Source organism: Protomyctophum bolini, assembly GCF_963924005.1.
Source record: "Protomyctophum bolini genome assembly, chromosome: 24".
Classification (NCBI taxonomy): domain Eukaryota; kingdom Metazoa; phylum Chordata; class Actinopteri; order Myctophiformes; family Myctophidae; genus Protomyctophum; species Protomyctophum bolini.
In genome coordinates, this window is record NC_137885.1 from 14,225,806 (window position 1) to 14,453,305 (window position 227,500).

At 42.7% G+C, this 227,500-nt stretch overlaps 17 protein-coding genes and 1 pseudogene across 22 annotated transcripts in view; 7 read left to right on the forward strand and 11 right to left on the reverse strand.

Moving 5' to 3' along the window:
• The window catches only part of cab39l (calcium binding protein 39-like), a 25,965-nt gene extending 19,045 nt beyond the window's left edge, over positions 1-6,920 (forward strand). Inside the window, exons 3-9 of the mRNA XM_080758797.1 lie at positions 13-177; positions 1,430-1,548; positions 1,861-2,029; positions 2,850-2,909; positions 3,264-3,329; positions 4,951-5,094; positions 6,087-6,920. Of these exons, the coding sequence (XP_080614923.1) occupies positions 13-177; positions 1,430-1,548; positions 1,861-2,029; positions 2,850-2,909; positions 3,264-3,329; positions 4,951-5,094; positions 6,087-6,266 (903 nt within the window). The 3' untranslated portion in view covers positions 6,267-6,920. The remainder of the gene's footprint in view (positions 1-12; positions 178-1,429; positions 1,549-1,860; positions 2,030-2,849; positions 2,910-3,263; positions 3,330-4,950; positions 5,095-6,086) is intronic.
• A 10,286-nt stretch (positions 6,921-17,206) lies between these two features.
• Positions 17,207-36,597, reverse strand: ndufs1 (NADH:ubiquinone oxidoreductase core subunit S1). The gene is made up of 19 exons (XM_080758387.1): positions 36,508-36,597; positions 33,936-34,012; positions 33,537-33,628; positions 32,609-32,716; positions 32,022-32,098; positions 31,694-31,775; positions 30,913-31,043; positions 28,299-28,484; positions 26,121-26,255; positions 25,902-26,016; positions 25,158-25,303; positions 24,467-24,595; positions 23,869-23,998; positions 23,068-23,228; positions 21,252-21,406; positions 20,129-20,304; positions 19,449-19,583; positions 18,770-18,842; positions 17,207-17,856 (listed from the first exon to the last, which is right to left on the reverse strand). Exons 2-19 carry the CDS (start codon positions 34,006-34,008, stop codon positions 17,765-17,767), a joined length of 2,196 nt encoding a protein of 731 aa, XP_080614513.1. The 5' UTR covers positions 34,009-34,012; positions 36,508-36,597; the 3' UTR covers positions 17,207-17,764.
• A 1,285-nt stretch (positions 36,598-37,882) lies between these two features.
• On the forward strand, positions 37,883-42,344 carry unc50 (unc-50 homolog (C. elegans)). Its single transcript, XM_080758065.1, has 6 exons — positions 37,883-38,013; positions 39,237-39,532; positions 40,065-40,185; positions 40,476-40,615; positions 41,051-41,158; positions 41,548-42,344. The coding sequence occupies exons 2-6, from the start codon at positions 39,265-39,267 to the stop codon at positions 41,682-41,684; spliced, it is 774 nt and encodes a 257-aa protein (XP_080614191.1). The 5' UTR covers positions 37,883-38,013; positions 39,237-39,264; the 3' UTR covers positions 41,685-42,344.
• arl6ip6 (ADP-ribosylation factor-like 6 interacting protein 6) lies at positions 42,187-46,486 on the reverse strand. Its single transcript, XM_080758066.1, has 4 exons — positions 46,188-46,486; positions 45,792-45,845; positions 44,271-44,403; positions 42,187-43,072 (listed from the first exon to the last, which is right to left on the reverse strand). Exons 1-4 carry the CDS (start codon positions 46,327-46,329, stop codon positions 42,979-42,981), a joined length of 423 nt encoding a protein of 140 aa, XP_080614192.1. The 5' UTR covers positions 46,330-46,486; the 3' UTR covers positions 42,187-42,978.
• Positions 46,487-48,026: 1,540 nt separating this feature from the next.
• Positions 48,027-49,064, forward strand: LOC308311772 (tRNA (adenine(58)-N(1))-methyltransferase, mitochondrial-like; the record flags this gene model as incomplete). Its single annotated transcript, XM_080758552.1, is given in 6 exon segments — positions 48,027-48,068; positions 48,071-48,127; positions 48,286-48,377; positions 48,574-48,622; positions 48,625-48,762; positions 49,056-49,064. Coding segments are annotated over 6 exon segments (387 nt in total), but the record flags the coding sequence as incomplete, so codon positions are not given.
• Positions 49,065-50,092: 1,028 nt separating this feature from the next.
• On the reverse strand, positions 50,093-51,117 carry LOC308311773 (speedy protein A-like; annotated as a pseudogene). The gene is made up of 6 exons: positions 51,069-51,117; positions 50,973-51,031; positions 50,793-50,878; positions 50,494-50,654; positions 50,305-50,397; positions 50,093-50,245 (listed from the first exon to the last, which is right to left on the reverse strand). The product of its transcript is annotated as a speedy protein A-like (transcript).
• A 585-nt stretch (positions 51,118-51,702) lies between these two features.
• LOC308311476 (oxysterol-binding protein-related protein 11-like) lies at positions 51,703-85,973 on the reverse strand. Of its 2 annotated transcripts, none has more exons than XM_080758162.1 (13): positions 85,900-85,973; positions 81,498-81,566; positions 80,780-80,955; positions 79,325-79,404; positions 75,039-75,227; positions 70,637-70,838; positions 69,229-69,368; positions 67,002-67,148; positions 64,025-64,478; positions 59,510-59,696; positions 56,677-56,859; positions 54,199-54,352; positions 51,703-53,304 (listed from the first exon to the last, which is right to left on the reverse strand). In XM_080758162.1, the coding sequence occupies exons 2-13, from the start codon at positions 81,557-81,559 to the stop codon at positions 53,248-53,250; spliced, it is 2,031 nt and encodes a 676-aa protein (XP_080614288.1). In that variant the 5' UTR covers positions 81,560-81,566; positions 85,900-85,973; the 3' UTR covers positions 51,703-53,247. The 2 variants fall into 2 exon arrangements, with proteins under 2 accessions (XP_080614288.1, XP_080614287.1); XM_080758161.1 differs by lacking the exon at positions 85,900-85,973 and adding an exon at positions 84,737-85,237.
• A 71-nt stretch (positions 85,974-86,044) lies between these two features.
• On the forward strand, positions 86,045-165,710 carry LOC308311988 (glycerol-3-phosphate dehydrogenase [NAD(+)], cytoplasmic-like). 2 transcript variants are annotated; one of them, XR_013963714.1, is made up of 9 exons: positions 86,045-86,186; positions 86,718-86,895; positions 87,599-87,739; positions 88,318-88,456; positions 89,215-89,327; positions 90,150-90,383; positions 91,002-91,108; positions 92,290-92,486; positions 165,683-165,710. XR_013963714.1 is itself a non-coding variant. In XM_080758820.1 (8 exons), exons 1-8 carry the CDS (start codon positions 86,146-86,148, stop codon positions 92,384-92,386), a joined length of 1,050 nt encoding a protein of 349 aa, XP_080614946.1. In that variant the 5' UTR covers positions 86,045-86,145; the 3' UTR covers positions 92,387-93,404. The 2 variants fall into 2 exon arrangements, 1 of the variants encoding a protein (XP_080614946.1); XM_080758820.1 differs by lacking the exon at positions 165,683-165,710 and having other exon boundaries at positions 92,290-93,404.
• On the reverse strand, positions 94,385-112,126 carry ect2l (epithelial cell transforming 2 like; the record flags this gene model as incomplete). Its single annotated transcript, XM_080758553.1, has 21 exons — positions 94,385-94,601; positions 95,314-95,486; positions 95,738-95,826; positions 95,987-96,052; positions 98,031-98,187; positions 98,423-98,496; positions 99,097-99,244; positions 99,603-99,712; positions 100,449-100,535; positions 101,329-101,502; positions 102,894-102,997; positions 103,620-103,844; positions 104,440-104,532; positions 105,016-105,144; positions 106,999-107,164; positions 107,481-107,616; positions 108,508-108,736; positions 109,221-109,476; positions 110,057-110,219; positions 110,984-111,096; positions 111,959-112,126. 21 exons carry the CDS (start codon positions 112,124-112,126, stop codon positions 94,468-94,470), a joined length of 2,994 nt encoding a protein of 997 aa, XP_080614679.1. The 3' UTR covers positions 94,385-94,467.
• Positions 112,548-117,985, reverse strand: ccdc28a (coiled-coil domain containing 28A). The gene is made up of 6 exons (XM_080758469.1): positions 117,813-117,985; positions 117,377-117,589; positions 116,612-116,790; positions 115,654-115,808; positions 114,959-114,981; positions 112,548-114,389 (listed from the first exon to the last, which is right to left on the reverse strand). The coding sequence occupies exons 2-6, from the start codon at positions 117,547-117,549 to the stop codon at positions 114,341-114,343; spliced, it is 579 nt and encodes a 192-aa protein (XP_080614595.1). The 5' UTR covers positions 117,550-117,589; positions 117,813-117,985; the 3' UTR covers positions 112,548-114,340.
• Positions 118,922-130,212, reverse strand: LOC308311986 (ETS translocation variant 5-like). 3 transcript variants are annotated; one of them, XM_080758817.1, is made up of 13 exons: positions 130,002-130,212; positions 128,025-128,140; positions 127,808-127,895; positions 127,233-127,280; positions 127,094-127,144; positions 124,324-124,447; positions 123,879-124,160; positions 123,195-123,508; positions 121,708-121,770; positions 121,541-121,603; positions 121,249-121,418; positions 120,926-121,033; positions 118,922-120,608 (listed from the first exon to the last, which is right to left on the reverse strand). In XM_080758817.1, the coding sequence occupies exons 2-13, from the start codon at positions 128,076-128,078 to the stop codon at positions 120,375-120,377; spliced, it is 1,599 nt and encodes a 532-aa protein (XP_080614943.1). In that variant the 5' UTR covers positions 128,079-128,140; positions 130,002-130,212; the 3' UTR covers positions 118,922-120,374. The 3 variants fall into 3 exon arrangements, with proteins under 3 accessions (XP_080614943.1, XP_080614942.1, XP_080614944.1); XM_080758816.1 differs by having other exon boundaries at positions 128,025-128,143; positions 130,002-130,211; XM_080758818.1 differs by having other exon boundaries at positions 120,932-121,033; positions 128,025-128,143; positions 130,002-130,210.
• LOC308311776 (uncharacterized protein) lies at positions 141,111-145,949 on the reverse strand (the record flags this gene model as incomplete). Its single annotated transcript, XM_080758554.1, has 6 exons — positions 141,111-141,398; positions 142,153-142,395; positions 143,522-143,548; positions 144,758-145,015; positions 145,397-145,639; positions 145,941-145,949. 6 exons carry the CDS (start codon positions 145,947-145,949, stop codon positions 141,111-141,113), a joined length of 1,068 nt encoding a protein of 355 aa, XP_080614680.1.
• Positions 147,829-149,932, forward strand: LOC308311991 (gamma-crystallin M3-like; the record flags this gene model as incomplete). Its single annotated transcript, XM_080758823.1, has 3 exons — positions 147,829-147,843; positions 148,441-148,680; positions 149,651-149,932. The coding sequence occupies 3 exons, from the start codon at positions 147,829-147,831 to the stop codon at positions 149,930-149,932; spliced, it is 537 nt and encodes a 178-aa protein (XP_080614949.1).
• On the forward strand, positions 151,422-155,137 carry LOC308311777 (gamma-crystallin S-1-like; the record flags this gene model as incomplete). Its single annotated transcript, XM_080758555.1, has 4 exons — positions 151,422-151,459; positions 153,773-153,845; positions 154,034-154,276; positions 154,868-155,137. The coding sequence occupies 4 exons, from the start codon at positions 151,422-151,424 to the stop codon at positions 155,135-155,137; spliced, it is 624 nt and encodes a 207-aa protein (XP_080614681.1).
• On the reverse strand, positions 156,035-158,047 carry LOC308311778 (gamma-crystallin M2-like; the record flags this gene model as incomplete). The annotated part of the gene is made up of 3 exons (XM_080758556.1): positions 156,035-156,310; positions 157,275-157,517; positions 158,039-158,047. 3 exons carry the CDS (start codon positions 158,045-158,047, stop codon positions 156,035-156,037), a joined length of 528 nt encoding a protein of 175 aa, XP_080614682.1.
• LOC308311779 (gamma-crystallin M2-like) lies at positions 164,047-166,069 on the reverse strand (the record flags this gene model as incomplete). The annotated part of the gene is made up of 3 exons (XM_080758557.1): positions 164,047-164,319; positions 165,251-165,490; positions 166,061-166,069. The coding sequence occupies 3 exons, from the start codon at positions 166,067-166,069 to the stop codon at positions 164,047-164,049; spliced, it is 522 nt and encodes a 173-aa protein (XP_080614683.1).
• A 3,430-nt stretch (positions 166,070-169,499) lies between these two features.
• On the reverse strand, positions 169,500-175,403 carry LOC308311780 (gamma-crystallin M2-like; the record flags this gene model as incomplete). The annotated part of the gene is made up of 5 exons (XM_080758558.1): positions 169,500-169,772; positions 171,170-171,412; positions 173,601-173,873; positions 174,690-174,932; positions 175,395-175,403. The coding sequence occupies 5 exons, from the start codon at positions 175,401-175,403 to the stop codon at positions 169,500-169,502; spliced, it is 1,041 nt and encodes a 346-aa protein (XP_080614684.1).
• A 2,528-nt stretch (positions 175,404-177,931) lies between these two features.
• LOC308311989 (MOB-like protein phocein) lies at positions 177,932-186,438 on the forward strand. The gene is made up of 8 exons (XM_080758821.1): positions 177,932-178,028; positions 178,584-178,646; positions 179,153-179,253; positions 180,780-180,822; positions 181,314-181,400; positions 182,337-182,416; positions 183,286-183,397; positions 183,896-186,438. The coding sequence occupies exons 1-8, from the start codon at positions 177,969-177,971 to the stop codon at positions 184,037-184,039; spliced, it is 690 nt and encodes a 229-aa protein (XP_080614947.1). The 5' UTR covers positions 177,932-177,968; the 3' UTR covers positions 184,040-186,438.
• The last annotated feature ends 41,062 nt before the right edge of the window (positions 186,439-227,500 follow it).

Below are 227,500 nucleotides of genomic sequence, written 5' to 3' on the forward strand. Positions count from 1 at the left end.
CATGTGTTGCAGGCGTCTGAGGAGGTGTCCAAGTGCCTGGTGTCCATGAAGGAGATCCTGTACGGCAGTAATGACAAGGAGCCGCACACGGAGACGGTGGCCCAGCTGGCCCAGGAACTCTACAACAGCGGTCTGCTCATAACGCTGGTGGAAAACCTGCAGGTCGTCGACTTTGAGGTAAAGAACGACATTAGCGTCCGCAACACTGGTATGAAGAACTCAGCTCCACTGGTTTATTGATTCAACGTCTTCTTCAGGAACGAACTAAAGAACGGTATTAGTCCATGAAGACCTGAGGTCAAAAAGAAGTAAAAAAAAGTCATGCCAAGGACCCCCAAATGGACACTGATTAGCCCGCGGACCCCCATTTGAAAAGATATGCCAGGGACCCCCATAAGAGAAGATTTTTACTGCTCTAGCAGTGATTCTCAACCTGTTTAATTTCAAGAACCCCCAGTTTGATATGCATTAGTCTACGGACCCATTTAATGGTATTTCTATCTCTGGGACCCCCAATTATATTGTAAAATCACTGTATAGTTTAACTCTGAGAGTGTACAAATGATCATTTAGCTGGGGACATGGAACTCTCTCAAGGACCCCTGGGGGTCCCCGGACCACACTTTGGGAACCACTGTTCTAAATCATGACAGTTTTCTGAAAAACCTCATGTTTCTGTATCAGTGATGCTCAAACTATTTCATGTGAAGGAACCCCAAACCTATATGTAATTGGCCGTGACCCCAATCTGAAAATATGTTGTTCCAGGGGACCCCCCCCCCAAGAAGCAAATATTTGATATTAAAAACGTTCAGAATATATTATTCAAAGATTTGCGCCACGTTTTCACGATCTTTCTAAAATAGAGCAAGTATAGCACAATGCGTAAGGGGGCCTATTATATTTTTCCTTTTTCTCCAATAATGTCAGATCAAAGATGTTCTAATAATGAGACTACTTCAATGATGAAGTCACCACCGATTGGTGGTGCTTTCTCTTTGAAGTGGGTATTAGTCATGGAGCTGTTGTATGCTATTGGGTACCATTACTAGCATATACTGTAGCATAATAGCTCTATGCCTATGGTTTGAGCCTAGCTAGCTTAGGTTGTTCATGTCATATGGCAACACTGCCCCCTGTTGACATTAAATGATCATTTCCTAAAAGCCATGTGCGTTGTTCAAGTCATTGAGGACTGTGCTGCAAATTAACAATTTAATATTTAAAATGTATTTAATTAATCTGTACTCCAGATGTGTGTGTGTGTGTGTGTGTGTGTGTGTGTGTGTGTGTGTGTGTGTGTGTGTGTGTGTGTGTGTGTGTGTGGGGTATGTGGGTGTGGGGGTGTGGGGGTGTGGGGGTGTGGGGAAAGTAAGATGTACTAGATCTAAGTTACGTGGTATTAAAAGATGTGTGTTTGTGTGTCTAGGGAAAGAAAGACGTATGCCAGATCTTCAACAACATCCTGAGGAGGCAGATCGGGACAAGGAGTCCCACCGTGGAATACTTCTGCTCTCATCAGGAAATCCTCTTCATACTGCAGAAAGGGTACAGAGACGCTGTTTAAGGTCTATTCATACTCCCCAGTTTTGGGCGATTAGTAAAAGCATCATCACAGAGTGACGTCATGCATGATTCTAAACTACGTCCGTCTATAGACATGGTAGTAACGTCCCGCCTGCCTCTGATTGGCCTACCGACTTACCAGACCGCCGATATGGTATACACTGACACAAGGTTATACTCCGTGGTCACCACCTCCTGTATAGAAACAGTGGTTTACATTGGGGTTTTTTTTGTTTTGTAGAGTCTTTGAAAATAAATGTTGTGATCTGAACGTGCTGTGTGTTCTCTCTGTAGGTACGAGACGCCGCAGGTGGCGTTGAACTGTGGGATCATGCTGAGGGAGTGCATCCGTCATGAGCCTCTGGCCAAGGTTGTGCTGCACTCGGAACACTTCCACTGCTTCTTCAACTATGTGGAGATGTCCACCTTCGACATCGCCTCCGACGCCTTCGCCACCTTTAAGGTAGCCCAAACGCAACATTTTAAACCCGTTTAGACCTGAGGACGATTCTGCAAAATGACTTCTAAATCCTGACAGTTTTCTTTAAAACCCAAAAATATATGTAATTGGCCGCCGACCCCCATCTGAAAATATGTTGTTCCAGGGACCCCCCAGAAGCAAAGATTTGAGTTAATAACGTTCACTGTGAAAGAATATATAATATATTCAAAGATTTGCACCACATTTTCACGATAAAAAAAAAAAAGCAGATCTACAAGCTTGTAGCGTGGCACTCGGTGCCGCGCTATGAGCTTGTAGATCTTGCTATTTTTTACAATAGCTAAAGTATAACATAAGTAAGGCTTAATGGTTAAATCCATCCATCTTCAACCGCTTATTCGTAGTCGGGTTGACTCGCGGGGGCAACAGGGAACCCTTTTTGGTGTTTTAAGCATACTTTAGTATTTGTGTTATACTTTAGCTATTTAAAAATAGCAGATCTACCGCGCTATGAGCTTGTAGGTCTGCTATTTTAGAAAAATCATGAAAATGTGGCACAAATTTGGAATATACTGTATATTCTTTCAGAGCGAACGTTTTTAACTCAAATGTTTGCTTCTGGGGGGGTCCCAGAAACATATTTTCAAATGGGGGTCGTTGGCCAAATATATATAATTTTTGTGGTCCTTGACATGAAATATTTTGAAAACCACTGATATAGAAACATAGGTTTTTCAGCAAACTGTCATGATTTAGAAGACATTTGTAGAGTATGGTGTAAGTGTACTGTACTATGCTCAGATGCTGTATTGTCAATAGATCTTGTTTTTCTCTCCTTAAGGACCTTCTGACAAGACACAAAGTGATGATAGCCGAGTACCTAGAACAGAACTACGATGCGGTGAGTACCTTCACCAAAACACCAATGATGTACGTACAGTAGGATCCCATTGACCATATTCACATAGCAGACATAGCAGTAGTAGGATTACTTGTGGTACCACACGATACAGGTACCAATACATCAGAATCTGTGTGTCTGGTGGGAATGATGGTGTTAAAAGCAGACCTATAATCCACGAAGAGCATTCGAACACATCTGTTCTTCCTCTTGTTGTCCAGATGGGGAAGTGCAGATCGTAGAGCCAGCTAGGGCAACTACGTCGTCGGTGGATCGGTTCTAACAGGTTTTCTGCCCAGACAGGATTGTTCTGTAATGCTGTATGATTGAGGCGTGCTTCTCCTGTCATTGCAGATCTTCGTAGACTATGAGAAGCTGTTGCACTCTGAGAACTACGTCACAAAGAGGCAGTCGCTGAAGGTAAGGCTGTAGATGGGCCTTCAGCATCTTCTCCTCTACTTCTACTGCTACTGCTGTTAACCCATTTCGACCTGAGAACCGATTCTACAAAATGTCTTCTAAATCATCAGGACAGTTTTCTGAAATACCCATGTTTCTGTCAGTGGTTCTCAAACATTTTCATGTCGAGGACCCCCAGACATATCTGTATTTCATGGCCGCCGACCCCCATCTGATAGCATGACAGCAGGCCCACCCACAGGGGATTTGGATAACGAGCCTATAACCCATCGTTTTTGTCATTTCGTCATTTTTTTCAAATCTTCAAAAATGATGAAAAACTGCGCGCTATAGTATGCCGTACGATATGGGCTATAGCCCACGGTCCAAAATGATGAGAAACGAGGATAACTTTTTTTTTCAAAATTTCAAAAAACATGGGCTATAACCCATCGTTTTTGTCATTTCGTCATTTTTTTCAAATCTTCAAAAATGATGAAAAACTGCGCGCTATAGTATGCCGTACGATATGGGCTATAGCCCACGGTCCAAAATGATGAGAAACGAGGCTAACTTTTTTTTTCAAAATTTCAAAAAACATGGGCTATAACCCATCGTTTTTGTCATTTCGTCATTTTTTTCAAATCCTCAAAAAGGATGAAAAACGGTGCGCTATAGTATGCCGTACGATATGGGCTATAGCCCATTAGCCCATGGTCCAAAATGATGAGAAACGAGGATAACTTTTTTTTTCAAAATTTCAAAAAACATGGGCTATAACCCATCGTTTTTGTCATTTCGTCATTTTTTTCAAATCTTCAAAAATGATGAAAAACTGCGCGCTATAGTATGCCGTACGTCGTACGATATGGGCTATAGCCCACGGTCCAAAATGATGAGAAACGAGGATAACTTTTTTTTTCAAAATTTCAAAAAACATGGGCTATAACCCATCGTTTTTGTCATTTCGTCATTTTTTTCAAATCTTCAAAAATGATGAAAAACTGCGCGCTATAGTATGCCGTACGATATGGGCTATAGCCCACGGTCCAAAATGATGAGAAACGAGGCTAACTTTTTTTTTCAAAATTTCAAAAAACATGGGCTATAAGTTAACGACAGAATCAGATTTTGGACTGGGCTCAAACAGCGTTAATGCTGGGTCGTAAACTTATTATGTGTGAGCGGAGGCCGGAGGGCTCCTTCTGCCCCCTCTGTGAATGTTTGGTTTAGTCAACTTGGTCAAGTAGCAGCGTTGGGAAAACTGTCTTTCAGACTTCTTAACAAAGTAGACAACTATTTGTTAAAATGTGATAAGTGGGAGGCGCACACTGGAGGCACTGTCTAATTGTAAACTGAGCAGACTATTATATGAACTGTACTTGAATGTTCCTGAATATTGCCTTATTATTTTCATATTTTATGTATGTATGTATACTATGTATGTATGTATGTTTTTTTTAGTTTTTTTTTACTTTTGCATTCTCTGTTTTCCCTTTTTTCTGCTTTAATTATCTGTTTCTGCATTATTGCGATATTTTTTCTGTACCATGTGTAATAAATACCAATCATGAAAAAAAAATGTTTTGCAATTTTTTGCATCCTAACTTTACCTTATTGTCCTGTCTGTGTGCTCCGTCAGTTGCTGGGTGAGCTGCTATTGGACAGACACAACTTCACAGTGATGACGCGCTACATCAGCAAGCCAGAGAACCTCAAGCTGATGATGAACCTGCTCAGGGACAAGAGTCCTAACATCCAGTTTGAGGCTTTCCATGTCTTCAAGGTACACCACTCTGCTGCTGCATATACAGACTAGGGCTGACCTCCATTAGTCGAATAGTCGAATAATCGATCGATTATGTCTAGGGTGACATGCTGAGTGCCACGAAAATGTTATTTTATTAGTTAGAATACATGTAGAAGACCTATTTGACAGTTGCAGAAACATAATTGCCTTCCTTGGCGCATTAACGAGCGTCGGCGAGCTGGACACAGACACACCTCTCCTCTGAACTGCAGTAAAGTGACTGTAGTTTAATTTCTCTCCAATGGCCCTTGAATATGATGAGTATGATTACGGATCACTGGGATTATGGTAAACTAAGCTCACATTTAATATCACACACACACCGTACCTGTACTGTAACTTTCACCAGCCCCCAGTGCCCCCACAAAAAAAGAGTTGACAAAAAACTAGTTGACTAATAGTCGACTAATGACAATCCTAGTCGACTATAAAAATCCTTAGTCAGGGACAGCCCTTGTATACAAATGTAAGACCCATTTATTCTTTGTCGTATGATGGCGTCGTGAACCGACAATCAGCCGATAGCGATTATCGATATAAACTGGAGACAATTTAAATCGATTTAATAAAAGCATGTATCGTGATCCAAGGATTTGAGATTCGTGCAAAAATGTTCCTGCCATTTGCTTGCCAGTTGCTACACGGTATTGAATAGAGGATGGTACCGTTGCCTTATCTTCCTCAGGATTGAAAAGAGGGTGTTCAAAATCAATATACAGTATTGAAATGTTTTTATTGTTAAAAAAAGAGAGAGAAAAGAAAGTTTCGGTCATTTGTCTGGAAAAGTTTGTTGTTAAAAAGAATTGTGAAGCTAATATTGTGATTGGAATCGTATAGTGAGTGAATATCTGCATGCCTTACAAGGTCACAACGTGTGCTTGTAGATCTGCTGTTTGTATGTGACACCGTTGATCGCAGATGGACAAGCATCACAAATGACATGTTATTAACCTTTTAATTGTCCACAGGTTTTTGTGGCGAATCCGAATAAGACGCAACCAATCATTGACATCCTCCTCAAGAATCAGACTAAATTAATTGAATTCCTGAGCAACTTCCAAAAGGATCGCACCGATGACGAACAGTTCAACGACGAGAAAACCTATCTAATCAAACAGATTAGGGATCTGAAGAAACCAGCGTCCTAGGAAAACAAAACTCCCAGTCCCTGTGCCCCATAACTTTTTATCGCTAGGAATGAGAGGGAAAAAAATACCAATTATTAACCCTTATTACCTAAAGTGGTTATCTTATTGAAAAAAATATAATTAGTTAAATAGTGTAAGAAATTTGTATTTTTTTCCCTCTTTAAAAAAGATTAGTGCAAAGAATAGTTCCCAATCACTGATCTGTCTTTTGTGTATTTTTCTTTTTTCATAAATGTATATCTGTAGCATTTAGTGCCACAACAAATGAGGTTGGAGGCAGTGTATTTGCTCTCTTGGGAGAACCAATGATCAAAATGCTCCAAATGGTCAATTTTTGTTGTTTCATTTTCAATTGTCATCTAGAGGCACCATGTCCACGCAATACAACAGAGTTATCTAACAAATAATTTGCTGCTTTTGCGGAGTACTGATTCAGGAATAGAATAGTTGGACACAAATGTATTTTTAAGTGGGTTTCTACTTTAGTTAGCCAAAACAACCTTATCCCATATCAACTGACAAAATTATATTTTTGTTCAGATAGCTTTGGGAATCATTTACATGTTCATGGCCTAAATCTTAACAACTGTCTACACAGTTGTCTACACCAACTGTCTATACACCAAAACGAAACAACAAACCTCACTATCTGAACAAGATGCAAGAGCAGGATGTCATTGGCATCCTGCTCAAGCAGCAAGGACCACACTACTGGCACTCTGTCAGCACACCTAGTGAAGATTGAAATTGAATCAATGAATGCAACTTTTATTTCCATAATAACTGTGTCTAGTAGTTATTAATCAGTAGATGGGAAATTAATCAGCAAACACATCAGTATCGGCCGATTCTAGTCTATTTTTGATTAATCGGACCGATTAATTAATCGCTCCGATTGTCTTTACAGATAAACAAGCCCAAAGTAACAGCTTGAACCGATCGAAAAGCTCACAATATTAAATATAAGGTATTAAAGTTAAATTGGACTTGCTTAAGCCTGCAGTGCAAAATTGCAGAGTAAAATCATATCGACATTGGTAATATCGGTTATCGGCCATAAAAGGCAATTCATTATATCGGATATCGATATCGGCCAAAATGTGTCATCGGCACATCCCTATCAGTATATGTTTTCAGCCCTCCTTAATTATATAGCATTGGTAAGAAACTGTAAGAAGCAGCCATCTGAAATTGCAGGCTTGTATAGAAGTAAAACCATATAGTTGTCATGGGAGTTCTACAACTGTTGCCTATTGGAGCCTCAAACGAACCGTTTTGATCATTGGGTTTCTTCGCTGGTCGCTGATAGCACTTTCTGTGTGATTTTAAAGTTAAACAATGGCGGTTAATCCTACAATTTGATTGATGGTATTTTGTGTTTTGTTAAATAGTGTTTAATTTTTTGTTATGATGAAATGTACCATATATGCTTTGTACAACTGATGAGTGCCATTGCAAATAAGCAAATCAACAGAAGGTTCTTTTTAAAGAAACAGTTTGGAGGTGAGGCGACGGTTATTTGGTTTCCTTTATCCGCGCTTAATTCCACAACCCCCCGATTTTGTGCGCATTGAGCATTCTGTGTGCAGTTCGTTGGCCAAGTCATAGCCCGTGAGTCCGTGACTAGGGATCATCGACATGGTGGCATTCCATTTTTGCCACGGACATACAAAATGAGTGTACAATAATATTACAACACATAAATAGATAGCCCTGAATGGCCACAACAGGTCTGTAACTCTTGAGAGTGACCCCTGAGGGTCCATTTGGTTCCATTTGAACACTCTCAGAGTTAAGGAGGTCCCTGCAAATAAAAAATGTGAGAACCACTAGTACTAGTGGACTCCTTATGTGCCACAGAGTCATAGTAAAAACAATTGTCATACCGATTCGGAAGAAAACCGTTTAGTAAGTGGGTCTTAGGATCAAAATAAGAACATTATAGTATAATGGTGTGTAAAACTGAAAATGTAACATTTGCCAGACAAATTTGTCTGTGTACAGACATGTTGGTGACCCCTGACCGTGACGTACGTGGAGTATGCAGACGTGCCGTTTACGTCTGTGCTTTGTTTCCGTCACGTGTCACTCACGTAACCTCTGCATTTTCAAACCCAGCTTTGTGGGACTTTATAGCAACAGGCTTTCCTAGAACCGCGGAGAGATCCATAATAACACGTCGCCCCATTACAATGCAGCTTTTGCAGTTAACGTTTTTCGTGACGCGATGAGACCGAAACGAACGCAGAGTGATGTAACATTACAGAGCTCCTGCCCAGCACGGGGAAAAAAGAACACGGTCAGTGCATGGCCAAAGACGAATCGCTGTCGCCCTTCGTTTGAAAATGTACGGTGTGTGTCTCACTCGGCTCACACAGCCACATAGACGCCTGTGGTGTGCTCTCTAGACGTGAGCGCGCCAAAGGGGTGCAAACTTCTGGTATATTACAATGAAGCTCTTTCGGTTTTTGTCTTGATTTGAATCACAGTTTGGTATTGATGTGTAAAACTGAAGAGAATATTCAGAGGTGCCTTTTTGGTTCATGGTTTCTTCAATTATTTTGTATTTTCAGTATCTTTCTTGGGGGAGCTTAATTATTATGTTAATGAAAATATGCTCTGGATAGACCATATTTGTCGTGATTAAGCAGTGAACCTTAACTCACTATAGTTATTGCTGTTGAAGGAATGGTTTATTTTTTAAACTTAAGTGCAGCCGATTCATTCATTGTACACAAACCAGGTTTCCGTTCTCTCAGTTGTCAGTTCTCTCCGCTAACAATAGTACAACCTACACCAGCTGCTGATGCTTTCGCATGAGGCCAAATCTCCAAACAGAAAGAAGTCATGCAGGAAAGACTCTTAAAGTTCAGCTGTAACCGGATAAGTTGCTGAAATTCTAGCTGTGAAAAATGTGTATTCAAACAATGAGTCATAATTAAAAACACTACTGTAAGATGAGTCTGTTTTAATTTCTCAACCAACATAATTCATCATTTAAAATTCATATTACACAGTTTCACCAACAAAACAATATATAACACAATGGGTTGGTTGGGGATTTCCCCCCTTTTTTGTATCCATGCCGAAAATTTGGTCTGTTCATAGTTTTTCCACGTTGAAGCCGTTTCATTCACAACCAATAAAAGATGAAGATGCACACAGATGTCATTTTGTCCAGTTTGATGGTGTGCTGAATATGACTGAATATGAATAACAGCAAAGGTCTTCAACAGAAAAGAACTCTGGAGGTGAGCACAACATTTGAGTGGGATAATATTAATAATATAAAGGAGCTTGTTAATTTCTGCTACGTTATACCAGGGATACTCAAATAGATTTACCTGTGGGCCACATTACAAAAATGGCAAGCCAGCCAGCAAGTTGGTTAACAGAAAATAAATTGTTATGGCTGAGTAAAATAAAATACAATAAACACAATTTGCCTGAAAATAGATTACCCAGCTATGACCTTTTTCATGAAAAAAAATGAGTAGTGATATGGCTGACTGAGTAAAATAAAACAATCTACCTGAAAATAGATAGCTATAAGTGAAGAGCAATTTCCGCAATTACCATTTCCGCAATTTCCGCAATTTCCATTTCCGCAATTCCGCAATTTCCGCAATTTCAATTTCCACCATTTTTTAGCAATTTCCATTTCCGCAATTTCCGCAATTTCCTCAATTTCCATTTCCACCATTTCCGCAATTTCCATTTCCGCATTTCCGCAACATCTCTATTTTCTTTCAATGAAAGTGTAAATCTGTGTGCAGTCTCTAACAATGTTCTAACAGATGGTTTTAAGCAATCACCTAAATCTCAGTTGAGTCGTCATGAACCCTGATCATCACCTTTAGATTCAATCATTCTGGCAGGGGTAGAGGTGTCTGAAGTGGATTTTCATCCCTTGACCTGTCACCTCTGCCTTCAACCTTAAATACAACCTCCAAATTCTTATAAGTGTGAAAGTCCTAGTGGCGTAAGAGGAAAGCATAGGTCTCACAAGCTGAAGGTGGTGGGTTTGAATCTTGCTCAGGGTAAACCTTCATTTTTGGGCTTTTTAAGGCAAAGAGAGCCGAAATCCGGCCTCCCTCCTCCCGCTCTCTTTTGGCTCCTGTGGGAGGGGGAGGATCTTTTTTGGGAACCCGCCTCTAGGGCGGGATTTTTTTATGAGCCTGCCTCCTGGGGGTGGAGCTTAAGAAATGTACATATTAAGCAAAGTGATTTTTGTACTTTTCACATTAATTTGATTGAACCATTTTATTGTTAGTTTTTATTGAGATTTGAGTTTTTTATGACACTTTGTCTCAGCTGTTTTGTTTCAGTTGATTTTTTTGTTTTTGTTTGACTTTTTGGTTGATTATTAGTTTTTGTTTATTGCTTTTGTTTTGTTATTTGACATGTTTTGTTGTATCAGTTTTTATATTGACTCATTTTTTAGTTTTTTGTTGATTATTAGTTTAGTTTGAGTTTCTTTTAGTTTTGTTTGACTTTTTGGTTGATTATTAGTTTTCTTTGAGGTTTGAACCTATGACGTTTGGTTTTTGAAGCCTAGTTTTTATCTATTGAGCCACACTGGCATGTAAGGTATAATCGGGAACTAATATTTAACCAGCCTTTTAGAATTTAGATGGACAGTGAAAATGTTCTTCAGGAGACTTGAACCCTGAATGTCCTGTTTATAAACCCCCGGTTTATCACCTGCGCCACACTGGCATGTAAGGTACAATCGGGAACTCATATTTAACCAGCCTTTTAGAATTTAGATGGATATTGAAAATGTTCTTCAGGGGACTTGAACTCTGAATGTCCTGTTTACAAACCCCCGGTTTATCACCTGCGCCACACTGGCATGTAAGGTACAATCGGGAACTTATATTTATACTAAACACTGCTCATTGAAATATTAAATGCGAGTGCAGAATAAAGTAGTTCCAACCTAAATCTCATTTGTTGTCATAATGAACCCTAATGATTAGAGATTGTATGACATAAGTTTGCTTTGAAACGCATTTAGGTTAGGCATTTGTATTGTTGTGGTTGATGATTTTTGTTTATTGCTTTTGTTTTGTTATTTGACATGTTTTGTTGTTTCAGTTTTTATATTGACTCATTTTTGAGTTTTTTGTTGATTATTAGTTTTGTTTGAGTTTCTTTTAGTTTTGTTTGAGTTTTTTGTTGATTTTTAGTTTTGTTTGAGTTTCTTTTAGTTTTGTTTGAGTTTTTGGTTGATTATTAGTTTTGTTTGAGTTTTGAACCAGTAACCTTTGGATTGTAAACCTTAGGTGTATCTTTTGAGCCACGCTGGGCTGTAAGTTATAATCGGGAATGTAATACTTAACCCACTTTCGAGAATTTTGATGGACAGTGAAAATGTTGGGTTTGAACCCTGTCCCTCTGGTTTCTAAGTTCCAGGTTTATCTTCTGCGCCACACTGACATGTCAGATCTATCGGCGAACGTCTTACTTAACCCACCTTTCAGAAATTAGATCGACTGAAAATGTTGTTCTACAAGAGTACAAACTTGGAAAAAGGTCATCACTGTATTTGAACCAGGAACCTTCTGGTTGCAGGGCCAGTGTCCTAACCAGTTCACCACCATGACTCATGCAGAACTGATGCTATTGCACAGTCTACAGTGAAAGATTGGATAAAGATGCAAAGAGGAAAATGCCCGTGCTGGACTTGAACCCAGAACCTTCTGTTTGCAAGGTCTGAATTTTAACCATTGCACCACCATAGCTCATGCAGAAATGATGCTATTGCATGCTCTACAGTGAAAGATTGGACAAAGATGCAAGACAAGATTAATTGGAAAAATGTCATCACTGTATTTGAACCAGGAACCTTCTGGTTGCAGGGCCAGTGTCCTAACCAGTTCACCACCATGACTCATGAAGAATTGATGCTATTGCACACTCTACAGTGAAAGATTGGATAAAGAGGCAAAGAGGAAAATGCCCATGCTGGACTTGAACCCAGAACCTTCTGTTTGCAAGGCCAGAATTGTAACCATTGCGCCATCATAGCTCATGCGGAATTGATGCTATTGCATGCTCTGCAGTGATAGATTGGATGAAGATGCAAAGAGAAAAATGTTGGGTTTAAACCTCAGTGTCTTGCTCAAGGACACTTCGACACCAACTCTGGGGAAGCCCGGGTTTGAGCTGGTTTGAGTTGTCATGTGACAAATTTTTTAACCTACAACTTTCGGTTTATAAATCCTTGTCTTTATGTTTATGCCACAAAGGCATGTGAGATGCATGGTGCAGAGTTCTGTCTCCATGCCCCCAATTACCCAGGTCTAAGTAGTCACTGATTAGCCCCTCCCCTATAAAGCCTGGTGGCCATGCTGGGCTTTCCTGTTTGGTCTTTCTTTGTTTGCACTGACTGAGCAAAGTAGGAAACTGCTTGACTGCTTGTAATTGTTTTAGCCTAATGTTTCGCAGGCATCCCTTCTCTACACATCAGTGTTGATGACCAAATGTGCAGAAAGGTTTCCTTTGTGATCTGTACCTTCATATTGTGGTTCTAACAGAGTTCTACTTATAGGCTTGTCTACTCTTGCCATTGTGGAACACATCAACAGTGTGGTTACCTTAGCACTTTTAATGGATTCCCAAGATGGAATACCATCAAGTTGAATTCACTGAGCTGTTCTTACTCTGCCATGGTCACATGTATACAATTTCCATAGTGCTGTTCTTACCCCAAATTGTTGTTTGTTTTTGTATTTAATTGTTTGGTGTTTGTTGCAATAAATACATGAAATGGAATTTGTTGGATTCAATTTAAAAAACGTATCCTTGAGTCACTAGCTCAAAACAGAATGCAGTTCACAAGTATGGAGCTCAGCCTATAATTGATTTGATTGACATGCTGCATGCCATGAGTGTATAAAGTGGTATTTCTTTTTAAATGAAATAAGCTACTCTAAGATGAGCTGTGGTCATAACAGCACTGTTTGAGTTGAAAACTTTAAAGATGTTTAACAGTCTAAAGTGAGAACATATAAAAAATATATACTAATCACAAAACACTTTAGGTTTTGATAAACAGGCTATAGTGCATTTGTTCTCACTTTAAAGTAGTTTTTTTTTCTTTTTTTTAAATTCAGCTTATCAAAGAAGTGCTGTGGTCACAGCACTGTTTGAGAAACTAGTTGAAAACTTTATATCCAACTTAATTGTTTAAATAATAATAAATGTATTAAACAAAACAATTATATTTCTGGTTGATTAAAAGTGCAAAAGTTTTGGTCATCTAAAACTAAGACTAAGAGATGACAATAACTGGTATGCAATGTAATTACATTATGGCAAACTAAACATCTTGTTTGCTCAATGAAAGAGTAAATGTGGGAAAATGGGTAAAAATGTTCCCACAGATGGTTTTAAACAATAACCTAAATCTCAGTTGAGTCGTCATGAACCCTGAGCATCACCTTTAGATTCAATCATTCTGGCAGGGGTAGAGGTGTCTGAAGTGGATTTTCATCCCTTGACCTGTCACCTCTGCATTCAACCTTAAATACAACCTCCAAATTCTTATTAGTGTGAAATGCCTAGTGGCGCAAGAGGAAAGCATAGGTCTCACAAGCTGAAGGTGGTGGGTTTGAATCTTGCTCAGGGTAAACCTTCATTTTTGGGCTTTTTAAGGCAAAGAGTGCCGAAATCCGGCCTCCCTCCTCCCGCTCTCTTTTGGCTCCGGTGGGAGGGGGAGGATCTTTTTTTGGAACCCGCCTCTGGGCGGGATTTTTTTATGAGCCTGCCTCCTGGGGGTGGAGCTTAAGAAATTTACATATTAAGCAAAGTGATTTTATTTAACTAATTGTATTGTCTTCTTCAGATTAATTTGATTGAAACATTTTATTATTTGTTTTTATTGAGATATTTGAGTTTTGTTTTTATTTGAGTTTTTTTATGACACTTTATTTGAGCTTTTTGGTTTCAGTTGATTTTTGTTTTTGTTTGACTTTTTGGTTGAGTATTAGTTTTGTTTGAGGTTTGAACCTATGACGTTTGGTTTATGAAGCCTAGTTTTTATCTATTGAGCCACACTGGCATGTAAGGTATAATCGGGAACTCATATTTAACCAGCCTTTTAGAATTTAGATGGACATTGAAAATGTTCTTCAGGAGACTTGAACCCTGAATGTCCTGTTTATAAACCCCCGGTTTATCACCTGCGCCACACTGGCATGTAAGGTACAATCGGGAACTCATATTTAACCAGCCTTTTAGAATTTAGATGAACATTGAAAATGTTCTTCAGGGGTCTTCAGGGGACTTGAACCCTGAATGTCCTGTTTACAAACCCCCGGTTTATCACCTGCGCCACACTGGCATGTAAGGTACAATCGGGAACTTATATTTATACTAAACACTGCTCATTGAAATATTAAATGCGAGTGCAGAATAAAGTAGTTCCAACCTAAATCTAATTTGTTGTCATAATGAACCCTAATGATTATAGATTGTATGACATACGTTTGCTTTGAAACGCATTTAGGTTAGGCATTTGTATTGTTGTGGTTGATGATTTTTGTTTTGTTATTTGACATGTTTTGTTGTTTCAGTTTTTATATTGACTCATTTTTGAGTTTTTTGTTGATTATTAGTTTTGTTTGAGTTTCTTTTAGTTTTGTTTGTTTTTTGTTGATTTTTAGTTTTGTTTGAGTTTCTTTTAGTTTTGTTTGAGTTTTTGGTTGATTATTAGTTTTGTTTGAGTTTTGAACCAGTAACCTTTGGATTGTGAACCTTAGATGTATCTTTTGAGCCACGCTGGGCTGTAAGTTATAATCGGAATGTAATACTTAACCCACTTTCGAGAATTTTGATGGACAGTGAAAATGTTAGGTTTGAACCCTGTCCCTCTGGTTTCTAAGTTCCAGGTTTATCTTCTGCGCCACACTGACATGTCAGATCTATCGGCGAACGTCTTTCAGAAATTAGATCGACTGAAAATGTTCTACAAGAGTACAAACTTGGAAAAAGGTCATCACTGTATTTGAACCAGGAACCTTCTGTTTGCAGGGCCAGTGTCCTAACCAGTTCACCACCATGACTCATGCAGAACTGATGCTATTGCACAGTCTACAGTGAAAGATTGGATAAAGATGCAAAGAGGAAAATGCCCGTGCTGGACTTGAACCCAGAACCTTCTGTTTGCAAGGTCTGAATTTTAACCATTGCACCACCATAGCTCATGCAGAAATGATGCTATTGCATGCTCTACAGTGAAAGATTGGACAAAGATGCAAGACAAGATTAATTGGAAAAATGTCATCACTGTATTTGAACCAGGAACCTTCTGGTTGCAGGGCCAGTGTCCTAACCAGTTCACCACCATGACTCATGCAGAATTGATGCTATTGCACACTCTACAGTGAAAGATTGGATAAAGAGGCAAAGAGGAAAATGTCCATCCGCAATTCCTCCGCAATACTCCGCCATTTTTGAAAAGAATTCAAAAAACGATCGCCTATAACCCATCGTTTTTCCGCAACACTCCGCAATTCCTCCGCAATTCCTCTGCAAGGTTGCCAGCTCAAACCCGGGCTTCCCCAGAGTTGGTGTCGAAGTGTCCTTGAGCAAGACACTGAGGTTTAAACCCAACATGAGCATTTTTCTCTTTGCATCTTCATCCAATCTATCACTGCAGAGCATGCAATAGCATCAATTCCGCATGAGCTATGATGGTGCAATGGTTACAATTCTGGCCTTGCAAACAGAAGGTTCTGGGTTCAAGTCCAGCATGGGCATTTTCCTCTTTGCCTCTTTATCCAATCTTTCACTGTAGAGTGTGCAATAGCATCAATTCTGCATGAGTCATGGTGGTGAACTGTTTAGGACACTGGCCCTGCAACCAGAAGGTTCCTCACATGGATGCACCTGGGACGTATCCCATGTGATGTATCCTGAGGTCCACTGGGTTTCGGGTCTCTCAACATCATACCCCTCACTCGGGCGACCCAGCCGGGAGTGATCAAGTCCAGACTTACGTCCCAGACAGTAGCTACCCTCAATCAGTCCCACTAGGGAAGAACCAGGGGCACACAATCCGTTGGAACTACTCTGCCAGGGCTGGGAGGTACACTTCTGGCACATGGAGGGACTAGGCTATGTGGGTTGTCTCCTGACCGGGCCCCTCCTACATCTCACCAGGTCCACTCCTGCTCTCACCAGGAGTAGAGCGAGGACCTGTGCGTTGAACCAGAGTCCCAGCACCAGACAGCATATATATATATAAATAAAATCAGTGCATAATTGGATTCATCTCGTCTTAACGTCCCTGGCAATTAAACTGTTTTAACAGTATGTAGAATGGGTACATTTCAAACGTAAGCTCAATACAAAAACTGTTACTGTTACTGTGGACGACACCATCAAATCCAAGTTTGTTGAACTTCGTTGACATTATTTAGACCGGTATATGGGTAGCTTGATGGTGTAGCGAATCTTGTGGACCAGGCCCATAGCAAGATGCTGTCAACCCTAAGCCATTCCAGCCTATCAAAGTGGGCAGGGGTGAGGTGGGGAGTGAGGCCAAGTAGTAGCCTGACCAGTTTGTTTTGGGAAGTCTGGAACTTTTGAGGTGCTGTGGTACTGTACCGAGAAGGTGCATGCAGTCGAAGAAACCTTGTACAAGGGAGCCCCAAGATGTGGGGTCTTCAAGATGTTTTTGTTGACCAGTGAGGAGATCCTGTATGTATAGGAATCTTGTTTAATTATAAATAGAATATATATGACCAAAAATGTATAACTTTTACAATTAATATAAAAATGTACAGTATATGCTTTATATGATTTCTGATCCATTCCTGCAGCCATAAACAGCTTTTAGTAAACAAATAATTATGGCTTTATACCATGTTCCTGTGTGTGGAAAAAGGAACACAAAATTAACAGCTAAATTAATGACAACCAAATCTCAATATGGTTTAAGAGATACAATATTAAGATTTTATTTATAAGTCATCGACAGTTTCTCAGCTCTTCTTCAACAAAGCGCCTTCCCTGTTCATCTCGAGTGGAAATTATTTCACTGTATACAACAAGCATCAATAACTTAAATACAGGAAGAGACAACCCCACGTACGTGTGTGCATTTATGTGTGCATGTGAAGGGTGTTCTGGGGGTCCTAGGGGGGGGAGGGAGTTCCAGGGGGTCCCAAGCTAAATGATAGCTTGGAACCAAATGGACCCTTATGGGTCTGTAACTCTGAGAGTGTACAAATGGAACCAAATAATTTGGTTCCATTTGTACACTCTCAGAGTTAAAATAACATTGATTTTACGATATAAACACACCCTGGGTGTGTTATAATTTTAGGAGTATATCCACATACATGTTTGTCAGCTGTGTGCGTGTATCTAATTTATGTCCCACATGTCTATGTTTAAATGTGTGTGTGTGTGTGTGTGTGTGTGTGTGTGTGTGTGTGTGTGTGTGTGCGTGCGTGTGTGCGTGCGTGCGACGTGCGTGCGGGGAATCAGCAGATGGATGGCTCATCGATGGAGTCTGCTCCTTCCGTAAGTGCCTTCACACATTTTGCCATCGTCTGGGAAGCCCTGCTGATGGAGTCTAGATAGAGAGAGACACGAAGGACAACACAGAGCACAATGAAAAGAAGGTTCAAAGAAGAAAACACGAGAGATATATAACCTGGGGGTTATTATTGATTCAGAATTTAATTTCAATGCGCATATTAACCAGGCTACCAAGACTGCCTTCTTTCATCTTAGAAACATGAGGCCTATCCGTCTTTAGATGTTGCAAAAACGTTGGTCCACGCTTTTGTCAACTGGATTATTGTAATGCCCTCCTCTCAGGCCTGTCAAAGGAATCAACGGACAGACCTCAACTTGTTCAAAATGCGGCTGCTATAGGGTTTTAACTAAAACTAAGATGAGAGATCATATTACTCCAGTTTTAGCCTCACTACATTTGCTCCCGGTGGCTTTTAGGATTTATTTTTTTTAGTAAATTATTTTACTTGTTTATAGAGCCCTAAATGGTCTTGCACCTTCTTACCTCTGTGACTGCCTACCTAGATATGTTCCAAACCACCCCCCTCAGGTCCTCCACTAAGTGCCTAAAAAATGTCTACCAAAAACAATATGGTGAGGCAACTTTCTGCTTCTACGGGCCAACAGCCTGGAATAAACTCCCATTCCAGCTCAGACGCACCCTCTGTAGACATTTTGTAAACTCAACTCAAGACTCACCTCTTCACTCTTGCTTTTAGTTGAGTTTTCAATATCTGTGTTTCTACTCTGTTCTGACTGATTTGCTGCGTGTTATATTTTTATTTCTTCTATGTTTTTATGTCCTTTCCATTGTTTTACCGTTTTAACTGCTTGCTTGTGTTGTATTGCTATTTTTATGTTCTGCCCTGTGAAGCACTTTGAGCTGCATTTATGTATGAAAGGTGCTATATTAAAAGTTTATTTTCATTAAGAGAGAGAGGAAAAGTTTGATTGTTTCACACACACACCTGTCATGTAGAAGTCCTTGGCTGTGAGCTGAGGAGGTACTAGAGGAGCTGTTAGGAGAGACTGATTCACCGCCTGAGAGAGGGAGAGAGAGAGAGAGAGAGAGACACACACACACACACACACACACACACACACACACACAGAGAGAAGGTTGTATGAGGTCTTCTCTTGGTTCTAGGTTCCATGTGGGTAAGGTGTTATTTAGACTGAAGCATGAAAAAGCAACACAAGTGATCAGCCTTATGGCTTCGCAGACAGCCGGCCCTCATCTTGCGCAGTGCCTCATGCCTAATCCTATTAGGCATTTCTTGTATTATTTTAAAAACACTTTAAAATTGTGAATAATAATTCCACTGTTTTAAAACCCATTTTAGGCGGGAACCCGTTTTGGCGTTAGCATTACGTTATGCTTTAGCTATTTAAAAATAGTCTGCTATTTTTGAAAAATCGGAGAACAACTGACTTAGAAACATAGCTTCTTCAGATAGCTGTCATTTTCAAACAGACATTTTTAGAATCTGATCTCAGGTCAGAATGGGTTAAAGGATGAGCGGCAATGGCTCAGGATATAAGCATGTAGTGGAAGTAGTTGCTTCAGTTGAAACTAAGCATAAAAAGTAAATGACTTGCCGTAGATCTATACAGTCTATACAGCATGTAAAAAGTGTCTTTGTTTACCCCTGAGAGTTCGTTGGCCTGTTTGAAGTAGTTGGCCTCTTCTACGTCATCGTAGCGCACCAGGTTGGGAGACACCTCTGCAAGTCTGGCCCTCACCTCGTCTAAGTTGTCATACGGCAGGGTCACACCAGCCAGCTGCACACACACACACACACGCACGCACACGGTTGGATTACTATACAGCTTTAGAAGACATTTCATTTGTGCATTTAAACGAGAACAAACATTTGTTGGAACAATGGTTTGGAAAGCACAGTTTAAAAGTAAAGACAAGGTAACAGCATTATGTTCAAACTCTTTGTTGACTGATGATGTCTGAATTAGGAGCAAAAACAATTATTTGATTAATGCATTAGATTAGTGGAATGAGAAAAGTATTACAATGACGTTTGTGATCAAATTGTAAATGTCTGGTCATATAACATGACGAGCATTCACCTCAATCAAATAATCTTCAATACGATAGACAGATCAAATGATTAATAATCCTTAGTTTCAGCAAGGGGAGCAACAGTTAACCCAACTAATCGATTTAGGCCCAGGCTACACGTATATGGATTATTTTAAACAGATATTTTGTACTCACTTATATTAAAAAAAAGACTCCTAAGAAAATAATCGATAGTTGCAGGACAGGCCGAGGAAGTATTCAGTGTGGAGGGTTTTCGTGTTCTACTCACCTCTGAAATGGCCCTGAGGATCTTCCAGTCCTCGCGGGCCATCCCCGGGGCGGTGACGGCCACGCGGGTCTGCTGGCTGCGGCCCTCCGTGTTCACGTACGTGCCGGTCTTCTCTGTGTAGGCGGAGCCCGGGAGGACGATGTCAGCCATGGGCGCGCCCACGTCACCATGGTGACCTGGAGTTAAAAGAGGAGCAAAAAGGAAGCCGTTTTTGTTATGCAAACAACAAACATTATACAACAGGTCGTTTAGAGGAAGAAATCTGATTGGTTGAAACCGCTTTCTAGTCGTGCTTAAACTACGATAATGGCACGGCTAATCAAAACAAATAATTCAGCCGTGCTTTTCTCTCAAGAGCGCAGCAGACTCGGTGGCTAGGCTAGCTAGTTTCTTGGGACATTTGTGGTCGTAGTGGCTACATCTGTCATTGAAAAAGTCCCTCTTTTTCCTGGATGAATACAATAAATGTATATGTCAATATGTGGGAACGCGTTTGTGTGAACGATGGCGAACCGAGGCTTTCTCACATCCCTAAACACGTGAAAACACTCTAGTTGATCCACTCCACAACGAAACCCACTATTAGAACACACGTGCATCGTTTCAGGTCTTTCAACAGTGAATATTCCACCAAGTGATCAAAAGACGTACAGAACCAAACCGCTCATGTTTTAGACATTAAAACGTCAAGGACATCTTTAACTACAGCAGGGGTGGGAAACTTTGAAGATGGAAAGGGCCACTATCGTTCCACACTCACTCCAGAGGGCCACATTGCATATACTGCAAAAATTGTCGATCTACAAGATCAAAACGCGTCGCACTGCGACGCATTTTGAGCTTGTAGATCTGCTGTTTGCTATATTTTAATTGAAATCCTGAATTATATATATTTTTGCAATTCTTGAATTGGAATTTTGAAAAGTACAATTTTTATTTAATTTCAAATGCATTTAGTTATACTTACCGGTATGTTAACTTTATGAACTTAAACGCAAATACAATGGACATAAAAACAGCTGAAATCAATAATATATCAGTATTCCGATATTAACCTGTTGGGGCAGCATTATGTGAAGGTGGCCGCCAGTTGCCCATGTATGAACTACATGTAAGCACGTACCCTGGTAGATGATCAGGCTGTCTTTGGGCAGGTCAGCTCTGGTGATACATCCTGCGTCCGCTCCCAGCAGAAACAGAACTTTGGGAGGGTTCTTCCTGATGGCCTCCACGCCGGCCTTGTAGCCCAGGTCCAATGCCGCGACTTGACTGGCCACCCTGGTAACGGACAGACACACGTCAGGAAATCAGAACTGGAAGAGACAGTGCTGTTGAAAATGCAGCACTGAGGTAGAGAATATTATATTATATTCATTTATCACATTCCCAGCCTTTATTTGCCCCTGGGTGAGGGGAGTGAAATTATTATGATGAGCTTGCACTAGATCATTGGTTCTCAAAGTGGGGTCCGGGGACCCTCAGGGGTCCTTGAGGCAGTTCCAGGGGGGCCCCAGCTATATGAATAGTGTTGAATGTGGACAAAACAAAAGAACTGGTCATTGAAACAACCCACACTGGACTTAACCCACTCCTCATTAATGGTAAGACAATAGAACAGGTTGCCAGTTTCACATATCTTGGACTCACCCTGGACAATAGAGTTAGGTTTGATCAACATATTACATCTATCCAGTCACGTTTTCAGCAAAGACTTCATGTAATCCGCAAGTTAAGATCATTATCTGTTGCTCCTCATCTTCTTTTATTATTGTACAAAAGCATTATCCAACCTATTCTGTTGTACTGTTCCGCATGTTTTTACAACATACTACCCATGCCTAACAGAAACAAACTTTTCAGTATTACCCGTATTGCCTCCAAGATTATCGGACTTCCCACACCAACACTTTCTGATATGAACAATAATGCCATCACACGGCTAGCACTCTCAATATCACGTGACACTGATCATCCCCTGTATCGCTTCTTCAACCTCATGCCATCTGGACAAAGATACAGAACCTTACCCTGGAAAAAGGTTCGTTTCAGTAGGAGTTTTGTCCCCTCAGCCATCGCGGCATTAAACAAACTGCCCCGCCGATAGGATGGTTTCTGTACACAGTGGGGAACTCATGTTTTGTTTTGTATTGTCTTGGTGTTATGTTGTTTCTGTACTATGTGCTGTTTTTGTTGTTGGTGTTGAACAGACCTGTGAAAATGAATATCCTTCGGGACAATAAAGATTATTATTATTATTATTATTATGATAGTTTGGAAAACAAATGGGCCCTTATGGGTCTGTAACGCTCATATCAATTCTCCTGATACGGTACATATGTCTCGCAAAAACAAAAAGCCATTTTAGTATGAACATCTTGTGGAAAAGAGGGACACCCGCACACCGCCACTTGCTAGGTTCAGAACATTTATTTAAGAAGCAACGTTTCGGTCTTGCGACCTTCCTCAGCCTGAGGAATAAAATAAATAAATGCTCTGAACCTAGCAAGTGGCGGTGTGCGGGTGTCCCTCCTTTCCACATTGTATATGCCTCGTCATCATCGCACCTGCTCCAAATGACCTACCGGGTGTGCGGAAGTCATCTCTCTATAAGTATGAACATCGGGTCACGGTCACGATCGGGTCCAATATTTAGTTCAGTGACCATGGAGTTAAGGCATGGTTCAGAAGCTGTGATCACGTTCACTCTCCCATTGTAAATTAATAGACTCCAACCTGCTTCCCGTCTCCTAAAACGGAGGCATGTGCCCACGTCACGCAAGATACAGGAAGTAAACCGGAGTCTTGCTATTTCCGACTTGGACTATGGCTGGTTGCTATGGCCGATGATGCCACAATTCACATCTGAGGAAAACGGCCACCTTCGGACAGTTCACAGAATGGCCGCATTGTCATGGTCGTCCTTGCGGAATGATGTGTACCTGTGTAGGACGTTGAGGACCTTCCAGCCTTCCTCCACTCCACTGCTGGCCCTGGCGTTCTGGGCCATGGTGGACACGGCGGCCCAAATGGCCGCGCTGTCGTCTCTCTGCAGGGCCGAGCTTCCCACCAGCACCACGGGACGCTTGGCTGAGGACAGGACCTGACATGCAACGCACACAGCAGAGGGAGTAGTGAGACACAATCTCTGCAAATAACCTTTGTTTGCACCTTGTTGCGTTTTTTTTAATATCCAAACTCGTTCCATAAAACCAATGTCGGATTATTTAGGGACCAACTCCTCTTTGACGCCTCGTCTGTCCATTGTTATTTCCCTGCGAATAGCTGGCTGGCAGCTGAACGTGAGACGCACATGCATGCATTGGAAGACATTGGAATCGTTCACGGTTTATTATCGTCACACACATCGCACACCACTAGCCAGATTTATAAGTTGTGCGCTGGTGTCATGCACCTTAAATAGCTTTATCTACAAGGTCAAGGATCTTGTAGATCGGCTATTTTGGGTGCTTGACACAGCACCAAGACGTTTAGGATGGACAGACAAGACACAAGAGTCACGGAGTAAGTCCATTCTGGATGCTGGGAAACAACCATGCTTCCACTTTCTGTAAAAGTGGGTGGGTTCTAAATGGACCTTTACAGGTCCGTAACTGTGAGAGCATGTAAATGGAACTAAATCCTTTACGGTTCCAACATGTGTACGCTCTCACAGCTATATGGGGGTCCTCGAAGTGTGAGAACCACTGGACTGTATTTTTCTGCGTGTGTCCATTCATTACCTTGTTGAACGGGTGTGTTCCATTAGCCAACTCCTGCAGAACGGAGGACTCCTCTCCCAGATGGTCGTATGTGTAGCTGAGGTCCACCTCCCGACCCACCAGGGCCACACGCAGCTCGTTGTGAAGCCAACTAATGGACGGAGAGACAAAGAGAGACAGACACACACAGAGAGAGAGAGAGAGGCATATATCAGCGATCTCAGCCTGTGGTTATGACGCCCTATTAGTTGGTCACCAAATGGACCCTTCTAGATCTTTAAGTCCATGAGAGCGTCAAATGAAACCAATTATTGTTAAACATCTGCATTACTTAACTTACCGGTACAATAAGTCTACATGCACAATTAGATGCTGCAGAATAATTGTTATTTTGATCAACGCTTGCCTGTTATCTCTCCTATCGTACCAACATCAATACAGGATGGAATTGTGCACAAAATCGTTTCCAAAACATTTAAAGTCTTGGGTCTCAGAGGCTAAATGTCATCAAATGCTGATCCTTGGCTCAAATGCTGAATAAATAACAGGCCTTGATACAAAAAGGGGTTGAAAACCACTGTTCTAGGGAGTAGGGAGTCTGTGTGTGTGTGTGTGTTACCTCTTGCGGATGCGTGCATTGAACAGCGGGGCCTCATAGCGTGGGTTGCTTCCTATCAGCAGTAACAGGTCAGAGTCTTCTATGCCAGCGATGCCAGTGTTCAGCAGGTAGTTGGAGCGCAAGTCAGTTCTGTGTGGAGACAGGAGAACGCACAGTACCGTACTGTCAGTGGGATCATTACACGGCCTGGTCGAATGCTTCATTCTGATTGGTCAATCGCCGAATTCAGCGGTTGTGTTATATCTGGATAATGGCCGCTCCGCTCTATAACAGACCGATGTCTAATCAAACGCTCAGAGCACCTGGCTGCAGCCGCTGGGCTGCTTTGATGTTATGCTGCACCCCATGTATTGTAAACTAACACACAATGTAATTTAAGTAAATGACATGCTTTCAGGAATGTTTTTAAAAACATTCGAAGCGAGAAATAGACATGCTCTATATCCGAAAATGTATTCCATTTGATCAACACTCACTTCCTTGTTTCCAAGGCGACTCATTGCATCGGCGGGGCCAACTTGGAATACTTTCATTACCGTGAGCAAGGAAATACTTTGTTTTGTTGTCACTTTTGGGTAAATTTATTAATTTGTTTATTAGATTGCAGATTTGTGTGTGAAGCAGGCATGTTTCTTTTCTCCATTCTCTCTTTCTCACACACACACACACACACACACTCTCTCTCTCTTACCCTGCCCCAGCCATGGGGAACAGCTCCTCGGTACAGAGGTTGTCTGAGTTGAGTCTGTTGAGGAGGTCTTTGAGTGAGACCAGAGCCTCTGCATCCACCATGCCTCCTGCTATGGCAGCCACCTCGCTGCCCTGGACGCCTTGCAACTGAACACACACATACACACACACACACGCGCGCTTGTCAGTACATTTATCCCATAGGAAGAGGCAACTATCGACACGTATCAACAAAGGGAATCTACCAACGCGCCTCAAGCCTGGAGCGGACAGTCCGGTGCATCACAGGAAATGTAAGCCTTTTTATTTAGGTGCTAGTATAATGTAAAAAGAAATTACTAACTAAGACCTATATGGTCTTCATCAGAGTCGGCCCATCAACACATATCAACTTGGGTGTCCTAGACATGAAAATGTTTGAGAACCACTGGTCTAGTTCAAAACATCCCAATCCACCAGTGATGTAAACAGGTTTTCAATGTAATGGATCCCTGGACCCAGGGGTGGTCTTTTAGATGGGTCCCCGGGACATTGCATGAGTCCTACTTCAACAACGTTAGTACAGTATTGCATCCCAGGACCCCCGGAGGGTGACATGATTTCTCAATTTAGTGAGTCTAAGGATGCATCACTGATCCATAGTGAGTAGAAGAGTAGTAAAGAACAGACTCGTAGACCCAGGGACGGACGGACGGAGGGACAGACAGACGGACGGACGGACGGGCGGGCGGACGGACGGACTTACCACTCCGGCCACGCGAGTGAGGACATCCTCCCAGGTGGTGGTTTTAAGCTGACCCGAGTGGTCCTTCACCATCGGTAGGGTCAATCTCTGCCTCTTGAGGCCGTCGTATGCAAACCTTAGGGAAACACACACACACACACGTGCGTGAAAAAGGTTGGCTACATAAACAATATAAAAATGATTGGGAGTCAATTCTGAATGTGAGAGAGAGAGAGATACCTGGTCTTGTCAGAGATCCATTCTTCGTTGACGTCCTCGTTGAGCCTGGGCATGACCCTCATGACCTCTCCTCCCCTGGTGCTCACCACGATGTTACTGCCCACTGCATCCAGCACGTCGATGGACTCCGTTTTCCTACACACACACACACACACACACACACACACACACACACACACACACGTATTTTGAGTTACCTGGGCAAGTATTTAGCCGATCTGCGCCTTTTGCCACACGGAGACGGCGTTTTGGGGGACTTAAACAGCTCATTTTTAAACCACCTTCCAGAGTGGGAAAGTTTGGAGACGCCACTTTCTCATCTCCGTGTATATCAAATGCCGCCTAATTTGCTGAAACGGTGATGTCATAGTCCCCTCGCCCCCTCCAAACTAACCAGTGTTAATGGTTTATTTCACCATAACCACTTACATATAAGTATCACAGCTATTTTATATTTGCACAGAATGTCTATAAATCTCTTCTCCAAAAATAGCAGATCTGCAGCCCACATGCATGAGCTTGTAGAGGAGCTATTTTTGGAGAACAGATATAAATTGTGGTGATTACCAATCTGGAAAGACAAGAAATCTATCACAGATATCTATCTATCTATCACAGATAGAGGGAAAGTGTTATATTTGTCCTATTATTTATGCTATAGATAGATAGAGTTTTTATTAAAGTGTCCTACATCATAAGATGTCCAGCCCGCACAGGCTTAACCCATTCTGACCGGGCACCCATTTTGGTGTTAGCACTATGTTATGCTTTAGCTATTGAAAAACAGCAGATCTACAAGCTCATAGCGCGCCACCGAGTGGCGCGCTACGAGCTTGTAGGTCTGCTATTTTTGAAAAATCGAAGAACGACTGACATTTTTTGAATCTGATCTCAGGTCAGAATGTGTTAATCAGACCAGTGTGTGTCCAGTGGAAACCTCGTATGAATCTGATCTCAGGTCAGAATGGGTTAAAAGACACTCACAAAATTGTACATATATAATGATACATATACACAAATAGACAGTTACTCATGGATACATCGTTCTCCAACGTAACTGCCATGCCTTCTCTATGAATTTTTCAAATAAAACGTTTCTTAAATCATGGTATTGTGGACAATAGAAAACAAAATGAAACTCATCCTCTACAAAGGTCACAAAGAGCACACAGTCACTGCTCCTCAGGAATGCCAGTATATCTGCCAACCTCAACTGCCAGAGGTAAAGCACCAGATCTTAACTGGGCACAGAGGGACCTCTGTCCTCTTTTTTTATTAAATGCAACATACGGTTCAGTCATGTAGTCCTCTTTGAATTGAATATAACTTCTTAATTTAGCTTTTTTCACAATGTCCACCCTCCATTTCTGCTGATGTAACATTGACAGTTTATATTTGATTTGATTAGCCTACTAATGAGTGACCGGTGCTGCCACTTTTGGAGCGTGGCTGAGGATGTCTGTTGGAGAGTGTGAGTTGACTCCACGGTGCTTGTACAGTCCAGCGCAGTACATTCTCATCAGACATGATATTTTGCTAAAGTGTAAGCTTTTTGGTGGTGGTGGCCATCTACAGGCCTGCAATGTATACTACAGCTTTCTCTTGAAAACGAGCAGTTTACCGGTCTCGCGTATACAGCATACATAATTAACATAACCGCAATGTAGACCCAGGAAAGTTTTATATCGTTTATAAACTTGCGCGGGGAACAGCCCGAGCCGTTTACGTTTGTCAAAATAGCTTCACTGCGGGAGTTTTTCACTAACCTTTGAATCACCCGGTCTTGATTGTAACTGCCATCGTTTGTCATAGTGTCGAAAGATATTACACCACCGCGAGCAACAACAACAAGGGGGAACAGCCCGTGTCGGGAAGCTGCCATGACAGCCCATATACTGTAGCCGATGCATTGTGCCTCGACATTATAATTTTTCTACTTATACTGCTTTGTATTTAATTTATTGTTCTGTGATATGGATCTCCCTGGGTCTGAAATACAGCATTGATTGACTGATTGATTGATTGAAGGCTTGGGTAGGGCTTGGTGGTGAGCGCTAGTTACCTGGTCTCCCATGGGCGGGCCGTGAAGTCACCTGGAATGTCTTTGTGTTAGTCTAGTATTTTTCGTCTTAGTTTTAGTCGACGAAATCAACACTGTTGGAGGTGAGCGCTAGTTACCTGGTCTCCCATGGGCGGGCGGTGAAGGCGTAGGGCTTGGACGTGAGCGCTCCGACGGGACAAATGTCGATGACGTTGCCGGACAGTTCCGACATGAACATCTTCTCCACGTAGGTCCCGATCTGCAGGTTGTTTCCCCGGCCCGTCGTTCCCAGGTCCTCCACTCCCGCGATTTCGCTAGCAAAACTGGTAAAAGTCAAAGTGACGGAATTTAATTAGGGACGAGGCTCTCTTACAATGAAGTTTAGAGTTTAGAAGGAAATCATTATTCAACTTAGGTCACATTCTCACCTAATACTTCGGTAGACTCAATGCGTATGGGCGGAGAATTTGGGATTCTTGCATATTTAATTTGCTGCGGTTTGCCTTCACACTGTCATTCGCAGCAATTGGTAACGCAGCAGGGGGGACCTTTATCAATGTGTTCCATTCATAAACTAGCCTACACAGTGAAATCTATGGTGATAAAATTACACTCATAACATGCATGTGTCGTGCCGTCATGTGTCGTGCCCCCCTTCTCTCTCTTTCTCTCTCTCTCTATGCACGCAGCCGCCACACACTGTTCTTTTGGGCATGGACGCACAGCGCTGAGCACACCGATATAACTCATCACATTGTTTACAATTGCATCTAATACATTTTTTTTTAAAGAAACTCCCCAGTCCCCACATAGTGACAGCACTCCATGTTTACGGCACGCACAGACAGACAGAATATTCTGTAAGCTATAATAGGCTACACTGCAGTGTACAGTATGTGTTTTCTTAAGAAATTGATTAATGTACACATCCTCATTTCGATCAGGGCTTCAGTCTCCTCATTCGACCACGTCTATCCACGGTAACGGGACATCTTTGCGCTGCGTAAAATATGCCTTCTCCGTCTCCAACTGTGTTCAGCTCCTCACCCGCCACATTGTTTGCTTCATTTCCTTTATTTACTGCGGATTGCATTCACACCTGCACCGAATCGTAATCAAGTGCGATTGGAAGCGAAGTGAAACCCCCGTTTTTGCTTGGAGTAAAATGCGGTTCTTTGTTACGCATTAGGATTCGAATGAGCCTTCACACCTGCCAAACGAAGTGCACTTCCTGAAAATGCGCAGCAGGATTCGTTTTAATCGCAGCAAAGCTCTCTGGTGTGAATGTGACCTTAGAGTCAGCTCAGCACGTACAGTACCACTGTCCAAAATTCCATGTATGTGTTCATCAGATGTGATCTACAAGCTTACATCACGTCACTTCGTGACATATTGTAAGCTTGTAGATCTGTGTCTGTTGACATTTTTCAACATGGAAACGAATGACAATTATGCCAAAATAATTGCGATTGTCTGAAATAATTGTGATCAGGTGATTATCCAATAATTGGGACAGGCCTACTGATACACTGCCAGTTGTGTTTAATGGAGCGCCCAGCCTGAACCTGGGTCTCCATGGCGATGTGGCGGGGGGGAAATATGTAGTTCAACATTGAAGGGAATCAAAATCTTTGGCATTCCCAAAGCGAGAGAGGTGTTAATTTTAAAAATGTATTTATTTTCTCCGTCTCATGTACACTTATATACTGACCAGACACAGCGTGTGCACTGAATGCAGTTATACTGACCGGACACACCTTGGTGCACTGAATGCAGTTATACTGACCGGACACACCTTGGTGCACTGAATGCAGTTATACTGACCAGACACACCTTGGTGCACTGAATGCAGTTATACTGACCAGACACAGCGTGTGTACTGAATGCAGTTATACTGACCGGACACAGCGTGTGTACTGAATGCAGTTATACTGACCGGACACAGCGTGTGCACTGAATGCAGTTATACTGACCGGACACAGCTCATGCACTGAATGCAGTTATACTGTTCGGACACAGCGTGTGCACTGAATGCAGTTATACTGACCAGACACAGAGTGTGCACTGAATGCAGTTATACTGACCGGACACAGCGTGTGCACTGAATGCAGTTATACTGACCGGACACAGCGTGTGCACTGAATGCAGTTATACTGACCGGACACAGTATGTGCACTGAATGCAGTTATACTGACCAGACACAGTGCGTGCACTGAATGCAGTTATACTGACCAGACACAGTGTGTGTACTGAATGCAGTTATACTGACCAGACACAGTGCGTGCACTGAATGCAGTTATACTGACCAGACACAGTGCGTGCACTGAATGCAGTTATACTGACCAGACACACCTTGGTGCACTGAATGCAGTTATACTGACCAGACACAGTGCGTGCACTGAATGCAGTTATACTGACCGGACACAGCGTGTGCACTGAATGCAGTTATACTGACCAGACACAGCGTGTGCACTGAATGCAGTTATACTGACCAGACACAGTGCGTGCACTGAATGCAGTTATACTGACCGGACACAGCGCGTGCACTGAATGCAGTTATACTGACCGGACACAGTGCGTGCACTGAATGCAGTTATACTGACCGGACACAGCGCGTGCACTGAATGCAGCTATACTGACCGGACACAGCGTCTGCACTGAATGCAGTTATACTGACCAGACACAGCGCGTGCACTGAATGCAGTTATACTGACCGGACACAGCGTGTGCACTGAATGCAGTTATACTGACCGGACACAGCGCGTGCACTGAATGCAGCGTGTCATGATGGTCTTGATGAGCGGACCAATGTTCTTGTCCTCCACAGCTCTCTTGCCCTCTGTGAAACGACTGCGGTCTGCGCCGAACTGCATCGACTGGTCCTGGGAACGCACGAGGTGGAGAAGGCCGTTAGCAGTGCAGTCAGTGGAATTTTTGCAAAACACATTTTTGGAACAAAATGCCTCAAATCACCCAATTGCCATAATAATAAGAACAAATGGCACCCTTTTCACATTGGCCTATTATAGCGCCATACGTGTCATGGGAGAGGCTCATGATGCTGCCATGGGTGGAGAGAGCTAACTGAATAGTTGGATAATATCGGATACCTCTGTGACCGCGGTTTTCATGATTCTTCTGAAAAACACTACTTGGTAAATAAATGGTAAATGGTGCATTTATATAGAGCCTATCCAAGGTGCTTTACATAGATTGTGCATTACATTCACCCATTCACACACTGACACATTCATACACCGATGGCAGAAGGAAACTATGCAAGGCACCAACCAGCATATCAAGAGCAATTAGGGGTTCAGTGTCTTGCTCAGGGACACTTCGACACTAACTCTGGGCGAGCACGGGTTCGAACTGGCAACCTTGCGGTTGCCATCCGGCCACTCTAACCCTGAGCCAACCACCGCCTTCTTGGGCTAAAAACAGACATAGCCGTCATAACAAATGTGATGAGGTCACCATTTAACAGAGTGACCTTATATGACATATATCCCACACCAATTCCTGTGATTACCTGCAGGTCACACTCCCCTCCCTGGTCACAGATGGGACAATCCAGTGGATGGTTGGCCAACAGGAACTCCATCACCCCCTCTCTGACTCCGCACAGACAGACGTAAGCCAAGGTAAAGTATACAAATCACAGTACCACATTTGAGATGACAAGAACCACATAAACACAAATCCGCCCATTCTAAGCCTCGCTTGGCTTTAGTGGAACGGAATAAACCAGGCTGTACAGACCAGGATTTAACAAGCCTGGTTTTGGCTTAAATCCAGGTTTCATGAAATATGCCCCAGGTTAAGTGACATTGTTGATGTGTTGGAGTCGGTGTGTTTACCTGGCTTTGCGTGTTTTGTCTGAGTTGGTAAGGATGTTCCATCCCTTCATCACTGGCATGGCGCAGGCTGCCACTGGCTGGAAGACACACAAGCGGGCATGCACACACACGCACGCACACACACGCACACACACACACACACAGCGTGAGTTACTAATATATTATGGTAAAAAAATTACACCAGAGACAGACATTCAAAAACGGCCATGCTACAAAACATGAAGACGACAAGGACAATATTGACTTGAGCTTTATCCCTGGCTACGTTTATATGGACAAAGTATACAGTGTTCTAACCTGATTGCAGCTTAAAATGTGCAATGTGCTTAGTGCAAGTGGTTATACATTACAATAAAGATCTATTGGGATGTTTTCACTGGTATAAAAACAAATATGTCGTTAGATTAATTGGAAAGCAACAGAAGGGGAAAAGAATCATCGCTAACCTTCAACCTTTTATTAAAGATGCTTGGGGTGCATTTCAAAATATCTAGTGAATGCTGAAGCTAGGTGAGATGTGTGCAGCTACCTTTATAAAAAGGTCATATCTAGTGAATGCTGAAGCCAGGTCAGATGTGTGCAGCTACCTTTGGGGCTCTCTCGATCTCCACCAGACACATCCTGCAGTTTCCAGCTACAGAGAGTCTTTCATGATAACAGAACCTTGGAATCTGGACTCCCATCTTCTCACAGGCCTGAGAGAGCGAGCACACGCACACGCACACACACACAGTAAAATAAGTTGTTGTACACGGGTGCAGTACGTTGTTCAGACTAGTCATTGGTCCGACAAACGACAACCCACCTCATCCCCTAAACCAACCATAACCACAAGCACGGGAGCAGACGCTAGTCCGACATGCGTCCTAATGCTCCGTTGGAATTACATTGCGGTCACTGTTGTACACTGCCCTTTTTTCTTCTAATTATTTGTTCGGCCCCAAAAAAAATCTTTATAAATTATTGTCATGATTTGTCAACACGGCTGTTGGCTTTGTCCGAGGCTTACAGGTCTTTAAATAAATACGTTTTGAAACGTCTATGGGAAAATGAATGGGGAATTCTCTTCTGGTGCCCTCGCAGAGGAAGGGACTGCGACACTCTATAGTGCTTCGTTTAAAAAAGAAAAGTAAGAGATGACGATGTTTCCGTCATTCTAAAACCTGTGTTGCTGCAGCCTGTTATATACATGCAGCCGACAAGTTGAACAAATAACAGATTGACCTTTGCTTTAATGAAATATCTTAGACCATTCATGTTTCATGGTGGCAGATGCTTCTGAAATCTGAACATGTATTCTATTGCTAGTTTGACCACTTCAAATACTCAGTCATCTCAAAATAACTAATGACTGAAAATAGTTGATCTACAAGCTCACAACACGTCGCGCTTTGTGAGCTTGTAGATCTGCTATTTTGAGTGCACGGCACGCTGCCATAGAAGCCGGCTTCCTAAATGACTGAAATGAGTGGTGAGGACTGAGAACTTGAATCCATGACGGGGTCGTCCGTTTACCTGCAACACAGTGGTCCCTGGCTCCACCTCCACGGCCTTCCCATCCACAAACACTTCCACCAGGTTACTGGCGGCACGCACCGGGACACGCACTGCAATATGGTGAACACAGTGACACAGCATTTCACTTGTATGGCATTATAAAAATGAGTCAGACAGAAGAACAATCTAAATGGTGTAGACCCCGGAATCCATATCTATGGGATAGGATGTCACATTGGATGTTTGTCTGTCAACAAAACTAAGTGTCAGTCAATTACCATGCACACCGCACAGTTGCGCACACACACACACACACACACACACACACACACACACACACACACACACACACACACCTTTCCAATCCCTCCCACAAACTCTCGATAAGTAGTATTTACAACAAACAGAGTCACTCACCACTGTTGGACGGAGACAGGCTGCTCTTGGTTGCTCCGGCCAGAGCTCGGCCGACGGCGGGCAAACGCAGCATGATGCTGTAAGGAGACCACAAAAGCAAGTACATTGCAGTTAGACAGACATGGGAAGATCTATTATTTATCTTTATGTGACTTTTAACGTGATCAGGACGGGAAACCCTTAAAAATAGCAGATCTACAAGCTCATAGCGTGGCAATCGGTGCTGCGCTATGAGCTTGTAGATCTGCTACTGTAGATCTGCCATTTTTAAAAATCGTGAAAACATGCACATTTTTTTAACAATATATTCTTTCACAGCAAACATTTTTAACTCAAATATTTGCTTTTTTAAGATGGGGATCCGTGGCCAATTACATACAATTCTGGGGGTCCTTGACATGAAATAGGTTGAGAACCACCGATATAGAAACAATTTAGAAGTCACAATTTAGAAGGCATTTGTAGAATCAGTTCTCAGGTCTAAATGGGTTAAATACACTGAAAGGTCCTCAACGTCAAATGACTCAATCGTGATCGTCAATTTACCCGATCTGGAGAAAGCGACCTTTTATACCATTTCAAGTGGTATAAAGGTCAATCAGATTCATAGTATAATATCGTTTTGCATCTTTGTGACACAGGCCTAAATATTCTCCCCTTCCTCCCCACACACAAACGGGAACAGTTTTGACGTGGGTTTTGACATATAATAATGATAATAATAATGATAATAATTTTGGAAATATTCAAAATACGCACAAGATCGGTATCGGCCGATCCGATCGTCCGAACAACATTTGGTGATCGGGATCGGTCCAAAAATCCTTACCGGAGCACCTCTAATTCCAAAACAAGTAACGGTTTAAGCTCTACAGAGTAATCAAACACCAGTGGGCCGCATATATGCCAATCATAAGTTAACTCAGAGTATCTGATAACATAATTTCCTTGGCAAATGTCCCAACTGCCTGGCTGTAGCCCTACAACATGAATAAACATATGAACGGTGGGTTCCAGCTGGTCCCCATCTAAATGGTTGAGTTAGGATGCAAACCAATCGGAAGTTCGGCTTACACGGCGTACACATCTCTGAAGGTGAACAAATAAGGGTCCATTTGGTTCCATTTTGTACCCTCTCAGAGTCAAATTAACGTTAGCATTTTATTTTACAGTGTAGATTGGGTGCCAGAGATTAAACAACAACAACAATACAACCTATCAAATGGGGTCCGAAACCGAATATGCCGAAAATGCATTTTTAGCCATTTCCGGCCGAATATTTTCTGCTGCCGAATATTCGGTGCATAATAATCATCGTCAATGATCGCCATGAAACATGACTGACATAATGACATGTCATGACTCAGGTCTAATCCATGGGTATGATTAGGGCTATTAATATAGCTCATAGCTCAATGCCTATGACAGTGCTGTCAACAACAACAGAGGACTTATTGCAGACCCGGGCCCCTCCTGCATTGTCAAACATCCCAAACAACACAATAAACTGTTCTCGGAATGAAAATACTTTTTTTATGGTGTGCAGGAATAGGGTGACGATATTACATTAATACAGTGGTTCTAAACCAGTGGTCCGGCGACCACTAGTGGTCCTTGAGGGGGCTCCAAGTGGTCCCCAGCTAAATGATGGAGAGTTGGGAACCAAATAGAACCTTATTAGATCTTTAACTCTGGAGAGCGTAAAATGAAACCAAGTGGACCCTGATGGGTCCATTTGGTTTCATTTTACGCTTAATTTACTTAATTTTACTTAATTTACAAAAAGCATGGAATTGTGGACAAAATCTTATCCAATGACAACAAAACAATCTATAGTTTTGGGTCTGAAAGGCTAAATCTCATCAAATGGTGGTCCATAGCTTTAAATGCTGAATAAATAATGGTCCTTGACATGAAATAGGTTGAAAACCACTGTATTAATATATTAACATATCATATTTATCCTATAGCTCAGTCCTTGAGGGAGTTTCAGGGGGTCCCCAGCTAAATGATAGGTATAGGAAATTACTGGTGTACATTTGTACACTCTCAGAGTCACAGACCTTTACATTTTACATTTAAGTACAGTACTTTATATTATTTTTAGATTATACAATATAAATTGGGGTCTCAAGAGATAGAAATGCCATGAAATGGGGGTCCGTACTCCGTAGACTAATGCATGTCAAACTGGGGGTCCTTGAAATAGAAATGGTTGGGAATCACTGCTAGAGCCGTAACATTAATCTTCTCTATGGTGGGGTTCCTGGCATACGTTTTCAAATGGGGGTCCGCGGGGCTAATAAGTGTCAATTTGGGGGGGTCCTTGACATGAAAAAGTTTGGGAACCAGTGCTATAGCTCAGTCATAACATCATAATGTGCTATTTCGTGCTGCGCAGCATGCTAGCAGGCTAGGATTATTCAAGGACACCGTACAGTTAGCTGTCACCGCCGCCGGTGGGGTCGACTGGCCGGTCAAACGCGACCCTTTCCTCCGGTAGTCTTTTTCAACAAACGCCATTTGCAGTGCTATCATTTCTAACATCTTAAAGAATGTGTTGTTTTCTTACCGTGTCGCTATTTGGCCTTCTGGACCAGAACAGCGCTGATATTTACTGCAACAAACAAAACACCAGCTAGTATGGCGAATACAGCGGAAGTTAGTCAATGGAAACACACACGTACTTCCGGTAAAAGCATGTCTCAATAAAATAAAAGCTACAATTTAATCATGTTATTAATAAATAAACCTGTAATTGTTTTGTGTGTGTGTGTGTGTGTGTGTGTGTGTGTGTGTGTGTGTGTGTGTGTGTGTGTGTGTGTGTGTGTGTGTGTGTGTGTGTGTGCTTGCGTGTGCGTGTGTGTCAGTGTGTTCTTTATAATGTTTCTACAATGTCAAGGAGTCAATACTAAAGAAAATAACATCTTGAGTCTTTCATAATAATATGATTTATTTTAAGCAGAATTTATGGTTCACAAACAACTCAAGTTTCAGACATACTTAAAAATAACTTTCAGAACTAAAGCAGTTGGGGGGAAATCCAGTTTATTGTCTTTCATATTTTAGAAAAATAAAATAACAAGTAGGCCTACATGGAATATAATATGATACACAGTGCTGCTCAATGCTCATACCGGCATAGTTATAGGCTAGGCTCACACACGCACAAAACAGATCCTAGACCTAGATCCTTTTCCTATCAAGGCCCATTATTTATTCTGCATTTGAGCCACAGACCACCATGGAGTACGTACATAGACGAATTAGGATAAGGGATGTATATCCACGGATATCCCATGATTCATCTCACCCAGGCATCACGTTGAAGCGATTATGAACTACCTCAAGCTTCACACTCCAATACAAATGAAACTATTTGAATAAAGGTTGTACACATCAGTGAAATTAACCTCTGGGAAAATGCCTAATTTGAGAGTGTAGGCCTAGCAAGCCACAGATCATATAGGCCTTTTCGTGGAGGGGTCAGAATACACTTGGACTGGACTGGACTTGGACTGGTATTCGACTTCCAAATCCAAATTGAATATTTAGTTGTCGTTGGATAAGATGTTGTCCACAACTCCATGCTGTATTGATGTTGGTACCATTAGGAGAGATAAAAGGCAAACGATCAAAAATAACAATTCTACATTCTGTAATTAGACTTCTTGTAAATGAATGTAGAATGTTTAACAATAATTTAACTCTTGAGAGTGTAAAATGTTATGCTCTCAAGCCTAAAGACCTATAAGGGTCCATTTGGTTACCAACTCTCCATCATTTAGCTGGGGACCACCTGGAACCCCCTTAAGGACCGAGAACCACTGGCCTAGAGTTCTATAGTCGACTCTAGACCATGGAAGTTTAATCGTCAAAGAGATTGGTTTAGTTTGGGTATAATTTATCGGAGACTTCAACTCCCATGATGCCCCACGACGATGTTACCGGAAGTTGCTACGTGTTCAGTTTATGACAGTTCAGGAAGCGTTTTCTCTCAGTCAGACGTCAACAATAAATAGCACAATAACAAGCTTCTAGAGCTTTCTCTCTCCAGCGAAAGAGTTCAGCCGAACAGGTAAAGTAGACCTGTTTAAATGAAAATTAGTGGCATGCACTTTTTACTACGTTCTCTCCATGTTCTGCTCAGAAACTACAAACTAGGCCTTACATATTGGCAACAAAGCTAGCGTCAAGCTAATGGTGTTAGCTATAGCTAAGTATCTTGTTAAGAGTTATATTAATTGAACATTGCAGACATTATGTGATGTATTTTACGTCCAAAAGCTGTATTATTTAGCTTGTTCATGTACACGGTGCTTGAAATGTACTATAATTCTCCAAACTGTTAAATATTTCAATCAATAAAACGTAGGCTTGACAGTAATGACATTTTGTTGTCTACAATAATCAGTGACGACTAACGAGACATATCTGTCACTGCCTTGTTAAAGTCTGATTTGACTTTGTGCAATGGAAGTCAGTCTCTTACAAAAGACTATTGGGGTGAAGTAAGTAGTGGAAATTAAAATATCTTAACAACAAACTTTTGCCATGTTTACCATGCCAGTTTCTCCAAACTATTATGAATTATGGGAATTAAAGTCATAGCAATTTATTGATTTCAAACTCACAAAGTTGATTAGAACGCCATAGTGTAAATAAACATAATCAATGAGGATGAACATGGAACATTTCAACTTGTCAACCATATCAAATTCCTAGTTCTACAGTAAGTAAAGTAGTAATCAACAAACGACCACTATAACTCAATAAGTGATTTCCTTCTGGAACTTGCCAATTGTTCCACAGAACATGAGGCAGCATATAGAGCTGACTGGGTGTGCTAGTCTAGGACAGTGGTTCCCAAAGTGGGGTCCGGGGACCCCCAGGGGTCCTTGAGGGAGTTCCAGGGGGTCCCCAGCTAAATGATAGTTTGGAACCAAATGGACCCTTGTGGGTCTGTAACTCTGAGTGTGTACAAATGTACATTTGCACACTCAGTTACATTGACATTGATTTTACAATATAAATTGGGGGTCCCAGAGATAGAAATACCATTAAATGGGGGTCCGTAGACTAATGCATGTCAAACCTGGGGGTCCTTGAAATTAAACTGGTTAAGAATCTCTGCTAGAGCCGTAAAAATGTTCTTATGGGGCTTCTCCCTGGCATATCTTTTCAAATGGGGGTCTGTGGGCTAATAGTTGTCAATTTGGGGGTCCCTGACATGAAAAATGTTAACAATATTTGACCAGTTTTTCTTCCCATTTCTCCCCACCCCACCCACACCCCAACCAGTCCTTATCAGCTGGTTTCCATCAGCGCCATGTTGCCAACCACCTCGGCACAGGGCAACGGCGCCCCGGGTTCCAGGGATGCGGCGCGCCACACGGCGGGCGCCAAACGCTACAAGTACCTCCGGCGGCTGCTGCACTTCAAAGCCATGGACTTTGACTTCGCTGTGTGGCAGATGCTGTACCTGTTCACGTCGCCGCAGAGGGTCTACCGCAACTTCCACTACAGGAAACAGACCAAGGACCAGTGGGCCAGAGACGACCCAGCCTTCCTAGTGCTGCTCAGCGTCTGGCTGTGCGGTGAGTGTCCATTATGCATTCTATTTCATCAAGCATTCTAGAATCAGTGGTTTTCAACCCTTTTTGTATCAAGGCCCATTATTTATTGGGCATTTGAGCAACAGACCACCATCTCAGACCCAAAAATTTGAACATTTTGTTGTTGGCTAAGATTTTGTCCACGATTTCATGCTCTATTGATGTTGGTACCATTAGGAGAGAGAAACAGGCAAATGTTGATCAATATAACAATTGTTCTACAATCTCTAATTGTTTAGACGTCTTGTAAATTAAGTATAATGCAGATGTTTAACAATAATTTAACTCTTGAGAGTAAAATTAAAAAAGGTTCATTTTGGTTTCATTGTATTCTCTCAAGAGTTAAAGATCTCTAGTGGTCCATTTGGTTGCCAACTCTCTATCATTATCTACTATCCCCTTCAAGGACCACTGGTTGAAAACTACTGATTTAGATCACTGTGCAGCCAAAGACTTTGATCTGCTTTTGGAAATGGCATTCTTCCTGAATGGTTCCGTTTGTCTTCTTGTGCAGTGTCAACAATAGGTTTCGGCCTGGTGTTAGACATGGGGTTTGTGGAGACTCTGAAGCTGTTGCTGTGGGTGGTGTTTATCGACTGTATTGGAACCGGCCTTCTCATATCAACCATCATGTGGTGGGTGATGATGACATAAGTTATTAATAAAAACGTATTTATAAAACTATTGTTGATAGCAATACTAACACTATATGTCATACTTGACTGGAAGCGACGATGGAGGGCTCGTCTGAGGACCATTTAGACTAGTAGAGACACTCATCTTTTGCCTCTGCAACGTTACACCAAATTAAACCATACGCGTTTTCAGCACAGAATGAGAATATACTGTACCACGGCATAATGCAACACAGGTCGTGATCGTGAATTATTTAGTGTTATTGATCGATTGATTCATCCTCTTTCAGGGTAGTCACGAATAAGTACCTGTTGAAACAGCCCAGCAGAGATTATGACGTGGAGTGGGGCTATGCGTTTGATGTCCACCTCAATGCCTTCTACCCTCTCCTCGTCATCCTCCACTTCCTACAGCTCTTCTTCATAAACCGTAAGTAACTCTTTGCGTATCTCACAAAATGACCTCTTTGTCCTATTTCCATTCATTGGTTTTAAAATGCTTGACCTTTATTTTTAATGAAGTCACATTTTAAAGGTTCTTTCTAAACGGGCAGCGATTTAACGCGCCTGTAGTTAATTTTCAATGAGACCTGCGTTTGTCTCTGTCGAGGGTCAACAATGCAGACGTATTTAAGGCGCTGTCCCGTGAAATTGTCAGACCCGGATTCTGTTTAGCTTTTTTTTTTTACGCTTGCGTTGTTGCGCCCCTCTTGAACAGACCTGTCGTTGATCCAGGCGACAACGTCTGTGTTCATCGCTGCCTGTTTGAAAGTACCTTAAGAGTGTACTAGTTTAAAATAGTCTTCTCTCAGCAGAGAAGACTATTTGCTGTACTTAATGCCTCTTGTTCTGCCCTGTGTTTCAGATATTGTGGTGATCAACTCAGAATGGTTCTTGGGTTACTTTGTAGGAAATACCATGTGGCTGATAGCCATCGGCTATTACCTCTACATCACCTTCTTAGGCTACAACGGTGAGAACCCAACCCACCCACATTTATATCACTTTGGTCTCAGATGTTTGGGGTAAAATAAAAAAGTACAGGCATAGGAAAAATGCCAGGTAGCCAATTTGTGTTTTAAGATACAGTAGATCTTAATCTGCTGCTGTCTCTCATTCACTCCCTGCCTCTCCTTCACCCCTCCTATAACAACAGCCTTAAAACGTTCCTTTTTCAACAAGCATTTGTGGATGGTTCAACCTGAATTTCCTGATTCATCATGCTCGTATTGTCATTTTGAGTTGAATTGTACAGCAATTTGTATCTGCTTTGTTTTCTTTGTCTTGCATGTAAAGCACTGTGTGAGTCTTCTGTGAAAGGTGCTATATAAATAAAATTGACTTACTATACTTTTTCTACAGTACTACCGTTCCTGAACAACACAGTGGTGCTGTTGTATCCATTTGCTCTCCTGGTGCTGGTCTACGTTCTGTCCATCTCTCTGGGTTGGAATTTCACGCGTGGCCTTTGCTGGTTCTACAAATACAGAGTCCAGTAGCAGGCCACCAGATGGGCAGATCACACAGGACACGGCTCAGCACTCCCCGGCTGAACTCTCAAGGATGGTAGCCGGATAGGAAACAAGTTTGTTCCGACAGACCACGATGTCTATCAACATCTATTCGATTAGTAGCCAACTCCTGGTCCGAGTGACCCTGGGTTGACTTCCAGTAAACGGTGGACTGATTAGACTGTTGATTGTTAAGTCGGTTTACTCCGTTGACCGACCGTGGGATCACTCGCAGTCGTGTTCGACCGGTCCACTGCACGCGTTGGCTCTCTGTTTACTGGTAATCGACTCTTTGCTGATCCCTGGTTGACTATTCAAATTGAGCTGGAGCTCAGTGGACAATGGAGTTGGGACTGGTTGCAGAAACCAGGGATTTAAAGTATGAAGATCCAGCCATGATATTCTTTTTTTTGTACAAGTTGTAAATAATGTTAAGCTGGTTATGGTGTTAATATATACAAAAATCACTCTGAAGTGGAAAGGCTTGCCGTTATTTTTTTTGGTTTTTTATTAAAAACAAAAAAACTTTAAAACCTGCTTGTTGAAGAGAGGGAACGAGGGAATGGTTGGTTGACTTGCTTTGGGGCATTTCTGTCCTCTTCAAAATGTACATTCCAAAGCACTTTCATTAAAAAGGTTTTAACTGAAGCCAGAGTCACCTCAAGATGTCATTATTTCAGCAGAGAATAACCATGATGATGCTTTTCATTTGATGCACACTAAAATAAAAAGGGGTATTCTAATTAGGATTAGAACGAGACATGGGTGGGAGAAGCAAGCCCTAGTTTCTCTCCCAGTGATTCTCAACCTGTGGTACGTGTACGCAGTGGAGTCGCCCCTTTCAAGTGGAATGAAATATTTATAGTAATACAGGTAGTTATTCTGACTAAGCAATTGGTTGAAATAGGCTCTCCAGCCGTGCTGAAATGAGCATGACAGCACAACTAGCTGTTAATAGAAGATTTTTAGGACGGATTAATCACTTTAGAAATATCAGTTGTGCTGATAAGACCGTTTCGACAGAGCACCAGCATAATTGGCTTAGGAATGGATGGAACAAAAACTGCATAGGTGAATTGGACAAGGCAGATCTACGCTCAGTAATTATGGTGGTACTTAGAGAGCCAGATATTTTCTGAGGTGGTACTTGGTATAAAAACTAAAAAGGTTGAGAAACACTAGCCCTAGTCACCACGGTTTGTCGCTTTGCCTTGGGAACCACCAGGAGGATGGCATCAGCAGACCTGAGGGAGGTGTGGCAGTCAGAGAGGTTGGTTGTATGTCAGGTCAAGCTCCAGATGACGGTGAGTGCAGCCATGAACCCGTTCAGCACAGAAACACTGTAGGCCACATGGAAAGACTGGCCCTGTATGGGTCTGGGGAGGAAGAAAAAAAACACACATTTATTTATTTTGTGTAGAAATTAGACCTCAACCAATGCCATCTTTTTGAGGGGCGCTAGCCCCTCCTATATACAGCTTTTGGTCCTAACTTGGGTCACATTTGCCATCGACAGTGAAAGGAGAATTTGCTGTGTCTGAACAAATCGTCTTTAGTTTTTTTTTATTCAACCAAGGTTCATGTATTAGTTTGTGATTAGAGAAAGTAAAAGATGAGTTAATTTTTTTTAATTTGCTGCTTTCTTTTGTTTTAGGGATTTTAGCTGTTTTTGACGGGAGGCGGCCTTTTTTCCGACAGCATTTTAGCCAACGGTACGATCCGAAGCGGGGGGACATGCGATGCGATGCGAAAAAGCGATGGTCCGACATGCGCTGCTCCCGTGCTTGCGGTTAGGGTTAGGTTAGGATTGAGGTTTCGGATCAATAGTATGTCGGAAAAAAGACCTGCACCCGTTTTTGACAGGGGGGCATTTGAGCGTTTTTACAAAATGTTATAGAGATTTATTTTTTTATTATTTACTAGTCCTACTAGACCCCAATAAATTACATCTGGCCACAAAAGATCACAGGATCTCCTGAATATTCATTTTTGTATTGGATGATGTATGATAAGAGCACCCCTCACTTCACACGGGTGTGATTTGTTTTGGGTTAATTTTATAATCACTTTTATAATCGGTATAATCACTGATTATACCGATACCGATTATTATTCGATGAACCACCCTGCAAATGTTAAATAACACAAACCGAACTTTATTTTATTTAACCCACTTAAGCCCTATTCACACATCATCCAAAATAACCATTGTTATGGTTGCCGATACCAATGTTGTGAGAAAGGTTAAATACAGCTAATAGCCGATATATTGGTCTGGCTGTAGTTGAAATTGCACTGGTGTGTCGGCTTAAAACTATGGAATGCACTTCCCATTGCAATCAGAACTGCTATGTAGGTCTGCTATTTTTCAAAAATCGCGAAAATGTGGCACAAATCGTTATATTCTTTCAGAGCGAACGTTTTTAACTCAAAAGGTTGAGCTCCACTGACATAGAAACACAGGTTTTTCAGAAAACCGTCATGATTTAGAAGGCATTTGTAGAATCGTCCTCAGGTCTAAATGGGTTAAGAGCGTCTGATAAATGCCTAAATTGTAAATTGTGTGTGTGTTACCTTAATTGTGAGAGCGTCGGGGGTATTGGAGGGCCCACGCCCGGTTCGTAAGAAGCCAGGTAGGTGAGAGTCAATGAGAAACCACAGCAGATGCAGCCAACTAATGACGACATCACCAGGATACTCCAGAAACCTGCACAGAGAGGGTACACCCACACAGTAGAGATGCAAGATTACAGCAGGCGTCTCTCGACTCTCTTCCGAGGTTTTTGACCCATTTAGACCCGAGGCCGATTCTAAAAAAAAATCTTCTAAATCCTAAAAGTTTTCTGAAAAACCCTATGTTTCTATGTCAGTGGTGCTCAACCTTTTTCATGTCAAGAATCTCAAAATATGTTGTTCCAGGAACCCCACAGAAGCAAAGATTTGTTAAAAACATTCACTCTGAAAGAATATTTATGAAAAGATTTGAGACACATTTTCTCAATTTTTTCTACAAGCTTGTTACTTGCGCAAGCAGAGCGCGCAAGTACTAGTTTCGCCCGGGACGTCACCACCATCGAAAACCATTGGTTTTATCAGGCACAAGTAGTCATTACGTAATTTGCTGGGACGGTGCATACGCATCAAGAGTGCTGGGACGGTGCATACGCATCGAAAATGCTGGGACGGTGCATACGGCGCAAAGTAACCACAGTATAACGCTAATCAAGTTACAAATTACATAGTATTATGTACATAGAGGCAGTTCCTTTAATCCACCCGGCACTGGTATAACTAACTGGTATAACTAGCTCTCAATGATGATGTAATAAAGATGTGGATTAAAGGACCCAATGCCAGAGTGTAATTGGTTTTCGATGGTGACGTAATTACGATATGTTTTAGTGTTGGGAGGATTAAAGGTAATGCTCCTATGTATACATGTATGTAATCTGGCACTACTGCCGTATCAGGCAGTAGTGTAGCGGTCGAAAGTACTTGCGCGCTCTGCTTGCGCACTAGTAGGCCATTTATGGCGTGTGCAACAAGGAAGTATGCACTCGACAGAGTGCAGTTCTAGTTATCTTGCTATTATCAGCTTTATTATTTATTTTAGCAGTGGTTTTCAACCAGTGGTCGAGGGACCACCAGTGGGCCTTGAGGAGGTTCCAGGTGGTCCCCCAGCTAAATAAATTATTGTTAAACATCTGCATTACTTAATTTACAAGAAGTTACACAATAGAGAATGTAGTACCACAAATCAACGACAACCCATTATTCTGTAGTTTGGGGTCTGAGAGGCTAAAATGTCATCAAATGGTGGTCCGTGGCTCAAATGCAGAATAAATAATGGACCTTAATGAAAAGGGTTGAAAACCACCGATTTAAAGCATGGCCTGTTGAGTTAAAAAAAATGTCATTCATGTCCTGACCTGGACATGACATTCATCATGTCTGGGTTGCAGGCGGCTGTGTTTGAGTGCCACCTAGTGGCTGTATTGTAGACATGTAGTTATTCAGTACGGATAACCACAGGTCTGAATTCCTAATAATACAACTCCACTGAAATAGTGACTAAAAAGGTGTAATTCCTCTCACCAAGTATCCTAACTTCAGTCCCATCCACTCCTTGCACAGTTCCAACCCGCAGCTCTGAAATGACATTAGAGTAGTAATTAATCAACGTGTGCTATTATTACTGTACAATACTTTTCTGTCGAGTTAAGTACAATTTCAAGGTACTTTTTACTGAGATTAATACTTTTAAGTAACTATAGAATCTCTCACACACACAGAGAGAGAGAGAGAGAGAGAGAGAGAGAATGAATATATGGCTTCTGATTAAATGAAAACCTTCAATAGTTAGTAATTGATATCAAGATCTTTCTCTGGACTTTTTTTTCTCCGAGAGAGAGAGGGGGAGAGAGAGAGAGAGAGAGAGAATGAATATCTGGCTCCTGTTTAAATGAAAACCTTCAATAGATCGGAGCCTACCTTTCAGTACGGGATAAAGCAGGGCGCAGAAAGCCCCAACAGCCGACAGGGCGACAGCAGAACCCAGGGTGGACAGAACCAACACCACGGGCCACCGTCTACTGGGACCGATGCCGTTCACAGGCTCTGGAGTGCCGTTCATAGTCCTCTACTTATTAAACTAAAACTAAACCACTCTGTAAAGAATCTCTGCGAATCTCTCTTTCTCTCTCTGTGTGTGTGTGTGTGAAGGATAAGGACTTGACCACTGAGTCTCAGAATGATCTGCGAAGCGTCCCGACTCCCGAGTCTGTTGTCATTTCAAGTTTCGACCATATTATAATATTTAAATTCAACCCAAGAAGGCAACGGCGCTTCCTTTACTTCCTTCCGCATATTTCCATAACGATTTCCGGCCATCCGGCACTCGATCATTGGTTCTCTTTATCAAAGTGGGGTCCGGGGACCCCCATGGGTCCTCCATGGAGTTCCAGGGGTCCCCAGCTAAATGATATAGTTTGGAAACAAATGTAGGCTACCCTTATGGGTCTGTAACTGTGTAGGCCTATGTAACGATGTCTCAAAAGGTTGCACTTGAAAATATCTATAACTGAATCATAGTTCAGACCTTCAGTTATCTCTCTCAAAGAAGACATTATTTAGGCTATAGGTTGTCAGTCTACTATCTGGTTAACATGCATAAATCATTGTCACAAATGACTTGTTCGCTTTCCCAGGGAAGTAATGACACTGTGCTTAAAAGGTTAGTTTAGATTTTTAGACTTAATACTTTCCATTATTATAGTGTTAATATATTGTTTGCAATATTATTAATGTATTAATAGATTGCCTGAGTCCCGTGGTGAGAGTTCTGGTCATTTGGTGGGGGTCTGGGGGCCACTCATTCAAAATAAATGAATGCACAAAACTAGAGTAATTTGTATTATCCATATAGTGCACCTTTCGTTGACATCCACCTCTGTCACATTTTTTTGTGCTGATCATGCTGGCGTAGTGATACTGGGCACAAAATAATTTGCAACCACTATATTAATAATGGTAAGTATTTCCTATACAGCTTTAAGTCCAAATATTCTGTACTAACCCTTTCAATCGATTGGGAACAAAGCATTGTCGGGCTGTACTAACTTCCCACTTTTCAATTGTATTTTCTGTACATATGGCACACCCCACGAGAGAAAGGCAGAAATTTGAATTCATTCATGGGCGATTAAGGGAAAAGAAACATACAGTGAGGGGAAAAGGGGGGGGGGGGGTATTCAGATTTTACGGGGGCCATGTAGTTTCGAATTGCAGCTGTCCATAGGTGCATGCCCTTTGAGAGCGGTTTTGAAGGAATCAAAGGGATTCACATGTCTTAATGACTGTTGGTAGGGCGTTCCACATTTTGGTGGCATAGGAGCGAAAATAATTTAGTCCCTTGTTTGTGCCGAATCTGGGTTGTACATGGTTTGTTGCACTCCCTCTGGTGTTGTGGGTGTGGACTTCGTTAACATTAAGGAAGTATTTCGTAACTTATATTTGTAACTTTTATATTTAGTAACTTATATTTCATCTATATGATGAAAAGAAAGTGGGAAGATCAGTAAGAAACCTGAAAATAGTTGATTTTGTTTTGAAAAATAAGTGTCCCAGAAAAACATTTCTTAGGAATAATAAGTACATTATAGTTACACAAGTAGCCTACACATTTCTACAGCTGGCAACTATTCATAGTTGAAATATCTAATGTTCTGTACACAGTCTGTACTTTGCCTAGTGGGCTCCAAGGGCAGAGTGTGGAGATCAGGGCCGGACCACCACAAGAGAGCAGTGCTCAACTACAATGAATGATCATGGAGGCTGCAGCGAGGGGAGGAGTGGCCAGATAATGTCCAGTTCTATACAACGCTGACCTCCTCAAGGCATCCTCACTACTCGCTGGCTGGGGTTTTCATTCGGTCAGTCTGACCCCTTATTTCACATTACATACACTGTTAATGGCTGCACTGTACCTTTCCCCAGCACTTTGCTGTATACATGTAGATGTAAATTGTGAATGGTGTGTCAGGTTTCCATCTAATTCCAAAACATTTTCCGACTGACATGTCTATCGTAGATTGCTCTTGACATGATGAGTCCCCAGTTGGTCTTACCCACCGTGCTTCCTCATCTTCACCCTGGGGCTGTGTGCACAGTCTACTTGGCAAAGTGAGTACCAAAATAAGCTTGAGATATAGCTGTGAATGTTTATATTGTATGTTTAAAGAAGCAATCACTGGTCACCACTAAGACCACACTTTGACATGTAGCCTAGACTTATGTGCTTGGTTTCAAATTGCATTGTACTGCATGAACAGAACAGAGAATGCAATGAATATTGTTTGCCTATTATCCTATAACCAAGTATAACACAGGTTATAGACCTGTTGGATGGGATTCGATGTTCAGCGCTATACCTCTGCAGTGTGAACGCATCATTGAGGTGCCATACAGAGACTGGCTGGTGGCCCCGGCATGCCACAAAGATGGCAGCTTCTGTGTCAGTAAACCCGCTGATGAAGTAGAAGAGGCAAATGGAAACTCTAGGAGAAAGGTGATCATTAAGAACATAAGTTACTATTGTATACAATGTTTTAGAACGACAATTAATTGTTGCTTTCATATTTCTATATGTGGGTTTTCATCACTGTACATTTCCCTTTGGTGTGGATTTTTCAGAAGTGTTGACCACCAAGGAACATCCACCTTTTGGGAGTGTCCCCTACATTGCTAGACCGCATCATGTACAAATGAGCCACACAGGTCAGAGCAAACATCCCAAGAGGCAATATTGTAGCATTAATATGCATTATTCTGTGCATTAAATTATATTCTTTTCACTTGCAGCATTACTGACCAAACTAAGGAAGTGTTTCTGGTAGCTGCTTAACCAACCCATGGATACTCCTGCACAGAAATGACTTGTACTCTTGAAGAATAAAGTGCTTTACAATTGAGTGGGGAACTTTATGAAGGGAACAATAAACACATAAGAAGAATGTAATATCTAGCCTTTAATTAAAACTCAAAAGGCTGGTCAACAAGCAAAAAACAAAGAATACACCCAGTCAAACTCGAATCCCACTATATACTTTACTGATATTAACTGTTTAATGCTGGTTTAAATTATTTTCATAAAAGTTCTTTTCTTGACATAAATATTTACAGATGTACAAACATTAGCGCCTGCCTGTCAAGTGCTTCAGTAAATAAATAGCAAATAAGTGTCATGAACTCAATGTAGAAATGTAACCAACACCAACAGTGGATTATGTGACTAATATCTAGTTGACAGTTGACACAAAACAAAAGTGTATACTTATAGTTGTGCACTGTATATCTTTAAAAAAATATTGATCAAATAATGAATTGTATTAAGCCATGCGCCAGAGGTAGTATGAGACCTTGGTAGATTAATTAAATTAAACTAAGGATAAAGTGCTTAATCTCTATGGAAATCCAAACCAGTGACTTCCACTTGTGATTCACATTTGGATTTGGATGCCACTGACTTAAAGTTAGATGGAAACTAAGTTTCTTCATTTAAAACACTGGTGGTGGAGTGCGTGTCCACTTCAAAGAAATGTCAAATGTAGGCTTTATGAGTGTATAATATACTACACAGACTCTCTAAATCAGGGTAAGGAAAGTACATTAATTGTATCAGATAATGCAGACTCAGCTACTCCTCGTTGATCCAATCCATGGATGGGTCGTAGATTGATCCACAGGCAGAGTTATTCTCTAACAAAGCAGGCCTTGGTTAGCTAGAAAAACGGCTGGACTCCTTGGGCTAAAAACGTCCATAGCCGTCAGCACATTTGGGCTATGGCCGAATAATTTGCCACACATTTTGCTAACTTTGCCTGACAACACCCACAAGCTCACCAAAGATTTTGAAGAAGGTAGGTTTCACCAGATGAACCTTCCTGCGAGAGGCCATGAACCTTGGGGGTGTGTTCTGCATTGAGATCACACCACATTGCCTGGGGCATGGCAGTGGAGAGGATGAGCCAGAGGAGAGCCTCCTTTTCCTTCTACAGCCATGGAGGACGCAGGTGTCAGGGGATGCTAAGGGCCCACGTGGAACACGGACCTGGTCCTGCACTCCATACCGCCGCTGGACACCAGCGAGGCGCTCAGGCCTCTCCCGGTGCCACGCAAAGTGTGAGGTCATGATGGCCATGACCTGAAGGACAAAAGCGGACAAGTGGGCATACAAGCTGCATACACACAGATGCTTTATATAAGCATCATCAAGTGTGATTTGTTATGCCATGTTTACCTCTTCGCAGCATCGTCTGCTAACTGCAGCTCTATAGCAGAGGCGAGTCCACAGCATGTCCCGCTGTTTGACGAAGTGGATAAAGCGTTTCTCCCAGTGCCCAGGGAAAGATCTCATATTTGTTCTCCTCCACATCCTCCTCCATGGTGTTGGCAAGGTAGCTGGAATTATAAAGGATTTAATCAGAACATTTCAGAGCTGCAATTATGAATTCAAGCATTACAAACCGCTAGCTTGTTAAATATCCCCCATGTGCACATTGACAGTGAGTAGAAAACTATTTTTGTTATTGAACTTACAGTGCTATGAAAAAGTTAATTCTGTTGTGTTCACTGATTCTGAAGTTGGCCCTTTTGAAGTAGATAAATGTCATGGCCAGTAGGTACTGAGGGGTAAGAGGACATGGTGGAAATAAAGGCTGAGATCAAGCAGTTTCAAGATTATCTTGGCACATTTATTATCCAACAGAATCAACCTACCTTGTCTGTGATTTTGAAGCAACAGTCCTTCCACAGAAAATCCTTTACCAGATCATCATCTGTAGGCACACCTGACCAGGACTTACCATACCGTACCGTACCACAACACCCAGTCTACGTCGTCCTCAGACGAGCCCTCCATCATCGCGTCCAGTCATCCCGCTTCTCCATACAGCCGGCCAGCTCGTTGGTGCTTTGCCCTCCTGCATCTTTGAGTACATCCACATATGTTAGTATGGGACGTCCTCGTGACCGGTGCCCATGTGTTGGTTCCCACAGCACCAGTTTGTTGGCTGGCAGCTCCTGCATGGTGTCTTTGGCAGTGTCCTGCAAGTCTCATTCTCCTGTCTGCCATTTTGTCACTTCTCGTTGGCAACATGTGTACTCTTGCCGATGTTGAGCACTACACGTAACATTCTGGTGTAGCACCGGTGAGTTTCTAACTTTATATCTTATGATGGCTAAGCCAATGGGCAAGCAGATCTGGGCTTAGTAAATTGGGAGCCAACCAAAAAGAATTCATGGAAGCACCGCCAGGGTCTATTTGCATGAGGCCATCACTCAGGAGATATGGATGCTAGGAACCCACAAGGCTGAGTTTGTGATTTTGAGAAAGGTATGAGATGAGGGTACTTTGATTTGCTTCTGTAAATTAAAACGCAAAACAAGAGACGAGCCAAGCGGAGTACGTTTTAAACACAAAGCGTACCTCCAATAATAACTGCAGATATGGGGATACACATTCCTTCAAAGGGAAAAAAATAGATTTATTTGCATTTAGAAAACAAATTTGGTTAAGAGCTTAGACATGGAACATTTATAAATTCAAGTAATACATAAAGTAAATAGCATATTTGCAGTACTCAACTTGAACAAAAAAGGACTGCTATCATGCATGTAAGAATTCATCTGTCCACTGCAAAATCAAACAGGTGTTAAGGTTCATAAAATAGGAGTAGTTATCTTTCGCATAAACCACGACATAATTCAGAATAAATACATTTATTGTTGAGTGATCCAACTGCTCATTCAAGACAATCTGTTACATTTGCCTGTCAACCAATGATAAACATGCCTTTAAGGTAGTTTGACTGTATTGGTATCCTTGCATTGTCAAAAACACATCACATGTTGGTAAAAGTACCAAACCTTAACACAGCAAAGAGTCGTGTGAATGTTAAACTTCATCAATGACAGTATCTGAAGAAATCAAAGAAAATAAGTAGGGGGTGGGGGGGGGGACAGACAAAACAGGTCCAGCCAGTTCTCACTTTTACAATGATCTCATAAATGGTAAATGATGCATTAAAATGCTTCCCATAATCCAATAGAGGGATTTTTGCGTCATTTCAAAAACGCTTTGGTCCTGCCTGACCTCAGGGCTCGCCAGTGGAACTTGGTGGAGCATCAGTGCTTTGTTTGACGAGAACAGAACATGTACGTATTTATACATTCTAAATACCAGGTGTGTATTTGGGTTTGCTGAACAACCTCGCCAGCGGACACTTTTTAGGTCACCAAAATATGGAGGGGGGGGGGGGGGGTGAAAGTTAGTGGAGATGAAATCAGCGGGATTTAAGGTTTTATAAATACTGAAAATGGTTGATGTATTGTACAGTATGATGGTTAAAAACAGGGACTTACGGAAGGAAAAACAAAAGCCTGATTCTTCTTCTCCAACAAGCCAAGCCTCTGATATCAAACACCTCAATGGTTATATAAGTTAACAGTAGTAGCTTTCCCATAGTATGGTGTCGCAAACAAGTAGGGGAAAAATAGCCCTCCCTCCCTCCCTCCCCAGATCGATGAGCACAATCCACATTAACTGCATATTTCATCAGACAATCTTAAGGCCGTGTAAATAATGTACCTTCATCTGTACAAGAATCATGTCCCATAATTCGACGCTGGAGTTTACAAAAGTGACCCCTTAAGAAGTACAAAAGCTTTGTACTACCGGAGGCCTCCCAGACAAAGTGAGCGGAGATTTGAGAATACCTGTCACGTTCTCTCTCTCTCCCATCGCACGTCGCCTTGGTTTTGCACGTCAGTTGAGGTCATGCTTCATTTCAGGCAAACTCAAAACTCTCACCAACATGCGCGCACACACGCACACACACGAGCAAGCACGCACGTAGACACACACACACACACACACACACACACACACACACACACACACACACACACACACAGTCAAACAGACACACGACACACATACCAAGAGGGAGATTGTCCTGCATCCACAATGCTTTTGTGATGTCAGGCGATGAGACTAGGACTTGAACGCAGGGTTTCTCCACAGTGGCCTGTGATACACCCAGCCGTCACCCTGGAAAAGGACAAAAGAAAAGAACACAACAACCTCAACGTGTATACCTACTGTTATTTGTCAAACATTAATGTTGCTTATAAGGGCAATGAAGTATATAGGGTTTAAGTTGTTTAAAAGAGACGTACTGTTACTGTATCAATATTACATTTTCCTTTAGAGGGTTAAGACAGGTTTTTATTTATTATTTTATTTTGTATTCGAATGAAGATCATTCCACTTGGTCATCTACACAATTAAACATGATTACGTTCCAAGATCTGTGGCTTTGTTATATATCATATTCTTCACGGAAAAACATATTCAAGAACATGTACAATGGCAGTGATTACAGTATGTTTTCATTACACTTTGAGAGAGCATTTAATTGTTTTATTTTGCAACTGCATTTGATGTTGATGATGCCATCTTGGCTGCTCTCCCTTGTAAAAGAGATTCCTATCCTATTGCAATGGGACTTCCTTGAAAACCAAAGGTTAAATATATATACTGTATATGTTTTTTATTAGAATGGATATTACATTATATAGCTTGCCACACAGGGTCTTTCAAACACAGCTAAACTTGTTCCATATCGTTGCTGTCGGGAGGAAACCTCATAAATCAAAATTTTTGTCGTTTGTGTTGTTTCGAAAACATTGAACCAATGGAAAGTAGTAAAAAGTGCTTTGGACAAAATGTCAAACTGTCTCCACCACCTCTCCCCCTTTCATGGAAGTAATTGACAATATATAAAGTTACAACACCAACTTTGATGAGGCAGTATTGCTTTGTTTTAAAAACATAAGGTTTTCTTAATGTCCTGAAAAATGAACATATTAAGTTATGAGGTTTCCTCCCGACAGCAGAGATATTCTGCAGAATTAGGGAAGGAGCACTGAATCCGTCACTGACCTCACTCTCAAAGTACTTGGTTCTCCATGGTGCATCTGTCTCCGTGCGGTGCCTCACGTCTGCCCTTTGTCTCTCCTCGAGCATCCTTTTGTGCTCAGTGGCTTTGTCGATATCCTTCTTGCGTAATGACTCCGTCACATGCTGCCACAGACGCCTGGAACACAGCACAGGAGTTATTAAAAGACAAATGTTCAATATCTGGAGACTTCCAGTGCCGATTTGACAGTCCGAGGGAATAATTGCTTCCGATCCAACACAGACAATGTCTCTGCTTTGTGGCTGTCACAGCATCACGCGACATGCACGTAACATACTGCAGCCAATGCTACAGTCATCACGTGTGCTCCCCCCACCTCACCCAATGTCTCCCAAACACACTCTTCCTTTTAGTTTGTAATGCCCCAACTGTAACAAATTGACCCTCATGGGTTTGTAACTATTTGGTTCCATTTGTACACTCTCAGACTAAATTAACTTTGATTTTACAATATAAATTGGGGTCAAATGCCATTAAATTAGTAATTCAGGTGAAACGGGGGGCCCTTGAAATGGTTGAAAATCACTGCTAGAGCCGAAAAAATCTTCTCTTATGGGGGTCCTTTTCATATTTTCAAATGAGGGTCCGCGGGCTAATCAGTGTCAATTTGGGGGTCCTTGACATGAAAATGTTTGGGAACCAGTGGTGGTAAAGGTCATGTTTGCCATTGTCCATCATTAATCTAAAAAGCTACTGAGACGTATCTAAAGCTATACAACAGAGACGTCATCTGTGGAAGATATATGAGGCTTGGTGGGCAGTCTGGTCACCAAGTCTGCCTTGAGATCCATCAATTATATGAGGCTGTGCCACCTCCTGAATTCTCCTGTGCCTTGTACCAACTGACTGTACCACATGCTGCAAAAACATTTTGAACTGTATAATCAGACATTACTTAAAGTTTGTAATGTCGGATTATATTACTTTATCGAAACGCTACATTGGAGAATCACCAGCCGTTTCTTTTCACTAGACAGACTCAATAAACCTGACACGCACAGAGGTTGGCACCATCTTCCCCAGGCAGCCTGACTAACCAGTAGGGATGGAGCTCACAGAGGTTGGCATGCACCATCTTCCCCAGGCAGCCTGACTAACCAGTAGGGATGGAGCTCGACAACAGATACCCGAAAAAAAGCAGATAACAAGCTTATTGAGTACCCGTTATCAATAAGCTTTGAGCTTATCAAGCCTGTCGCCAGCATAGCGACCAATGATGAAATGTTTAAACAAATCAAGACAAGAGGCGATCAAGAAATATATGTAATCATGAATGCTGGCACAAACATGTCGGTCTAAAAGTGTATTGATAACTGCCAACCAGCGATGTCCGGGTAAATAAAAAGTTTCTTTAATATAATTTTATTGGTAAAACTGTCAATTGTCTTCAGTCAGTTAGAAAAGTAGTGTATTTGAAGGCCCTTGTAAAATATACTGGTTCTGTTCGGAATTAATTGTCTCCTGTCTTTCCACAAAATAATAGAAAATGCTCGGCTCGATAAGCCTGATCGATAAGGTGCTCGTTATTAACGAGCCCCATCCCTACTAACCAGTAGGAGTTATGAGGACTAACATTGCTAATTGTTGCTAATCTGCCTTTACCCCAAGGTATATTAAATGGAGGAAAGGTCACCGACGTCATTTACGCTATCACGCAATTCCAGACGGCACATTTGTCGCACCATTGGAGCCAAACTGCACCCGGAAGATCGGCAGAATGCACTGGAGTCAATGAGAGCTCAGTGACCAGCTCATGAACACTGGAGTCAATGAGAGCTCAGTGACCAGCTCATGAACACTGGAGTCAATGAGAGCTCAGTGACCAGCTCATGAACACTGGAGTCAATGAGAGCTCAGTGACCAGCTCATGAATGAACAAACACTATTTCTGAGTGACTGAGATCTTTTGTAAAGTAATCACTTCTGGCAAATAACAGAAGACATGTAACACATTATTGTCTACTGTGTTGCTCTTCGATGTGTACACCGTGTAATTTTATAGAGGCATCTAAAGTGCAAAAAGTACGTTTCTGAACGTGCCAAGTATCGCGAGACTGTCCACTGTTTCCTGTCTGGCAGCCAAATCTCGCGAGACCCCGGGAACAGAAACGATACCGGCTGCTGTTTAAATCCTCAAATAAAACGATGCACTGTGCACTCTGTGCACATTGAAAAGCAACTGAATAGAAAACAAACTGTGATAGGTCTTTTATATGCCTGAACCGATTATATGACAAAGGTCTCAATGGTTCATAAACAATGTTTGTTATGAGCTGGTCAAGCTTGCTCCATTCACTGCTTTGTATACATGTCACTTCCGGTGCGAGATTTGGCTCCCATGAAAGTGTCATGGCGCAGTACAGTCACGTGCTTTATTTTCCTTGCTTTACCCTGGGATACTTGATTAACCCCAGAGTGAACACATTTCCAATTGTCCTCACCTGGATTCAGTGGGTGCTTGCTTATCGTTGGGTCGAACAAGTTTCTTGGTAACTGGCAGCTTTGTGACGTCGATCACCCGCGTCTCCCCATTGGTGTAGGCGAACTCCAGAACGCCGTTCCACTCGCCCTGCACGCGACACACCACCACGTTGCTGCCGTTGTGCTTCACCTCGGCCGTCACCCTACATTGAGGCGAGAGCAACCATTGGCTGTCAGTTCTAGAAATGCAACACTTGTGTATTCTGCAGTGCACATAAATCATCATGACCACTCACTATTCACTGAAACGGACCATGGGAAAGCTGAAAAGTGGGGTGCAGAGTAACCTGACGCTGCCAGATGAGGGCGGTATTGGGGAATTTGTGTAGCAAGCTTTTTGGATCTGGCAGCGTCAGGTTAGGTGCAGAGGGCATCATGTAAATTGTAAACCATGGGTATTCAACTGGCGGCCCCTACAAGTATGTGTGTGCGATATGAAGCTTTGAGATTACCATAATGATAGCAATGCTAAATCATATTCAAGGGCCTTTGGAGAGAAATGAGACTAGAGCACTGCAGAGGGTGTGTGTGTGTGTGTGTGTGTGTGTGTGTGTGTGTGTGTGTGTGTGTGTGTGTGTGTGTGTGTGTGTGTGTGTTTTGCAGTCTCCAACAGTTTGTACGTTGTTAAGAAACAGGTACATAATGACTATCGTAAAATCAACAATGCACAAAGTTACAAAAGCAGCGGGATATAGAAGTTGCCCCTCTGTAAGTATGAGCTCTGCTCAGTCATAGGAAACTATTTGATCTATCTTAATTTTATGGAAGACAGATGACATACCTTCAGAACATATGTGGACGGCCCAAATAATGTCACTATTACCACTGGAGAAACTTAAATATGAAACACAAAATAAGGCAGATGTATTCATAGAGGTATGGACCCCCTTTTTGGATTATATCTAAGAGCGCAGTTGATTCTGTGTAGGACGGAACCCACCTTCACTTGCACACATGCATTTCCCAACCCTGTACCACTTATTTTCGTTGTTAGTATTTTATACGTACACTGTCTTGTATACAAGTCTGTTGTGTTGTCCTTGTGTCTATGTCAAAAAAGAGAAAACCCTCAAAATAAATGATAAAAAAAGAAGAAGTTGCCCCTCTATTCATTGCTACTCTGTGTGGTATTACAAACGCATAAGCGGTACACTTGATGTTTGTTCCGCCAGGGAGGAATCAGTATTCACTTTAGATTAAAAAGTTGGATTCCCCTAACCATGTTTTGTCAGGGAGGAAGGAGTGTTAAAGATGCCAACATTGCATTCCCATAACCAAGGAGTTGGTTTTAAGGATTATGTTATACTTTAGCGATTGAAAAATAGCAGATCTACAAGCTCATAGCGTGGCACCGTTTTTATGTCAAAACTTTGCTTCTGGGGATCCCTGGAACAACATATTTTTAGATGGGGGGGGGGGGGGGGGGTGTGTCCGCGGCCAAATACATAATTCTGGGGGTCCTTGACATGAAAAGGGTTGAGCACCACTTTTTCAGAAAACTGTTTGTTTAGAATCGGCCTCAGGTCTAAATGGGTTAAATGGGTTTCATGTCTTATGTGAACACCCCAGACAGTTTTTAAGTTGCTTCAGTCAGTATTTAGATATTTGATATTCATTTTAGCCTCCTCCCTATACAAACCCATTATAACTTAAAACTAAATTTTAACCATGATAGATTTATCGAAAACACCCGACCTATTTTCTGTTGACTGATAATGTCCTTCAAATACGTGAGGGGGGTGTGGTTTGTCATTTATTTTTTATAATTATTTTTGATTTTGTGAGGAGGAGCTGCAGCTGGAGGAGCTGGGAAGCAGGAGGTTCTTTTCCAAAATAATTATAAAAAATAAATTAAAACAGTAAATGACAAACCACGGCCCCCTCACATATTAGAAGGACAATATCAGTCAACAGAAAAAAGTGTAGGTGTTTTTGATTAATCTATCATGGTTCAAATGGAGTTTTAAGTTATAATGTGTTTGTATAGGAAGGGGGCGGGGCAGTTAAAATGAATATCAAATATCTAAATACTGAATCAAGCAACCTACTGTAGGAACTGCCCGGGGTGTTCACATAAGACTGAGTAGATGATGAAATGACCAAAAGTTATTTTGAAAGTGAAATATCCCTTTAAAGCATGACTGTAGCATCACAATTATCCCTTCGCTAAATCCCCACCCAACCCGTCCTTGTCCAATAGGCACGTTAGCAGCAACGAGACAGGTCAAGCTGTCCTTCTCACCCATTGAGATGCATGCTAAATGACGGGATTTCTCCATATAAATAATGGATCATTTCAGAAGCAAAACCTTCAAAAATGTCTTCTAAATCTAGTCAACCAAGCCTGCAGTAGGCTATGCACTGCATGGCATTATTTAAATAAACTAGAAATACGAGGAACTGACAGAGGGAGAAATTAACAACCCGTTTAACAACCCGCTGACAGGAGTTTTCATGTTGCACGGTAAGACTACGTCCATCACCTGGGTGGGTCAGTTGTGTAACTTTCCCGACATTAAGCCGTGTAAATGTTCAACAACACAGCCATAACGTTAAGCCGTGCAAAATAACATGCAAAATAACATTGACAGCTATAAGGTGGCGAAAGCTTGACCCGCATAGCAACAGTTGCTAAAATATATTGATTGGTGTGGGGTGGGGTGGGATTTAGCAAAAGGGCTAATTCCACTATATTGTAAATATGCTCAATGTAATCTATGGAGAAAAGGCAAATAAATAAATGTCTGAACACAGTGAGAAATATGTGGAGGGAGGGTAGGGAGGGAGACTGACTTGTGCAGCTTGCCACCGTAGAAGGGTTTGGTCAGGAAGTTGATGACGGCAGAGTAGCCGGTCTTGGGGCAGTTGACGTTGACCTTTCCCCCCAGCTCCACCCAGGGCACCGTGAGGATGGAGCGGGCGTAGGCACAGGGCAGCGTGAAGGTGTACTCCTCCTCGTGCGCCAGCAGATTCAGGCAGCCTGCGAGCGTGCACGGACAGGTCGGATGGATGGATAGAAGCAGAACACAGAACACATTAAAGAACGTCCTCTTCGCTTGCTTGAATTAATGAAAAGAAATCTAGCTTAAAGTGCTTTAACCCATTATGGGCGGGAACCCCTGTTGGTGTTTTAAAGCATTATACTTTTGCTATTGAAAAATAGCAGATCTAAAAGCTCATAGCGCGGCACAGAGTACCGTGCTATGAACTTGTAGGTCTGCTATTTTTGAAGAAAAAAAAATGTTTACAGAGTGAACATTCTAACTCAAATCTTCTGGGGAGGTCCCTGGAACAACATATTTTCAGATGGGGGGTGCGGAGGAATATTATATATATTTTTGGGGTCCTTCACATGAAATATTGAGCACCACTGATACAGAAACATTGAGCACCACCGATACAGAAATATAAGGTTTTTCAGAAAACTGTCATGACATTTTTTTAATTTCAACGTCAGGCCTAAATCAGGTTAATAATGATAACAAACTTGATTTGTACAGCACTTTTCTTAACAGTGTTACTTACAAAGTGCTTGCACAGTTCAGTGCTTTTATACTGATCAAACAAAACAATAAAAAAACTATAATGCAATAACAAGCATTGTCAAAAAAACAGAGCAACAAGGCAACTGGCGGCCCGGGGGCCACATGCGGCCCCCACCATCATCGATGGGGAATACGAGCTAATAGAAACTGCAGGCTTTCTAGTCCTGAAAAGTTGCAATGCGAAAATGGAAGCCATCGTTCTCACAATAATGAAAATCTAAACATTCTTCTTTAAAATAAATGTGTCTAATGATGATGTCACTGGAGGACGGGTTTCTGAACTGCCCACAGCCCTCCTATGAGACACAGACCGAGTAGAAAATAATTGTGCCATTTTATCATGATTATTAGTGAGGACCTATTATATGAAGATAGGTTGAAAATTATGAAAAGTGGTGAAGTGGTCCTTTAATGTGGTCCGGAAGGTAATATGACAGAATACTGATATATTATTGATTTCAGCGGTTACAATTCCAAACATGCAAACATGACCCACTTTAATTACTTCAGTTTATATCTGTAGCTTAATGACTAGTATTAAAATGTTATTGTTCAACAATAGAAAAAAGAAAAATATGGATTTCAATTCAAATATAGCAAGAAATAGCTGATCTACAAGCTCAAAACGCATCTCACTTTGACACGTTTTGACTCAAAACGTGTCGAAGTGTGATGCGTTTTGAGCTTGTAGTTCGGCTATTTTTGCTACAACAGTAATATGCAATGTGGCCCTCTGGAGTGAGTGTGGAAATATAGTGGCCCTCTCCATCGTCAAAGTTGCCTACCCCTGACAAGTGATGACCAAGTGAAGTGTCACAGTTTAATATAATCTGAAGCACTTTCTTGTTGTTTTTGCCTTTTCTTAGTGGCTTCTGCCGTTTTTAATTGTTCACATTCTATGTTCATTCTTTTTTACCCATTGATTTTATGTGTTGATCTATGTGTACTGTTTTAACCTGTATTGTTATTTGCTGCCACTTTATGTAAAGCACTTTGTAACCTTTTTTTGGGAAAGGTGCTATATAAATAAAATGAGTTATCATTGAAGGCCTATGGCCTCCAACCCTAACTTAGTGACAACCAGTAGACCCAGACCAGATGACCTCGGGGTACACACTGGCACACTGGGTTTTAGCATATCAATTAGATAGCTAGTTGCAAGACAATAAGAGCGTTAACCTATTTTGGGCGGAACCCCTTTTGGTGTTTTAAGCATGCATGTTATGCTTTAGCTATTGAAAAATAGCAGATCTACAAGCTCATAGCGCGGCACCGAGTGCCGCGCTATGAGATGTTAGCAGTAATGCGCTATATTAGCAGTAAAATCAAACCAAATGAAGACTGGCCACCAGTGTGCAGCCATAACAGGTGTTATGTACTCAAATCTCCACCAAAGATGAGTTTAGCTGTCGCATATGAACCAACTGCAGGTTGATACTGCCTTAAGCTTTGATTGAGACCAGAGTACAGGGAATTACAGAGAATACACAAGATTATTATTAAGTAACACTTTCACCATTTTCTGTAGCAAGACGCAATTTTATCATAAGAATTACCTGGGTCTCAAAACAAAAGATCAGAGACAAATTGGACCCCCCGGTTTCTAGCAACAGGAATAATCACATTGGTTGCCAATGGAGCCGAGACCTTCTAGAACAGGGGTGCCCAAACTTTTTTCACTGAGGGCCAAATCCAGAAAAATATAGGAAGGGCTGGGCCACTCACTAGAGATGAGGTATATCGCCTCACCCGTTGTGTATTAAAGTTAGCAAAATCAATCAAATGTAGGTAAACCAGTAAGACGCGCAAACGCGGGAAGCGAACGCAGCTCGTACATATTTGGGTTTTTTTAAGATTTATTTTTAAGTTATTATTTTTAAGTTAAGTTTTTAACTTAGCCATAACCATATAAGGAGTCCCCAAAGCAGTTATACGTCCAAATATGGAGTGTGTTGCATCAATCACAAACAAATCACTCAGCTCCATATATGGGCACAAAGGTGGGACACACAGACACACACACACACACACACACACACACACACACACACACACACACACACACACACAGACACACACACACACACACACACACACACACACACACACACACACACACACACACACACACACACACACACACACACACACAGACAGACATGATCTGCTAGGTCTCATAGTAAGTGCTCATTGCGTTTGCAATTATGCTTGTTAATTGAATATGCTTACAGAAATAAAACAGCCTACATCACCATCCGGGACGGTCGCGGAACGGCCGCCCGTGCATAAACGTGCGTGCACAAACAAACAAACAATAAGATGCAGCCTGTCAAGTGTCAACCTGTCACGGGGGACTAAACAGCACACACGCACACAGCGCGCGAGAGAGAGAGAGAGAGAGAGGGCCCACTAACGTATAATTTGTTATTCTCTTCAACACGGACCCGGCCATAAATCGATCAATAAGCTGCATCGTATCGTATCGCATGTCATAATATCCTTACCATGGCTGATCATATATCATGCCGACCCTTCGTTACAATGGCAAGCTTTTCTTGAAGTCCTTCCTTCTCGAAAAGGGCTTTGACTGTAAATCCACCACCAAAGTATGTTCTCCTAGTCCAGTCATTTTTGGTGTTTGTTTGTGAGTTAAATCTGTTAATTTAGCGAGCTCAATCAACCCACAGATGGAAACTCGCACAGAAGGTTTCAAACACCCAGTAGCCTACTCTTTTCTCATTGGACAATATTTTTAGCAGATGGGATCCAAGCACGACGTTAATGTCGCCAAAGGCCAGCTAGGGCAAACTCGAAATCTGATTGGTTAGGAACCTGTCAATCTATCACTCGAGTGGGAAAAAGTTTCTTAGGTATCGGTTTTGGTTTTGTGGAGAAGCTGCCTTGTTCAAGACAGTAGCTCCACCTAGTGTTAAAACTAAGAAATACAATACAGTCAAGTGCAAGTTTCATGTGCATATTCCATTATATTTTTAGAATTTGATACGGGCCAATTAAAAATGGATCACGGGCCGCAGTTGGCCCGCGGGCCGTAGTTTGGACACCGCTGTTCTAGAATAAGAGTTCTTGAATTGAGGGGGACCAAAAAGGAGAATCTCAGATTTATAAGAGTTTAGCTGTAAGAGAGCTCCAGGAGTGATTGTCGGCCAAACAAGTTTTGAGAGAATAGTCAACTGGGGTCGGAGCCTTTGAGTGAGAAGATAGCTTTAGATGTGCACGAGGCAAGACAATTAGTAGCACATAGGTCCCAATATGACACACGCCCGGACCCCCTTCTGTCAGCTTCACTGTGGCACTACGTGGGCTCAGAGCTAATAGAAGAGTTACGACATTGAGCGGGCAGAAACCGAGCTCTCGAGTGCTGTTCATGCAGCCTGAACTGAGACAAGCTGGAGTTTGAAATACATTGTTTTCAACGAGGGCGGCACAAAGAAGAGCAATTTTAGGCATGTGTGCAACATGCCAACTGTTTTAAAGTATTTTACAGTAACAACTAAAGTCGCTGTAATGTTGTACGATTTCTACAAAACAATCTAAAATAAAGGGATTTAAGATCATTACAGCTGGGCTGTTGCCTGAGTCCAATGCATTTCTGCCTACTTCCGGTCCAGGACTTGTCCCTATTTGTCGTCCCCATTCTATAATATAATAGAAGTCTATGTAGAAGAGACACCATTGGACTGAAGCCCCATGAAGTGAACAGAGTTTTCGTAACTCTGTCTTACTCTATGGCACGTGTGCTCACCTTCTCCATGCATGGTGACTCCGATGGACATTCCCATGAACTTGCTCTTGGTCCACACGTGGGTGTTCACGCATATTCGCCGCTCCGGGCATTCGGCGTAGAAGCCAGACACCGGGGGGTGGTGGGACACCTGCTCGGCGACGTAGCGCAAATAACAGTCCTGGTCCTCCAGAGGAGGGAGCTCTGTGGCCCCCCCGGGCCCCGGGTCGGGCCTCCGAGGGACCTTCCACGAGCAACGGAACGTCTCTCCGAGGATGGGGTTGTAGGGCTTCTTGGCGATGGAGCCCTTGCGCCCCTCGTGGAAGGAGGTGAGGTAGTACTCCACGAAGCGCACCATGCGGTCCTCCGGGCTGGTGCCGTCGGTGATGGCCAGGAAAATGTCCGGGTGGGACATGAAGTCAGCGTACATCTCTAGCAGAGAGCGCTTCTCCAAGATGAATGTAGGCAGGACCACCTGGAAGAGGAGCGGTGGTGGTGGCGATCAATAAAAGTCAACCTCTGACGTAGCACACATAATGGAAACATAGCAAACCACTTAAGCCCTATACATTTCATCGGATGACAAATGGGTAGTGGTATTTATGGAACATTTTTAAAAACGTATTATATAAAATCACACACATCGCTACTGTATATATATACATCTTTTATGACGTAATTATCAGACAAAACAAACGAGGAAAAACAAACATTAAACCTGTATGAGGGGCTAGGTCTTTAAGCAACCTTGTTGGTACTAGTTGATAAGAAAAAAACAAAAACGTTTTTTGTTAGTTTTTTCTCGTTTTTGTAGATCATTTACCAATGTACACAGTTTTTAAATGTGCAACTATTATTTATTTTTTCTTCTTTTTTTTTACATAATAGGTAGGCCTAACAACTAGTCGACTAGTAAAAATCCCTAGAAGTGAAAGCCCTACATCATTGATATACTGTAAATACTGCCCTCGCTGCGACCTTCACTTCCTTGGCCTTGATGCCGTCGTAATGACAGATCTTACACGTACACTGGCTGAAAATCGCGTCGCAGCGCCAAGTGTCAAATAATTATACTGGGGATCTCTTGTCCACTAGTCCCTTCCTAACATTTTAGTCTAGTTTTTATTTGTTGATGAAAGTGTCAATATATTTAGCCTTAGTTTTAGTCATCATCATTAGTTTTCATGTAGTTTCCATTTAGTTTGTCAGTGACAAAAAGGTAGTTGACGAACATTTCTCGTCACAGTTTTTGTCGACAAAATCAACAATGCAGCGCAACAAACACAATCACTCGCTCAGCCAATGGTAAATAAGAGCAGCTGGCGACAGAGAATTAATTTAAATCACGTGAAACGTAACACACTCGCACATGATGACCCCAAAGGGTCTCGATGTCCACTTTTGTTACCATCTGAAGATAAAGCCAGTGATTTCCCAAAGCAACCTTGGATAAATCAGACGGAAACCCAAGAGCGGGATATCCAAGGACGCGCACAAAGCTGATACTGAGGGATAGAATGTCTCTACACAGAGACTTCAGCCTCACCTCCCAGCTTAGTGTGTGTGTGTGTGTGTGTGTGTGTGTGTGTGTGTCTGTTAAATAAAAGTCAGTACGAATGGTGGCGTTTATCATGCAGCCCTGGGCACAATTTAGATCAAGGGTTCCCAACCACTGGTACTAGTACCAGTAAGACGCGCAAACGCGGGAAGCGAACGCAGCTGAGACCCTGCAGATCATGTCTGTCTGTCTGTGTGTCTGTCCCGCTGTTACTGTATATGTGGACCTGGCCCCTTTTGTGCCCATATATGGAGCTGAGTGGACCTGGCCCCTTTTGTGCCCATATATGGAGCTGAGTGATTTCTGATGCAACACACTCCATATTTGGATAGCGGGACAGACACACACACAGACAGACAGACAGACAGACATGATCTGCTAGGTCTCATAGTAAGTGCTCACTGCGTTCGCAACCACTGGTGGTACTTGAGCCCTCCTCTAGTGGTACACAGACTAGAGGAGCCGCCCCAAAAAGAGAGAGAAAAAAAAAAGTGCAATGGAATATTTATATTACTACAGGTGTTTTTTGTTTGTTTTATTCTTTGGTCAATTTGGTCAGATTTGTGACTCAACACAGCAAGCACGAGGAGGCAACCGATCAGCTAAACTAGCCTAGCCTGACGAGGAGCTCCATCAACATGTATTCAAATGTTGATTTAGAATCCATCCATCCATCTTCAACCGCTTATCCGTAAAGTGCTCCAGACTTCCCTCTCCAGAGAAACATTAGTGACTTCCTCCCTGGGGATCTAGCCTGGTGAAACCACTCCCCCTGCTGGACAACATTTTAATTCTGCCAGAAGGGAGAGTCTGGTCTCTCTCGGGCAGAGACGGTGCACTCCAATCCAAAATCAGACCGGAGCGATATGCGGCCGCTAGAGGCGGGATCAGCGAGAGACTGGCGACGTATTGAAGCCGTGCCACAGCGCAAATATAATATACACAACCTAACAGGACTACAACTGGAAATGATTATGGAGATATCAGATTGTTGTCCCGCTGCTTCCCGTTCATCTTTTCTGCTTGAGAGAGCCCAGATGCAGGCAGGAGGGAACTTGTGAACTCAATACTGCCGCAATCAGGCGGAGTCAGGTTACATGTAAACACTCTCTCTCTTGCTGGTCTACAGTACACTACCACTTGACTTAGTCTCGCGTTACCAGACTGTTGACTCTCGCAATGTGACTTTATATATTGTCAATGACTTGCATGAGAGGGGGAGAGGTAGTGGAGTTAGTTGCTTTAGTAGACAGTGTGAGGGTCCAATGGAGTTAAGAGGTTTTGTCCAATGCGGGTTTTTTTTTTACTACTTTCCATTGGTTCAATATTTTCAATACAACACAAACAAGACGTAAAGGGTGTTCAATAGCACTGATTTATGGAGAAAAATGGAGTTATGAGGTTTCCTCTGGACAGCAAACGATGTGGAACTCAACCTACCCGTGTGAGGTCCATGCCTAGCTTGAGCTGAGACAGCAGGTGTAGGATGACGCTCCGCTCCTCCTCCACCGCTCCCAGCTCCTCCTCCGTCTCCACCACGGTGTCCTCCACCTCATCCTCCACGTCGATCTCCTCCCTTTCCTGCTCCTGGTAAACAGGGACGTGCAGAGAGTGTTAGAGAGTTCTACAAGCTCTCAACGCGTCGCCAGTGCGACGCGTTGAGAGCTTGTTCAAGATCAGGGTATTTCAGAAAAAAGCAATACTCGGGTATGGCATGGAAAGGAGAGGAAGGGCAATGCATTTCTTTCACCACAGTAAATACTGCATTCATGGTCTGGAGGAGAGGGCAGTTGTTTTACAGACGGGTAAAAGACGGGTTTACAGACGGGTAAAAGGGCACGAACCTGCCTGGTAACGCAGGGTGAAGGGAGGCAACCATGGAATCAGTGAGACAGGCTTTAGGTAAAGATGTGGAATAAAACATAAAAAAGAATCACACCCGTGTGAAGTGAGGGGCGCTCTTATCATCGTACATCATCATGATGCAACATGTCTATAGAGCTTTGCCGGCCCGCCCCCTCCCGAGGACCAGAAGTGAATTCCTCGTTCATTTTCCTCATGGACTTTTCAAAAAGTATTTATATAAAGACGTTTACACCACGGACAAAGCCAATTTGAGTTGTGACGACAAATGACAGTAAACAATGTTTTGGGCCGATCAAATAATTAGTAAGAAGAAAAATATGGCAGGACACTTTGTGTTTATTGTCATGATGTGTCACAACTCCAGTTGGCTTTGTCCGTGACTTTCTTTAAATAAAAACTTTTATGAGGGGCTAGCCTAGTGAATCGAAACTACAGTGAATACAGAATCTGAACGCCAGAATAATCTCCAACTCTCCATATATGGGCATGTTATGTTTCGTTCATGACACCCTCCTGACACCGTCCACGCGATACGCAATAATAAGGGATATACAGTTACACGATACCCAATAATGATCATCATTATCGTGACTTCTGCGCCACAAGGTGGACAGGCACAAAGTGGACAGGTACCAACAGGTAGGTAAATAGACCTGTGGCACGCCAACTTTAAAGGAGGATTCCACGCTAGAAGGCTTTCTTACCTTTATTTGTAGTTGTTACGTCCCCACCAAAGATGTCCAGGTGTTATTTTCCCCCTAATATAAGCCCTCAATGGGGGTTGGGTTTTTGTTCTAATTCGCTTATTTCCATCGAAATAAGTAGTAAAGTGTGCCGCTTGGGATACCATTTACATTATGAAGAGAGGATACTGTATATGCAAAGAAAAATATTTTTGAGCTATGGAAATAAGCAAATTAGCACAACACCCGAATGCCCCATTCAATTCAATTCAATTCAATTCATTGAGGGCCTATGGTAGGGGAAATAGCCAATAATGCGCTTTTGCACAAAATAACACCTGGGGTGGGCAACTTTGAAGATGGAGGGGGCCACTATAGTTCCACACTCACTCCAGAGGGCCACTATAGTTCCACACTCACTCCAGAGGGCCACATCTACAAGCTCAAAACGCATCGTGTCGTTTTTTTTTCTATATTTGAATTGGAATCCTGAAAATGTACTTCTGTATTTCATTTCAATTGCATATAGTTATAACTTTATGAACTATATATAAATACATTGGACAATTACATTTTAATAGACTGAAGTAATTAACACTCCGATTGCCTGGGGTCATTTAATCCATTAGATCATAGCGCCCAGCCATTTATAGCAGCAGAGGACTTTGACCGACAGACGGGATGTTATCCCGGATGGCTCTAGAGTAGCCAAAACACTCTAGAGCCGAGGTATGATTCATTCTATCGCGACTAGCGACTGGACCGCGGTGATCTTTTCTTAGAATTGGACGGGATGATTTAGATCGCGAGTTATTAACATTTGAACATTTCCGATGACGCCAGTTGCCCATGTATGTATGCACCACGCTATGAGCAGGACACCATCACGGGGGGTCTTAAGCTCTAACCACACCAAAGGGTCACCATGCAACTCCTGGGGTCCAAACGTGTGCAAGGATTTAACTCAAAAACCGTCTCGACCCTTTGGTGTGGTTTGGGCCATTTGAATTCCATGCGTTGAATCACTAGGGTCAACGGGCAACAGGACATATCACACCGCAGGGACAGCGCTAAAACCGCCTTGACCCTTTGGTGTGGTTAGGCCGGGCTTTACTTACCCCAGAGAAACTGCAGGAGTCGGGACTGCTGAGCTCCAGGCGGCTGCCCTCCAGCGCGTCCTCTCCTGTGGCGTAGCTCAGTTGTTCGCCGTTGTTCAGGATGTCGGGGATCTTCGGCTCCAGCCACTCGATGGTGGGACCTGTCGCAGACGACGAGGGCAATACGGCCGAGTGTTCAGAAGAAGTGCTCATGGTACAGACCCCCCCAGCAGCACTACCTCACTGCAGCTCCTGGCAGCTGCACCACACATGCACGCGCACGCACGCACACACACACACACAACCACAACTACCACCGTGCACACACTACACACAGCGCACCATTCGTTGCACGTCACCCCGTCACTGCTCGGCCTGCTGTCTGGCTGGACAGGTGGCTATCCCCAAGACAACTGCACGAGACCCATCGGTGTAACCCGAGCCCTCCCCCCACAATAAAAGGGAGTATCACCATACCTGGCCTGTGCCGACAGGAAGCATCCTCACCCTCTGATTGGATAAGCCCCGCTCCATGGCGCACATTTTTAAGCATGTTTGGGAGTGGGCAGATCTAATTCTAATTAGCCTCACACGTCACTTGACAACTTGATCTGATTGGCCGTCACCATGCGCTGTCCCGTTGTCTGGCCTAATTAAATATGCATTCTGGGTAAATGGAGCTACCACGTCAAACTGCGTGGAAGCTCAGCTGGCCTTTTTGTCTACCCCATGTTGCACTATTTATTCTCCATATCGAGAGGCGTTTGAGGGATTCATTGCCCCAGTGAAACATTTCAGATTGGGTATTTAAATGGGTCCAGTTTGGTCACTCTGTCCCAAGTACACCCTGTCCCACTAGCATGCGGCTGGCGGACAGGTCTGCCCATCTGAGATCTAATTACCTTGGAGACTGACGGTAAGAATAGGGTGCAGGTTCTCATCCATAATGCAGAATAATTCCACCGTCCAGGCAGCGAACACAGACTGCATATGTAGATGGAGCACAGCCCAGCAGCCCTTGTACATGGGCCTTATTTACAAGGTCCCTGTTCGTAGGTCATTTCTGCATAGAAACTAGTGATTGTGGACCCAGCGAGGGGACATACAGTCCCATAGCGTTGCATCATGGTCCTCCTTTAACCCATTTAGGACTGAGACCAGATTCTACAATTGTTTTCTAAATCAGTTTTTCAGAAAAACCTATGTTTCTATGTCAGTCGTTCTCAAACTATTTCATGTCAAGGACGCAATTTCCCCCCCCCCCATCTGAAAATATGTTGTTACAGGGACTCCACCCAGAAGCAAAAGATTTGAGTTAAAAACGTTCGCTCTGAAAGAATATATAATATATTCATTATTCAAAGATTTGCGCCACATTTTGCACAATTGTGAAAGACCTTCATCAGGCATTGGCATGAAAGCTCCTCACCTGACATCATGGCGCCTCTTTGCCTGGAGACCTGCTGCAGGTGAAGGATGTGGAGACAGTCGTTCAGACAGTTCATGGTGGCCATGGACGTGGCCTTCAGCATCAGCAGGTCCTGGTCCAGTGGGGAGAAGCCTGCAGCCGGTGGCAGGCTCTCGATGCCCTGTATCAGCTCTCTGTGTTGGCCCTGCGCCTGGCTCATCATCTGGATGGATGGGTGCAAACACTTTACTTTACTCTATTCGTTTATTAAGACGGGACATCATATATGAATTAGGGCTGTCAAACGATTGCAATTTTTAAATCAGATTAATCCCAGCTTAAAAATGAAATAATCATGAATAATCACCAAAATATGCCATGTTTTGTTGTGGGAACCAAAAGATAAGTGACTCTTAAACTATCGCTATGTTCATGTTTCTCTGTCTCTCACCCCGTTGTCATGCTATGTGATTTGATCCGCTGGCCATGTAAACTGTGCAGCCTTTTATTGCAAATAACCATTCCAGATAGGGCTTCTCCTTCCATCTGGTTTGGATCTATCAGATACCAGAGTGATGACTAGTGCAGATTGGACCAGGGTCAATTAATGTACAAAAGGTGTAAAGTGCATCTATTATGGTTTAGCAGTGTTTATTTTTATCAAAGTTTCTTTATTAATCTTTCAAGTCACATATGAAAATAGCATACAAAATGTTTTGAACTTTTCTTTTTTTAATATGCAAACAATATATAATAATAATAATTGGTTTAGCAGTGTTTTTATAGGGAAATACAGATCTGGAACTAAACTTAATTTTATTTTATTAAGACTTATTTTTGGCTTTTGTGCCTTTATTGATAGTTACAGTGAAGACGGACAGGAAAGAGGGACAGAGAGAAGGGGAGAGACGCGCAGCAAAGGTCGTCATGAACGGGACTCGACACGCTGTCAGGCCAGAGCCTATGGCCCTCGTTTATCAATAGAGTGTAAAATCTGCCACAGATTCGAGTGCAGGTTTCGTAGTACACCCACGTCGCCACGGCATTTATAAAGTGATCGCAAACAGCTGATCCTTCCTTAATTTCGTTCTGACGTTAATAAATGTGACGGCTGAAATCTATCTGGCACGCCCTATGAAATCAAGCCTCGCCCTCGTTTTTGCAACTGAACACATGAAATACGACCTGTGGGAACCATGGGAAAAAAGTTTCTCCCGTGCCTTGCTGCCCGCCTCACCCACCTCTCACACACTCACACACACACACACACACACACACACACACACACACACACACACACACACACGCACACACGCACACACACACACGCACACACACACACACACACACACACACACACACACACACACACACACACACACACACGAGAGAACGAAAGAACGAACACCTGCATGAATTAAATAAAGTTGTAGGCCTACCCTGTCTGTTTCCCTCTCACCTCAATTGCCTTGCGGTCATGTCCACACACCTACATGACACGTACATCGACATTGCATCGCCATGAATGGAATTAGTTTGTAGGCTGGCCTATATACATTTTACCCATTTGTGCGCAGTGCACGGCGAAGGCGTGATACTGCGCACTGCTGTGATATTAAAGTCCTGTGGGTGACTCAGTGATGCCTGCATGAGAGATAGGCTATCATGTCGTCAAGGCAGTCATAATCAACGTTTATGTAGTGATTTGATCATTGATGAACGAATCATAAACATATGGATGAAGGCTTGCTTGCATGTGTGCTGGTATGTGTTGGCGACGCACGCCGCGGTCCCGTCCTCCCGACCCCCGAAAATTATCTCGCTTTTAACTGTCAAAACCTGTCTAACAAATGGTGAATGATTAAGCCCCTTACGCCTATAGCCTGCTAGTACTTACTACAAATAGGCAAGCTGTATGCTTGTCATTGTCACTTGGAAATAATGGTCCATTATGCCTTTTTTTTATAATATCATAATCACATATGCCGCATCACCGCATGCGCTTCAAAATCATCTCACAAGTGCGCTCGCATAACCAGGCCAGTAAAGCACTGTTTGATTAAGCACAAACTAATACATTGTAAACATGTTATATTGTTTTTAATTGCGCGATTTTAATTACTTGTAAAGTTGGAAATCTCTCTTTTGTTTTTTACATACACATACCGTTTTATATTAACATTTTAGGAGTGAAAACATATGTTTGATGCCTGTGACAGCGTGTCAGCCGTTCAGACAAGGCTGCTCCGCTTGTGTACGACAGAAAAACAGCCAAGGAAAAAGCGTAAGACAGCTCGCGAGCAGACGTGACTTTTTGTCCTACTCAAGTTCAATTTCAAGCTTTGCCAGAAATGGTAATTTCGGCGTGCACCCATATTTTGGCGTACGCACGGTTGATAAATGAGGGCCTATATGTGGCATGCACCTGGACCACTAGGCCAGCAGGTGCCCCAAACTAAAGTAACTTGTGCATAAAGTGCAACAGGACACAGAGGTCCATGTTCACTTAAAGAAACTGTATTTTTTGGGGGGCATCGATTAGTTTTTTCCCCCCAAAAAATAAGATTGATATATATATATCAATGGACAAAAAAGGCGCTTTATTTTTCTGACATGGATTTAGGACGGTGATGACTAAAGGGAAACTTTGCCAATTTTGAACCTACATCCCATTATACTGATGTGAGGAAATCATCTATAGATCTACAGTATATAGCATTGGGGAAAAATACCACATGTCTTCTGTGTATTTCTAAAAGGCTAACGTGTACAGCAAATGTGCCGTTTTCCCGTCATCAGTTGTATGGAATGTATGCATGATAGCGTGAAATGACATGCCAGATCAGCAACATTTCCATAGTTGGGGCCCCGGAAATCATGCAACCGTGTTAAAAGTGTGCTACGGTTAAGGGTTTGCAGTTAGCAACAAGTTCCCCCAGTAGATTTCCAAAGCTTTTTTTTCCATAGGGTTTGTCACGTATGCAGAAAATAAGGTTATTTTCATGATTCTAGAACAGCTCCTTGCTTTGGTCTGTAACACACAAATACTGCAGACCATTAAGTTAATGAAATGCCACCCTGTTGTCACCCTGCTTTTTCAATGCAAAGTGACAACATGGCCGCCATCATCAACTTGTAAGCAATGGGCGTTTCTAAACTTATATTAACTGTATGGTTCACTCTAAACCAGTGAGTTGATTTGTGGAGATTATACCTTGTTGAACAAAACACAGACATAAATGCCATTGTTTGCTAGAGGGCTTATTTTGTAAATGTATCAAAAGTCCTTGGCCTTCAAATGTCCCTGTGTAGAACTTAGTAGGGTAAAAACAGGCCTTACCAATGATAAGGTTTGGTTAAGGTTTGGTTCCATTCAGGTCAAACAGAGTCAGAGTGCTAGACGTCGAGTCACTGGAAAGGCTCAACCTCGATTAGCACCATTGGTGTTTAACCTAAACCTATTTCATGTCAATAGACAGGTTTCCTGTGTACAAACATTGCTGAGTTACATTCACAGGGAAAAAGCACTTTGACTGACAGCTGATTAGCGTCTAATCAACTAATCAGTGACCGCGTTTACTCGGTTCGAGCTACGAGCTGCAGCGTGTGATCATCACGTGACCTCAAGTACAGGTTTGCCTGTACATGCTCAAAGTGGTTATGGCGATTAAAGTATAACGTGGTATTCATCGGACGTAAACGTGCAGGCACTCTGTATAACCCATTTAGGCTAGATTCTACAAAAAGTCTTGTAAATCCTTACAGTTTTAGTCAGTGGTGCTCAAACTATTTCATCATTTCATGTCAAGGAGCCCCAGAATTAGATGTATTTGGCCACCGACCCCCATCTGAAAATATGTTGTTCTAGTAGGAACCCCAACAGAAGCAAAGAATTGACTTAAAAACGTTTGCTCTGGAATGTTTATTGTAATATGAAAAATGCAGCCTTTTTTCTTTTACTTTTTGTCTTTTTTCCTTTTCTTTCCCGTATTGTCTTGTTATTTGAGTTTTTGTCTGTCTGTTCTTCCTTCAATAAAAATTAAGTGGAAAAAAAAAAAAAAAAAAAACGTTTGCTCTGAAAGAATATATATATATATATAAATATATATATTCAAAGATTTGCGCCACAATTCACGACATTTAAAAAATAGCAGATTTACAAGCTCATGGCGCAGCACTCTGTGCCGTACTATGAGCGTGTAGATCTGCTAGTTTTCAATAGCTAAAGTATAACATAATGCTTTAATCCATTTTGGGCGGGAACCCCTTTTGGTGTTTGCATTATGTTATGCTTTAGCTATTGAAAACTAGCAGATCTACAAGCTCATAGAGCGCCACCGAGTGGCGCGTTACGAGCTTAAAACATAGCTTTTTCAGAAAACTGTCAGGATGTAGAAGACATTTTTGGGACAAAGTACTGTACCTCTTTAGCTTCCTGCAGGTGGTCTGGAAGCAGGGATCTCTTGCTGGAGTACAACGACGACCCTTTGTGGATCTGTGACAAGTTGAAGAAGGAAGCCGTGTGCTGGCTTGGCCGACGCTGGGACATGGGCGAGCTGCCGCTGCCCTGGGATGTCATGGAGTAGCTGCGCGACTTGGTTGGGGGATTGCACTGCACAGAGTAGAGAAAAAACTATTTAGTTATCAAGGATTAATAGAATTTAACTCGTCCCAACCCAGCTCATATCTGAGCCAGATTTTGTTTGCATAGTGTATAAAAGCACTACACTATACAAAATAAAAAATGAGTGCCATGTCACCGTATCTCAAACAAAAACCCGATGAAGAAACGCTGTTTTGACCAAAATTCCATCTGGGACAAGGAATAGGAGATACAGGCGATTGAAAGAAACGGATAGAATGGATTATTATGGCGACGACGATCTAAGATGAACGGTCCAGTGCTGTCCTAACAACATTGCTAGCTAACCGGCTAACGTAAGTAGCATTATGGCTCGGACGATCGAATGCACTATAAAAGCGCAATTGACAAAAGGTCTTCGGCAATGGCGGTAAGCGTTAGTATCAAAATTAGGCTTCAATTGACAAAGGACTTGGGCAATGGCGGTATAAGTGTTAATTAGACAGAGTAAAATCCTGTGTTAATTGGTCCATTTCAATTGTTATCCATTGTGCGAGAACCTACTGTGTTTCAGGGACATCTTGGGAATCCCTGCATTTGCATCCTGTATCTGCAGTGCATTTCCAATAATACGCACATATGATGACTGCATGTTGGAAAAGGGCTATTGAAGCAGTCTTTCTTTCTGTGCTGGACTATGGAGATGTCATCTATGGGAAAAGCTGCTCAGACAGAAGGTCTGCTCTGCGATTTGTATCTGGTGAACCTTATAGGGCTCGTCAGGGGTGGATTGGCCACAGGACGTTCCAGGCATATGCCCGGGCCAACCCTCTGGTGGGCCGGTCTGGGCCAAATGTTAAATGAGTTGTCTGTTGGCTGTGTATCATTTATGTTGTACTGTAAATGTGGTGGTGTTAGGGCTTGTATTTCAAGTATTTGTATGGGCCTCGACCCGAGAAGTCTGTAGAGTATCTGCGCGCTGGCTGTGGTGGACCAGTCTTGGCCAAATTCTGCGAAAATGTCCGGACCAAATCTTTGTCTCAGTCCTGCCCTGGGGCTCATCACTGCATCCTATGACAGAGTGGGTTAGCCTTCCTTGACCCGACACTGACAGGAAAAATAAACACTGGTACCCATATATTTTTAAAGGCAATTGATGGGGCTTTACCCGTTGTGCTCAGTGCTCCATTGATGGGGCTTTACCCGTTGTGCTCAGTGCTCCATTGATGGGGCTTTACCCGTTGTGCTCAGTGCTCCAGGGACTAATGGTCCCCAAAGTCAGCACAGAGCTGTGGAAAACAGCCTTTTGTTTTATTGCCCCCAAACATTTGGAATGACCTGCAGCTTAAATGAAAGATCCGTTCTCATAACATACGATCAATTTAAATCTTTGATTGCAGATCTACTACCCACAACTGCCACAAGTGTCTGCAATTGCATTTAAACATGTATTGTATCACAAAGGAATCAAATAAATATTGTAATCTCATCATAACAAAATAGCTTGTGACAACAAGACAGTGGAAAAACGTCATCAAACAGTGGTCCGTGGCTCAAATGAATAAATAATGGGCCTTGATATGAAAAGGGTTGAAAACCACTGCTATAAGAGGCTGCAGGGCCAGTCTCACACTCTCTGGGTCCAAACAGACATTGGTGTCGAGTCCCGTCCACTCCCATTATAAGGGGAAAAAATGGTTGCCATTGAAGCAGCTCACTGGCATGAAAATGAAGCACCGGGTACAGCATTGGTGCCTATCACCCGGCAGTGATAGGCACTAGCCAATGGAACAGAAGCAGCCTGGGTCAACTCCATTGGACAGTGATAGGAACTAGCCAATGGAACAGAAGCAGCCTGGGTCCACTCCATTGGACAGTGAAAAATAGTCTATCTACAATCTCACAACACATCGCAGCACGTTGTGAGCTTGTAGACCGGCTATTTTTGGCTTATTCCCTACAGAATAAGCATAGCTGGGTTCATGTGGTTAATGCTATTCATATTTCATAATGAGTGATAAGTAGTAATTGTGTTTTGATATTTGTCAAGGTGTTTTCATATTGCTGGATAATATGGATAATGTTCATATTTCATATTGTACGTGCAATCGTGCATGTTTAGTTGTTTTCAGTGCTGTACATTCCTCCATCTGTCCTTCAGTTGCTTCTAAAAATCACACTAGTCAAAGAACCGCTGAAGTGCCCTTGAGCAAGGCACTGAACCCCCAACTGCTCCAGTGGAGCTGCTTAGTAGCCAACAGTATAAGACTGTGGTTGTACTGGTCAGTCTGGTCAGCTCTAAGAGTTAATAAAACAAATTTAAACGTTCCTCGTTTGTGTGGGCTTACTCTTTGTTACAAACGGAGCTATTTCTAACAATAGTAATAACTTTCCATTGGGAAAGGCAGAGGCTTTCATTAACATCAACATTTCAATGATCAAGTTGACACGAATTGCTGACTCAGGTCAGCAGCAGCCTCCGCTTCCTGTGTGGAAGGAAGCGTGTATAGCCCGTGATGCGAGGTTACTCCGTGGTGGGAAGTATGGTATGATACAAGAAAACTGTAACTTGTAACTTTCATTTTTGCAGAAGAGGCAAACTAATATTGTTTATGCCGTTTGCTTTGATGGAATAATTGATTGAACCATTATATGACCACATGTACCATTATATGATTTGATTTGAGTGTGTTCTAAATAGTGTTTGTGTTGATTATTGTGTAATTAATTTGCATGTGTAAACTTGAAACATTATTGTACTGTAAAAAGGTCTCTTTTCCCTTCATCTTTATCCTTAGTTTTTAGTATAATAGTATTGGACCTGGGGCCAAGTGCAGCACTGGGCAGTAGACAGACAGCAGACAAGACCTTATGTGCTATCCAGCACCAAGAGGATTCAGTAAGCAAGTAAGTATAATAGTATTAGTTTACAATAATTAGATTAATACACGATAACCAACACTAACACTTTATTTAGAACACACCCAAAGCAAATCATAGTAAAACATACGTGTTCAATCAATTATTCAATCAAAGCAAACGATATTAGTTTGCCTCTTCTAGCTGCCAAGCTGTCATTCTCTTGTACGCATCAAGTCCCACCACAGAGTAACCTCGTGTCTCGGAGGACAGTCAAGACGGGCAGTGTCGGTAGGCCAATCAGAGGCAGGCAGGGCGTTACCATGTCTAAAATAGATTCACGCGTTGCCAAACAACACCTTCTCCATTCTGTTATGGTGTGACACTTGTATAAAAAACCACCACAAGACAGCTACTGAATCAGAAGCCATCCATTTCACCATGTGACTATAATTATGGTTAGAGAGAGAAGATGTGACAGAAAGAGACAGAGAGGAAGTGATACAGCGAGAGAGAGAGAGAGTTTTGCATACGTGATCCTTGCATCCATGAACTAGAAATGCACTCTGTCGAGCTGCTAACTTGCGCCTTGCACACAAGTAGGCCATGTAAGGCCTACTTGTGCGTAAGCAGAATGCGCCATGAGGTGCGCTCACCACTGGCATCGCCGCTCTCTGATGTCTGTCTGGGTACGACTGCTGCTCTGAGTCCTAGAGCTCTCTGCTGTCTGTCTGGGTACGACTGCTGCTCTGAGTCCTAGAGCTCTCTTCTGTCTGTCTGGGTACGATTGCTGCTCTGAGTCCTAGAGCTCTCTGCTGTCTGTCTGGGTACGACTGCTGTTCAGAGTCCTAGAGCTCTCTGCTGTCTGTCTGGGTACGACTAGAGCTCTCGAGTCCTAGATCTCTCTGCTGTCTGGGTACGACTGCTGCTCTGAGTCCCTACAGAGTAGCTACTTTGAAGTACAGTGTCTGGTAATGTCTATTGCCTGGTACAACTGCTGGTCTAAATCCTCTCTACTTTGAGTGCTACTAACTAATGTCTAATACAACTGCCATTCAAAATCCTATAGACCCGTTATTGACCTTATACCAACCTCGAAGCGTACCTTAGTTACGTCACCAAGAATGGTGGCCCCTTATTGGCTGAGAGAGGACACCGACATACATACTGTACATACCCAGCCGATCGCAGCGTTTGCGTGCTCTGCTTGTGCAAGTAAATATGTACCGATATGAACATCTAGACTAGAATGGAGCATGTGGTCTTACCTTGCCCATGGCCTCTGTGTGGTGCTGTGTGCAGATCTGTAGTCTGCTCACCCAGTGCTGCCTCTCCTTGGCATCGGTAGCTAACGCGCGCGCGCACACAAACACACACACACGCACACACACACACACGCACACACACACACACACACACACACACACACACACACACACACACACACACACACACACACACACAAGCCCAACAAAATCTCATTAAAGTTCTGCCAAGCGGATCCTGCTCAGCATTGATTATGTGCACTATCTCCTTCCCTGGCTGGAGATAATGGAAAACATCAAGATCAATATGTCCTGATGGACGATGATGCCAGGGCGCTCGAGGTTAAGAAAAAGAGCTGACCAGCAACAATAACACCACCAGCTTCATTTACGGACCGTGTGTGTGTGTGTGTGTGTGTGTGTGTGTGTGTATGCAATGGCACTCTCCAAATGACCAGCAAAGTCACTGGAGAAACAACAGACCACCGTCATTTCTAAAACGGATCGACACAAACGGATCATCTCGATGTGCCAGACTTAAGCAAGTCAAGAAACTGCTGTCAATGGTCAAGGGTGCCCCAGTACTCACATGAGCTTGTGATATGCTATTTTCGGTGTGCGATAGAAAAGTATAGATCAGGTTTCATGTTTGATGCAATGTTAACCAGGAAAAAGTAACTAATAAGAATATACAAATTCCCCCTGTCTCTGCCAGTAGGCAAAGACAACTTAGGGTTGTGTATGCTATGTTGCCATTTGTCTATCTTAAGAAGATATTTTCAAGAACCCTGAAATGGAGATTTCTCATACTGATTTACTACTGGCAGTGGCAAAACGAAATCTGATCAGCCGAACACAAACAACATTGTCCAAACTGATGCAACTGTTAACAATATCTGCACAGCAGTCCTTCGCATCACGTTACAGACCGCAACGCCAGCAAGCCAAAACTATAAGTAACTTAAGAACGTGTGTAAATCAGCACTGCATAAGTTCAGTGTATTTGTTATTTTTGCCATACAAGACCTAAGGTAAGCAACTGAAACCATGGGTGAAGAAATTAGATAGAGATGCTCCGATCAAACGGTGATCGGCCGATATTTACTCCAAATGACTCGATCAGTAATTTACCCAATCTGTGATCGGCAATGAATTTACCCTATCTAGAGAAACCATATAATATCATTGTCACTTTGTGACAGGCCTAAACATTCTCCCCTTCCTCCCCACACAGACAGGAACAGTTTTGACGTGGGTTTTGACATATAATAATTATAATAATAATTGGAAATATTCTAATGTTCCCTTGCACAATCGGTATCGGCCGATCATAATAAAAATCAATCGGTGATCGGACCCAAAAACCCTGATCGGAGCATCCCTAAAATTAGACATGAGGAAGGGTTATTTTCAGGTGTGTGACTGTGTAGTGTGTGAATTTGAAGAACAGCAACCAACCCCTTAGCTTGTACTGCTCCCCGCTGATGGCGTTGACCGTGAAGGTATGAGAGTCCTCGTCACTGGGGGAGATGACGGCCCCTGCCAAGGGCAGCGTCCCGCGGGGCTTCTGGGGGCGCGACTGCTCGTTCACAAAGTACTCCAACAGACCCGCCTCATTGTTCAGGACAAAGAACCTGTGCAGGAGGTCCGAGAGTGGAAGGGGAGACTGAAAAACACATACTAGCAGCAAGAGCCTCGTCTCTGCTGAGACGAGTCACGACATTGCTTAATATGCACTATTGCAGAATATATTTTGACTGTATGTATAAACAGGATATATACTTAAGACAGGTCGTTGACATGCAAATTTCACTGCTTCACAACAATGCAATCCTTAACTTCTCAGGATGGATTCAAAAACCCTGATTAGTTCAGCTGGTGTAATGTTGGGAATAGGAACCTGCATATTTCCAGTCATCAGTGGTACTGGTGGCATTTAGCAGACGCTCTTAATCCAGATCAATTTGTAAGCAAGAACAATACATCAAATACAAAACAATATGAATCATGAATCAGACGTAAGCTAAGAACTTAACAGTGGAATATAATGAAACTATGTGTATACACTATAGAGTGCTATGTCATTGTCTAGTCTACATAAAATGCCATCTAAGTTACTGGTATACTAGCTGATATCTACAGTACCTAGTACACAGGTGTGGTTGTTGTTACTCACCTATACTGCCACCCTGTGACAAGGTTGGTGTATTTCATTAAGTAGCCGTCAATATTCTCCATGTGGTCACTAGAGTAAAGACAGAAAAAAAAAAATCAGCGACACCAGTGTGTGCAACTGAATTTATGTGATTGGTTTGCTCGTCTACATATGATGTAAAATTTCCCTTCATTGTCATTCAATGGCATTTAATGTTTGTGTTGCCACAAATCAGATTTGGCGGACATCTGAACTACCTAATTTCTCCTTTCATTGTCAATGGCAAATATTGAGACGTGTGGGAACAAAAGCTGTATATAGGAGGGGCTAGCGTCCCTCAAAAATGTGACTAAAGTAATTATCTTGCCAATCGGAGTAGAGCTTTTTTTCCTTTTCTACCAGATATGCAAGTGTAGCATTTCACCAAATTAATATACTTTCAAACGGACAACCCTAAACGGACAAACCTATGTACATGTGTACGAATGAGACAGAGGTACTATGTCACTCTACACAGTTGTAGTCCAGCGCTCACTGGAAATTATGTTGATGACATTTAGGTGGTCTTTACACGAGAACGGTGTTCATAGAAAACAAAATAAAATAAAGTATCGTTTGCTGGTGTCCCTTTAGACGAGAACGGTGTTTTCAGGAGGTGAAAACGCAGCAAAGTGAAAACACCTTGCAGAGTGGAAATCTTTGAGAACGCCGTTTTCTCCCTTCTCCATGTAAAACAGGCAAAACGGTGAATCAGCAAACTTATGACATCATGGCTTACAACGTATATGTTTATTACATTGATGCAGAGCCATATATGATATAATAGAGTTCCTACAACGAACAAGCCTGCCTCCTCGCCTACAAAGCGCCGCTCATCAGCGATGGTGAAGGTAAAACCATGATGTAAATAAAATGCCTTGTGGTAGGCAGCAGCAGCGTTTATGTAGCCTAATGTATTATAATATATATAACCATCGAGTGGCGTGCTCTGCCTGCATGTTCTGTGCTGCCTGTAAGCCTGTGTATTACTCAATGCGTTAGTAGAAAGCAGGCAGCGAGCAACGGCCACAACCCCATTGTGTTCTGGAAGCGTCATTCAAAACCCTGATAGGGTTGCGTGAAGGGGGAGCTACCTGGTTCTTCTTCTTGTACGTGGGTGACTGGTCTATTTGGCAGCCCAAATATTCTACATTCTCTAATTGTGTAGACTTCTTGTACAGTAATGCAGATGTTTAACAATTATTTAACTACTAACTATATAGCGTAAGATTTTGTTTCATTTTTTACACTCAAGAGTTAAAGATCAGTAAGGGTCCATTTGATTACCAACTCTCCATCATTTAGCTGGGGACCACCTGGAACCCCCTCAAGGACCACTGGTTGAAAACCACTGAATTATATGCTCATGGAGCCTTTCTCTACTGCTGGGTGAAGTTAACCTGGTGATGTAGAACACTGGCTCTCAATATTGGGTCTGGAAATTGCATCAAATGGGGCCCCTCCCCTAATAGAAAACCAACAGGTCCTACAGGTCCACGACAGGATTGATTGATTGATTGAACAGAATGCAGAATGGGTACAGACCAAGGAAGGTACAACGACGAGGATAAAACCAGAAAAAGCACTATTAAAGACTTGTTTACGTCAAGTCTGGTCGGTCCTCCATTTTCAATCCATCAAAAATCAATTAAGATTTAAGAACTAAATATATTTTTACATTACACCAGGCTCTTAATATACGGTAATAAGTAAACAAACATGTTAATGATTTCAACGTATGAGCCTGGCTGCACTGTTGAGATCGAAAATGAAAACAGTACCTTGTATTAAACAATTCTCTGCATAAGGCTGTGTGTGTATTGGTGGGGGGGGGGTTACTTCACAACAACACCTCCATTCATTCATTCAGTCTCACTTTCAGACAACCTAATATTTAGACTCTTCATAGATGTATTTATCGATTCTGACATGAAAATGTCAGAATCAGAAAAATACATCTACAGTGTACGAGTCTAAATCTTAGGCCATTTCAGACAGCAAACCTGATTGATTGAAGTATTTATTAACAGTTTGCGGAATTACAGTACATTTCAAGTACAACTCAAGATTCCTTTACAGTTTACAGGATCTCCTCACTGGTCAACAAAAACACCTTGAAGACGTTAACAGGAGCCCTAGTACAAGGTTTCTTTGACTATGCATGCACCTCTTGGTACCACAGCACCTCAAAGGTCCTTAAAACTAGGCTCCAGACTTCCCAAAACAAACTGGTCAGGCTCCTACTTGGCCTCACCCCCCGAACACACCTCACCCCTGCCCACTTTAACAGGCTGGAATGGCTTAGGGTCGACGACAGAGTACAGCATCTTGCAATGGGTCTGGTCCACAAGATTCGATACACCACCAAGATACCCATGTACCTGTCTAGATAATTCCTTAATGTTAACGAAGTCCACACGCACAACACCAGAGGGAGTGCAACGAACCATGTACAACCCAGATTCGGCACAAACAAGGGACTAAATTATTTTCGCTCCTATGCCACCAAAATGCGGAACACCCTACCAACAGTCATTGACATGTGAATCCCTTGACTCCTTCAAAACCGCTCTCAAAGGGCACCTACGGACGCCTGCAATTCGAAACTGGCCCCCGTAAAATCTGAATCCCCCCCACCGCCCACCCTTTTTCCCCTCACTGTATACGTTTCTTTTCCCTTTTTACCTCCTTTATGAATTCCTGTTCTGTTCTTTGACTACCGATATATAGAAGTGTCTATTTGTACGTCTCTAAATGTTTTGATGAATTGAACAAGGCGGACCCTCTTGTAAACAAGTGTAATGCTTAATTGGGTCATCCACTCACAGTTAACAGTCTTTGTATTGAGTTTGTACTTGAAATGTACTGTAATTCTGCAAACTGTTAATAAATATTTCAATCAATCAATCAATACAAATAATCTGTGGAAGACACCATAAAGCATTAAACTTGTTTACAATAGGGTCCACCATGTTCAATTCATCAGAACATTTAGAGACGTAAAATATACACTTCTATATAGCCAAAAAACGGGGCCATGCAGTTTCGAATTGCAGCCGTGCAGGTGCCCTTTGAGAGCAGTTTTGAAGGAGTCAATGGATTCACATCATATCTTCACGACTGTTGGTAGGGCGTTCCACAATTTGGTGGCATAGGAGCGACATGAATTTAGTCCCCTTGTTGATTGTACCGAACATCATAATCAACCACATCCAACCTACCTGTACTGCCAGGCTTTCCTCCCCGGGGTCGGGGTCCTGCTCTGGGGGGGGACCAGGACAGCATCCGACTCGTCGGCATTATTAATGCGCAAAGAAGACGCCGACAAGGTGGTGGTGATGGCTTCCCCTTGCATAGTCATCATGGCATTGATTCGGTTTAAAAAAAAAGGCAGCAGGCAGCGCTGCTATAATATAGCAGCAGCAGGCTAAGTGTTGTTGGTTAGCCGGCCGGGGTGGCAATAACAACAACCACAACCCTCGTCCACCACCAAGCAACCCTCTCTCTCTGTCTGGCTTTAAATAAGCTTTATGGTCAACCTGTGCTAAGTGCTAAGTCTTGACAAGAAGGAATAACATCCCCCTATACCCCTCCCTACCGGACCGGTGTAGGTACAAGATATTAAGATAAAGATATTGAAATAAGTGGCTGTGGAGGTCCTGTTAGCATGTGAGGCTGCTAACCATCATGCTAATAGACAGTCTCTTCTATTTATTTATTTCACTGACTGACTGCTGCAGCTTTGCTTTCCCTTGCGCGAGGACAAAGTCACGTGACCGGCGCTGGGTGGAAAACGCTTCCGCGTTGCCGAAAAATAATAATAATGGGCGTGGCCTGGTGACCGTGCGACGGTGTCGGGCGAGTTGGAAAATAGCCGATATACAAGCCCACAACCCGTCGCGGAAGCGATGGGTTGTGGCTTGTATATCGGCTATTTTCACTTCCGCGTTGTCATGTGAATAACACAAGTGGGCGTGGTCTACAGAGAGTGCACTTGAGCGAGGCCAAGTTGTTGTCGGGTGAAAGTTGAACTTGTCGGGATTCCGATTTCCGAAAGAAAGTGTGGAAAAAACTAAATTCACTGGAAAACAGTGTTATTATTATTATTCCCCGCCTGGGACACCTGCTGCATCATTTCATTAATGACCCAATCCAACGAACTGAATTACATATAAACTATGATGACCCTATTGTAAACAAGTGTAAGGAAAGCTGGTGTAATGTAAAACAAGTGTAATGCTTTAATGGTGTCGTCCCACAGTTTTTGTATGTAGTTGTGCTTGTCATGTACTGTAATTATGAAAAACTACTAATAAATAGGCCTACTTCAATCAATCAATCAATCAATCAATCAATGAACACCAATAGAAATAAATGATTTTACCTTTTTGTTCCAGTCCCAGACCAGTTGTGTGGGAGAAAAATCCTATACTTCCTAGGATTGTTCTGTGGAGAGGAGAGGAGAGGAGGAGGAGGAGGCGTGGAGAGAACAAGAACCCGAGGGAGGGAGGACGAGGGTGTATTTGTTTCATGATTCATGAAGGGCGTACGAGGAAGTTATTAAAAACATTAGTCAACCCAAATTCATAGTTTCAACTGTTTGGGAGTTGTATAGGCAAACAACGAAAATATGCCCGGAAAGAAAGTGTGTATCGTCGGATCTGGGAACTGGTAAACTTGCGTTTTGATTTGTACGGTATAGATATAGAGAACATGATTTAATTCATCAAGTATTTATTTATTTATGCAATAGCCTACCATCGTTATGTGTCCTGTCATGCATGCCACTGTCTGCAGAGTCGCTGTATAACCATTAAATCCTGTCAATCCGGTTTAATTTGACACATTTTCTCTGCTCCACGTCCTTTTAAGTGTTAAATAAATACAAATACAGTGTTTTTTCTTAAACCAATAAGGCCGCCATCAGCCATTCATTTTTTAACAAATTCATGTCAGTCACATTTCTTCCACTCTCCTGTAAACGCAGTGAAAAGTATGGCCACTTTAATTCACCATCAAATATATAGCCTATGCATCCTTATCGACTGTTGCCAAAGGGCCACGTTGTAGTGCCAAAATCAAATTCAAGTTGATTGGCCACATATACATTTTCATTATGGAATTGGCATTGATGGTTGAAATTGTACCATACATGTAGGCTAGTATATCCTAACTGCATACCTTCATTTCCTTGCCTTGTAGGGGTTCAGCTATTGCCAAGATCATTGGACACAATGTCAAAGGAAACAACAGGTTCGACCCCATAGTTAACATGTGGGTTTACGAAGAAATGATCGAGGGACAGAAACTCACAGAAATCATAAATACAAAGCATGAAAATGTCAAATACCTGCCAGGTCATCAGCTGCCCAAAAATGTGGTAAGTGTCACATTTCTTGGGGCTTTTACTGAAGACCAAGGCAGATGATTATATATATTGTTGCTTGTGCATTTGACTTTTACTGCAGTCTTGGAACTGGGCTTGATTGTATTAATTGTAAGAAATTACACTTTGATAAGATGGATGAACTTTGACCTACATTCTTACAAATCATCTGATCTGTGAACTACACTCTTATTACAGTAACATACATTTCATCATAATTTTTCGACCACGGTCGAGATCATGGATTTCACAATGCCACGCCAGAATTCTCGGTCCTTCATTGCCATCCCCAGTTCCTGCTTACTTATACATTTAAACATACATGCAAACATTCTTGAACTCCAATAGTTAATATTAAGATATATTTCCTTTGGTATTTCTTTAACCCATTTAGACCTGTGAACTGATTCTACATCATGTCAGTTCTCAGAAAAACCCTATGTTTCTATATCAGTGGTTCTCAAACTATTTCATGTCTAGGACCCCCCAGAAGCAAAGATTTGAGTTAAACATTTGTGCCACCTTTTCATAATTTTTCAAAAATAGCACATCTGCAAGCTTGTAGCTTGTAGATCTGCTATTTTTCAATAGCTGAAGTATAACAGAATGCTTAAAAACACCAAAAGGGGTATATTGCTCTAATAACGGTCATTGCTAATGTGGAAAACAACTTCTTCTTTGTCTGATGTCTGAATAGGTTGCAGTTCCAGAAATCACAGAGGCCGTGAAGGGAGCCAAGATCCTGGTCTTTGTCATCCCGCACCAGTTCATTGGGAAACTCTGTGAACAGATGAAGCCTCACATTGCAGAGGGAACCATTGGGATATCACTCATCAAAGTAAAACCCTATAATAATACCAGTGGTTCTTAACTCTGGTCCCATCCTGGGGACGAATACCAAACGAGTCGCCCATTTATGCTTAAACGGTTAAACCCAACCTTATTCCTAACCTTAACCTCAGTAAAACTATGCCTAAACCTAACCCTATTCCTAAACTTAACACCAGTAAAACTATGCCTAACCCTAAACGTATTTCTAACCTTATTCTCAGTCAAATACAATAAAGAATACAAGAACCGCTGCACCGAGCGGTCGGCGTGAGGACGGTGGAAAAAAAGCGAGGGCGAGATGGATTATGGGCGACGGTACCTGTTACCCTGGGGACCAGAGAGATTAGTGATGCGGTCTTGTGATTAGCCAACGTGATGTGGTCTTGTGAATCAAAGGTGTTTAAAGTTTTGGGGGGCGTCTGGTTAAAAGGATAAGGTTATACATGGCTCAGGCCAGGGATCCCTGTCTCTGAACCAGAATACTTTTCCAGGCCTGTAATTTCCTAATGGACAGATTAGTCCACGAAAAATATTTGGACTAAATATCACTATTGTGTCCAGTAATTGAACCATGGTTTACTGTAGGGCGTGGATGAAGGACCAGAGGGTTTGAAGCTCATCTCAGACATCATCAGAGAACAGCTGGGCATTGACGTCAGTGTCCTGATGGGGGCCAACATTGCTAACGAGGTGGCAGACGAGAAGTTCTGCGAAACCACCATCGGTCAGATTTCCTTTTTACAAATGTATTGGATATATATTTATTCGTGTCAGTATCTTATTTTGTCAATTAATTACACATGCATTATTTTGTATCTATACATAACTGATGATTGATAAAAGTATAGTATAGTTTTAGGAAACTTTTCAATCTATCAGAATGTACATAATTGTGTACTGTAGGCTATTTTAAGTCATAGTTATTTGAGACCAATTATTGATATGCTCATATCAGAACAAAGGGATTTAAGCGTCGGTGGCTCAGGGGTAGAGTGGCCGGATGGTAACCGTGGCTCCTTCAAAATCGCTCTCAAAGGGCACCTACAGACGGCTGCAATTCGAAAGAGTCCCCCCCACCCCTTTTTCCCCTCACTGTAAATTTATGATGAATTCCTGTTCTGTTCTTTGGCTATATAGAAGTGTCTATTTGTACGTCTCTAAATGTTTTGATGAATTGAACAAGGTGGACCCTCTTGTAAACAAGTGTAATGCTTTATTGGGTCGTCCACTCACAGTTAACAGTCTTTGTATTGAGTTGTGCTGGAAATGTACTGTAATTCTCAATCAATAAAAAAAACACCAGATTACCATCCGCCAGTTCTTTAGTATGACCCGGCAGGGGATCGAACCCCAACCTCCCAGTCTCATGGCGGACACTCTAACCACAAGGCCACTGAGCTTTATATTGGCGAAATCCACAATGTTACATCTTGAAAAATGTACTATTGTTTATTTTTTGTACATTAATTTAATCCTGTTCAGGTGCAAAGAACGAAGCAAATGGGGTCATCTTCAAAGAGATGCTCCAGACTCCCAACTTCCGCATCACGGTGGTCCAGGAGAGCGACACAGTGGAGCTCTGTGGAGCTCTGAAGGTGAAGCCATATTCTAAGCTTTAACCCATTTTTAAGACCCGAGGCCAATTCTTCAAGTGCCTTCTGAATCAGTACTTCTCTAATGTTTTCGTGCCAATGTATTTGGCCGCGGACCGGCCCAGGTGTGCGCGTCACCACCATTCACTGTGTGTACAACGGCGACACCCCCGCTCTCACAGATAGGGGATTTCATCCCCCCCCCCACTGTCCCCTGACTGTTTTTTTATTTTTTATAATTTTTATCCCACGATTTTGTAACCCATTTTTCAACCCTTTGTCAATTATCTAATGTGATACTTGGCTCTACACACCCTCCGCCAACCTGGGGAGAGCAACAGACTTGAACTCATGCTTCCTTCATGCCTGAGTGTCCAAGTTGCTCCTTTATACCTGACAGGGGGGAGTTTCCCTGGTTGGACATAGAGCGTGGAAGGAACACGTTATTCCAACCAGTTCCTTGACTGTTTTTTTTGTTTGTTTGTTTTTGAACACCTGAACATATGAATAAAAAATCCATCTCTGTTCGGCTTTTAGGCTTTGAAGTTGCACAGGGCAGATAATGACAAATACTGACATATTTAAAAACGTCAAACTTTCTAGAAAACCGTAATAGTGAAAATAGCTGATCTACAGTGACGCATTGTGAGCTTGTAGATCTTGCCACTATTCCTGGAAATGTTTGAAAATATATGAGAAATCTTCAACATGGAAACGATTATGACAATCATGGCAAAATAATTGCGACTACCGTATCTCAGATAACTAGCGTTTAGACGATTATGTAGTAATTGTGCCAGGCCATCTCTCTCTCCCCTCCTGCAGAACATCGTGGCGGTGGGTGCTGGTTTCTGCGACGGCCTCGGGTTCGGGGACAACACCAAGGCTGCAGTGATCAGACTGGGTCTGATGGAGATGGTGGCCTTCGCCAGGATCTTCTGCAAGGACCCGGTGAACTCCGTCACCTTCCTGGAGAGCTGCGGGGTCGCCGACCTCATCACCACCTGCTACGGCGGACGCAACCGCAAGGTGGCCGAGGCCTTCGCCAGAACCAACAAGGTGATTAGTTTTTGCATTTTATATGAAAAATGGGATAAAACGAATCAAGTATTGGGACTAACCGTTTTAGAACATTTCTAAAACGGTTAGTCCCAATACTTGATTCTGATTGGCTGGTTACCGTCAAGTGACCGTTGTAAATTTCACCGATAACCCACACCTTCAATCACTTCATATCATTCCCAGCTAATTCCGCATCTCTGTAGCTGTACTGGGGAAGCGCTTGATTGCCGTGTGGGCGTCTAAGCACCGCCCGGCTCGTATGACTGAATGTGTGGCTCCAGGCAGCCCCGTAATGACATCAAGCGCTATGCAATTATTATGCAATAACTAAACATAAATCTCACTTGAATTGGATTGCAATACTTTACAATTTCAAATTATTAAAACAAAAAAAGCCCACCCTAGCCCAATGGTAAATCCGCCTATGGGTATTTTACAATACTCTACTGGGAGTTAGGTCTGCCTACGACTCCCAGCCATTGTAAAATATTACAATTAAAGTTAGATTGGAACTAAAACACATCTAATAAAACTGTATTGAAAGTTGATTGAGCTGAAAGCAGCATCATAAATGCAGTGTACTGTATGTGTGTTTCCCCCCCCCCCCCCCCCCAGTCTATCACTGAGCTGGAGGCAGAAATGCTCAACGGCCAAAAGCTCCAGGGTCCCCAAACCTCGGCTCAGGTGTACAAGATCCTAAAGAAGAGGGACATGGCTGACAAGTGAGTCCATTTACCTCCGAACCGATTAAGCCTGAGTTATACCTGTTTGCTGATCTACTTAGGAGCTTTTAGTTCGGCTATTTTCATGTGCGCTACTTTTTGACCTGGGAACGATTCTACAAATGTCTTCTAAATCCTGACAGTTTTCTGAAAAAACCTATGTTTCTATGTTATTGCTGCTCAACCTTTTTCATGTCAAGGACATGAATTAATTTGACCCCCGTCTGAAAATATGTTGTTCCAGGGGCCTCCCCAGTAGCAAAGATTTGAGTTAAAAATGTTCGCTCTGAAAGAATATATATTCAAAGATTTGCACTACATTTTCATGATTTTTCATATCGCGGCACTCTGTGGCGCGCTATGAGCTTGTAGATCTGCTATTTTTCAATAGCTAAATGATAACATGTTTAAAACACCAAAAGGATGGAATGGGTTAACTAGCTTTAGTTGGACAATCCAACCAATAATCTTAGCCTGTCAACTTTCCATCAAATTCCATGTACACTGCAGCACTCCTACCCCATCTTCTGGAGCCGACGCGTAAATGCACTTTGCACCACAGTTGGCTAGACATTTGTCCAGTTGTGCACCGTGGAGATCATGCATGTTTACTTTCTGAACACTACAGTAGGCGCTTTATTCTATTTAACTAACTCAACCTGACATGGGAGGACCGGTTGATGTGATGTCATCTAGCGAAGAGTTTGGTGATAAGCGCATATACGGTCAGCACTCTGTCAATGACATGATTGGACTCCTCAGATTCTTAGCTATAGGTGTCTCATTTATCAAACTTACATTCAGTTTCTCTTAGCACTGCGCAACCCAACTAACTTGTACTTATTATTAATTTTGATTGATACGCAAAAGGGATATGTGCACTATGAGCACAGTGGATCACAAATGTCATTCTCTGGCCAGCAACAATATAATGAGTAGCACATTGTAGAAGGTTAAATGTATGTGATTCGTATACATTTGAAGCCTTGTTAATTGCATTCATGTGATGACCAGGTTTCAAATGTTTTTTGTTCAGAGGAAAGGTTTTTTTAAATCAGTGTCGGGAACAGACATTAACACTAAGCGCCATTGGCCCGAGATCCACGTCAATTAAAGCTCATTATTTATTAAACATTTCCTGAAATATCTGATTGATCCGCATGGTTCTGCTTGACCTACAGGTTTCCTCTGTTTTCCGCTGTCTACCTCATCTGCTTTGAGGGAAAGGCGGTCAAAGACTTCATCACATGTCTCCAGAACCACCCAGAACACATCTAAACGGACCAGTGTGCAAACAAACGGCACCGTCAGTCTGTCACTTACAGCAGTGGTTTTCAACCAGTGGTCCTTGAGGGGGTTCCAGGTGGTCCCCGCCACAGCTAAATGATGGAGACAAATGGACCCTTGTAGATCTAGAGCGTAAAATGACACAGAATGGACACGTACGGGTCCATTCGGTTTCATTTTACGCTCTCAAGAGTTACATTATTGTTAAACCTCTGCGTTGCTGTAGACTTTTTTACACAATTAGAAAATGTAGAAGAGTTGTTATTTTGATCAACGTTTGCCTGTTATCTCATGGTACCAACATCAATACAGTGTGCCAAAGATAACAAAATATTCTTTAGTTTTGGGTCCGAGGGGCTAGATGTCATCAAATGGTGGTCCGTGGCTCAAATGCTGAATAAATAATGGGCCTTGATATGAAAAGGGTTGAAAACCACTGACTTACAGTACCAGCAGGGTCTGAATGGGATTAATGGTCAAAACGCACAAAAACAAAACTACAACTTCGGCACTTTAACTTCACTTGAAGTTCTCCTTTCTAAATTTCGTCCAACCTTGCCTTGATTTGTGCATTTTTTGCTACTTTAGTATTTAGTAACTATTTGCAAACGATGAGGTTGTTTTATGTCAATGCAGCAGAAATGTTCAGTGGCCTTGTGGTTAGAGTGTCCGCCCTGAGACTGGGAGGTTGGGGTTCAATCCCCGGCCGGGTCATACCAAATGGGACCCAGTGCCTCCCTGCTTGACACTAAGCCTAATCTTCCATCTGTATAGCCTATTACTATTGGCAGATCACTCTGTATAGCCTATTCCTATTGGCAGATCACTCTGTATAGCCTGTTCCTATTGGCAGATCACTCCACTTTAGTTGAACTTGAGAGAATGTTTTATGATCCGACATGGTGGCTCAAATATAATAATATGTAAAATAAATATAAAATGACAGCGTCTGGATCAAAAATGGTGAGCTTGTGTTGAAGTGTTGGGTGTGCACTCAGGGAGATTTAACTTCCGATCAGGTTGTCACGGGGGGGGGGCTTGAGGGTTATCATCATATATAAATTTACTTATATTGATCCCATAAACAATTTAATATAGCCGATGCCTAGGTATGGTTTTGCCCACTCAATTCATAATTAATGTTCCAATTTTGGAGCTCTGGAACCAAAAAGAACAGAACAGGTTCCCATTGGGAACCAACTGGTGGAAAAGGGGTCTGAGAGGCCCTCTGAGAGTGCACAAATGGAACCAAATGGATCTTATGGATCCAGAGTTACATATAATTGTAAAGGTCATTTAGAGGCTATAGCTCTTTGATTTTCTGGTAATGTTATTGTCCGCTCATTTGTATGTCCATGTGAAAAACAGAATTTTTACAAACATGTGCTGCCAGCATGGTACTGGTAATGACCCCTGCAGGTGCCCTTTGAGAGTGGGTTTCAATAAAAAATATGCCATGAAAAATATGGTTGTCAGTGGCATTTATAAAGCCCTGCATTGACTTCTTTCAGACAGCAGGTGTCAGGGCAACAACATGAAACCAAAATACTTGATAGTCACATAACTCATGATTTTCATCAATTATTTTATTGTCAAAAACCATGAAAAACTGGTATTATTTAAACATACTAAATACTACATAGTATGTTGTTTTTCATTGTTTGACGATTAAAAAAATGATGAAACACATGAAAAACTACATAGGCTACTATAGTAGGCCTATTTAGATTTTCTTGGTTTTCAACATAAAAAATTTGAAAATCATGAAAAACTTCACCATAGTATGAAGTTTTTCTTGGTTTCGATGATAAAACAATTATGAAAATCATGAAAAACTTATGTCGTTCACTATAAAAAATGCAGACCATAAGGTCCAGAGGGGCAATCAGTTAGATGGGTGGAATCAGTTAACATGGGTTTAATTAAAGGTCAAAAGACAAATCCAGCCATTTAATTTCCTTGGTGATGTTCTTAATGAAACTGTGAACGTTTAGCAGATGTGCTTATCGCTGACAGAAAGGTAAACGGGTACGGGACGCAGGGTTCTAGCTAAGGTCCGTGCAGTGTCACTGTCAGCGGTGATCTGTCACGGCACTGTTTATGGCCAAACGCAGCGCTGAGAGGAACATCTCCCTCGCCTCCCCCGTCTCTGTGGCACATGCCCAGGAACGACTGGGGCCCTGAAGGATGAAGGCATGGCACACATCTTGAGAAATGAGAGAGGGAGAGGCGGGGGGGGGGTGGGAGGGGGAAAAATTAGCTCAACAGGTTTGTTGTGTAGGAGCGTATGCTGTACACCACTGTAAGGTGGTCAGTCAGGAGTCAGGACCCATTTGTGGGTTTTTATTTTTATGTATTCCCCCCACATTATTTCAGAACATTTTCAAGAAGCATTCCCAAAAAAGCAAAGATTTTCATTAATTCAAAGCGAAATTAAAATGTTTTGGGGGGTGGGGCGTAATTTCACGAAGAAATAAAAGCCTATTTTCACTAGTTTGAGTCCCGGGCAAACGTCTAACCTCTCTTTTGGTTCTCGACCTGAAACATTTGGGTAACCACTGCTGTACACATGCTATTCTGTGCCTCGGCAATAAGCTGTGTGCAGACCAGAGACCACACCGTGCAGAACAGTAGTTGTCAATGGACCCTTATGGGCCTGTAGTGTTAAATTAATATTGATTTTACAATATAAATTGGGGTCCCAGAGATATAAACGTCATTAAATTGGGGTCTGTAGCCTAATGCATATCAAACTGGGGGTCCTTGAAATTAAACGAGTTGAGAGTCACTGCTGTAAAAGCCATAAAATTATTCTCTTATGGGGGTCCCTGGCATAGCTTTTCACATTGGCTGATTGGTGTTAATTTGGGGGTCCTTGACATGAAAATGTTGGGACCCCCCTGGTGTAGAAGACTCACAGCGCGTGTGCAGGATCTCTCTGCACGTCAGGCTGGCCAGCGCCACAGAGGCCAGGAAGGTGTGCGCGCGGCGGCAGGAGAGGGCGAACGGCACGTGAGACGCGATGCGCTCGGTCAGGACCAGCGCATCGTTGAACAGGAACAGACCCACGTCAGACACCTGCTCGTACGTTCTAAATCACACACACACACACACAACATTATGTACAAATGATGGCCATTTTGGAACCCATGATCCAAGTGTGTTGGTATTTTGAGGAATTGTCTTTTGTAACTTAACTCCTGAATTGAATGTCCTACTAATGTTGACCCCGACTGCTGCTTTCCATAAAGGTGTCCATCTATCTATAGACGTTCTGTACTCCTTGCTGGTGTAAAACAAAAGGCATGTTCTGGAACCGTTACGCGAGGTGCGTTTGGTTACCTGAGAGAGTCTGGAATGTCCTCATCGCCGCTTCTGAGCAGAGCGGCGTCCTGGGTCACAATCAGCTGCCTGTTCCCTTCACACAGGTTCTATACGCGCACAAGTAAAGACCACACAGTGACAGTCTGACACATAAACACACACTTAAAGATTCAGGCGGTGTGTGTGTGTGTGTGTGTGTGTGTGTGTGTGTGTGTGTGTGTCTCAGAAAGAAAGAAAGAAAGAAAGAACTAATTCCTGTAGTTTTACCGGGCAACATTGGATCATCTTCTGTGTTTCCTCCATCAATGTGTCTCTCTCTGAGTTCCTCTTCAGCTGAGACACAAGAGAAGAGCAGGAAAATAAATATACAAAGTCTTATACATAAAGTAACATGCTACATTCTCTTTGTAGTGGATATACTGTAGGTGGCACTACCACTGAAGCCTTTCTTAGGGGTACTTGTGGATGAGGGGGTAGAGGTATATTAACCCATTTAGACCTGAGACCAGATTCTACAAATGTCTTCTAAATCATGACAGTTTTCTGAAAGACATATGTTTCTATGTCAGTGGTTCTCAAACTATTTCATATCAAGGACCCCAGAAACTATATGTAATTGGTGGCCGACCCACATCTGAAAATATGTTGTTCCAGGGACCCCCCAGAAGCAAAGAGTAATAGTCAAAAACGTTCGCTCTGAAAGAATATTATAAGATTTGTGCCACATTTACTTCTACTCCATTACATCTCAGAGACAAATGTTGTACTTTTTTTTACTACAATGAAAAACATACATTAAGAACTTCAGCTCTATTTGAACTTTCACAACACTTGTAGGTCGGCTATTTTCAAATGTTTTTTTTATTATAAATAAATACGTATATTTTGATGCCAATAATTTTGTACTTTTGCTCAATTTTAAATACCAGATCTTTTGCATTATTGTTTTACTTTACTACTAAAGTAAAACATTTGAGTAGCCTACTTTTTCCACCACTGTCAACATCACTTTTTGTTCATGGTACATGCTTGTTAGCCTGGATTCCAGCCTGAATCTCTGCATTCCGTGATTCTGAATTGTCACACTACTCAGTCTGGACAGAGGCTGCTTGACTCACATTTCATAACTCACATTTCTCAACTGTTACGTAGCTATGATGTTGCTGATACGTCATCAGCCAGCGCCACTCGCTGTCCATGCCATGCTTCCCACTGTTGAAGAAAATAGCACCGTTCGAGACTCAACAGTCAAAAGTAAACGATTCAGTAGTCAACTGTCAATTTCAGTAGTACAAAAAACCTGACGGCCCGGGGCGAGTTTAGTGAATGATAAGGGGACGTTGCAGGACAACAGCAGTAGCTGTGTGGGGCGAGTTTAGTGAATGATAAGGGGACGTTGCAGGGCAACAGCAGTAGCTGTGTGGGGCGAGTTTAGTGAATGATAAGGGGACGTTGCAGGACAACAGCAGTAGCTGTGTGGGGCGAGTTTAGTGAATGATAAAGGGGACATTGCAGGACAACAGCAGTAGCTCTGTGGGTGAGTTTAGTGAATGATAAGGGGACGTTGCAGGACAACAGCAGTAGCTGTGTGGGGTGAGTTTAGTGGGGAGGCGGACTATTTTCCGACAGCATTCTAGCCGACGGGGCAACGGTCCGCTCCGCAGCGGGGGGACCGTGTAGCTCTGTGGGGTGAGTTTAGTGAATGATAAGGGGACGTTGCAGGACAACAGCAGTAGCTGTGTGGGGTGAGTTTAGTGAATGATAAGGGGACGTTGCAGGACAACAGCAGTAGCTGTGTGGGGTGAGTTTAGTGAATGATAAGGGGACGTTGCAGGACAACAGCAGCAGTAGCTCTGTGGGGTGAGTTTAGTGAATGATAAGGTGACGTTGCAGGGCAACAGCAGTAGCTGCGCATTGCGCACCACAGCCCAATCAGAAGCCACGGTTCCATTTCAACCTTTCATATGTCCCGCCTACCTTGGAGAATAGGAGACTGTCCAGACTGAGTTGCGAAGTGACATTTTCAGATCCGTGGAACGCAGCAAATCAGGCTGGAAGCCTGGACAGTGGACACCCAGGATACATGCAAGTGTGTCCCAACCATAGAGTAATAAGGATAGAGAAGTTGCTCAGTGGTGTTTTGAAGCACCCTGAAGCACTACTTAACGAGCGCTCAATGTTAAAGCCCAGCTGCTGCACAGGGTTTCCTAGTCACAAATCCACGGCTCCGCCTGCAGTCCAACCTCTGACCACCAGTAGGGCCGAGCGCTTCAACGTTGGAGAGCCTCCCTGGGGGCTTGGGGGTCCTAACCTTGTGGATGAATGCCCCGTAGCGCTGCAGCGTGTGGAGAGCAGACGACAGGTGCGCGTGGTCAGGGTGACCTGGGTGTGTGTGCAGTGACAGCGCCTGGAGCAGCGTCACGTACTCCTTCACACGCCACACTGGACACAGCAAGAGCTCCTGTAGGCTGTACATATGACATATGCACAGTGAGCGCACGCACGCACACAATTTGTTAAATAACAATACAAGCTTGCAGGCCCTTTTATTTAGTCATTGAGAGAGAGAGAGAGAGAGAGAGAGAGAGAGAGAGAGAGAGAGAATGCAGACACACAGGAAGAAGGCTTTAGTTTGGGGGGATGGGGCGGAGGGGGTAATTTTAACTTGCAACCAGCGGGTGTACGGCGTGACATAGCAATTACCTCAGCATGTGTGTCGCAAGAGTTCTGTCTGCTCTCTTAAGGAACGCCCGGAATGGAGGGCTCATCTCCCGGCACTGTATCACAGACAGACATACACACACACACGCAAAATGGAAGCACATTAACCACTTAAAGGTTTCATGACATTCATTTTCATTTATTTTTAGGTTTTATGACCTCAATTACAGCCAAACAACCTGAACTTTCAACATACAGTGGATCTTCTGTGGGCTGGGATTTGCTCTGTGTCTGTGAAGCCTTTTGAGCTGCCATGAAAACAGTGACATCTGCTGGCAAATCACATCGTCATATATGGGATTTGGTGGCTCTTACATCACACTCCACAGGAAAATCAGAGCACTTGTTTGAGCCAAAAAAAACAGACGACAGAAAATCTACTGAATGTTAAAAGTTCAGGTTATTTGGATGCAATCGAGCAACAAATAAATAAAAAAGAAAATAAAGGAAAATAAACCTTTTTTCACAATCACAATCCCGTTAAACGAGCAAAATGGGAGATGGCATTTTTATTACATTTGTAAACCTATAATGGCAGGCCCAAAATAAGGAACACCCTGGTTGAAAGTGCTTTTAATAACATAATGTTGCGTTGCTGAAGACATGAGCCTGCAAATGTTTTTTACAAGACACACACATTGAGGAGAGGAGAGGACCTGGTCTATGGTGCGTAGGGCAGTGGGGTAGTTGTTGAGGTAGTTAGTGTACACCCTGAGTTTAGAGCATAGTCTCACGCACACATCTCCAATACACTGCTCCGCCCCCCAGCACTGCAGCCTGGCTTCCAGCTCCACCTGAAACTGCCTTTAAGCCGCACACGCGCGCGCGCGCACACACACACACACACACACACACACACACACACACACACACACACACACACACACACACACACACACACACACACACACACACACACACACACACACACACACACACACACACACACACACACACACACACACACACACACACACACACACACACACACACACACACACACACACACACACACACACACACACACACACACACACACATGTATGTGTGCAACCAGCTCTATCGTGCATCATGCATGGGACAATAATTCAGCTTCAACCTGGAAAGCATTCAACCATCCTTGGGAGAGTGTGCGTGTGTGCGTGTGTGCGTGCGTGCATACCTGTTGAGCTCCAGTATGTGCGTGAGGGGGCTCAGGACCATGTGGATATGTGCAGAGCTGAGGATAGCTCTGTTGGAGTTGAGCGCTGCAGTCAGAGGCTGGTGGTACACCTTGGACACAGCGGACGGATGTGTTGACGCAACACAAGGCGGTCACAACGGGTTCACAGACTAGTCACACGCTATTCTTCAAACCACACTTTAAGGGACTCTCCGCCTTTTTAATCACATGTCATGAACCCTAGCAACACTGTTTTGGGCATACTAGGTCATAAAAGCGAACATTTGGCAAAAAAAGAGGTGAACATTAGGTGGAGGTGAGCTTTTAGATTGGCTGTTTTTGGCTAGAACATTTGGTTCAGAGGGTGGGGGGCCATGTATACTTCATTGAAGTATATAGGGTCTCCCTGTAAGTGGTACTGGTTCTGATTGGCCTTAATGAGATGATATATGATGATGTACGATGATAAGAGCGCCCCTCACTTCACATTTACATGTAATTGGCCTCCGACCCCCATCTCAAAATATGTTGTTCCAGGGACCCCCCCTCCCGGGGGTCTTTTGGCTACATGCTATTATATCCTAGCACAACAAAGATGGCGTTGTGTCACATTGAAATGGGCTCTGAAGCTGCAAATCGCTGGACTGATTAATGGTTGCAAATGACACTGGGCGATAAGAATATTAATTGGTGTTAATTAACCAGTTCCATTTGGACATTCAGACACATAAGGGTCAGTTTAGTTCCTAATTATTATAATTTAGCTGGGGACCCCCCCTCAAGGACCCCACGCTGAGAACCATGCAGTGCTACAGTACACGGAATTGTAGCAAAAATAAAAAATACCTTTACTACAGCACCCAGCCTGCCCAGATATAGGCTCTCACTGTAGTACAGCTCTCTGGCTACTGCACCACGCCAGTCTAATGCTGCCTGGAGAGGGGAGAAGTACATAGTTTACCAGTTTTTATCAATGTAGTTTTTGTTTTGAATCCAACGAATTTAATCAAATCACCCTGGTGGGGCAAGAATGATTTTAAACGTCACATGACAATACAAAAATAAAAAATAAATAATATGGAACGCAGGCGAGATATTGAGCTTTAAGTTTCATGCCGTATTTCTTGTCAACCCGTATTGTTTCTACCCAAACACATTAAGACCACCTCTAAACACTGCATTTGTGTTAGTTATTCTGTATTAACATACTCCACCGTACAGATTGGGTTAAGTAAAGTTTTGTCCTTAAAATAAGTTCTGGATTGGAGCTTTATTCATCTTTAAGGGTAGCCTACTGGCTATTCCCACCAAGTTTCATGAATGGGCCTTTTTAGTCGAATCCCAGCGGAGAATATTTGGGCAGAAAAGGAAATGGTCCATTTTCACCACAGCTATTTTTGAGGAGTCCTTTTTTACCAAGACACTTTATCCCATCTGCTCCACTAGAGTCCGTTAGTGACAATGACAGTGGTAGACAGTGGTGTAACAGGCAGCTTCCCAGGTATAAAATATGTGAGAGATAAGGTCCCTGCCCTGCACACAGAGCGCGTTTTTCAGATTTGTAGCTGTGTTTCTCCATCGTTTTTTCCACGACGCGTCCAGTGTGCAACGACCTTAAGGGTACTGACATTGGGAGGGTAAAGCAGAGTGATGCTCAAATGTAAAAAGCATGAGTGTGTTCTTTTCACCTTCCCAAAATAAATAATTAAGTCAATCAAGTACAAACTTGCGGTACTTCGCGTATGGGATCGAGGTGTCTGCGTGATGTGGGACTCTCCGTCAGAAACCCAAGCCCTTTTTCTTCATCGGTTCCCTTCTTCTCCCTCGCATCGGTTACTCGTCCCTCCTTCTCCTCACTCTGTCTTTTCAGGAAGATAGAGAGGAACTCCAATGGTCTCATCTGAGGAGGCATGAGAACACAAGAACGATGGAAGGTCATTGACCTTATTAACGCTAGCATTCCTGTTCAGGGAATATGTCATAATAGGTGAACATTCTGCAAAAAATAGCAGAAGCTCACAATGCCTATAGCGTTATATATTGGCTATTTCCAGCAAAGATAATTGGTATAAAGCACAGAACAAGTATAGACCGCTGGGGGCCCCCAGTCAATGAAGTAAGTATGTATGGTTTAAGTGGTTAAGCTGTTGCACAATTGGTTGGGGGCAGTCACATGGTTATTTTATTTTATTTTTATTTAACCTTTATTTAACCAGTAAAAACACATTGAGACTGCGTCTCTTTTTCAAGTGGGAACTGGCTAAGAGGCAGAATACATAATTACACTTCAAAGCTACATCAATGTCAATAATACAGCCAATAATAAATCCATGACAATACCTCCAGAAACCTATACAATATATACAACAATACTCGAAAATGGTACACTAACAATAACCGGGTAGAATACATTTTGCACACAAATACACAAAGTACATTTATGGGCTGGAACCAAAAAACAATAAATATATGGGCATGTATGCGAAGGCTAGTACACATCCGAACATATTATACCTTGCAGCTGGTTCAGGTGAAAACCAGTGCTGAGGTATAGCCTACTGGAAACTGGTGGTTCTCCACCATTTCAATTTGATTCATTATACTTTATACAATTTACAAATACAGCAGAGACCCAAGGTTTTCCCCCAACTTAGCATTTGGCAACATTGGCATGGAACAAGTCCCCTTTAATGGAAGAAACCTCGAGCAGAACCAGACTAAAGGCGGGCAGCCATCTTCCTTGACCGGAAGAGATAGAGAGACAGAGATAGAGATTACCCATGTCTCGCACTAGTAGGGCAATTGTTTGGGGCAGCAGTAGATGAAAAACTGGTGGGTAGAAAAGCCACCTGGAAATCAGGTCACCGGTGCGCCCCCTGTCTGCCGTGACGAGGTGTCCCTGATCAAGACACTTAACCCCAAACTGCGCCGCACCGGGCACTCATCTGGGCCATCTGAGCAGCCATCAGCTGGATGAAACTGAAACTGGATTTACCCCCCATGAGATCAATAAAAGTCTACCTTTTAGTTTTTTCTGTTTGATTTGTAGTATATTTTTACTGTCCCCACCCATGTGTTGAGCCCTAATGGTTGGGGAAACACTGCTAAAGGAAAATCCACAACAAATGCAGAAATGGCAGCATTCCAACTTAAGATTGTCCTCGTTAAAAACGGTAAGCGTTGTTGGTCCACATCACACCAACACACATTTCATCATCTCCATCACCGAATGCTGATAATGGATACTGCGGGAGGCCTGCTGTGATTGGTCTAGCGGCCTCTAGTGCTTACCTCTCCCTGTGTGCTGACGACGGTCAGACCTTCAACCAGAGTTTCTGTCAGGTCTTTAGACAAACACAGCTCCTCTAGACACACCTGGTCCCACAGGAAGTGACCTGATAAGGGATATGGATAGAGAGACAGCGAGTGTGCAACCTTTAACTCAAGAGTATGTATAAGGGCCGATTCATACTCCTATTTTACCGCTGTAGTGCCGAAATGATTTTGGCTCGTCAGAAATGTTCAGTAGCACCGAAGAGCCGACTTTAGGACGGTACCCGCCACCCCCGAACCTCAAATGACGTCACATTGTAGGCTCTACAGAGCCGAACCGACTTTTATTCGGCTCTAAAATAGGAGTATGAATAATACTGCATTGTATATTATACAAATCGCATGCTTTACTTTACTTTGTTTATTTAGACGGGACACTGCATATTAATGAACACTATCAATGTAACGCAAATACACCAGACAGAAAACGGAGCATAAAACATTAATACAAGAACAAAGGTACAACGTAGTATAGTAAAACAATCACTTGGCTCATGTAGTATTGCACTAAGAAAATAGCTCTAAGCACTAAGAAAATAGCCTCTAAAGGGCAATATATGGCTGGAATTAAATTATAGTGTGTGTGTGTGTGTGTGTGTGTGTGTGTGTGTGTGTGTGTGTGTGTGTGTGTGTGTGTGCGTGCGTGCGTGTGTGTGTGTGTGTGCGTGCATGCGTGCAACCCACCCAGAGCACGAGCCCTGGCCTCCAGGCTCAGCCGGTGTAGCCTGTGTGGCCCCAGGAAGCTCCTCATGTCCCCCAGTGCCTCCTCCATCCAGTGGGCCTGTCGGCACCAGCCCTGCAACGCGCTCTCACACAAGTAGCGCACGGCAGGGGGCGGGGCCTCCCCCTCCGCACGCCGACTCAACGTTCTGCCACACACACCGCCGCCATTCGACCACTCACTCAGGACTGGGAGGCCAAGGGGAGAGGTTCCGTGGTTAAAATGTTCAGTGTAAATTTAACTCGCAGTGTACAGAAAGGATAATCGAAATGGACCCGGTTTGGGTTCATTGTTACACTCTCGAAGTTAAGGAGACAGTACAGTAGAAAATTTACCCGTAATGTAATGTTCAGGACGGGAACCCCTTTCGGTGTTTTACGACAAGCGTTATGTTATACTTTAGCTATCAAAAAATAGCAGATCTACAAGCTCATAGCACGAGCTTGTAGATCTGCTATTTTTGAAAAATCTCGAAAACGTTTTTTTCAGATCGAGGCTGGTGGCCAATCACATATAGTTTTTGGGGTCCTTCACATGAAAATGTTTGAGAACCACCGACATAGAAACATTGTTTTTTCAGAAAACTGTCCGACCGATTTAGAAGCCATTTTCTTTAGAATCAGCCTCAGGTCTAAATGGGTCAAATTCATGAAGTGGCGTGTTCTAATCTTGTAGATCTGCTTTTTCTGCTTTAAAAAAAAAAAATGTTGACGATAATGCAAAAATAATTGCGGTTATCTCAAATAATTGCAATTAAACTACATGACTACATGAAGCACTCACTGTTCTGGAAGCTTCCAGTGGCCAGCGCCATGGGAGAACACACTTCTAGTCCACTGAGAGTAGACAGCGTCTGAATGAGTGCCACTCCTGATGCTGCAGGAGGACACCAGAGAGAGAACAATGCACAAAGAGAGTTTCATTAATGCCATGCGTATGTTTCTGTTTATTAAAGCAGTGGTTCCCAAACCTTTTCATGTCAACTACCCCCAAATTGACACTAATTAATTAGCCCACGGACCCCCATTTGAAAATATATGCCAGGGACCCCAATAAGAGAAGATTTTTACGGCTCTGGCAGTGATTCTCAACCCGTTTATTTCAAGGACCCCCAGTTTGTCATGTATATTCGTCTACAGACCCCCATTTAATGGTATGTTAATTTAACTGAGTGAGTGTACAAATGGACCCTAACGGGTCCATTTGGTTCCATTTGTACACTCTCTCTCAGAGTTACAGACCCATAAGGGTCCATTTGGTTCGAAATTATCATTTAGCTGGGGACCCCCTGAAAGTTGGAACACCCTCAAAGACCACTGGGGTCACATGAATCAGCATACTTTGCATGCCTATACTGACCAGAAGCAGACAGAGGGGAAAAAATGTCCACCCCTCCTCCCTCCTCAGATGGCATAATCCAGCCGCACAGGTGTTCCCAGAATTCCCTGAAGTCGGGGTTCAACGCGGTCGCCTCTGATAGGTTGCATCCTGTCGGGTGGAAGGGGAGAGGATGAGATGTTTTTTTTCTTGATGCTGAGTGACAAGCAGGGAGGCACTGGGTCTGAGTCTTTGGTATGACCCGGCCGGGGATTGAACCCCAACCTCCCAGTCTCAGGGCGGACACTCTAACCACAAGGCCACTGAGCTGGTTTGGTTTGAAACTATGATCAACGACAAAAAACTCCCATACCTATTGGGAGAAATACAACAATGTGCAAACACAGCAGCGAGATTTGGCGATGAGATGTGTATACCTGTAGTCTAATAGTCTAGTAGTGCAATTGACAGCATATCCTGTATTATTTGAAAGCAATACTGCACCTTATGCACAAGTTACTTTAGTTACAAAACCGTATCGCCCTTAAAAAGAAAACTCTGCTAAATTATATAGATGCACTTATTTTTAAATGCTTTGTTTCCTAATGTAAATTACCGGTACTGTCTGCTTGTTTTGTTTTATGTTTTTATGTGGGGACCCCGGTTTTATGTGGGGACCCCGGTTTTATGTGGGGACTCCGGTGTATTTACATTGCATGTATGTCATGTCCATGCATTGTCCCGTCTAAATAAACAAATAAAGGAAGATGTCTCCCTTTGCGTGGGACAGTCCCTAATTTCCAAGACGTTTCATGCGTCCCACAAATTGAGACCCTGTCCCACATTGTGACTGGCAGGCGTCAGTGTTCAAATACCCTAATAGTTAGGGCACTATTTTCGTCCACGCTAAACCCCTTATCCTTAAACTACTTTACCTTTTTTTTTTTTACTATTTTGAAAGACATTTTTGAATAGTTAAAATAGCCAATCTACAAGCTCACAACGTGTTGATGTAGATTGGCTATTTTAACTATTCAAAAATGTAAAGAAAAAAGGCAAAGTAGTTTAGGGATAAGGCTCTCTCATTGGGCTGTATTTTGCTGTGTCTTAAGTACCAGGTCTTATTCTCTAACTTGAGTAAACTAAAGACCTGGAGGCGTGATCAATGCTCTTTGGCCACTCAGAATAGCCAAATGGCATTGATCACGCCTCCAGGTCTTTAGTTTACTCAAGTTAGGGAATAAGACCTGGTACTTAATGTCTCTTTTCTTGCAATACGTGTTTTTAAAACTGTTATAACCAGTAGGACGCCCTGAGAGCCCTGCAAACTCTGCGACTCCCAGAACCCGAGTGTGAAACACATCTTTTCTGGCTTCGAGGCAGCACTGACGGAAGGCCCGGACGGATGGCGCCGTGACCGGGTCCTGTAGTGTACAGGCTAGCCAAAATGCTGGAGGCAAGCAGACTGGAGGCAAACAGGGGCAGCCCATGAACAGCACGGCGGCTGGCGTGGCGCAGAGCAGCAATTGCATGGCGGCGTGGTCCCTGCTGTCCCCCGGCCGGAGGCGAGCACCTGATTCACCTATTCAGGACGTTGGTTATAGACTGGAACATCCACTCAGCAGTTCCAGAAGTCTGGGGAAAGCCCTCAGAGACCTGGTCGAGGAGGCAAAGCAGAAAAAGCTTCTGGCCCTGGCTCAGACACGAGGACACGGCGTGGTTAAAGGAAGGATCTTAGGGCTGCAGGTTGCAGAGGGCGGCAGGGAATGGTCCCCCGCCAGGCCGCCACTGCTCCACCACATCCAGATGCTGAGGTCAGGTTTAGGTTTGGCTCAGGGAAGAGGACGGCCCTGCCATGCATAGTCCATTGGGGCAGCCGATGCATGCAATAATTTGATGTGCCCCCCACAGGCCCCCTGTATCCAACCCATACTTCAGAGTACCCTACCCTTGCATGGAATGGAACCACAAGAACGTTATGTGGGGCATTATGAGGGGTCCTAGACCATATAGGCTTTTTCTTACTCTGAAGCAGTCGGACCTCTTCTGTTCCACCTGGAGCCAGAAGGCCCAGCCTCTGGATCCTCTGCCCACCGAGAGCCCTCTCCACCTGGCCTAACAGAGCTGGCAGAGTTCCTCTGTGGTCATACAGAATCACCAACACCTCCACTTTCACGCCACTCAACACTAACTACAGAGTGAGTGAGAGAGAGAGAGAGACACACACACACACACACACACACACACACACACACACACACACACACACACACACACACACACACACACACACACACACACACACACACACACACACACACACACACACACACACACACACACACACACACACACACACACACACACACACACACACACACACACACACACACACACACGTTGATTACTGTCCCATTTCAGAACACTTTCACAGAAGTGCAAACAGCACCCATAACAAAGATGGTCGACTGTAGAGACAAAACCAGGACAGTGCACTTTTCTCTCACCTCATAGGCAGGTATTCTGTTGGAGAGTAGCAGTAGGAGGGTGCAACGGGAACGAGGCATGGGGCGGGTGTCACCTAGATGGGACAGCCTGTGAGTGAAGGCCGCCAGTGGGCTGACATCCATTCTCCCTCGCTCACTAGAACAGAACATTAGAGGGCCAGATTGTTGTTGTGCGCAAATTCCCTTTCTTAATTCAAAATTATTCAACACTAGAAAACAGCAGATGTAGCCTACAAGCTTGCAGTGCGGCACAGTGACTCGCTGTGAGCTTGTAAATCTGCTATTTTTGAATAGCCAACAAAAACAAAATGACACAGATGCTTTACCCAGTTTGAATGGGTTAAAGGAGTAAGATATATTATAAACAATGCTCAAATAGTATATAGCACCGTTTCCCAAACAGCGTATCGTTCGGGACCCATTTGTGGGTCGCAGGGACCCATTTATATGGGTCCCTTCACTTTTGGTTCACTATATTTTGTTTTTAATTATTATAGAGGGTATGCGCATGCATAAAGTGAATGGCCGATCGAGTGGCAAATTGAGTGGCAAAGTGAATGTAATGTTGTTTAAAGTAATTTAATGCAATCAAATGTTCTGTTTGGATGTATGGGCTGTCTAGGCCAGAAAGTAGTTTTTTGCCACTCAGTAGGCATTCCTGCATGACTTCCAGGTATGATGATGTCACGCGCATACTCTCTATTATTTCAAAACATTGTCAATAAACGTTCCCAAAAAAGAGAATGTTTTCATGAATTAAAAACAAAAGTCAATGATTTTACAGTAATTTCATGGAGAAATAAACGGAAAAATAAATAAATAAAATAAACTCGAAAGCAAATGTCTAAGAAGTAGCGAATATAGCCAATCTACAAGCTTGTGGTCGCGTTGTGAGCTTGTAGATTGGCTATTTTCACTAGTAGTTTGGGTGCCGGGCAAACATTTACTTTCTCTTGTGCGTCACAGGCTCAAACGTTTGAAAACCACTGGTATATAAAAAGTGTTGCGTGTCTGGTCAGACAAGGACCTGGGTGAACTGGAGGGCCTGGCTTTCTGCAAGGCCAGAGCACGGCCGGTCTGCTCCTCGTTCAGACAGAGACTTGAGGAGAAGTGACCGTCCCCTGGCGGCCAGGAGAGGGAAGGTTTGAAGGCAAAGGTCTCCCTAGATTCAGACGCCCGTCTCTGGGTACAGCCGCTCCTTGTTGCTCCTAGTTGGCTGTTGCTCCCCCAGGCTCTCCTGGTTCTCAGAGACAGTCCTGGAAGGTCAACAAAGATAGAACAGCACCTGAGTAGGCTACATTTCCTACAGGAAAGAAAAACAGCAGTGAAATGCAGGTAACCCCAGAAAATGAACTCGTATATTAGAGCAGCAGTTCCCAAACTTTTTCATGTCAAGGACCCACAAATTAGCCCGCGGACCCCCATTTGAAAAGGTATGCCATGTACACTCTCAGAGTTAAATTAACATTAATGCATGTCAAACTGGGGGTCCAATCACTGCTAGAGCCGTAAAACTCTTCTCTTATGGGGGGTCGTAAAACTCTTCTCTTTTGGGGGGTCCCTTCATGACATACCTTTTCGTAGAGTTCCAGACCCATAAGGGTCCATTTGGTTCCAAACTATCATTTAGCTGGGTAACTCACTGGAACTCCCTCAAGGACCCCTGGGGGTCCCCGGACCCCACTTTGGGAACCCACTGTATTAGAGTAGCGAGACACTGATCCCACACAGCCATCTCACTTTTCTCCTCCTGCAGTCTCTCTCGGATGCACTGTCTGATCATCCTCTCCTTCTGCCTCTCCGCTTCCTCCTCGTCGGCGCTCCCGCTGGGTTGATCGAGGGTCCCGTACTGCTCGGCGGCCTCCCGGGGCGTGAGCCAGTCCAGGGTGGACACGCAGGAGACGTAGTGCGCCTTCCAGGCGCCGCGCTCCTTGTCTCCCGGGCTGTAGGGCAAGAACCAGCCCCTACGGACGCAGCGGCCGGCCCACAGGCAGTCCTCCAGGTCAGGGATGGAAGAGACAGAAGATTGAGAACAATGGGAGAGAAAGTCGCACAGACACAAAGATTCAATGATGAGGCTAGAGGTTACACGTCAGGGCTGCAACTAATGATCTTTTGACGACATTATTACAACAATTAACATGTTTTTCATGATGTTTTGTTCTTTTAATCGACTAAATTGATTAGTCTGATTAACCAGTCATGCAAGGTGTCGCACAAAAACAGCAAAGAATTGCCAATTATCTGCAAGCTCACAACACATAGCACCGACACTTGCAAAGACTGAGAAAGGTCAATGTGAGAGAAAAGGGGAAATCCAGTAGCAGAGTATCCGTTCCTGAATCCCAGAAGCTTAGTAGGCTGATAATATGTTTAGTTTCCCACGCAGGATACCCAGATTTGAATTCAGGTGGTAGCAAAGTCTGTCGCGACAGACTGTTGACTCACACAATTTCCACATGCAGTCATGGCGTTATAAATCCCATTTCAAGCCTGATCAGTGTACAAAAAACTTTGTTCCTAATTTAAGCAAATGTTTTTGTTTTGGCCCCATCCTGTGACCTTTGGCCTCTTACCTGCTCGGCCAGGACCCTCCAGTGCCAGCTGACCTGGGCTGCAGAGCAGAGCTCACGTGGGGTCAGGAATGACATAACGTACAAAGAGAGAAAGCGTGGCAGCACGGTCGTGAAGTCCACGTGTGTCACTGGAACCGTCTCCATGAGCCTGTCCCTGCAATACCTGTTGGAGGACGAACAGAAAACCATTTTAAAATTAAATCATTAACTGGTTGAACCAAACATATTTCGGTTTTTTTCCTTTTTGTCCAGCTTTTATGCATTCAACAGTAGGCCTATACATGTGGGGGACGGACACCGACGAGAAAGCCTTAGTTAGCACTGTGTAGAGCCCTGGTAGAGCCACAGAGATAGGTTGTAGAAAGCCTTAGTTAGCACTGTGTAGTGTAGAGCCACAGAGATAGGTTGTAGAAAGCCTTAGTTAGCTTTAAAGTGCTGACGAAGTGAATCCAGGGCAATTAAGAAATTAAAGCTATTATCTCAACTTTAGTTATTAAAAAGGTATAGGGTAAGTGATATGTTTTGGTTAAAGCACAATATTCTGAGTCTGTGTAGTGTTTAATTGTTCAGTATGAGCCGTCTCAAGCTCTTTACAAAACACAATTTTAATTGTCTGCACATTTCTTTGTGTCATGATTGTGATCACTTCCAATTTAACTTGTTTGTAGGCCTACTGTATCATGTGTGAGTTGTCTCTCCTGATTGGATACATTCGGTATCCCGGTCTGAAAATTTGACAAAGCTTCTTAGAAAATCTTTGAATGCAGATTGTGGCCCCTAGATGTGTCACAGAAACTACATTTTTTGGGAGCGTTTTACTCATTTCCGGCTCTCTGAAAATAATAATAATAAGGCATTAGAATTTTGACATATTATTGCTTATAGCTACTTTAATAAATATATCTTTAAATCCATTTGTTTGCTTACCTGAGCTGTGACTTAGTGCATCGTGTGATTAAAGTGTGCATAAGATGTTTCCTCTGTCTGTCAGTCCACAGGTCGAACCAATGGAGCAGCAGATTCATCCGCTCCTCAAACAACTAGCAAACAATCAAACAATGCAAACCCTTTCATGTTAAGTACAAACATGTGATCTAAACATATCTTTCAAAGTGAGGTCCAGGGACCCTCTGTGTTCCTTGGGAGTTCCCTTACTGATCTGTATAGGATATAACAGTGGTTCCCAAAGTGGGGTCCGGGGAACCGACCCCCAGGGGTCCTTGAGGGAGTTCCAGGGGGTCCCCAGTTAAATGATAGTTTGTAACGAAATGGACCCTAGGTAACTAAAAATGGAACCAAATACCATTTTGTACATGGTCAAGTTAAATTAGCATTGATTTTACAATATAAATTAGGGGTCCGAGAGCCATTAAGCCATTAAATGGGGGTCCGTAGACTAATGCATGTCAAACTGGGGGTCCTTGTAAAAACCTTCTCTTAAGGGGGTCCCTGGAATATCTTTTCAAATGGGGATCCGTGGGATTAATTAGCGTCAATTTGTGGGTCCTTGACATGAAAACGTTTGGGAACCACTGGGCTATAATAACACTGAGACAGACACTGCAGCACAAATTGAATCAAGCCTCTCAGAGCTATGGAGACGACCATGCAATTCGAGTTAGACTTTTTCAATGAATTGAGTAGGCCTACAAAAGAAATAACCACAAAGTTAACAAGCCTGGCTTTTACAAGAAAGCTGTACAAACTGTAGTAGGCTACATTCCTGTGCTTTATTTTCAAATCGCTAATAAAAGTGTATTCAATCAGAACCACTTGAAAGATAACGGTAATGGTTAGCTTGAGCAATAGCGACATCTTGCGGCATTTAATTAAATGTAGCGGCGGAGCTGAACGCAGGAATCAGGACGCCGTTGCAGCAGCCATGGCACTCTCATTGATTACCTGTTGGTTGGACGGTTTGTTAACCAGAGGCGTCCATGCGCTGAAGCGGGTGTCAGCGGTCCCTTGGGACGGTGACCGGGGTTCGTAGTCTGTGCCGTGAAGCTGCCATTGCTTCACGGAATGCGGAGTTGACGTGCTGACCGCAGACTTCAGGCTCGTCTCCTCCATCGCTCCGCTCCTATTTGGGTGTGAAAGTAAAGTATAGCTTGGCCTACCTACCTTCAGTCAAAAACTCTCCAAGGTGTTTCGTTTCCACGTAATGATCGAGCTATATGTTGTCCATGTTGTCAGTGTCAGCTGATCACCTCCAAGGTTTAGCCTAGGTAACGGTTCTAATGGAATAGCACACTGGCCACTGGCACTGTACCGGAATGCGGTCTACTCTGTTCGTCTCCAGGACCAGAACAGTAACCTTAGAAACACACAACAGAGGCGCACACGTTGACATTCCTTCAGTCTTTACTCTTTTCTCACATGCAAACACCTGCTGACTAATTTCAATCTGTAGGCCTACAGCCAGGCATTTATTTTAAATTATTTTCACTGTGTCTGACTAACAAAACAAAATAATATACTGGTAGGAGATTCATCACACAAGAACACATTTATTGTGTTATTTTCAAGTAAATCAAATTGAAATCAAACGTTCTAATTACAACAAAAGTTAAAACCCCCCATGAAACACTAGTATTATGCAATCAAAACACCTAGATAAAAAGGGGGGGGGAAAGGAGGGGGAAGGACTGATTTATAATCAAAGCAGCATCAAACGTGATTATTGCCATACAAAAAGTAAGTCACAAAGGTAACATTTTAAAATATACACAAAGTCATTTCAGATAAAATCTCAAACAATGCATCAAAAATCAAAAGGTAAGGCATGGTTTGCGATGTCAACATTTGGATGATTAAGTCTTCCATGGCAAAAAGGGACACACAGGATATGTGCAGTGTGTTACACAGCTTGCATGGACATGTGCAAATACATTCAACACGAGACAAACACAGTCTTGCAGGTGATATCACAATCAGGCCACGGACAGGGAATTACATGCACAATTTCAAATCAGGTTCCCTACTCGGCTCTCCAAAACAAATAATGCAATGCTCTTTAGTCTTACCACCAAAGTGGGACTTTCCCCTAGCTTTTATGATCATCATAGAGACATCTTATTTTGGCTAGCCATGATAAGCATATGAAATTACGTTATCAGGAAATACATTTTGAGTCTTCTAGATGTAGTAACCAAACTACATTTCACACTAACATTCACAGTGCCTTTGTTGATCAATTCCTGGCCTAGACTAGACAGCCCTATAGGGAGCCCAATTCTCAGATTATACAACCTCCACATTTGTTCATGATTGTAGGAACCCTAACAAATGTTTTAGATGCGGTTTCTACATGGACATTAGGCTATACTTGAGGCCCGGCACACAAATTGATCCATAACTCAACTCATAACTTTGCTCTAAACAGAAGTTGCTTCATTTTTGATTAATACATGTGATATAGACGAAACTAAGTGCAACTATATGACCTTACATCTTCGGGGGAAAAAATACTGTAAGAGGTTTGTGGTATACCGTAATCTGATATGGCAAAACCTAGAACCGAGATGAGATTGTACTTTGGTGTTTTTCTGTCTCAAATGTAAACTTCAAATGTGACAATTTCTTTCTTTCCCACTCAGGTGGGGAATAATGGAATAACATCCCAAATTAAATGTAATCTCTCATTCTAAGAGGTCTTAAAAAACATTAGAAAAATTGGCTCCAGAGTTAAATATCTGAGAATGCATACATTTGTTTAGTGTAATCTATGGAACACATTTTGGTTTTATAATGTAGCCTACTAATGTATTCATGACTGCCTCCCAGCCAAGTCTAGAGGACCACAATGGAAATAAGTAATTTGACTTTATTGCGATATCCTGATAGATTAGGTACTATTATGCAATGTGTGTGTATTGTATTTAAATGTATCAAATCAATCATCCAAGCAGCCAACCACACAACAGAGATGCATCAATACTGTTATCAGGCAATCAGCCATTACAAGGCTGACACCACGTTACCTGCAGACACCAAAACTAATTTGATTTGCTGTTGGTTTGGAGAAAATCAATGAATCAGATTCATTTCTGTTGGACGGTACCAGATGTACGTAAAGTCCAAATTAATGTTGTTAAATGTCAGTATTTAGTGCATCAGATCACTAACGTCTCCTTTCTTTTAAGTGGTGCTGGCAGTGAGACGGTGGTACAATACTGGAGAACATAACGCCACCCCACAAAGCCCTCGAGGTAGGGAGAAACAAATGCCCCAAGAGTGAAGGAGAAAACAGGCATAAATTAGAGGAGAGAGGGGGGGGTAAAGGAATCACACACTGGCAGTCCTCTCTTGGCTGTCCGCTAAATTCAGTTTCTGACTATAGAGGAACAACAGTCAAGGAATCATTGGTGACAGACTAGTACAGGTCATGTTGCATTCCAAGATTGTGGAATAGTTGTCTGGCTTCAGAGACTAAGCAAATGGTGCTATATAGCAGTGGTTTTCAACTTTTTTTGATATATATATCAAGGCCCATTATTTTATTCAGCATTAGAGCAAAGGACCATTTGATGAGATTTAGCAGGCCCCAAAATTAAAGGATATTTTGTTATCGTTGAATACGATAACAGGCAAACGTTGATCAAAACAACAATTCTTCTACATTCTCTAATTGTGTAGACTTCTTGTAAATTAAGTAACGAAGATGTTTAACAATAATGTAACTCTTGAGTGTAAAATGAAAACACCAAATGGACCCGTTTTTGGTTAAAGAAATAAGGGTACATTTGGTTACCACACACACACACTTGTAGGTCTGCTATTTTTTTAAACGACTGACATAGAAACATAGCTTTTTCAGAAAACTGTCAGGATGTAGAAGACATTTGAATCTGATCTCAGGTCAAAATGGGTTAAAGACAAACTAAAATGTTAATAAAAGGATACATTGAAGTACTCAGCTCCTCCAGCTGTGAAGAGAAAGATTTTTTTTTAATCATTTGAACAATAATATATGATGCCAACAAAAGCTGTGTTTATACTAAAATACCATATATATTGCCAGCTAAAAACATTACATAAATTGCCAGTGTATGCACCGTCATAACACACGTCACCATGGTACTGGAATAGTGATGGTCTGCGTTCGTATTTAAGATATTTTTGGGGCATTTTTTCTTCTTTTATTTCATAGAGTACAGTAGACTGACAGGGAATGGGGAGACATGTGGGGAGTGACACGGTTGAGACAGGTATCAGGTACGGTCGCCCCTAAACCATCTCGCCCCTCGCTCAGTGCCACGGTTCTTGTATTCTTTATTTTTGTTTTACTGAGAATAAAGTTAGAAATAGGTTTAGAGTTAGGCATAGTTTTACTGCGGTTAAGTTTAGGTATAGGGTTAGGCATAGTGTTACTGAGGTTAAGGTTAGGAAAAAGGTTAGATTTAACCGTTTAAGCATAATTTACTTGGGTTACTTTCGTTTTCTGACGTTGGACACAAGTGTGAACAGAGAAACTGCATTTTTACACGGCTACAATGTGAGAAGTGAGAACCCCCACCCCCCGCCTCACTGTGGGTAATTATCATTCTCTATTATATTAGGCATTGCAATAGGCAGGAGGCCCCTGCGGGGAGTCTTACGTTGAGCAACAGTTTGTCCATGTTGGTGTCACAGGCCGTTTTCCTCTGATCCTCGGGCAGTTCGTCCACCTCACCGTACATGTCAAAGTGCAATCGTGCCAGTTTCTCCTGCATCTCTCGGACCTGCTCCATCTGGTCAATGGAGCACTCGTTACCTATTGAAAGGAAGGAAAGAAAGTTGTCTCTGATTAGGCTTGACCACAACTATCAATTATTTTCTCATCGGTTATTCTATTGATTAATGAAATAATCATGCCGATCATGTGCAGTTTAAGCCGTTTGCATTTTGGATAGCAGATGTGTATTTGTGATTGAGGTTACTCCCAAAAGGAGTCTTGCGGTCGGATTCAAGTTCAACACACCAAGATCATGGAGCTACGTACTGCTCGTTAAAGCGTTTATTAATGTCCATTTACTATTTATTAATTGTTACCATTTGTAGTCTTACTTACTTACTGAGTCTGCGGTACACAAACACTCCTGCTGAGTGTTCATGTTGCCAACTGTGTTGTCGATTGCTTTAGATACTTTTGGGGAGTGCTAGTCATTTGCCTGCATTTTGTTTGTTGAAATAGTAATGTGACCATGTCATGCACATATTTATCCAGTGGATACTGCAGGCCTTGTTGACGGGATTTGTAAGAGAGGTTCCTTCCTGTTCTCCTCCTCACTGTCAACAATCGCTTGCTCATGGGGAAATAAAAATGAAAACATTTAAGGAAGTGGGCAAGACAAATGACTAGGGCTAGAGTATGTACTTATTGCTTTGCATGTGCTGTGTCTTGTGATTTGGCACCAAATACGATTGATTGATTGGATAAATAATCAGGACAACCACCAGGGCTTTTAATAACACATGAAGGGTTCTGTCAGTAGCCAGCATCCAATTTCACAGGAACCCCTTTTGGTGTTTTAAGCATTATGCTATACTTTAGAATGGCATAAATGCACAGCTCACCAAAGGCCTGCAATTTCCCTGAGTGGAAGTCTTCGAGGAGACCCAGCAGACCATTCTCCATCTCCTGCACGTCGGACACGTCGGTCAGAAAGGAGTGCTGGGTGGAGGAGGGTGCCGCCGGGTTCTGGTTCGCCCTGCGACCAGAACCCGTTTGGGACCTGGCTTTATCTCGGACTCCCCTGAAGAAACAATACAGGTCAATCCGTGAGTTGGTGCACCCGTTTCAAACTTTCGAAAACCATCAATGCAACGATTACACATGATTTTGTCCCGTATGCTCTGATTAAACGTGATTTTGTCCCTTTCAATGCATTGATGGTGTAACACACGGGCCTCCCGCGTGAAAGTCCAACATCTTAACCACTAGACCAAAGGGATATCCCCCTGGACCAGGGGAGATATTAGACTTTTGAGGTCATCAGGCAGAGGCTCTGAGCCACTCTGCTACATTCATACATTCGAATGAGGGTAAATTGGTAATGCTTGTTTTGCTTGTGTGACATCAACGATGATCTGACTGTTTCAGCTGTCATTTGTAGCCTGGCTGTGTGGAGGAGAAGGTACTATACTATGTGTATGTATTAGTAACCCTTATAGCCTAGGAGGTGTTAATGAATTAACCAGTTTAACTTTGATTCCCTGTAACTTACAGGGAATCAACCAATCATTATATTACACTTATAGGCTGCATTGTGTAATATAACGAATAGATCATTACAATTACAACGCGTGTTGTGTGAAATTAGCCGTCCTGCAGCAAAACACCTCCTGCTCTTGGTTCTCGAACTAGTCCCCGTGTTGTGGCTGTAGCCGACATGTCGTCCCCCGGTGGAAGTGCCGGTCTTGTTGCGGGCAGAGCCGGTGGTCGCGCCCCCCGCCGCCGGGGTGGCAGTGGAGGAGGGCCTGGGGCTCTTTCTCTTCAGCTTCCGCTGCTCCATGTCCTCATGATACGATACGGTGCACCCTGGGATCGATCAGCTGGCAGGAGAAGACACAGAGACCCACGCAAACTAGATCACTAAACGACACACGAGAGAGGTAAACATGACATGCGTGTGTGACCGTCTTTAAAATCCCCCGAACACGGATGGGCGAGCTAACATTAGCTTGGTACTACCGCTAGCCACTCAGCTAACTCACTTTTTAACGCACTACGCAGGGATAATTCATTTTCAATGTCAGCCGATAAAGACTCACTCACCAAATGTAGAGAGACAAAGTCCCAGAGAGCAGAGTTATGGTGGCACGAAATATTCCAAACCACAGCTGAGCTGTCACCAAACTGGTGAACCTTGCGTGCTGCTAGTGCTAACAACAACAAAACTCTCGGACGACAATGTTGTGATCTGACGTCACTCAACGACACAGCGCCTGCCTTCAATGAAATAACATTGTATATCCAGTGGTGGGAAAATAACTCAAGTAAAAGTACGGAATTCAACATTTACTTGGGTAAAAGTACAAAAATGTACTTACCAAGTACCAAAAGTAAAGATCTTCAGGCTCACTTTAATATCCAAGCCACTGAGCAATCAAATTGTCCTCCAATGGACGGTGTTTATCAAATGAAAGGACTGCCATTTGTCCCACTGTCCATTTCTTTGGTTTGAAATTGGGGAAAACCAGCAAAACTAGACTGGATGATTGTTAATTAATAAACTTGCCAGGCCCAGGAATCAACTTTATGGAGATATCAACCCGTTTATATCCTAAATGGTGCATTTATATAGCGCCTTATCCAATGCACTTTGTGCATTACATTCACACATTCATACACCATGCAAGGCACCAACCAACACATCAGGAGCAATTAGGGGTTCAGTGTCTTGCTCAAGGACACTTCGACACTAGGGGGAGCCCGGGTTCGAACTGGCAACCTTGCGATGACCATTCAGCCACTCTACCCCTGAGCCAACGCCGACCTACTTCTGGCTGCCTTTGCATTCCTCTTTGGGCTCTTCCATTTCAGCCCATATGTCAGGGGTCCACACATAATAAAAATAATGGATTTTATTTATAATGCACCATGGAATCTCAAAGTGCTACAATAGAAATGCCTAAACGAAGAAGCATCACATGATTAAAACATGGGTTGTCTCCTTAGCTGACAGAACTGGAGAACCTAACCCTGGAGGGTATGCCCAAAACGCCTGAGGTTTCTAGGCTACTTTATCCCTTCGTTTTTAGGGAGTTGCCATTGTGAAGATTCTAATCAGCCTGGTCAAGCCTGATTCTCTTCACTTTCAGGGCACCACCAGTTATTGCAGTGCAATGATTATCTACTGGAAACAAATTTCACACGAGACAAAGTAAAGCAGATTGTTTATTATATCAAGTAAAAGATCGACCAAAAGCAACAGAAGGCACACATATTTGGGGAAGATGTCACACCAGTACCAGTGATCCTTGTCGAAATAAGACACCCATCCATTCCACATTCATACTACATTGTGATCATATAGCAAAATATAGCAGTACACAAATTTTATATATGCACCATTAACAGTAGGCCTGTCAGAAAATAGGGGAGTGTCTATCTAGCCCATTCTTTAGGGAAAGAGAGGGTAGCATACAATATAGTAGTAACGGGCTAAGCTTTGCAGTTTATGCAATGTTGAACAAATGCAGCCTGTTCAAAAATATATTCATATATAATTTTACTTTCCAGCCACTGAAGCTAATACACACTATACAAAAAAGCAGGAAAGTACAATAGATTGGTAAAGTCAATTGTAAGAACATCCATGCAACATGGTGTCAAGTCAAACTGTTAGCTTAATATTGGCAGTATTATAGCATTAGAGAAAGATAGTGGCAGTACCTTTGTCATAAACCAGTCATAGAAAAAAAAACCTTACAAGTCCATATAGTGCCAAAAATATTAGCTTTACAGAAGGGAAAAAGCATACATAAAACATATTTCAATATACATCTTAGAAATACAGGAGCGTCCAGAAAGTACAGATGCATATCCCTTCTTTCAGGAGGTACAACATTACAAAAGAACAAAGAAAAAACATTACTTTTGAAGTATGTCAGTAAAAAGTGAAAGTCATGGCAAGTCGTGACATTATGTAGAATGTTTGGCGCGAAATCCAGTATTCACATAGACAAAGATGGGAACAATATCGAGGACTTCTACAAATTATGTTAAGGGCTTTTTGAGTAAGCCCTGCCAACATGCAACATTATGATGGCATTCTTATCCAGCTCCTATAAAATAAAACGGACATCTCCAAACAGAAGAGATGGTGTCGAACCAATAGTCTGTAGTCGTCTGTTGCGATGTGGGTTTTTAGCAGGTGCCATCGATCATGCTGTTGCGGTTCGAACGAGGTAAAACCAGACCATCTGATCCCTTGGCAAATACTGTGCCATGGGGACGGCTCTACGCCCCTTGGCTTTTTTATGTGACTGTGGCATGCATCCTAATCCTGTCCACTTCAAGCGAAAGTTGGAACGGTTAAACCTGGTTCGAGGCGGCCGACAGTGCAGTAGGGTTGTCTGAGGGAACTTGTTCACGCTCTGGCATGCAGTTTGAAAGGTTAGTTATGTCCATGGTAAATCAGCTTACGAGGTGGCCATTGGTGAGGGCTTGGCTAAACGCAGGTGTACACGATATATTTCATGCTAGCGCGTGAAATAGCTTTACCCGTCTCAGTCTCAACGAGTGAGTCCTGTGTCTGCCAGCATGACAAATGGCCAGGTTAGGGAAAAGGCTAATTATATATATTTATATTCAGAACCAGCCCAGGCATGGAGATTAATATGGGTAGCCGTCAGGGAAGCCTAGACCGGTGACACACTGCTCCCCTCCGTCAGCCAGGTAGGGACCCCCATCCTCATAGAGAGGCATGGGGAGGCCGTCCTCTTCACTGGCAGGAATGAGGACATCTGGATCCCCCTTCAAGCTGGGCCTCTGGTTGTCTGGGAAGGCCATGGTGAAAAGCGCCTCAGGGTCGCATACAAACTTGTACACATACCTCTCGCCGGCCACCTGCCAAAAAAAGAGCCAGAGGATTAGCGGTCAACTCAGGCAGATAGATGTAATCAAAGAACGATTGGAATGAAATAATGGCATAAAATATAATGTAAATACTGTATATACCGGCAGTCTAAGTCAGTCCAAGTCTAATTAATTTCATTATTTCACCGGCTATTGTCTATTCAGATCATAGCTTTATCCTCACCTAAAGTATAGAGACAGTTGTATAATTCTGACCTTACTCTCCCACTCTGAAAATGCTTTTCCTATTCCACTAACGCACTATAAAAATGTGATGGGAGTGAAAATAAGATTGGAACGTGACCTGCCTTTACCTTCTGCATGATGCCCTTCTCATAGTAGTAACGCAGGGAGCGACTCAGCTTGTCATAGTTCATGGCGGGACGATTCTTCTGCATTCCCCATCGCCGGGCCACCTGTGAAACAGTGGGGGAGGGGGGGGGGGAGGCTTTGTTGAATACCTTTGAGTATGATGTCCAGGTAGACTACTGTCACTAAGCTATTTACATAATTGGTTAATCAAGGTTTTGTGTTAAATTATTGATATTCATAGGGATAATGAACTAACTTAATCCTGAAAGCGGTAAGACAGTGAAGTATGTGTCAGTTAACCCCCTAAAGCCCAACTGACCTCCTCAGGCTCGATGAGTTTGAACTCCATGTTGCGTCCAGTCCAGGCGATGAAGTGGCTGTTGGCTGGATTGTCCAGCAGGGTGACCAGGAACTGCCAGAGCTGCAGGGAGCCGCGGCGCTGGTAGGGCGGGCCGTCACGGAAGACCAGCCCCTCCTGCTTGACTTTACCTGGCCAAAGTTAGCGAGGTTACAATACATGAACAGGACAGTCAGTCAACATCCACAAAAACATTTATCTCACACAGTAGAGTTTGGCAACAACAGTTAAACAAAAAAAAAAAGGAACTTACCTTCCAGTCTTTCCGGTACAACGCATGTGTCATCGTAGTACAGCTCGCCATCATAAACGAAACCTGACAAATTAAGTAGAGTGATTTTTTATTAGTCTTAATGAACATGAAAAGTTAATTTCAATGGAAAGATAAGTAGTACATCAAATCTCATTATGGGAACTCACCCTCATTGTTATTCTGGTAGAATGCTGAAGATTTGCCAAATGATGACTGGCAGTTTTGTACCTCTGTAAAACACAAGAATAGCAAGAACTTAGAAGACGGTTGCGATTTGAAAGGACCATACTGCCGTCCCACATCTGCACAATGTTCCTTGAAACAGTGAAATGACCCTTTTTTGTTTAAACTAACAGAGCGTTCCAGAGAGTGGGTGCAACCATTGCAACAGTTTGGTCACTTTTTGTTTTGAGTCTAATCTTTGAGACAGCCAGAAGGCCTTGGTCAAAAGATCTGAGCAATATCACGCTTTAAAGCGGATGCAGTATTTTAGAGATGTAAACGGGGGCCAGCCAGAGTGGTGCTTTGTAGATTGAGTAAAAGGATTTTAAATCAATTCTGCATTCAATGGGCAACCATTGAAGAGCAGCCAAACACTGGTGTAATAGGTGGCCTACGTCTACCTATTAGTTAAGAGTCTGGCAGACACATTTCGTACTAACTCGAGCATAGACACTGGTTGGTAAACAGTGCATTCGCATTAATCGAAACAGGATGAAACAAAGGCATGCATGCTTTTTTGAGGTGTTGAGAGATTAATTTCATAATTTGAAGAAACAAGCTCTCAGGACATATGACAAGGATTTTAGTCCGGATCTAGTTTTGTCTGGATAGAGCTGAAAGAAATGATAAGACATTTGTAGCAGTTAAGCAGTCAGTATTGCAAGACAGATCTTTCTAAAAAAAAAGATGAAGACTTCTCCAAAGTCATTAAAATGTTACAGAATGTGTATACGAATAATTGAGTCAATATTGGCTAAACATCATCAAGTTTGAATTTCAAATAGATGTTCTACTTTTGGGTAGACGTAACTTCTTTTTAAAATGCCTTAAAAGCACAATGATAAATTATATATTCATGATTCATTTGACAAAAAGCAAACAACCACGCAATGATATTTAGTGTGCTGGTCGACTACCTATTATTACATATCTCAAGCAAGTCCCAGCAATCCCATAACCGTACAGAAATACATGGAATCCAACTCAATAATGTAAGTTCTAGGCAATAGGCTAAACATCCCAAACTACCGGTACGGTCCTTTTAGGATTCAAATGGGATCATTGTTTGTACCATTTACGTCATTTAGCTAGCTATAATGTTAATAGGATTGACCCTGGCTGGCTTATAGAAAGTGGTTCACAGATCAAGAGTTCAACTGACTGTCATTTGTTAATCTCATGGATACTAGAGAATTCTGCACTAAACTAAACATCACAAGTGCTTTATGGGAAGTGGTCAGAACCAACACTATATTGGAGATATAATATACTGTGTGTGTATATATATATATATATATATATATATACATACATATATAAATAAAATAGTCATATCGCACAGAAATTCCATATCGGTGGATCTCTAAACTAAACAGCTCTATGTCTCTCACACACACGTCACACACACACACACACACACACACACACACACCTGAGTCAAAGCCGTAGTCTCTGGGCTCTTGTTTGATGGAGACGGGGTGGAAGGGGGTCGTCCGGGGGGGCAGAGGACCCATACCAGGGGCCCCTTGCTCTGGGTAGCGTGGGTCCACCAGCTCCTGTTTGAACCCATGTGGAGACAGGGGGACAACAGGCTCCGAGAGGTGGCGCTGGTATATGGGACGGCCGTCCTGGGTGGGGGGTGGCTGGTGGCGGTGGTGGGAGTGGGACTGAGAAGGGTAGGCTGGCCTGGCTGCATTCTTTGGAGGGGGGAGTGGCAAGCAGGGCTCCGACATCTGGCGATGGAACCTGTGGACGAGGGGGTGGAAAACAGACCGTTATAATTTAAGATCGATTATTTCAGGCTAACATTAGATCATGCACAGGTGTGATGTTCTGATTACTTCAGACAGTATGTGATTCATTCAAGACAATTTGGCACATTTGAGTCTCCGAGGTCTCATTTGTGTACAATTGTACATGATCACCACTCACAACTCTTCTCGGACATTAAAATCACACATTTGTCAGGTCTTGAGTTGAACCTAAGCATGTATGTCAACTTTGTCATGTTCCTAAAGAAATATTAGTCGCAAAGGTTTTTGGGTGCATAGTGGCTGTCACTCATCTTTATATATACACACTGTACGCTTTTGGTACAGCCTAAATCCCAACTCACCTGTGCTCTGAGCTATACGAGCTGTCTGGCCGACTGACAGGGGGCCGTGGCAACGCAAAGCGCTGACTTTGGCAGGCCTGTTGGGGGTGTCGGCCAGGTTGTTGGTTGTGGTGTTGGCGTGGGGAGGGGGCCTGGTTAGGAGGACAGCCGTGGCTTAGCTGTGGGCCAGGGACCTGCCTCTGTAAGGGCGGTGTCCCTGCCGGGTGGGCAGAGCTGCACAGCAGGGCAGGCGCAGCAGGCGGAGCCATCGATTTGACCCCGACTTGCTTGCCGTCATAGGCACTGGGGGAAGCAGAAGGGATGGAGTTGCGAATGAGAGAAAGAAGATGACTTATTAGAGAGAGACCACTTGTTTGTGTCATGGGGGGAAAAAAAGGTAGAATTGGAGACAATAGGGAAATTAATACATATTTTTCTGGGTGGGGTGTAGTGATTTTACACATACCTGTAGCTGTAAAGGCACTTATCATTGTACGGTGTGAGTCTCTGCTCCTGGTTGCAGGGTGACAGCTCTTTGGATGGGCTGGATTCCCGTTTCACTTTACTGACCGGTGGTCCATGGAACATCACTGCAACACACACACACACTTATGCTTACCATTGAAATATGACCAACTACATTCTGGTATAAAAGTATCAGAAACGACGAATAGAATATGCATAATTAATTACATATAACAAAGCACTTTGCCTAGGAGTGAGATATTAGTTTAAGGGTTGTGCCCACCCCATGCAATAACCAACTATCAAATCATGTACAAACTTACAAATAGAGAGATGCAATGTTGTTTTTAAAAAAATATATATATATATATATATATATATTATAATTTTTTTAAGCAAGCTTGTGCCAATTTCGAATGAAAAAGAGAATTGTACGTTTGGAAAAACTGAAAAGTCAACATTCCTGCAATTTAGCAACAAAAGCATAATTTCCTTCAACATGCCTGTCCTGTTGGGAATAACTGTGTACACAATGGCAGTATGGTCGACCACAGATGTGTAAACAGCTTCATTTTCCACACAAAGTCATTTCATTGAGGCAGCTATTAAGCAGCGATACAGACATTGGCACACACAGAGACATCTTTGTGTGCTGCTTGAATAAAAGGCCAAACATGCAAATATTTCCCCACTTCCTCCCCTATCTATGACATGAGTATTGTCAGGGCACAGCGGGGTACGGTAGGAAGTCGGAGGTTGGGTCTCTGCCTGCTCTAACGGCCCCCGCTGTTTCCTGTGCCATATTAACTGCCATCATTCAGATGGTACTATGCCACGGCTAGATTTTTTTTTTTTTAACCCATAGTCAACAGGGCAAGATAACAACAACATTCTTATTTACAATAATGCCTGAGGCAGCTGTGGTTGGGGGGTTTACTCATTCATAAATTGGCAACTGGGGAATACCCAGTGTTGTACTCCGGTCTTGCAGAAACAGAGGGCATTAGTCATTCACTTCCATCACTCAGTTGTGAATTGCTCAACTGGTGACCTTCTGGTCACACGCCTACTTCATCCAGATTCCAGGCCACATCCCTAATCACAACACGAAAGATAATGTTTGCAGGAACTCGCTGCATCTGATGTACACTACACACCCAAAAAGCACCTAAACTTAAAATTGCCATTTTAAGACGCACTGATCGACTGTATATACAGTATGTTTTTGTTTATCCTTGTTTTCCCTGTTTATTACTTTTATTATTATTATTGTTTCTTGATGCACCTTGCTTTTTCCTTTTGCCTTGTTTCTTCTGTATAGTACCCTTGTTTTTTAATCCATCTTATCCTTACTTGTATGCTGTAACCTTAACTGCTCTGGGCGACCCCTGTCGGATAATAAAGGTATCTATCTATCTATCTTAAGACCATGACTGACGCACAAAGCCCACCTGCGTCATCAAGGTTTTTGCTTCAGCCAGTTACAAAGCCAGCTGAGGGCCCATTACTGAGACCACCTGTAGTCGACTTCATAATCATTCATGATTCATGAAACTTCATGCGAATGTTGGTTTAGGAAATTAGCTTGTACGAAAGTGAGGCATAAGTTTCACCTAATGTAGTTGTCGGGCTCGGGGGTAGAGTGGCTGGAACGTAACCGCAAGGTTGCCAGTTCGAACTCGGGCTCCCCCAGAGTTAGTGTCAAAGTGTCCTTGAGCAAGACACTGGACCCCTAATTGCTCCTGATGTGCTGGTTGGTACCTTGCATGGTTTCCGCTGCCATCGGTGTATGAATGTGTGTGTGAATGGGTGAATGTAATGCACAATCTGTAAAAATGTAAAGCTCCTTGGATAAAGGCACTATATTAATGCACCATTTACCATTTTGTCATCTTCAGTCACCAGTGGTAGAAAAACATTGAGTGACTCAGTCAGCCCGTGACTTAAATGCTCCTCTAGTCGTACACAGTCAGCCATACTGCTCTCCTGAGGTTCGTAGATGAAGCAACTGCTTGTAATAATGGCTGGCACCATGCCAATACTACATTCTCACACACACACTCCTGCGGCATACTCTATTCAGGCAGAGTAAAAGCTTCCCAGCGTTAAAGTGCACCAACCACAGCAGCCAACAACTGCAACACTAAAATATCTGACACGGTCATGCGACAGAGTCTAAAGTAAACTAGCCTTTAAGTTGCTAATGGAGAAGTCCATATTTCTCAGGAAAAAGCGGTGGCTGTGGAGAACTTTCAAATAGAGACGTATAACAAAGCCAACACAGCATGGTTGGATTTGGAGCTCTGCCCAGCAGCTACGCTCCGGCTGCCAACTGCTTGGGACTCAACAACACGACCTTCTCCAGTGGTCCATCAGTGGTGGTTAGGGACGTGGCTGGCTTAAATTACCACTCCGAATCAGATTCAGCTCTGGAAGCAACTGGATATTGGTGGAGGCCTAACAGCCAGTTGGACAGACCGACACAAGCACAACACCCGCTCTTTCTGCACTATGCAATGCAGCATGGGTAAACCAACACGAAAAGCACAGGCACGTTGACTTAATCCCAAGCCAAGAAAGGTGGTCACTTATTTTGGAGCCACGGAATGATCTTTTGTTTCCATGCTTTCATGCACAGGAACATTGTAGTCCTTGGGAAATGGACGTATAAATAAACAATGCATGTAATTATGCATAATGTGACTCCATGTCGCAGCACTCTTTTCTTTCCGCTCTATCATAAATATTACAGGAGTGGTGTCTGTACTTACAGTTGTCGGACTGGAAATCGGGGACAAACTGCTCGTCGTCGGGAACCTGGGCTGTAGGAGAGGATTTGGGAGATTGTTTAAAAAAGGCGACATTCTAAAAAATATATTATTGATATTCTCGTTAATTTGCAGAGCTCACCTTCTGCAATCCATATTTCCTGGAGTTGGCTCAGATCTTGAAAGAGCTCTAGACAAGAGGAGAAAGAAATCATAGTCCATAAATTCACGATTTGCTGATGTTATGGTTGTGAGTATGGTGTGATTGGGTGGCATGTGTGTGGGTTTTGTGTCAGTGTGTGTGAGTTTGAGTGTGCACCTCCAGGTGCTGAACATGTCATCATCTGATTGCTGGCTGCCAATCACCCTAGCTTCTGGTGATAGGCTGGAGAAGACTATTTAAGATCTGTGAACACCTGTGATCTCTGGCAGCACTTGCAGTAGTGCTGTCCACCCACAAATTCACTGTGTCCGCTGTGTTATTTAGTATGTTTAAGCAATATTACACAAGAGGGAGTGCATTAGTCATTAATGGCACACCTGCGTTGCTGCAAGAACGATCCGAAAGGCGAGTTCTGTACCCCTGCACCCCTTTTCACTTTACTTCATACTAGTAGTTGAGTGCCCCTGGGGACATATGGGCACTATGGATAAAAGAGCAATGTTCCACTCATAGCTGAAGAGTGTTCCACCCATTGGGACTGTACTGTAACCTACCTTCTGTGTCCAGAGCCAGCTCTGTGTCCACAAACTTCCTCTTCCTGTCATTGAGTGGTCTGTTCAACTGCTCCTCTACCTGAGATTTCTGGAATGACAATGGAGAGAGGTGGTGAGAGGGGGGGGGGGGACTTCAGGGACATGCTGACCATTGGGAAATCTGGGACAACTTCTGAAAAGGCCGGTCCGGTCCAGTCCAGGCCAACAAAACACTCACGCTCTGTGCCTGTGGTACCATGTAAGGGACTTGCTGATCATAAAAGCCGTCCATGTTGCAGTGTCTCTGTGGGGAGCCAAGGGCCGTCCAACGGGAGATCCCTCACCGACCCCGTGCTGCTGTGGAGAGAGGATAACCTATATTAGAATCACTGGCATCAACGACAGCCATCAAAATATATTATAATCACCTGTTACCTGGCATCAACGACAGCCATATCTCACACTCTATTACATCTATTATTAGACACAATCACCCCCTTAATCAGTGCATCGGTTTGTGTTTGTTTAACAACCAGTGGAGCTCGTAAAACCTTATCGGCAAAGCGCTGGGAGTGCAGGTCTTGCGTAAGACCACCACGTATGTGTCAGCTGGGATGGACCAATGAAGAAACCAGGCCACGTGAGGTCATAAAAATGTGGTCATCGGGCTCACCTAGGCTACCGTGAGGTCAGTAACGATCATTATGGGGAAGCAATGTGTGCATCTTTCTTTCAAAATGCAGTTTACGATGACCTTTAAAAGCACAGCATCCTAAAACAGTCTCTGACAGTGTGTGGGCCATACATTTTTGATGCGACATGTGAAATTAACCTCAACCGCCAAAACAGGCTGCCAAATGCTCGTTTTAATGGATTTGCAAAACAGTGACACCTGGAGTGACAAAATGTCAAAAGCTTAAGTTGAACCCATATGAAATTTTGTAGTACAATTATATAACCCATCACTAGCACTACTGTACCATTGAGTCATTTGGTGGTTTAGGACACATTCTGGCAGGCCTGCCAGAAGGTCATAATAAACCCAATAAGATATATATTTACGGCTGTTACAGTTAGGCCTAATTGAAAAGTAGGTTTTCAATTGGGCCTAACTAACATATATTTTGTGTTTATTTAACGCAACAGACTGTTGCTTTAAACAAACAAAAGATTGTCGAACAGTCGAAAATGTGCATAGAAACCTAATCACCCCGTTCCGTATGGATGGGTGACGACACACATGGGTACATATATAAAAGATCAGATTAACTACTTGTACTATATGTAGGCCTTACCGCCTACCTCGTGCATGCAGGCTACAGTAGCCCACTATTGCATAATGTGTTCCAACAAAAAACATCCAACAAAGCTGTTGACAAGCTTGGCTAAAAGTGTGTTGATCAACTCCCTGAGGCTTTACCATTCAGACGTTAAAGCGTGTCATATGGAGTTGCGTAACGGCTAACTCGGGGAATGGGATCCGAGTCGACCTAAGGCAAAAAGACACGAACGGCGATGTAACGGAACGGATGCATATATAACATTTTTACCCCCGATCTCACAAGTTTTTTTTTTGTTTTTGTTTAGGGTCGAATGTTATATTAAATATATTTAGGAACATTAATACAAAAAAATATATATATACAACGGTTAGCAGTCTATGAAATGTAGGGGTAGGAGGAGGGGGTGATCGCTTTTAACTTAAGCTTTGTAAAGTTTCCAAACTGTACAATCACCCATGGGGCCTCCTCCTCCTCCTCGGGACTTTGTTTTTCTCAATGAAGTGAAATTTGATCCCTACGTGTGCTGTGCGCACCAAGGGGGGAGGGGGGGATCGCGCAATGCCATTCATAAATTTCCAAGCGGACACAGATAAGGAACTGGGATCACTCAACACACGCAACAAAACAGAAGCGTGCTAGAGAACTACTGCAAACAAAAAAAACAATACATCGGAAATGCTGGGAAATTGACGCACTAACACAACAACTGCCTCTCTCTGTAGCATTTCATTCTCATAAAATGGCGTTCAGTCTCTCTCCCCTAGCTCTCCTCGCGAGCACTGAGTCCACACAGCGCAACATCCATCCAAATCACAGCGAGAACACCAGCGTGTGTTTTACGGCAATTACAACAATCCACGGTCCCAGTCCCGAGTAAAAAACACATCCATGCTTCATTAACAGCGTTAGAATAATAATAGTGCACAACTCACTCTGATGCTGTGTGGACTTTTCTCGGCAGTAGTACAGTAGGCCTAGTCAAAACAAAAACAAATATTCACGCGCAGGCAAGCAGCAACCTTTTTTTCTCGCTCTCTACATTCCCTGCAGGCAGCAGCGCTCCTCCTCTCTCTCTCACGCAACTTGACTGTGGATTTTCTCAATGGAATGATGGTCTGTCTGTCTGCGGTCCCCTCGAGCGCAAACGGCTCCTTGTAGTTCGCAACCATTGGCTGGTGAGTATTGCCATTCAAACGCATAGCCAATCCTCATCAAGAATGCCCTTAAACCCCCGCCTTGATGTTTTTTTTATTTTTTATGAATGGCTGCCCCGTTTCATTCATGTCTCTGGAGAGCTCTCTTAAAGGGACACGGTTCACTTTGTTTTCACTTTTGTTTGAACATTGAAAACAAAATGTGCTTCCAGACAGTATTCATGAAAATGGGAAAAATGTTAATAGGGATGTTCGGGCAAGGTAGCCTGCCCAGTACACACACACACACACACACACACACACACACACACACACACACACACACACACACACACACACACACACACACACACACACACAATTTACTCAGTTTATCTACTCAGTTTAGCAAGGGTCTCCCATTTGCCATTTCATGATTTCAGTTTAAAGTTTATGATGTAGCCTACATTTACAGACTATGAAATAATGTGTGGCGACTTGAAACAAGTTTAGTCTTGTAGTATAGTAGCCAGATAACTGCCGTGTCATGGGGCTATGGGGGAGGTAGAGCCAAGACTGCCAAAAAAAAGTATGGTGGACATTATGAGTTGACCCTTTTTACTTTCTTTATAATTTTATATGATGAATGATGATTTCCTGTATTTTTTTCAAAGAAGTGTATATTTGTAGTCTCTAAATGTTCTGATGAATTGAAAACGGTGTACCCTGGATCGTCCACAAAGTTTGTTTTTGTATTGACATTGTGCTTTCGTTTGTAATGTATCCATTCTGCATACTGTGAAGTAAAAATGTCAATCAATCAATCAATCAATCAAACCAAACTATAACCTCCTTAGACAAAACACGGACCAGGCGTACATGTCATCTTGTCAGTTTTGACTGTTGACCAGCTGTTTTCAATGGTTTGATTGCCATCATTGGCCTTTGTTTCAATGTTGAATCTATATAGTTGCATTCCTTCATCACAGCACATGCCTGAGGCGTCTATTTCAGACGTGGGCGTTCTAATAGTGTATTGGTGTCCTCTAGTCCAAATGGACCCTTATGGGTCTGTAACTCAAAGAGTGTACAAATGGAACCAAATGGTCCTTGACGGGTCCATTTGGTTCCATTTGTACACTCTATACACACAGAGTTAAGGTCCCAGAGATAGAAATGCCATTAAATGCGGGTTTTCCGTAGCCTAATTCATGGTCATTGAAATTAAAATGGTTGAAAATCATTGTAAAAATCTTGGGGGTGATTGGCATATATTTTCTAATGGGGGTCCGCAGGTTAATGAGTGTCGATTTGGGGGTCCTTGACATGAAAACGTTTGGGAACCACTGTCTACTTACTTAAGAGGACATTCACAGGCTTGGAAAGGGACGCCTGGGGGCACTTGACCAAGCAACTGAGTTGGGTATGAGAATGTGTGGTGATATGACGTAATAAGCCGTGAGACTATTTCATTTTATTTTTGTCTTTGCATTGTCTTGCATAATCCCGTATTCAAGGATGAGTGGTGCCTTTCCTAGCTACAAGGCTTGGAGCTTGATGCCTGATGGCTTGTCTATGCTCGGCATGCAATATGCAATGCATTATGTATGATACATGAACTGGGGACCTGTTTCTGAGAGTGCTCCAACCTTATCTTTGTATAATCCATTATTCATAGAGGCATTCTTCAAAGCTAGGGCCTGGAGTACTATTTCTACTACGTAGTAATATCCTTTGAACACTTGGTTATACAGAAGTTCATCAAGGGTGTAAGCTACATGCCATGCACAGACAGACAGACAGACAGACAGACAGACAGACAGACAGACAGACAGACAGACGGACGTAAAAAAGTTACGAGTAAGGATATAATCCTAGCCAGACACATGTTACACTCACTGAAGCTCTTAGCTGTCAGGAGGAAATGGACACTGCATGTGTCTCAAAGGATGCACATGGTAGTCTACTCACCATCATAGATGAGTAGAATGGTGTACTGTAGACTCATGGTAAATGCAGCTGAAGAAGGTGATAATAATAACGGCGGGTCTGTTTCATTTAGGCGTTATTAATGTCTGCCAGCAGAGAGAACTCTTGTGCAATTTAATGCTGTCACACAGAAACAAACACCTACTGTATGTAAATGGAACACATCTATGACATGTCAAAATGCCCTCTGTGAAATAGTCTATTGGCCAATACATTTTTGAAAAAAGTGCGTAAAAAGCGGATTGTTCATTGAAATAATAAGGGGGGATATTATTGCTGCAGCCTGCTCACTTCTTCTTTACTTGTTGATTCCCACCCACACTAGTATGTGGTGTTCCATTGGGGTGGGATTTAAAACTATGCATTACTAAGCACATCAAGTACCTACATTCTTACATGTATTGTCAAACTGGAATACTGCTGGCTGTATAGTTTCTGGTCCAAAAAATCTCTCTGTCTCACTGTCTGAGCCCCGTACATACAAAGCCTATAGTGCAAACAGACATCTTTACTGTCTTCAGTGTCTTGTAACGGTTGTTGTCCTGGCCCTTTGATAGTACTCGCCCAGCCATATCGCACATGATTGCTTCAAAGACCATTCAAATCAGCAGGCTGCAGCAAAGGGGAGTGGGCTGGGGGTGTTTGGCTCCAGGGATTTTGGCACTCCATTTTTCCACTTTTAATCCCATTTTGAACTTAATCCACTTCAATTGCCAGATGTTTCACAGGGGAAGATGGGTTTTGCCACCTGATTATGCACTGCTATGAATTTCTGGTCTTCTAGGGCCTAGAATCTAGACCAGTATTCAGGTTTTGAGTCTTTTTCTAGTTAGCTAAGGGGCGTGCTAATCCTAACACACAGGCGTGTATGTGTATATGTTCAGATCAACATATTATATCAAATAAATAGCAAAAGGATTCATAGCAGAATAAGTTATAATGTAAGTTATTAAAAAAGCCATCAAACCATGTGCAGACAGCATATTGTTAGTCTAATAACTAGCTTTCATGTTCATTCAGCCAAATGGGCTCCCCATGTGTAGTTAATCATACACTGGAAACAATATAAATACAATGCTCTGCTTGCCGTCATTATATTTGTGCACAGAACAGTCTCTCTCAGTCAGACTACACTAAAAATAGACAAACGCCTGGGGGGGGTGTGTGTGTGTGTGTGTGTGTGTGTGTGTGTGTGTGCGCACGCACACGCCTTATCTGAAGAGCAAGGCAGCCAAGTACAGACATGTTACACTAGTATAGCTCGGAATTCTACACTCACTAATGACTGTGAGATTGACATTGTGCTTAATGTGGTCTATAATTGTCTCTTTCTTTGATATGTAAACAAATAACCTATTAGATAAACGGCACAATTTTTTTATATATATTCAGTTGAATTGTGTCATAGCATCATTTGTATAAAAGTAAAACTTTATCAGCTTGAACAGTTTGACAAATTTCTCCTCTAAGAAGTGGATCTTTAAATATGTAATTAAACTTGTTCCAGTAATTATAATGATTCATTACTTATCTTTTGCTGTTCACTGACACTACACAGTGTAGAACGACTGTTGGTCATCTTTTTCAAGAAGGTACACAATTATGGAATACCGGTAAGCCTACCATAACAACTGAAACTAACACAAACAAGGATTAGGGGTGCAGTGACAAAGAACACAATCCCCTGGGGGACTTCCCACCCACCAACATGGTCGATAGAGCCTTTCCGTAGTAGAATTGTGGGTGTGTTTAATTTAGGTGCCGCAGCATGGAAAGCTCCTGTACAGTTACAACTTCAGAGTACAGACCTGTCTCTCCATATGACTTCCGGTTCCTCACAAAGCACAGATGCACACACACAGATGCAACAGATCAAGATGATCAACAATAGATTGACTTATAGCATGACCAGGTAGCTACACAACACAACATTCTACCAAAGTTCTATAAATGATAAAACAACAATACCTTTGTAATGCCTATGACAAATAAACAAAAAATAAATAAGGTGTAGTACCTTTCTGTGAGCTTAGATCTGCTATTTTTGGAAGATTTCGTTATCTATTATGACATGCCCAAAATCAATGAGGTTGACGATATTGCTTAGAAGAGGTCTATGTTGAGGTAATACCTCGCCCTCAGGCCTGATAATGGCAGCTGTTTCGGTGTTGAACCAGTGTTTAACATAGCAGAACACATTGCATACCTTTGAAACCTTTATTCTGTTTGTGCCTTATTTGTGACCTAAAAAACCCATTAATTCTATGTTCAAATGGAGGTTCATCGGTTTTAAGTAAATTCCTTTATTCCTCTCCAGGTTATCATCAAATGACCATACCGGCATCATACATGTAAATATCTACTCGAGTTTAGGCAATATATTTGACATTAAAGTCTATTTCCCATGAATGGCTTTATTTTTGGATTTCACATTCGTAAGTTATGTAGTTGTCTAAACATGCAAAAACCACTGTTCAGATGCTTTAAAAGCCTTGCGTTTGATGAAACTAAATCTGGCCCCCATGAGGAAAGGTGTTTGATGGCCAGAACGTATTTCGATCCCTTGTTTTGTGTGTGTGTGTGTGTGTGTGTGTGTGTGTGTGTGTGTGTGTGTGTGTGTGTGTGTGTGTGTGTGTGTGTGTGTGTGTGTGTGTGTGTGTGTGGTGTGGGGGGGGGGGGGGGGGGGGGGGGTTAATGCAATGGTGAAGTGATACAGGTGTGTATCATTTCCATACTGTGTGATCAGAGGGATGGACGGATTGACGGACGTATACGTCCGGACAGATGAATAGTTCATGAAAGAATGAATGGATGGAGAGAGGGACAGACAGACAGTAAATTGACAGTAAATTGTTGGTGTACTGTACTGTACATGTCGATGGAAAAAAGTGAATACATTAAAATGTTGCTGTTCATAAAAGCATTGTCAATTAGATTCCAAACCAGGTGAGAAAACAAAAGGAGGTCCAAGGCACAGTAAAAAAGCCTTAAGCGTCATGGCAAAGAGCATTATAAATAACCACCTATGCGTTTCGGCTGTAAAAGCCTTCGTCAGGGTCCCATTCACAAGGTGATTCTCTTTTGCATTGGCTTTGAAAGTTGATTTTAGGGTGACACAAAACAGATGCCTTTTGCCAATATTGGGACTCAACAGTGAACATGTAACATAATCATTTTATCATGCATACTGTATGTGTCTTGTACTGTTCAGCATTGTGTTGCTTATGTAAATGCTTGATCAGTACAGTAACCATAGAACAGCTGATGAGCTGAACACAACTATTAGCAGTGTGTAGTAACATCCATCCATCCCTCTATCCATCTTCAACTGCTTATCCGTAGTCGGGTCGCAGCGGCAACCTGCCTTCTGGCTCAGCTCTCTTGAAGTCACAACAGTGCACTACAGCGACTGCAATACCGCCCTTGCTGCTCCGATTCTCCGGCTCATCTCCTTCTCCGTCCTCCCCTCACTCGTGAACAATTAAGACCCCAAGATACTTAAACTCCTTCACCTGGGGCAATGTCTCATTCCCTACTACTGCCCAATCCATGTAGTAACATGGTCCGGTTATTGATCTAGCCTACTACAGAAGTTCTTGTTATCCTTCTCTCAGGGGTCAACTACCATGATGCGGTCACTGTTATCTTTCTTACACTTCCTGCTTTTTGTGTGGGGCCAAATAAATGAGCATTGCTATTATCTAACACACATCCTGTACTGTGATTTTTGACAGGACAGTCACGTCATTGTTGCTGTGTTTTCATAGCCTGCAAGAAAAGCAGTATATTTCCATTTATATAAATCTATGTATACAAATAATATTAATACATATATAAATTACAATATTTTAATTGTGCATTTGACATCACAGACTGTATAAAGGAGATCCCTGTGGTTATACATTATCTGTCTCCTTGTTATTTTGTATAATAATCTAACCCAGTCCTCTCTCTAATCTAACCCTCTTCAACGTTGTTCTGCGGATGCCATAATAAGCAACTGCACTTGCAGAAAATGTGGGATACTTTTAGACTAGAGGGGAACTTGAGTGAGAAGTTGAGAACAATCAGTAACTAATCCAGAACCAGCTCAGGTTGCAGCTTTAACAAAGTCCAAGATAAATTATTTCCACAGCAGAATGAGTCATATGTTCTTGCCTTCTCTCAGGTGTTCCTAGATGACCAATGATTAACTGATTTATAGCATCCATCTTGTCCTGTTATGGATATAACAACAAACTCAGCTGTTAATCAATGTACCTGTGTGCGCGCACACACACACACACACACACACACACACACACACACACACACACACACACACACACACACACACACACACACACACACACACACTACTTCTATCCATTTATCTACAAGGGTAGCCTAGCTCTGTTAACCCTGTCCACTCTCTATTCACCTAACATGCTCAGAATGACTATGGATAAGCTAAGAGAAGGCCGTCTGTGGGTGCTGATATGGGCCAAGGTTTCCTGTAGCCTATGCCCCTACTGCATGCTCATTGGGGTGGAGTTGGGGAAAACTGATCTTCTCAGGAGTCTGTCCACTTCCCAGTTTAGACAAACAACCAAACACATGTACGGATAGTGTGAGTTTTTGGATTGAATACATGCTTTCTCTATTGATGATTGATGTAAATTCCTACTGCTTACAGACATACTACGTATTGGCCTTACATGCACATCAATGGATCAGATATGTTTAAACTTGATATATTATCGCAAATCCTAGATTTGAGTGCTGACAAGGTTATCTGCAGCTCGATTTCCTTTGTGTGTGTGTGGGTGGTACTGTACTGTACTGTACTGTACTGTACTGTACTGTACTGTCTTTAGCTTCTTTTTTTTAATTTGTTTCTTAAAACCCAGTGTAGTGTTGATTCAGTTCCTTATCCACAACCTCAGTCATTTGCATGGTTGTTTGCATGGTTTGACTTGGTTGTGTCTGAGATGTATGTCTGTATTGAATGCACCTATACTCTGACTTCATAATAGCAGATCTACATGCTTATGTCATCATTGGCTATTTCTGGTGAAGAGATATGGTGTAGTAGAGGTAAAAATAAGAGTACACCAGCCTTGGGGGACCCTGGTCAAAGTATAATAGTAGATGTGAATGTGCAACTAAATCTTTAATAAGACACTTCCTCCTGTGAATGACTGACTCACACTGTGTGAACCGCTTAATTGGCAGAAATATTATTAAGAAACCTGTTTTTTATTTTATTTAAGAACATTCTTGAATCTTTTACTTTTGGCCTACTATAGACAATAATGCTCAAAATGCCCAAATATACCAGGTTGAAAGCCATTAAAAACAGGTGACCATGCTGTCATTTGCAGAGAGAATCAGAGAATCAGAGAATTCCAAGGACAAGTAGCCTACAATCATTAAATTACCTCTCTGTGCAGTGCAGTCACACTCCTAACTCCACACGTGGACTTAATTTATTTTTCTCCCTCTGGTTTGATAAAACAATGACCGACAAAGTGAACAAGGATGAGCGTGGGCTAGCTGTCAGATATCCTCAGCACAGAGAGTTTGTCTTGATATCTCTGCTCTCTGTCTTTAATAGAACAAATAGCCTAATTACATTTGTTGGAACTTAATGACACTGTACTGCACCAGTGTGGTGCCAAATATGTATGGCATCCTACTACACGTCTCTGCGTGTCTGTGTGTGTACGGTTGTAATGCACGTAACTCCAGAACCGTTTGCCCCACCGACTTCTAATTCGACACACGCGTTCCACACCCCCGCAGGGAGTGCAGTGCCAGGTATCGAGTCGGTCGGACCCACGGCTCTCCAGAACCACCACAAAAAACTCTGCTCAGGCTCTGCCAGTGGGCCTAATCAACCTAAATCCACTCACCTTTGCAATTTCCAGCCTCTGCTTCAGCCAATTGATTGCCATGGCAACCCCACACCTGACAATTGATTACTTAACCAGTCCACTTTTCACAGTCAGTCAACAGAGATCTCCATGTGGGACACAGACAAGACAGTTAAAATGGGTGCTATGACAAGTTGACAACAGGTATTATTAGGTTCCAAAGTTGCATCGTTCTCAAGTAGGCTGGTGGCCGACGGGCACGTACAGGTCTAGTTTGTTTGAACTAATAATAATACGCCTGTAAGTAGTGTTTGAGTGACTCAGATATACTGTGCAACAACAGTGCATAAATTAAGCATTATGGAGAAGTGTTTCAGTTTTTGTCTACCCCCACAAACAGCCTCAAACCAGGCTGCTGCTATATTCAGCTCAGCTTTATTCAGTCTCATCATAACTGCACTTAAGGATAGATGGCCTGCTGGTTCTCACACTGGGGGCTGAATGAGGATAATTTGGTTTGGAACTGGTTCAACATTTCTCTGCATTGGGAGAGCAGAGAGCAACCCGAAGTTTCTTCACTCTATCATAATTTGCATCTGAAAATTGAACCATTTACATGGCCCTTTACACCAAAACCCACATTCTTTGCCATAGAGCCAAATGGTTTCACATGTATAATTATTTTTAGAAGAAATAACATCTCTATGTAATTGTAATATACAAACCTCATATTATTACAGAATGTGACAAGGCTTCTACAGTGAGTAATGTGCGTGCATGTCTTGAAGACTTGAAAACAACCAACCAACCAAGAAGAAAGAACTGTGTACAACACTGCCCTCAGCTGGACATGTCAAGGTACATGCACCTCCAACACATTCATTCCAAGATAAATTCAGATTTTTCAATTTATTTTTCTAAATATGTAGGCCACTCTTTGGTTTATTGACTGGGATTGGGCCCATCAGCCCAATATACCACTTTATCACTTTATTTGCCTGAAATTTGACATAATGAGGTTAGCCTGGGACGCATAACCATTTTTGGGTTTCTGATCCGGTCGGAAACGGATGATAACTTAATTACGTCATGTTGCAGTCACTGGTTTGTAGTCATCGGGCTGGAACACAGAGCTGCCTATAATATAGGTCTGGAACCACCAAACCGGACTCAGAATGACCCAAAATAATTCCCTGTGGCTGTGGTCAAGGGAATCCTACGTTTAGGGCATAGGAAGGCCTATACCCATTAAAAGCCTTAAGGTGCTTTCCTCCAAGGTGGAAAGTGACACAAGGTTATAATGAGGCAGCCCGATGTTCCTCAGTTTAGGGTTGGGGTTGGCGTTAGGGTACACGTGTAAGAACTTAGTGTTGTGGTAGCCCTGAAACATGACATCTGTGACAGATGAGTGTCATGCTTGTGAACATGCATGGCTAGTGTTGTTGTAGATACGTTTAGGGTCAGGGTTAAGGTTGAAGGGAACAGGGCTGAGTGAACAAAGGTCATAATCAACCTCTGGGCCAACCTATAGGACAGTGCAGTGTGTGTAGCACTGTATCTGGTTGGGGCTGCTTAATAAGCCCCCCTCCCGACCCCGATTTTTTTCCCAGTGATCCCTGGCACAGGCTGCCTCAGCACAATGGGTGCTGGCAAGCTGTGGATTCTTGTTGGCAAATCCCCCTGGTATTGTGGGCCCATTGTTTGGAGGCTTTAGCTTGTGTTGTGCCCATTGAACGCCACCTGCCTGCCCGCTGCACCCTCTCACCCCAATCAAACCACCAGTGTGATAATATTGTGGCTCTTCCTGAAACTTCTCTGTGGTCTAGAATAAACACAACACTGCAGCTGATGTCTGTAACGGCTGTGGCGCGTGCATACACGTACACAGACACACGTGCATGTGAGGTGCATGGCCCTTGTAGATGGCTGCACTGTATGCTAACCCTAACCCACACCTCAACTGTGATTTACAGAGCCCAATGCCAGATTAGTAGAGGTCGCCCCCACACATGCATATTTCATTTATTATTTTATTTTATTTTATTATTTTGAGGGCTACACAGCGCTCCTATAGCAACCTGGCACCCTATAGGCGGGGAACTGTTCTGCCCCTCCTAGAGCCGGCCCGGACTGTTACCTTTTTTAAATATTTTATTATGTTTGTTATCTTTCCATATTTGCATAATATAGTACGAATAATTAAGTGAAACGAAATGAAAATGCAGGCTGAGTGTCAGGCTATAATATAGCACAACATACTCACAAAAGCCAACGGTGGTATTTAAATACTGTACTTAAGTACAATGTTTAGGTATTTTTTACTTAACTAGAGTATTTCCAATTCTCTGTACTTACTTACTTCCACTTTCAGAGGCAAATATTCTACTTTTACTCACTCCCATTTGCCTAGTTACTTTGTAGATTTAGATTATTATTACAAAACAAAACATACATGTACCACCTCAGACCTACATTCCGGCCATTTGAAAATAGCCGATATACAAGCTCACAATGCGATGAATGCGTCGTGATGCGACGCATTGTGAGCTTGCAGATCGACAATTTTCAAACAAGTTTTATACATTTGAAAACTTAAAATGGGACTGCATAATGAGTACTTTTACTTTTGGTACTTTAAGTACATTTTGATGCCAATACTGTTGGCTTTTACTCAAGTACATTTTGAATTCCGGACTTTTACTTTGACTTGTAACAGAGTATTTCTGCATTGCAGTATTGATACTTTTACTTAAAGTATATGTGAGTATGGGAGATACATACACACATTCAGACAAACCTCCAGACATAGTGGAGGTGGTTCTAGACCTGCTGGACCAATCAGAGTCACACCTTAAAAAGGTCTTCATGTTGCAATACATTTGACAAATACATCAGACACCATTTTTCATAGTCGGAGAGGCAGAAACAGACCCACTCAGCATGCAGTATATGTGGGTTGCATTTTTATTTGATAATACGACCCAAGCTAGGGAGAAGGGAGCGGAGGGGTGAGGTTAGAACAGAAACAGGCAGTGGTGTTTATCTAAAAGGCGGATAGGACGCTTTAGGAGTCATTTAAAAATCCATGGACAATTCGGAAAGACCCAACGGCAGGATGGACGGCCCCCCAATCGCCGTGGCGACGATACTCTCCCTTCTCCAGCAGGTACTGGCGCCCCCTGTAGTTTGGATGTTCATAGAAGACCCAGGCACCATCCTTCACGTGGGCGGAGCAGATGTCCCGGTGGTGCCACTGCTCTGTCTGGCTGGGCATGTCCTCCTTGAACTCAACCATTTGACCGCTGAAATCTGGACGCTCGTACACGCGGATCCTGTGCGCGCTGGAATTCACCTTGGGAGACACAGAGTGGTCGCGCCAGACTGTTAGTCAGAGTTTCATTGCAATAGAAATATAAGTGGCGCTATGGACGGTAATGTCATTTGGTTCACACCACCTTGGCCTGCATGGTTGGATGTAAAGGCCTAAACCACACGAATAATGAAACGAGTCGCAACTCCTTGCAACAAGTTTTAAGGCCAGTCCACACCAATGCAACTCCTTGCAACAAGTTTTAAGGCCAGTCCACACCAATGCATCTCCTTGCAACTGCCATTGGGGATAATGGTTTCAAGTATTTGCAAATAGTTTCAACTTCAAGTAGTTGCATGTTGCAAGGAGTTGCATTGGTGTGGACTGGCCTTAAGGAGAAAAGGAAAGGAAGGGTACTATGTTTACCCAGGGTAACTGGACTAAGCTCAAGAACTTGTTTACAGCCAGGCCCTGCTCATAGAACATTTCATGGTAGGGGTTCAATGCCTTGTCCAAGGGCACTTCAGCGGTGGTAATTTTAACGTGCCAGTCCGGGGATACGAACTAGCAAACCGTTCGGCCACCGCTGCCACCGAAGCACGGCATAAAGCCTAAGGAGACTGGAGAAGTCTCTGATGACTGAAGATATGATGACTGGAGAAGTCAAGACATTAAATTATTGGCTCAGGAATGCGACAAAACCTAAAATGATCTTCATGAATTCAAGCCTTCATGGAGTGTGTAATAGATAGAAAACTCCTTTCGAGACTCTTTAGCCTTGTTCTTTAACACTTACGTGTCTGACAAGACGGCAGGAACGGATAGTGTCGTTAAATCCGTTCCAACGCTGGAAGTCAGCGTACTCCCCTCTCATCAGGACATACTGGGACCCCATGTAGTTGGCTCTCTCATAGATCACCCAGGCCCCGCTCTCCACACGGATGGAGTTGCAGTGAGCAAAGTGGGAGCTGAGCTCGATGCAGTCACTGTTGCACTCATAGAGCCGGCCTTGGAAGTTCCTGTCTTCATAAAAGAAGATCTGGCATGGAAGATATTGCAGTATTAGTTGTTGAACAGTAGGTATAGCCCATGACAGATTTGTGTATCGATACATTATAGTGAATGACGTAATACAATTAGTGTGATTATAGTTGTGCAATTTATTTAAGGTTTTCCAATCCAATCCAATCCAATCCAATCCACTTCATTTATAAAGCACATTTTATACAACAGAGTTGAAACAAAGTGCTGTACACAAAGAAATACTAAAATATCAAAGACAAAACAACAATACATAAACAGGGCAACATACTCTTAATCAGTATCAGTAATGCCAAGGAGTACAGGTGAGTTTTCACACGTGATTTAAACACAGGCAAGGTTTGAGAAGCTCTGACATGAGGTGGAAGTTCATTCCACAGTGTGGGTGCGGAAAATGACCTATCCCCCCCCTGGGATTTCAGCTTTGATTTAGGGATCTTGAGAAGTGACTGGTCAGTCGACCTCAGGGCCCTTGTCGATACTTTGGGAGCTACAAGTTCCGATATATAGATTGGTGCCAACCATTTACAGACTTAAAAACAAACATTAAAATCTTAAACTGGATCCTGTAACCCTGTAACTCATATAGGGAGCCAGTGTAGGGAGTCAAGAATCGGGGAGATGTTGCATATCACACCAGATTGTAGACAATAATAATTACTACTAAGTACTACTAACTACTTCTACAACAAACAGTAACAATTAAGAAAAGACAATTCTATACATTGCCAAGTGTATAATAAAGATTAATTTGATGACATGAATAATAACATAAACCTACAATAAAATAAGATAGGTAAAGCTTATCAAAAGTAATTTAACAACCTAAACCCAAAATACTTTGTTGACGGTTCCCCATTTGTCTATATACTTGGACCCTCTCTATTTTTCTGATGCCCCAAATAATGAAACTAGGGTTAATGAGGTTAAAAGAAGCAAATAATATAGTTAGTATATAAAGATGTGAATATTGGTTTGGGGTCTACTCTTTGAATCCACTCTAATTACAAAATGTACCAAAAAAAATATTCAAACTAAATACATACAAAATCTTTTTTCTTTTCTTTTTTCCTCCCTTTTTGGACCTTGCAGCAAATTGTTTTGTGCAAGAAGTAATTACTTACCTTCCCAATGCGCTCCATTGTTTTCCACTTTTATTTGCTCGTCCTCACTCGGTACAATTAAGCCTCCTGGCACAAACACGGCACACTGACAACACGCCATGGTTGAGATTTATATATGAAGTAGGCCTACAGTGAAACGCATTGACAGTAGAATGATTGTCATTCAAATGAGGGTGTCGACAGCTGATGCTGTTTGCTTTGCTTTCATGTTTAATACGTGCAGTATTATGCTGTGCTTTAGAGTTTATGGTGCCAGATTACGGAACAGAAATAATTGGTTGTTGTATGGCAGTTACTGAAAAATAGTGGTGAAAATGTAATCACATTTAGTTTTAGTCATGCATGGGCAACTGGAGGCAACACATGCGGCCCCCACCTTCACCTAATGCGGCCCTCAGGTTAATATCAGAAATCTGATATATGAATTGATTTCAGCTGATACAATTCCAAACATGCAAACATGACCCGCTTTAATTACTTCAGTCTATATTAGTAGCTTAATGTTATTGTCTTTTCTTTTTTTTTGTATTTAGTTCATATAGTTAACATAACTATAAATCCATTGAAATTAAATACGAAGGTTACCTTTCAGGATTCCAATTAAAAAATAGCAAAAAGAATATTCAGGTATTCAATTCAAACATAGCAAAAATAGCCAATCTACAAGCTCAAAACGCGTCGCACAACAGTATGCAATGTGGCCATCTGGAGTGAGTGTGGAAATGTAGTGTCCCTCTCCATCTTCAAAGCCCACCACCCCTGTTTTACAACGTCCCTCATGACTCTTAGCGATGCAAACCCTGCTTGTACAGTGTTTCTCAATTGTGCAAGTAAGTCCTTGGAGCTGAAAATACAAAAATACAAGTGTGCAATATGTTCTTTCTTCTCCTTGATTCTCGCCATGATGGCTTGACGTCCAGTACCTGGCCTCAATACAGGCATAAGATGTGCACACAATTATCTGTGAACCTTTGACCTTTTGAAGTATGACGTTGACCTGACAAGTTCATTTTGTCTTAGGGGCAGCCTAGGACAGACAGGACCCATTACAATACCCTGCCAAACATTACTGCATGCAGGGTGGGTAACGCTTTTGTAATGCAGATCATAATGAAATAATTTTAGATCAGAGGAGGAAGATTTATTGTCACACACTGCAGCTTTTATTGCCTGGACAATTCAACAATGACATTGCATATTCTGCCCATGGATATGACATGATTAGTACACCATGACCCTTCGCATGGAACCTACGCTTGCCTGCACGGTCCCCCACTCAGCGTAACATTTGTACTCGCCCCTCTCCACCAGGTACTGTTTCCCACTGTAGTCAGGGTGCTCGTAGAAAACCCAAGCCCCTTCGAACACCATGCATGAGTGGACTTCTCGGTTGTGCCAGCGCTCGTGGAAGGCCGGCATGTCATCAGTCAGCTCCATGGACTGGCCTTCGAAGTTAACCCTCTCGAACACTTTCAGTCTCCAGGAATTCCCCACCTGTTCCCGGCCGGGACAAATCGCTAAACTAGTTAAAGTTGCACAAACATCAGGACAAATTATGCAATGTGTTGTTGGGAAAACAATGGAGGAACGTCATGACCAACCCTACTTCATTGACCAGGGTCTGCCAGGGGTCTGTGCTTGGCCCCCTCATTTTTTCCTCTGTATCAAATCTACAAACTCCAAATGTAGAATCTTGCTATTTTCACAGAATGTTCTAACAATAGTTATGACATGTCCGGAATAGGGATGGCAGGATTTGTGTGGATGAAACTGGAACAAGCATTTGTGTATTTTAATGAGCCTCAAAATATAAACTTTTGTGAGAAATGTATCTAAGAACTCTCAGGGCTTCAGGGCCTACAGTATTTCACTTACATTTATGATTATGCGGCAGGACCTGATTGTGTCACTAAAGCCCAACCAGTGCTGGTAGTTGGGATAGTCTCCTGGCATTATCACATACTGGTATCCCCCGAAGTTGGGCCTTTCGTAGATGACCCAGCACCCACCCTCCACTTGGATGGAGTTGCAGCGGCTCAGATAGGTTTCCAGGTCACGACAGTCACCATTACACTCATGGCGCTGTCCTTGGTAGTTCCTGTCATTGAAGAAGATGATCTGGAAAGAATCAAGTTCCTTCAAATATACAGTAGGACTACTCTATTCTACTGCCTGCTTTGTTCACTTGTGATTTATTGGATTGAACAAATTCTTTCCAGTATTGAGATGCTTTGTCTTGTGTACTTGTAGCAGAGCTGATTAATGGCTATACACAAAACAAGTATTTTACAATAAATATTTTGTGTGCATTAATTTGCATTTGACAATATATTCATAGTATATTCAAAACGCCCAGTAATTTGCAGGTTAGATGCAGTATGTGTTGAAACATCAGACATGTACATGAAGTGAATCTTACCTTCGCCATGGTTTATAAGAGTAGGTCTCACACGTGACGATACATTTATTACATTCAAGTAGGCTCCAGCAATATTCTCTTTATACAGGACAAGAACAATAACACCAAGCACATGGTTCACGTCCAGTTGAATTGGATAATTCAATCCGTGATTCAAATATTTATCCAGGCTTATCACATTGTTCTGAATCAGTGGAGCCACCAACTCTAGACAATGCAAATGGGAAAAAAGTGCAGAGCATCCCAGAGCTACTGGATGCTGGAGAGCGTGCTGGCAAACACAGGGGAGCAGGAGGACATTTTGGTTTGATATCAAATGCTTTTTGGCTGAGTAAAACCCTTTGAAGAGTCAAATATAAGCTTGAATCCTATAGCATCCCTGTTCTATCTATGGCTAACATTTAGCAAAAATAGAAGATCTGTCGCGTTGATTGATTGATTGAAGAATATATTAACAGATTGGAGAATTAAAGTACATTTCAAGCACAACTCAATACAAAACTGTTAAAACTAAAAAAGTGTTTAAATTAAAGATAAGTATGACAACCAGCAGCATGCATTTCTATGGAACCAGAACTCACAATAATTATGCCAGAATGTAGACTATGCATTAAAACGATTCATGGCACTCGCACATTTCTGACCAGGGGCGGGAACCCTTTTTGGTGTTTTAAGCATTATGTTATGCTTTAGCTATTGAAAAATAGCAGATCTACAAACTCGTACGAATATATATTCTTTCAGAGCAAACGTTTTCAACTCAAATCTTTGCTTCTTGCCCAGACACTCTTCTTCTATACATCTCTAGTTGTGACCTTGACCTTTTTGACCCAAAAGTTGATTTCATCCACTGATCAGTTCTTGATTTCTTCCTGATCCGCGATTTCCTGTTTTTTATATAGAAGTGTATATTTGTAAGTCTCTAAATGTTCTGATGAATTGAAAAATGTGGACCCTGTTGTAAACAAGTGCAATGCTTTATCAGTGTGTTATATGACGAGGATGTGTGTATATAATTAAACTAATTAATTATTAATTATTAATTCAATAATTAATTTTTTTTAGTATACATACCTATATACACACATAGGCGTGTATATTTATTTTTATGTTACATACAGTATGGAACTATGTTTTGACAGGCTTGTTGACTTGGGAGCTTACAAAGGAAGTTCATTCACGTCACCAAATTCCACAACTTCATTCATGACTCCGTTACCAAGAGGAAATAGGTGTTCCTCTCAACAATGAAGAGGCTATTGTGAGAGAATAGAAACATTAAACAAGGTATCTGCAACATGCAGGAGCAGCAGGACTCAAGTATGCAACTTGCACTATAAACTGCGGGCGGGAACCCCTTTTGGTGTTAGCATTATGTTATGCTTTAGCTATTTTTGAAAAACGACTGACATAGAAACATAACCTTTTCAGAAAACTGTCAGGATGTAGAAGACATTTTTAGAATCTGATCTCAGGTTGTGCTGGATTTCAACACAAGACCTTTTTTTTCATTCACGTGTATGCATTTGCTTATACAACTGTGTTTTCTGTGCCCACAGCAGATTAATCTGACGTGTATTGTATTTTGTAATGTAATGCACCAGAGAATTTTAATAGCTTGAGAATATTCTTCTTCTCGATCTGCCTTTGAACGATACACAATAGCGAATGTAGAATAACCACAGCTGCACACAATGGTCAATAACAAACCAGTCATGTGTCATTATACGAGGCCCTCCATATTATACTGTCCAGTCAGGAACTTTACACAATAGGAATAGAGATTCTGTGGCTGTATAAAAGTACCCCGTACAGTGCATTGGTTCTACAATTACTGTCCAATATCATACATCCATCCACAGACGAGCAACTCATCCTCATCATCATCATGACCATGGGAAAGGTGAGGTGTAGCCAATGAAGAATTCAAATTAAATAGAGCTAGACCGATTTCTAGGTTCGATTTGACATTTCTTATGACATATCTGTAGTAATATCTATGCAGCCAATGTATATTGCTTTTTACAATAACAATAGCTCACAGTGAGCTTGGAGGTTGAATAGGAATTATTAAGTGTTTAAATAAGAAATAATATTCAGTTTATGTGTGTATAGTGTACCGTATTTTATATTGACTTGTTTGCTTCGATAGCTGTAAATAAATGTTTTTCATATATTGAAGTTTAATACTTAAGTCTAAAAATGCATCCATCAAAACTTTATTTATGTCTATTTGTATGAGTTTGTTTACTTATTTTTTTACTTTTGAAGCTTTAATCAATCCAAATTGTTCCACTTTTTGGCGAAAATGTCGGTCAAAACGTCCGGAATCGGTGGTCTAGAGCAGGGGTTCTCAAAGTGGGGTCCAGTGAATCTTCAAGGGTTCCTTCCGAGGGGTTCTAAATGGTCTAAATGGACCCTTACAAGTCTGTCTGCTCTAAAATGAAACATGCGTGCATATGCATATATTCTTTCTTTTCATCTTGTTTTCTTCCAACAGATAATCTTCTATGAGGACAGGAACTTCCAGGGTCGTTCCTATGAGACCACCAGCGACTGCCCCGAGCTGACCTCCTTCCTGACCAGATGCAAGTCCTGCAGGGTGGAGAGCGGATGCTTCATGGTGTACGATCGCTCCAACTTCCTGGGGAACCAGTTCTTTGCCAGGAGGGGCGAGTACTCCGATTACCAGCGCATGGGCATGACTGAGTGCATCAGGTCCTGCCGCACCATCCCCATGGTAAACCTTGCAAACCTTCCAGTCCAGTCCAATCATGTCTGGTAGCATGGCTTTATTCAGGATTCAGCAGGGACGTGTTAGAGACTGGCTGGGGCTGAAATCCCGTAAGAGGGCACTTTTGGACAAAAATAGCGAAAATTGCAGATCTACAAGCTCAATGTATTGCGCTGCGACGCATTGAGAGCTTGTAGATCAGCTATTTCCAGGGCGCAACCCAGCACTCTTTATCTACTGGAGATGCGGAGTACAACATGGATTTCGATACAAATTTGTTCAACGCAAAATGGTGCGTTCCATGTTCAGGAGACTTCGGAAAAAAGCAATTATCCTGAATGCTGCCTTCTGCTATATGGAAAGGAGTGGCATTTGCATTTCTTCCACCGTTGTAAATGCTGCATTCGTTACAGACGGGTGAAAGGGCAGGGGCTGAAGCCCCCTTTGATGTCTATGTGTGCATGTCCTTGTGATTCAGCACATTTTATACACTCCACACACCAATATCCGACGCTCCCGCATGCAGCAGTATAGCCCCTACATGTACAGCAAACCAATTCCAATACAAAGTGGGGTTCTGGGAGTGACAGGAGTGTTTGAATGGGAAAGTGAAAAGGTTTGAAAACCCTCCTCTACACAGCACGCACGTGGTCTAACTTCAGGAGTATAGCCTCATGACCGTGTTATGATAATTAACCAATTGAGCCTTATACCGTCCCTCTGGGGTGAACATTGGGTAAAGATAGTCAATCTAGAAGCTCACAGTGCGTAGTGATTCGTGAACTTATGCAGATCGGCAATATCTGGCAAATATATTTAGTGTAGATCAAAAACAGAAAAAAAGTGCCCTCTTACGGGATTTCAGCCCCTGCCCCTCTAACACTCTCTGCACGTCCCTGCCGGCTACATACTAAATGCGTATAGGGTTTAAGTGGTTTTATTGTAAAAATGTGATGCCTGTTGTTTCCCTCTGCAGCACAGGGGCCAGTTCAGGGTCAGGCTGTACGAGAGAGAGAACTTCGGAGGCCAGATGCATGAGGTGAACGAGGACTGCGACAACATGATGGAGCGCTACCGCATGTCTGACTGCCAGTCCTGCAACGTGATGGAAGGCCACTGGCTGCTGTACGAGCAGCCCAGCTACAGAGGCAGGGTCATGTACCTGAAGCCCGGAGAGTACAGGAGCATGAGGGAGATGGTGGGACAGGCTGCCCAGATGAGGTTCACCTCCATCCGACGCATCATGGATACCTGTTAGTTCGCCCGTTGACTGTGAACGATAGCTTTTTTTAAATAAAGGCTTGTGAACCTGTATGTGAGAATTCCGTTGATATCATTTTGTTGGCAATTGCTCGAAAATTATATTCAATTCAATCTTTATTTCAGACTCAGGGTCCATATCACATACAAAATGACAATACACAATAAATAAGATTAAAAAAAAGGAAAAAAAGAACGATATATGAAAACCATAAAGAAAATGCTCACAGTGTAGAGGCTGTTACGCCAATGTCTCCAAATCATGGAAGAGAACCGAATAGAACTCTTCACAGGGTTGGTTAAAATCATAATGACAGAGCTGTCAGACTCTTCTAACCGACACGTGAATGTATACATTAAGTTTCTTAGAGGGGCTTGACAGGTAGGCACCCCCAAGTGAACAAACAGCTGGCTGGCACTATGTGCCATCTTGGTACCCTTAAAAGCAACTGTAATGCATCATTATATGCAACTTTTAATTAGTGCCCTAACTTCTTTAGGGCACTTGTGGAAATGAAAACACACACACACACACACGCACGCACGCACGCACGCACGCACGCACGCACGCACGCACGCACGCACGCGCGCGCACACACACACACACACACACACACACACACACACACACACACACACACACACACACACACACACACACACACACACACACACACACACACACACACACACGCGTTTGGGGGACATATACTGTTACCTTTGGGTTATATGCCAAGAATACTGTAAACTGCTACAAAGTGGGATAGCAGGTAAATATCTTAACATATGTTTTCAGGAAAACAAAAAAACTGATCCAAAACAAAACTGTATGATATTCTTTAATAATTTCACCAAAATCTTTTTTAATAATGTATGACTATTTAACTTGAAATAACACTGTATGCATAAAAGGATTACATAGAATTAAATGGGATTAAACCTGAGTCACAAAACCACGTGATTTAGGCCAAAGAATTGCCTATTTTGGCCTATCTCACACTCCATTCACTCCTATCCCACGGGCCATTTTACTAAAAGGGGCGGGATCAACATGATTATTTTCAATTAGGACTTTGATGATTTTACCAGAGGTGCATGGGCAGTGTCATGAAGAGCTGACTTAGGCCAAAAGATATTTATCCTTTAAAAAAATGACTTGGGTCATTAGTTTAAGAAGGTGATGATAGGCTAAATAAAATACATAGCAATATCATACATATGTTCACACATTATATGAACAAACTGTCAAAATAAGTATAGCCTAGTGATACAATAAGACAACGTTCTTCTAACCCTAACTTGTACAAACCCATTACAAACTAGTTGTAGGGGTTTGATAGAGCATATACCCTCTTCCTAATCTGAAACCTAATCCAAGTATATATGTGCTATTATCATTAACCGCATGAACCCTTGCGTCCCTAATCCTTATTCTTGGTCGAAGAGATTGGTGTAGATGTCTTCTGAAAGTGACTTCCACGAACATAATGCATGGAGAGGCTGCTGAACACACCATGCTGGTGAGGTGAGGGAGAAACCCCACATGTGGAATGTCACAACATTCCACTTCTAGCTGACCCTATCACAATGGCAGAAGTCCACCATGATTGACCACCAGCAAAAAGGAGCAGGCAGGTGTGATCAAACTTCTGTCGATAAGCAGAATGTACATTGTACACTCATTAACTCCATATTTGTAATTGTATAACTGGCTATCCAATGAGCTTGGTCCCAAGAAAGGTAACCAACTTGATTGCGACAATTCCCGGGGGGTACGTGAGAGCAATAATGCAGCAAAGTTATATGACTATATGCTTAATAACAGACTCATTCTGTCCTGTTAAGACATTCTGAGAGCAGACAGGAGCTCAACCTAGAAGAAGCTGCATTGAACACATTGTGGCATTTAGGCTTATAATTGCATGGACATTGTGTCAGAAAGAAGCTAACTGAAACATGCCTGAAACAAAGCACTCAACTGATTATCCAGCTGTCCACCAAAACTGAACTGATGACTCCATTTTGTGTGAAACGAATACAGCAGCAGTCAACTTGATGGTAAATGTTCTTCAATTACTAAAGAAGGAGAAACAAGTCATCTATTCTCATTTAATAATGGAGAAACAAGATCATATTGAGAGACTTGCGGTGCTTGACTCATAAACTCCAATCCAAACAGAGCCAGGGAACAAGATATAAGACCTACCAAGCCATCAACCCAGAAGTATCTGTTCATCCACTCTATACCATACACATATACATGTAGCCTACATGTACATGTACATGTACATATGCATTTACATATGCATATGTACATATACATAACCTTTACACGGTTTCGGTTGTCCTCTCATATATAGGCTGTGGAAATGGGGAGGTGGAGTCGCATACCGCCTGGGCAGCCTATTTGTCAATGTGAGACTGCATGGTCTGGTATACAACAAAACAAACAGCACATACTGACGGGGCCCCTCACACAAGACATCAGAGGGAAATATGAGTTTACTGATCTGAGCTTTGTGGGCTAACAGAGGAACTTGGGGGACGTGTTATATGCCTGCCTATCACTTTTGAAGCAACAGAAAACTCCTGTTGTCTGAGTCAAGGGATTCTGTGTTGTGTATTGTATAGTTTAAATTATTGTACATTTTAATGCTTTTATTCATGGGACTTTTCGGTGATTGTTTGGACCCAATGTATTTTGTCAATAAAGTAACTAACTTACTAACTAACTAGTCTGTTTGTCTGTCTGTCTGTCTGTCTGTCTGTCGTACGAACCGCTGCAATACCACTGGGTGACCTAAAGTGGTGCTGTTGAGCAGCCTAAAGGGCCATTCACACTGAGCACTAACTATAACTGCAGCCAGCCAGCTGTGTCGTTGAGCAGCTGCCTGCACCGCTCTGTTCATACGGGTGTGATTTTTCTCTTTCTTCGGACTGCGCCCCGGCCAGTGTAATAACTGGATGGGGGGTGCACTACAAATACCAAACCTATGAACCTATATGTACTTTATATGTACAGTATATGTGCTGCAGCGTGCAGCATACAGTAAATGGCCCTATCCTTGAGGTATCTTATTCTTAGAGCCATGCAACAATTTATTTATTTATTATTACTTGCGGAGAAAGTGAGCACACAGGCTCTGCAATCGGCTGGGTATGAATGTACGTATGTATGTCGGTGTCCTCTCTCTCTTGTTTAAGATTACATCACCATCAACAGCCAATTTAGGGACCACAATTCTTGGTGACAAAACTACGGTACGTTTCAAGGTTGGTATAAGGTCAATAGGATAGGGGTCTATAGGATTAACAGCTCTAGGACTCTAGGAGTGGTGAGCATACCTCATGGCACGCTCTGCTTGCGCACAAGTAGGCCATACATGGACTACTTGAGTGCAAGTTGGCAGTACAAGAGAGAGAGAGAGAGTGCATTTCTAGTTTAGATTGTTGCTTGCTCCATATTCTAACTTTTTGTGTTTTTTCGTATATGAATGCCCTACAGTACTTGATCATCCTACTACAGCATCACACAAAAGCCTAAAAAAACACAAACACGGTGCGAAGCAACTCGTTCTGAGCTTGCCGATCTGCTATTTTTATCCGGGAAAGTAAGCATATATTGTCTCTTTCCACCCAACAGAGACAATATATTTATTTTCTGTTTTTTTCCCTTCATTATACGTATATTATATTTGTGAGTTGAATGATATTGAAACAACCCCAAACTCCCTAGTAGTTCATTGGTTCATAGTTGCTTTGTTCACTACAAATGAAAGTACATTGTTCGGTGAAAAAAGCTGACGTGACAGCCATGATTTGAATGACAAAGCTGCAGGTCGACTGTGGGTTATAAAGGCAGAGCAGGCCGACGGCTGCGTGGTGCTACATTTGCCGACACAATGGGAAAGGTAAGGCTGGTTGTTTTTCTATGCATCTTTTGTGCCTGTCTGCGTACATTATACCTCCACAGACTGTTGAAACGAAACCAATAAACAGGGATCGTTTATCCCTTTGTCATGTGATAAAGTCTGCCTGCAGGTCTCCTTATTTGACCTGCACATCTATTAAAAAAAACTATATTTTGACCTGTTTTCAGATCGCATTCTTCGAGGACCGCAACTTCCAGGGGCGCTCGTACGAGTGCGACGGAGACTGCGATGACCTGCACTCCCACTTCAGCCGCTGTAACTCCATCAGGGTGGACAGTAGCGGATGGATGGTCTACGAGAGGCCTAACTACATGGGCTATCAGTACTACCTGAACAAGGGCGAGTTCCCCGACTACCAGCGTTGGATGGGATTCAACGACTGCGTCCGTTCCTGCCGCATGATCCCCCCTGTAAGCTTCAGTCAGACTCAGGCATGCATGATCTGAGTGAGGGCTGAGGCACATTACAAACTGTGCTAGTGATCCTCTTAGAAAACCCTACTGTATATGAAGTCATCAACTGCATATGGTGATGTCAGACAATCTTGGAACAACTACACTATGATAATGTCAGCTTGTATGTTAAAGATAAGCAGGGGTGCATAATATACGTTGGGTTTGACATATACTGTAGTACCAAACGGTCTTTACAGTCATTATTAGTCAGATACACCTGTGCCCCGGGTTAAAAATCACCCGTGCGGCGGGGTTACAAATCAGCCGTGCTGCCGGTTAAAAATCACCTGTGGCTCCCGACATGCGCAGCGGGTTAAAACTAGTCCGTGCTGCGGGTTAAAAATCACCCCTGGCTTCCTGTGAGGTTAGGATTTGGGGAGGGCGTCTGACTAATGGTGTGTCTGACTGTTGCTGGAATCACATCCTTATTGTATAACGGATTCTCAGCTGTAGGCCTTATTAGAGAATGAAAGAAAGGGAAGGAAGACCAGCTGCCTCTAGTTCTCTGGTAACACGACTCCTTGTCATTTCGTCCGCCCCACACAGCACACCGGCTCTCACAAAATGAGGATCTACGAGCGCAGTGAGTTCGGAGGTCAGATGATGGAGATGAACGACGACTGCCCCTCGGTGTCCGACCGCTTCCAGTTCAACGACATTCACTCCTGCAACGTGATGGAAGGCCACTGGATCTTCTACGAGCATCCCCAATTCAGGGGGCGCCAGTTCCTGATGCGCCCAGGCGAGTACAGGAGGTTTAACGAGTGGGGGAGCATGAGCGCCAGGGTGGGCTCCATCAAGCGCATCGCCATGTGAAGAAAGGGATCCCAATGGTCTCATGTAATGTCATGTTAATAAAAAAGTGTTCAGATACCCAGTGGGCCGCCTTTTGCTTTTCCTTTCCATGTATTGTAATTCATTTTAGTTATAGTTATTCTATTTATAGTGACTCATAGGAATAGACTACGTTGACAACCAGGTATAGTCTGGTGACCACCGGAGAGACGGGTGACAGCCGGAATGTAGACGGCACCCGGGTGAGTATGGGTTACGCCCCAGCCTGTGTCCTCTGTGAGGAGGAAGCCCAAAAACCCTCGGTAAGGGTTGTTCCGGAGCAACGGATTGTGTGGCCTTGGTCTTGCCCTAATGTGACTGATCGAGGGTAGCTACTGGGACGTAAGTCGGGACTTGATCACCCCGGCTGGGTCACCTGAGTGAGGGGTATGATGTTCGAGAGACCCGAGACCCGAAACCTGAGACTCGAAACGTCCCAGGTGCAGTCATGCGATTAATTTTTAGTCAAGGCTCCTGCTTGACATGGTCAAAGTTCATGAGCAGGCATCAAATGTTAAAATTATTGACATTGCATTTATGTAATGTCCATATGCATCCCGTCGAAAGAAAGAGAAAGAAAGAAAGAAAAAGAGAAAGAAAGAAAGAAAGAATAAGGTATACCAATGTTGCAAAACTGACCCTTGGAGACTAGTTCGTATCTTTCCCATGCGTGGCCGCATGGGTAGGGGCTTAAATGAGTCATGAATGTCAGAGGAACTTCAGCATGAGCCAAAGTTAAAGCCAAACCCAATGGAATCTACAGACACCCTGTAATCGACACACACACAATGCACTCTCTCAACCGTGATCACTTAACGCATAAGTTTAAACAAGCATGTTTATTCATAATGGACAGAGGAAGGAGGTATATGAAGACTTCTAGTTGAAGTCGGTGATTCTCCGTATGGAGCCGACCCTTGGGCTCACGGCTCCCCAGTCACTGAACCGGCGGTACTCGCCGGCCCTCAGGTAGTAGTGTTTGCCCCTGTAGTTGGGCTGCTCGTACATCAGCCAGTGGCCGTCCACCACGCTGCAGGAGTTGATGTCGGACATGCGGAAGCGCTCCTGCACGTTGGGGCTGTCGTCGCTCACCTCTTGCATCTGGCCGCTCAGGTCTGGGCGCTCGTACAGCCTCATCTTGTAGGTGCCATGGTGCTGCAGCAGGAGGAGAAGATGTCAAACTCACTACATGTGACTCCGAAAAGGATAGAAGCTAGACAGTAGTAGTACTAGACAAGAATATATATATATATCTCTGCTGTCTGGACAAAGGAAACCACATAACCTGATGTGAAAAGGGTTGAAAACCTACGGAGCCCGAGAATGGCCACGGAAGACATTTTCTTCTGCTTCTCGAAATTTGAATTGGTACACTGTAAAGTACTCTGTGAGCAGAGCTGCATATTGGTGTTACATTTGCCAATGTGCAAGCATTCACACTTTGACAGTAGACTATAAATATTGTCAATACCTGCAATGGGCTCTATGCATATTGCATACAGAATAACACTTCCTACTTCTGAGCCCCTTCCCCTTCCCGCGGCCATCTTACCATAATAGGTAATGGCAAGGTGCTATAGGTGCAACTTCCATTTCGATGCCCATTCATCGAAACAGACAAGTCTGATTGTATCTTACACAACGTCAAACTCACCAACATTGCAGCTGTATGAAAAGCTTGAATTATTCTCTTTCTATCCTCAACGTGTTTGTTTCATAAAATCCACTGTAGACATGTTATGAGTTACTTTCTGTCCTCGCAGGTGATTCTTTTTCTAAGTGTTGCAATTTGGAAGTGCTCGTTAGATATCACTCAACTGCCCTGCTTACCACCTGTTTTGAATTTGCACATAATAAGGAGGCAGCAGGACATTGCTTTACTGAAAACGAGTGCTTCCAAACTCTGGCCGCGGTCTGCAAATTAATGGTCAATAGCAGCATCCTCAACTCTGTTTGAACAGAATGGAACAGAGCCTTAATTAGTATCATCGGTAACACCTGTGAGAAGGAAGTATTGAAGGGACCCAAGTTCTTAGCAAAATGGGGTAGGCCTATGTTGTGCATAGAGCCTATTGAATGCACTTCAACTCAATGTTGAGAGGCCGCCTCAAAGACTTACCACTGGTATCGTACGGCAGGAGCGGATAGTAGAACCCTCAATGCCGGCATGATGGTTGTCGGGGTATTCGCCTCTCCTGAGGAAGCACTGGCTGCCTTGGTAGTTCTGCCTCTCATATACCATGAAGCAGCCGCTCTCAACCCTGATGGAGTTGCAGCGGTTGAAGAAGGTGAGCAGTTCGGCACAGTCACTCATGCACTCATGCTGTGCACCAAGGAAATTTCTGTCCTCGTAGAAGATTATCTGTGAAAGGATAATTTGCGTCAACCTTGGTTATACATTGCTGTGGTTTGATTATCATTGCGGTTTCATTCGAGAGATTGTTATAGTGTATTGATTGTTTAATTAATATAATTATAAGTGGTTCTCAACCAGTGGTCCTTGAGGGGGTTCCAGGTGGGCCCCCAGCTAAATGTTGGAGAGTTGGTAAACCAAATTAACCTGTAGATACATTTAACTCTTGAGAGCGTAACCAAATGGACTCTTGGTTATACATTTTACACCCAAGAGTAAAATTATTGTTAAACATCAGCATTACCTAATTTACAGGACGTCTAGAATGTAGAAGAATTGTTATGTAACAATGTGTGCCTGTTATCTCTCCTATATGGCACCACATCAATACAGTATTGGAATTGTGGACAAAGGCTAAATCTCGTCAAATGGTGATCCGTGGCTCAAATGCAGAATAATAAATAATGGACGTTGATATGAAAAAAGTAGACCACTAATTTACAGCATTTAACGATGGCTATCAAACATACCTTCCCCATTGTTACAGACAGTTGTCGCTTCCCAGGTGATGCTGGATGGATACTGGATGCATGCTCTCCATGTCTCTCTCTTTTATATAAAAAGCTGCTGTGTGATGTGATTGCGCAGCATAAAGTAGCCTATTGTCATTCAAATGAATTCTATCAACAGATAGGGACACCAAGCAGCTATGCTTCACGGTGTGATGTGTCACTGTTTTTGTTCATCACGAGTGATCAAAACACTATACTGACCCAGGTGGTCAACGCTTACATATGCAGCATCAGCAAAACAACATGGCAGCAATGTGCGTGTTGTTTGCAATAACAAACAAAAAGCATTCCCTGGCTTGAACCCATATTCCTTTATGCACTTTTATATGTTCCTCACGTTGAGCAACCAAGCATTTATTCCACTGAAACTCGGTGGCTAAAGTTAAATATTCCTTGTTTTGAGTTGTTACGCACTAAGAGTTGTTGGTACAGACTCCAGAGGTTTTTCATTTGTTATAGAAGACGCATTGAATAATGAAGATTGAAGATTTTTTTTTTTTTGTTATCAAATGTTTTTTTTATTAAAGACAAAAAATCACAATAAGATACGTTAACATCATGAATGACTAAAGAAAACAAGAAACAAAAAACACAAAAACACAAAAACAACAAACAATCCCACCCACCCCTCCCCCCGAGACCAAAGATGCCAAAAAATGTCAGTACTCTTACTACTGTGCAAATGGGAACAAAAAATAAATAAATGAATGAAAATAATAATAACAATAATAATGACTAAATCATGCCCGTAACCAAATCTGCAATACCAGACCAAATCTCGATGTTTTCCTCTTTTGCACCATGCAATCTTGCTGTAGACATTTCTAGATAAATTATATCTAGAAAGGTCAAAGCCCATTGGCGAAATGACAAAGTATGAGGCGGTTTCCAGCGCGAAGCAACCATCTTCTTTGCGGCTGTTACGCCAGCAAAGAAGACACGAATACGGGTATTATTTAATAGCAACTGGGATACATCATTTAATAAGAATAGAGATGGGGAGGGTGTGATGTTAATTTGTAGTATAATCGAAAGTTTAGCCGCAACCAGATTCCAAAAAGTGAGGACACCCGGACACTCCCACACCATATGAAAGAATGTACCTATGGTGTTCGAAGTGCAGAAAGTGCAGTTATGGTTATTTAAAATCCGCATAGCACACAATCTGCGGGGAGTTAAGTATGTCCGATGAACAAAATTTAGATGAATTTGCTGATGATCAGGATTCCTAGAAGATAGGGCAACATTAGACCACACTGTATCCCAGCTCCAATCTGGATCTAGATTTGGTATGTCATTCCTCCATACAGTATCGACAGCCAAGGTCCCATAACTAGATTCTAATAAATAATCATACAATATGGAAACAAAACCTCTTGACCTAACATCACAGATAAGTCTATGCAAAGGGTGCATTGCAAGGGGGGTCTGCCATGGAACCCCGTATGTCCTCATGGCAGTTCTCAATTGTAGATAGAAAAAGAAAGAGTTACCAGGCAAGTTAAAAATATCACATAAATTCTGGAAAGAACGTAAACCATTGGCATCAAATAAATCACCCAAAGTATGAATCCCCTTGGAACTCCATCTGGGAAAACGAATAGGACGATTGTCCAAAAGCAAACCATCATTGTTGAACACTGGGGAAAACGAATTCCATTTCAAATCAATCTTGCGCAATTTTTCAGCCGCTCTCCATACTGTTACTAACTGAGAAATGATTGGCCCAAAGCGAACTTTGCATTGATTATTCGTTATGTTTGAATAGATCAGATCTCTCAATTCAACAGGATGAACCAAACTCTCCTCAAGCTCTCGCCAACAGACTTTTATAGTTGAATCGAAATATCTTAAAAGGGGGCGAAGAGTGAAAGCCCAATAGTATAATTTGAAGTTAGGCAACGAGAGACCGCCATCAGCTCTGGCCCGCTGTAACAAGGAAAGTTTGAGACGTGGGCGTTTCCTATTCCACACAAATTTAGATATAGCAGAATGAATCTTAGTCCAATACTGTGCTGGCGGTGGCAGTGGGAGCATAGAACTAATAAAATTAACCCTAGGGAGGACATTCATCTTTATGATTGATACTCGAGCTCGAAGAGAGTTGGGCAATGACGACCATCTGTCTAAATCAAGACAAATTTTATTCAGAGTGTCACTATAATTGTTTTTAACAATAGCTTGAAGAGATGGGAACACATCTATGCCAAGATATTTAAATTTGTTCACTACTGGGATTATGGGAGGCAGAACAACAGATCTCATCTCCTCGTTTAGCGGCAAAAGGGCTGACTTTGTCCAATTGATTTTGTAGCCTGAGATGGCACTGAACTGATCAAAAATCTTAAGAATGTGTGTAATTGACTGTGGAGCATTCTCAATAAACAGCAGGATGTCGTCCGCATATAAAGAAATACGATGTTGTGTGTTGTTAACCGAGATAGGTGTGATCGCTGTGGACTGACGTACTGTCTGCGCCAATGGTTCGAGCGAGAGGTCAAAAAGGAGAGGACTAAGGGGGCAACCTTGTCTTGACGACCTGCCTATCGTGAACAGTTGAGAACAAATCTTGCCTGTTAGTACCATCGCTGTTGGATTTGAGTACAATACTTTAATCAATGTGATGAATGTGGGACCAAATCCCATCTTATCTAGCACCGCCCACAAATAAGGCCACTCCAAACGGTCAAAGGCCTTCATCGCATCGAGCGACAGCACCGCAGCAGGAGATCGGAGGTCACTAGCTCGGTCAATAATATGCAACAATCGTCTAACATTATCAGTGGCCAATCTGGTGCCTATAAAACCTGTCTGGTCACAATGTACCAACCTAGTCATGTAACCCTGTAAACGACGTGCGAGCACCTTAGCAAATATTTTTAGGTCAGCATTTAACAGTGAGAGCGGCCTGTAGCTCCCACATTCCATTGATCACGCCTCCAGGTCTTTAGTTTACTCAAGTTAGGTAATAAGACCTGGTACTTAAGACACGCAAAATACAGCCCATTGTGCGTTGCAGAGAGGGAATCAATGCCATGAAAATCCACATTTTAACAAGAGGTTAATTTGAACACACACAAGGCCACCTCTGCATGCATTATGATTGATTTGTATTGATTGTGTTACAAGGACCTTTATCGACCTCTTCATAATGTGGATTTGTTTTGGCAGCTAATTTTAGTTTTCGTCATAGTCTTTTGAATAGTTTTAGTCACATTTTAGTCACCTGGAATGTGTTAGTATTAGTCTAGTTTAGTGACTAAATGTCATGATATTTTAGTCTAAATCTAGTAAGTGAGTAAGTAGCCTTGCCGAGCCATGGGGCCCATAGGGCAGCTGGAGCCTATCTCCTGTTTCTGTAGCGTGAGGCAGCTTGATGTACAAGTACACCCCCTGGACGTGACGCTAGTATGTCGCAGGGACTTATCCCCAATCCAACACTTGTTGCTGGGTGTCAAGCAGGGTCCCATTTTTAGAGTCTTTGGTATGACCTGGCCAGGGATTGAACCCCGACCTCCCAGTCTCAGGGCGGACACTCTAACCACAAGGCCACTGAGCTAGACAGTTAGTCTGGTTCCAGACTAATAAACTGATTCCCGAGCGAGGCACGGCTGCAGCTCACCGCTCCTTGGCTGCGGCTCACCGCTCCAAGAGATGTGTCAAATACGGAGAACAAATTTCACTGCGGTAACGTGAATCAAGAAATTAAACATTTTGTCTGTCTCCATGACGTAAATTCTTTACAGATATTTGTGTACAAATGCATTTATGAATATAAAAAATCTTCCAAATGGTCCTTTTCTTTTCTTTTAATTCAAATATTCATTCATATGCCACACGTCAATCCAAGGACCTACACATACCTCATTCAATTCAATTCAATTAGCCTTTATTGTCTCAGAGGAGGAATTTGTCTTGGGCACCAAGAGACAGCATTATACATTACATACATATATTACACACACACACACACACACACACACACACACACACACACACACACACACACACACACACACACACACACACACACACACACACACACACACACACACACACACACACACACACACACACACTTCATAGTACGAAAAAATACAGTTCATAGTACAAAAAATAATATTCTTTAGTTCCCTTGGGCAGTTCTCAATAGGATATAGAGGGTCTACTCTTTGGAATGTTGTCGATCCATCTCTGCTAGTCTTTAAAGCAAACTACAAACAAATACTCTTATGCAAAACGCGTATACGTAGTTTAATTTATAGTTGGCTACATGTTTGAGTAGATCTGCAGACGGGTTGGTACTTGTAATATATATAACGTATGCATATACTATGTGTACTGTGTGTATGTCATTTTGTATTTAAGCACATCTATTTTAATGTATTACTGGTATTTTTGTGTTTACATTTAATGTCTGATTCTTCAAATTAGTTCTCGATAAGCATTTTGGCTTTTAACTTCTCCTGCACAATATTAATATGTGTGTAATGGGGCCACTATAGTAACAGATATAAGTTATCCTTCTGGCCTCCACCTAAAGGTCCCAGGGGCCACTAGTAACAGATATAAGTTATCCTTCTGGCCTCCGCCTAAAGGTCCCAGGGGCCACTATAGTAACAGATATAAGTTATCCTTCTGGCCTCCACCTAAAGGTCCCAGGGGCCACTAGTAACAGATATAAGTTATCCTTCTGGCCTCCGCCTAAAGGTCCCAGGGGCCACTATAGTAACAGATATAAGTTATCCTTCTGGCCTCCACCTAAAGGTCCCAGGGGCCACTAGTAACAGATATAAGTTATCCTTCTGGCCTCCGCCTAAAGGTCCCAGGGGCCACTAGTAACAGATATAAGTTATCCTTCTGGCCTCCACCTAAAGGCCCCAGGGGCCACTAGTAACAGATATAAGTTATCCTTCTGGCCTCCACCTAAAGGTCCCAGGGGCCACTAGTAACAGATACAAGTTATCCTTCTGGCCTCCACCTAAAGGCCCCAGGGGCCACTAGTAACAGATACAAGTTATCCTTCTGGCCTCCACCTTATAGGTCCCAGGGGCCACTAGTAACAGATACAAGTTATCCTTCTGGCCTCCGCCTAAAGGTCTCAGGGGCCACTAGTAACAGATATAAGTTATCCTTCTGGCCTCCGCCTAAAGGTCCCAGGGGCCACTAGTAACAGATATAAGTTATCCTTCTGGCCTCCACCTAAAGGCCCCAGGGGCCACTAGTAACAGATACAAGTTATCCTTCTGGCCTCCACCTTATAGGTCCCAGGGGCCACTAGTAACAGATACAAGTTATCCTTCTGGCCTCCGCCTAAAGGTCTCAGGGGCCACTAGTAACATATATAAGTTATCCTTCTGGCCTCCACCTAAAGGCCCCAGGGTCCACTAGTAACAGATACAAGTTATCCTTCTGGCCTCCGCCTAAAGGTCTCAGGGCCCACTAGTAATAGATATAAATTGTCCTTCCTGTATCTATCCAGGCCTTAAATGCTGATATGAGGAGGAGGTAACTTTGTTGCTTCTTGTATGTATTAATATACAACTGTTCTTGCAATGTGTTATGTGTGTGTGTGTGTGTGTGTGTGTGTGTGTGTGTGTGTGTGTGTGTGTGTGTGTGTGTGTGTGTGTGTGTGTGTGTGCGTGCGTGCGTGCGTGCGTGCGCATAGACAATGTATGAACTGCAAAATAAGCAAGATGCACAACGACATATGCGAGGGGCTGATACCATTTTATTCAACGTGTGAAACAAGGCATACAGGAGACACTTAGGATCTCCTCCCCTTCAGAGGTCCATGATGCGTCGGATGGAACCGACCCGGGGGCTCATGCCACCCCAGTCACTGGGCCTCATGTAGTACATCCTGCCCCTGTAGTGATCACTTGACGCAGAAACAAAAAACGCACAGAGTTTAAAACAAGCATGTTTATTCATAATGGACAGAGGAAGGAGGTATATGAAGACTTCTAGTTGTCGGTGATTCTCCGTACGGAGCCGACTCTTGGGCTCACGGCTCCCCAGTCACTGAACCGGCGGTACTCGCCGGGCCTCAGGTAGTAGTGTTTGCCCCTGTAGTTGGGCTGCTCGTACATCAGCCAGTGGCCGTCCACCACGCTGCAGGAGTTGATGTCGGACATGCGGAAGCGCTCCTGCACGTTGGGGCTGTCGTCGCTCACCTCTTGCATCTGGCCGCTCAGGTCTGGGCGCTCGTACATCCTCATCTTGTAGGAGCCATGGTGCTGCAGGAGGAGAAGATGTCAAACTCACTACATGTGACTCCGAAAAGGATAGAAGCTAGACAGTAGAAAAGAATATATATATCTCTGCTGTCTGGACGAAGGAAACCACCTAACTCCAAAATGTTCATTTTTCATGCTCTCAATTAAGTTAAATAATTATTAAACATCTGCATTACTTAATCACCATTTGCCTGTTATAACTCCTAATGGTATACCGTCCAACATCAATACAGCATGGAATTGTGGACAAAATCTTATCCAATGATAACAAAATATTCTTTCGTTTTGGGTCTGAGAGGCTAAATCTCATCAAATGGTGGCCCGTGGCTAAAAAAAAGGGTTGAAAACCACTGTTCTAAAGGTTAGAAATGATAATTGGTACACTGTAAAGTACTCCGTGAGCAGAGCTGCATAATATAGCCCCCAGCCAAGACCCAGCCCGCAAGAGCCCTGCCAATCGGGCTCAGCCCGATTGGCAGGGTAGGTTGCGCGTTGGTATGGCGAGTGGGAGCCCCGGGTTCAATCCCCGCTTCCGCGTACTGCTAAACAAGCATTCACACTTTGACAATAGACCATAAATATTGTCAATACCTGCAATGGGCTCTATGCATATTGCATACAGAATAACACTTCCTACTTCTGAGCCCCTTCCCTACTTTACCGTGTTACCACTCCGTTCCATTTAGTGTACAGTGGTTCTCTTTTTAATTTCAACGACCCCCATCACACTGAGAGCACAAATGGAACCAAATGGAATCCTCAACTCTGTTTGAACAGAATGGAACAGAGCCTTAATTAGTATCATCGGTAACACCTGTGAGAAGGAAGCAGGGAAGGGACCCAAGTTCTTAGCAAAATGGCATATGTTGTGCATAGAGAGCGTATTGAATGCACTTCAATTCAATGTTGAGAGGCCTCCTGAAAGACTTACCACTGGTATCGTACGGCAGGAGCGGATAGAACCCTCAACGCCGGCATGATGGTTGTCAGGGTATTCGCCTCTCCTGAGGAAGCACTGGCTGCCTTGGTAGTTCTGCCTCTCATATACCATGAAGCAGCCGCTCTCAACCCTGATGGAGTTGCAGCGGTTGAAGAAGGTGAGCAGTTCGGCACAGTCACTCATGCACTCATGCTGTGCGCCAAGGAAGTTTCTGTCCTCGTAGAAGATTATCTGTGAAAGGATCATTTGCGTCAACCTTGGTTACACATTGCTATGTGGTTTGAATATCATTTCGGTTTCATTCGAGAGATTGTTATAGTGTATTGATTGTTTAATATAACTACTGTTATATACATAAGTGGTTCTCAACCAGTAGTCCGGGGACCACCAGTGGTCCTCGAGGGGGTTCCAGGTGGTCCCACCGCTAAATGATGGAGAGTTGGTAACCAAATGAACCCTTATATGTAGATACATTTAACTCTTGAGAGCATTAATGGACCATTAATGGACCCTTGGTTATACATTTTACACCCAAGAGTAAAATTATTGTTAAACATCAGCATTACTTAATTTACAGGACGTCTAGAATGTTAGAAGAATTTTAATGAAAAACGTGTGCCTGTTAAGTGTTATCTCTCCTATATGGCACCACATCAATACAGCATGGAATTGTGGACAGAGGCTAAATCTCATCAAATGGTGATCCATGGCTCAAATGCTGAATAATAAATAATGGACCTTAATATGAAAAAAGTTTAAAACCACTGATTTACAGCATTTAACGATGGCTATCAAACATACCTTCCCCATTGTTACAGACAGTTGTCGCTTCCCAGGTGATGCTGGATGGATACTGGATGCATGCTCTCCATGTCTCTCTCTTTTATATAAAAAGCTGCTGTGTGATGTGATTGCGCAGCATAAAGTAGCCTATTGTCATTCAAATGGCTTCTATCAACAGATAGGGACACCAAGCAGCTATGCTTCACGGTGTGATGATGTGTCACTGTTTTTGTTCATCACGAGTGATCAAAACACTATACTGACCCAGGTGGTCCACGCTTACATATGCAGCATCAGCAAAACAACATGGCAGCAATGTGTGTGTTGTTTGCAATAACAAACAAAAAGCATTCCCTGGCTTGAACCCATATTCCTTTATGCACTTTTATATGTTCCTCACGTTGAGCAACTGAGCATTTATTCCACTGAAACTCGGTGGCTAAAGTTAAATATTCCTTGTTTTGAGTTGTTACGCACTAAGAGTTGTTGGTACAGGCTCCAGAGGTTTTTCATTTGTTATAGAAGACGCATTGAATAATGAAGATTGAAGATTTTATTAACAGCTCGTAGACTGGGTACAGTTAAACGAAAGTGTACAGGTCAATATACACACACACACACACACACACACACACACACACACACACACACACACACACACACACACACACACACACACACATTTAACATCTTTATTTGCATTCACATTTAACAAGAAATTCTTGAACACAAACAATAGTGGATGCGCAAACTTGGAAAACTGCTTCAGGATACAGATCACGGGTACAGACAGCATCGCCTTCTCCATATATGGCGACTGCTAATTATTGCAGACACTGAACAGAATTTTGCACGACTGATTTATGGACATTACCGAGGCTAATATAAACACAAGTAGTTTACATTTGTAGCCAAGCTATATAATAGCATCCTTAAGACGCTGGTACTTAAGCACCTTGGTAAGGAATGCCTCTTCCAGACTGTGGTCAAATGTACATGCCACTTCCAAAATGGTCACTTCTCTACTGTCCTCATCAACAACAACAATATCTGGTGTATTAGCTGTGACATCTGAAAAGGCATAATTTTCATTATTGTGCATGAACAAAGCTAAAGATAACTTTAAAATGTTCAAACAGGTTGGAGTCATATACAAGACCCTACATGGTCTGTGCCCGCCCCCTCCCACTCGAGGAGACTGCGAAGTGCCGCACCGGCAAACAACATTCGGCCAAAATGTCCTCTCAGTACAGGGTTGTGTAGCATGGAATGGCCTTACTCTGCGTATAAGGGATTGTGCTACATTTCCATCTTTTACATTTAATCTGAAAAAATGGTTGCTTGAAAACCAAAGCTGCAACCATTTATGATTATTTTAGGTGTATTTCTTTTTTTATGCTGTGTTCCCTATGTAATGTTATGTAAATGTATTCCACTGTTTGCCTGTCTGTTTTCAGTTTTGTGTTTCTTGTTGTGAGGACTGTGGATGAAAATTAGCAACTGTGCTATATCCGATGTATTTACGTCCATTAATATGTCCTGTCCAAATAAACAAATAAAGTAATGGCAGTTGAAACACGTCATTCTTATACATTTTGGCAGATGATAAAACATAACTCATGTCCTTAGCTAATAGTTCAACAATTCTGTCGTGCCTATAGCAATGTATATTCCCTTATAGCAGCCATTAAGAATATGTGACAGTGTTTCTGTAACTGGAGTGTGGTGGTGCAGACAATGAGGAGGAAATGTGTTACCACAGAGATATATTGAGTCTGGTTGGAAGGACCTGTAATCTGGCTTTGACTGTAAAGGTGACAATATATCCTGCATAATTCATGAATATTGTATGAGATACGGTGTGGTCTGCATCGGGAAGGCAAGCTAGCTTCCCTGTAGTTTTAAACCAGTCCAGTGTTGCTGTTGTTTTTGCTGTCCTACGCCATGTGTTTTTGGGTCGGCCTCTTTTGCGTTTGCCCTCTGGTGTCCAGTGAAGTGCAGTTTTGGTGATGTTGTCTTGTTCTCTACGTATTACATGCCCAATCCATTTCCACCGCCTTCTCATATGGATGGTATCCATGTTTTCTTGTTTACACAGATCAAGAAGGTGTTGGTTGGAGATGGTTTTGGTGGTTTTAATGATATGATGATGGTGATCTGTATCAATTACAGTACCCCTTACTGAGATCAAACAGTTGGTAATAATGTCCTCAGAAACTGCTACAGATTCAGAGTCGGGTGGAACCCAGCACAGGGATATACTCCAGTTCTCACACAGAGGTCATTGAGGTCAGGCCAATCTGACGACACCCCAAACCCAGTAGCATGAGTCCATTTTAAGGTTGGGCTTTCTTCTGAACCCCAAGTAATTTGGCACGCCCTCTGCTGCCAGTGGCACTTTACGCCGTTTCATATCTAGAAACAGAGAAGATCTAGCAAGTTCCCTGACAGTCGTGTTTATCAAGTGAGCCAGCCTTGTGGCGTGCTGTATATATCCACTCAATGTTCGGCACGCCAAACCCACCGTCCTGTTTGGACTGGAAAATAATGTCTCTGGTGGTGGTGTGGGTGTTAAGCCCAAACGTCTTTGTGAACTACATTGTCATTTAGATCACTAGTGTTTTACATGCTAGATGAACGTTGGAGAAGAGGTGTTGTACTCTAGTCAGCCTCCAACTTCATCAGCAGTGGTAGTGGTGAAGCATCAATCAGGTTCAGCCTAGCTGTAAACTTGGATGTTATGTACTACTACTCAACCTGTTCTTTCCATTCCCCTGCGATATTAAATATATGCCCTATAAGTTGTATGACTCATGTAGGTCATACACTCGTGTAGATCTGCTATTTTGTAAAATCTGTGTATTTTGTCAAATCTGTCATTCGACAGAATCTACAGTGACTAAAACTAAATGAAAACTATTCAAAAGACTATGACTTGCTGCCGGTTGTTGGACCACAGTGAAATACAGACAAATATATGAATATCACATCATAAACAAGATTAAGGTAACAAAGCTGTATTTTATCCCTATACTACTTTACATTTCCACGTATACCTAATAGTCTATATTGATCAGGAAATCAAATCATGTCATAGACGTATACATCTGTAACAAACATCTGACCACCATAATCACTAGTAGGATAACGAAGGTCCACATTATGAAGAGGTCTTGATAAAGGTCCTTATAACACAATCAATACAAATCAATCATAATGCTGCAGAGGTGCAGGCCTTGTGTGTTCAAATTAACCTTTTGTTAAAATGTGGATTTTCATGGCATTGATTCCCCTCCCTGCACCGTGTGTGTGTGTGTGTGTGTGTGTTTGCGTGTGTGTGCGTATGAACTGCAAAAATAAGCAAGATACACAACGACATGTACGAGGGGCTGATACCATTTTATTCAACGTGTGAAACAAGGCATACAGGAGACACTTGATGAGGATCTCCTCCCCTTCAGAGGTCCATGATGCGTCGGATGGAACCGACCCGGGGGCTCATGCCACCCCAGTCGCTGTACCTGCGGTACTCGCCGGGCTTCATGTAGTAGTTCCTGCCCCTGTAGTTGGGCTGCTCGTACATCATCCAGTGGCCGTCCATCACGTTGCAGGAGTTGAAGTCGGACATGCGGAAGCGGTCCATGCAGTTGGGGCAGTCGTCGTTCAGCTCCATCATCTGGCCGCTCATGTCGTTGTTGCCGTACAGTCTCATGTTGAAGTTGCCCCGGTGCTGCAGGCGGAGGCAAGCCAAGACAAAAGCGTGCAGGTTATAAACCATAGAGCAGGAGTGGGCAACTTTGGTGATCCAGAGGGCCACTATATATGTCCACACTCACTACTGTCTCCCTGTTTTTCCGTAATTAATGCCCTACTTTGTCATTCTTTCTATGACACAAAAGTAGCAAAAATAGCTGATCTACAAGCTCAAAACGTGTCACATTGCAACGCGTTTTGAGCTTGTACTGTAGATACAAGTACAAGCTTGTATCTACAAGCTTGTCGTACACTTGTTCGTCGTACACTTACACAAACATTAAATTCCCATTGACAATGAATGGAGAATTTACGTAATCATATCCGATGATAAGAGCGCCCCTCACTTCTCACTATTTCAAATGCATTTAGTTTACTTATGTTAACTTTATGAACTTAAATACAAATACATTGGACATAAAAAAGCTACTAATATGGACTGAAGTAATTCGTTTGCATGTTTGGAATTGTAAATCAATAATATATCAGTATTCCAATACCTGCAGGCCGCATTAAGTGGAGGTGGGGGCCGTATGTGGCCCCCGGGCCACATTAAGTGAAGGTGGGGGCCGTATGTGGCCCCCGGGCCACATTAAGTGAAGGTGGGGGCCGTATGTGGCCCCCGGCATGAACTAGAGCTCGTACATTAAATGCAGTGGCTGCTGTTTCTCTGCTGTTTGGTTTGAAAACAGTGGTTTTCAAATGTGTTATGCCCACAGGCACACCAGGGATACCAGGTTGAAAGTAATTAACCCATTTAGACCTGAGGCCGATTAAAAAAATGCCTGTATTGGGACTGATATAGTACATTTAAATAACTTATTAAATAACTTTTCCGTATATATTGCAATAGTAATGTGTGGTTGTCACAAAATCCCAAGGCACCACTGGACTTTTCACAGTTTTGTGAACCACTGTTCCAGAAACCTGCAATTCAACAACTGACAATTGTTCTCTATTACTAGTCAGTGTATTTTGAGGATACAATACACATTTTGTTCTAGTTCTCCCTGAGCTGTGTGGAGCCTCGTTTCTCTGCAGCATTTCCTTGTTGATTCTGTTGTCAGATGAAAACGTTGCATCTCTAAAGTCAATGTCTCAAGAACCCAAACGAAAACAACGTATCGTCCAGTTGTTCATGTTGCATTACATGTCTTTCAAAACAAACCCAGATTCAAATATGGGAAACCAAGCATCTACAACTCCAAAGGGGAATCCACACTTGGCTTAGGAAGAAATCAGACTTTCAGGATTGAGGTAAAATAGCTTTTTGAACTTCGCACACAAAGCCAATTCCCTCGCTCAGTTACGAAACATTCATAGAATCCAAGCTCGTGTGGATCGAGGTACTGTGTGGTCCCAACCGTTCCTTACCATGGGGATCATGCGGCAGGACCTAGCACAGTCGTTCATGCCCATCATGCGCATATAGTCGGGGTACTCGCCCCTCTTCATGAAGTACTGGTGGCCCATGTAGTTGGCTTTGTCGTAGATCATGAAGCAGCCGCTCTCAACCCTGATGGAGTGGCAGCGGTTGAAGTAGGAGTGCAGGTCGGAGCAGTCACTCATGCTCTCATGGTGACGGCCGCTGAAGTTCTTGTCCTCGTAGAAGATGATCTAAGGACAGAGGATTTTACATACAGCAAAGTAAGGTTTAAGAAGTGGTTAAGCATCACCCATAGAGGCATGTATGAGGATTGAGGAATAGGGCCTACAGTATACAGGTGAAGCAGTATTTTGCAGAATACATCAGATGTCAGACAAGTTTAGTCAACTGTGAGTTACATTTTTACTAGTTTAGCTTTAAAACGCATCCAACTGGGCCATGAAATGTATTCGCAAATATAACATTTCCCTCGGTTAGTGTACAAAGTGAACATGTACCTTGCCCATGGTTGCTGTTGCTGTGTTGCTTTCCTTGGTGTCACTACCTGGACGAAGTATACTTATATACGTTGGAGCTTTGCAAAGGTGTGATGCCAGCCGTTGTCATTCAAATAAGCAGGTAGGTGAGTCAGCACAGTGGTCACCGGTATCTTCTCTTTTGGACAATAGTTGTCACACAAATGTCATGAAACCTCAGTCAGAGTAGGCAATATCGATGGTAGAACGTAACTTGTGTAACTAATAATATTCATTGTGTCATTGGTGAATAATGGTTGCCAAATCCAAATCTGCCATAATCGGTATTTATTGAACACGATGTTTGTTGCTCAACTCACAGCTCTGAACATGTTGTCAGTATCAATGTTGTCATCATTCTAACAGAGGTTGTCCTATATGTGCAGACAAAGGGGTAATCTCTCCTGTCTAGTAAAGCTTTGTTTATGAACCTTTCTGGTTGAGGGCTCTGCCCACTGTGCAAATTTTGTGCTACGTTGATTGTTGACTATTGAAAGTGAACCACTGTCATATAAGGCCTACCATAGTGATATGTCTATGAGATAGATTCTAGTTAGCCCCAGTATGTTCCCTCAGCACTACGCTCATTCTGTTGCTCCGAGAGGAGGTCACACCCACGGCACCTCCCACTGCGGTTCAGAAACGGCGCATGTTTCCACAAGGAACACTTCCCTCCCTTTTCTGCACAATGAATCCAAAAAGTGAGGAGCCACAAAGGTTTTACACTAATTCAAATTTAGGAGCGGCCAAGAAAATCCAAGTTTAAACGGTTAAACGAGCGTTTAAATCGGTTGTTTAGTCAGCCGCTTCCATGTTTATCAAGGAAGTCGTGCGTGTGCGCGTGCATGTCGAGTGAACTGAAGTCAGTTGGAAAATGTAATTACATATTCGACCAGGGGAGGCGCCGAGGAGACGCTAAAGCTTTTCAACTTCCTTGAAAAACATGCTAAACAACCGATTTAAACGCTTGTTTAACCGTTTAAACTTGGAATTTCTTGGCCATTCCTAAGTTTAAATTAGTTTAGCACGCTAGTAGCCCTTCACTTTTTGGATTCATTGTGCAGAAAAGGGTAAGAAGCATTCCTTGTGGAAACATGTGCCGTTTCTGGGAGCTGCCGTGGGTGTGACCTCATCTCGGAACTACAGAATGAACGTAGAGACTGAGGGAACATATTGGGGCTAGATTCTAGTGTGATCAAAGCAGCAGTGTAGCCAGCAACACAACTGATGTGCGCAATGTTTCCCCTTACAGCTGCCAAAGAAGTTGCTCTGAGCATCACTGTCTGCATACTTACCACTTCACCACTTTTCAATCTACCTTCATATAATTGGTCCTCACTAATGATAAAATACCACGATTTCTCTCTACTCGGTCTGTGTCTCATAGGAGGGCTGTGGGCAGTTCAGAAACCCGTCCACCAGTGACATCATCGAATGGGAATCCAAGCTAATAGAAACGGCAGGCTTTCTATTCCTGAAAAGTTGCAATGCGAAAATTGAAGCCATCGTTCCCACGATTTTTTGTTTAAAAAAAAGTCTGCCTAATGATGATGTCAGTGGTGGACGGGATTCTGAACTGTCCACAGCCCTCCTATGAGACACAGACTGAGTAGAAAAGAATTGTCGTATTTTATCATGAACATTAGTGAGGACCAATTATATGAAGATAGGTTGAAAAGTGGTGAAGTGGTCCTTTAAGGCCTTTCAACCACACATCTCAATCTCACGAACACACACACACACACACACACACACACACACACACACACACATACACGTGACACACACACACACACACGCTCACATACATAAAAGTCAGAAAACAGGGACCATTTGGGAGCATCGTTCTTTTTTTGTTGTCGTCGTTTTTATTAAGTTGCGAGGTTGAACGGTTGTTTCTCTAAAAGTCTGTGATGCGGCGGAAGGAGCCGGTGGTGGCGCAGGTGGCGCCCCAGTCGTTGAACTTGCGGTACTCGCCGGGCCTCATGAAGTACTGGCGTCCGCGGTAGTTGGGGTGCTCGTACATGGTCCAGTAGCCCTCCACGACGTTGACGGAGAAGATGTCGCGGCTGTGGAAGCGCTCCTGCACGGAGTCGCAGTCGTCGCTGAACTCCATCGTCTGTCCCTGGAATTCGGGGCGCTCGTAGATCCTCATGCGGTAGGGCCCTCCGCTAGTCTGCATTGGACAAGAGGTGTACAGTATAAGATAGTGGTTCTCAGACTTTCATGGCAAGGACCCCAAATTTAGGACACATTTATAGGCCACCAACCCCCGTTTGAAAAATATATGCCAAGGACCCCCATAAGAGAAGATCTGTACGGCATTCCTATCTCTGGGGCCCCACATTTAGGGATATTGTAGAATCACTGAGTTGCAGACCCATGAGGGTCCATTTGGTATCCCTAGGGGTCCCCGGACCCCACTTTGAGAACCAGTGGTATAAGACACCACAGGAGGCACATAACTTAGGCTTTTCTAAGTAGCCTATAGGCCTACTGTGTACCTTGCCAGTGGCAGTGATTAGTTACTTAGTTTTCTATTTATCAAGCCACGGAATCTCACTAGATGTAGTTTTTCATCTTTCGGATCCCAATCTACACCGCAAAGTTGTCAATGTAACTCTGAGAGTGCAAAGAAATTACCAGAAATGAAACTAATGGAACCAAAAATCTAATCAAATAATCAATAAATAATGTAACCAAATTGAACCCTCAGAAATACAGACCAGGTCCATTTGGTGGTGACCCTGTGGAAACTTCAACCAGGCTTAAAGACCAGTCCACACCTATGATTCGCGACTCAACTCCTTGCAACTTGCAACCATTATCCCAAATGGCAAATATATGCCTTTTTATCTCAATGCACTCTGTGATGTTTTGACACTGTACAGAGCTTCATTTTCGTCACCGCTAAACCCCTTATCCCTAAACTTCTTTCAAAATGGAGCCCAATTTGGGTTGAAGGATTTCCTCACAGCCCCGCTATACTCACGTAGGAGAAGGTACGGCAGGATCGGACAGTGTCATTGTAGCCCATCCAGCGCTGGTACTCGGGGTACTCTCCCCTGGTCAGGACGTACTGGTAACCGGTGTAGTTGGTTCTCTCGTACAGCACCCAGCAGCCGCTCTCCACCCGGATGGAGTTGCAGCGGCTGAAATGGGGGTGCATGTCCGGGCAGTCCTGGTCACACTCATAGGAGCGGCCCTGGAAGTTCTTCTCCTCGTAGAAAGTGATCTGAATAGTGAATATGGGAACAGATTTAAGGAGATCAAATGCCGAGAGTTGTACAACAGTACAAGTGTAACCAAAACGAGTTACAAATGGATAAAGGAACACTGACTCGAGCTGTCCTGAATGCAATTTCCAAACTGACGTTTGTAAACAAACAAAAAATACATCCTTTTATTGGGTGCATTCTCATTTAGACTCTTTTAAGATCATATTTAAAGCTCCACAGTGGGAAAAGGTTTAGCAATGGAACATTGATTTAGTTATACAAGATGAATACAGGGTGCATATAGTGCAATCAAATTGACTCTAGTCTAGCTGATTTCCGCAATGACATTTTAATCTTGATATGAAGGTAACTTTGAAGTTAAGTATGCTTTATATAATAAATATTTTGCTCTCCAACCCTATGCAATGACCTTCAATAGTCACTGCAAAGAGTGACAAAATACTTATTTCCCTTCTTACCTTACTCATCCTGAACAGATAACTGAAACGGTATCTGCAACAGAGCGATGGCAGCCTCTTTTATAAACCTCCAATCAAAGGTTGTTGGATTAGATGTTTTGTTATTGTAATGAGCAGGGATTTGAGGCTTTGGACACCCTGCCAAGGACTTGATCCTGTCCATACAGATAAAAACCCTGATTCATCAATGCAAATGGCCTAGCCTGGCACATTACTGTCCCTCCCCTGTCTTTTGATACCGTATGTCGGCCACCAGGAGACATTTTATTCACTAATCCTCAATGTAAGGGATACTGTACATGTTTGGGGAGTGGAATGTTTCACAGGTCATCACAACTTACACACTTTGTAGTCCCTTGAAATGAGAGTTTGACTGTAGACTACAAGAGGTAAAATAAAGATGTAAACTGGAATGTAGTGGTATGCAGAGTTCCATCATGTTCAAACAAGTAAATATTTTAACATTTAAACAGGGCAAAATATGACATTCTTCAGAATGGTGGGTGTGGAAACTGGGGAAGACTAAAGAACACGAATAAAGCATGTTGTTTTGGAATGCAATTTCAATGTAAAGCAGGCTTCGTTCTCACCAAGGCCACTTGAAGAAAATCACACACAGGTTTTGCAAAAATTGCAGCAAGGGGTTCCCATATTGGCAAATTTGTTGTATGGTGTCATTATACGTGCGTGCTGCAGCGTGCATGTGCATGCATGTCTTAAGTACAACTTTGTGTGTGTGGTAAAGGGTGCATTTATGTAGCGCTTTTATCCAAAGCGCTTTACATAGATGTGTGCATTACATTCACCCATTCATACACACATTCACACACCGATGGCGGACAAAACCATGCAAGGCACCAACCTGCACATCAGGAACAATTAGGGGTTCAGCATTTTGCTCAAGGACACTTCTACACTAACTCTGGGAGAGCCCGGGATGGGGGGTGCATTAACAGTCCGTCAGGCATTAGTCCGACAACACGTACACGTGCCATTGTGTGGCAGGTAACCCATGGCTCCCGACATGCGTGACAGGTTAAAACTAGCCCATGGCTCCCGACATGTGTGACAGGTTCAAACTAACCCGTGGCAGGTTCAAACTAACCTGTGGCTTCGTGTTAGGTTAAGGGTTTGGACTAATGCCTGTCGTGCAGCCCTAGGACCTGACTGGGAACCTCACAGTTTTCCCATCCGGCCATTCTACCGGCCACTCTACCCCAGAGCCAATGCCACCCCATCTGTGTGTGTGTGCAACCTGTGTTCCCATGTGTCTTTATACGTGGAACACGTGTTCTCGCGCATTTGTGCGGTGTCTTTTAAAGTGCTGCATCATGTGTGAGTGCTGTGCTCTGACCCCCGTTTGTGTTTTCAATTGTTGCAGGTTTGTGGTGCAATCAACTGAAGGTGTTTGTGCCCATGGAGACGGACCTCAATTTTGAGGTCCGGGCTTACGCACGTGACGTCATGAACCGAACGTCCGTCCACCTCCATTAAAGGGCTGCAATTCCTCATTTTGCCAGTAGGTATTGGCATCTTCAACGTTGGATAGCCTTACTGGGGCTGGTACCCACGGGTCAGTCACGGAAGATTTCAATTGCGGGTGGCCAGCATTCATTGGTCAGACTTGGTTTTGGATAAGTAGGCCTATATTATTGAGTGGTCCAAGGAACAGCAATGTCTGTCCTAACCTATTTGACTATGTCCTAAGTAACCTATGTGACTATGTTTAGAGTACCAGTAGGGCACAAGTGGCGAGAGAGAGAGAGAGAGAGAGAGAGAGAGAGAGAGAGAGAGAGAGAGAGAGAGAGAGAGAGAGAGAGAGAGAGAGAGAGATAGAGAGAGAGAGAGAGAAGGAACAGCTACTGATTAGGAACATTTTTCGCACCTGTGCTGATTACCAATAATATATCCCCTAATTCGTTCGACTTGGATATTCATTCTGACATTAGAGTGAAATTAAACCCGGGTCAATTTGGTTTCATTTTACACTCTCAAAAGTTAAAGATCTATAAGGGTCCATTTGGTTACCAACTCTCCAACATTTAGCTGGGGACCACCTGGAACCCCCTCAAAGACCAAGGACCACTGGTGGACCCCGTACCACTGGTTGAAAACCTGTTCCAAAGTGACACAGACGGGGTCCTTGAGGGAGTTCCAAGGGGTCCCCACTCCCCAGCTAAATGATAGTTTGGAACCAAATGGACTATTTGGGTGGAACCCTCAGAGTTAAATTAACATTGATTTTACAATATAAATTGGGGGTCCCAGAGATAGAAATGCCATTAAATGGGGGGTCCGTGCATGTCAAACTGGGGGTCCTTGAAATTAAACGGGTCGAGAATTGCTGCTAAAGCCGTAAACATCTTCTCTTATGGGGGTCCCTGCCTGGCATATCTTTCCATATGGGGGTCCGCGGGCTAAGTGTCAATTTGGCGGTCCTTGACATGAAAAAGGTTGACCACTGGACTAGAGAATCACTGCTCTATGACTGTGGTTTCACAAATACACACATTGCCCACTGGAGGCGCCTGGGAGCCCGACAGTGGCAAAGCCAGCGTCCGGGTTCCAGGCGCAATGGTCATGGCGGAGGGCACAGCCGTCTTGAGGAGGAATCGACCGGGGACGAAAGCCAAGGTAACCGGCTCGGGGGGCTTCTCTCAATGGGTACATTCAATACTTAGCCACGGGGTCGCCGTGCACGTCCACTTTCATTCGATTCGGGTGTTTTAAGTTAAGCTTCTAGATCGCATTCACAGCTGGTTCACAACCAAGTCCGACTAGTAGTAACTAGCTAATCGTTAGCAGCGCTGGGACTTATAGATTACGACTTTCTAATTAGAAATAAAGAAAACAAGAAAGACGACGATTCGCGTAGCTTAGTTTATCCGAATGGCTTGTTGAAGACGCGGCGGTTCATGTAGAGTAAAATCAGACGTCTGACTTTTAATACCAGAGCAGACAGACGCCATCCACGGCTAACGTTAGCACGCAGGCTAACGCCGCAGCTGTCATCACTGTGACAGCTGATCCACTGACAGACAGTCAGTCAGTCAGTCACAATAATCTTATACAGGCTTCGTATTGATCCAGGTAGGAGATCAATGGTGTCATCTGATCTGTGTGTGTGTGTGTGTGTGTGTGTGTGTGTGTGTCCGTGCGTGTGCGCGCGCCATTGTTTTGTTGTTGTAGGACTTCTACAACTGGCCTGATGAGTCATTCGAGGACATGGACAGCACACTGGCTGTGCAGCAGGTGAGAGAGCTCATATAAATGACATGATGTGTGTGAGTGAACATTTCTGTCATTACCACTCATCAGACAAGTGGAGAGGATGATTTTGGTGTAACATATATTTTTATAGAGAGATAGGTATACAGTAGGCTGACAGGAAATGGGGAGAGAGAGAGATGGGGGGGGGGGGGGGGTGACACGCAGTAAAGGCCGTCGGGATCGGGAGTCGAACTTGCGGCACACTGCCAGACTGGATTACCAGCCAAGGTGCCCAGACGGCTACGCCAGCTGCCCGGGCCTGTATTCGTTTTAATGTGTATTTTCAGAAGTATTTGATCATAAATACCTTTTTGACCAAAAACTGAAAAGGTGCTGGTTATGTTGCCAATAAACCTGTAGAGTGCGTAGTTTAATATTTTGGTTTTACAAATACATGTAAAGCACCCCAAGTCTGACTTGCCTTTGTGTATGAAATGTGCTGTACAAATTATACTGACACTATTTACTTTGTCTCTTTCTGTTTCTAGTATATCCAGCAGAACATTAGATTGGACTGTGCCAACATTGACAAGATTTTAGAGCCACCTGAAGGTCAAGATGAAGGAGTCTGGAAGTATGAACATCTCAGGTAGTTAAAAAAGATCCAAACCCAGCATGTCATTTGGACCGCAGGTAGCATTTTCTATGAAATCATAAATCTTTTGTCCGTCAGTCAGTCAGTGTATCACTCAAAATTCCCATACATGGGGAAAGCCCCCATATATGGTGCCCTGATGTCATTAATATTGGCCAGCAACTGTACATCTGACCTCAAACCCTTAGATCTCCATATATGGATATACGTCAGAACCTGTTCTGACATTCCATATGTTGATCCTTCCCCATCCATCCTTCCTTTTCGATGTCTCCCTTTTGACTGATACTCGCTAGCGCTCGCCCAGCAATCTGCTGTCACCCAGGTGGATGCTTGCACGAGAAGCAACCTCGCCCTGGTAGATGGTTGACAAGTGTGTCCTGCAACTGATAATAATGTTAGCATTTCCACAGGTCTTGGAGGTCTTAGAGACAGGATGCCATTTATACTGTATATCCTGGCATCACTATTTTTGGCATGTCATGCTGTATAAAGTGAATATTTAAAAACATATTTAACATTTTCCAAAATAGTAAAAATACCAGATCTTTGATGATTGATTGAAGTGTTTATTAACAGTTTGCAGAATTACAGTACATTTCAAGCACAACTCAATACAAAAAACTGTTAACTGTGAGTGGACGACCCAATAAAGCACTACACTTGTGTACAAGAGGTCCACCTTGTTCAGTTCATCATAACATTTAGAGACATGCACATATACACTTCTATATAGCCAAAGAACAGGAAATCATCATCATAAAGGAGGTAAAAAGGGAAAAGAAAACATACAGTGAGGGGGGAAAAGGGGTGGGGGGGGGAGATTCAGATTTTACGGGGGCCAGTTTCGAATTGCAGCCGTCCGTAGGTGGCCTTTGAGAGCGGTTTTGAAGGAGTCTGAAGGGATTTAATGGCTTAATGGCTTTCCACATTTTGGTGGTATAGGAGCGAAATTAATTTAGTCCCTTGTTTGTGCCAAATCTGAGTTGCACATGGTTTGTTGAGCTCCCTATTTAGTATTTAGACGGGTACATGGGTATCTTGGTGTATCGAATCTTGTGGACCAGACCCATTGCAAGATGGCTGTACTCTGTTGTCAACCCTAAGCCATTCAGCCTGTCAAAGTGGGCAGGGGTGAGGTGGGTTCGGGGAGTGAGGCCAAGTAGTAGCCTGACCAGCTCGCAATGTGTTTTTTGCAATGCACTGTGAGCTTATGGATTGGTTATCTATTCATCAACATAGAAAATATAGGGCTTAAATGGTGAAATACTGTTTTCTAGTATTTAAGCACTGTAACACAGGAAATGCCACCCGGTGATCTTAGAAAAATCAAGATTCCAAATGTCCTGAAAAGCTATTTGCTAGCGTTAGTCAATCATAATGAGCCAGCGCTGGCTTAAGGGTGTTATTTGATCACTCTGAAATCTGAATCTGTGGTCATTCAATGGAAACACCAGCTTGCCAGTTTGCTAAATACAGATACATTCCTCCCTAGATGTTTTCTTGTTCTCTTGTTTCAGGCAGTTTTGTTTAGAGCTGAATGGCCTCGCAGTCAAATTGCAGGTACGTTTCCTCATCATATTCTACCACAGACATTATACCAAATAAAAAAGAATGCATTGCTTATCCCAGAGGAGAAATTGGGCACTAAAAGGTTTCTTAGTACCGGTACATTATTTTTAACCCCAAAACATGTTTACAACAGCAGCTACTTATATTTTATTATTTAAAGCTGTGATTATTTATTTAAGAAGCACTGTTCTGAACCAATGTTCGCCTTGAAAAAAACCTTTAAGCTAAAATAATTAATTTCATAAAATCATTTTTTAATTGATGGCCTTCATGCCCTGGCACTTGGCCTTGTGCCCTCAAAAAGTTGACCACACTAAAGGCCAAGTGGCCTTGCCCCTAAAAGGATGAAATTCCAGGCCTGGGTCCAAGTACAATCTTTTTTACAGGATTAAGTGGTCCGGTGCTTTGGTAATTTATACAATGTCAATTCATTATGAAAAATATTTAGCCAAATTGAGAACTTGTGCTCTTTACTGGAACAGGGAGAGTGCCACCCAGACACATGCACACAGATGACAGCGACAGAGCAGTGGATATTCCTCTGTGCAGCCCACAAGACTCCCAAAGAGGTACAACCACCACTACCATCCTATAGTTTCTTTGTCATATCTGCACTGTGCAACTTTTGTTTACAAAGCCAAAAAGCCATATTTTATTTTGTTCCAATAGTCAATGTTCACCCTTTGTCAAGTCCAGCCCGTGGTTGTGCCCCTCTTCGCACCCATTGGTTGCCCTTTCGTAGTTGGACAAAAACATCACAGGTGCAGCATGGTGACTGCACTGACTGGGCATATCATGTTTGTTTTTAGTTTTTTCCAAATTCAACATAAACAAGGCGGAACCAGGGTGGAACAAGGCAGAAAGAGCCTGCTGGTTAGTCAGTCAGGGACCAATCAGAAGTCTGAAAGGGTGAAATCGCAGTTTGTAAAATACATCAAAGATGCGATTATAATCCATTTCTAATGGATGAAGCCTTGCCCTGGAAGAGAGGTCATCAGGTGGTCTCCACTCTCCAACCTTCTTAGAGTTATTCAACCCTCAACCACGACTACACTCTCCAGTTGGCGGGTCGAGCAGTGATTGGCCAAATCACTGCCCCTCTCGTCCAGGCTTCCAGCTATAGACGAGTCCACGGAGGGGCGCCCCGGGCGCAGCCATCACCGAGGCGCAAATGTCACCGATCGGCCGCACCCGGCCAACAGGGGACCACTTCCATGGAGCAAATATTTGTATGACAAGTTAATCATCAGGTATAATGTCAAGATGGTGACAGCCCTACCTGGAACTCTCATCCAGTTCTGAATGTCAAAATAAGTCACTGTTCAATCACAGTTCCTGTGATATTTATTTTCCTTTTGTTCCATTTGACTTGGAAATGTTCAATTGGAAATGATGACAAGACTGTGGGAAACCTTCCATGGAAAGTTGATTATGGATTATTATGGTTTATTTATAAAACATAAATCACGACAGGTTCATGGCTCTAATTTGTTTTCTTTTTGCAGTGCCCAGCCATTGACTACACCCGACACACACTAGACGGAGCTGCTTGCCTCCTCAACAGTAACAAGTACTTTCCCAGCAGGTAAAGGCATTAACCATGATACATGTACAGTATTAGGCCATTCAAGTTATTGCAAATTATACTGAAATGAATGTGGTCCACATTTGGGTTCATGGACCCTAATATTCCACTAATCAACTGAATGATCATAGAATGATCAGAATAAATGTACCCCTTGTAAACGCCTCAATAGATCGCCGAAGTCCTGACGTCACTCGCTCGTCCCCTCGATTCCCCTTGGTTCACGGAAGTAATTTCTCTATGGAGAATAACATGGGCTCATCTTAAAATCGTTTCATATAAGCGTCCAAAAATAAACAAGCTGTCTCGGCGTTTGTCAGGGAGGTGTCTCTGTATCGTTTGGACAGTCAGTCACTCATACAGTATGATGATACAGTCTGTTTCTAGTGAAAATGAAACTAATTCAGTAGCAGTAGCAATAGTGTTTTCTCGCAGTCAGTTGATTCGTCATATGGTTCTGAGTGAAGCGGCCTGGATGATTTGTTTATTTTTCAAACAGTCCTTTCGATCTAAAATCCCCCTATGGGGATTACAATGCAAATAAGAAGTACACAACCTGTGGATTTGCGCCCTCTACCGATATCAACGTCAGACTTCGGTGCTCTATTGGAAGAGACTGCTCTGATCTGATCTGAAGGAATTTTCATTCTGTTTGAGAGGGGTGGTTTAACATTTTTGATCAGATCAACAGGAAAATATAAAAATGTTTTCAGTCTCTCTGGTTGGTGTACCACTTAATTTCTTCTTTGTAATGAAGTAAACAGGCGTGCATCTCTGCAGGAGAGTATAAAGAATCCTTAGTAGTGTAATGAACGTACGTACGTACGTACGTACGTACACTTTGTGAAGATACCGTGGTGTCTCTACAGGGTGAGCATCAAAGAATCGTCTGTAGCGAAGCTGGGTTCAGTGTGTCGGAGGATCTACAGGATCTTCTCCCACGCATACTTTCACCATCGTCAGATCTTCGACAAATATGAGGTAGAAAAAACATGTTCTGTTCTGCATTTGTTATAGGCTGAGTGAATTTATAAAATTGAAACATTTCAGATGCACTATGCAGTCAAACATCACAAGACTTGAGCACAGCATATGTACAGTTTGCAATATGTTATATTGGGGGATAACAACACGAACCCTAGCGTCCCTATGCTGGACTCTTCTAAATAGGCACTCGGCAAAAATAGGCGAATAGGTCTACCAGCTCCCAAAGCGCTGCAATGTGACACGTTGTCAGCTTGTAGATCGGTTATTTTCAGAAAAGAGATTTGGTGTAGTAAAAAGGAAGGTGAAATATAGAGCCCTTGGGTCCCTGGTCTATTTATGAAGTATATAGGATTAGTATTTAAGTGGTTAAAAGTGTATATATTCATGTAATTCTGTATTTCCCACAAATTGCTTTTCTTTGAACACTTCATGAGTGCACTGCGTACATACTGCAGACTAGATTCTAATGGTACATCATCTGATTGCATCTAGAACGAGACGTTCCTATGTCATCGGTTCACGCGCTTCGTCATGAAATACAACCTGATGTCCAAGGACAACCTCATAGTGCCCATCATGGAAGACGAGACGCAGAATGACGCAGAAGAAGAAGCAGAAGGAGAGAGTGAAGACTGACGACTCACCTGGGCCACGTCTCTCTCTCACACACACACACACACACACACACACACACACACACACACACACACACACACAGGGCTGGGCGATATTGTCAAATGAGACTAAAAATATCATGTGATATGGCTTGACGTGCGTTATCTTTTCCTGGTTTTAATCACTTAAACCTTGTTTTATACTTGTCAAACTGTGAAAATATCCAATCTACAAGCTCAACAACTCATTGTGATCGTGACTTGTACTGTAGGTCTGCTATTTTTGCAATACAATGCTGTCAGAATGGAGAGATTGCTGTATTTGAATTTGTCAATATCACCCAGCCTTACACACACACACACACACACACACACACAAAAATAAGTACCGTAGATGGGGTGGGGGACAAAGGCTGTTTGCAAAATATCTTTGGCTGGCTTTTTGTTTTAGACCTAGGTGCCAGTGAGTGGTGGGCTTTGCTAAATTAGAAAATACAATGGTTTGAAGGGTGGTCGGTCATTCTTCACCCTTTGGCTGTGTTGAGTATCTCTTCTCTCTTCTCCCAGGCTTTTTCCTCAAATCTTTTGATGGTCTCTCTGTTGAGTTTGTTTCTAATGGTAAAGTTCAGCCTATTACAGGCGAGTATTTAAAACCAATTTAGTGTACCTTCCTGTGGCTAACAACTTCCACATGTGTATCAATGTATCTGAATTCCAATCTGTTCCAATCCACATCCTTGCCTACTGTAGGTCAAAACAAATACCCAGAGGTTATTTTGCAAATACTGTTTGCCCACTTTTGATGGACACACAATATTATGCCAAAATGAACAAGCCAAAAAATATTGTAATTTTATATGTATGTATATATATATATACATATATATATGTGTTTTAGAGATCTAAGACATGTAGCTCATTAGAATGCACTAGCGATTATGTTTATAGTGCCATTATAGATAAGATGCTCATGACAAACCTATTTTTCCAATGCTGTGGAGGAATTCAGAAATGTACACATGGTGTCACATGATTTGAAAAATGATTTGGTTACTTGGCTCAGTATTTGTTTTGGGGGTTTTGCATCTGGGAAGCCACAACCCATAGGTGGCCATTGACTCATATAGCTCTATGGGTATAGCACAGCTAACCACTTTAATGCATAGTACAGTACGTTCATGTACAGTTTTGGATAAACATTCATGCCGAGGTTTGAGGTGAGAATTGTGCATTGGTATGCACATTTTCTTGTGGCTTTCCAATTACCTCAAAACGATGCCAGCTCATGGTATGTTCTTCCAAAGCGTGTGGCCCTGCTCTTGAAATATTCTCATGCTCCCATTTTAACGTAGCTTATTAAGTATCAGATTGGTGTGGGGAACTCATGTGTATATGCTCATTTGCTTTTAAATCCAATCTAACCTGGCTGGGAAAAGTAAATCTTATTTTTATATTGTTAGACACAGACATGGCTAGGTTTTTCATCAATGTTCTTACTTCACTAATCTCAGGTGGCTTCTTAACTGGGTCACTGGTTTCACAGCAAGATAACATTTATCTGACGGGAAATCGGAAAGGAATTTGATGGCATTGTTTTTTTGTTTTTAATCAAAACTTAATAGGAGTGTCTCATGATGAAATGTCTACTATATTTGTTTCATTGACAACAGACATACAGCGGTTACACTGACTGGTGAAACCTATAGTAAAGTCTGATTTATACATGTGCTGAAACACTGGAGAATATAAGCTCACAACTAAAATGTTTCTTCACTGTGACCTCATGGTGTCGGTTTGTTTTCATGATTCCAGGTACATCTTGTTGCTCAAAGACAATCTTTGTCCACATTTTCAGGGCGCTGGTCATCATTAGTTTGTGATTTATTTCCACAGTCCTCTACATCAGCTTGTGTTTTCATGTGTTCAGCTGAGGCGCTGGCTAGAGACTGTCTTTCACTGTTAGTAATGTCAATATTGACCACACTGCGTTGTGAGCTTGTAGATCCTTACGAGACCATGCACAACTATGTATAAATCAGGCTTAACACTGCAGTTATCCAGGACGTGAGAGGGATGTTTGTGACCGTAAACTCAACCCAGACTCCCTCCAGACAGAATACTGTTACTGTACATGATGAGGGTTATTTATTTATTCTACATTTTCTTGAGGTGAATAATCAATCACAATTGCCTTAGAGCAGTGGTTCTCAAATTGGTTCCATTTGTAAACTCGATTATGGGGTTCTTGAAATTAAGATAGGTTTGAGAACCACTGACTCGTGCTTTTGGAGTGTCATTTTATTCTATATTCATATTTGATAATTAATTATTTACTCATACATCAAACCAATGTAAATGTTTTTTTTTTGTCCCTGGTGGACACTCATTCATGTTTTCTAATTAAAACCCAGATACTGTTTATTTACATCCCTGGCCTGCGTCATATGTGGAGCACTAGGGTACTTACATGAGGGGGCTCAGTGGTTGAGTGGCTGGATGGTAACCGCAAGGTTGCCATTTTGAACCCGGGCTCCCCCAGAGTTAGTGTTGAGCAAGACGCGGAACCCCTAATTGCTCCTGATGTGCTGGTTGGAGCATGGTTTCCGCCGCCATCGGTGTATGAGTTTTTGTGTGTGAATGGGTGAATGTAATGCACAGTCTATGTAAAGCGACTTGGATAAAGGTTCTATATAAATGCACGATTTTAGTCATGATGGGAGTCACATGCCGAATCTATCTACAGGCTTACGTATAATGTATGATAACACTTAATACATGGTTATAAATTCATACAAGTTATGAGCTTAACATTGGATTTTTGAATCATGGGTAAAATGTATTTGAAGAAGAAAGCAAAAGCAAGCACTCAGTTGAGTAATAGTAATAGTGTTAACGGGTGCACGGTTCTGGAAGATAGACTGTAGAAATGAATGCCAGCACTCACGTTGTATCCCATTGGCATTAGGATAGGATTCTTGTTTTATTCCGTTTCCGTATGGACGTTTCGGCCCAGAGGCCTTCCTCAGCATCTACAGTCTAAAAATGTATTTGACCCACAAATACTAAAGGTGTGGGCAACTTCCCAACATAGGATTAGGATGGTTAATAAACTACAGTGCAATTTCCAAATCCAGTTCACCAAGGAAACCTTTATTTCCATCAGAACACACAAAATGGCACAAGAAGCATTCAACAATTCCAGCATAGCTAAAACAATTATGCAAGGTGCAAAACTGAACACTCTTAAACAGTGAGTGTATCAGAATAGCCTGAAACCCTGAGAAAGCAGTACAGGGGGTAGGTCAGTGTCACTCACTGACTGTAGTCTCAGCCTTTTAACAGAACTGGCTGGCATTACCACAACATCAACACGTACAGTATATAATACTATATCTAGTAATGTATAAAAAAGGTAAAAGATCAAATACAATCAATTTATAAAAAGTACAATTAAGTCTGTAAACGTTTGATACGGTTTCAGTAAAACACCTGAGAACAGTACAGAGAACAGTATAGGTCAGTGTCACTCACTGATCCTTTTTGGCTTTTGAACAATACCCCTACAACAATAGTGCAATCATATGTAATATATTAAAAAGGTACATAAAAACTAAATTCCACTTTAAAAGCACAAATAAGTTTGTAAACTTTGGCTTTAACAATTTCCCTCAACTGAGCAGTAAAATACACGTTCCACATACAAAATAATAAGGCTGCAGTAAAAGAGGACAGCACTGCTTTAAGAATCCACGTCCACAGAAAATGTAGTACTTCTAGGCTCACTTACATTTTGTTTCTTTGTCTGTGCATGGCTGAGAACTTAATAATAATTGAATAATTGAATTGAAATAATTTTCAGCACCCAGTGTGCAGTAGTGCAAATTTAAAGACATTCCACATATTACACCAAAGGGCAATCACACCTGCAGCAGACTTAGAACGAAGGCCAGGTCTAGGTCTATTCAACTGCGTGTGTGACCGGTGGCTCGGATGGCACTTCCGGCTCAGAGACTAATGGTATGTACACCAAGTGTGCTTGTGGCTGAAGCTCCTGCTGTGCCTGGCCATTGTATGTGGCACTGGCATGGGATGGATGCCTTGGTAAACATCTTGAACGGTCTGCTCCTGGAGGGGAGAGATGGTGGGGTTAAGTCGTTTATCTCAACAATAAATGCTCCACTGCTCTGTGTGTTGTGTGTATGTGTGTCATACACACATACAATCAACGTAACTCGAGAACCGTTTGGCCCACCAACTTCAAATTTGACACCACCGCCACGCCAGGCTCTGCCAGTGGACCTAATGAGCCTAAGTCCCCTCACCTGTAGAATCCCCAGCCTCTGCCTCAGCCAATTGATTGCCATGGCGACCCCACACCTGCCATATTATTACTTAACCAGTCGACTTTTCACAATCAGTTTGCACTCTTCAGACACAGGCAGACGGACAGATACAGAGATCTCCATATACAGTATGGGCACAAAATGGACACAGACAGATAGTTAAAACGGGTGCTATGACAACGGTTATTACTAGGTTCCCAACTTGCGCAGGTCTAGTGTATTTAGATAGCAAAGTGAAGCTATCTGAAGCCAAACAGACATCTCGAAAAATGCTTAAAGGGACGGGACACGCCAAATCACTTTTTCTTAGATTTTAACCAAAATAAATGTGTCCTTTGTGACAGGGAGCAATCATATAGTACAACTTGCTCATAGGCTTCTGGTTTCTGAGCTTTCTGCTGTTTCTGTAGCTATTTCTGTGTATTTCCAGGTTTCTGGGTGGAAAATAAATATTTGGCACAGCTCATTACATAATATTAGTTACATGTGTTCGATTTCTACGACGTGACGGAGGCATAATATGCCCCCTAATACAAATCTATATGGAGATATTATCTCCATATAGATTTGTATTAGGGGGCGTGGTTTCCCTGTTCTTTCATTGCTGACGAGTAAAGAGACAGGCTCCGCCGCTTCCGTGTTTTGGTTAGCTTCTTCAGTTTACACATATTGGGTGTGTTACCACTGACCTGGTAATAGTGATAGGCTGGATGCTGAGGGGCAAACTGGGGAGGGGGGCTGAGAATCACTGGAGGCTGAAAATAAAAGATAAAAGTGTTTGCAACTCACTCATCTTTGTCCTGGTGGAGTTCAAAAAGAAAAGAGAATCAATGCCTAAAATGAGCAAAAGAAACATCATAATACCATCTCATTGAACTGGTGTGTTACAGTGTTACGTACGTATGCATGGTGGGTACCAGAGCAGGAAGGCCAGTGGTGTGCTGACTGGATGTCTTCTTCAGGCATCTGGAAGTAGGCCACACCATTGTGGTAGGTGTAAGGGACACCATCAGGGGTGATTAGGTATACGGGCCCATCGGGACAGGGTACTGGAAAGGGTACTCGTGGGGGAGCCACTGGCACAGGCGTGCTGGGATTGTAGCTGCTGGTATGACCCTCGTAACTTCTCTCTGGGAAAATACAAATTTTATGGTTTATGGTTCTGTCCGAGTCATGGTGACATGGTTAGTATGCTCCTGCCTATAAAAGTATAGGTGCATTGGGTTTGTTTATGGTTAGGTCTAAGTCCGAGTGGTGTGGCCAAGATCCGCTCGCTGTTACCTCCTGACCTAGCTGACGCACCCCCCAGCGCTAATGCTCGTTGCATTTGGCCGAAAATGATATATTTTTGATGGCCTCCTATTTACAGGTTTAATGTTTGTTTAGTTCAATGTTTGTTTTAAAAACGCCATTGACAATGAAGGGAAAAGTTACGTCATATTGTCTCTTTATTGTTAATGGCATTTAATGTTTGTGTTGGCACCGTTTGTTTTACAACACCATTACATCACTTAATAAACATGAGTTAGACTTTAATATATTAGCGCCCCTCACTTCACACGGGTGTGATTTTTTAATATGATTAAGGCAAATAATCACAGAATGTCACTGCACTGAGAGACATGCAGCTGCTGTATACTCCCACAGCTGCACTATACAATCTCCTTACAACAGTTGTTTACCAGATTTTGCCGTTTGTGTTAAGTATGTATACCATAAGTTTTTATATTTTCGTATTGTTGTGGTGGTACTACATCAATGCAATTCAGCACAAATTCACTACTCACGTCTTCTCTTGTGTTTTTTCTTGATTGCCGGGGCAATGAAGAGATCCTTGTCTCTGAATTGAACCCTGTGACCCTTTTAAGTGAAGGCAGGGATGAGATGGAAATATAGCAAACAATACATAAAGATGGTTAGCAGAAGGTATAGAGAGGGAGTGAGGATGACGGGGCACTCTTACATTCTGAACTTTCTTAAGGAGTCTCTGTACGTCCTCTCTTGTCTCGAAGCTGACGAACCCATATCTGATGGATAGAAATAATCAAAATAGTTACATTCAGTGCTGTTTCGTAGACAATAGGCTGAAATTACATAAATTACAAAAAATACAAAAGAAAGTGTTGCATTGTTGCATTACGTGCACAGCCACTAAGATTATAAAACACTAGCACAATGGTATTATTGATCAATGATGATTAGACAACACATGGGCAGAAGAAGGTTGTTATTAGTAGAGTAAATGCTAATAAAAATATTAGAAATATGAATTAACTCACCCCCTAGAAAATCCTGAGGGATTTGACACAATCTTCACCCCTTTAACTTGACCGTACTCTGAGAAGAAACGCCCCAGGTCATTCTCAACAATCTGGAGAACACACACGCACAGAGAGATAGTATTAGTGCTGCACTGTTGCTGCTAATGAGAGAGAGAGAGAGAGAGAGAGAGAGAGAGAGAGAGGAGGGGGGGGGTGTGATTTTTTTTTTTTGCTAAACTGTGTGCTTTTAATCGTGTAATGTTATTTTTTTCTGTATTTTACCTATTGTTTCATATTTTTGCCTCATCTCATCTCATCTCTCATCATTAGTATTTGGTTGCACCAAAGTCTTGGTACCAGACGAAATGTGTTGTCGAAATAAAATGACAGCTCACAAAAGAAATACAAACAAAACAAAACAAAATCCCATTACATGCTAAAAATCTCACCGTGGAGTCTATTTCACTGACAAAGATTCGGTTGGGGATGACGGTGTCGTTGAGAGGATCGTGCCATTCCTCCTGATCCAGATCCATTGGCTCCTGTCTTGGTCCCCTGCTGGTCTCAGTCTCAGAGGCAGACATGAACTATAAAGACAAAACAAGTTATGATGAAACACAAAAGAGATTTGTGCTTTTCTAACTATATATATATATATATATATATATATATATATATATATATATATATATATATATATATATATTGTGTTTGTAAATAAGTTGTAGCCTACTGTAGGCTACTTACCATTATGACTTGTAAGCACCAGGAGAGTGGAGACTGGCTGAAAGGCTGAAGCTCACACATGGGCTAAAACTGTAGGCCTAATCCACAAAAAGACTTAAATTCTGAATAAGAAAATGAACAATGTACAGATGGTGAGATTGTAGATCTTCTATTTTCGATGAACGTTCCACCATGCTGCTAGGCCTATCTTGCTAGGATTCAATAGTTTAAGTTTAACATAATGACAAGTGAAAGGGCCAGGGCCCAGGGGTCCGTCCATATGTCGACACGACAGGGATGAAGTTTATATAATGTAAACTTAATCATAAAGTAAATATTTAAGTTAGCCGAGTGTTGTTGACATTTGTTTTGGCTAGTAGGTGAGCGTAGAAATGGCCGATCTACAAGCTCAAATCGCGTTGCGGATGTAACACGTTGTGAGCTTGCAAATCGGATGTTTTCTACACGCGATACCGTCGTACGACGAAAGGGCCAGCAGGAGGGTCGCACGCATCGATAGAAAAGTTAATTTGGCCAAATGTTTCTTTGCTCTCAGCGTCGATTATGGTGAAATAATCTAAAACGGATCTTTAGAAACGACAACAGGCGAAAGTAAAATCAACTACTAGGATTAGGCTTAAAACTTGTAAACACAAGAAAACGATGATGATGATTGATGATGGACTCACCACAAACACACACTAATACTAACTAACTAATGCTTGGCAATTTGACAATTTATCTACAATGCAAACATAAATACGATTGTACACGGTGACGGTACAAAAAGAGACAAATACAGTAATACACACAACTAATACCTGGTAATCGATTCAGTCGGAGATTCCGCTGCATAGCCCCCAAAGAGAAAGGTAACTTATTCTACTCAATAACTCCAGGCCGCGCTGGCGCTGTGATTGGCTGGGCCGGTTGCCATGTAGATGTTTAAAATTAAGTAATGCATATGTTTAGCAATGATTTACGGCTCCATTTGGTTTCATTTTACACTCAAGAGTTAAAGATTTATAAGGGTTCATTTTGTTACCATGCAACTCTCCATCATTTAGCTGGGGACGGACCACTGGTTGAAAACCACTGCTATGTGTTATGAGCCCACCTGGTGGATCTGGGGCGCAACTGCGTCGGATGGTGCAGACAACTTCTGCGTTCAGGGTGGGTATTACAATACATGTTATTTCTTTCCATACAAAAGTAGTATTTTAGTCTACTAGGTGGTGTTCATGGATGTTGTAAACCTTGTTGCAGTGTGATAATATGTTTTGTTGTAGCCAATTCGATGTAATTGTGTATTAATAGTATATCTGTGACTGACTCAACAGCGTCATATCATATGACGCAGGTGCACAGCTGCAGGGAATTAAAATTAACCTCGCGTCACCAGGCTTTTCACCCCCAGACACCAAGACCAAGCCACATTTTTTATTTTTCACTCGTGTCGTTTGTTCAGTTTCTCGGTGTTTTCGTTTTATTATCTTGTCACACAAGTTTGTGTTTGGCACAATTGGCAGGCTATCCACTGAATAGGCAGCAGGCTACCGACTTTTGTTTTTGTTTTAAAGCTATCATCATCTTCACATCACCAAATCAACTTTGTAAACGCACTCAGAGTAAACATACGCGGTGGAAAAGCTTCACAGTTTACTTTGTGATAGCCTACAATATGACAGTTGAGTTGTGGGTGTGTGGAAATAACGTTTAATTATTCTAAGGATATCATGTAACCAAGAACCTGGAACTTGTCTTTCTTCTAATACAAAATTGTATTTTGATTATAGGCTTATGTTTATGTTTACGTCATGTTTTGGTTCCACTTTTTACCATTTTGCTCATTTGAAAAATGTCATGGTGTTTACAGCAGGTTTAACATGGGTGGAAAAGGGGAAGTAGGCCTACGCCTAATTATTGGCAAAGCACTAAGTTATTATTTATTACTACTAAAGAGACAGGCTCCGCCGCTTCCGTGTTTTGGTTAGCTTCTTCAGTTTACACATATTGGGTGTGTTACCACTGACCTGGTAATAGTGATAGGCTGGATGCTGAGGGGCAAACTGGGGAGGGGGGCTGAGAATCACTGGAGGCTGAAAATAAAAGATAAAAGTGTTTGCAACTCACTCATCTTTGTCCTGGTGGAGTTCAAAAAGAAAAGAGAATCAATGCCTAAAATGAGCAAAAGAAACATCATAATACCATCTCATTGAACTGGTGTGTTACAGTGTTACGTACGTATGCATGGTGGGTACCAGAGCAGGAAGGCCAGTGGTGTGCTGACTGGATGTCTTCTTCAGGCATCTGGAAGTAGGCCACACCATTGTGGTAGGTGTAAGGGACACCATCAGGGGTGATTAGGTATACGGGCCCATCGGGACAGGGTACTGGAAAGGGTACTCGTGGGGGAGCCACTGGCACAGGCGTGCTGGGATTGTAGCTGCTGGTATGACCCTCGTAACTTCTCTCTGGGAAAATACAAATTTTATGGTTTATGGTTCTGTCCGAGTCATGGTGACATGGTTAGTATGCTCCTGCCTATAAAAGTATAGGTGCATTGGGTTTGTTTATGGTTAGGTCTAAGTCCGAGTGGTGTGGCCAAGATCCGCTCGCTGTTACCTCCTGACCTAGCTGACGCACCCCCCAGCGCTAATGCTCGTTGCATTTGGCCGAAAATGATATATTTTTGATGGCCTCCTATTTACAGGTTTAATGTTTGTTTAGTTCAATGTTTGTTTTAAAAACGCCATTGACAATGAAGGGAAAAGTTACGTCATATTGTCTCTTTATTGTTAATGGCATTTAATGTTTGTGTTGGCACCGTTTGTTTTACAACACCATTACATCACTTAATAAACATGAGTTAGACTTTAATATATTAGCGCCCCTCACTTCACACGGGTGTGATTTTTTAATATGATTAAGGCAAATAATCACAGAATGTCACTGCACTGAGAGACATGCAGCTGCTGTATACTCCCACAGCTGCACTATACAATCTCCTTACAACAGTTGTTTACCAGATTTTGCCGTTTGTGTTAAGTATGTATACCATAAGTTTTTATATTTTCGTATTGTTGTGGTGGTACTACATCAATGCAATTCAGCACAAATTCACTACTCACGTCTTCTCTTGTGTTTTTTCTTGATTGCCGGGGCAATGAAGAGATCCTTGTCTCTGAATTGAACCCTGTGACCCTTTTAAGTGAAGGCAGGGATGAGATGGAAATATAGCAAACAATACATAAAGATGGTTAGCAGAAGGTATAGAGAGGGAGTGAGGATGACGGGGCACTCTTACATTCTGAACTTTCTTAAGGAGTCTCTGTACGTCCTCTCTTGTCTCGAAGCTGACGAACCCATATCTGATGGATAGAAATAATCAAAATAGTTACATTCAGTGCTGTTTCGTAGACAATAGGCTGAAATTACATAAATTACAAAAAATACAAAAGAAAGTGTTGCATTGTTGCATTACGTGCACAGCCACTAAGATTATAAAACACTAGCACAATGGTATTATTGATCAATGATGATTAGACAACACATGGGCAGAAGAAGGTTGTTATTAGTAGAGTAAATGCTAATAAAAATATTAGAAATATGAATTAACTCACCCCCTAGAAAATCCTGAGGGATTTGACACAATCTTCACCCCTTTAACTTGACCGTACTCTGAGAAGAAACGCCCCAGGTCATTCTCAACAATCTGGAGAACACACACGCACAGAGAGATAGTATTAGTGCTGCACTGTTGCTGCTAATGAGAGAGAGAGAGAGAGAGAGAGAGAGAGAGAGAGAGGAGGGGGGGGGTGTGATTTTTTTTTTTTGCTAAACTGTGTGCTTTTAATCGTGTAATGTTATTTTTTTCTGTATTTTACCTATTGTTTCATATTTTTGCCTCATCTCATCTCATCTCTCATCATTAGTATTTGGTTGCACCAAAGTCTTGGTACCAGACGAAATGTGTTGTCGAAATAAAATGACAGCTCACAAAAGAAATACAAACAAAACAAAACAAAATCCCATTACATGCTAAAAATCTCACCGTGGAGTCTATTTCACTGACAAAGATTCGGTTGGGGATGACGGTGTCGTTGAGAGGATCGTGCCATTCCTCCTGATCCAGATCCATTGGCTCCTGTCTTGGTCCCCTGCTGGTCTCAGTCTCAGAGGCAGACATGAACTATAAAGACAAAACAAGTTATGATGAAACACAAAAGAGATTTGTGCTTTTCTAACTATATATATATATATATATATATATATATATATATATATATATATATATATATATATATATATTGTGTTTGTAAATAAGTTGTAGCCTACTGTAGGCTACTTACCATTATGACTTGTAAGCACCAGGAGAGTGGAGACTGGCTGAAAGGCTGAAGCTCACACATGGGCTAAAACTGTAGGCCTAATCCACAAAAAGACTTAAATTCTGAATAAGAAAATGAACAATGTACAGATGGTGAGATTGTAGATCTTCTATTTTCGATGAACGTTCCACCATGCTGCTAGGCCTATCTTGCTAGGATTCAATAGTTTAAGTTTAACATAATGACAAGTGAAAGGGCCAGGGCCCAGGGGTCCGTCCATATGTCGACACGACAGGGATGAAGTTTATATAATGTAAACTTAATCATAAAGTAAATATTTAAGTTAGCCGAGTGTTGTTGACATTTGTTTTGGCTAGTAGGTGAGCGTAGAAATGGCCGATCTACAAGCTCAAATCGCGTTGCGGATGTAACACGTTGTGAGCTTGCAAATCGGATGTTTTCTACACGCGATACCGTCGTACGACGAAAGGGCCAGCAGGAGGGTCGCACGCATCGATAGAAAAGTTAATTTGGCCAAATGTTTCTTTGCTCTCAGCGTCGATTATGGTGAAATAATCTAAAACGGATCTTTAGAAACGACAACAGGCGAAAGTAAAATCAACTACTAGGATTAGGCTTAAAACTTGTAAACACAAGAAAACGATGATGATGATTGATGATGGACTCACCACAAACACACACTAATACTAACTAACTAATGCTTGGCAATTTGACAATTTATCTACAATGCAAACATAAATACGATTGTACACGGTGACGGTACAAAAAGAGACAAATACAGTAATACACACAACTAATACCTGGTAATCGATTCAGTCGGAGATTCCGCTGCATAGCCCCCAAAGAGAAAGGTAACTTATTCTACTCAATAACTCCAGGCCGCGCTGGCGCTGTGATTGGCTGGGCCGGTTGCCATGTAGATGTTTAAAATTAAGTAATGCATATGTTTAGCAATGATTTACGGCTCCATTTGGTTTCATTTTACACTCAAGAGTTAAAGATTTATAAGGGTTCATTTTGTTACCATGCAACTCTCCATCATTTAGCTGGGGACGGACCACTGGTTGAAAACCACTGCTATGTGTTATGAGCCCACCTGGTGGATCTGGGGCGCAACTGCGTCGGATGGTGCAGACAACTTCTGCGTTCAGGGTGGGTATTACAATACATGTTATTTCTTTCCATACAAAAGTAGTATTTTAGTCTACTAGGTGGTGTTCATGGATGTTGTAAACCTTGTTGCAGTGTGATAATATGTTTTGTTGTAGCCAATTCGATGTAATTGTGTATTAATAGTATATCTGTGACTGACTCAACAGCGTCATATCATATGACGCAGGTGCACAGCTGCAGGGAATTAAAATTAACCTCGCGTCACCAGGCTTTTCACCCCCAGACACCAAGACCAAGCCACATTTTTTATTTTTCACTCGTGTCGTTTGTTCAGTTTCTCGGTGTTTTCGTTTTATTATCTTGTCACACAAGTTTGTGTTTGGCACAATTGGCAGGCTATCCACTGAATAGGCAGCAGGCTACCGACTTTTGTTTTTGTTTTAAAGCTATCATCATCTTCACATCACCAAATCAACTTTGTAAACGCACTCAGAGTAAACATACGCGGTGGAAAAGCTTCACAGTTTACTTTGTGATAGCCTACAATATGACAGTTGAGTTGTGGGTGTGTGGAAATAACGTTTAATTATTCTAAGGATATCATGTAACCAAGAACCTGGAACTTGTCTTTCTTCTAATACAAAATTGTATTTTGATTATAGGCTTATGTTTATGTTTACGTCATGTTTTGGTTCCACTTTTTACCATTTTGCTCATTTGAAAAATGTCATGGTGTTTACAGCAGGTTTAACATGGGTGGAAAAGGGGAAGTAGGCCTACGCCTAATTATTGGCAAAGCACTAAGTTATTATTTATTACTAAATTATTTAAAACATAGTATAGTGGTATACCAATGATCCAAGACAGAACATGATGAGTCTCATATGCCACCCGTGCAGAAAAATGACATTCTGTATTTTAAAACAAAATGCCAGACGCCAGAATAAGGTTAAAATAAACATGATCTGTACATGCATGCCCACCTGACCACTAGGGCAGCCAGAAAATCCAGAAAAGGTTGAGAAACACAAGAATCGCTATTCGAACATCAAAACAACCACATCCCTATGCTAATTGCACGAATGTGTCTAATTTGAGATATTTTTTGTTGATTATTCCATGTTGAAGGTGCATCATTTCAAAATGCCGTTTACGTCAGATATGCCACAACTCGGCGTACAAAAAGCAAGCATAGACAACTAGCGGAGTTGGAACAGAGAAAGATAAGGGCAGTGATGGAAGGGTACGTGGTTGACATGGCAATTTATCAGTGGAGTGGTTCTCAATAGTGGGGTCCGGGTCCCCCTGGGGTCTTAACCGTTGGATGCTTTATAATATCTTTCAGGCCTGCATCAACATTGTTATCCTGCATGTGAGGACGCGACTGGAACTCTTTCTCATGGACCCATGAAGAGAGAAGGTCAATAAAATCCTCTCGTTGTTTAATAGTTAATAATAATGTAGTTTTAACATTTTATGAATTCCATATTAATTGAAAGTACTGTATTGTCGTGAATTCATGATCAAAATGAGATTACGGTATATAATAACTAAATAATGTATAAACAATACTTGAAAAGTCACAGAACATGACTTCAGGAAAGCTAAAGCGTTTGTCCGTTTGATGCAGATTGTATACAGTCTCTTCTCATATTTTTAGCCCTGTTTATAAACCATCCAAAACACATGTTACAATGCGTTTTTTCTATTATGAACATCATCCATCTATACATTCACAAAGAGTGTGTGTGTGTGTGTGTGTGTGTGTAGGCATGTCTGTCCTGGACTCTGGTGCAATACGACAGTTTGACCTCAAACTTGGCATGTGTGTCCCTACAAACCTGGGGGAGTGCACTAGTGCCAGTGGCAATTTGGACAGGCCAATGGTTTCCGAGAAACGACTGGTGAGTACTCTGTGGGTGTGGCATGTATTCCCAACTTGCATCGTTCGCAATTTACATCATTCCCGATTGGCATGGTCCCTGAGTAGGCCGGTGTCCGGTCTATTGAACCGTGAAAGTCTACGGTATGTTATCTCGGATAGGACTGCTGTATGTAATATGTATATAACTTTGCTCTCTAAGTAGCTGGATTGAGAATATATGATTGTGTGTAGGTTTTTTAAGCACTATTACTCTGTATTGAATTTAGTACATTTAAGAATAACTGAAGTGAATTTAGTATTACTAGATATAGCAGTGTCTGGTGCTGGGACTCTGGTGCAATGCACAGGTCCTGGGCCTGGTGAGAGCAGGAGTGGTGAGACGTAGTAGGGGCCCGGACAGGAGTCAACCCACAGAGCCTAGTCCTTCCATTGCGCCAGAAGCATACCTCCCAGTCCTGGCAGAGTAGTTCTGGAGTAGTTCCAACGGATTGTGTGGCCCTGGTATGGGACTGATTGAGGGTAACTACTGGGACGTAAGTCGGGACTTGATCACCCCGGCTGGGTCGCCTGAGTGAGGGGTATGATGTTCGAGAGACCCGAAACCCAGATGACCTTGGGATACATCACTGATGATACGTCCCAGGTGCATCCATGCGATGTTTTTTTGTTATAGTGATGTGTTGAGACAAACGCAATATGGAATATGTGCTGTCTAGTTTTCAGACAGATGCATCTGCGTCCGCTTATCCGTACTTCATGATCATCATCATGTAAAGCTTGAATTACTGTTGCACATAAAATAGCAGATCTACAAGCTCAGAACAACATTGCAAGCATGTGACATTAAAGGGTTCAGACTTTTGGACATAAAGTTGTAGGAAATACTTGCCATTATTATAGTGGTACTGATTGTGAAGCTATTAATTGATTGCCTGAGTCCCGTGGTGGGAGTTCTTGTCTGGTTCCGGGGTCACTGCGGGGCCACGCATTCAAAATAAATTAATCCACAAAACTAGTGTCATTTGTATTGTTGACCTATTTCTATCATATAATTCAACTTTCGTTCAACTTTGACCCCCCCCTGTCACATGGAACTATGGTTTTGTCCAAAAATCTGAACTAACCCTATGAGTCATATTATCCTGCTCGCCACTCTGTCTAGCTACTATACACATGCTGTTTCTTCCACAGATATCAGTTTTTTTCTTTCTTTTTTTTTGCAGTCAATAGGTTAAACATGCCAGAACAAGTACCAGGTCTTAAGTTAAGTCATAAGACTTTGTACTTAAGACACACAATATAGGGCCTTCAGTTAGTCTTTGCCTCTTTGGCAAAAAATGCAAAATGTATTTTCTCCCTGTGGTTATGTGGAAATATATTAGTTCTCTCTCAGAGTAGCTTTATTTATTCCCCCACCTCTGGGGTTCTATGATTCACTTTCTCCTGCCTGCTACGTATCTGTGCTTGGGTTCTACCTCTGCAGTCATAACAGTATGAACTATGAACCTATCCATGGACCCGAGTGAGTGGATACTACCCAGTACCCAGCCTATTGCTGTTGATGTTTCACCTTACCTTGACCTGCCTGTTACCTGACATCCTAGCTTTCCTGCTGGAACATTGCCACTGTGAGTGAAACGTTTGGCTGAGTCTTGGCTGCATAGGAGAGGGTTCAGCCATTCTGGGATCTCTCTGAAAGTGGCGGGAGGTTTTCAGCAGCAGCTCTCAGAGCACAAGCTTCGATGCTCTTGCTTGCCGGAGTGGCTCTGTCAAAGCACCTTGAGGCCATTCGGACCGATCCGTACATTGTCGCTGCGCAATCTCAATCTCCTGCATGGGGTCTGTCTCCAAGGTCTTCTGCGCACGCTCTGTTTCCTGTGCACATAATGCTACGGAGAAGGGCTAGATTATGGGGCCCTCTCCCTCTGTGCTTCATCACAGTCTCAAGGGCAGCATTGTTCCCGCACCCCAGTTTGTCTATATACTGTAGATTCCCCCAGCGCCTCTCTGTATGTTCTCTGCATGCGTGTTTAAAAGTTTTCAGCCATCTCACATAGTTACAAATAATAGAGAGGGAACCGGAAATCCCCACCCGTTCACTTGTGTGGAGTTGCTCACCCAGTGCATACTCCCTTTTCACCCCTTCTTCTGAGTTGAGTTCACCGGTATTTCAGAGTCTGCTTACTCTGTCTCATTACAGTAGGAAGCATAGGATTATGCTAGATCAGGGGTCTGCAACTTTGGCGATGGAGAGGGCCACTATATTCCCACTCACTCCAGAGGGCCACATTGCATATTATATTACTCTCATAGCAAAATAGACGATCTACAAACTCAAAACGTTTGGAGCTTGTAGATCAGCTGTTTTTGCTATATTTGAATTGTAATCCTGAATTATTTATTGCTATTGTTGAATTGTTGAAATGTATTTACTTTTTCCACACAAATGACAATACAGATATACAAAAAACAACAATGAACATTACAAGACAATTACTCATATAAAGAAACGCTACAATTTTTTGAAACTTTAGTTACTAATTACTTTGGTGATTTTAATTTTGAATAGAACATACATTAACCACTTCAACCCTATACATTTTGGCCATTTGAAATGCATTGTGAGCTTGTAGATCTGCTATTTTCAATAGATTTTGTGCACATTTTGAACTTGTGAAATGGGACATTCTGCAATATGAGTATTTTTACTTTTAGTACTTTAAGAACATTTTGATGCCAATACTTTTGTACTTTTACTCACGTACATTTTCAATTCTGTACTTTTACTTGTAACAAAGTAGTTCTAAATTGCAGTATTGATACTTTACTTAAGTAAAACAAGTACTTTTTTCCACCACTGGTATTCCCCCGGGCCGCCAGTTGCCCATGTATGTGCTAGATCAGGGGTTCTCAACCCGTGGGACGCGACCCCTTGGGGGGGTCGCCAAATTATTTTGGGGGGTCCCCAAATTATAAAAAAAGAAAAAAAAGAATTCAACTGAATGGCTGGAAAATGGAAATGAGTTTACATATAGTACACATAGTAGATGCATACACCTTCCTTAATGATTATATCTAGTATTTATTTATGGTGTATTGTCTCTATTATTAAGGTTATTGTTGTAACAGTCAATTTATATTGGGGGGCGGGGCAGGGGTCCCGAGACGTTGCCAAAGCATTTTCGGGGGTCCCCGGCCAAAAACGTTGAGAACCTCTGTGCTAGATAAGTACCTTGAGGAAGCAATCTTGGCTGATTTCGGTGCGGTGAGGGTGGTGACTCTTAGGTCATTGAAATGGTTTCATTTCAACGTCCTTAGCCTCAATTTCAATATGTTTGTTATCTATTAAGTGAACATGAATTAGTCATATGATGCGACCTTTCTAGGTTGTCTCGATACATTATGTAACATTATGAATTAAACAGGTACCTAATGATCAGGAACATTCATAACTATCTACCAGGAGATGGCGGTGCTTCTTTGCTAATATGAAGCTGCCTGCTCTCAGTAAATGTTCATGAGGTTTCTATGCTTGCTTGCATATTGCTGGTATCGACACCTGGAGAAAAGCATTTTATCAATACAAAGTAAAATAGTATACCAGCCAGCCACCCAGTTAGGATGCATTAAAAACATAACACAACACTAAAAACTATTGATGTACAGATGAAACTTGTTTGCCGATATCACTAGTTTTATAATGTAGAAGCTGTTGTCCGGGTTGTTTGAGCTCATTGCTTATTGTTAGTCGCTCTGGGTAAGAGGCTCTGCTAAATTTGTAATTTACTGGAGGCTTTGGTCTCAGTAAATTAGATGTATGCAGTACTTAAAACCTACCACAGAGTAGCAGTATTTGTCTATAGTAATATAAATGTGATGACACTTTACTGCGCAGAACCTAAAGAGTACAAACTAGACTGATATATCAATTCAAATTAACGATATCTGCAATTGATGAACTGAATGCCCACTGTCTTGTTTGCAAAGGTGAATTAATAAAACATTCTCAGATAAATTGAAAACGACAGCATAAAACCAGAACTGCACTGAATGATACTGTCGCTTAGCTTGACTTCCACATTTTGGTAGAAACCGGAATGCATTTTATCACTGCTAGATATATTCATCTGCAAAAGTGAAAAGTTGCTAAGCGGCCCAAACAGCCCTCACATAATACGTATACTTGTATATTTGTATACTTTTGTGTTATTTCATGCAGTAACCTTTTCCAACAGACTTTAAGTCAACATAATAGCAGTGTTTTGGACTATCTATTATCTATCATATCTATTTTTTGCTGTTAATTTGGGTCTTGGATTAATACCTTTCATCAAGTTCTTCATTTTTTGATTCTTCGGGGTGGTTCACCCAAAAAGGACTTATACACAACCCATGAAGCCTTGATTGAATTCGTGGAGATTATTTTAGTTTATGTCGCATTCCTGAGCCAATCATTTGATGACAGGGTCATGGGTCAGTAGGTCGGAGACTCTTCGAGTCTTCTACCGGAGACAAAAAAAACCTGCCTATAAATTCAAGGCGATTAAATTGATTTGTTATATTAACTGTTGCAACTGTTACTGAATGTGCTGGCTGTGACTCAGGTAAAGAAAGCTAAAGAACATAACGTGGACTCACGCGTGGTTGTGGGGGGTGTCAGCCCACACCTACTCTGCATTCTCTGCTCCGGTTTACTGTAGAAGATCCTCAGGAGCCACTTTAGACTTTGATTATAGGTCTGTCTCATGGAGCTATAATTTCTCGATGATTGGAGACAGAGTGCTCTGAAAGTCTGTAAATTGCATCTAACCTCCCATCCACCCCCACCCCAAGCACAACAAAGGGACGGTGTAAATTATGCCAAGTGTCTCCTACAGAGCAAGGCAGCCCTTTTGCAGCACTAGACCCTAGCGTCCCCATTCTGGGAATAATATTCGAACACTGTGTTTGGCGAGCAAAGTCAAATGGCTTGTAGAACGGCCGTCATCTTTGGCAAAAATATTTGGTGTAGAGTGTAAAAACTAAAAAGGGTCCAAAGTGTAGACCCCTTTAACGAAGCATTTAGGGTTACATAAACAGTAACCGGAGAACTCGACGATTTTCCGACGTGCATTTTTGTTTCACTTCACTTTTATTTAAATTGCATTGAATTGAGAGAGAGAAGATAGTTGTTTAGAGTTTACACTAGATGAAGTAGGAATGCTAAAGTTTAAACACCAAAGTACCGAAACATTGTAATTAATTAGTAAACAATATCCTGAAATATCATTGGTATTCACATACTCACCTTTTTATCATTCTCTAGCTGATTTAATTGCAAAAAATAATTTGATCACTTTGGAAATGAACTATAACATCTGTGGGTTTGACATACTATACTGATGAAGAGCATGTTAGCATAACGATGAAGACATTGAAACTTGTTTCTCTCCACTCGTTGCGTCGAGTTGGTAAACTGGCGATCGAGTTCTCCGGTATTCACATAAACCTTAGTATCGCTATATGCGTCGCAGTCCCGCCCCCTTTCATGACGACGCCAGGCCCAGGAAATTAAACCCATAGACATTTCAAAAAGTATTTATTTAAAGCCCTTTTAAGCGTCGTACGAAGCCAACTCGAGTCGTGACAAATCATGACAACAAACACAATATTTTGGACCAAACAAATAATTACAAAGAAAAAAAACAACAAAAAAAGTTTTGTAACCTGCCATTTTTTTCTGCTTTCTAATTCTTTGTTTGGCCCAAAACATTGTGTTTATTGTCATGATTTGTCACGACAAGAGTTGGCTTTGTCCGCGGCGTAAACGCCTTTAAAGAAATACTTTCTGAAAAGTGTATGAGGAAAATTAACGGGATTTCTGGGGGGCGGGACTGCGACGCTCTATTCTGGGCTTGTCATAGGCGATCACATGAACAAGCTCACATTGCAACGTGTTGCAACGCAACGAGTTGTATTTTAATTTTTGGCAAAGACATTTTGTGTTAAGGGGAAAAAAGGAGTAGGCCAAGTACAGTACGGACCCCTGAGGGACCGCGGTCAATGAAGGATCTATGAGTTTAAGTGGTTGAAGACTCAGACAGAGTTTCTTATAGGTTTGTTTGTTTCCTAAATTACATACACCTGCTGTGTATCAAGATCAACTGATTTCATGAAAGGTTTTTTAATATAACATACTTGCTTTTGTATGATATTATACATGGCCAATGGGCATGGCAAACAGTATACATGACATGCTCCATTTCATCTGCTAATTGCAACTCGATTACAGCTTGAAATGTCACGCAGAAGATTCATGTTTATCCCCAAGTCTACTTTCTTATCCATCTTTGATGCGTGCGCACAAACCCACTCTATATATCTCTATTATCTCTCTCTATTATCTCTCTCTCTCTCTCTCTCTCACAGACAGACAGACAGACAGACACATTATATGCACATGCTCCCTGTTGCATTTGTCATTATTACAGACTCCATCTACCGTGTTTGGTCTTACCCTGGTAATACAGGAACTCACCGTGGTGGGCCCCACTTGCCGCTCAGTTCTCGGTTTGGTTAATTGCTGGATGAATTTGCCAAATAGAGGTCTCACTGTGTAAAATTAGATGGGTCTTCGTGATAATGACAGCAATCTGCCAGACGAGTCTATTTATATCCCACAAAGAGCATTTACTATGCAAGCATAATAGGAGCAGTCTGTATGCCTTGTCCAGAAAAGAGAAAGCAGTGGTGGAAAGTAACTAATTTTGAGGTTTTTGTACTTTTACTTATTTGAAAACTTTAGTTACTAGTTACTTTGGCGATTTGAATTTTGATTAGAAGACATACATTAACCACTTCAACCCTATACATTTCGGCCATTTGAAAATAGCCGATCTACAAGCTCACAATGCGTCGCGTTGCTTGTAGATCTGCTATTTTCAATAGATTTTGTACACATTTTGAACTTGTGAAATGGGACATTCTGCAATATGAATACTTTTAGTACTTTAAGTACATTTTGATGCCGATACTTTTACTTGTAATGAAGTACTTCTAAATTGCAGTATTGGTACTTTTACTTAAGTAAAACAATTGAGTACTTTTTCCACCACTGAAAGAAAGAGAAGAAGAGCAAAAGTACTATTTGGATTTAGTTTTCTGGCTTGCAGTAATAAAGGGTAACAAAGAAAAAAGGTGAAGCATGAATTGAGTGTCAACTTGAACAGGCAAAACATAGATGTAGCTACACAACCCCAACCCTAACTCGTTATAAAAGGTTCACTATCTTTGCACATTTCTTATTTGCCTCCGCAATTCCATCAAAACAAACAGCATTCTTCATGTTGTAGCGAGAACACGGTGGGCAAAGGAAAATAGCATAAGTATGGCAATTGGCAACTGTGTGTATATTTCCTGCACACTGTTGTACATAAAAACCATGCCCCTTTGTTGCTTTTGACAGTGGCCACCCCCTCCTTGTGTGACAGCACAGTCTTACACTACTGCGTTTGCCTCACTGTTTATGCCAAGTGTCAGAGTATGAGTAATGATGCAATGAAGCCGGCATATGAAGGAAATAGGAGGTCCTACGTGTATGATGACCAGAACCCCAAATCACGCCGGTGCCCCAACGCTGAACCACCAGCGGAGTGCGTCCATTGGCTGTTGCAGGCCATATGGATCCAGTGGCAGCGAGTCCCCATTCAGGCCTGCTGTCTCTGGAGACTGCAGCTTTGGTTAATGTCTGGAGCGGTCTGTGACGGCCCTGACAGCGAAGCGGTCCTGGCTAATCAATTACAACAAGATAAGCAAACAGCAATTCATTTCTACCACTGACCATAGCTGCCTGCCGGTTCCTGTTTTTTCCCTTCTGATTCAAAGTAGGGTGCATGGTGACTGTTTAAGAGACATAACAGACAAAGGTTGTTTCATCAACTAAATCTTGGAAATGCATTCTCAACTAATCATACAGCCGCTGGGTGTACTTGGGAATATATTGCAGTATGAATGAAACCCATATTTAAGTACAAATTTCCATTCGGGTAGTAGGTGTAAATCTTACACACTCAAAATTCTTAAGTAAAATTCAGATTCTTCTCTGTATTCTTAATGTATGTTTCGTCATATATGTTTTGAAAAAAAACCCAAACAACAAGCTTACAATGTCACGCATCCAGTCCACGATACGTTGTTGTGAGCTTTGTCGTTCGGCAAAGTATACATTGAGCTTAACTGAAGCTTTGCCTCCTTGCATGTCTTTGGTCTGAACTAGGCTTTACATTCACTGATATTGGCCCACGTACGCGCACACATGCAGAGCAGACTGCTCTCTTCGCAAACAAAAGACATGAATGTCCAGTGGTTCCCTGCAGCGCTAAATTGCTCTGGCTGATTTTCTCCCGGTGAGACTTTAGTTCCGTGTCTTTCTTAACCCATTCTGACCTGAGATCAGATTCATACGAGGTTTCCACGGGACACACACTGGTCTGATTAACCCATTCTGACCTGAGATCAGATTCTAAAAATGTCAGTCGTTCTTCGAATTTTTCAAAAATAGCAGACCTACAAGCTCGTATCGCGCCACTCGGTGGCGCGATATGAGCTTGTAGATCTGCTATTTTTCAATAGCTAAAGCATAACATGATGCCAACACCAAAATGGGTGCCCGGTCAGAATGGGTTAATGAACCCAATACCACTATGCCTCCTCTCAGCTCAACACACAAAAGGCAGCGGGGACGCAATGATTGACTCGCACGGAGAACACAAGGTTTTGATTGAAAGGGACGGGAGAAAATACAGTATGTAATTGCACAGAGCTTGTTATATATCCACCCCAGAAGATGGTATATCCAAAGATACCGGGAGATTATAAGTAGCCACGATCGGTCACTTCTCGTGTCTCACGCGTTGAAAGTGGTAAGCATGATGGCAAAATTGCTATGGTGTGACAGTAAATTGCTCCTGGCACAATGTGGCTCAATTTGATGGACAAGTATTCTCTCCGGCAGGTTTATTTTTTTTTGCCTCCAAACACCCAACATGCTCCTCACGTATAGTACCCTCAACTGTTGCAAAGGGAGAGATAGTTATACATGGCAATACCAAGTTCAAAAAGGAAGTTGAGCCCCCAAGAGAAGGTCCCCAACACACACACACGCACGCACGCCCGCGCTGTCAGACAGACAGACAGACAGACAGACAGACAGACAGACAGACAGACAGACAGTGGAGACAGGGTTTGATGAAAAATGAGGGTTTGCGATGTACTCTATCATTACTCTACAAATCTCTGATTTCCCCTCCTTCATCTATGGGCTATTTATAGCTGGCACATTCCTCACAGAGAATAAAATGATCTCTTTGAGGGAGTACAATACCAGAAATAACAGGTTTGGACAAACATTTGCTGAGGCGTGGTGGGTCTGACTGACCACTACTGTGCTCCGCAGCGGTTTCGGTCCATCGTTTTTGTGCCCCTGTCCTTTTCCCTCATCTGTTATTCACGGAATAAAAGCTTTATTTATTTCTCAAGGGGCCAGTGGGTTAAGGCCAGCGGTGGACAGAGTAAATACTCAAGTATTCGAAAGTACAAATCGCAAAGTACGTTTTCTTGTTAATATTAATGCATTGATGTACTGAAATATATGATATTTCCCCCAAAATGTAAAGAAAAAGGAAAATTCTACATTTTCAAACCTTTTCAAAAATGTCAAAAAAGCTATTTTGACTATTTGAAGTAGGGGTTAAAGTGGTTTATTCTGTTCATAATACTTATGTTTGGGTCCCCCCAAGTTTGTGTCCTCTCCTAGAAATGTAGTGGACTCAAAAGTACAATGTTTCCTTTTTGACATGTCGTGAGCTGCTTTTTTCACTGCCTAACGGCAGCGAGCAACATCAGCCTTAAATGTGAGGGTTATGCAAAATGTCTTTGTAGCTTGACAGAAGCCCACTGTTTTAAGTGTGCAGCTTCTGCAAACGCGCCTTGGTGATCAGACGCCCAAATGCGTGCGTGCGTGCGTGAGTGAGTGCGTGCGTGCGTGCGTGCGTGCGTGCGTGCGTGTGCGTGTGTGTGTGTGTGTGTGTGTGTGTGTGTGTGTGTGTGTGTGTGTGCTGGTTGGATACAAGGAAACACTGGGAAAGTGCACACGCCCTCATGTCTGTGAACACTCAGGTGACTGCAAGCGTCAGACCTCCCCTTGTGCTCCGTTTTGTTTAGGTTGCAATCACAGGACTTTATTGGTAAATATGATCGGTTCAGTCGCGTGTGTGTGCATGTGTGCGTGCGTGCGTGCGTGTGTGCAACTGTGCATGGATACATACCGTACGTGTATATGCATGTGAGCCTCTGATTGTGCGAATGTTTAGGATATCAGAGAAACATTTTCACAATCAGTTCTTTCTCATCGAATAGGTTCCCTCTTGACTTTCTTTTGTTTAGCAGAAGGAAATAAAGATCATATGTGCCCTTCAATGCCTGCTCCTGGCTCCAATACCATGTCGGACAGATTCCCTGCAAGTGCTAACGTAAAGGTTTAGAGAAGCAGCCCTCTTACCGCTCAAACTACCAACTATACTCATTCATTTAGTGATTCTAGTTCATGTTTGTAATTATTGTGGGAGAGAAAAAGAAAGGAAAAACACTGGCTGTTCTAAACTTTAGGTGAACTTTCTTGTCTCCGCTGTCTCCCCCATGTCCGTGAGACCTTCACTAGACCTCTCTCTGTGGGAGCTGCTTGTGGGCCAGAGGTATAGGAATAGATTGTGGTTGTATGTACCTTGCATTCGGAGCACCTTGCATTCGGGTTAGGAGGTTCTTCCGTTCAGTTTTGTTGCATCAGTTTGTGGATCACAAAATGCTGTTGTGTCATTGACCAATAGAGGGCAGTGAAGCTATAATGTATACAACTGAATTGATATTATTTACATATACTGTATGTATATCATGGAAAGATGGGCAGGAACTCAAACCAAGTCATGAAGGCTGTGAATCCTGTCATTTGCTTTGCTGTCATCTGTATTATAAAATATCACAGAGTTAATGGTAAATGGTGCATTCATATAGCGCCTTTATCCAAGGTGCTTTACATAGATTGTGCATTACATTCACCCATTCACACGCACATTCATACACCGATGGTGGCGGAAACCATGCAAGGCACCAACCAACCAGCATAGCACATCAGGTCAGGAGCAATTAGGGGTTCAGTGTCTTGCTCAAGTTCATACAAACGGCAGTGAAAAGATGTATAGGTGACAGGTGTTACATATTTTGGAGTCTGGCTGCAGAAAGGTCAATAAGGACAGTGTTATACATATACAGTACACTGTCACTACAAGATGATAATAATTTGGATAATAATAATAATAATAATTTTCTCTGTCATTACATCCTGAATATTGTTTTCTTTCATTGGAGCTATACCGCTGTCGATGACATCGTTTACACTTTATAAAGTCCCATAAAAAGAATACGACACATGGCTCATCATAAGACTCACGTGGTCCTGTCATTTGACTGATAAACATGCACAGACGGCTTTCTCAGGTGTCACGTTGACCTCATATTTTCAAGTGTCACTTAAGGACAAGTTGGACAATCAATGCTGTTTATGAGGTTATGCCCATATGCGTACTGTAGACAAGAAAAGTAATGATTACCTTAGCGGTCTTCTATGGACAGCACTTTGTGTGTTATCAGAAGACGTTTGACTACTTGTCAATTGAATGGTTTCATTCACTTTGGCTTTCCAAATGTCAGTTTTTTTGTATTACTGGTCTCACTTCGAGCATTGAAGCTGGTAAAATGTATTATTAGTATTACTTGCGAGAGCAGAGCGCGCGCAAGTGCTGTTTTCGGCTGCGTATGTCGGTGACGCCCTCGGCCAATCAGGGCGCTGCGTGCATGCGTCGCTCGGCCAATCAGAGCGCGAGTTGGCAGCTTGCTGCGTATGTCGGTGGTCCCTTTGACCCTTTGGATTGCCTCCTTGTGTTGACGTTGCTCAGCCAATCAGGGATTGGCTGAAAAACTCATCATTAACTCGGCTGCTCTCTCATTACCCACATCCACAGACACAATTCCCTGCAAGAACACACACACACACACACACACCACATCCGCCTCCTAACTGCATCCACTGACATTACACCTCCCATCCCTAAAAACATAACCTCACGCACGCACGCAAACACGCACGCACACACGCGCGCGCGCACACACACACACACACACACACACACACACACACTGAAATCACAGTTCATCAATAGTTGCAGGTGCCAGGCTTAATTGAGGGTGTCGTGACATTGTGCATCTTGTTGTACTCCGACTCTGTCAAAATCCCCTCTCCGCCCCATGGGTTAGGTTTAGGGGACCGGACTCCCTGTCAGAGTCCCCTCTCCGCCCCATGGGTTAGGTTTAGGGGACCGGACTCCCTGTCAGAGTCCCCTCTCCGCCCCATGGGTTAGGTTTAGGGGACCGGACTCCCTGTCAGTCCCCTCTCCGCCCCATGGGTTAGGTTTAGGGGACCGGACTCCCTGTCAGAGTCCCCTCTCCGCCCCATGGGTTAGGTTTAGGGGGCCGGACTCCCTGTCAGTCCCCTCTCCGCCCCATGGGTTAGGTTTAGGGGACCGGACTCCCTGTCAGAGTCCCCTCTCCGCCCCATGGGTTAGGTTTAGGGGACCGGACTCCCTGTCAGTCCCCTCTCCGCCCCATGGGTTAGGTTTAGGGGACCGGACTCCCTGTCAGAGTCCCCTCTCCGCCCCATGGGTTAGGTTTAGGGGACCGGACTCCCTGTCAGTCCCCTCTCCGCCCCATGGGTTAGGTTTAGGGGACCGGACTCCCTGTCAGAGTCCCCTCTCCGCCCCATGGGTTAGGTTTAGGGGACCGGAGTCCCTGTCAGTCCCCTCTCCGCCCCATGGGTTAGGTTTAGGGGACCGGACTCCCTGTCAGAGTCCCCTCTCCGCCCCATGGGTTAGGTTTAGGGGACCGGACTCCCTGTCAGTCCCCTCTCCGCCCCATGGGTTAGGTTTAGGGGACCGGACTCCCTGTCAGTCCCCTCTCCGCCCCATGGGTTAGGTTTAGGGGACCCTGCCCGCCGGCTCCCCTCCCTGCCCAGGATGCACTGGTAGAAAAAGTACTCAAATGTTTTACTTGAGAGTGCGGAATTGTGCGTGAGTAAAAGTACAAAAGTATTGCCATCAAAATGTACTTAAAAGTACCAAAAGTAAAAGTACACTCACTATGAAGAATGTCCCATTTAAAAATGTCAAACGTATACAAATATTTTGAACATAGCAGATCTTGTGGCGCTCTGCGCCTTTAACACTAACCTACGCCACGTGCCCTTTAACACTAACCTACGCCACGTGCCCTTTAACACTAACCTAAGCCACGTGCCCTTTAACACTAACCTACGCCACGTGCCCTTTAACACTAACCTACGCCACGTGCCCTTTAACACTAACCTACGCCACGTGCCCTTTAACACTAACCTACGCCACGTGCCCTTTAACACTAACCTACGCCACGTGCCCTTTAACACTAACCTAAGCCACGTGCCCTTTAACACTAACCTAAGCCACGTGCCCTTTAACACTAACCTACGCCACGTGCCCTTTAACACTAACCTACGCCACGTGCCCTTTAACACTAACCTAAGCCACGTGCCCTTTAACACTAACCTACGCCACGTGCCCTTTAACACTAACCTACGCCACGTGCCCTTTAACACTAACCTACGCCACGTGCCCTTTAACACTAACCTACGCCACGTGCCCTTTAACACTAACCTACGCCACGTGCCCTTTAACACTAACCTACGCCACGTGCCCTTTAACACTAACCTACGCCACGTGCCCTTTAACACTAACCTACGCCACGTGCCCTTTAACACTAACCTACGCCACGTGCCCGTGCGCTACGAGAATGAATGGACGGAACGGGAGCGCGCTTCGAGGAGTTTGCTGTTGACACTGACAGCTGTCAACTCGGCGCCCCACATTTGAACATTTATAATTTGATTTTGAGTTTGGTTTCACTGTTGAACATACAATACACTGGTAAATGAAGTCCTCTTTCTGTGCACGTTTCCTTTATGATTCTGTATGGTATTATTGTGTGTCTGTTTGTTCCAGGGGTTGATACATTCATTTGTCTTATCCCTTGTACGGTGGTTGGGGCTGTTATTACTTTACCTTATTTGTCTGACTGGGTCTCTGACTGGCACCGCGACGCAAGCTACCCCAACAAACCGCTACAATCTACAAGCTCACATCACGACGCATTGTGACTTGTGAGCTTGTAGATCGGCTATTTTCAAATGGCCGAAATGTACATGGCTGAGGTTTGATGGATGGCCTATATGTTTTGTAATAATAGTCAAAGTAACTAATAGTAACTCAAGTTTTCAAACAAATGTAGAGTGAAAGTAAAAGTATTGAAATTTGGAAATACTCAAGTAAAGTACAAATACCACAAAATACTATTTAAGTACAGTATTTGAGTAAATGTACTTAGTTACTTTCCACCACTGCCTGTAGGACACAGAGGAGACTCAGGAGAAGGGCAGCCCGTCTGTCCCCAAGGCTAGTGTCCAGCTCCTCCGTCCCTGACCCTCTCTGCTCACGCAGCTAACTTACCCCCCGACACCCATGCACGCCTTGCGTGCCTCTGCAATTGCCCGTCTGGGATAAATGAATTAAACTGAATAAATACAATAAAAAAAGCTATTAACAGTTACACTTATCCTCATGGGGACCACGACAAGCTCTGTATTTTTGTCTAGTTTTATTGTGTCATTACTGTCATACAAAGGTAGTAATAATGAGAGACACGCACACACACACACACACACACACACACACACACAAACACACTCGCTGTATATACATACACACACACACAACCAGACATCTAAGCCCCCATCAAGACATAAAACACATGCAGCACAGGCACAGATTGAGGATGTCGGTGCGCGTGTGTGTGTGTGTGCGCGCGTGTGTGTGTGTGTATGTTTGTGAACGAGAAGAACCAACCGAATGCTGGTCACTGTTTCCCTGGCCAAGATTCCGCTGCGGCCGTGTGGCCACAGACGCCTGCGTGGGCCTGGCCTCCTTTTGTCTCCCACCCCTGTTTGTTTGCTCTTTTGTGAAAATATTTAGCCAGAATGATGTCTGATTGCCCCGTAGGCCAGCGACACCCATTGATTTCTCTAAATGTAGACATATTATTTAGGGTTTTTTTATGCTAGAGCCCTGGGCTATAGTTACTGGGTGTGCACACAAAGCCTTCGTCCGCACACGCGCACGCATGCGTGCGTGCGGACTGACTGACTGACTGACACACAAATACACCCAGTGAACCAGTGAGTTTTCTCTTTTTTTTATGACCTTGATCTCCACACATTCCTGATCAAACCATAATTGCCATGCAGTCAAAGGGGTGAAAGCGGAAAAAAAGGAAAAAAGGAAAAAAGAAAGACCTGAAAGCCTCTTATTTACTTGTTACTGCGCCCTGTGACATTCTGAATAAAACATGGCCATTTCTATCATGAGGATGTGACACATGCGGAGAATGAGGAGATTTTCTCCAAGCAGAGAGATACTCATGGTCGACAACGGGGATCATGAATTATTTGCTGTGACGATAACACTAATTTTTGCATTAGATTCACGCCCCAGTGCACACCTGCACGTTTTACACTCTGTGCGCATCCCCACCCCCCCCCCTTGTGGTTCTCTGTTTGTTGTGGTGTCCTCACTCCTGACAGTTCCTGACAGTGTGTGTAGTGAAAATGGGTCATTTATTTTTGTGTATTTGTGTCCACGTGTGGTGTTTGTGTGCATGTTTGTGTGTGAATGCTTACCATATGTGGCAGTAAGAATCGTGTGTGTGTGTGTGTGTGTGTGTGTGTGTGTGTGTGTGTGCGCGAGCGCGAGCGCGCGCGCACACATGTGCATGTGCATGTGTCTTTAAAGTACAATAAGGCTCCATAGTGCATTTTGTTGACTGTCTGTAGACACAACTGTAGAGGTCCCTACTGTATTGGACACACAAACACACTCACACACACACATCAGGGGCTGTGCAATGCACTGCTACTAATACAGCAGTGGGGTAAGTTTAATATTTAATTTCACTGATGGACAGCATCTGGGCTGCTCCGTGAGGCAAACATCATTACAATATACTAAGTGGCTTAATTCTAATTAGAGCTGAAAATCTAATTACACCTCGCCAACAATAGCAGGAAATGGCGCACCTTCTCGCGCCGCTTTTGCAGTATCTCATGGCATTGTTTCATGTTTTATGTTTTTGTGCCGCATTGTGGTCCTCTTCTTGCTTTTAGCTAGTTCTGTTTTTCTTTTAGGATTGCTTTCTGGTTTTGCTGCGCCTTTTGTGTGTAGCACTTGGCAACCACGGCTTAAAGTTACACTGAGCAGGATTCAAATAGCATGAATGTACTGTACCCTAAAATGATAATAATTTCTTATAGCAGCAGTCTATGCCAGAGACACTGCCTTCTGACTGTTTCTTATTTTTCTATGTATTCTCTGTCATGTCAATTGTTGTTGGCCAGGGCTGTTGCTTGACAACCACCTCGTCAATTAGAAAGCAACCTCCTGGTTATGGGATCGAAATCAAAAGAGCAGAGACACCTGTGTTATAGGATCAAAATGACCAAAAGGGAACTAACAATGATGGCAGCTGCAAGAATACAAAAAAAGAAATACAGTTGTGTTCTGATTAAACATGAATAATGGTGCAGTCACAACAGCATGAAAAGGACTCGGGAGTCGGGACAACTAAGCTTTAGGAGGCAAAGAACCATGTCCATTAAGATTAACTTCTCACTGCTCAATAGCATCCCTTTTCTTTTTTTGAGTGGTGCAGCACTCCAATGCCCAGCTACTGTATATCCGTCCCTCCCTCCCTCCCTCCATCCCTCCCTCCCTATGTCTGTCGGTATGTGTGTGTATGTTTAGGGTACCAACAGGTGACAAAGTGGCACTGTTGAGATTCACACTGTGCACAGGTGCATGATGGGAAGTCTGATTTTTAAGATTTGTTTTTCGCTTTTTGCCTTTATTGATAGTTTCAAGTGAGGATAGACAGGAAAGAGAGAGAGAGAGAGAGAGAGAGAGAGAGAGAGAGAGAGAGAGAGAGAGAGAAGGGGAGAGACGCAGCAAAGGTCGAACTCGAACATGCAACGTGCTGTCATACGTGGCATGCACCTGGACCATATAGGCCAGCGGGCGCCCCAGCATACCTTTTCAGTGAAAATAGCAGATCTACAAACTCGATTTGTGAGCTTGTGAGCCACACCAGAGAAAGGTGTGAGGGGGAAACCAAGTATAGAAGTTGATGAAGTATACTAGGGTGTAAATTGTTAATCCCAACCCAAACGTACCCCATACGTCTTAGTGCTTTTCACATCTCTTCACCATCCTTTTTCATTCGTTCTTCCGTTTTCCATTTTCCTCTTCTCTTGCCCTCTCAGCTATAGCCATCATTGTCTTCACCAGGCCAAAGGCATGGGGAGAGAGTATGTTTTGCACTCCGTCCGTGTGTCCGTCCGTCTATTAACAGCTAATCTCCGGCACCGTTAACCTGGTCGATGCCAAATTTTGCACACACAATCCCTGGATGCCAACAATGAACCCAATGAACTGTCCCAAATCTTTCAGAACGGCCATAATGCCGACTTTTAAAAAACAATTTTTGCTATTACTCCTCCAGATTCTGTCCAAAAACACATTTTTGGAACAAAATGCCTCAAACCATCCAATCGCCATCCAAGGCTTAAGAAGAAATGGCACCGTTTTCACATTGGCCTATTATAGCGCCACCAGGAGGCCACAACCTGTCCTGCCCTGGATTTCATCATTCTGTGTCACATTAGAGTTGACGCATGGTTTGCAGTCGAGAGGATAACAGTTTTCTTTCATTTCATTGTGTTTATTGCTTTCCTCTTTCGATAGTATATTTCTCAGCTACGGCAATTCACCCCAGGTGGAGTAAATTGTGTTTTATTTGGACGCCAAGCTTCCGGTCCTGCAAGGACATGCAAAGGGCTTTTCACTCAGGCAATTTCTGGCACCACCTAGACTTAAATGTGAGAGACCTGGAATCAGGCTGTTTTCTGTTGGACTTTACGAGTTGTGTTTACAAGCGGCAGAATGCTACCCAGTATACCTTTAAATGAACTTGTACTTAATTCTTACTCCAACCTCATGTCGACACTCAGCGAGTGCTAGTGAACAGCACTTTTAACTACTAAAAACCCTAAACCCTATACTTTGTCCTCCAGTGAATAACGGGGATTGCCGATCTACAAGCTCACAATGTGTTGATCTCCCATTTTCTCCAGTGTTTTGACAATGATGCCTGGTTGAAAGTGGTTAATTTGTGTCCCCTTCAGAGTTTGGTGCTTTGCTTTAAAGCAGTGGTTTTCAACCTTCTTTCATTATGAAGGGTCATTATTTATTCAGCATTTGAGCCACAGACCACCATTTGATGCCATTTAGCCTATCAGACCCCAAACTAAGACCCCCTAAAGTGTGTTCTGTTTTCGTTGGATAAGATTTTGTCTACAATTCCATGCTTTTGGCATTCTTTTAAATGAAGTAGAAGCAGTGCAGGTGTTTAACAATAATGTAGTCTCTCAGAGTCAAGACAGACTGTTGACTCACAGAAAAACAAAGCGGTCGCTGTTTTCCCATTATTTACAGATTGGATTCACAGATTGACAATAATGTACTGTAACTCTTGAGAGCGTAAAATGAAACCAAATGAACGCTTACGGGTCCAACTCTCCGTCATTTAGCTGGGGACTACCTGGAACCCCCTCAAGGACCACTCGTGGTTCCCGGACCACTGATTGAGAACCACTGCTTTGAAGGATGGACTGCAGTGCTAGTGCATAAAGACACGTAGGCCTACGTTAACCACCACATTATTGTATTGTCGCTTTTTCAGAGACGTCGTTTGACTTGTCACGAAAGACATCGAAATAACCTCTTGTCTTAAACCCTACATTGACCGGGGTCCCTCAGGGGTCTAGACTCTGTTCCCTCCTTTTTTTCACTCGCCAAAAATAGGCGATCTGCAAGCTCACAACGTGACGCGTAGCAAAATGCTGTGAGCTTGTAAATCGTAATATCTTTTTTGCCAAATGTTCTCAACCAACATAAGGGTTTCTGCGGTTAAATTATACAATGGTGGGCCGGGGAATATCAACGTGGACCCTCTCTCTCTCTCTCTCCAGACTCCCACATATAGACCTACATACGACCACAGTCCTCCTTCCTTTGTCTCAGATATTGTCTGACTGCATAATTGATGACTCGTGAGTATTTGCACACAGTACGAGATAAACATCTTGCAGTTAGATGACATGTTTTTGCTCTTTAAATGTGTGTGGATGTACAGTGTGTGTGTGTGTGTGTGTGTGTGTGTGTGTGTGTGTGCGCGCACGTGCGAGAGCGAGATTGAGCTGTGAGCCGTGTGAGGTGACTGGTTATATTGTTTTTCATGACTGTTTTATACCATCTTCTATCATCTTTTCTCTCGCCTCACCCGTCAAAAGATTGTTTCTGTAATATTTTGCAACAAAGCAATAATATACTTTTTAGTGGGCTCTGAAGAAGCCTACTGCCGAAACGCGTCACCGTTCTCAGATAAACGTGAGAAATTGCATCTGAGCTAGTCTTGCATCTTTTATTTTGGAGTGCCGCTTCTTCCATTTAGTTGGTTCATTAGTTAAGTAAAGTTATTTTCAAAGCTGAGCACCCTCTGCCTTAAACAAAGGGCAGTTTCCAGAGGAGACGCACCTGTTTTTTCTTCTTTAAAGCAATAATACCGTAATAGAAAGATAGTGTTTGCAGTATATAGTATGTTGTTTTTTATGATTTATACACGCATGCACACACACACACACACACACACACACACACACACACACACACACACACACACACACACACACACACACACACACACACACACACACAGACAGACAGACAGACAGACAGACACATACACATGTGTGTATATATATACAGCACTTATGTGTGAAAGGTTATGTAACCATAGGTTATAGGTGGTGTGGTTCAGTGGTGGTTCAGCATTTTTAACCAATGATGAAAGTTTCCGTTGGCCATTTGTCATACACGATCCTGTAGGCAGTGTAGGCGATCAACAGCATATCTAAACATGCAGATGCTGAGGAATTCGTGGACCTGTAAGCGTACGTCCCACGTAAATGCAAAAAAAAAAAGAATTCAAATTACATAATTACATCCTAAACATTACATAATGAATTAATGCCATTTCTATAGAATACCAGTACACTTCAGCCGAGTGATATGCATTCACAGCCATGAGATGACATTCACAGAAACCCATCAAACCACCTCCTCATATAACCCCCCCCGCCTATCCGCTCCAAACCTACACGCTTCAACAGTAACCAAAATTGTACATGTCCTTGTGCTGTCTCTCCCCCTATACCTCCCTTCCTCTCTCACCACCTCTCTCTCTCTCTCTCTCCCTCTCTCTCTCTCTCTCTCTCTCCCTCTCTCTCTCTCTCTCTCTCTCTCTCTCCCTCTCTCTCTCCCGAGTTCTGTGGTGAGCAGATGCCAGTGTGGGGTGAAGTCTCCTCCAGCGGGGCCCCCCAGTAGCATATTGGTTTATAATTAATGAAATTAGGGGCGCTATCTGTCGTAAAGACTCCAGCAGTGGGTACACACACACACCACCGCGCGGGGGGGGGGGGGGGGGGGGGGGGGGGTCTGTATGACTGCCAGGAGGAAGACAGACGACACGAGAGCTTGGGAAGGACAGTCGGTGAAGGGAGAGAGAGGGACGAGGGGAGAGATGGGGAGCATCAATGGTGGAGACATACTCACGTTACTTAAGTTAAAGTACCAGAAATATACTAAAAGTAAAAGTCCTGGAATTCAACATGTACTTGCGTAAAAGTACAAAGGTATTGACCAAAAGTAGAAAGTATTTATTATGCAGATGTCCCATTTCACATCAAAATCTTTTGAAAATAGCAGATCTACAAGCTCACATCGCGACGCATTGTGAGCTTGTAGATCAGCTATTTTCAAATGGCTGAAATGTATATAGGACTTAAGTGGTTAATGTATGTTTTGTTTTCTAATAATAATCCAAATCTACAAGGTAACTAGTAACTGAAGTTTTTTTAAATAAATGTGGTGGAGTAAAAGTACAATATTTGGATCCCGAGATGTAGTGGAGTAGAGAAGTATTGGGAATTGGAAATACTCAAGTAAATTGCAAATACCTCAAAATTATACTTAAGTCAATGTACTTAGTTACGTTACACCACTAGAGAGAGGGATGGCGAGATGGGGAGGATGGAGGACATGAGAGTGGGACACGAACTAAGAGAGAGAAATACTGAAAGAGGCCACAGCAATGACAAGTTCCTGATTAGCTTGTCCATAAAAAGGGATTGTAACATTAAAATTATCTTTTATTTCGGTTTTCTGAGCTCAATTGCACCCAAAAAACCTGAATTAAGTAACCCAAAAGAAAAAGAAAAAATAGATGAAAATTAAACCTTTAATATTGAATATCTGTCCACTTCAGATGTGCTCTCAATTATATATTATCCAATATCATCTCATTCCCATTATTTTTTCCAATATGGGGAGTTTGGGAGACCTCGCCATGCAACAATCGCTTACATATCAACAGGGAAGATGTCAGAACTTAGACAGATATATGATTCCTGGCTCATAATAGTGGTGGAAAAGTATTAATACTGCAACGTAGATGTACTGACTGTTACAAGTACAAGTCCTGTATTCAAAATGTACTCAAGTAAAAGTACAAAAGTATCGGCAGCACAATATACTTTAAGTACTAAAAGTAAAAACTACAAAAATACTCATATTGCAGAATGTCCCATTTCACAAGTTCAAAATGTGTACAAAATCTTTTGAAAATACAAGCTCACAATGCATTGCATCGCGACACATTGTGAGCTTGTAGATCGGCTATTTTCAAATGGCCGAAATGTATATAGGGTTGAAGACAGTGGTTAATGTGTTTTTTTAATCAAAATTTGAATCTGCAAAGTAACTAAAGTTTTCAAATAATTGTAGTGGAATAAGTACAAATTTTACCTCGTAGCCGAGTAGAAGTAAAAGTATTGGAAATTGGAAATACCCAAGTAAAGTACAAATACCTCAAAATTGTACTTAATTACAGTACTTGAGTAAATGTACGTAGTTACTTAAATACTTTACACACCACTGCACTCTAATAGCATTGTCATTTTTGTTCTGCTTCCATGGGGGAGGGAGTGCAGAATTAGGGTCTGGATGTGCGAGGCGAAATGAGCTTGGTCCGTGGACAGCGGTGGTCTCACACAAACACACGCATACAGTACACACGTACATATTATACACCCACCCCCAACCCTCTCATTAACCTCATTTTCCGCACTATAGCTAGCTCCCCTCGCCTCTCAGCTAATCTAGTTAGAGCGGCTCTCTGCACCGGCAGGCCTAATGGGATAGTAATAAAGTCCAAAACTGTACCTCATACTGGTACAGAATATCTCACCGTCTCCTAATCCACCTGTTTGGGACAAAAGCAAAAAAAGTCTATAGCAAGGAATCAGGCCTTTTTTTGTTACACAAATGTACTATTGAGTACATCAATTGAGTGTCCAAGACCCAAACGCTGTTTTGTAAAAGAATACGAAAAAAAAGAAGCTGAGAATGAACGTGTTTTTCACAATGGTACCACATCCATTGTAAGCTATTGTGAGCTATTCTGGGAAGATGATGGCCAGAAGTTGGAGTGGTTATTTAATCATGAAGTATTTAAGATGGCACAGTTTGTTTATAGAGCCTGGAGTAGAAGGCAATCTCAGCTCTTCAAGTATAGGTCTCCTGTTTCAGGCCCGATGTTGTACAGTATTTTATTTTATGTTGTATAATTATAATTATGTAATCTGCCATTTTATTTATTTATTTATTTATTTATTTGACAGGGACAAAGCTCATTAATCATGTCAGTTTTCACATCAATGTAAATGGGCCAGAGTTAGCCGAAGCTACATTTCATCTGTAGTCCCTGGGCAGGCTCTTAAAAAATGAATGATAAAAAGGACAAAGTGTAGGGTGCCTGCACACAACACCATGCGTTGATGCCATGTGTGCATAATGTGCAAGCACCCAACACTACATTCATACAAAAACACAATACTCATTCTATAGCAACCCCTGCCCTTTTGAAAAAACTAAACAAAAAAATATTTTTTTTTTCTTTTTTTTGTGGACCATGGTGACATTGATCAAATCTTGATAAAAAAAAGCTTCTAATATATTATTTACGCCCCATGCTAAATCTCACACTATAATGGCAACCGTCCGGTTCCACGTGCTGCACAAGGTGCCCTTTTTTCACTTGAGCACCTGCCCCTCTAAATGTCTGTGCACGCCACTGTGCTCCCGATCCGATCATTTGATTTCGAGTATTTGGCCATATCTGAATAGTACAATATCCAAAATCACAGACAATATATCAAGTCTAAATACTAATATCATGATATGGATTTAATATTGATACTAGGGATGTCCCGATCACGTTTTTTTGCTCCCGATCCGATTCCGGCTCCGATTTCCAATCACGTGATCGGATCGGGACAACCCTAATCATGAAGAAAAAAAATTAATCAACCATGTAAAGAATAACAATGCATTGTATTTATGTCTGTGTTCATGGTCTGCATTGTATTAACAGAACAACTGTTCTTTTGTAAAGCTGCAGCACCTCTACTGAATCTGATATGGATACAAATTGTCCGCCTAATACTTTTTGGAATTCAGGACAGAAAAGTATAGGGGAAAAAAAGAAAAGAAAAATAAGTCATTCAGGTAGCGTGTGATCTGCCGGACACATTAGGGGGTCGCTCGGCAGGCAGGGCTGTTGTAATGATTATCACTTAAATAAACATGGCCGCCGTAATCGCATCCACCCTCCTGGTGGATGCGATTAGCCGACAGATAACACGCGGAGCGCTGCCGCTAAGCGCTGCCTGAGGGCCGTCGAGCCCACAAACCGGACTGTAGGTCACTCACACTGCTACTAGGAGACAGACAGAGACAGCGCCGGCGCTGTCTGTCAGAGAGGCAGGAGGAGGCGACGTGCAGAGCAGGGTTTTTAGAGCAGGGCTGTGAGTTGATTAATGGCAGTCAGAGAGTTGAGAACAGTGACCAATACGTCCGAGGAGAAATAGTCGGTCAGACATGTAGACAGCCTGTCGATCCCTTTTAGCCAAGGCTGGTGGTAGACATGAAAGTATAGCACTAAAGATGTACGTTGTTGTCATGCTGACTGCCATTTCAGTCAGGCATCATACACACATATCAGATGAACATTCTGTGTTCCGTCTGTGTTTCATGGCCGCCTTGATGCTTTTCCAATGGAAGTCACGTGGTTTGACCAAACACTTGTGACGCGACTTCCATTGGAAAAGCATTGAGGCGGCCATGAAACACAGACGTTTGATATGTGTGTCTGAGGCCTCAGGCAGTCAGTCAGTGTGTGTGTGTGCGGGGGGTGTTACTCAGGACAAAGGTCAAGGGTTAAAATTAATGTTAATCAACAATTCACCATCCTCATCTGTAATGTCGGTCACTTTCCCAGTTTTACTATCCTAGGCTCATATACAGTATACACACTAGATCTGTTCATGCGTGAATGACTGAGTGAAAGTGCATGTGTGCTTTTGTGCTATTCTATTTTGGATTGCTAATTTGTATTTCTACATTCTGCTACTATTATTCCCGTCTTTCATTCTGATATAAACACTGTTTGTATTTTAGCCTATTTTATGTTTTTACATCCACAATGTTGAGGAAGCTCGAGGAACTTCCGCTATACCTGCAATGTTGCCACCAATAAAATCACATTGAACCTTGAGCCTTGCTCTAAGAAAAAAGAAGACATTATTATGAGCGGGAGAAAGAGAGCGAGTTAAGATGGTCCACCAAAGGAAAGTAACGTTGCATCATTCCATTTAATTTCCCTTGGCTTGATTACGTATCATTCCATCAACCGACTCCCCATTTCTTGTTAGCAGTCGGGTGCCGGCGTGACAGTTAGAATTTCATCTCTCCGGTGCATCTTGTTTCTCTCAAAGCTCCACTGTTTTGACGTTTGTGTTCGATCACATTATAAACAACTGCGTGGCTGGCTGGCAACGTGGAGCCACTAATTGCCCTAATTGTTAGCAGTTGTCTGGGTTCGAAAGTAGAGCTTGCGTTGGTTTGTGTGTGTTTGTGTGTGTGTGTGTGTGTGTGTGTGTGTGTGTGTGTGCGCGCGCTTATGTGTGCATCTAAGCATATTTCAGGTTCTGTGCATAAATGTGTGTTCATGTGTCAGCATTCGCGTGTGTGTGTGGGGGTATTTGCGCACGTCTGCCTATATATATGTGTGGTTGGTGTGCAGCACCGGTCCGGCGCGTGCGTGTGTGAGCAGTGCGAGAGAAGCGCTGTGATTACCGCTCTAAAGACTTCCTTTGTGTGTTTACATGGCGGCCGAGCTTCAAACGCCTGTGATTAGATAAACGGCAGATCAGGGATCAGCCTCTGCCTCGCTGACGGCCTACCGAGGAGATGGGACGAGACAGCAGGGAGAGAGGGGGTAGAGGGGCCCATGTCCCATCCAATGTCTTCAACCAACGCAAGAGAGGGTGCACGCGGGCGCGCGCGCGTGTGTGTGTGTGTGTGTGTGTGTGTGTGTGTTTTGAAGCCTGTGCCAAAGAGGTTTGGCCAAAGCAGGTTTAAACGACGCAAGTGTCTTAAGGTGTCTCTCGTTTCTTACTATTTATCTCTGCGTGCTTTGGTTCTTTACTTGGTGCCTTTCTCAGGGGCAGACTTCGGGGGGGTTGGTATAACATCCCAGGCACAGTGAAGGACGCCTCTGTGCCCGAAGTCGAGCGCCCGGAGGCTTTGTGGATATATGTATATATATTTATTTTTGTTGAGCTGAATCTAGGGCTGCACTATAATTGTTTTTAGTGATTATTCTATTGATTATTTGTCAATGAATCAAATTATCAAGAAGCACGTTTTTATATTCCTATTATTATATCAACGAATCAAACTAACTAAACCAGACTAATTAACTAAACTAGACCGGTGCCCGGCTGTAGAGCACCGAGTCGGTAAGATCCATGCCATACCCGGTTATGCAATACCCGTTGTACCCGTGTTATAGTACCCATTCCACCCATCTATCTGTGTCCCTTTTATGCCCATATATGGAGATTTCTGTATCTGTCTCTCGGTGTCCCTTTATTCCTGTATATGGAGTTCTGTGTCCAAATATGGAGTGTTAACTTGTGATGTCAGAATAGGCCAGCTCCATATGGAGCCTGGGCCCTGCAGAGCCCGGGCAGAGTCCTTTTGTGGCGGTTCTGGACAACTGTGGGTTCGATGGACTTGACACCGGGCACTGTACTCCCTGAGGTGGTGTGGAACGCACGTGTCAAATTTGAAGTGGGTGGGGCGAACGGTTCTCGAGTTATGTGGATTTCAGACGTACTGTACATACACACAGACGTGGTGCATTATAGAGTGTATGCGTGTGACATCATCATCAAACCCGGAAGTTATGCAGGAACGCCTACTGAGTGGCGAGAGAGAGAGAGAGAAACTAATCTTGCATACCATCGTATGGATCAGCACCAATCCTTGTAAGCATGCTGCCATTAGGCCACAGTACTCATGCCCCCCCCCCCCCCCCCCCCCCCCCCACACACACACACACACACACACACACACACCAACCACACACACACACACACACACACACACACACACACACACACACACACTTTACACTTTTGGATACATTTAACTTAACTTAATGTTTATACAGCATTAATGTTTTTCTCTAATGCCCATGCACGCACACACAGACACAGCTGCATAAGAACACTGCCACGTTGTTAAGTTTTATTGGCGTTTCTATAGGCTTTGTGTAGCATAGTGGTTTCAGAGTTACAAGCTTCTTTAAATACAGCAATGCATTAAATGTACGTTTGAAGTATTTTTAAAAGCAAAACATTACAGTACTTTAGCTCCAGCTAAAATATTTACTGAGCAACTTTCATTTGCAGTGGACAGTGGACTAATATTTGACCAGGAGTATCTACTTTGACTCTAATAATGGGGTTGTGTACTTTGCACTGGTTTGAAATGGAGTGCTATAGCTCTGAAGATGTTCCCCAAGGGATGTCAGCCGTTTAAAACGCCTAAGGTCGTGTGTTGCATCCAACGTGAGACAGTATTGTGGGCCTGGGCGGTCCAGGCACCGTGGCTGGCAAACCAGTCTGGCAGTGTACAGTGTACATCTGTCCAGGTGACTCTCTAACTCTGAGAGACTGAGTGTAGCCTAGCGAGTGCAAATGGAACCAAAGGACCCTTTTATGACAATAAACTCTGAGACTGTACAAATGGACTCTTATGGGTCCATTTGTTTGTATTTGTACACTCTCAGGTAGCCCATTCTCCAAACCATTGTATATCGCACCTCACGCACAGGTTGTAGTGTTGACAATGACATTGGCTTGGCAGATATAAAGAAGTCCCACGGTAGCCTGTGTGGAGGTCCGTGGATACAGCGGGGGTCCCCGCGGAGGTCGGCGTGGGGGTCCACGGTATAGTCTGCGTGGCGGTCCGCGGGTACAGCGGGGTCCCCGCGGAGGTCGGCGTGGGGGTCCACGGTATAGTCTGCGTGGCGGTCCGCGGGTACAGCGGGGGCCACCGCGGAGGTCGGCACAGGGGTCCGCAGAGTAGAATCCCTTGGTGAGAAATAACATTGGCTCGCGATGTGATACTTGATTGTTACACACTTTCCCTTTTCCAGAAAAGAGTTTGTGTCTCATCGCCCAGCTCAAGTGCACCTTGGCCTTAAAGACAAGAAAGACACTCGGATTGGTCTAATATTTTATGTTCAATGCCCCTAATGTTGATGTCTTGCAACTTGAAAATGATAAGCACTTCTGCTCTGACCTGCCTGGTTGGCTGCAGGTCAGACCAAATATACCAGTAACAACAACAACAATGATGTCTTGGCTCTGTCTAACTCCAGCGGGAGCTGAGAAGGAACAGCCGGTGCTAATACAGCCAGTAAACGGTTCAGCAGTCTGCACAGTCAACCGCTGGAGGAGGGAAGCAGCGTGAAATCCCTGGCACCTGGTGCCACTTTCTACACAAGTGTCTGCAGCTGGTCCCTGAGTCTATGGCATCCCACACAGCTGTGATCCCTCCTCCCTTCTCTCGCTCTCTCTCTCTCTCTCTCTCTCTCTCTCTCTCTCTCTCTCTCTCTCTCTCAGCAGATCTCCACCTTTCCTTTCTACAGCATTTACTGCTATACTTTCTTTCTTTCTTTCTTTCTTTCTTTCTTTCTTAGGTTTATTTGCTAGCTTTAATCTATGCGATTTTCAGTCAGGCCCATACCGGTATGCTACAACCTAGCCACTTGCCACTCCCGATGTCTCTGTTAGTATCTTGCCCACAAGGATGAGAAAAAGGATTGAATGCATAAACTAGAACATGAACTAAACGTTAATTAAACTAAGTTCATCATACCCACAAAACCGCTTCATGGGAAACTGTCAAACTGACAAACAAAGTGCGGATGGATGGAATTGTGGGAATAGTGTACTACACATTCTGTAGCGGGAAAAAACTGGAAAGCATATTCTCTCCTGTTTTATGGAGAATGAACAATCACAATTGAATTAATAACCGTACAGAGCATACA

Bases quoted from the DNA above. Each gene is read 5' to 3' on its own strand.
- ndufs1 (XM_080758387.1), bottom strand. From the start codon at position 34,008: ATGCTGCGTTTGCCCGCCGTCGGCCGAGCTCTGGCCGGAGCAACCAAG. The intron at 31,776-32,021 runs GTAAACACACCG...GTGCGGAGTCAG, and splicing joins GACAAAACACGCAAAGCCAG to AGAGGGGGTGATGGAGTTCC. The intron at 23,999-24,466 runs GTAACACACACA...TCCGTCCATTAG, and splicing joins AATGCACGCATCCGCAAGAG to TTGGCTTCACAACGAGCTGC.
- unc50 (XM_080758065.1), top strand. From the start codon at position 39,265: ATGTTGCCAACCACCTCGGCACAGGGCAACGGCGCCCCGGGTTCCAGG. The intron at 39,533-40,064 runs GTGAGTGTCCAT...CTTCTTGTGCAG, and splicing joins GCTCAGCGTCTGGCTGTGCG to TGTCAACAATAGGTTTCGGC. The intron at 40,186-40,475 runs GTGGGTGATGAT...ATCCTCTTTCAG, and splicing joins CTCATATCAACCATCATGTG to GGTAGTCACGAATAAGTACC.
- arl6ip6 (XM_080758066.1), bottom strand. From the start codon at position 46,329: ATGAACGGCACTCCAGAGCCTGTGAACGGCATCGGTCCCAGTAGACGG. The intron at 45,846-46,187 runs GTAGGCTCCGAT...ATGTCATTTCAG, and splicing joins GCTTTATCCCGTACTGAAAG to AGCTGCGGGTTGGAACTGTG. The intron at 44,404-45,791 runs GTGAGAGGAATT...CTCTCTGTGCAG, and splicing joins GACTGAAGTTAGGATACTTG to GTTTCTGGAGTATCCTGGTG.
- LOC308311476 (XM_080758161.1), bottom strand. From the start codon at position 84,879: ATGATGACTATGCAAGGGGAAGCCATCACCACCACCTTGTCGGCGTCT. The intron at 79,405-80,779 runs GTTGGTTGCTGT...CGCGCGCGTTAG, and splicing joins GGAGCAGTACAAGCTAAGGG to CTACCGATGCCAAGGAGAGG. The intron at 53,305-54,198 runs GTCAGTGACGGA...GTCCTTTTCCAG, and splicing joins CCAAGTACTTTGAGAGTGAG to GGTGACGGCTGGGTGTATCA.
- LOC308311988 (XM_080758820.1), top strand. From the start codon at position 86,146: ATGCCCGGAAAGAAAGTGTGTATCGTCGGATCTGGGAACTG. The intron at 87,740-88,317 runs GTAAAACCCTAT...GGTTTACTGTAG, and splicing joins TTGGGATATCACTCATCAAA to GGCGTGGATGAAGGACCAGA. The intron at 90,384-91,001 runs GTGATTAGTTTT...CCCCCCCCCCAG, and splicing joins CCTTCGCCAGAACCAACAAG to TCTATCACTGAGCTGGAGGC.
- ccdc28a (XM_080758469.1), bottom strand. From the start codon at position 117,549: ATGGAGCAGCGGAAGCTGAAGAGAAAGAGCCCCAGGCCCTCCTCCACT. The intron at 116,791-117,376 runs GTGTTTTGCTGC...TTGTTTCTTCAG, and splicing joins TCGAGAACCAAGAGCAGGAG to GGGAGTCCGAGATAAAGCCA. The intron at 114,390-114,958 runs GTATCCTTTTAT...GTTCCTCTATAG, and splicing joins GAGGAGCTGAGTACTTCAAT to TCAGAAACTGAATTTAGCGG.
- LOC308311986 (XM_080758817.1), bottom strand. From the start codon at position 128,078: ATGGACGGCTTTTATGATCAGCAAGTCCCTTACATGGTACCACAGGCA. The intron at 127,145-127,232 runs GTGAGCTCTGCA...CCTCTCCTACAG, and splicing joins GGAAATATGGATTGCAGAAG to CCCAGGTTCCCGACGACGAG. The intron at 121,771-123,194 runs GTGTGTGTGTGT...TGTGTTTTACAG, and splicing joins AGACTACGGCTTTGACTCAG to AGGTACAAAACTGCCAGTCA.
- LOC308311989 (XM_080758821.1), top strand. From the start codon at position 177,969: ATGGTCATGGCGGAGGGCACAGCCGTCTTGAGGAGGAATCGACCGGGG. The intron at 178,029-178,583 runs GTAACCGGCTCG...TTGTTGTTGTAG, and splicing joins GACCGGGGACGAAAGCCAAG to GACTTCTACAACTGGCCTGA. The intron at 178,647-179,152 runs GTGAGAGAGCTC...TTCTGTTTCTAG, and splicing joins GCACACTGGCTGTGCAGCAG to TATATCCAGCAGAACATTAG.